The 288,358-nt window shown below is 26.8% G+C and overlaps 30 protein-coding genes, 1 long non-coding RNA gene and 8 other non-coding genes across 68 annotated transcripts in view; 23 read left to right on the top strand and 16 right to left on the bottom strand.

The window, feature by feature from the left end:
- Positions 1-1,935, bottom strand: part of LOC114120437 (zinc finger protein 616-like) — a 4,657-nt gene extending 2,722 nt beyond the window's left edge. Inside the window, exons 1-2 of one of the 3 annotated variants that reach the window (XM_027982339.2) lie at positions 1,782-1,935; positions 1-229 (exon numbers count right to left, since the gene is read on the bottom strand). The exon at positions 1-229 is cut by the window's left edge and continues 2,722 nt beyond it. In XM_027982339.2, the coding sequence (XP_027838140.1) occupies positions 1-225 (225 nt within the window). In that variant the 5' untranslated portion in view covers positions 226-229; positions 1,782-1,935. Of the gene's footprint in view, positions 230-1,415; positions 1,548-1,718 lie in introns of those variants that run through there. The other 2 variants (XM_027982337.2, XM_027982338.2) reach the window with 2 other exon arrangements.
- Positions 1,936-4,175: 2,240 nt separating this feature from the next.
- LOC114120441 (probable glutamine--tRNA ligase) lies at positions 4,176-7,229 on the top strand. 2 transcript variants are annotated; one of them, XM_027982342.2, is made up of 3 exons: positions 4,176-4,324; positions 4,386-5,257; positions 5,724-7,229. In XM_027982342.2, the coding sequence occupies exons 2-3, from the start codon at positions 4,395-4,397 to the stop codon at positions 7,141-7,143; spliced, it is 2,283 nt and encodes a 760-aa protein (XP_027838143.1). In that variant the 5' UTR covers positions 4,176-4,324; positions 4,386-4,394; the 3' UTR covers positions 7,144-7,229. The 2 variants fall into 2 exon arrangements, with proteins under 2 accessions (XP_027838143.1, XP_027838144.1); XM_027982343.2 differs by lacking the exon at positions 4,176-4,324 and having other exon boundaries at positions 4,369-5,257.
- Positions 7,230-12,131: 4,902 nt separating this feature from the next.
- Positions 12,132-15,565, bottom strand: LOC114120478 (uncharacterized). Its single transcript, XM_027982395.2, has 2 exons — positions 15,397-15,565; positions 12,132-12,631 (listed from the first exon to the last, which is right to left on the bottom strand). Exon 2 carries the CDS (start codon positions 12,624-12,626, stop codon positions 12,366-12,368), a length of 261 nt encoding a protein of 86 aa, XP_027838196.1. The 5' UTR covers positions 12,627-12,631; positions 15,397-15,565; the 3' UTR covers positions 12,132-12,365.
- Positions 15,566-22,343: 6,778 nt separating this feature from the next.
- Positions 22,344-26,003, bottom strand: LOC114121668 (uncharacterized). Its single transcript, XM_027984094.2, has 2 exons — positions 25,493-26,003; positions 22,344-23,226 (listed from the first exon to the last, which is right to left on the bottom strand). The coding sequence occupies exons 1-2, from the start codon at positions 25,801-25,803 to the stop codon at positions 22,344-22,346; spliced, it is 1,194 nt and encodes a 397-aa protein (XP_027839895.2). The 5' UTR covers positions 25,804-26,003.
- On the top strand, positions 23,825-25,264 carry LOC114121669 (uncharacterized). Its single transcript, XM_027984095.2, has 2 exons — positions 23,825-24,057; positions 24,666-25,264. The coding sequence occupies exons 1-2, from the start codon at positions 24,044-24,046 to the stop codon at positions 25,192-25,194; spliced, it is 543 nt and encodes a 180-aa protein (XP_027839896.2). The 5' UTR covers positions 23,825-24,043; the 3' UTR covers positions 25,195-25,264.
- Positions 26,004-28,267: 2,264 nt separating the features above from the next.
- Positions 28,268-38,047, bottom strand: LOC114120446 (arf-GAP with Rho-GAP domain, ANK repeat and PH domain-containing protein 2). 2 transcript variants are annotated; one of them, XM_027982349.2, is made up of 12 exons: positions 37,816-38,047; positions 32,281-33,726; positions 32,024-32,207; positions 31,820-31,937; positions 31,520-31,741; positions 31,045-31,448; positions 30,736-30,978; positions 30,432-30,677; positions 30,230-30,349; positions 30,077-30,159; positions 29,583-29,624; positions 28,268-29,512 (listed from the first exon to the last, which is right to left on the bottom strand). In XM_027982349.2, the coding sequence occupies exons 2-12, from the start codon at positions 33,717-33,719 to the stop codon at positions 29,374-29,376; spliced, it is 3,240 nt and encodes a 1,079-aa protein (XP_027838150.2). In that variant the 5' UTR covers positions 33,720-33,726; positions 37,816-38,047; the 3' UTR covers positions 28,268-29,373. The 2 variants fall into 2 exon arrangements, with proteins under 2 accessions (XP_027838150.2, XP_027838152.2); XM_027982351.2 differs by lacking the exon at positions 37,816-38,047 and adding an exon at positions 37,069-37,253.
- Positions 38,048-40,768: 2,721 nt separating this feature from the next.
- Positions 40,769-43,550, top strand: LOC114120489 (uncharacterized). Its single transcript, XM_027982411.2, has 2 exons — positions 40,769-40,926; positions 43,265-43,550. Exons 1-2 carry the CDS (start codon positions 40,890-40,892, stop codon positions 43,510-43,512), a joined length of 285 nt encoding a protein of 94 aa, XP_027838212.1. The 5' UTR covers positions 40,769-40,889; the 3' UTR covers positions 43,513-43,550.
- On the bottom strand, positions 43,538-69,658 carry LOC114120487 (Bardet-Biedl syndrome 2 protein homolog). 8 transcript variants are annotated; one of them, XM_050199084.1, is made up of 14 exons: positions 69,544-69,658; positions 64,799-64,888; positions 63,755-63,940; positions 49,001-49,189; positions 47,441-47,623; positions 47,051-47,273; positions 46,810-46,952; positions 46,619-46,666; positions 46,354-46,539; positions 45,360-45,518; positions 45,078-45,299; positions 44,858-45,024; positions 44,651-44,799; positions 43,538-43,815 (listed from the first exon to the last, which is right to left on the bottom strand). In XM_050199084.1, the coding sequence occupies exons 2-14, from the start codon at positions 64,853-64,855 to the stop codon at positions 43,715-43,717; spliced, it is 2,013 nt and encodes a 670-aa protein (XP_050055041.1). In that variant the 5' UTR covers positions 64,856-64,888; positions 69,544-69,658; the 3' UTR covers positions 43,538-43,714. The 8 variants fall into 8 exon arrangements, with proteins under 8 accessions (XP_050055041.1, XP_050055042.1, XP_027838206.2 ...); XM_050199085.1 differs by lacking the exon at positions 69,544-69,658 and adding an exon at positions 69,432-69,531; XM_027982405.2 differs by lacking the exon at positions 69,544-69,658 and having other exon boundaries at positions 64,799-65,002.
- On the top strand, positions 54,415-60,407 carry LOC114120488 (uridine 5'-monophosphate synthase). 2 transcript variants are annotated; one of them, XM_027982410.2, is made up of 7 exons: positions 54,415-54,801; positions 55,413-55,682; positions 56,591-56,713; positions 56,857-56,959; positions 58,520-58,805; positions 59,364-59,581; positions 59,820-60,407. In XM_027982410.2, exons 1-7 carry the CDS (start codon positions 54,661-54,663, stop codon positions 60,113-60,115), a joined length of 1,437 nt encoding a protein of 478 aa, XP_027838211.2. In that variant the 5' UTR covers positions 54,415-54,660; the 3' UTR covers positions 60,116-60,407. The 2 variants fall into 2 exon arrangements, with proteins under 2 accessions (XP_027838211.2, XP_050055045.1); XM_050199088.1 differs by lacking the exon at positions 55,413-55,682.
- A 517-nt stretch (positions 69,659-70,175) lies between the features above and the next one.
- LOC114120469 (AP-3 complex subunit mu-1) lies at positions 70,176-73,132 on the top strand. The gene is made up of 10 exons (XM_027982385.2): positions 70,176-70,447; positions 70,517-70,701; positions 70,776-70,888; positions 70,953-71,074; positions 71,160-71,319; positions 72,047-72,160; positions 72,249-72,434; positions 72,503-72,661; positions 72,722-72,772; positions 72,836-73,132. Exons 1-10 carry the CDS (start codon positions 70,413-70,415, stop codon positions 72,968-72,970), a joined length of 1,260 nt encoding a protein of 419 aa, XP_027838186.1. The 5' UTR covers positions 70,176-70,412; the 3' UTR covers positions 72,971-73,132.
- A 4,874-nt stretch (positions 73,133-78,006) lies between these two features.
- LOC114120435 (F-box/LRR-repeat protein 6) lies at positions 78,007-89,936 on the top strand. Its single transcript, XM_027982335.2, has 8 exons — positions 78,007-78,353; positions 79,994-81,316; positions 81,388-81,554; positions 81,619-81,788; positions 84,638-84,778; positions 85,441-85,828; positions 85,902-86,061; positions 86,129-89,936. Exons 2-8 carry the CDS (start codon positions 80,103-80,105, stop codon positions 86,337-86,339), a joined length of 2,451 nt encoding a protein of 816 aa, XP_027838136.2. The 5' UTR covers positions 78,007-78,353; positions 79,994-80,102; the 3' UTR covers positions 86,340-89,936.
- Positions 89,937-95,220: 5,284 nt separating this feature from the next.
- Positions 95,221-97,612, bottom strand: LOC114120481 (mitotic spindle assembly checkpoint protein MAD2B). The gene is made up of 6 exons (XM_050199130.1): positions 97,469-97,612; positions 97,161-97,404; positions 96,899-97,017; positions 96,592-96,776; positions 96,312-96,480; positions 95,221-95,553 (listed from the first exon to the last, which is right to left on the bottom strand). The coding sequence occupies exons 2-6, from the start codon at positions 97,180-97,182 to the stop codon at positions 95,389-95,391; spliced, it is 660 nt and encodes a 219-aa protein (XP_050055087.1). The 5' UTR covers positions 97,183-97,404; positions 97,469-97,612; the 3' UTR covers positions 95,221-95,388.
- A 392-nt stretch (positions 97,613-98,004) lies between these two features.
- On the top strand, positions 98,005-100,646 carry LOC114120471 (ras-related GTP-binding protein C). The gene is made up of 7 exons (XM_027982387.2): positions 98,005-98,271; positions 98,947-99,098; positions 99,159-99,387; positions 99,471-99,648; positions 99,777-100,059; positions 100,124-100,281; positions 100,364-100,646. Exons 1-7 carry the CDS (start codon positions 98,269-98,271, stop codon positions 100,474-100,476), a joined length of 1,116 nt encoding a protein of 371 aa, XP_027838188.1. The 5' UTR covers positions 98,005-98,268; the 3' UTR covers positions 100,477-100,646.
- A 2,367-nt stretch (positions 100,647-103,013) lies between these two features.
- LOC114120443 (uncharacterized) lies at positions 103,014-104,587 on the bottom strand. Its single transcript, XM_050199131.1, has 4 exons — positions 104,357-104,587; positions 104,104-104,285; positions 103,585-103,832; positions 103,014-103,293 (listed from the first exon to the last, which is right to left on the bottom strand). The coding sequence occupies exons 2-4, from the start codon at positions 104,240-104,242 to the stop codon at positions 103,039-103,041; spliced, it is 642 nt and encodes a 213-aa protein (XP_050055088.1). The 5' UTR covers positions 104,243-104,285; positions 104,357-104,587; the 3' UTR covers positions 103,014-103,038.
- A 3,828-nt stretch (positions 104,588-108,415) lies between these two features.
- LOC114120401 (phosphatidate phosphatase LPIN3) lies at positions 108,416-137,861 on the top strand. 4 transcript variants are annotated; one of them, XM_027982282.2, is made up of 15 exons: positions 108,416-108,579; positions 116,536-116,581; positions 128,732-128,945; positions 132,090-132,241; positions 132,302-132,637; positions 132,701-133,270; positions 133,330-133,567; positions 133,649-133,766; positions 134,733-134,868; positions 134,934-135,060; positions 135,447-135,595; positions 135,661-136,015; positions 136,071-136,174; positions 136,257-136,405; positions 137,427-137,861. In XM_027982282.2, the coding sequence occupies exons 3-15, from the start codon at positions 128,766-128,768 to the stop codon at positions 137,438-137,440; spliced, it is 2,628 nt and encodes an 875-aa protein (XP_027838083.2). In that variant the 5' UTR covers positions 108,416-108,579; positions 116,536-116,581; positions 128,732-128,765; the 3' UTR covers positions 137,441-137,861. The 4 variants fall into 4 exon arrangements, with proteins under 4 accessions (XP_027838083.2, XP_027838085.2, XP_050057770.1 ...); XM_027982284.2 differs by lacking the exon at positions 136,257-136,405; XM_050201813.1 differs by lacking the exon at positions 116,536-116,581 and having other exon boundaries at positions 108,463-108,579.
- Positions 137,724-140,010, bottom strand: LOC114120402 (rabenosyn-5). The gene is made up of 9 exons (XM_027982285.2): positions 139,762-140,010; positions 139,599-139,688; positions 139,402-139,542; positions 139,162-139,323; positions 138,830-139,058; positions 138,671-138,754; positions 138,451-138,606; positions 138,182-138,281; positions 137,724-138,105 (listed from the first exon to the last, which is right to left on the bottom strand). The coding sequence occupies exons 1-9, from the start codon at positions 139,904-139,906 to the stop codon at positions 137,869-137,871; spliced, it is 1,344 nt and encodes a 447-aa protein (XP_027838086.2). The 5' UTR covers positions 139,907-140,010; the 3' UTR covers positions 137,724-137,868.
- Positions 140,011-140,994: 984 nt separating this feature from the next.
- On the bottom strand, positions 140,995-142,226 carry LOC114120440 (28S ribosomal protein S28, mitochondrial). Its single transcript, XM_027982341.2, has 3 exons — positions 141,925-142,226; positions 141,721-141,842; positions 140,995-141,346 (listed from the first exon to the last, which is right to left on the bottom strand). The coding sequence occupies exons 1-3, from the start codon at positions 142,174-142,176 to the stop codon at positions 141,205-141,207; spliced, it is 516 nt and encodes a 171-aa protein (XP_027838142.1). The 5' UTR covers positions 142,177-142,226; the 3' UTR covers positions 140,995-141,204.
- A 95-nt stretch (positions 142,227-142,321) lies between these two features.
- On the top strand, positions 142,322-146,750 carry LOC114120423 (integrator complex subunit 9). 4 transcript variants are annotated; one of them, XM_050201815.1, is made up of 13 exons: positions 142,322-142,455; positions 143,046-143,237; positions 143,303-143,508; positions 143,577-143,778; positions 143,835-143,968; positions 144,067-144,360; positions 144,423-144,555; positions 144,623-144,725; positions 145,296-145,501; positions 145,584-145,772; positions 145,834-146,013; positions 146,096-146,302; positions 146,387-146,750. In XM_050201815.1, exons 1-12 carry the CDS (start codon positions 142,357-142,359, stop codon positions 146,216-146,218), a joined length of 2,061 nt encoding a protein of 686 aa, XP_050057772.1. In that variant the 5' UTR covers positions 142,322-142,356; the 3' UTR covers positions 146,219-146,302; positions 146,387-146,750. The 4 variants fall into 4 exon arrangements, with proteins under 4 accessions (XP_050057772.1, XP_050057771.1, XP_027838123.1 ...); XM_050201814.1 differs by having other exon boundaries at positions 146,096-146,309; XM_027982322.2 differs by lacking the exon at positions 142,322-142,455 and adding an exon at positions 142,623-142,954 and having other exon boundaries at positions 146,096-146,309.
- On the bottom strand, positions 146,209-151,203 carry LOC114120422 (exostosin-1). Its single transcript, XM_027982321.2, has 8 exons — positions 150,592-151,203; positions 149,753-150,194; positions 149,444-149,688; positions 149,065-149,386; positions 148,753-149,001; positions 148,434-148,694; positions 146,584-146,837; positions 146,209-146,514 (listed from the first exon to the last, which is right to left on the bottom strand). Exons 1-8 carry the CDS (start codon positions 150,852-150,854, stop codon positions 146,334-146,336), a joined length of 2,217 nt encoding a protein of 738 aa, XP_027838122.1. The 5' UTR covers positions 150,855-151,203; the 3' UTR covers positions 146,209-146,333.
- Positions 151,204-151,473: 270 nt separating this feature from the next.
- On the top strand, positions 151,474-152,688 carry LOC114120465 (vesicle transport through interaction with t-SNAREs homolog 1B). Of its 3 annotated transcripts, XM_050201817.1 has the most exons (3): positions 151,474-151,728; positions 152,005-152,156; positions 152,283-152,688. In XM_050201817.1, exon 3 carries the CDS (start codon positions 152,294-152,296, stop codon positions 152,603-152,605), a length of 312 nt encoding a protein of 103 aa, XP_050057774.1. In that variant the 5' UTR covers positions 151,474-151,728; positions 152,005-152,156; positions 152,283-152,293; the 3' UTR covers positions 152,606-152,688. The 3 variants fall into 3 exon arrangements, with proteins under 3 accessions (XP_050057774.1, XP_050057773.1, XP_027838176.2); XM_050201816.1 differs by having other exon boundaries at positions 151,710-152,156; XM_027982375.2 differs by lacking the exon at positions 151,474-151,728 and having other exon boundaries at positions 151,736-152,166.
- A 180-nt stretch (positions 152,689-152,868) lies between these two features.
- LOC114120464 (DNA-directed primase/polymerase protein-like) lies at positions 152,869-154,218 on the bottom strand. The gene is made up of 2 exons (XM_050200196.1): positions 153,819-154,218; positions 152,869-153,743 (listed from the first exon to the last, which is right to left on the bottom strand). The coding sequence occupies exons 1-2, from the start codon at positions 154,216-154,218 to the stop codon at positions 152,869-152,871; spliced, it is 1,275 nt and encodes a 424-aa protein (XP_050056153.1).
- Positions 154,219-156,883: 2,665 nt separating this feature from the next.
- LOC114120416 (ubiquitin carboxyl-terminal hydrolase 16) lies at positions 156,884-165,903 on the bottom strand. Of its 3 annotated transcripts, XM_027982310.2 has the most exons (15): positions 165,405-165,903; positions 165,064-165,224; positions 164,867-164,979; positions 164,582-164,715; positions 163,559-163,731; positions 163,369-163,493; positions 161,777-161,917; positions 159,711-159,920; positions 158,920-159,162; positions 158,695-158,848; positions 158,207-158,589; positions 157,802-158,063; positions 157,543-157,730; positions 157,375-157,476; positions 156,884-157,296 (listed from the first exon to the last, which is right to left on the bottom strand). In XM_027982310.2, the coding sequence occupies exons 2-15, from the start codon at positions 165,173-165,175 to the stop codon at positions 157,081-157,083; spliced, it is 2,556 nt and encodes an 851-aa protein (XP_027838111.1). In that variant the 5' UTR covers positions 165,176-165,224; positions 165,405-165,903; the 3' UTR covers positions 156,884-157,080. The 3 variants fall into 3 exon arrangements, with proteins under 3 accessions (XP_027838111.1, XP_050055893.1, XP_027838113.1); XM_050199936.1 differs by lacking the exon at positions 165,064-165,224 and having other exon boundaries at positions 165,405-165,900; XM_027982312.2 differs by lacking the exons at positions 164,867-164,979; positions 165,064-165,224 and having other exon boundaries at positions 165,405-165,900.
- A 977-nt stretch (positions 165,904-166,880) lies between these two features.
- Positions 166,881-169,303, top strand: LOC114120418 (protein Dr1). Of its 2 annotated transcripts, XM_027982315.2 has the most exons (5): positions 166,882-167,067; positions 167,138-167,231; positions 167,999-168,403; positions 168,460-168,614; positions 168,688-169,303. In XM_027982315.2, exons 3-5 carry the CDS (start codon positions 168,013-168,015, stop codon positions 168,805-168,807), a joined length of 666 nt encoding a protein of 221 aa, XP_027838116.1. In that variant the 5' UTR covers positions 166,882-167,067; positions 167,138-167,231; positions 167,999-168,012; the 3' UTR covers positions 168,808-169,303. The 2 variants fall into 2 exon arrangements, with proteins under 2 accessions (XP_027838117.1, XP_027838116.1); XM_027982316.2 differs by lacking the exon at positions 167,138-167,231 and having other exon boundaries at positions 166,881-167,067.
- A 3,294-nt stretch (positions 169,304-172,597) lies between these two features.
- LOC114120419 (ras-related protein Rab-9B-like) lies at positions 172,598-174,511 on the top strand. The gene is made up of 4 exons (XM_027982317.2): positions 172,598-172,837; positions 172,909-173,138; positions 173,201-173,395; positions 173,460-174,511. The coding sequence occupies exons 2-4, from the start codon at positions 172,944-172,946 to the stop codon at positions 173,721-173,723; spliced, it is 654 nt and encodes a 217-aa protein (XP_027838118.1). The 5' UTR covers positions 172,598-172,837; positions 172,909-172,943; the 3' UTR covers positions 173,724-174,511.
- On the bottom strand, positions 173,156-176,384 carry LOC126550245 (uncharacterized). Its single transcript, XR_007604285.1, has 3 exons — positions 176,189-176,384; positions 173,470-173,619; positions 173,156-173,387 (listed from the first exon to the last, which is right to left on the bottom strand). It is a non-coding gene; the product is annotated as an uncharacterized LOC126550245 (long non-coding RNA).
- A 2,309-nt stretch (positions 176,385-178,693) lies between these two features.
- LOC114120495 (small nucleolar RNA U3) lies at positions 178,694-178,793 on the bottom strand. Its single transcript, XR_003592122.1, has one exon. It is a non-coding gene; the product is annotated as a small nucleolar RNA U3 (small nucleolar RNA).
- A 525-nt stretch (positions 178,794-179,318) lies between these two features.
- LOC114120417 (eukaryotic translation initiation factor 2 subunit 3) lies at positions 179,319-183,932 on the top strand. Its single transcript, XM_027982313.2, has 7 exons — positions 179,319-179,535; positions 179,600-179,663; positions 180,035-180,145; positions 182,446-182,679; positions 182,751-183,454; positions 183,527-183,699; positions 183,790-183,932. The coding sequence occupies exons 1-7, from the start codon at positions 179,482-179,484 to the stop codon at positions 183,854-183,856; spliced, it is 1,407 nt and encodes a 468-aa protein (XP_027838114.1). The 5' UTR covers positions 179,319-179,481; the 3' UTR covers positions 183,857-183,932.
- A 1,514-nt stretch (positions 183,933-185,446) lies between these two features.
- LOC114120420 (RNA-binding protein 1-like) lies at positions 185,447-192,078 on the top strand. 5 transcript variants are annotated; one of them, XR_003592116.2, is made up of 6 exons: positions 185,449-185,734; positions 187,659-187,882; positions 190,087-190,161; positions 190,344-190,461; positions 190,527-190,667; positions 191,887-192,078. XR_003592116.2 is itself a non-coding variant. In XM_027982319.2 (4 exons), exons 2-4 carry the CDS (start codon positions 187,674-187,676, stop codon positions 192,008-192,010), a joined length of 408 nt encoding a protein of 135 aa, XP_027838120.1. In that variant the 5' UTR covers positions 185,454-185,738; positions 187,659-187,673; the 3' UTR covers positions 192,011-192,078. The 5 variants fall into 5 exon arrangements, 3 of the variants coding, with proteins under 3 accessions (XP_027838121.1, XP_027838120.1, XP_027838119.1); XR_003592115.2 differs by having other exon boundaries at positions 185,450-185,734; positions 190,344-190,667; XM_027982319.2 differs by lacking the exons at positions 190,344-190,461; positions 190,527-190,667 and having other exon boundaries at positions 185,454-185,738.
- Positions 188,339-188,417, top strand: LOC114120496 (small nucleolar RNA R38). The gene has a single exon (XR_003592123.1). It is a non-coding gene; the product is annotated as a small nucleolar RNA R38 (small nucleolar RNA).
- On the top strand, positions 188,448-188,526 carry LOC126550581 (small nucleolar RNA R38). The gene has a single exon (XR_007604685.1). It is a non-coding gene; the product is annotated as a small nucleolar RNA R38 (small nucleolar RNA).
- Positions 188,557-188,635, top strand: LOC126550580 (small nucleolar RNA R38). The gene has a single exon (XR_007604684.1). It is a non-coding gene; the product is annotated as a small nucleolar RNA R38 (small nucleolar RNA).
- LOC126550579 (small nucleolar RNA R38) lies at positions 188,666-188,744 on the top strand. Its single transcript, XR_007604683.1, has one exon. It is a non-coding gene; the product is annotated as a small nucleolar RNA R38 (small nucleolar RNA).
- Positions 188,889-188,967, top strand: LOC126550576 (small nucleolar RNA R38). Its single transcript, XR_007604681.1, has one exon. It is a non-coding gene; the product is annotated as a small nucleolar RNA R38 (small nucleolar RNA).
- On the top strand, positions 189,112-189,190 carry LOC126550577 (small nucleolar RNA R38). Its single transcript, XR_007604682.1, has one exon. It is a non-coding gene; the product is annotated as a small nucleolar RNA R38 (small nucleolar RNA).
- On the top strand, positions 189,335-189,413 carry LOC114120497 (small nucleolar RNA R38). Its single transcript, XR_003592124.1, has one exon. It is a non-coding gene; the product is annotated as a small nucleolar RNA R38 (small nucleolar RNA).
- Positions 192,079-194,072: 1,994 nt separating the features above from the next.
- On the top strand, positions 194,073-205,579 carry LOC114120399 (protein polybromo-1). Its single transcript, XM_050200019.1, has 31 exons — positions 194,073-194,250; positions 194,319-194,470; positions 195,240-195,359; positions 195,428-195,553; positions 195,947-196,069; positions 196,205-196,396; positions 196,634-196,893; positions 197,030-197,214; positions 197,339-197,451; positions 197,505-197,603; positions 197,800-197,865; positions 197,929-198,096; positions 198,168-198,335; positions 198,415-198,545; positions 198,627-199,151; positions 199,213-199,392; positions 200,470-200,638; positions 200,706-200,951; positions 201,015-201,191; positions 201,371-201,532; positions 201,600-201,760; positions 201,892-202,061; positions 202,121-202,293; positions 202,352-202,426; positions 202,497-202,778; positions 202,846-203,098; positions 203,174-203,327; positions 203,598-203,689; positions 204,837-204,902; positions 204,988-205,093; positions 205,160-205,579. The coding sequence occupies exons 2-31, from the start codon at positions 194,360-194,362 to the stop codon at positions 205,377-205,379; spliced, it is 5,073 nt and encodes a 1,690-aa protein (XP_050055976.1). The 5' UTR covers positions 194,073-194,250; positions 194,319-194,359; the 3' UTR covers positions 205,380-205,579.
- LOC114120400 (succinate dehydrogenase assembly factor 4, mitochondrial-like) lies at positions 205,487-206,166 on the bottom strand. Its single transcript, XM_027982281.2, has 2 exons — positions 205,826-206,166; positions 205,487-205,763 (listed from the first exon to the last, which is right to left on the bottom strand). Exons 1-2 carry the CDS (start codon positions 205,962-205,964, stop codon positions 205,594-205,596), a joined length of 309 nt encoding a protein of 102 aa, XP_027838082.1. The 5' UTR covers positions 205,965-206,166; the 3' UTR covers positions 205,487-205,593.
- A 332-nt stretch (positions 206,167-206,498) lies between these two features.
- LOC114120449 (zinc finger protein 250-like) lies at positions 206,499-210,776 on the top strand. 2 transcript variants are annotated; one of them, XM_027982354.2, is made up of 4 exons: positions 206,594-207,146; positions 207,218-207,361; positions 208,882-209,246; positions 209,858-210,776. In XM_027982354.2, the coding sequence occupies exons 1-4, from the start codon at positions 207,003-207,005 to the stop codon at positions 210,699-210,701; spliced, it is 1,497 nt and encodes a 498-aa protein (XP_027838155.2). In that variant the 5' UTR covers positions 206,594-207,002; the 3' UTR covers positions 210,702-210,776. The 2 variants fall into 2 exon arrangements, with proteins under 2 accessions (XP_027838156.1, XP_027838155.2); XM_027982355.2 differs by lacking the exons at positions 208,882-209,246; positions 209,858-210,776 and adding an exon at positions 207,529-208,852 and having other exon boundaries at positions 206,499-207,146.
- A 615-nt stretch (positions 210,777-211,391) lies between these two features.
- Positions 211,392-257,779, bottom strand: LOC114120468 (paired box protein Pax-6-like). 2 transcript variants are annotated; one of them, XM_050199651.1, is made up of 12 exons: positions 257,161-257,779; positions 252,816-252,985; positions 241,862-241,918; positions 241,342-241,507; positions 240,678-240,858; positions 233,685-233,851; positions 233,366-233,475; positions 217,836-218,033; positions 217,564-217,646; positions 216,730-216,977; positions 213,667-214,025; positions 211,392-211,538 (listed from the first exon to the last, which is right to left on the bottom strand). In XM_050199651.1, the coding sequence occupies exons 2-12, from the start codon at positions 252,970-252,972 to the stop codon at positions 211,450-211,452; spliced, it is 1,815 nt and encodes a 604-aa protein (XP_050055608.1). In that variant the 5' UTR covers positions 252,973-252,985; positions 257,161-257,779; the 3' UTR covers positions 211,392-211,449. The 2 variants fall into 2 exon arrangements, with proteins under 2 accessions (XP_050055608.1, XP_050055609.1); XM_050199652.1 differs by lacking the exon at positions 241,862-241,918 and having other exon boundaries at positions 257,161-257,775.
- Positions 257,780-288,358: the final 30,579 nt, after the last annotated feature.

Below are 288,358 nucleotides of genomic sequence, written 5' to 3'. Positions count from 1 at the left end.
AACCATCCATTCAGATTGACCATTTGACTGAGGAGTATCATCATCACAATCAGGAAGACTAGAATTTTTGCACTGGTTGTTAGGTGTTTCTGAGCAAGAAGAAGAACTAGAACTGGTACATGAACTACTTGATTCACCATCAGAATCGGATGACGAAGAAGAAGAAGAACCCGAGTTGTTTAAATCATCAGCAGGAGGACTTTCAGCAGTCACATCGCCCATCATAACACTGAAAACAATTAAAAATAATTAAACACATCATATAAAAACTAAAAAATTAAATAATGTTAAACAGCTAATTTTTTTCAAAGAGGATTTATATCACATAAATATTCATGTACATAAAATTTATTTTAGTAATGTTAAAATTTAGAAGGAGAATAGCCAATGCCATTGCTAGATGGTCTTCCACTTCAACTAAACGACTGCCAATTTCTATTCAAACTGTTGCTGTTAATTTTACCAAAAATGTTCAGATAATTAAATTTCTCTCAAAACAATTTTTTAAAAAAATAAAAGAATAATAAAGGTTGGGGGGACAGAAAAAAGTCCCTGAAAAAAATTCTCTAGGAAAAAAAGTATCTGGAAAAAGTCTCCAGAAAAAAAATAATAATTGAAATATTTTAAATAAAACATATACCTAATCACTCTGTATGATATAAATACACGTTTTAGGGAAAATAAAATAGGTAGAACTTAACAATTTTTTAAAAGCTCAAAATATTAAGTTAAAGAGATAAAAATTTTTTTTTATTTTTTTATTTTTTTATTATAATTAATTTTTGTAATGTTTATATCATAATTCATAAAATATTATACAGAGTGATTACGTATATGTGCTATTTAAAATATTCTAATTTGTACTTTTTTTCCAAAATTTTTTCCTACCATTAGGCAATTAGGCTAGGGTATAACAATCCTTATTTAAAATATCAAATTTGAATAACATATTTAAAAAATTCAAGTACATTAAATTAATTACAAAAATCTAAGATATCTCTACATCTTAAATTGTAGTAGACACTTATTATAAGAGTCTTATATAATCATTTCTACTTAACCCTTGTGTGGTAACTTCTCACTGATCAATTATATAAAAGTCTTAAAGGTTATACTAAACATATCTAGGCTTTCTTTATATTGAACAATAGTTACTCAAAAAATTTTCGTTTAACATGTATATTTTATATTTTAATAATATATACCTTATACCTGCTGTAATTTTTTTATTTAAAAATGTAATGTTTAATAAATTTCAAAAATGTCATTGGTATAATATATATATATTATTTGCTTGACTATTATTGAATTATAAAATTATTTGTGTGTACAAAAATTATAAGTAACTATACATAAATTTAATTTTCTAAATATTATAAGAAATTAGTCTAAATAAATATTTAGTATTAACTCACATTACTTATTGTTTAGGATAAACAATGATTAATTTCTCACAAGTATACCTAGTGAAAATAAAGTAATTTTAAGTTTATAAACATCAATAAAAATAAAGACACTAAGTAGGTACTCGGTAGGTATTTCAGAAAAAGTCCAATGGAATGGTAAAGAAATCATTTTAGTTCCACAGCATAATAATAAAATATAATTTTGCAAACATCTACCCAACATTATGGATAGGTAGCTTTTAATTAGATAGATACAAGGTTAATGTAAATTATAAGAAACTATAAAATATATATTAGATTAAATTCACTTACCTATAAAACTCAAATAATGTATTAGATCTAATATAATACGTGTAAAACTTATTTATCACTTACGATTAAAAATGTATAAGCATTCAATTACAGTATAAGTTTAGTAAACAATGCATTAATTGCGTTTGGAATATATTAAATAAAATATACAATTATTATTATGAATTGTTATAAGTATAAGTTGAATAAAATAAAAAATATGTAATATTGTTGTTGATATGGGCGAGCCGTCAAAGTTGGGAACGTATCCGTTTCGATTGTTTATCTCCGTACGATTGGTCGCGTGATAAACGCTGTAACGTCGGTACGAAAATATGTGATCTAATAATACCAATAAGTAAAGTTAATTAAAAAAAATTCAGCAGGATTTTTAAATCCATTATACTGGATTATAGTGTCGTCACTCTATCGTTAAAATAACAATAACGTTTAAAATTTTAAATAAACGAATAATAATATCATGAGCTTTTTAATAAAGCCATTTTACCACTGAATAATGTACTACCTGTCTACCTAAGTGTCTATTATAATTTATAATGCGAAACATCGCATGAAGCAATAAATAATAATTATTATTTATTATTGTCAGTATAATAAACTGTTCCAATACTTTTCCAATTACTTTATTATTATTATTTATGTTATGTAAATACTATATAAATAGTAAATTGTAAGCCACAGAGTATTACTCTATGCTGTAAGTGCGCCTCGGAGAAGTCCGTTACTACCATCATACAAGTGCCTGCCGCCCACGCAGCCGAGTACAGAGCACAGAGTAGAATAAGCAGATCAACATTGCACTTGCACAACTTACTACTGTCTACTGTCTGGTGAGATTTCCGCGTATCATTTATTATCAAAACTCAAAAGAACTGAAACTGAAGACTGATAATATCAGATATGAAAGTGCGAGCCGTTTTCGCGTACGTTTACAATAACCGACTGCTGAGGTGATAATAGTCCACAATCCACATGACGATATCCTGTTTCACGCAAGGGCCAAGGACTCAGTAATTCTGTAATTTGGTCCATAACTCATAAGTCGTTTTCTATTTCTACAGTTCTTATATGGACAGCCGTGAGCAGATCGCAGCCAGTTTTTTGAGAGAACGATTCCTCGATATAATTTCAAAATTAGAAGGCAAGTACTTATACATTATTATCCACGTAGATACCATTCAATGTATTATAAGTATATTATACAGTGATTTTTTTGTCGAACATTTATTATTTCAAAAACTCATCGTTTTTAAAAATATTTTCTCACATAATTTATAATCAAAATAAAACAAAAATTTTTTTTAATTTTTTTTTAATAATCGAAATTCATAAATTATTTGTCAAAATTTAGTTATTAAGTATAATAAAAACAAATTATTAAATCATGTTTTATATATGTATTATAGAACTAGAAGTTATTAACTTAGGTATATACCATAGGAATAATTACATAAAATTACAAAATAATAGAATTTTCTGATCTTTACTGTTGACTCAATAGTTAATTCAACTTATTTTGCAAATAGATTGATTCTCATATCTAATATTAATAATTAATGTTTATTATTTATTTTTATGATATTCATTGGGCATTGGCATCTCTAGACTAATATGTACTAGGTATGAAGGATGTTATCTAATTACTGTTTGTTTGTTATTAAACATTTTCCAACTAATTTACTTTTTTTATATTTATGATTGTTTATTAAGTCAATACAGTTATTGCATAGGTTTTCATATATTTTTTTATTTTTATAGGTACTAAAAGTTAGCTAGTTTCTGGTGCAAATTTTTTAGAGGCATCATTTAAAATAATACCTACCATTTTTTATTTTTGTTTGGCCTCTTAAGCTCTCGCTTAACTCACATATAAAGAGTGTCTCTGTTTCATAATGATCCGATGCATTAAAATGTAAAAAATGTAATTTTAATGTAAAATTGTCATACCTCCATGACAAACCATGTATATTAACTAATACATACCACTTCTTTGCAGATAACTATATAATTAAGATATTTCAATAGCCAATATAATTATCCATACTTAAAATTAGGAAAAAGAATTGCAATAAACACTTAAATTTGTTTCATTGTGCATATTAACTCCATAAATATGAGGTCCAGACATTTGTTATTATTGTACACTCAGAACTGTACATTTACTGAATCTATTAAGATAATGACGGATATTACTACCAAGTTAAACAACACTTATACGCATAACACTATTGAGCTTAAGTAAAATAGATTAAAAATTACAACTAATATGGTAATATACATAGATAAGTTAGGTAATTTTGATTTTTTTAAATTAATGTCTGTTCCATTTTAATGAAAGTTTGAACTATATTTTATTAACTTAAAAGTTTTGTACAGCTTCAATAATTATATAACACATAATATTAATTATTAATATACAACATTTGATGTTTTAGATAAACGCTTTACAGCCACCTTATATGATAATTCTCTAGTGAAAGCTACATTTGTTGCAACTACTGGAGCTTATGACCATATTGCTGTTGAAGATTTACATACTCCAATTGGAATTGTTTCAAGTGCTCTGATTAGAACAAAAGATATTCAAAGTCTTGTAATAGATATTGGTAAAAATAGTAAATAAATATTATTTATTATTATTTTATTTAAGAATAATATATTTTTCAGATATTGAAAATGTCTGATTTGGATTTATTTGTATCTATTGGTCTTTCTGAGGCTAAAGCTAAAGAAACATTAAAAAATAAAAATTTGACTTCCAATTTAAAAAGTGTCATCAATGAATTTCCGAAAACAAATCAACCCTTAACTAATTATGGTACTTTATTGTACCACTTAGCTTCCAAGTTAAAAAATCAAGATTCAAAGTATGTAAGTCTCATTGACTCATATATATTTGAAAACAAATTGGATACTACCCAAAGAATTGATTGCTGTTTGGATTACTTACGCTCATTAATAAATGAAAATATAGATTTATTGGAGTTAGATAAAGCATGTGGGGTTGGTATTGTTATTACAATAGACGAAATAAAACAAAAAGTTGAAGAAATTATATCTCAAAACAAGAATGAATTGTTAGAGAAAAGATATAAGTTTAACACGGGTGGTCTAATGCAAGAAGTTAGAAAACAACTGGTGTGGGCTGATGGAAAAGCTATAAAAAATGAAGTTGACAGTCAAATTTTGAATATTTTAGGTGCTAAAACTGAAGCTGATTTAGCACCTGTCCAAAAGCAGAAAAAAGTCAAAGAAATCAAACCTATAGAAAAAAAGACTCTTGCTTATAAACCATTGTCCATTGAAGAGGTAATGAGTAAAGTCGATTTCCACAAGCCCGGGGAAAATTTTAAAACTGATGGTTATGTCATTACAAAAAATACAGAAATGTTATTAACACAACATTTAAAAGAAACTAGTGGCAAAGTTATTACTAGATTCCCTCCAGAACCTAATGGAATTTTACACATTGGTCATGCCAAGGCCATAAATATAAATTTTGGATTTGCTAAAGCTTCTGGTGGTGAATGTATTCTCAGGTAAAAACATAAAAATTAATATTATTAATAAACAGGGTTCATAATTTAAAAAAAAAATCACTTTAAAATATGAAAAAAAGCAATAAAAAGCATTTATTAACAAACTTTCTTAAATTTACCAATCAAGAACACATTTTAATCTATAGATAATATAAGCACTTTGATAAATATTTAATTAACTTTATTAAATACTTTATTGATAATTGATATATTTAATAGTCATAATAAAGTATACTCATTAAAGATAATTTTAAATATAACATTAAAAATGCATTATCTTTGCAAGCTTTTATTGATTTGTACCATAAATATGTATATAGCCATTATAATAAAATAGTAAAAGTAATATTTACCCATTATTTTTTATAATTATTTATAAAAACAGAATGCATTTGTCTTCAAACCCTAACCCTTTTACCCTATTAGTAAAGTCGCATTGTTGTAATCATCTTTTGTTTTCTTCTAGGTATGATGATACAAATCCAGAGAAAGAAGAAGAAAAATATTTTACAGGTATTAAAGAAATGGTTGAATGGTTAGGTTATAAACCTCATAGAATCACTCATTCTTCAGACTATTTTGATCAACTCTATGATTGGGCTATTTCTCTGACAAAAAAAGGATTAGCTTATGTCTGCCATCAAAAACAACAAGATATGCAAGGATTTAATCCTCCACCGTCCCCATGGCGTAATCGTCCTGTTGAAGAAAATTTATCTTTACTTAATGATATGAAAAATGGAATTTTTGATGAAGGAGAAGCTACATTAAGAATGAAAGTCACTCTTGAAGAAGGTAAACAAGATCCAGTTGCTTATCGTATAAAATTTTTGCCACATCATCGTACTAAAGATAAATGGTGTATATATCCTACATATGATTATACCCATTGTCTTTGTGATTCTATTGAAAATATTACTCATTCTCTTTGCACTAAAGAATTTCAAAACCGAAGATCTACATATTACTGGCTGTGCAATTCTCTAGATCTTTATTGCCCTGTACAATGGGAATATGGTCGGCTCAATATGAACTATACAGTTGTATCAAAAAGAAAAATTGGTAAATTAATTGAAAATAAAATTGTTAATGATTGGGACGACCCTAGGTTGTTTACATTATCTGCATTACGGCGTAGAGGCTTTCCTGCAGAATCTATAAATTCATTTTGTGCTCGTATGGGTGTAACTGGAGCTCAAGCTATTGTTGATCCACAAATGCTCGAATCTGAAGTTCAAGATTTCTTGAATCTTACAGCAACTAGAACTATGGTTGCCTTAGAGCCTTTGAAAATAATAATAACCAACTTTGACAAATTAAATAAGCCATATTCAGTAAGTGTTCCTGATTTTCCTAGTGATCCAGACAAAGGTTGGCATGATATCAAATTCTCATCAGTGTTGTATATTGAATCCAGTGATTTTAGTCAAAATGCAGATAAAGATTATCGTCGCCTAACCATTGATCAAACTGTTGGTTTAAGATATGCTGGAATTGTTATCAAAGTGATTAAGGTGATAACTGTTGGAACAACAATAGAAGAAATTCATGTTGAAGCAACAGATGTTAAAACTGCACCAAAACCAAAAGCATTTATACACTGGGTTTCAAATCCTATTGAGATTGAAGTCAGATTATATGATCGATTATTTATGCATAAAAATCCAGAAGACACTAATCAAGTTCCGAATGGTTATCTTAGTGATATTAATTCAGATTCATTAAAAATAGTCAATGCTTATGCTGACGTACACATATTAAAATCGCCAGTCTTAAAAAATTATCAATTTGAAAGATTGGGATATTTTTGTGTAGATTTGGATTCTAATGATACAAAATTAGTGTTTAATAGAACAATTACATTAAAAGATGGATCTTCAAAATAAAGATTTTGTTGTAAGAAGCGCATATTTATATTTGATTATTTATGTTATGTCTAAATATTCAATAAAATAAATTGTGGTATTAATTATGACTTATTGTTTTGTTAAAAATAAAATATTTACAGGATGTTTCTACTGCAAATATCACAATTACTAGAATTTAACTTGATTTTAGTAAAAAAAAAATGAATTCCTATGGACAATACCTGGGTTTCTTATGTTGGAAGTCGTTTTGGTAACAACATTTTAATGTATAAACATGTTATTTTGATTTTTTCACAAAAAAAATCTTGAGAAGTTCTACTAGACAATTACGTTCTTGATTTTCCAATTTTTTTCAGAACGAGTATAATGCACCTTAACCATCCGTTCAGAATCTAAAATGTAAGTACTCTAAATTCACTCTGAATAATCTTTATTTAATATTGTAAAAACACTTTTCCCCTTTATTAATACCAATTGATAAATTTAAAATCCATAACTATACCTAATGGCTAATAAATAAATATTTAAATAAAACTGCAAAAAATCACGTACCTACGTTTTTAACTATTATAATATTATAAAAGTATACACTATATCCCTTCACCACTTTTCAAGAATGGGACAAGCTACCAAAAAATTAGTAGGTGTTAAAAATATGTCTTGCGAAAGAGCAATCGTTATTTTTAAAATGTTGTTAAATTATTTAAAGTTATTTTATTATGTTTTATAATATTTAAAGTTTTAATTTTGTGGCAAATTTTTTTTTTTTTTAAACAGCCCGTATAAATGATATTCTAAATTGATGTCACCACTTGAATGTTGCAACATTTGTTTGCTATTAATTAATGCCTTCTTTTCGACTATTTTTTTTTTTACTCGTTTTAAATTATTAGTATAATAATAATTAGTCCAATGACCAATAATGTCGATCGTCATTTATATTATGTAGGTATAATATATATATTGGCGTTATTATCAAACAGTAATTTCCCAACGTCCACAATCGTTGTACAAAAAATAATTATTGGACATTTGTTCGCAATTATAGTATCTTATATTTGTGTCCGCAATTCGTATATGATACCTTTTTAGATTTCGTCCGCAACTCGCATGGTTTTTATCACTTTATCCGTAATTCGAGAACACCGATATTATACAATGTTGGCATGATTATAGCAATATATATTATATTGCAGTACGGCCGTTCTTACAATGTCCGGTTAAATGTCGGTTAAGAACACTAGGCGAATAGTTCGCGCGCGGACGCGAGTTTAAATCACCGCGAACGTTCGCTTAAAAATTAAACAACTTCTATGAAATTAGACCATTCACACTGTGTAAAGCGAGCGGATAAAATACGCTATCGTCCGCGACTGTTCGCACATGCTTAATTTTCGGCGAACATTCGCCCAAAACGGCTAAAATTAAACACGTTGTTTTGAATTAATGGGTCTATTCACACTGGGCGAATATTCGCGCGCGTTTCGTCTGAATAACATATGGTTTGGCGCGATTTTTAACCGCGTAAAATTGTTTAGGGTGTAAACTTTGCAAGCCCGGATTAAGGGAGGGGGGCAGAGGAGGCCATGGCCCCGGGCCCACAACGGATATTAAACAATGGTAGGCCCATATCGAATAGTAAGTTTTTTTTTTTATTAAATCTGAAATATTTGGATATAGTAATAATAGTATGTTTAGTAAATCAAAAGAAACATGTACACTGGTATATAAATATAATATACCTGGTTTATATAAGATAAAATAATACAAAGATTTGCAATGATATAAATTTATATTATCATTATTATTATAATACATTAATGTTTCATATAAGCTATAACATAATACCTATTGCAAATTGTTCGGCTGAAAGAGCATCTCCAAATTGACTCGTATAAAAAACAAGTACCTATAGAACAAATAGTTCTCAAGAAAATTTAAATAGTTTTATGGTTTTGTGTACAGAGAGTGATGTTTTGGAGATAATTAATACCCAGGATATAATTAAAGTTTACTTCCCAAAAATCAAGAAAAAATTATTTACACAAATAACATTTTTATTTCTGTATTTTAAAAAAGTAAGAAATACATATTTTATAAATACAATTTTTTTGGTCTGAAATATTTTTATTTCTGGGTCACCAAAATTTTGATTATGGTTATGGGCTCAAAATTATCTTAATCCGGGCTTAAGCTTTGTGTTCTAGCGAATAAAATTCAAGGCGATTTAAAATCACGCCCGCGCGGCGAACTATTCGCCTAGTCTAGTGTGTACTGTGTAAGGACCTTAAGAACGTTATTTAGCGTTTTAACATTATTTTTAAACAGTGAGCGGTTTTAACCACTATAAGTTTGGAGTATTTTATTATACAATGACTGATAAAATGTGCGATTTTTGCTTATCAACTTTTATCGGATCTAAATCAAAAGTGTACGGTGGATGCAAACCTATTTTCACATGTAGGTAATAAACTATCGTTTGACGCAGTGATGTACTTTGTACTAGTAATTACTACGTAGTACGTTGTAATTGACTATTCTATAGGACCTACAGAATAGTCGGTTCTACCTAGTACCTATACTATATTATGAAATCAATAAATTGTCCAACTTGCAATAAAAATAATAATTAATAAAATATTGTCATATTTTGATAAAGTCATAATAATCCATGGGAGGAACACCTGAAAACATCAAACTACCAACTTTGAGCAGCTATAACTCTATTACGGACCGTAAGTTACGGTTAAATGAAAAATAATTATTAAATTCTTAAAACAATAGCCCTATTATATTACATTTTAATATAGGTTGCCATATTAAAATCTAGTCGATAGTGATTTCACATTTTCACTATTAATTATAGGAGTGTACAAAATAAGTGTTATATAGTTTTAAAAAAGAATGAAACTAAAAATATTGAATAAAGTCAACACTTTTTGAAATAATGAATGTTTGATGATAAAAGAATCACCCTGTATATTACCAGTTTTAATAAAATAATCATTATAATTTATAATAATATATTATATAATTATAAATGTCACATTGTCACATTATTCACCAGGAATAATTTCATTGACTATATTTTTATGCATTAACCAAAGAAACTTTCGGCCCGAGTACATGGTTGTAACCACAGCTCCAACTCGAGCATTATTATAAATTATAATATATAAATATTTTTGACAATAATTTATTGCTTACCTACCTGCTAAATATTGGTTCATTACATTATTGATATTCAAATATTCAAATTTCACGTTTGCTCAAATGTTCACATACGCTATTGACTTACCGTCAACATTCATGATTCATCTGTATCCAAATTCCAAGGCCATATCAAAAAGGGTACAAGGTCTAGACCCTGTAATGTCTAGAATAGTTTACAAATGTTTAAAACAACTATTTTTAATACCAACTACCAACAAAAATATTTCCAGTCATAAATGGCTAAAACTACAATGCATTAAATGTATTATTGACCTATGACTACAAATATATTATTATCAATATCCGTGCTATTGATTGTTTTATATTAAAATATAATTTGCGTATTATATTATTATAGAGTCTAATAGATTGTTAATTGTTATTGATCAACAATTCACCGCTATCAATGCCAGTCGACGCCCCGACAATCAATATTTAATAATCATATTATATTAGTGTAAATTATAATATTATTATAATAATAAATAATCAAAATTTTTAATACACAGCGAGATATTATTTACTTTGAATATATCGCTCTAGGGCCTAGGCGTCTTCGATCATATACTTTTTTTTCATTTACATGGCTACAAAAACGCATTCATTGCAAAAATATGAAACGCAATTAATTAATTGTAATTTATATTATTTCTACCTGCATTTAATTTAGATAGTAATTGGTATTAATTTTTCCCAAATTGTCAGGAAATATGTACCTAAAATTGCCTCTAAGGCACTAAATTTGAAACTTTTTGGTTTCAAGTGTGAACATTGACATAACAAAAGTTTATATTTTTTAATACACTCCGAATTCCGGAATACATACAAAATATACACGAAAGCTTTCCAACAACATATTATTTATCATTATATCCCCATGAAGTGGTCTCCATTAAAAACAACATAATTAAACTATTAAACGGTCCATGGATCATAAAACGTTTAATATCAAATTTCAAATTTATATTGTAGTATAATATTGTTAAAATGTTAAAAATAAAAATTGTGTTTCCTATATTTACACTAATAAATATTATGAAAACATCACAGGTGATACCGTGATTATCAGATAATGAGTTTTAAAGTAAATCATTCAACACTTTAGCGTCTGTGACTTCTGAGAATCGATAAGCAATAACAATTTTCCGGGACCCGCGAGCAGCGGATCGCTTGGCGATGTTAAAAGCCGCTCTTGGCTCTTCATAACTATGATCGGAGTACGAAAACTAAGAAGGGGAACACAATAATCATACTGCCGCCGGGGCGATGATTTTAATCGTCCGATATGTACACGGATTCCGAACTTGTGTGTACTTATTATTTACTTTATGCGGTCGTAACATAATAACTAAATATCTATAATAATTGTTATGTATTAAAATGGTATAATTAAATTAATATTATTGTGTTCGATACTTTCAAAAATACTGAATTAGATATGACCCTTGATGTTGCACTCATGACTCATTCGACCCGTAAGGCCATAACTGAAGATAAAACTAATAACATAAATTATTGAAATAAACAGGTCCTGAATTTCAATTTAAAAATATATAACCAGAGTATACCTATACAATGTAACCTCACTTTATTTTGAATTTTGTACTATTCATATAAGAATATGTTTTAAAACCATATAGACCTTTAACTCCTCATATATTATAGTAACTAGAATAAGGTCTATGGTAAAGCTGTAAATATTGCAACTCAATTTAAATTGTAACTAATGTGGCTATACCTAGCCATCGAGTTTATAAGATCAATAATAATAAAAAAAAAAAGAAATCACTGTATATTATATTAAAAGCAATAGTTTATTGAATAAAAAAAAAAACAATTAACAAAATCAAAGAAAAAAAGCAGTTTATTTAGAACATTAAGTTATTTAATATGCAAAAGATTATTTTCTAGTTTTGATGATATTATTTTGTGTATTTAAGTGCAAAATTAATGTATCAAAATAAAAATTTTTATGTTTAATTGGAAAAAAAAGTTTATTTTTTGAGCTGTTTAAAATGAAAATATTTTTAAGGTACTGGTACGACCAAGGCTGCGATGCAGCTAGCTTCACAAATCCCAAAGGCTGCATTGCACGCGGCTAACGCGGGTGTAGCAGCAATAATTGCTCCGGGGACGGTGCCGAAAGTGAATCCAGCTGCCGAAAAACAAGCTACAGTTACAGCAGCACATCCAGCATAACAAACTCCAGCTGCCAATGGGCCAGCATGAGCAGTAGATGACAATAATAGCCCAACAAGTACCAAACTCAACATCTTATGTGCAACCATGGTGACTGAAATAAACAAACAAAAGATTTTACAATATTATTGTCGGGTTCTCTACAAGTAGAAACAAATTAAGCAGTCGTAAAACGTAAAAAAAAAATTAAATTATTGGTTATTTCCAAAATTTAGACATTTGTACAGATTTACTCAAAGCCACCGCCATGCCATCTACTATCGACATTTCAATTTTTAGCGAAACTATTATTTTATTATTTTTTTTTTTTTTCATAGGAAATTAGGAAATTATTTAATATCTTAATAATTAAGATATATTATTATAAATAACATAAAAATATGTATTCCAGACATACTATAAATATTACATGGATACTGAAAAATAATTATAATAATATAAGTGCTGTGTCGAGTGTCGCATAAAACCCACGACGTAATTGTGTTTGTGTTCGATAAGGTTAACACAAAAATTTAATTTTAAATTCCTTATTACATAGATAATATTTATTATTAATATTAATTATTATCTATGCTTGTTTATGGCCGGTTGCACAAAACTATATTGGACCAATAAATTGAGTTATTGAATGGATAAAAATTAAAACACGTTGCACAAAACCATAATAACTTTTGAATCAATAAGTTATCGACCGTTCGTCACTATTGATTCATTAATTTATAGGCCCAATTTTGGTCATTTTAGTCCAATAAGTTTTATTGGTTCAATAAGATAAAATTAATGAAAGTTTATCAACATAATAATAAGATAGGGTAATGAGATATTTGTTTTTTATTATTTTTGAAAAAATTGCCAATTTGCGTTTAATTTTATATTCACAAATTAATTACATCATTTATTTATCTAAAATCACATAATGGATATAATAGTCCACTAATTTCTCTTTTAATCGAGGTTTTACAAAAACACTTATCTCCTGAGTCATTTTTATTTTACTAACCAATTATTTATATATTTTATTCTATTAATTATAATGCTTATACTTTTATGGATTAATACTCATTTATTCTGTAAACAATCCTTTTATACGTGCTAGACGCTAGTATATCTCAACTCTTCAGTTATTTATAAAATTGTTTGTAAACTCGAACATGAATACATAAGTACTGATAATAAAAACACAAATACGTAACATAAATACATAATACAGTTTACATTTTAAATTAATACATTGTAAATCTTAATTCATGTTATGGCAATATGGCATAAGCTATAAATCAATACTTATTTTACAAACGTTATATCTCCGTTGCCTTGACTTAGCGCCTGTAAATTCTTATGTGCAACGCCGTACAACCTACCGACTACCAGGCAATAGGCATCAGTAGTTCAAGCTCAGAAAATATAGAAATACATATTTTATAAACCTCTAAAACACCTATTTCTACTAAAGAGTGTAGGTAGTAGGTACATATATATTTTATACTATCCAATTTATATTTTTATCAATTATTAAAAATAAAATAAAAGTTGTAACTAATTGACATAACAACATTAACAGGAACCAAATTCGGCTCAACTTAATAAAATACTTATTTCAAACGGAAACTAATTCGATAATTATTAAACTAAAACTCTCAATATCACCCATCACACGTAAAGCCCTGGTTCCTACAACCAGGGCTTAAACTAATATTATTCTTATTATACAATAAAAAATAAATAAATGACAGAATTGTATAGTGGTAATTATTAGTTTTATTTATAGCAATTTTAAAAATTTAAAAAAATGTTTCACATGAAATTCAAATTCAATCAACATTTTAATTTTTTTTTTTAATAAATTAATACATTTTTATGCATGTAAAATGTTATGTACAAATGGTATAATATCCTATAATATCAATAGAAATTTAAAAATTAAATTAAGAACCGTTTTAAGTCCATTTTAAACTATAATTTTTGGCATTTTTTGCATTTTAAATGTAAACTATATAACTAGTTATATAATAATTATATTTGATATTACTAATAGTTAATCTAAGATAAATGACAATGTATTAAAATAAAGTATGCAATACAATCATGAGGCTTCCGAATTTCTGTAGTACCTACCTACTTTACTACTTTACTATGGAATTCATGTCAACAGATTCCACTTTTGCGCCATTATTAAGTCATTCAAAAAATATAAATACACGAACACTAGTCGTCTATTCTTGTAAGAGATTTTTTTGGTGTTCATTAAAATATGTTTAAAATATTAATACTATTATTTAAGGTGTAAATAATTCATTTCATTCACGGTTTCATAATACCGTCAACAGAAATTATAATTGTGCAAATAAAATATTCAGTAGCCCAGTAGTTTTTCAACCTTTTTTATTCAAGTCACCTTAAACCACTTTAATCAAACACCGTCACCCTAACATCAAAATACACAAGTAATAAACCATATTAACTTTATATTTAAAAATAATTCTATTATCAAAAAAAAAAGTACAGTACACAGAAAAAAAAAACGTTTAAAACGTTAATATTCATATGAATATAATAATATAATTTTTTTTTCGCAAAAATGTATTTATTTTTCATTTCTCGTTGATTTTTTATGTCACCCTAACCAGCTGGTTGTGAACTACTGCAGTAACCACTAACCACTAGCCAATAGGTACAATTATAAATTCCTATAAGACTGAAACGATGGTTTCATTGAACGTTTATTATAGCTTTAAATTAATATTATTTGTGTACATTTAAAAATAATTACCCATAGCATAAAATACCGACAGATATTATAATCAAAGAAAACTATAAAATATTATTCTATAATATTATTTATATAGAAAAAATTCTCACCAGTAATAAATGATTTGATGGCCACGCAAAAACGATTTGGAGAAAATAAGTTGAAAAATAAATATTCCAGAGAAAAAATAAGGTTGAGTCCGATCAGCAATTAATCACGGAAGACGTCCTCATCCAGTCACAGGCCAAGAAAGAATTAATCATGACAAAATAAATAGGTATGATCACAGATTTTTGATACGCATTCCCGGCTCCTCACTTCTCCATAGAAAGTGGTGGGAGACTTCCGCCTCTTTTTATTGGTTGTTGCTCTGCTGGTATTCCGCTGATAGTGATTGACGGTTATCAATTAATATATTATAATATTTATTATTAATTAATAATTATTTTAATATAAAAATTATTATATTATTATATTTAATATTTATAAAACAAATTCTCATATAGAGTTATATCCACGAATACCTAAATATTTAAATAAAATAATTATTTATTTAAGTTTTGTAAGTAATGACATAATAATATTAATAATATTTAACTATACCCATTAATTACATATTTTCATTTTAAACGGCCAGTGAAAAATGAGCAGTGACCGCCGCGTTGCTAGTGGTGAATTTTAGCGTAACTACTAACTAGGGGTCTCCGTTTGAAACTAAGGCGTGGTATGGACTATGGTGTGGTACGGCGAGTGGCGGTGACGAAAAGTTTTAGTATATAACCCTGACGAAAATCGGCCATCCGGAGCACTGGTATCGCGGCTCATTTTTCGCTCATTGGCCGTACTATAACAATTTCAACTTTAAACGCTCATTATAGAATATTAATATGACTATTTTATTTTTAATTTCTGAGCGGAGCGATGAATGTATTAATTTTATAATGATGTAATTTTTTCTTTCGTTTGTCGTCTGCACATTTTGGGGTACTAAAAATGCTTCAGTTCCCTGAGCAATTTTAGCAATTTTTCTAGTAGAAAATTGAATTTTAGTTGGTGCTTGGGGCTCGTTATAAGTGATATAACTAGTAAAACTGTAAAAATGTATTTTGGTCCTCTCGATAAAACGAAGTTTTTTTAGTTAAAGCTTTCGCGATGTGATGAACTTTAACAATTTTGGTGCTTGTAAGCACAAGTTACACAGTAATATCATTATATTACGAATTAATCATTTTTATTAATATAAGATACAGGTTTGCTGATGTATAATGACTACGAAAAATATAAAATTAAAATAAATAGCTTATTATTATTGAGGTTTGCGGCGATTATCATGTAAGATAAAATTCATATATCTAAGGTAATGACGAAGTAGAACATAGGCGCAATTAGGGGGGACTTGGGTATGTCGAGCTCCCTTAGTTTTATCCGTAGCAGTGGCGGTTTTGGATGTATTATTTTAGTGAGGCAACGAATGTGTTATTTCCCCTCCCTTCACAACAAAAATTAAACTTATATTGAAATCGGTTTCATTAGGCTCTGTGACAATAGGAACAGTTTATGATTATCTATATCTATTTGTTGTTTATCGTGCTGCAATTACAGCTGCGGGCTAACCATATTACCTTCTCATCTATTTTTAGTACTCAGAGGCGATGAAAAACGAGCCTCACGATGATCATTACGCATGCGCAATTTTGCTTATTATAGTCGCGTGCATTCGCGTACTTACGTGTGTGTGTGTGTAATTCATGTACACAAGTAACAATTCAGACATTTTTCCGACGTCGTCGACGTCAATACATCATCGGAATATTGCCGCCGGCTGAAATATGAGGGTTTGTTTACATAATAATTATTTCGTACATTTCTTATCGGTTTATCACTATGTTTGGTAATAAACGTGGAATATTATTATACAATAGTAAAATAAATGATAATTCATATAATTAAATTTCATAAACAAGATTATTTTTTCAAATAAAACCATAAATACGTCAAAAATTGTTGGTGAAATGTGTGGTATGGTGTGGCTAAAGCAAAATCAGATCTCTACACTCTGCGCCAACTTAAGTTTTTTTCAGAGACATTATATCGATGTCAGTGGGTGTGTTTCTTAAGTTAGACTAGTTAGAGTATAAGACATTACATATAATTCAATATCATTAAATAATAAATTATAATGTAAATGATTTACATTGTAATTTAATAAATATCAAATGGGCAAGATGGAATTATACTCGTTATATTATCATTAAATATATAATTTTTAAGATTAATATTTAAGTATCTAAAAAGTATAATGTATTTTATTGTGCTTAAGATTAAGTTAATTAAATGTAATTAATTTAATCATCACTATAATATACTCAGATACAAAAGTAGTTCCAGATAGGGGTTTTTAATAAATTAATATTTATATAACACCATTTGGATTTGATGTAAAGAATAGCTCACAGGGATAAGTTAGACTATAGGCTAGCCGTTTTAAAAATATATTAAAAATATTAATTTGCTGTATGGGCTATAGCAAACTTAAGTGACATAAATTTGTTTAAATTCATTAGAAAATACTCTGTACCTATAAGTGTTTGAAAGTTAGTAATAATGCTGAAGTGCGTTTTTGAAAATTGTAATAGTGGTAGTAGGAAGAAAGGAAAAAATCAGACAAACCTTGCAGTCCATCTGCATAGGTTCTCAAAAGATATAAATTTGTGTCTTAGGTGGTTGCAACAAATTGAATATGGTCAATCTATTAATGCAAAATCTGTAAATCTTAAAACTGGTAACATTATCTACTCATATGAAATAAACATTAACTATATATATTTACTATAGGTATATATTATATTATATTGTCATGAATTCAATAAGAAAAACATTACAAATATAAAATGATGGGCACTAACACTGAATACAAACTATCGATTTATTCGATTATCTCAAACCATCTAGTTATTCGATTAGTTTCTGAAAACAATCGCATAATATTCATAATTTGATTTACACACAGATATATACTAATACTGTATAATAATAATAATAATAATAATATATTAGTATATATCTGTGGCTGAAGCATACTATGTTTTAAGGAGTAGTATTTAGGCAAGGTTTATAGATAACACATAACACTTCAATTTTTAGTTAAATACCTATATTAGTGAAACGCATACCTATGATAATATCATAATCATTGAATAAGAGCGCGAATTTTATCAGTGGCGTGGCGAGCGGGTAGGCTTGGTAGGTCCGGGCCTACCCACTTCTCCCCAAAACGAATGTTTTATATCATATTTTTTTATTTAATATAAATATTCATTGATAATCTTTATTACATCAAAATATTGGGCCTACCCAAGAAAAAGTGTCTAGCTACGCCACTGATTTTATACTTCAATGACGTCAGTAGATAAGGAATAGTGCGGGGTGATCGATTTGCTTACATGACTTTGAGGCAACCTGCATTATCTATAAACCTTGGTATTTAGGCTTTTCATATTCATAGGTTAGGTTATTACTCTATGTTCATATTACATGAACATTTCGGCTGTATTAATATGTGAGAAGTAAACGAACATTAGTGTGTGCTATACAATGTTGTGCTTAGTTTTTTTTGTATCTAGATATAGATAAGATATATGAACTAAAAATACATCTAGAAATAGATACAGATAAAATCAATTTTATCTAGATGAAAATGAGATGATTTTTTATAAATGTTACTTCTTAAAACATAATTTTGTTAAATTTTATTTTTTATATTAGATTTGTAGAAAATATAAAATACAATTATGACTATATATAATTTTAGTTTAAATTACTAATAACTATTTGTAAAATATGTTAAATGATTTGAATGAATAAATTGAAAAAAAATGAACTAAATAAACTGTACGGCATATGCGGACGGTTATGAATGAAGTTAATTATGTTGGTACTGGTGTGATACTTTTTCCATAGGCAATGCATAATAATAAATTAAATATTTATAACTATAAATAGTACTATAGTACTGGTTAATGGTTTAGGAAAGGTCGTTGGCGAATGGTGAGTGGTCTGAGTGGAGTTGGTGGTTTATTCTTATTTCTTATTAGTTATTGCCTTATTGGTATTTTTAAACTATTATAATACCAATATTCCCAGTACTATCAGATTATTCTTAGACCTTCGACTTGAATTATTTAATATTATTATATAAAGCTTATCTATTGTCGACTGTCGACGATCAACGATAAAATTAATATTATTTATTTCTCAAAAGTAATGCACATTAGCGACAATAATAATACTATACTCTATTCCAAAAATGTAGTAACTATGATAATTTATCCATAATATGCGACAATATTGCCGCAATTGTAATAAAATATAATCGGTACTTGGCAAAAACGTCGTAACCACAGTTTGCTTAGAAAGATTGCCGTACATTTTATTACAATTGCGGCAATATTGTTTTTTTATTAACACATATTTCTGGATAAATTATCATAGTTACGGCATTTTTGCTTAGGAAAAACTTGTAAAACTATTACATTCAAGGGTGTTTCCATAGGGTATACTACCATATACGCCGTATACTCTCAAGATTTTCAATTTTCCAATAATATGGGTACCTATACTCTGTCCAGCGAGAGAACGCGCCGCAAACCGACCAAAATCGGTTTTTCTGCGCATCCCCAAACGTCTCCCTGCCATAGGAAAACCAGTTTCGATAGCAGGAAGGTGCAGGAGGATGCGCAGAATCGGCGCGTTCTCTCGCTGGACAGACTATAGTATGAGTAGGCTCTCAAGTCTCAATCGATTTGCGATTTTAACTACCTATCAAGATATTTGTACAAAATTTCAAAATTTTAAGTGTATTGCATATACTCAAATATACAAAGGAAAAAACAAAATTAATTTAATCAAGTAGTTTTACCGTATTTACGTCAATATTATTTGTGACTTAAAGAATCATACTCTTTACTTTTTAATATTTCAATTTGTAAAGATTGACAAGGTATAATATACTTAAAGATAATAATATGTAAAAAAATCTGTTGTTGGACCACATATATATATATATTATATATATTGCGAGCGGTGTATGATAATTACAAAAATAATAAATCGGAATAAAATAATTATCTATAATATTAACGTATAACTTTTATTTATCATTCATTCGTACTTCAAAACTTACAAAATAGGGCCGCGCCAGGACGCACTTTCGACAGAATACCGACTGGCTTACTTACTAGTGGACTAACGACTAACGTCTAACTCACACTGATACACACGCACATTAGCGATCGTAATATATTTATAATAATCGTTGATTCTAGAACATTCGGCGGAAATACCCGCTCGTTATCGAATCAATAATTTCATAGATCCGATAAGTGCTCCGTCGAACATTCCAGAATAAACGCCAACACTGTTTAAAATCTTTTCCATATAATTGATACGCTTTTTACAGGCTCTTCTCATATAACTCATAAGAAAAATATTTTTATTGTATTAAATGTTTAGGTATATTTTGGTATTTGATGATTTAGTATACTTTCAAAAAAATTATTAGGAACACCTCTGATTACATTAAAAATGGGATGGCCAATGGGTCCAGTTAAATACATTTAATTTTAAATTACTGATATTTGGAATTTCGCTGTCGTATATCCCACAGATATTATATTTCGTTCAGTTATCGAAAATTTTATAGTTGACATGTGATAAATAAATAAACTAATTAATAATTATAACTAAAAAATTATATAAATAATATACCATATACGAAGTAAAAATGTCGTTATCATAATTGCGGAATTTTTGCCTAATAAGCAATTCTGAATAATTAATAATAATAGATATTCATTCATAATATTAATAATAAACACGTCATAATAGACGCGTCGTACCCGTATTATAGAAAAATTAATTTTTTTTTTTATTTATTTACAATCTGTATACAAGTAAAACAGTAAGTAAATTTTAGAATATATGTACAAGGCATGGGGACGTGATAGAAGGGGGCGTCCAGACCGTCCAGTGACACTACTTCAAAAGTTTTTTTGGCTGATTATATGAGTAAATCGCGTGACCAGTTACGTTTTAAGCGGCGAGGAGGATTGTTGGGAATAGTTGTAGAGGAAAGATTCGAAATAAGAGGTTAGGGTGATTATGTGTGTGCGCGTGGAAGTTTGAATAATAAATGCGTGCGAGAGTTGGTAATGTGCAGATGTTGAGGTCGTTATGTAATGTTTGGTTGCTGACATACCACGGAGCTTTAGTTATTAATCTTAAACTAAGGGCCTGATCACACTATGGCGGTTCCGCCGCGCGGTCGAAACCGCGCGGTTTCGCCGCTGAATAAAAACCCATATTTATTTACGGAACGAGTCACACCACCGCGATTCCGCCGCGTTGCGACGCTGGTCACCGATCCAAACCGCGACATGTCGCGGTTTGTCCGTTTTGCCGCGTCCAAAATTTCTAACCGCTTTTGATTACAACGTATTGTTTTCAATAGGATCTACCACACTTGAGCGGTAAAGACGCGCGGTAGAAGGACTTTACCTCTTTTTCTACATTTTTTTTTAATTTATAAAAATGAGTGTATTCGATACAGAAATGTTTATTGTGAGTGTGGAGAAACATGAGTGTTTGTGGAAAATAAGTTGCAAAGATTATGCAGACAAGCATGCAAAATTGAGAGCATGGAATAATATTGGGTGTGATGTATTTGATGAATGGGAAAACTATGACGAAAATGAAAAAAGAATAAAAAGTAAGTACATTTTTTAAATAAATTAGTAATTACAAAAGACATGGATTATGACTTGTATTTTTAACAATCAAGTATTAGTTACTATGGTAATAAGACGTATATTATAATTTATATTATATTAAATTTAACAATAGTTGATAATTAATATTAAAATACTTATGTTTATATGACAGAAGATAAAAAAATTATTTTACAATGCGAAAATGTTGTGGATATAATCTAAAAAATATATGTAAAATTGTAATTTTAAGTATCATAATATTATAGTGTTATTTTTATTACTTCAATAGTTTAGTAAGAAAACCTCGATTGAAAGGGTACCGACCCAGCGCCCATAAAATAGTCTGCAAAATAGTCGCGTACTTGTGTACCTTCTAGACGAGCTCCTGCAACACCGCCATTTCCAAAGTCCTCCAGGACATTAGAAAGAGTATCTTCAAATTTGTAGCCATCTCTTCTTCGTACATAATTATGAAGTATGCAACAAGCTTTAATTATGTCGTCAGCGTAGTCTGGTTCAACTAAAAGCGGACTGTGTAGAACTCTCCATTTATTAGCAAGAATACCAAAGGCACATTCTACTAATCTTCGAGCGCGAGACAGTCTATAATTAAAAACTCTTCTTGTTGCGTTAAGACCACGTCCTGGATATGGCCTTAATAAATTTTTATGCAACCCAAAAGCTTCGTCTCCAACGATGACAAAAGGTTGCGGAGAATCGGTTGTATTTGGTAAACAAGCGGGGGCTGGAAGATTTAATTGATTCGAATAAAGTTTTTTTCCAAACGGACAATCCTTAAATACTGTAGAATCGCTTTCTCGACCATACGCCCCAACATCAATTGACACAAAACAATATTCTGAATCAACAACAGCCATTAAAAGAATAGAAAAAAAATGTTTGTAGTTAAAAAACATGGTCCCGCTATTTTTTGGATTAATACAGCGAATATGTTTTCCATCTACAGCTCCAACTAAATTGGGAAAATTCGTTTTCATATAAAATTTATTTGCTATATCTAACCATTGATTACTATTAGGTTCAGGCATTTCTTCTGGTTGCAAAATGGTCCATAAAGCTTGACAAGTCTCTCGTATAATTATGTTTATGGTACTTTTACCCAACAGAAATTCATACTGTAGTGCAACGAAATTTGTACCAATTGATAAATATCTATAACAAAATCTTAAATGATCCAGCAGTTGTATTATAATAAGAAGAAATTTATAAATTATTTTAATTTAACAACATTTGAGGTCCAAATTTTCAAGGCTGGGCATTAACGAATTCAAAGTTAATTTTAATTAAGTTAATTAACTCGTTATATACTTTTTTTCAAATTAACTTTTAACTTATTTAGTTATTTTTTTTTTAATTAACGTGTTAACTTTAAGTTAATTTTATTCAAAAATATCTAAATTAAGTTAATTTTCATCCAAAAAATAATGCGAATTTTTGAAGTAGGTTTTTAGAAAAGTAGGTTTTTTGATAGCTAGTTAATACTTTGATGTATCATTTTAAATTCCCCAGTAATTTTCTTGGGCGTAAAGAAAAACTATATAATATACTTAAAAGTTAAAACTAAGTTAAGTTAGGTACTTTTTTTTTTCAAAGTTAATGTTTAACTTGACGAGTTAACGAAAACAAATATAAGTAACTTTTAACTTAATTTAACTTTATTATTTTAAAATAACCTAACTTAACGAGTTTAAAAAAATCGTAAACTAGCCTAACATTACAAATTTTTCGTATGTTTTAAATATACATATTTGATAAACAAAAAAAGCATTATATATTTCTTTTCATAATTTTATTAAATTAATCTTTATTGTTGTATACTGCAGTTGAAGAATTAAAATGCAAATGGAAAAATATAAGGGACAACTATACACGATCTATAAATGAGACGAGGAAAGTAAAGAGTGGATCTGAAGCGAAATCAAAACAATCATATGCGTATGGAGATGTACTATCTTTCCTTATACCAGTAATGAAAAAAAGAAAGTGAGTAAACATTCAGCCTACGATATATTTTCCATTGGGTGGTGTAAAAGATGGTTTATGTTCAAAATTTTAATGACCAGAATACCCTATTTAAAAATTGTGCCTATGTATAATAATAATTTTCAAATCACTATAAAAATGACTTATGAGGAACTTTGTATTAAATTTTCAAGCATTTTGACTCAGTTAAAATTTTTTATCAATATTTATAATGTAAAAAATTAAACAAAAACGACTATTTCAAATGCCTACAAATAGCCTTAAAATAAGAGAAATATTTTGAAAATTAAATTATGTAAAAAAATGCAAATCTAAATAACTGGTGAAATTTTCAAGTACCTACGATTTATATTTTTTGGATATTAACAAATATTGAAATCATATTAGGATAAATCGTTAGGTATATAAAAAAATTGCGAAAAAAAATTTTTTTAACTACAATAAGAACAACTTATAAGAAATTGTATATTAAATTTTCAAGTTTTTTTTGGGCACCCAACATTATTTTATCGACACTTAAAAAAAAAAAAAAAAATACTTAGAAAAATCAATACATGCATCGCTCGTTTAAGAATTTTATTATGTATTTCTTTTTTTTTATCATTCAGGACAACCGGAAATATGGATAATACCGAAAATATTGACATCATGGAAAATAATGACAATTATGATGGAGACAATTCTATTTCACAATCACAAGTGACTATTCCAGCGTCTGATTTATCTAATAAAAAAAAAAAGAAGGATCAAAATAATTTAGACTTTCAAAAGACTCTGGTTGAATTTATGAAAAATCCCCCCCTAAAACCCCCCGAAGAATTCGATGCTGATAAAGCTTTTTTATTATCTTTTTTACCCGATCTTAAAAAAATGAACGACGCTCAAAAATGGGATTTGAAAATCGAATTTCTTAATGCAGTAAAACGGATTATTACAGCACCTCAACCTAATAATATTTATCAAAATTATACCGACTATTCTAACCAACAAAATTTGACAAATCATCAAATTCATCATCCTTCAAATGCCTTTCTTCCACATTTCCAAACAAGCTTTACACCTTATTCGTACCCATCTACTTATTCGGCTGCTCTCAATAATCCTGGAACATCAAATACTGAGGAGGATCGTATTTAATTTATATAGTTATGAGTTATGACTCATGATTATTATAATTATTTGTTATTTTATTGTTTTTAAAAGATTTGTTTGAAATAAGTACTTTCATTTTTTTTTTTAAGTGTTACTTTACTAATATTTTTAAAGTATTTGTTACTTTTCTGTTATTATTATAATAATTAATTATATATATTGAATTTAATTACTATCGCGAAAAAATGTATTAAAGGTTAAAATTAATAATGTATCATGGTTTGATAAAAAAAAAAAAATAATGTTTTATTATTTATCCATAATTTTTTTAAACCAATTTTACCTGATTGTTAGAGTAAGTCTTTCCTCAGCACATATTGGACTTCGAAATGTCGTTTCTTGTTTGGTGATGTAAGGTCGAATTTTTATCATAAGCTCATCAAATGAAGCAATTGACATACGGTAATATGTAAAAAATTTATCAGAATTCAGTCTAATTTTTTCATAAAAATCCAAAAACCTTCGTGTTTCTTCCCGTGTTTGATTAAATGGATGGATCCAGTATCTTCTATCCTTTTTTGGAGCGTTTAAGTAACCAAAATAGTTGGCAACTTGTACGACTTTCATGAATTGCATATAATGATCATAATCCATGTTTTGTGATATTTTTAAAGAACAAAACTATAAATTTCTGTTTTTGTAATTAACACAAATCACTATAATAATTATATTATAGTATAAAATATAAATATTAAATAACTATATTATTAAAATAAAAAACTTAATTAAGTATTATTTTATGCATAAAATTTTGAAAATTTAGTAAACACAACTGTTTTTGGTGGTTTCTAATTCACAAATGAACACAAGTTCAGCGGTTTTGCCGCACTAGTGTGGTTCGTGTACACCGCGCGGCAAAATCAAACTAGGTTTTAACCGCGCGGCGGAACCGCCATAGTGTGATCAGGCCCTAATTCATAATTGACTGAAAAGCTTGGAAGATTAGATTAGTTTTTGGCAGAGCCCCAGAGTTGGATGCCATAAGTTATAGATGGGCGGATAATTTGTTTTTATATAAGTAATTTGTTAGAGACTGAAATGTTAGATCTGAGAAGATGTCTAAATTTATGTAGTAAGCTTAAAAAAAGAATTATTCAAATTATAAAAGTGTTATGTGAGTTTATGTAAAATATGATGTGCAGAATAATAATAATGTACGAAATATAAAATTCGATATCGGTTCTAGGAAAAAAATAAAACAAGATATTGTATTATTCTGTCACCAATATTAAATTGTTTTCGTATTGTGTATAATAATTATTTATAGACAATGAGCGGCTCAGCCGCGATATGAAAACCAGTTTTGACCTATGGTGCGGTATGCCTGCAATAGTGCGCGGGGTGGTGGTATGAACGTTGTTCTCGAACGCTGCCGCTATACTAAGCAGAGCAGCACATGACGACTGTAAATTTCTAAATTTCTTACCAAAACATGCTTTCGTACTTCCTATTTTCCTCAGCTCTCGTTAGTCGTAGAAACATAATTTTTTCACTAAAATAATCCTGAGAAATTTTTCTAGATAACTACGTTCCAGTTTTTTGATATCTATTTTTGTCTATTTTATATAATTTTTCAAAAATTTGAAAAAAAAATGAAAATTTCAAATGCAAATATTATCGGTTTGAAAAAAAAATTTAAAAATCTGGACCGCAGTCACCTAGAAGAACTTCTCAGGATTATTTTGGTGAAAAAATCATGTTTCTACGACTAACGAGAGCTGAGGAAAATGGGAAGTACGAAAGCATGTTTTTACGGTCGAATTTCGGGTACCAGAACGGCCTCTTAAGGTTTTAGGATTTTCTCTTGATTTTTATGTGTGACGCCCAGGTTAGCCTTTTGTCGCGGTAAACACATAAATATTTGACTGCGTCTACCTTAGGAATTATTTTTTTGTTTAAAAATATTGGAGGACTGTCGTTGCGGCGAAGACTAAAGGTTATATTATTTGATTTATTTTCATTAATTTTTATTTTCCATAATTTGAACCAGTGCTGCAATTTAAGTAAGTGATTTTGAAGTTTTCTTATTACTATGTTGATGTCAAGATTTGAGGAAATTACTCCAGTATCGTCTATAAATTTAATGAAAATGTAAGCTTATTTTCAGCATAGGTACTTATTTAAAATAATTTCATTATCAAGAACTATATTTCTTTCAATGTGAATAACTGATAAGTCCGATAGTCTTTAAATTAACTTAAATTAAATGATTTTGTTAATGAATTTTTAATAAATGTTATTATTATGGAAATAGTAACTATGGTAGTACCTAACACTATATCAGTTATAGGCATGAACTAAGATAATTATCTTACTTCATGGTGATAGGTAATTACGGGATTCGGGATGCTATTATTAAAATACAGGGTACTAAGCACCCTTAGTGCGATTTGCGATTATGGTAATACACCCGTAAAGATACACAATATTATACAATTTGTCGACTATGTGCGACTGTGGAACTCAACGTGGTTAAAGGTATTGTGTTTGCCTCAATCGACGACGTACGCAGGCATTTCCAACAGGTGCAGACGTGCAGTAATAGGGGCAGGCATGCTGTCGTAAGCACACATTGCGCATTTAATTTTTAATGCTTTTATAATTTCTTGCAACCTGTAGTATAAAAAGTAATACGTTAGCAACACAAAAAACTGCATACGGGCGGAGTCGGATTATTCAGCTAGTAATTTTCATATTATCCAAATGAACATCTAACAATTATACAATTGAAAAAAGAACAATTTAACTAAGTATAGACATTGAATGAGAGAACATAATATGTTTATCTTTATATTACCGATAAACCGATCTCGTTCCTGGCTATATAATGATTAATGAGGAAGGAGGAGGGGATGTTTTATAAGTCTGTATTTTATAGATAAAGTGCTAGTACCGCAAATGCCCTATGGTAGTTTGATGAATAATTTAATGGTTTGATTAATAATTTCAAGTCTTACAAATAATTTTCAAATCAATAGACACTAAAATAACTATTTATACCAAATTACTAACTATATTATTTTAATGATTAGGAAAATAAAAAATAACACTGTTGATGTAAAAAAAAAATATCAATAATTCTATATTACCTTGTGTGGTCATAATCTTTATTTACAAATCAAGAAAATTTCAGAAAAATTGAAAAATATAAAATATTATATTAATACAAATTAAATAATCTATAATAGTAATGAAAAAAAAATTCTCTCAAGAATAATTTTAATTATACAAATTAAAACCTTAATAATTAACAATAACATTAATAGCACCAGAATAATTTTATATAATTAAATAGTATATAATAAATACTTCCAAATTAAATTTTTATTAAATATTTTCAATTATAACATAACATAGTATAATTTAAAAAATAATAATTTATCCGATTTTAATATAAACGTATAATATATTTTTTATATTGTTTAATTATAAGGGTATCACAGTAAATACTACACAGTACATTTGTAACATAACACATAGTTATCTATATAAAAACCATTTATTTTTAAGAAAAAATAAAATAACTGCTATTGGGAGGTTATATTGTACGAGTATTAATAGTATTATTCTTCTTTTGGAGTATTTTTAAATATACATCAAAACAGTTTTTTTTTTATCGATAAGCATTTTGGTGACTAAACTTTACTGTATTACATAAAAAAGTATAAGTTAATTTTTGTTGTTTACTTAAAAAATACTGCTAAAATTGAATCGAATATTTTATAAAATCATGATGAATATAAATAAATAGAATTCGACTAACATGAATTCCAAGAATGGCAAAATTAATATTCTATTAATTTAAACAAAAATTCAGACTTTAAGGATTACAAACATTGTAAATTTAAATGAGATCATTGATAATCAACTAAACTGTGAATAATTGATTAATTAACTATTATTTAAATATTGTGATTCATTTGCATTGAGTTGTATAACAAATATTATGGAAAAATAATACTTGAACATATCAAATTAAAATAATAGTACATACAATTCAACTTTATAATTTGCTTACATTTATGGTCATATGTTTGTAAATATTGATGTAAAATGTTTTCAAATTAATAATACAAATGTAATGTTACATCAACATTAAACTGTAAGTACAGCACAACTCATTAAGATTATGTTCAACTTATAAAATACTTTGTAAAAATTATTTTAATAATCTAATAAATTAATGGTCACTGGTGGTGTAATTTGATCAATTCCATATTCAGCTAACAACAATGCTGCCATCCATCGTAAATGATCTTCTTTAGTAGTACCAGCAATTGACCAACCAAAATTATCTCTTATACTAAAAATGATTCATTAATTTAAAATACATTATTTGATAAAATAATTGATCCCTATTATTCTTAACTTACTCTTTAGGTAGGTCATTCTTTAAAATGAATGTTATACACCATCTAAACAAAAAAAGGAGATAAAGTATAAAAAATTATAAAATAACATTTGATAAGTAATCATTACAATATTGAAGATAATATATTATTATAGTTCAAACAGTTGTAAAAAAAACTATTGTCAAACAATATACTAATACACATTAAAATTGAGAAAAATATTCAAAATATTTACTAATGCCGAGTTACCAAGAAAAAAAAAATTGATACATTTAATGGATCAATTATGGTCTACTAAATCACATTTAAGGGACCATTAGTTAGTTATTGATTACATTTTTTAGTAAAGGTTTATCCAACCTGGTGTAAGTATTCTATTTTAATATTAAGCAATAGCAAATCTAGTAGAAAAAATAGACACTTGTCTTTGATACCAAGATAGGTACTTTATAATGGATTTGGCATTTCTTACTGTTCTATTTCTATAGATAATTAATAAGTATATGATTATTTACCTAGCATGTGGGTTTCTTTTAGGTTCAAATCCAATATACCAAATTAAATCCTTAATAAACCATTCATATAGTAATGTTGATCCCTAAAACAAAAAATTATAATTAATCAAAGTACTCAAAGCAATAAAGCAATAAAAAAATAATAATAATTACAGATTTGTCTTTGTAACATATTAATTTTCTGTCACTTATTTCAAATAAATAATTCTTAAACGATTTACTCTTTTGTTCTGCAAATTTTAATTCTGCACAAATAGTTAAATGTTCTTTAGCCTATAAAGACAATACTCATTATTAATTTATAATTATAATTTTAAATTGTCTATATTACAATTATATCATACTTATTACTTACAAACGGTACAATTTCAATAAGTAAAGAATTTGGCTGAAGACAAACAATGTAATTTTCCTTTCTATACTTTACATCCCAATAAGCCCATAACAGTACTATGTCTAATAATAACTCTGTATGATGAATTGGACGAATCATTGTTCCGTTACAAACTACTTCCTGTAAACCAAGTAAATATCCACCACGGGCTCCCATCTTATTTGCAAGTTCGTCACATATCATCAATGCGGTTTTACTCGGACTCAACTAAATAACAAAATAAAAATATATCTATATATTTAAAAATTAAAAATTATAAACTTACAGTGACATTGACACAATTTTCACTATCCTTTGAACCAAGATATATCCAAATTTTTAAATCTCCAGAAGGTTTTGATGGCTGAGGGACATTACCATTTGATAAATTATATTGTATTAATGCTTCCATAATTCTATCTTCCCGCTTTATTTCATCTTCTTCCACATAAAACAACTTAGGATATAAGAGTATAAGATCATTTACAGCTTCAGATTCTACTTTCGACCAGTTAAGTGAATCATTATCCTAAAATAAAATTAAAAATATAAAATAAATTATACATTTTATAATAGTATTATTTAAATAATATACTTCTATGTGCATTAATGTTGGACCCCAAATTGATGCTAAATTTTGCACAGTCATCAAGTTTTTTTCATTTTGAAGTTGGATGTAATATAAGTGACTCAAAAGTTTACGCACAGTCACATAATTAATAGCTGGTAGTCGCTCTAATAAACTTCTGTAAAGTATTACTTTTTCATCTTCAGAACAATTACATTTTACAGCATTACAAAGATGTGTATGGAGTTCAGTGGTAAGCACAGGCTCTGGTAAATCTCTAAAAAATCGTTTCAATACACTTGCCACATCGTATACTGAATAATCTTGTTGGCTGAATTGTACAGCCCAGGCATCTTTTCTGAATGCAGATAAAAGCTTAGTAGTATTAGAACAAGAGCCACTACGCCTATAGACACCTTCTGTCAAGCACCCTGGGTTAAAAAAAATTATTATTTTATTTTAAAATTCCTGAATTATTAAAATATACTTAAATATTTCATACCATGGGCATAAATGAATTTTAAACATTTTTCAACGATAACTGGAACTTGATCTTTACTCAGTTGCTGATCTTTTAAATGTGGACTAGTATTCACAGTTTCAGCTTTTATTATATGTTGCCAATGCAAAATCTCCGAATCTTCATCAAACTTCAAATAAATTGACTTTGTAATATAATCTACAACTAGTACAGTTATTCCTAACTCCTCATCTTCTTGAGTCACTAAAATATTTTTTATTATCATTAAGTAATATTGTAATAATGTTATAAATAAACTCTATTTTATAAAATTATACTGACCTACGTTTCTGACTTTTCTTAAATCAATCAATTCTGGTCCACAGGTTTGTTTAGCAAATGTTAATACTCTATTATGTAACAATAACCAGGCTTGTTTCCATTCACCATTTATGCCTTCCTATAAACATATGATATTTAAAACTAAACTATCAAAAATGAATGATTATTAAAATTTAAGTAATTAGATATGTTAAATGAATTTACTTTTAATGTTGCATAACCGGCTTTACTAAATTCAGAAGATATTTTAAGTGGAAATAAACTAGTAACTGATCCTAAAATTTTTTGCATCCATACAAGACGTTCTGTAGTACAAAGAGCTCCAAATAAAATCGATTGAGGACGTGACAAAAACTTTACTTTAAAACAAAATAAATCTTCTCCTTCACTGCAATAGAAAAATATTTTAAAGTTTTAAATTATGAAATTAAAACAAATTAACAAATTAAAAATAAATTTACTTTTGTTTAGGTTGATTGACAGTTTGAATACTTAATAATGATGTTAACGAAATTGAATTTCCGGTTTGGTTTTTATTAGTTGAGTATTTGAGTTGGCCACCCACTATTTGACACCATTTTTTTTCAAAATCTTTATTTTTTTCATCAATACTAACAAATAAAATACCATTATGAAAGATATTAGACATTTCTACTTCTGAAATATCTTCTTTTTCAATTTTTTCATCTGGTTTTAGTATTGATTTCATTTTTCTAACTGAGCCTGTTGATCCATCAGCAACTTTTTTCAAAGTACGTTTCATACTTAGCCAACTTGTTAAAGAATTTTTTCTTGGTTTTTCTTCAAAAACAGGTTCAACTTGAATTTCTTCTTTACAATCAATGTTATTTATAACATCATCTTGTAACACTAATGAATTATTAGGTTCTTCGATTGAGTCCAAACGATCTGGAGGTTCAGGAATAGTATACAAATCTTCATCTAAATCTTCAAGATTAAAGTTCATAACACTTCTAGATTCAACAGTACTGTAATGTGATGAATATAATATTTCATCGATTTCTTGTAGTAATGAACAATCTTCTTCTTCTTTTTGTTTATCCAATAAATTATTTAAAGAATTATGTAAAGGATCAAATTGTAATACAACAGATGTTGTGTCATTAGGCATATTTTTGTTGGTAAATAAACAGGTTTGATTCAAATTTTCATCATTATCTGATTTACTATGTTTAGTTTCGTTATTAATATTATTTATATCACTTGAGTTAAAACTTTTCTCACTTGTTGGATTCCAGTTTTCATAAGCTTGTGATTTTGTCTGCCCAATTAAGATAAGCTCATAAATGTTTTCTGTAGAATATGATCCACATTGGCTACTAGAATTGCTTGATCTTGGTATCTTATCATACAACACATCTTGAGGTAAAGGAGGTGGTGGAAAATTTGGAGGCTGTGAATTACAAATTTCTGATTCGGAATAATAATTACTAAATGATCGGTCAGAGTTACTATCTGATGGAATTGGAGAGTCAAAACTTAACGTAGAAAATATATCATTTTCAATTGGAGATTCACTGATATCTTGTTTAAAATCTTCAGATGTTTGACTAATTGTATGTCGTCGTGTAGGCCTAGGTAAGAGGCTACGAAAAGATTTTTCAATGCAAATACTCATACTTCTAGTATTTTCGATGACAGATTTTTTTCGCTCAAGACCATTTTCAGATGCCATTTTCATTTCTGGTTTAAAATTTTTTTTTAACAAAACATTTATTTCTTTAAAATTTGAAGAAATTAAATTTGAATCATCATTCAAATCACTATTATAAACGTTTACATTCTTGCGTGGTAATGGTACTGGTGGCTTTTTTTTTGTGCATTTACTAGTAACTTTATTCCTAGGAGGTGGCAATGGACGGTAGTTAGTATTCTCCATCACTCATCTAAAAATTAAAAACTATTATTAAAATCACGTGTAAAACAAATTTAAATAATATTTATGATTACTGATACATCTAACTGTTATTATGATGGAATGTGAGATAAAATTGCAAAATAAAATTACATTAAAATAACAATAGTACATTCTTTAGCTAGATAAATATTAAAAAATGTAATTATAGAATGGAGATTTAAACAAAAATAACTATGAATTATTATTTGTAATAATTATTTCTAATTAACTAGGTATGTTGATAATTGTTCTAAGAATTGAAAATCATTAGAATAATATAATATTAAAAACAAAAACAAAATTAAAATTTAATAGCAGAAGACAAAAACAATTCAACCATATAAAATTAAAGGTGAAAAGACATCAAATTATGTAGATAACAATGGAAAATATTTCAATAGATTTTTATCAAAAAGAAAGTTAATCAGTTCCATTTATATGGTTTCAGTTTAGTTTAATAGTATAATAGTCATATTACTACATTAGTAAGAAAAGGATAATTATTAAATAAAATGTATATACATAATAATATTATATAAAATTAGGCACCTACTAACTTATATTATTAACTATAATAATAATTATACTTTAATAACATTTAAAATACCTACTATTAAAAACCCTTATCCTTATATTATGCCTACTATTACTTTTTTCAAAGTAAGTAATAACATTTAATGCAATTATTTAACTAGTTAGATTAAAATTTATTTTATTCAAGTAAAATTGAACTTGTTAATAATATTTTCTTTACACAATTCAATATGTTTTTCAAAAAATAATATTTTATTTATAAATTTAACTATGTAGGCAAATTGGTGGTAACTTATTTAAGAAAAAACTATATATAAATAAATTAGTTAATATTTGGTTAATTGATTTAAATAGTTATTAAATTGAAAAATTATTTTAAAAATATAGTATGTTATAATATTTTAAAAGAAACTAACTATATTATTTGGACAATTTATTTTTTTATAATATAGGTATCTAGGTAATATTAATGTCTTAATTTTTATCTACAGTTATTTAATTATTAGCAAGACATTTAAAATTCGGTAAAAATTTAACTAACATATTACTAAGATGCCTACAACAGGTATTACAAACTAAAAAACTGTAACAAACAAATTATATTATATTTAACTAGAATGTAAAGTATGTACAGAAATTAATCTAAAAAGTATGCATATACACACACTGTAAGATGTGTAAACTGTACTTAACAAAAGTAGTAAGAACTCAAGGCCATTTTAGTATAATATACACCTGGAATATATTTAAATAAGTAAATTGTTCTATTCTAAATATTAATTTAAATATTAAAATCTTTAAAAACATGAAAATAATTTATTTTATTTAATATTAAAACAATGTTTTTTTTCAAAAGATCTTGTTTAACTTAATATTAAGTTTGAGTTACTATAGAAACAATTATATAACAAACAATAAATTGTTATTATCCACAAGCACCTGTTAGAATTATGCAGCATTTATTAAATATTATACCTTTATCTTTTATTATTATTTACCTATACAATAAGCATACGTCTTATTAAGTCACCATTATTCTATTAAAATGTAAACACTTATATAAAGTTAACAAATAAGAAAAATTCACTTAAAATATATATTATATAGAAATATTTTATTTTATTAAAGAATGTAAAAAATATATTAAGTTATAGTAATTAGTGGTAACTAGTAAAATTATATTATAAAATAAATAACTAATAAGTACATGACCATTATTAGATCTATCTTTTAAGATTCATTATAATTTATAGATAAACAAATGGTTAAAGATACATAGATTTGTTAACACAAACACATATGTTTTAAAAACATTATTTACCTTAAAATATTGTTTAGTACCTCGGCTAGATTATCATTAGAATTGGGATTTCTAAGTTGGCCTTAAAATCAATCCATTTATATTAGAGTCGGAAATAGTCAAAATATATTTTTAATAAAATTTGATTGTGTTTTAAACACATGTATGACTAATAAGTCCTATAAGTATAGTGATCCCAGATTTATTTTTAAAAATACAGGACATTTTATATCATATCTATACTTGTAATTTATATTGGTATTAATTTGGAAAGGGTTGTAAGGACTTATGTTAGCAATTAACATATTACAAAATAAAATATGTGATATTTGTTAAACAAATTCTTTGTAAACATTTGGTAGCTAAAATTACATTTGGCTTTAGTGTAACCCCAATACTAACAAAAAAATCATAATAGATAATTTAAATTTTTTCAGTTTTTTTCTTATAATCAAATATTAATTATCATTTGATTTAGATATTATAGTTTATCAATAATTTAAAATTTAAAAAGCTAAAAGATGTAAAAAAATGTAATTTTTAAAACAAGATACATACAACTATACAAGACGGATTATCCAAAATTCGGGACAAAAGTGTTATTTTTTAACTTGTGTTAGGACACCGGGACACTTAATTCAAATACGAACATATAGGACCTCTATACTTGTTGTTAAAAGACTTTAATTAGTTAAATTAAGCTAAAATAAAAATTATCAAGAACAGAAGAAATAAAAACATTTTGAAAATATTAAAATAATAAGATTCATCATGAAAATGCATTAAATACAATAAATAAAAAAATAATACCTATATAAATAAAACAAAATAAGTCATTTTGAACTTAGAAACCATTTGAAACGTATTAAAATTAGAATTAATATAAACACCCACATACACAAAACAAAATAAGTAATTTTGAACTTTGATGGCAATAACATTTAAATTTAAGCAATAATCTACATTTAAAACGAAACTTTTATTTTTTCTTATTGTTACTGTTACCAATGTTGTTTTTTTTTTAAGAATGTTCAAAACAAAAATAAAAATAATAATATAATACTACTAGGAAGAGATTGATTGTAATTAACTTCATTATTTAAATCATTTAAAAATCAACACAGAGACTTGATAACTGTAAATACCTACTCTGTAAAGCAGCGAATTGCATTTTTCATTATTGTTCTATGTCAACCCTAGTAAAGATGCTTCAGTGTCGTCTGAGATTGTAAATGGTCTGTATTAACTATTAAGGTCAAAAGGCCAAACCGGCATAATCTGTTAGACTATAAAAGGTTACTTATTTAATATATTAGTTTTCAACATTTCCATTACTCTATACTGGATATCATAATATCATATAATAGATATATTACACTGAGGAGTAGGGGTTGGCAAGTAATTTCTATGAGTCCAAAAGATCAAAATAATAAATAAATAAGATAGTGACAAAAATTTTTTGTCAAATCTTTATAATAAATTAATAATATAATATACTTGAGATATTTTGACGGTCCAGTTTTCTACCTTCAAATCCAGACTAGAGTCTGCTAGTTGATTACCATTGTACTACGTCCAGATAAGAAATAGTACCTACTATAACTATACCTAATAAATTCTTAACAACACATAGTAATTACATAATTATTTTAACAAAATACCCAACTTATTCTAATAACTTAACTCATCATTGAATAAAATGACCTACGTGAAAATAAAATATAAAATTTAAAAATTACTATAACAATATTGAAAGATAATTTTCACTATAAAAAAAAAATAATAATAATACTGTACACTTGTAGTTAAACCTGATATCAATATGTTCAAAAAGATTACATCATGTTTTGTTTTAAAAGATAATCATAGTCATAAATAATACGCATTACAATAATAACATTATTATTGTTATATACTAATTACTAGGTATATATGATATTATGTTATATCTATTCTGTTGTTATATTATTCTTATGCATTGATTGAATAATTCTAATTTATAGGTACTCTATAATACTAGTAGTTATTTAATCAATGGTTATAAACTTATATCAAATACTATTACATATTTAGAATAGATTAATCTATTTTGTAGTACTATACCTAACTAATTTAATTTTCACAACACATATTTAGATTAAATTGGTCAACCTAAATTACAAATGTTGATAAAATATAAACAGCGTCGCTAAAATGTTTGTGTATTTTTAAATTTAAATACGCATAGCAATAATTATTATTTACCTCGATTATCCTTCGTAATTTTCTACTGATAATAATGAAAAATGATTGACAAATTAATGCGAAATTATAGAAAGACTGAAGTTAATATTGAGTAGTACACTGTAGCTACACTAGAATAAAAAACAATACTGAATAAGAATATTGTGTAGTACACTGTACTACTGTAGCTACACTAAAAAAAAAACATTACTGAATATTGTGAAATGCGAGTTGTGTTATCACTGGATCAGTAGAACACAAACAGTACCCATTAGTCACTACCTGTTGATTTAATTGAATAGTGATTAGAAAATTATTATTGTGATTCCACCATATAGATCATATAATATATCTATATACCTAGATAGAGCTAGTGTTATGGTTGGTAAAAATTCAGAAGTTGTAATTCCATTACTATATAAAAAGTATCCAAAACTTTTTTATTGGCATTGCTTTAATCGTAGGCTTGATTTATCAATATTACAATATCCGATACAATAAAAGAAGTTCGAGGAAGAGGAATCGACCATTTTAAATTCTTTATTGATAAGTTATATAATATGTACAGACAATCATAAAATCATTCTTAGCATTCTCATGCTTTACAAAATTATCAGGTACAAAGATTTAAATTTAGAGTTTAATAAAATGGGTCGTATACTTGTATACTTTGTAGGTATTCGATAGATGTCCAGTAGTTTAAGAACAGTAAAAGCAGTTTGGAAGGCATTAATTAAGCTCCGTTCTCATTTCCAAAATTCTTATGATGATAAAAATATAATGTTAGCAATTATTTGATTAAAAATAAAGACTTGGAAAGTCCAGAATTTGTTTTGAATCAAAGTCTTATGTTTTATATACTTCAAGAACTTACAATTTTATCAAATTAATTACAACAGTTGAACAATCATGCTACCTAAATTTTAAAATATAACAATAGGTATACGTAAAAGATTTTTTTGTCCTCACGAATAATGATTTTGAACATGTAAATACATATATAATTTTGTTCAAATTTAAACTTAAAAATAAATGTCTATAAAAAAGAATTATAACATTATGTTTTCTAGTTTCAGTATGAACTACCTACTATAATAGTGAGAAACTTTTTATCAATTTTTCGAACTTTTCGACTAAGTGAATGAGATTTCTAGAAATAAAATTAAAGAAAGAATGAAAATGTCTATAAATAACTCAAAACATTCAAAGTATTTTAAAAATGTATCAAGAATGAAAAATAATCATTTAAACATTTAGTGAAAATTTCAACTACATTTACGGTTATTATTTATTAGTCATTTTAACTATAACAAAATTAATTTGATTTTCCGGTAGTTTTTTTAATATAGATTGGTAATTCCATGTTATAGAAAGTTTTTATCGTAAATATAAAAAAATTGTTTTACACTTTTCTTATTACAAAATAATTTGAAAATGTCCAAGATTATACGAATTTTGTCGACATTTTAAATGTATACGCTTTAAAAAATATTGCGAATACTTTTATTTTATTTTAATATTGTGAATATTTTTGATATTTGGGTAAATAACTAATAAACAACTTATGAAGACTTATACGTTATACTACATTTTCAAAAATTTTTCACAGTAAACAATATTTTATCAATATTTAGGAAAATCTAATTCTACTGTTTATTTAGGTTGGTGTGTCAAGTAGATCAAGTTCATGAACATTAACGTTAAATTCGTATTCAATGATAGATACACCTATCATTAAATTCATATTCAATGATAGATTTACCTATCATCGTAGGTATAGCCGGTGTAGGTATACGAAAAATGATTCTAAGCGAAAATGGTCTATCGATCCATATTATCAAGTACGTTAAATTTCATACGTTTTTTTATATAGGTACTATAATTATAATACTAACTGATATACATTTTTTACTTTTATTATTACGGTAGCTGGTTGATTAGGTAGGTTGAAAATTGTATTTTTAACATATTATATCGATTTATATATAGTTAAATTAAATAACATATTTCTATAAATACCAAAAAAATATGTATTTATCATATAAACAGATAATTAATATCTGATAATAGGTATCTTAAAATTAATTAAACAAGTCAATGCCTATTTGCCTAAAGTAAAATTCGAATAATTATTTAATATACGTAAAAGTATTAAGTAAATCGATAAATTATAAATAGCCATTAGGTATGGAAAACACTTCTCAAAAAATCAAAAATTATAGTACTAGGATCTTGGCAAATAAATGAAAAACCTTTTCAATATAATTTTATTGTGACCTATTGTGAATACATTACGATGAAAAATAAAACATTCGTCAAACTTATGAAAATTTCACAATTCTTTTGTAGTTTATTCAAAATTCAAATAAAATATTAATAGATAATGCTTGGAAATTTAAATTTTTTAATTTCAAAATTTTTATTTTTAAAATAAAAAGGTAAACATGATTATATTCATTGAACAAAAATTGTATACATTCGAAGTAATAATTTTATTAAAATTGGATATTTAAACTAAAAACGAAGATTTTAGTTATTTTGTTGTAATAAAACAAATTTTAATCGTAGGTTCTTGAATATTTTTAGTTATAGTTATAGCTATTAGGTATAGTTGTAATTACTTAAATGATTATTCTATATTATCTAAAGAAAAATAAATTAGTAATGTTAATAAAAGTAAAAAATGAAATATGCTTAAAAATAAAGGGCATCTTCCCGTTATAATCGTTTTTTGTATGTACCTATAATGATTTATCATTGAATACAAATTTAACAACTGCCTATTACAGTGATCTAATTTCCAAATACTTAAATATAAGGATGAACTACCAAACAGAGAAGAAAATACGTATTTGCAGTGTTAAGTGTTTGTCGTTTCGAACGTTTTGCAGTTATCAACAAGTATTAGGATGCAGTGTGTCTCTGTATAGATTTCCAGCATCCCTATAGTGTAACTATGGTAACCCTGGACATTCAATAAAAATCAATAATAATATATGTACGTACAATATATTTAACTTTCGTCGAGTTCATACAATATAGTATCTACTTAAAGTTTTAATAAAATATATTTATTTGTTTTTTTATAAAACAAAATGTCAAAAACGACATCGTTGGACATCGATGGAATGAGTAAGTTACGAAAATCATTAATTTATAAAATAAAATCTTGCTTTAAATTTTTTAACTCTATTTTATAGTCTTAAATATGTAGGTATTTCAATATCTAAATAAATACAATGGGTTTCAAACTTCAAAAGACAAATGTTAATAACTTTGAGTGTTTTTCACCAAATGTTTCAAAAAAATAAATATAATAATAATTCACTAATACGCTCGCCTACTTTTTTAAAGTGAATAATCTCAAGAGGTACTTAAAATCTGATTTTAATTTTTTAATCATATCTACTTAAAAATCGTGTTTTTACATTTTCAATTTTTTTATTACTTAAAGAATATATTGCTTTGGAGATACAAACTTCTGTTTTTTAAATGAAATTATGAAAATTCATCTTTTCTAATGATGCAAATTATTTACCGGACTTTTTTTCTGATAATATTTTATTAAAATAAAAATTCAAACGAGTACCTAGTTTTTTAGTTATTTAACTTTTTGTACTAAGGATAATAAGTTCATGATAGAGGTTTAGAAGATATAGTGCTACGTGATTTTAAATTTTAGTACATATAATAGATAATGATAATCTATAAATATTTAGAAGTCTTAAATGTAACCTAACTATAGACTATCGTAAATACTAGATCCAATATATTTTTGTAAACCATTATTAGGGTTTATATTAGAGTATTAGACATTAATAAAAACATTTTGATAACTCGGAAAAAAAAATATATGTATTGGTATATATATGTGTATATAGTATATATATGTATATTGTATATCAATATTTTCAAAAAATGTAACTACCTAATAATTTAGGTACAGTAAAAAGGAGATTTTCACTTGAAAAACAGAAGTTTGTAATGTCACAAACTTATAACATAACTCATATGATACCCTTTTTATAATTAGTATATAAGAATCTGTAAATTTAATCTTTAACTATATAGGTAGGTACTGAGATTCCAAAAATTAGAATTAGAATTAATTAATTATTGGAGGATAAAAGGGGTGATATAATGCTTTATATGATTTACTCAGATATCTATTATACTATAACTTACTCATTATATACATAATTATATACATAATAAACGTACTAATAAAAGTCGTATAATAGAAGTATTTATCTAAGATATGAAGTATATTTGTTTGATATATTATAAGTATTAATTAGTGTTATTAGATAATACGATACGTGTATGTACCTACAAGCCACTAACTATACCTAACTACACATTTTTTGTGTATTATGTAGCCATTTTTTAAGATCCATTAAATATCACGTGATTTCCATGTCTGTATATGGTTTTGGGTGTGGAAAGCATCACAGCTACTACTTATATTTATCAATATTACGTTTGTAATTAAATTTGTTGTTGAAATATTGTTTTTTCTATTAATTTTATTATTTCTAATAAATAATCAATAATCACTAAACATTTTATAATAATTAGTTTTGAAAAATAAAATAAAGTAGCAGGTTGTAAAAACAACAGTATATATTATATACATATTAATATGTTACAATAGTGTAACCACTTTCCAAATAATGTAGGAAATAAATAAAAAAATATTTATAATTTTAAATACTTAGTTTTAACTTTTAACTTATTAGTACATTCATTTTCTTAATCGTTTGGTTTTATAATATATTAATAGTATATTATATTTTATTTTGTATTCCTACCTAGTTTTATGTATAATAAATAAATATTATTACAATTATTATCACATATTTTATATTATAATTTATAATATATAATATAATACTAAAATAATACTTTATAATAGGTATCAATATATTATAAATATATAAATATATAATAATATATATGTAGAATGTAGATCAATAAGATAATATGATATTATAATATAGTAGGTATAAACTATAAACTACCTATAAATAAACTTTCACAAAGAAGTTGTTCATTAAATAAATTATCTACTTTATACATAAGAACATAAAATAATGTAGGTATAATATTTTATGATTCAATTTTAAACAAAATTAAGTAACATTTTATTATTTTATAAATAAATATAGCAATTATATATTACACAAAAACAATAGGTACTAGGTATATCATATTATCCCATTGATTTCTGTAAACCTAAACCGAATTGGTGCATAAAATACATCGTGCGTGTAATTATTAAAAAACATAAAACGAGTGTAGGTATAAGGGTTAATAAGATCTATTTAATTGTCTAATTACCTACTCTAATTATCTTCAAATATAAGTATATAACATCATACTCACGTGGATCAAATTTTGTAGATACTAAATATTTGTTTAGCTTACTTAATTAAACCACGTATGTCAATATTATTATTTTTGTTCTCAGGTGCTGAGGAGAAAATCGAACAAATAAAAATGATGCGAGATTTAATTCGTCTGAAAGAGAAGTCTGGAGATGGATGTACCTCTGCGTTTCAAAAGATTGGCAAAAAAAAAAATCTTATCAGCGACACAGTAATGTCAGCTGTATTTGTTACTAGTTTTGTTTTAATTGTGGCAATGGCATTATATTCATTCAGAACTCTATACCTTGCCATACAGAAAAAATTTCCTTCCCAACACACAGAATTGTAATAATGAACACAAAACAATAAAAAAATTATCATTTTAACTTTTATTTTAACATAATATGTAGGTAGTTCTTAATTTTAATATAGTCATTAGTTAATACAGATTATCAAAAAAAAAAAAAAAAAAAATTACAACTAAAAAAAAAAATCCAATTATGCCATTGTAAATGTCGTCGAGACTCTTTAGTTTTAAATTAAATTAACACTTATTTATTTCCAGTTTCTATTAATTTTTTTAAAACTGTCATATTTTCTGAAGCCACAGCTTGTCGATAAGAAGTTATTGTATCTGTTCTGTTATTGTTTACTAAAATAACATGACAAAATAAGATTGTATTTATTTTGTAACTTTTAATTTGACTTATTATTATATTTTAAAATATTATAATCACGTTAGTGTTAGTAAATAGTAATTTCTAAATATATAGTTATATATATTAATAGACGATACAAATAAACATAGATGATAAGAATAAACAAATTTATATTGTAAAGTTGATTTGATAATTTTATATAGATTTTATCGGTTCTCGTTTCTCGTAAATTTAATTTTTAAAGTTGTTCAAGTGCAATATTATAACGAAATCCAAAAAACCGAGAGTCAGAAATATTTAAATTATAAACATACCTATATGAACGGATGCACCTATTCTAGTGTAATATGATATGTTAATCTAACTTTATTTATAGTATACTAAATACTTAATATGCTTATACTATAACAGTTTATAAGTATATAATATAATATATTATACACCTATACAGTGTACTTTCGATGATCCACGGAATAGGGTGGCAGGGCATCCACGGATAAGCGAATTGCATGGATAATCCGCGAATAATGTTTTTTTTCATTAAACGTTTCAAAAATTACCAAAAAGTATTAATATTAAGCAAGCGTATTGTATTTTACGTCGTTATCGAGTAATTGACTATCACTACCCAATTAAACCGATAATGATGTATAATGTAAGGATTTATATTTTTTTGTATACTTTATTATCTATGAGCATAATACGTATGTAGATAATATATGATTCCGCGGAAGACAACGGATAATCGGGAGTAGGTACACTATAGGTATATAATTTATGTATATTATTTATTATCTATGTATTTTTTTTTAACCAATTACCACTAACCTCTAAGTCGAGAAGCATTCTGTATAATATTATTTATTTTTTTCAGTGTAACTAATAATTGATCATGATTTTCACATGTAACTTGATGATTTTGAATCATTTGTTTATCGATATGAAATATATCGTTCAGACATTTTTCCATATTAGACCTTAATAAAAATCTCAAACAATTTAAGAAATACATTTTAAAAAACCTATTTCTCTTACGTGTCATCTAAAAGTCGAAAGTCTTCTGCTTGAACAATAAGATTTTTCAACAAAGTTGAACTATCGGCTATTGAAGCATTTAATTTAACTGCATTTTGCTGGAGAGTCTTAACACTTTGTATACTTTCCCATAAATCATCGAGAACTTTGGGAAATTCTGCTATAGACTATATTTTAAAACAATTAATAAATATATATCGTAACATTAATCTAAACTCACATCAATTTGATCGAGGTTAAGATATGATGCTAGAGTTTGTACAATATCGGCTGTAAGGCTTAAATTCACTGAGTATATCGACATCACTTCTTTTTCAAATGTCACACATGTAAGAGAAGAATCTCTTAACGAACTTATTGCTACTTTCCAAAAGTCTTGACCATTGGTTTTAACAGGAGTTTTTTGAGGCACAATAAAATTTTGACTTAGCCATAAATCCAGCTTGTAAAAATAAATTAAAATTATTTGCGATTCAAACAAAATTTATAAATATATTCTTACTCTTTGAACTCTTTCAACTAAACGAAATTTGACAAAACTTTCGGGAATATCTTCAATTTCTGGAAAAGAAACTAATAAATACATTGAAAATTTTGGTAATTGTCGGGTAAGTTCAAAAACGTGAAATTGATCATTATCCACGCATGATCCAACAAAAGCCTAAAACAAATTAAAAAATAGTTATTGATTTTAAATTTACTTATATTGATCTTAAAAATGTACCTAATAGATTTATTATTATTTTTTAATTTATTCGTCAAAAACAAAATAAAAAAAATGTAATGATGTTTTCCTTATTTGGAAATTCATACTTTTCATGGAAAGTATACGAATTTAAAATTTAAAAAGGAAATTTATTCAATGTCAAACTTTCAAAATTATTATACAATAGGTAAAAACGATTTTTACTTATCGCAACTGTTGCGATAGTCCTGCTCATAATAGAATTTTGCTATTTTTGTAATTTTTACATTTTTGATAATGTCAATATATAGCACATTTAGTAAGAATTTACAGGGCTATTGCCGAAATTAACAGTATAGGTAATATTTCAAACAATTTTTCAAAATCAATATAAAAATATTTTAATACTAATTTTTTATAAACAATATATTTTCAAACATTACAGCAATAATTTACAATGAATTATTAATTATTTATCGAATTTTTTTAGTATTTTTTTATCAATTTCTTAAAATTATATTTCAAAAAGGAATTTCTCCAAAGATTATTTAATAACAATATTTCAACTGCAATAATGTATAATTTATAGTTTAAACTATGTTTTACTGCTGTAAGCTAGAAATGTATACATATAAACAATAAACATATTATATTCTTATTTTTTATACATTTTTTGAAATTCTATGGCCTGAATTTTTGAAGAATTTTATAGTTAAGAGTGTTTTTTATTTAAATTTAAAGTAAGTTATACTAAAGAAACTTTTTTGACTTTTGTAAAATTTTAACTATATAATATATTAAACGAACTTACTCGAATATGAATGTCCAGGAGTATATCTTTCGGAGGTAATAAAGCAATTTTCAATTCAGATGAAGTACATTCTCTATCAGGATGTACGACATGGGTTTCATCTTCAAAAATACCTTCGGCAAATATTGTGACTGCTTTTAAAATCATTGAATTGTTAGTTGACAACGTAAGTAATACGCACGGTTCCTATACAAACGATTATCTTGTGAACAATGTAATTACACTAAACATGAAACTATACGATTAAAATTCAAGATAGACATACGATAGTTTTTTCTGAAACCGATATTTCAGTAATGAGCCGAGTGTCTCCCTTAACAACAATGTCACAATGATAATAATATAAATTAATTTAAATTATTAAATAAATAAAATATATATGATATAATATAATAATAATATTATTATTAATATATATTTCATATAAAATAGTAAGGTAATAAGACGAAATCTTACTGGAATTCCCTGACCTTCATTAGATGCTTTAGTATAGTTATTTAATTCTGACATGAGTATTTGTCTTTTTTGCAAAAGATCATGAATAACATTTGTTTGAACACCGGACTCTACCTTTAAACTTGTATTATCGTATCCTCGAACTAGAAAACCATGTGTTATTTAATATTTAGATTATAGGAAAATTAATATAAAATTATAATACATTAATTATTTCATATTAGCGAGGCTTAAAGCATACCTTCGCCAGTAATCGAAACTACTATCAATTGGCATTTCCCGGCTCTTATATAATCTCCAACAACTACACCAGCAATGCTATTAGATAACACGTCTCTGAAAATTACTTCTCCAGTTATAGAGTTGCGTGCATCTATTTTTCCATTGGACCATCCAGTTATTAATTCTTCTTTTCCATCTCCATCTAAATCATATTTTTCGAGGAAATTCACTGAACTTTTTGACTAAAAATTATTTCATTTATAATTAGGTAAAATTATTTTTTTAATCATACTAAATTTATAATTAATCGTATTCAATTTTATACAAAACTATAAGTCTTCATCACATAATGTCTATTGTTTATGAAAAAATGTATACAATATGTTTGGTAGATACTAATTATTTTTACCTTAACTCTCCAAACACGCCGAAATTTATCGTATACACCAACAGTTCCATTATCTAATGCATATGCAAATCTTCCAATCGAAAAACTAATTAATGAACAAATGGATGAAGTTTCAGATATTTCATTTACAATTATATCATCTTTAAATTCTCTAATTTCATAATCGTCAGAACCTACAAGTAACTGAAACATAACAAATTTATTTAATTTTTATAGTACATACAAATAATAAATTATATAGTTAAGTTTCACTTTGTAATGATACAATCATAATTATGATAAATGTTCACAATTTTAACAAAAATAGTACATAAACCGAAATAAAATAAAATAGAAAATATTTTAACAGAAGATCAATTTTGAATTTGGGTTTAGAACAAATTTCAGAATAAATAAACCCATATATATTGCCTTAAAAGACTTGGAAAAGGTATTCAACAATGTTAGATGGAAAAAAACTTTTTCATATTATGGATAAGGAAGGTATCGACTTTAAAGACATATGACTGATACAGAAGTTAAATATTATATAAATGAAAAAGTTGTGATAAAAGGCAAATACGACACATACGAAGAAACGAAAATTCAAAAAGGGGTAAGATAAGGCCATAAGGGTGTAATTTATCACCTACTTTATTTAACTTATACCTATTAAATATTTAATCAATGCTTATACATTGAAGAAGCGCCAAAAGATCTGATAGAAGAAGATATAGGAGGGATCAGTATTGATGGGATGCTAGTCCAGATGCTTCGATTCGAAGATGATATTGCTATGATAGTAGATAGTGAAGAAAACCTAGAAAGAATGCTTCAAAAAATGAATAAGACGCTTAAATAACAAGAGTACAATATGAATATTAATAAGACAAAGACAAAGATACTAGTTGGCAGTAGACAACAAGTAGACACAAACATAATCATGGATGGTATCAAGTTGGAAAACGTAAATAGTTACACATACCTCGGAACTAGAGTTACAATCGACTGGAAAAATACTACAGATATAAGATGTAGAATAATGTAGAATAGCACAAGCGAAACAAACTTTTTTCAAAAAGAAGAAACTCCTAACCATAAATACAATAAATATAAACATTAGAAAAACATTAATTAAAACACTTGTATGGAGTGTGGCATTATATGGAGCTGAATCTTGGATAGTATTAAATCCAGTCCTGGTTACAGCACTAGACCTTGTTTTAACTTCATGTCTTCATCTAATCGAGAGAATTAATAGGGTATTGCAGTAAAATAAAGAACATTTATCTTCAAAATGTACAAATTAAGTTTTAAATTCAAATTAATAATTTTAACTTTTAACTAAACCCATAGTTATATTTTTCAATAAAAAATAAATACATATAAATGCATCTCAGTATTTACTACAAATTAATACAGCTCTATATTTTTATTGGCTATTATATAGACATATAATTATGGTTTCATAAGTATAATCATAGTCCATTATAGTAGGTAGGTAGTATTGTTATTTGTGTTTGTTTATATATTTTATCAATATGCTAGTACAAATTGAAAATATAAATTAGTTATATTAACCTCGTTAGATCCATCCAAGTCTATATCCATAACAATAATAGATCTGACATTGTCACCAGTTACCGTCCACAATATTTCATTACCTTTGCAATCAAATGCTTGAATCGAACAATTACCACCAATAATAATTGCTGGATCTTTCATAAAATTAAGTTTACCAATAGCAATTGCTGTAACACCATCAGGTATCTGAAAATCCATAACACATATAACATATGTACATTAAAATGATTATTATAATGGTACACCTAATACAAATTATAACGCATAATTACAATAACTAAATTACAAAAATAATTAAGTTTGTATTATTATAACAAATTTAACATTAAAACATATATGTTAAATTATATATATACGTTATTTGGTTGCTGAAGAAATTCTAATTAGCGTCAATGCTTCGTATAAGAAGTAATTTGATCGCGAAAATTTAATCACATAAGCTAAAAGATAGCTTTACATAATATATATAATACAACTCTTCTCATTTGATAAAATACATTTTTATTATTTTAATACTTAAGTATAAAAATATATAAATGGTTGGTGAAGGATTTACGATCATTAATCCCTAGTATTACAAGGTTTATACAATGTATACATAATTATTATTAGAATCATTATTCAATTACTAATTACTATAAAGACTAATTAACTCAAAAAATCTTAATTTTTGGTTATGAACTGTTATTTTATAACCATTATTATTATCATATTTTTCAAAATTACGATACATAAAATTAAAATATAGTACCTAAATATTGCATTGTATACAAAATACATAACAGCTGTTAACCTATTTTATAATATTATTAAGCTTTAATTGAAGCTATATTTTTAAGCTATAACTTGGATATGTCGTGGAAAAACCACGGACGCAACTCGGACAAAATATCATTTAGGAACGCAATTCGTATGCGCTGAATTTATTAATTAATTAAAATTTAATATTCACGCATAGTCGAAAACCCATTAAAATTTCAGGGGGGCTAATATTTATTAACATATATATATGAGCCTAAAATAATCCCAGGTATAATATAACATTATATTTTAAACCATTTTTGAGGGCTTATCCCCCCCAAAGTCTCCTATTTTTGCCTATGTGATATACATTACACTGAAATGTATTAAATAACGATAAGTACTTACATTTATAAGTAGGTATATCTGAATAGCCAGTACAGGTACTCAACAGTCAACACATACTGCATAGTGCATACAATCATGATTCAAGCGATCACTTACTTTCCCCTGTTTTTATTGTGAAATCTTGAAAACACTATTCTCACATTTTCAATAGAATTGTCGATATAAGTATCTACCTAAAGTTTTTATTGTTACTTTTAAAATAATTATATGCGACAAGTGAAACATTATTTACAATTACAGTTATGTTTGAAGTTTAAATTTTGACAAAACCCGCGAACGTCACAAACATTTTCAAATTATTTCGGTATAGAGAAATGATAAAAATCTTCAATTCTTGCAGTTTAGGTTTGTAAATATAATGTTCCTTATAATTACAGTGGAACCTCTATAATTTGAATTTCAAGGGATATGTAATTTTTTGACTTCCTGAGGTTTTCGAATCATCATGGTTTTAGGAAAAGTTTTGACTTAGAGTTTTTTAAATGTATGTACGTATTATAGTTTTTAATTATTATTTATTATATACATATAATTAAATTGTATAATGTTGTTATTATTATTATTTTACAATTATTACTAAAAATTATGATAAAAAATGTGATCATATAATTAATAATTTTTACATTCGATACCAATACCACCGTACACGTGAACCGATCGATTGCAACTAACAATAGTAGTCAATACCGAATGTATAGTGACATAAACAGAATAAAAAATACGATAATAAACAAAATAAAAGCGATTAGGTTTAATTATTGAAAAGCACAAACAGGTTAGACAAATGATTATAATTATCCGTCATTATCCGTCTATATTTGGAACACAGAATATTTTAATCGATGAGTCACATATTTTATGAAATTGAGATATTAGTAAAAACGTATACTAGTCATGACGTGTTTCTAATTCTTTCTATGCCTGAGTGTAAAAACGTTATAACCAGTAAATGATATACCTATTTTAATAAGTATTTATTCTTAAATTAATTTTTTTTCAAAATTATTTATAGTATACAGTTTTTATCAATTATCCAAAAGTTTTAAATCATTGACTCGACTCATGACGTTTTTGCATTCATCGATTAATTTGGGTTATCTATAGTTTTTATTTCGAGTAATCGAGGTATACGCAAGAGAACGGAAATTATTTCGACTTATCGATGTTTCACTGTAGTTCATACTAAAACCAAAAAATTTAGAAATAATGAATAATCATACTTATTTATTATTTATAATTTAAAAATATTATTTGTAGGGATAAAAACTTTTACGTATAGATTATGAATTTTACTTTACGTAGGTAATAACATTTTCATAATAAGTAGATTAATTTTAAGACACATATGATGAACTTATATATATTGTTTTACAGTGTAGGTCGTTAGGTGATAATGACTAAAAAGTTAACAACAATAATCAGTAATGAGTTGGTTCTTAAAAAATAACATAACTTAATATAAATATATATCATTATAATAATTAAATAAATGCTATGTCTTAGGAAAATAATTAAGTCAACCAACAGTAAAATAAATTACTTTAATAGCAATTATATCTAAAAACATATCATAAAATACGTATATCCACTTAATGACTTAGATTGACAGATAAACTCTGCTTAGAACTATTTTTCACATATAAATATACAATAATTAATACATAGTTTAATTGAAATTGAATAAATTCAGTGATTCACTCGACACCTACTATATAGCAGAGCATTACTCATGTTTTTAATTATATTATTTTATCATTACTAGAGCTAGAATTGGCTATACAGTATACACAGTATACACATCTCACATATCAATTTTTCAACCAAGAAAAATACCTAATCGGTCACTAATGTAACATGCTAATAATAAATAGACCTAGTGGCGGATCTAGGGAGTGGGGTATCCTTGTTCCAGACGTTATTGGTATGTATAAGCTCTCTTAAGCTAATGGAAAAAAAGCCATGAACATAAAATACCTATATAATAAAATATGTATAATTTAATAACATAATTCTAAACTACAATAAAAAAAAAAAATAATATTACACATTATTAATTTATAAATGTATAATGTTCATCTTTAAACTAGGTACCTACTTTTACCGGGTATAAAATTTTTTTATACAACTGATGTCATTTCATTTTATCGGTCCAAGATCGGTGACAATAAAAATTGTAGTTTTAAAATGTAATTCGCTTCTTAATCAGTGACGAACACAGAAAACAATTTTGGGGGTGTTTTTGAAAATCAGTTAAGTATTGAAAAGTAGAACTTTTTATAACAAACATACAACGTTTATAATTATTTTAATTTGTAGGTGTTAAATTTTCACAAATATAATGTAATATTATACCTGTCTATTAAAGTATAATACGTAAATTAACATTTAAATAGAATAAGTAAATAACTGTATACAAAAACCAAATATTTCAGGGGTGTTTGAACACCCAAAACACCCCCCTATGTACCTGCCTGCTCTTAATTAATCAATTTATTACAAATATTTTCAATAGTCTCGCTAATCCGGACAATTTATATTTCGTACTTTTACTCATGTACCTATAATGTATATATTCGAGAGAATGGCGGACAATTCCCCCCCCCCCCCGACTGTTTTTGGTGTAGTAGGTCATTTTCCCCCATTTTTTTTTTAAGTTCATTATTTAATAAGAACTTTTTTTTTTTTTGTAATAAAATATAATTTTTTTTTTCATAAATATAATCAATTATACTATAATTATCTATTATAGTAGATGTATATTTTTGATTAATTCAACTACTTGAAACAATAAAATAATAGTACTAGCTTACTGTATTATTCGCTAGTAACATTGAAATCTAAAATTGTATCTAAATGTCTATCAATTGCTGGGTTGTCAAAAACTATTTTAATTATTTGGTTTAGACTATTAAGATAAAATATTTCTACTATCTTATATCGTCATGAGTGAAGGTTTTGTACTTATGTATAAAAATTGTTCAAAACAGTTGTAGTCATTTAGTAGTGGTTTAGTGATTGTAACTCGTAATTTTTAAAATGAATAAGATTTAAAATAAAAATTGTTTTTACGTTTTACTTTACAATTTTTATTATATTTATGAAAAAAAAAATGAAATTTATAGTATAAATTTATAAAGTTAATTATAGTATAATTGATTATATTTATGAAAAATAAATTATATTTTATTAAAAAAATAATAATTTCTTAATAAATAATAAACTTTAAAAAAATTGGGGGGAAATGTTCTACTACACCAAAAACAGTCGATGGAAAATATCTGGGAGGAAATAAATTGTCCGATTACCATTCGAGAATAGGTACCCATGATAAAAATAATATTATCGTTTCGATTAATAACAACAATAATGTGTAATGTAAAATTGTAAATCAATATATTTTTAATTTGTATAAATACATAAGGTGTTTTTTGAAAAATATTTATTAGTAAGAAAAAAAAACGTCATTCAATTTAATCCGGATAGAATTTGGTCCCATCTAGTCCGGATTAGCGACACTACTGTATTTTGTTTCAATTATAAACACTCCTAGAGTACTGTAATAGCTGTATGTACGTTTTACAAAATAGAAAAAATCGCAGTACAGTGGAATAGATTTGTAGTATAAAATGTAAATACATAACAAATTGGTCTTTAAAAATATTTAGAATATTTCAATGTAGGTATATTTTAAAATTTTTCGCAATAATACTCACCAATGAAAATATAATGAAACAATGCTATCTATGAAGTAAATTTCTGTACACCTCGCAGTGCATAGGTATCGGATTTATAGCCAGTTCAGTCGTATTTTGGGCATTTCGGATTAATCGGAAGATTCCAAATTTTATTGCGTCCTGTCTTTAGTCTTTACTTCAATAGTTTAGTATTCGAGGCTCGATTTACTGTCTTTCGACATTCATTAAAGAACTAATAATTTGGTTTCCATTTTAAACACACCGTGTGTCTTCAGTCTTAATAGATACCTAATTATTTTCATTTTGAAATACGTTTCAAATAGACAATACAATTATAGTGAAAATTCTCTAAAACTAAAAGATATTAGTTCTAAAGTAACTTGAATGTTTACATTCTTTTAAAATAAAATTTATCTAGATTAAAACATGAACATCCTAATTTAGGATTAATAAAAAAAAAATTCAATATTAAATAATTGAAAATTTCATAGCGCTATCGACATAATAATATGTAATAATTTAATCTATGCCTTATACTTTTGATAGTGTTATCTAAAGTCTTTAAATCCAAGGCCTTGTAAGGTAAAGTGAAGTGGGCTACCTATTGCTATTTGTTTTTAAATCGTTGAACCGGTTTTTTTTTCTGCAATCTTATGCATTGACGTCGTGACTCGTATGCACTGTATACACGCTTTTGTAGTTTGGCCTATTGCCTGTATAGTGTACTCCGTAATCCTTGTTACACGTGTTTGAGAATCACAAGTTGAGAATTTTTCCATTTAAAAACTAATTTTTAAATTTTGATTTTTAAGGATGGATATCGATCGTCGTTCTTTAATTGTTAATCTTTATGATATAAACGCATTTAAATTTGGCTCTTTTCAATTAAAATCTGGTGAATTGTCAAAATATTATTTGGATATAAGAGTCATTGTGTCGTACCCAAAAATCCTAGTAAGTTTAACTGATTTTTGTTTAAGACAACGTTATACACGCATGTTGTATCTGTCTTATAAACAATCAAGAACATTTACATTTAGCAGTAACCAATTCCGTGTTTAGCTTTAATATTAGAATGAAAATTGACCAATTAAAACAAACTTAAAAGTTAAAGGTTATGCCATTATTTTTCTTTGTATCTTGATATTTATTATATTTCTAATTTTACATGAGCTATGAATAAATATAATATTTCAATTAAAAAATGTTAATAATTCGCTTATAAAATAAAGTTTAGTAAAACCTTAAGATTTGATAATTGGTCATTTCACTCTGAAATTAAAATATACTCTGTCTACCGAGAGAACATGTCGATTCTGCGCATCTTCATGTGACATCTTGCTATAGTGAAATTGGTCATGATAGTAGGGTATCGCATGAAAATGCTTGAAAGAACCAATTTTTTTCGGGTCACAGGAAGTTAACTATTTAAAATTGATTCTACAATTCTGCAAAATTGCAAAAAATGTTACATGTTTGTATCAGTGATAATACTTGAGGTTATAATGTGTAGTGTCGTCACTAGTTATTTGTATCTTCTTAGCAACTTTACAACATTTTTCTAGAAACAAGTTTGTACACTAGTATCAACTATCATCCTCAAAGATGATGCAGACTCTAAAAATCAAGTTCGTTTATGTGGTGTGCCTTATACAGCTTTACCTATAGCTACTGTAGTATCTATAGATACCAATTTACCAATGTTAATTCGCAGAAAAGAACAAAAAACATATGGTACAAAAAAATTAATTGATGGTGAATATTCTTGTGGTGATGATGTAATTGTCATTGAAGATGTAATTACGAGTGGTGCTAGTATATTAGAAACAGTAACTGTGAGTATTATAGTCTTGAATTGAAATATCTTAATATTATATTTTGTTTTTATTATTTATTTGATATTTCCCTACTACCAACCCATATAAAATTGATCACCCTGTCTCTAAGCAATCATATATTAGCAGTCTTTATTCCAAAATCTAAAATTTTGATAATGATCAATATTTGTTTGCTTCTTTATAATATTTTATTATCTGTAGTCTTGTTTATATTATGATCTTTTTTTAGAAAAAGGTAAATACTTTTTATAATTTTGATATTATATTTTATTAATCATATAAGTTGTTAGGTTGTTGCTGTATTGTAATTTAAAGTTGATATCGTTCTTACAAACTAATTAGCATGTCTTAAAATATTAATAGAAATTTCTTTTAATAAAATATTTCCTGCAATTAATTATTACCTATGCTACTCAGGGGCGCCCACAAAAAATCAGCTCAGTGTGTGCAAAATTAAATGCATGTTATATATTCACCTACCTACTCGCAACAACATTATGTTATTTTGATAGAATTAAGATGATCAAAAATATTATTTGTGCTGTAGGTACTAATACATGCTTTTATGAACGCCGAAATTTTATAAAATAAAGTTATGAATCTCATGTGCATAATGATATTTTTATTTTATTAAAAAATGTCAGTAGATGCCATTGAACTCACTGGCCCCTCTTTGTGGGCGACTTTGATACTACTATTTATTTTTATTTAAAAGTTTTAATACAATGTATAGAAAATATAGTACAATTAACCATCACACCCAATGGCAGGATAAAATACTTTATATAGTATGGTGGTGAAGTTAGATGATAACTAAAATGATCTTATTATAAATTATAAAGTAATACACTATTTGTTATTTAATATTTGGTACTTCATTAACTAAAATACTTTTTTTTTTTTAGGATTTGGAAAAAAGCAATTTAAATGTATCAAATGTTATTGTTTTAGTAGATAGGCAACAAGGAGGCATGCGGCGTTTAAGTGAAAGAGGACTAAAGATCAAAAGTTTGTTCAACATTACAGAAGTAAATTTTAAAACAAATTTATATTTTAAATTGTATAATAAGTGCATATAAATAGATTTTAATTAAAAAAAAAAAATTAATTAAATAATTGATTTTAGTTTATAAAATAAATATTAATTTAATAATATATAATTTATGTTTAGATTGTAACAATACTTAAAGAAGCAGGAAAAATAAGTGATGAAGTATATCAAAGTGTTTTAGATTATGTCATAAGTAATCAAATTCAACCTGTAAAAGAATGTGGTAATAATTAAATTTGGACACTGGGTTAATATGTTATCTACAAATATTTTTATTTTAAATTTCATAGTTTATTATGATACATATTGAGATTTGAGGGACCTGAATTTTTTTTATGTTATTTAGAATGTGAGATAAAAAGGTAATAAATAATTATACCTTTGAACAGTATTGTCATATTTTTATTTATTAAAACTTATTATATGAAGAGAAAATAATACCATATTTGCTTTATTTTATATTGTATTGTATCAACAATAGTTACTGAAAAACAAATTTTATTTTGTAAAGTTCTGTTAGCTTAAGAAGAAACTGCACCCGTATGTGTTGTCTCCATTTTATATATAACATAATAAATTTGCATTCTATAGAACTACATTTTGATTGTTAGCTTTAGCATTAAAGTTAAATTTCCTACAATCAATTTAAAGGTAATAACATTTTTTATTATCTGTCGTTTATTTTTTACATTTTAATTTTTAAGTTATGAGCATTTTTATATTTAAATATATATACTCATTATTTGCTTAAAAATTAAAATCATAAAAAAGTGATGAAAGAAAAATATTATTTTTACCTTTAAGTTTGATAATAGGTCAATATGCTCCAATATTAAAACTAGTAATACACAATTGGTTATTCTGAATACAAATTTTTATGTTATTACATGTTTGTAAGACAAAGATGACACATGCGAGCGTAGAATACCCTCAAACATGACTTCTGCATTAATTAGATATGGGAGACAATTAAAAAAATTTTAAATAATATTTATCATTAATTTAATACTAAAAAAAATAGTCAAAAAGTATTTGTTTCTCATTACATTATAATGTATTATTATGTAGATAACATATTAATCTAATGTGTAATATCTGCTTTATATCTTTATAATAATTTTAACATTGAATAATGCATTTTTCATTAACTTATCAAGATAAATTCTAACAAACTTATGTTGTTTAGTTAAATATTTAACACGTTCACCGTCGCTGCTGATCACAGATCGGCATTAATCTGTGATTGTCATTAGTACGTAAATTATTAAGATATGCCAATAAATAAATCGGCCATAGAAACACTGCTTTAATATTTAGCATGGCTATTCAGAATGTCTTAATAAACTGATTTGCAGTTGGTTTTTGTTTCTCGTGTATTTTCTTCTAGTATTTTGAGACTTATTTATTTTATCATTAGTATTATATGATTGAGTATCTATGTATTTTATATTAGACTTAAAAACATGGACTTTCCTGCCAATCCATAAAGAGTCAAAAACTTCTTTATAGTTAGAAACTAAATATTTAGAATTTATGAAGATCCATGATTAGCGCCGCAGCTATTGCCTTCCTTCATTTGAAGGCATTTATTTAGGCAGTGGCCACCGCCGATCATGGATCGTCATGCGTATAACATTATCATCAGTTACGCGGCGTGTCGCACTAGATTAGGAATATAAGAGCGCAGGTGAACGTGTTAAAATCTATCTTAACCTGACCTGTTATACCTCTGGTATTCCTAATTTTATTGTTAATATTTAACACTTTTTATTATTATTTTTAGAAAAACCATTAAGAATAAAACTAGAATTTAAAGAAAGAGCTGGATTATTAGAAACTTCTAAAATAGCTCAGAAAATCTTTAATGTAAGCTTAGAAAAGAAAAGTAACTTATGTGTAGCAGTTGATGTTGATACTGCTGACAAACTTTTAGATATTGCTGAAAAAGTAGCACCGCATATTTGTATTTTAAAAACTCATATTGATGCCATTAATGGTGTCACAGATGCTACTATCAATACTTTACAACACTTGGCCAAAAAGTACAACTTCCTTATAATGGAAGATAGGTATTTAAATGATAGTCATAAATATATAATATAGTAACCAAAGGCGCAACTAGAGTTAAAATTCTAAAGGGGCTACAGCTCCTAACAAAACTATGAACTTAAAATATCCCATATGGGGGCATCCCACCGTCTCTTTACTTACAATCACAATACATTTTAGATTCTGAACTAAAAGAAGAACATATTGAGTTTACAACAATTTGTTTTTTTTTATGAATAAGACACTATCATTAACAATATAAGCCAATCATAAAAAATGATTTATTCTACTCAACATTTTATACACCAGCCACTAGTATCTTAATAGTTTCTTAAAAATGTATTAATATTATAAGTTATAACTAAATTTATAGTTAACTTGAAAACTTTTTTATAATTTTTAATATTAATTTATTTTTTCCCAACTCCAAGTGATAAAAAACAATTTTACTTGTATTATTTAAAATCAATAAAGGATATTAATTTTTTTTGGGGGGGGGGGGGGGTTAAATCATAGCACCCCTTTAGTTGCGCCACTGATAGTAACATATTACTAATTAATAATTTTTATGTTTACAGAAAAATGGCAGATATTGGTAATACTGTTAAATTGCAGTACAAAAAATTAGTGCAATGGGCAGATCTAGTAACAGTGCATAGTGTTTCTGGTGGCATGATGTTAAAAGGCATTCATGAGGTGATAAAAGAAAATGCAGGTTTATTAGATAGCCGGGGTGTGTTTATTGTTGCTGAATTAAGTTGCAATGGAAATTTAATATCGGAACAATACATCAAAGGTAAGTTAATTCCAGGGCTTATTTGATGAATAACCACAAAAATCATAGTATAATGTAACCAAAATTATTTAATAAGCATATTAAATAAAAAACAAATTTACCAGTAACATTATACATTTCAACTGCTCACAAATAGAAACTTGGAGGGACCATTCTAATAAGCCCTGGTTAATAAAAAAAAATTTAATTTACAAAATTTATTGTGGTCTTTAAATTATTAACTGATAATCATTTGTAGAAACTGTGAAGATTGCTGAAGAGTATAAAGATATTGTGGCTGGTCTAGTGTGCCAATCATATGACATTATTTCATCACCAAGCTTACTTCAACTTACACCTGGTGTAAATATTAAAAATTCCAATGATAATCTTGGCCAACAATATCAAAGTCCTAGTGATATTATTTTAACTAAAGGAGCTGATATTGCAGTAGTAGGTAGAGGTATTTATCAAGATAGTAATCCTGCTGAAGCAGCCAAAGTATACAAAGAATCATTGTGGAATACTTATTTAGAACGTGTATCAAATTCTTGATTACACTATTATAATAACTATGTCAAGTTTTTAACTAATAGATATCATTAATTTGATTTATTTTTCATAAATGTATACAGCCATTTTTGCTACCATATTTTTTCTATTCTATGATAGGTATTAATTTGTATTGTTGATAATTTCATTATTAGCTACTGAATGTTAGTTATGGTAATACTTATATGCATATTATTTTTTATTAAATAATTAATAATATTTGCCAAATTGTATTTTTTTATAACTATGTTTATAACTAACATTTATAAAATAATAAATATTATTTATTGTTTAATCCAAATTTTTTATTGTTATTATACCATTTAGGAAATTAGAAATAACATAAATAAGAAAGTTATCAACTTATTCCTTCCTTTAGATTCAATAAGGTTAGGTTAGGGTAGTGTGTGTAAGTAGTTGATAAAATGTTTTAATCAACTTTTAGGGTAGTTATTGGGTAAAAAATTGTAGGGAGTTTGTACTTTAAAGAGATCAAAATAAAAATTCTTAACGTATTTTAAGTAATCTGGAATAACAAGTTTACAAATAACTGTAAAACTTGTTTTTGATAAATTCTATATTTCCTACTCATATTACAACTTTCAAAATATATTTTTTTTTTAGTTATCTATTAAACACAAAGGTTCCCAACCTTTTTTGACTCATGGCACCTTTAGTCATTTTCTAAAAATCCGGAGGCGCCCTATCGACTACTTCGGTTTTATTTAGCAGTGCATATGTGTAAAAAAAAAAGTAGTAAGTTGTAAGTATATAGTATATACACATATTATATTTTATAAAACAAATTTTTATATTGAAAATTAATTACATATTTTTATTTTTTATTATTATTGCATAAATAATATAATAAAAAATATATTTCAAATAATTTCGTGGAACCCTGAATAAAGTTAGCGGCACCCCAGTTGGGAATCTTTGTATTAACATTTAAAATTTTTCTTTTTTTTTAAATGTCAACAATTTTTTATTGGATTAAAATGTTCTTAAATTTAATACAAAATCCTACATAAGGTTATATCACATCGACATGACATTATTTAAAATACATAAGCACCATTAATTTGTATAAGTAGGTATTTTAAGTTTAAATTTTTTTAAATCACAAAAATTTGCAGTGTTTTACTATCAAAAAAAATATGAAATGTGTTAAATTAAGGAATGTAAATTTAATGCAAAGTTCTTCATAAGTAGTTCAAACTAATACCAAAAAATATATGAAAATACATATTTAAACAATAACGTAATTTAATTACCTATGATGTTCATTATTTATTGATATTTGAAAAAAAAATTGAGAACTTAACTTTTATAGTTTATTATAATTCATAATCTACACAATGATGTTTTCTACAAAAATTAATTTAATATAATATAATATTAATATTATTAATATTATTGTATTACTAAAAGTAAAAAAAAAAATGATTTTGATAACAATATTAAAAAGATAGTGGTCAAGTGGTAATGCTTTGCCAATTGCTGTACTGTATTTATTGAGTGGACCTCGGACATACAGTAGGTAGGTCACTTAAATGTAGACGTGTTAAATTTCAATCACGATTAAAGATATTGTATTAAAAATTGTACGTGAAAAACGATTCTGAAGGGAAATGATTTGTCAGTAGGATATATATTTTTCACAGGATATTGTAAAAGGTGGTTTATGTTTTAATGGCCTGAATACACCAAAATTAAATCATGTACTTATAGAAAATGCCAATTTAAATAACTGATGAAAGTTTCAAGTTCTGAGTTCATATGACTAATAAGTACTAAGTAATAATATTCAACTTTAACAAAAATCTAAAATTATTTGATAATACTTAAATCGGTTTTTACTCGTGAATTTTTGGTTTCGTAAAAAGTTAAGCTTAAGATAAAATTTTTTAATTGGCTAACGCTCAATTTCGTTGATAATTTATGTAACCCAAACTTATATGGAAAGTCTTGTATTCAATTTTTAACTCTTGGCTAATTTTTTTTTATAAATTTGTATTTTTATAGTTTTTGAATTATTATAAAACTTCTAACTCATGAGGAACTTTGTATTCAAACGTCAAGTATTTTGATTTAGCTAAAAAATATTTATCGACATTTATAAAAAAACCGAATATTTCAAATGCCTATGTATATTGTATAGCCTATACGGCGCAACCCACTTTCTCCTGAACCAGTTTATCGTAGCCCATTTGTGCCCCAAATTATAGCCCATATTTACCCGATTCAGTTCAGGTAAAAATCGTGCAACGTTTCCATTTATAAAACTTAACTCCAGATTTTAATTTGGCGTATTTATTCGAATTTTCTGATTGGATATTTAATAATTATATTATTGAAGGATGTCTATTTTCATCATCAATTTGGCCTAATCTCCAACTGATGCACTTCGCACTACAAATTGCGCTGAATCATTTCATAAACACTTTAACTCTCAATTTTATTCACTTCATCTTCCATTAACTAGTGTTATTGGAAATTTAAAATTAATACAAGCGGAATCATATTTAAAAATAAATGAGCTCAAAAAGGGTAAAATAAAACCTACAGATGTAAAGATGAAAAAGAACGAATATAATTTACTTATGATGAATCGTGGAATGAGTACAAAGAAAAACTTTTAAATAGGGTAGAATACTTAAAAAAATTTTTTATAAATTTTGGGGTATCGATTTATAATAACTTTATTACTATTATAGGTAATTTTTATATTAGGTACCTATTGAAATTCTTATCATTGACTAATGTGTATTAATGTATTATTAATTTTGATTCTATATAAATTTAATTTAATGCAATATTAATAATAGGTATTTAAAATTTAGATATATATGTGTAGATGTGTAGTAGGTATTGTATTTGTATTTATTTATTATTTTGATTATACGTAAAAATTTTACTGTTTGAAATTTATAATTTAATGCAATATAAATAATATTTAGATACCTATATAATATGCATAATATGTAGTATTTATCATTTTTTTTTTTTAAATGATTATTAATTTTGATTTTATCTACAGCCAGCCTGTATGTATAGGTATATGCGAAATATTTTGAAAATTAAATTATGTTAAGAAAATACCAATCTAAACAACTGTTAAAAGTTGCAAATATTTACGACTTATATTTTTTGAATAATAATAAATATTTAAAATCATTCAAAGATTAAATCGTTATCGTTACGCGATTTCATAAAAATTGTAAACGTAGACGTCCATAATCCTATAATGACGCTCGAGTTTTCTCAATAGCTATTTAAATTTTAAAGGAAAATTTTATGTTAAATTAATATTTAATGTTAAATATAAGCATATATCTACCTACTTATACTGTTATTTAGTTAGGTATATGCCATTAATATTTGCGGTTTTTATGTAATTTAACAGCCTATTAGTCTATGTTAATATTATTATAAAAAATGTAGCATTTTATTACTTTGACAAATTGCAATTATATAAGTAGGTAATTGACAATTGATATACTGATTGTTAATTGCTAATCATTTTGAATTTTACATGTGAATCAAATACTTTGGTCTCACGAAATTAAACTTTTTGAATTGCATTAATATATTTATATATATGAGTGTATTGTGTGTATACAATTTTTAAAACTTACTCACCTCTTTAAAGAACAAATCACTGTTAAGGTCTACATTATAGGCCAAAATACTGCCAACTGTTCCTACTACAAGTATATCTTTTTCATCGTTTGGTATTGCTTTTCCTGCCAATAAGGCTGTAATTTTTTGATTGATATTCAAATAAGATATATCTTTTTCTGGTCTATGTGGACTATGTATTAAAATCTGTAATAAAATATATTTAAATGATATTATTATATTAAAATAACACAAGTATTGTATTTTTTAAATTTTATTTATCACTGGGTGTTTGAATTATGTTTATAAATTTGATTTTTATAAAAATTATACTTCTTATGTCAAACATTTTATGAAAATGATTTTTTCGAAATTTATGTGTACAACATTTTTATAAAAAAATAAAAATATAAAAAATAAAATATTTAAAATGTTTAAAAATAAAATATAAAAATATTTAAATTAAAATATTTAATATTTTTAAATATTTAAAATATTTAAAATATTTAAAAATATATAAAAATATTTAAAAATAATATTATATTATATTATATTTATTATTTATATTTAAATATTTTATTCAACCTTAAATGACAGGGCATTGAAGAAAAATAAAATAGAACTATCAACTGTAATTACTTTTTAGGATCAAGGACGTCTGTAGAAATTGTTATTAGGTAAAGGAAATGTATATACATATATTATGTTTAGGTACCTAACAATTTTGTTCTTAACTGTTAAGTATTTTGTAAAGTAACAATTATTATCTTAATTGAAAGAAAAAGACTATTTTTAAAAAACATTGACCAATAAAAACGGAAGAGGCATGAGTGCATGACCCTCCCGCCAATTCGGCCGCCCTTGCTTAGGATGACAGTAAAAAATAATTTTAATAAAATTTAAAATTTAGTTACAGACTACCTTTTTTTCACTTTATATAAACTATAGAGTCCAGCACCAGCTGTGTAGACTGTACACAGCAAAAGTAGGTATCATATACATATGGAAGATACAAATTTTCATCTGACCACGAGTGTATATATTATAAACATTTAACAAACTTGCCTTATTTTCGGATGTTGCTGCTGTCAAACAATGATGTGATCCGTCATATTTTCCCATTGTAACTAAATGTGGTATTATACTATGTCTTAACTGTAGTGAAAATAAAGGAATAGCCATTTTTTATTAAAATAAAATAGTCACAATTCTTAAATATTAATTAAAATAATATAAAGTTTTATATAGGTAACAGAAATCTATATAATATTTTGTATTTTTGGTTTGTATATAAACCTGCATAAAACTGGAAACCATAGCAACTATAACTACTACGACTATATGCATAGCCTATTACATTGTTATTGCTAGCTATTGCTAGGTATATCATATTATTATATTAGTTATTCTTATTACTTATTACTTTTAGCAGGCACGGATCTAAAAATAACAAATGAGAGGACTTATTATAAAAAAATTATAAATAAAGAATTTGTTATAAATATTTTTTAAAGTAATTTCATTTTATATAACTTAAAATACAGCCGAAGGGGAGGGGGCAATATACAATAGGTATAATTTTATTTTATTTATAAGCCCTATTAAGGTATTTTTATTTTTATTCAAAGTAAATTAATTATTTTAATTTTTTAGTATTAAAAAAACCATTTAAAAACTAAATATTTCGAGGAGGTGTTTGAACACCCAAAACACTCCCCTGTGTACGTCCCTGACTAGTATATGTTTCAAGTTTCTACGACTATTAATTTTTAACAAGGTATAACAAAAATCTAAAATTATTTCATAGTAAATCGTTATTTTATAAGTGGATTTTTGATTTCATAAAAATTCGAACTTATAAGATATAATATAAAATACAATTTTTTTAATTGGTCAATATTCAAGTTCATTTACAATTATTGTAAGCCAAACGTAAGGAAAATCTTGTATTAAATTTTCAATTCTTAGGTACTTATAACGCATTTTTCATTATAAAATTTAACCACAAAATAACTTGCAAATATTTATGACTTAATGAATTTTTGTGAACTTCAAATGCTAATAAAACAAAATTGTACCTATGTATTCTTTTAATTTTTAATTCACTATAAGACTAACTAATGTGAAACTTTGTATTCAATTTTCATGTATTTTGACTAATCCAAACAATTTTTATCGATATTTATAATAAAAAAAAAAAGCGGGCAAGTGGGTACCGTTCTGCTGTACATTAGGGGGTGGGGTTGACCTTGGACTAGGGTAGGTTAAATTTGAATGCAATGATAGGTATCATTGTATACGAAAAACGATTCTGAACGAAGATGATTTGTCAGCCTAGGATATAATTTCCAGTGGTTGGTGAAAAAGGTGATATATGTTTAAATGGCCTGAATACACCAAAATTTAAGTTCTTTTATAATTATTGTAAGCTAAACTTATGAAAAATCTTGTATTACATTTTCAACTCTTAGCTACCTATACAAACATTTTAGATTCTGAACGAAGTGATGAATGTATTGATTTTACAATGATGTGTGTTTTTTTTTTTTAATTTTTTTTTAATTTTTTTTTTTTGTGTCTGTCACCACGTTTTGGAGCAGTAAAAGTGCTCCGATTTTAAAAAGTGGACCCTGTTTCGGATAGGAAAGTGAATGTAGTTTGTACTTTGGGGGGTCAAAAGTAAAAAATTTCCAATATTTTTCAAAAGCGCCGGGAAAAACCAAAAAAAAATGACTGAAAAACGGGAATTTTTACGCAAAACCAGTTTTCGACCAAATCGATTTTTTTTTATGGTTGTAATTCAAAAACTAATCACTGAAAATACTTGAAATTTTCAACAAAGTTCCTTATAAGTTATTCTTATAGTGATTAAAAAATTATAAGAATACATAGGCACAATTTTTTTTTATTAGCATTTGAAGTTCAAATATTTACAAAAATTCGTCAAAAGCATGAATATTTGCAAATTATTTGAAGTTGAAAAATCATAAAATTTTTTGTGTTTATAACTAAGGATTAAAAATACAACACTAAGTTTTCCATAAGTTTACCTTCAAGTATCTATAGAGAAAACTCGAAGCATCATTATAGGAAAAATTTTAAGTGCGTTTGAATTTTAAATTTTAACGAAATAGCGTAACGATAACGATTTATCCTCAAACGATTTTAAATATTTGTTATTATTCAAAAAGTATAAGTCGTAGATACTTGAAAATTTTACCAGTTATTAAGATTCGCGTTTTTTTTACGTGATTTAATTTTCAAAATATTTTGAGTTTTTTTGAGGTATTTATAGACAACTGAAATTTTCAATTTTTCTGAAAATTTTTTTTTGAAGGATCGATAAAATTTTTTTAGCCCTATCAAAATACTTGAAAATTTTATACAAAGTTCCTCATATGTTATTCTTATAGTGATTAAAAAATTATCAGAATACATAGGCACAATTTTTTTTTTATTAGCATTTGAAGTTCAAATTTTGACGAAAATTCGTCAAAATTATGAATATTTGCAAATTATTTTGTAGGTATAATTCATAAAAATGTTTGTATAGATAGCTAAGAGTAGAAAATTTAATACAAGATTTTTCATAAGTTTAGCTTACAATAATTATAAAAAAACTTAAATTTTGGTGTATTCAGGCCATAAACATAAACCACCTTTTTCACCAACCACTGGAAATTATATCCTAGGCTGACAGATCATCTTCGTTCAGAATCGTTTTTCGTATACAATGATACCTATCATTGCATTCAAATTTAACCTACCCTAGTCCGAGGTCAACCCCACCCCCTAATGTACAGCAAAACGGTACCCACTTGCCCGCTTTTTTTATGAATTATATCTACAAAATAATTTGCAAATATTCATAATTTTAACGAATTTTCGTCAAAATTTGAACTTCAAATGCTAATAAAAAAAAATTGTGCCTATGTATTCTTATAATTTTTTAATCACTATAAGAATAACATATGAGGAACTTTGTATAACATTTTCAAGTATTTTGATAGGGCCAAAAAAATTTTATCGACCATTCAAAAAAAATTTCTCAAAAAAATCGAAAATTTCAGTGGTCTATAAATAACTCAAAAAAAGTCAAAATTTTTTAAAAATTTAACTATATACGGATACCACTGACATTAACATTTGGTGAAAATTTCAAGTATTTTCAGTGATTAGTTTTTGAATTACAACCATAAAAAAAATTGATTTGGTCGAAAACTGGTTTTGCGTGAAAATTGCCGTTTTTCCGTCATTTTTTTTTTGTTTTTCTCGATTTTTCTGAAAACTGTTGGAAAATGTTAACTTTTTACCTCTATAATGCACCAAGGATATTCACTTTTACATCGGAAACCACCCCCCATATTTTGAAATTGGAGCATTATTTCGACTAGTTATGCTGTACAGACACAAAAAAAAAAAAAAAAAAACACACATCATTGTAAAATCAATACATTCATCACTTCGTTCAGAATCTAAAACTTTAAAAAAAAATTCTTAGAAGAATCAAAATTTTCAGTTGTTTATAAATACCTCAAAATATTTTGAACATTTAAATTTTAATAGTGTATATATGTATAATAACTATTATATAAAGATTTGGTAAAAATGCCAAGTATTTACAGTATTAGTTTTTGAGTTACAATCATATAAAAAAAACAATTTGTTCGAAAATCGGTTTTGGGAGAAAATTCTCGTTTTTCCGTTACTTTTTTTTGTTTTCTCGATTTTTTTGAAAACTGTTGAAAAATTCTTACTTTGATCTGTGTAGTGTATGATCGCAAAATCATTTTTTATTTCATGTATTTTAAGTTTTACGGGTGTATGCATTTTTTCATCTCTTCATTTTTGATTGTACTTCGATAAAAAACTTTAAACAGTTTGAACAACGATTTAGGAGACATTATGAATAACACTATAAGTATACTTTGTGAGAAATATATACTCTAATATTTTCTGAACCTGAACCCCAATGTTTAGTTAGGTGTATAAAAAATAGCATTGTAGCTAATGGACGGAGTACTTAAGTCACGAAACAAACTTAAAATCTCGAATAAAATGAAAATGACATTTTAAAAATATAAAACAAAAAAAAGAGTGGTCAAGTGAGTAACGCTCTGCTGAATAGTAGGTCACTATAATTGATGTATTAAATTTGAATCCAATGAGAAGTATCAATCTATCATTGTATACGAAAAACAATTCTGAACGAAAATAATTTGTCACTTTGTCAGCCTAGAATAGAATTTCCAGTGGTTGGTAAAAAAGGTGGTTTATGTTTTAATGGCCTGGAATGTTCTAATGGAGAAATTTACGTTTTTATTTATAACTATTACTATTGTAAGCCAAAATTATAGAAAATCTTGTATTACATTTTCAACTCTTAGCTATTTAATATACAAAAATGTTTATGAATTATACCTACAAAATAATTTGCAAATATTCATGATTATGGCGAATTTTCGTCAATATATGAACTTCAAATGTTAATAAAAAATTTTCTTATAATTTTTAAATCACAATAAGACACATGAGGAACTTTGTATTAAATTTCCAAGTATTTGACTAGGCCAAAAAAATGTTATCGATTTATATATAAAAAAAAAAAAAATAAACAAATTTGAATATTTCAAATGCATATAAATAGCATTAAAATAAGCGAAACATTTTGAAAATTATTTATTTAAAATTTATTTACTTATAAAAAATACTGGGTATATTGAAGAATCAATTTTATGTTGAAATGTTCTCAGGCTAGCAGATATTTTCAGTATTTTCTTATTTAATTAAACAATTTAAAATATGTATACCTATCTGTTTAACGTGAAACATAACTTTTGAATATTTTATTTTTTGACAAGTTTAGAGATCCGACTTTTAGACTTGATAATGATAGAGATAGTTTGATTTTAAGAAATTCAATGATTGTTCTATTCTGTGGAGAAGGTCAGTAGCTACAATATTACTTCAAAATGGTGATGTAATACACAGAAGACAGAAACTACTGTAAAAATTACATTGTAACTACACCGATGTATAAAATAATAATAATCATATAGAATTCTATGTATCTGTGGATTGTGATTTGTGATCTGTACTGTGGGACCATTAAACTGTAGGTATAGTTCAATGTATAGAGCGTAGATAATAATATATATATTATCTAGGCTCTCTAGTTCAATGTGTGGGACTCGTAAGAAACCATGGCTTGTATACTAATATCACGGATTAATATATACCTCGGATCAGTTAGATCTAAAATATTATATACTTGTAAGTTGTAAGAAAAGAAACCTTCTGGCTTCTTTTTGGATCAGAATGATCAGATTCTTTTATAATATTATGCTCTCTAGATCTCGTGATATCAAATAATAGTGTGTTGTGATAACATTTAAAATTTGTATTTCATTTTTTAATGTATTATCAGATAACACAAAATAACAGGTCTCTGAGAAATTAAATAATGTATAATCTTTATTCTATTCTGTGCTTCTGTGGTTAAAATGGTTAAATGCTAAATCCATAGTCCATGTAATAAATAATGATCCTGCATTGATAATCGAATATTGTTTAAGACTTTTATAATAAATTTAATACACAAATTGTAATTAACTAATTAAGTAATAAAGTTATCATTTTTTTTTTTTAATCCTAAATACAAAATTGTAAACTTTCCATCATGATTCATAGTTTATTTATTATAAATTCCGCTTGGTAAGTACTTTGCATTAAAAAACAAATATTTATGCATATTTACTACTATTTTAATGGTTTATTTTTTAGCGATGTTTTTATAGAAAAACACTGGAAGAGTATTATTTCACGATCAGTTTGTGATTACTTTTTTGATCAGCATCGAAAAGCTATCAATCCAGAAGACATTCCCCCAGTTATAGCTACACCACATCATTATTTGATTAGTATTTATCGATGTGGTCTGTATTTTGTAGCTGTTTGTATGACAGAAGGTTAGTTTGTCAGTTATACAACAATAATATTTTAGTTTATTATCAATTAATTGATTGCGTTACTTTAATTACAGTTCCACCATTATTTGTAATAGAATTCTTACATAGAGTAGTTGATACATTTGAAGATTACTTTTCAGAATGTTCTGAAAATGTTGTTAAAGATAATTATGTTGTTGTTTATGAAGTAAGTTGGTTTTTGTTGTATTATAATACTATTAATTAATCAATTATTGATTTATTATCATTAGCTTTTGGATGAAATGTTGGACAATGGCTTTCCATTAGCTACCGAATCAAATATTCTAAAAGAGCTTATTAAACCTCCTAATATTCTTCGAACAATTGCCAATTCTGTCACGGGAAAATCGAAGTAATAATTCCATTTCCAACTATGTTTTTGTTATATATATTAATACTTTAAAATCTAAATGCCTTTATTTATTAATGTTATTCAGTGTAAGTGCAACATTACCCAGTGGTCAATTGTCCAATGTTCCATGGAGGAGATCAGGTGTAAAATATACCAATAATGAAGCTTACTTTGATGTAATAGAAGAAGTAGATGCTATTATTGATAAAGGCGGATCCACTGTATTTGCTGAAATTCAAGGATATGTAAGATAGTTTTATTCTCAACGTTTTTTTTTTTTTTTAAACATTTGACTAAAGAATTACACAATCTATACATTTTGTTCAATATGTACCCAATATAAATAATGTACAGACATTTGACAGGTTATAAACATGGGGAAGAAATCGCTTATTTGTGACCACATTTTTAATACATATTCAAAAGATTGATTAAAAATGTTTTTGCAATATACCTATACAAGGGCGTGCTCAGCTTTTTCTAATGGATGGGGGGATGAAGGGATGAACTATATTTTGTTTTGTTGATTGACACAAAATGTATAAATGCATAAGAAAAAAAGTTCATGTGGGGGGATATGACACCCTCATCCCCCTGTGAGCACGCCCCTGTACTTATATCCAGGATAATTACTTTTATAATATGTTTATCGATAAAAAAGAGAATGATTTTAGATAAAGCCAATAATTTAATTAGAGTAGTAGTATTAAACTGTAACATCTCATAAATCGATAGAATGAGCTATGTTATAAAATTAATCTTATTGATCCAATGTTATGCATTTATTATAAATATAACATTTTTTTTTTTATATAAAAACTTTAAAGTAAATGACATTTGTATTTTTAATGTAAAGTTGTTTAAAGAATCTTAAGAGTACTTCGAGTAATTATTTTACTTATAATAAAAATACATGCAATATATAATTTAACCATTTAATATGTATGATTTTTAATTTTTTTTTTTTTAAAGATTGATTGCAGCATAAAACTTACTGGGATGCCTGATCTCTCATTATCATTCATGAACCCTCGTCTTTTTGATGACGTGAGTTTCCATCCTTGTGTTAGGTTCAAAAGATGGGAGGTAAATCAAAACTATTATAATACTTGTATTCATGCCATAAAATAGAATATTTGATTTGTATATTTATGCATTTCTTTTTTTATTATAGTCTGAAAGAATTTTATCATTTATACCTCCGGATGGTAATTTCCGGTTAATGTCATATCATATTGGGTCACAAGGAATAGTTGCTATTCCAATTTATATACGACATATGCTTGCATTAAAGGAAACAACTACTGGTAGTGGTCGCCTCGATATAACTGTTGGGCCAAAACAAACACTTGGGAGAACAGTCAGTATCAATATATTATAACTAAAATTTAGAATACACAGTTTTTTGTATTTAATAACAATTTCTAGATCGAAAATGTCGTTATAGAGGTACCACTGCCTAAAAGTGTGTTAAACTGTACACTTATTCCTAACCAGGGTAAACATTCATTTGATCCTGTTACTAAAGTTTTGACTTGGGAAGTTGGGCGAATAGAAACTACTAAACTTCCAAATATTAAAGGAACTGTAAGAATTGTTACTAGGTAAAATGATTGAAAATTATATTAATATTAATTTTAATTTTAGATTAGTCTGCCTGTAAGCACAGTTGTTACGGATTCAAACCCTGTTATTAATGTATGTATAAATTATATCATCTTAATTTTAATTAATTTTAATTTACAAATTTTAAACTTATAGGTGAAATTTACTATCAATCAATTAGCATTATCTGGATTAAAGGTTAATCGTCTTGATATGTATGGTGAAAAATATAAACCATTTAAAGGTGTTAAATACATTACAAAAGCTGGAAAATTTCAAGTGAGGATGTAATATTTACATTAATTTAACAAAATATAATTTATGTATAAAATAGAAATTATTATATAAACATTTTATTTTATTATTATTTTGTCATTCTAATCTGTATGATATTAAATATTAATACTACAAAATATACAATTAAATTTTAATAAATCTTAGTTATATTATTAATGTTTAAGCATTTTTTTTTTTTACTTTTAATTGTTAAATATAAATATTGATTTTTTTATTTATTTCTAATTATTATTAAAAAGAAATGCTATAAAAAATCTATTATATGGAAACAAATTTAATTTGTTTTGTTTTGTTTAATAAATTATTTATAAAAAATGTATAATTTTTCTTTATTTAGCCAAATTGAAATTTTAGCTATATAATTTCATTTTATTAAACTATATATTATGATGATTTTTAGTATGAATATTCTGAAAAAACCAAAAATCCTTCTTGGAAAATTTGGATCCTGTTAAAAAATATTAATTGTTTAGCATAAATTGTAGTACTATTAAAATATTTTTAAACATGTTATAATTCATAATATTTTATTTTGAAAATGTCCAGATCAAAATACTATAAAGGTTGAACGATTGAAACGACTTTCAAATGAAGTGAAGGAAGAAAAATAGCCCTCCTTATAGATAGTAAATTTGAGAGAGGTCAAGCTTTCTAATAATTTGTTTTTGATACAGCTTTGTTTCCACAAACTAAAATTAAACATTAAAAAAGGGAAAAAAATTTATAGTTATATATTATAATAGAATTTTGTATGTTATTATTTATTGATGACAAAAGTCTTAATATTTTTAATGGAAGAAAAATCAATCAAAACATAATAAAAAACAAAATTTAAATCTATATTAATGTGTGATCATTAAATATTTAGGTAAAATTATATAATTAACAACAATATTATAAAAACAAAATGTAATCTAAATAAGGTAACCAAGTCAGTTTTTGAATAATAACAAATATTTAAAATCGTTATCATTACGCTATTTCATAAATATTTAAAATTCAAACACACTTAAAATTTTTCCTATAATGATGCTTTGAGTTTTCTCTATAGCTACTTGAAGAGAAATTTATGGAAAATATTGTGTTGAATTTTTTAACCTAACATAAAAAATTTCATAATTTTTCAATTACAAAATTACTTGCAAAGTTTTGCGATTTCAACAAATTTCATAAAAATTTGAACTATAAACGCTTATAAAAAAATTGTGACTAACGATTTTTAATTTATTTTAGCCGCAATATGAACAACTCATAAGGAACCTTGTATTAAATTTTCAAGTTTTATTGGTCATCAAAAATTTTTTTATCGACACTTCAAAAGAAAATTTTCCATAAAAATCGAAAATTTCAGTGGTTTATAAATAACTCAAAAAGTCAAATTTTTTTGAAAATTTAACTGTATATAGATAACACTAACATAAATATTTGGTGAAAATTTTAAGTATTTACAGTGATTAGTTTTTGAGTTACAATGATATAAAAAAATCGATTTTTTTGAAAACTGTTGGAAAATGTTAACTTTTAACCTCTATAATGCACTAAGGATATTCATTTTGCCATCGGAAACCACCCCTGAAGTTGGAAATTGAAGCATTATTTCGACTAGTTACGCTGTACATAGACACAAAAACAGAAAAAAAACACACATTGTAAAATCAATACATTCATCACTCCGTTCAGAATCTAAAAAAAATATTGTGATTATAGATTTTTGATATTTTTTAATTAAGAAATTAACAACTTATGAGGAGCTTTGCATTAAATTTTCAAGTATAATAATTTTTAATCGACATTCATTAAAAAAAAAAATTCTTATATCTATAAATAGCTCAAAAATAGTTGAAATGTTTTTGATAATATTTTATCGTAATTAAAAAATCAATAATATAAACATGATGATAATGTTAAGTATTTACGGTTATTCGTTTTCGAGAAATCAAAAAATCAATATCGATTTTGTCAAAAATTGAATTTCCGCAAAAATTCCTGTTTTTCTTTAATGTTTTGTTTATCCTGCTGATAAAAATAAGTAAGGGATTTTTTAAACTTTATTTCTTTAAAGAACAAGACTAGATCTAACTTGATATCCAAACCACTCTAATTTTTGGAAATCTCAGCATTTTTTCAAAAACTTGTGTACTTCCATCCACAAGAACAAACACGTAATGATAAAATTATTATTACATTTCTGATATTTCTCACTTCGCTCAGAATTTAAAAACAAATAGGTATACAAGTAATTCCATTTACATATTAAATAATTATATAAACTTTAAATCACAATCAAAATAGGAAAAAAAATCAGACAATATAGCTGAACTCTATAGTCACTTGTACAGTAAAATGTTGGTTCAAAGCATTGTTTTATTAATATTGATTTACTATACATAAAATAAATACTATAATTTTCATTGATACCTGGTATGAAAAGTCCATACACCTTCGGCTACAGCTACTTTTAAATTTTTAGATGAAGGTGTTTAGGTGTATTTTTTAAAAACGTATTTATTATTTACCTAGTAGCTAGTAGAATATTTGTGTTTGTTAGATTTTATATGTTTTTCAATATCACTTACAGCTATAAGGTCTTATGCTAAACATAGAGTGTCATTTTTTACAGTTTACATTTAAGAAACTATCTATCCAAATGTTTTTTTTTATAAACGGATATTTTTTTGCTTATTCTATGTACTTCAACGGTTTGTTTTTGCTATTTAAAAATAATATACTTAGAACAATAAAAAAAAAAATACATTAAATTATTAATAAAAAATAATGTTTTTGAAATTGTTACTGTGCAATTGATAAAAATTAATATTAAACATTGAAAAAAAATGAAAATTATTTGTAATCGGGACATAAATAGGGCGATGAATTTAATTTATTATAATATATAACTAATTCATAAATTAAAAAATATACATACATTAATCAGCGATATAATTAATAACTAGAGAACGGAATTATATGTAATAAAAATACAAAAATATGTACATATATATGGAAGTATAATTTATAAAATATGTACTAAAAACATCTAAATATGTGGGAAAAAATTTAATTAAAAAAAAAATACAATTAAAATTATTAAATTATCAAAATGATTTGTTACATTGAATTATTACAATTTCATTTAAATTATCGAATGTTAAATGTCGCCTATTAGGTCTCAAAATATTTTTAAAATGCTAAATGATCGTTCAACATCAACCGATGTAATTGGATCATATTTTCAGCGCATAATATCAGAAGACGATAAATCCAAATTTTTAGAAGAGTGTCTGTCACTCATTATGTCATTGATTGTTTTAAAATCAATACAGCCTGGATTTTTTTCTGTAACGGCGTGAATTTTCTTTTTTACAACATCTCCTAAGGGTCCGCTTACGAGTTTTAATTTTTCAATCGCCGATTCAACAATTTGCATACTATCATTTAAGGACAAATTTTTTGTTTCTAATTTTGTAATCGTATGTGCAATAAAACTAAAATTCACTGAAATGAAAATTAAATTATTTTTCAATGTTTCATTTTAATAGCGATAGAAGTTTCTGGATCTAATTTTGAAATAATTTCTTGTATTTTCGAGAAGTGTTCACAATAATATTGAGCAGCTACCAACCATGTGCCCCACTTAGTAATTTTGGGCTCAGGTGGTAGAGAAAGATCAGGGTAAAACTAAAGATAACTACTAAATATTTGCTCCAAGTGGATCGTCACAGTTCATAATGGCTGTTTTTGTCCACTGCAACATGGCTTGAAAACGTATGAACGATGAAATGATAAAATATGTTTAAAAATATTTACAAATTAGTGAAATATGTAAAAATATGTAGGTACCTAATTATACCAAAGTATGTAAAAACATGTAAAATAAAAGTAGCATAATTTTAATAGGAATGATTTAAATCATGAACATTTCTTATCGATTCTTAAATATTGTGTTTTTATAAAAGTATGCATTTACTTATAAATCCGTTCCCTATTAATAACATACAGTACTACAATAGTTCTCATATCTATATAGATAGAAAATAATTTTAACGACTGTCGACTGTAACACTATTAATGTCGGACCTATCGGATTATAATATTATCTTTTAGGTACCTAATTGTAATTAAGCTCTCTATATAGAGTAAACTATTAAAATATGACTATTCAGGTAATTTTAACCTAATATTTGTATTAAATTATACTAATTTGCTAGAACCTTTTAGATTTTATTAATACATTATAAATGTTACTTATAGCTAAAATGTTACTTTTATTGCAATAAATTATTAATTACTATTGTATAAAATCAGAGGTAGGTGTTTATTATTTAAAATTTTACAGGTAGTTCTGTAGTTAGGTTCTAAGTATCTACTTGCTTAGGAAAATACTACTAATTCTTATGTGTAATTATAATTATTGTAGTATTATACCATTATATATTTATGTATTTTTATTTTATTATTAAAAATAAAAATAAAAATTGATTAATTGTTAAATACTATTTTAATACTCGTTGATGCATGTTTAAATGTATGTTTGAACGATTAAGTAAAGATAAATTAAATATTCAACAGTTAATTCTAAATAATTTGTAATTCTCGATTATTGGAATATTTTTTTGTTTTTAAAAATTATTCAGAATTTTAAAGACATCAATGGGTTTGAAAATGGCTGATATTTGATTTACTGACAATTGACATTGTCGACAAGTGTCGCAATCTTTGATGGTGGTCTACTAGTCTATCTTGTCAGTGTTGGAGTTTGGAGCTATTAGAGGTGGTGATGCCGTAGAGGTGGTGGTTGTGACGATTATTGACGAAGTGACGAACAAATGGTGAATACTAAAGTGAAATAGTGATGTCTAAATTAGAGAGGAAATAGGATTGAAGAGCTATAAGTGTCTACGGCGGCGGTGGTTCGTTTGACGGTGCGGCCAGCAGCCGGAAAACGTGTTGGCGACACTGTAATGGAAAGTTTATTTTTAAGCCAATCATATGAGCGTTTCGTTTTGACAATAGCCCATTAGTTTGTTTCTTACTACCGTCGACCGAAGGTCAGTGGATGTTCGTCCGCACTCCGCAGCAGTATAGATCTGTCTTCTGGTACGCGTTCCGCGATAATTGTTGCTCCCGTGGTGTCTGTCGTTGCCGTTTATCCCCCGTTCTGCCGATGACGTCCATCGCAGCCGGTCTCCGACCATTTGCGTTTCGCACGCGTCTAAATAGGACCGTCGTTAACGCGTCGCGTTAGATCGATATTCGGCGTAAAGAGAGCGACCGCCGCCACAGTACACAACCGTCTCAGTCGCGCCGCCTCCTTCACCTGTACATGATCGTACCAAAAACTTTGTCAAGGAGTGCACACTGTGTGTGCCGATTATCGGTGAGTAGTAAAATGATGCTATTTTGAGGAGTTGATGTTCTTTTTTCTAGATACTTTAGAGGGGTACACGTATGACGACGGGGCGCCAGCTATCGTCGCGTTCGTCGTCATTGTCGACGGGCCACAAGTTACAACGAACTGGGATCAGACGCTATGTCGATGACCCAATTTATGTTATAGCTAGGCCCGTTGCGGGAACCGTCGGGAAAGCCATTATTATAGTTCAGTCGTGAAATATTATCATGTCCTAAATACGGTGTATACGTGTGTGTGTGTGTATATGAGTGTATATAATTGTTTTACTGTATTACTGGCCCGTGATAACAGCCACGGACAGGAAAGTGAGTGATAACGTGGTATAGGTGGCCCGCCACGGTCGTCGTCAACTTTCGTTGTAGTATACTTCGAGTTACGACGTATTATTATGAGTTTACGACCCCTCATCTAGGGGATCCATTACTTCCTGACCACCTAGATTTATATTTCAATTTTCACACCTATTTCCATCTTTCGAAACGTATTTTCTCCGGACATCCGTGTCTACTCTTACCTTCGTCTCGTCGATGTATATGCGCGATTTATTATATCTCCAAGGAATCGGGTTTCTTTCTTCCCCTTTCCCATACCCACCGCAATCATTATTTAATTTATTATTGTAGTAGATATATTACAAATATAAGCTACTTAAAAAATATTTTCAAAAATGTGTGGGTGGTGGGGGTATTTAAATTTAACTAAGAACATCAAGCCTTGTTACATATTTATAACATTATTATATAACATCTTGCATTTTAACTGCATTTGCCATTCTTTTTTTTTTTGTTATTTTGTGTTCTTGCTGTTTCTACCAACTTTCCAAGATTTTTTCATCACCTACATGTTTTAATCTTAAAACTTCTTTAAGATACACTTCTTCTAATATTTTTCTCTGGTATTCACATTTTGTGAAATACAAATTAAACAATATTTTGTTTCATATTATCAGACACTGACAGTTATACTTTAAAACTGTTGTCTTTTGTAACTTCTTATAGTTTCCTTTTCTGGACTGAACACAAATAGAAATACTCAAAGATCTGCACTCACTGCCTCTGTAATGGTAACTTGTGTTCAGCTAAATTTTACTGCTAACACAGTGGTATGTGTAGATCTTAAACTATTCTATTATTATTTTAATTTTGATAATTGTGTTAAATATCAATATGTAATATTTAAGTCAGTTTCAATTACCTATGGATGTAGGACACAGGTGCATTAATTTTTATGTAGGTACCTATTAGGTATGGATACAAATTATTTTATTTGAACTAAGTTCTTTGATATGAAATTAGGTACTTTTAATTATTTCAAAATATGGGTAGGTAGGTATAATGTATACTTTAAAATGTTTTATCAAATTGTTGGTACTTACCTATTATTAAAAAAAGTAAATATTTCTTATTAGCAGGCGATTTTTAAATTTTCTAAGGTGTCTGCTATAAGGATATTTTTACTAAGTTATCTATTTTTTTTTAATATACTTTAACTAATATCTAATTAATAAGTGTACCTAAAGTTTTCTTAGTTTTATATAATATCTAACTACGTGTTGCTTTTTTATAGGGTTTTGGTATTAATATAGTTTTATATTTTATTTTCAGGAATATAGCCTCAAAAATAGCAGGCCTATTACATCATTTACCTGAATGTTTCTTTGCTTAATGGATCAACGAGGTTTTGTGGATTTATTTCCCATAGTTTTATATGTAAATGGATAATTTTAACATCCCATTGCTGAAGCCGAGTGAAATGGATAATAGTAATAATTGTTTTATCAGTGATCCATCTCTATTTTCTCATTTGGAAATAGACCAAGATCATGAATGTCTTAAACAGTTTTTATTGGATCAAGATAAAACAACTCATCATCCACCACTACATGTTCAAAATTTTGATCCACTATCATACAATAACATGTTGCATCCTAATAATAACATGATACAAGATGTATATCGGAACCGATTAGATTCAAATCAGTTACTGAGTCAGAGTTTTAACAAGGATAACTCAAACTATATGAATGATTCTTATGGTGGTTATACTGTACTAACGCCAAATCCTTCACCTATGGCTTTTAATTACAACCCTCAACCATTAAGTTCAAACTTTAATTCAATGGACACAAGTTCTTCGGTCTTACCACTTCCTGGCTTTGACCCTAACACAATGTCAAATCATGTAGACACCTTTATACCTTCAGTTAATACAGGACCATCAACCTTGCCTGATTTTAGTAATAGACAAATTAGAAATGATCAGTATTCTCCTGGTATATCTCCAACTATTGCCAGTTTCCCTACACCTGTAAGCGTGTCTGATAGTCCAGGTGCTGGAGCCCTTAGTGCATCACCTATGTGCAATGGAGAAAATTCTAGTTTAAGTGACAGTGTTATTAGTCCTGCTACTACACAAAGAACTGGTAGTGAGCGGTCAGTAGAAACAAATCCACGATCAATTGAAAGTGTATCAAGTGATTTATGTTCACCTAGGGTTGATTTAGAATCTTTAATCATACAACCTCAACCTACTCCTAGTGGAGAGGTTCCTAAGACATTAATTACTCCACCAACACTTATGCCAAAATCTGCAACTGTCAAAGGTGTAACACTAAATAAATCTGGAAAACCTCGCAAACGACGTTCAGCTCCCAAAGACAAACCAATTAAGCCTAAAAAACCACCTGCAGGCTCAATGTATCATAGTGAGATTGCTGAAAATGGTGGTATCAAATTAAAAATATCATTAACAGCTATGCCTCAAAAAAAGAAACGAAAAAGTAGGAAGAAAGTAGATGAAAGTAAAACAATGCAATGTGATGAACCAGCTGAACAAAGTGTGTGGGGTAATCAACTACCTGAACCTATACTATTTGAAATTTTTCGTTTAGCAACTAAAGATGAAGGATGCATTCCGTTTCTTGTCAGGTAAAAATATGAGTTATTAAAAATTTAAATGTGAAATTAATCTAAACTTTCATTAATTTTATATTTTTCAGAGTGTCTCAGGTTTGTAGGTTTTGGCGTATAGTTGCGTCTGATCCATTACTTTGGACTAATATTGACTTAGCAGGGCGATGGGTTTCAAAAAATCCTATAAGAAATGATATAAACTTTAGATGGCTTTGTGAGAACCGACTTGCCAGAGTACAGGAACTCAATTTAGGTAAATACTTTAAACTTAATTAATTTAAATAAATAGTTAATGTATGTATTTTAAAATATTTTAGGTGGTTGGCAATTTACTGGCATTCCTGTTATACTAGATAAAATTAGCACTTCATGCTTAGATTTACGAGGATTGAGTTTAACAGGTTGGGAAGGTCTTAGCTTGGATAATGTTCGGTTTATCATCACCAATTGTCACAAACTGGAACGAATAGATTTATCAGGAATAAATGTAAGAAATAATTTAATTATACTTGATATTTATTTCATGAAAAGTAGTTAAGTTCCCTTATTATACATGATATAATTATCATAATTTAGATATGAATGTATATGTATTGTCCACTTTATTAATCTTTAAAAATAATAAAGATATTTATAATTTTTCTTCAAGAAGAAAAAATTATAAATTCAATAATACATGAATCCTTTCATGTTGTTTCTGTCTTAAAAATGCATACCCTAACAAATATTTCTCTCACAATTATCCATTTTACTGTGTTTATTTTGAAATTAAAAGTGAATTGATCTATTTAAACTGTAATAGTAAAATTATTATTTTGGCCTTAAAATACTTATAATATGCTTCTTAATTAAAATATTTAAAAAAAACTTCAGATGATCTAGATCAGGGATGGCAATCCATGGCACCTGAAAAGACTTTGAGGGCACTTAAAAAATTAAAATATTTTACTGTATGTATTATGTAATATTTATAATAGGTAAAAATATTTAGATCATATGGATTTTATCAATATGAATATAATATATTAATTTTTCATGGCATGCTCGAAGAAAAAAAAATGTTATTTTTGGCACTTAGTGTTCAAAAGGTATACCACCTCTGCTCTAGATCAGAATTTTACCTTCACTTTAAAATTATAGGTAAATTTACTCTAATATTAAAAAACAACAGTAAAATGGATCATTGTAAGCATACTATATTTGAAGTAGTAAAATTGAGACAACTCTCTTACATAAAATTAATTTTACCTCTTATAATGTTTTAACATCACATTAGTTACAATACTAACAGTACTGTAAGTACTATTGTAATAAACTATTTTTTATTAATGATAAAAGGCAAATAATATACCTATTATTTTTGTTTAAATTTAATTTTCAAACAAACAATAATGCTATTGCTATGTAATTTTTAATAATACATCAACTTTAATAAAAGAAAACATTTTAATCTTTAAACTGACAATTTTTGGTGGATGCCTGGAGGCTTTACACATATACTTGTTTATTTTATAGTAAGTGTGCTTAGTTAAAAAAAGTAAAATTATGTGTTTTTTTATTCGTTATCCATTAATGTATAAATTAAATTAATAATGAAACATGAATAATTAATAAATTAAAAATATATATGTATATCAGTTAAATATTACACTTATTGTTAGTACAGTAAGAATATTCTAAATTAAGATTTTTATATTGAAATTATTTTATTTTCCTCATAAAAAAATCATCTATTATCTGTATTAATTAAAAATATTGAGTAATATAATTATAGTGTGCTCACCAATTTAGGGAATACTGAATTTCTTGGTGGGGTTATTTTAGAATAAATTGAGTTTTTGGTGGTATATAAATACACATTTTTAGATAAATTTCAAAATGTTTTGAAATTTTGGTTTGCGCATGCGCAGGAAAACTTTTTAATAGCAATATCAATATATATATATTTAGGTACATATACATACACCATATTCAGATAGACTTATTTTTTATTTTGATGAATCGACTATGGTTCTAAGTTCAAAATTTCATCCATGTCAATTTTAATAAATAATTCATTATTATTATTATTTTTAAAAATTTATAAAATAATTTATAATTAATTCTTATTGATTACTTTTTGAATATTTGCATGTATTTTTTTTTATAAGTGTTACAATTTTGTACAAATATTCAAAAAGTAACCAATAAGAAATAATTATAAATTATTTTATAAATTTTTAAAAATAATAAAAATAATGTATTATTTATTAAAATTGGCACGGCTGAAATTTTGAATTTAGAACCAAAGTTGATTCATCAAAATGAAAAATAAGTTTATCTGAATAAAATTGAAATAATAAAAATTGTTTATTAAAATTGACATGCCTCTTATTCAGTCAATTTTGAATTTAAAACCATAGTTAATACATTAAAATTACTTTAAAAAAATAGGCGATGCTATTAAAAAAAAAAGTTTTGCATATGCGCAGACCAAAATTTCAAATATTTTTAAAACATACCTACAAAAGTGTATTTATAATATACCACCAGCTTGTAAAAAAAAAAAATCAATTTATTACCTAACCTAATCTGGCCGATAAATTCAGTGTTCCTTAAATTGGTGAAACACACTGTTATATAATATCTAAATCCAAAAAACAACTGTTATACAGATTATTTTTCATAATCATAATATAAAATACATACCTGACTAAAATACAGGGTGCAGTGTAATGGACTTCACATTTCAAATAATCTTCAACACCAATTAAATTAAAACGGTTTATCTCATTAGATTAAGAAATTAATAAGGTTTTTAGTTGTTACCATGCCATGATCCAGTGAAAAATGTGGTTTTGTTATTAAGGCATTTTCAAAAACATTTTTTTTTTTTATCATGTACCAATATTTTAAAATTCACTACTGAAATGTGGAAGTTTATTACATTTATTACATTCTGTATACATTTAAATAATATTTATATTAGCATTTTTAGTTATTGTTAATGTTTCCAAAACAACATTAGGAAACGTAAATTTATTCTTAATTTATGATTTAAGTGTATACAAACCATTAATTATTTTATTCATAACATTTTAATTAGTGTTGTGTTAGGAATCAACAGTGCCGGATCTAGTATATTTTTTACCCGGGGGAAAGTATAAAATTAGCGCCTTCCCCCTTTGTTATGCCCACAATTTGGCACTGTAATTTAGCGCCCTGACAAAAACTTCCAGAGCAAATGCCCCGGTTCGCCCCCCTCCCTAGATCCGGCCCTGGGAATCAATATTATTATTATTTAATAACAATAGTCAAATATAATTAATTTTTTATCATTTTAATACATTTATTTAGGCTCAACATAGCAGTGGTAAAAGTGGAGTTTGTTTAAACTCTCTGATGTTCCTGACAAAACATATGGGCCAAAGATTGACACACTTAAATTTGGCCGATAATCGTCTATCAGGGATTACTCAATTAGTCAATTCTTTAGCTGTAAGTGTTTAAAATGAACTCAATTTATAGATTTTTGCAGTTATTCATGTATTTAAATTTACTGGTTTATTGGTCTTCTTTTTAAAGATTAGGTTTGAAAAACTATTAGAAACATATTAAATACTATAGTAGTATCTAAGATCTTACCAAAAACTAATATATTATGTTATTTTAAGATTAATTTATGCAATTCTCACAGCCATTTATCGATCCAAACATTTTTTTTGATTCCTGCCTCTTCAAAAAAAATAAATAAATAATCACAGCTCTTGAATAAATGAAACAATATTTTATATTAATGTATATTATATACAATATTATCTCACCAAATATGTACACAAGGCTAATAACCTCAGATGTCGAAGACTCTTAATAATAATAAAAAACACAATATTAATATTTACTTTATGTCTTCCCTGTTAATTGCTTGCACTATTTAAGGAAGGCGGCCTCACAAGAAACCATTGCTTTATTCAATGATATTAATTAATTTGTTTTGATTAGCTATGCTTTTAGCTCATAAATACAGAGTCTATTATATTATAATTATAAACAATTCAATTCTCTAATATAATTTTAAATTGTCTTTTATCTAGCAGTGCAGTCATATTTATATTGAAAGTTTATACATCTAATGCATACATGGTTTCTTATTTTTTTAGGCACACTGCCCAAATCTTCAATCTTTGGATTTGACTAAAGTCAGGATGGTTGGTAATACAGGACATCTTCATATTGAACGTTTACAAGAAGGATGTCCTAAATTGCGTGTATTACGAATGTCTACTAGCCAACTATGTCTAAGTAATGTTCCATTAAATGAGCAGGCCTTATCTCCAGGATTTCCACTTTTGGAAGAATTAAGTGTTGCCACAATTTCTAATGATCTAAATGTCTCTGGACAACCATTTATTGATGATCAAGCTCTTGAGAGGATATTAAAAACATCACATAAATTGTATGTGCTTGATGTTAGAGGATGTTCTAAAGTTACAGATTCAAGTCTAGTAAGGATACCTGCATGGGATTTGACCCACCTATATTTATCAGGTACATTTTTATTCATTTGATTATTTAGCTGTGGTTTTTTCTACTATGTAAATTTTTATTTACTTTTACTTAGGGTCTTTTGTTACTCGAGTATCGGATTCTGGTCTTGATCTGATATGTAAAAAGTGGAGTCATAGTCTCGTAGAAATTGATCTCTCTTGGTCAATCAACACTTTAATACTGGATGCAGCTGTTCTTGCAATTTCAGAACAAGGAGAAAAATCTATGCTTAGGTACCTATTATCACTTGTTTTTAATTTATATGATATATATTTAATTGTGTAAATTATTTATTTTTAGAAAAATGGATCTTACTGGGTCTTCAGTTAGTCTTGAACCAGTAAAAGCCATATTAAATAACTGTCACCGTCTTAACTCTTTGAACTTAGCATCATGTCGAGGCTTACCTAGAGGTATCAAAAGACTATATAAAGGTCACTCATTGACTGAATTACGAGCACAGCTTAATAAACCTGATTCATCTCAAGAATCTGAAGATGGAGGCGGCTAGATTTAAAATTAAGGTACCTTCCATTTCTTTTTTTTACTGTTTTTATTTATTTATTATTACTTTTTTTTTTTATTACTTTTTTACATGTTATGTTTAAACAATTGAAAGATTGTTGTTCAATGTGATAGTTATAAATTTACATTAATATTATTATTATTATTTTTTTTTTTATATATATATATTATTATTAATTATTCTGACCGATATATTAAGTAATAGTACAAATTAAAAAGATAACATTTTTCATATTATTTTTCTCTAAGAAAAAATTTAACAAAACATAATATTATCGTATATTGATATCCTTTTTTGTTGATTTGTCCACTGTAATTTTATTTAATGTTAAAGATTTTATTTCAAAACCATTAGATGTATTATAATATTATAAAGTTAATTACATGTTTTATATATATTTCTAAAAAAATAAGTCAATTACAATGTATGGCTTTTGGATGCTATCTAACCTATTTTGTCAAAAAAAAAATATATGTGATTGTAGATTTGTACTCTGTGTCGAGTTTTAGAAATCAAATTCTATTAAGTGATTATGTGAGTTATCTCAACCATATACAAACAGTATTAATTCTTCATTGTTAAATCAATAGCTAATACCTATTTATATTTGAGTTTACCATAATAAATATAATAATTGGAGTTGTTCACATAAATGTATTACACATTATATGTCATTCAAATACTGTCATTTTAGTAATGATTTTATCTATTTAATTTCTATTGTAAAGATAAACTATATTTAAAATTAACTGGATAAATAAAATTTCTTAAAGAAAAAGTTATATACACATAATTCTTTCAACTTAAAAAAAATTAAAAGCTTTTCTTATATTTTTAGTACTACCAATTTTAATTTAATTTTGACAAAATTATGAAGATGATCCACTGATGGTAAAAACAGTTTTGAATAAAATTAAAATAATTTTAGTAAATAAGAAATATATTCCAACATTTTATAAAAATAAAATTATTAATTTTATTAAATATAGTCTTGGAAATAACCAATAATTAAAAATTAAACAAATTAACTAGAAGGCATGTATCAAGTTAACTTCTGTGTTGCTTACATGCTTGTTAGATTTTTCATCAGCGATATCAATGTATGATATATTTAAGGTTTAAGACGGCATTACCATTCCTACAACTTTTTAAGACATTTTTTTCTTTTACTATTATTATTTAAAGAAAGTTGAGTATAATTAATAATAAATCTTCTAAAATATAATTTTTATTTTTACTTATTAATTCTATATTTTTGTAATCAAACAAAAATGTGTTTTTATGAGCAAGAGCTTTTTTAAATAATCACAAGTACTTTTAAATGTGCACACAAACCCCAGAAACTATAAGTATCCATTATTTTCTAAGTTGAATAAGTTGTTCTAGTTAATTTAATTCTTTTTGTAAATATTTTCTAATGTTTGTTATAACTGATTAGTTACCTTTACCTTCAATTTTAGTATTTATATTTAAAAAAAAAATATATTGTTTCTAAATTATTCCCTAAAGCACATTTAAAAGATATAAATTATTAGGTTATGTAATTTAATAATTATATAACATATAACATATAATATATTCTATTTGGGAATTAATGTTTTTGTAGAGTGGTTTTTCACATTTATTCATCTCTGTTATTAATTACTTTTTATCAAATAGTGGCAAATAAATAAAAAATATGTTATCATAAATTCTTAATTTTGTAAATATCATTAAATAAAACAAATTTTATACATTTTGCAGTTATATAATTTAAAGTATTTTTTCTTTTCTCCAAAATAAATTTATAGTTTATGCTTACTAACCTCAACTAATATTTTAATATTTATGTATTGTTTAGCCATAGGTGCACATTTTAATTTACAAATATCTTATGATTACACAATTTAATATTAAATATTATGTAATATAATAAACATAATATTAAAAATTTAGTAAGTTCCATTTAAAAAACAAAATTATTAATTTTGATAAATTAAATTTATTAGTAATGAAAGTTTTAAATTTATTTTTTTTTTATACAATTAAGATTTAAAAACTTTTATATTATTCAATGTAAAAATTAATTTCCCATTATTGCAATCATAAATTTATACATGTCTAATTATTTTATATTTCATTTGTTAAAATGGACTAAATATATGTACGGATAAACAGAGTTTTTTTTTTATTATTCCACAAAAAACATTAACTCTAAATAGAATTCATTAATGATTACAAATTATTTTGTTATTATTACCAATTTCCAATCTTTTCTTTAAAGTTTTAAATAATTGAAATGATAAGAATATCAAACTTATTTTAGTCATAATTGTTATTTTTTAATTAACAAATCTCTATATGAATGGAAATCTTGTGTAATTATTATTCTTCAAAATTCTGTCTTTCGAAAAAAAAAATTAAAAATAGTGTCTATTTGGATGTTACTGAAAGGATTATCTGAAGATCTTGAGTATTATTTTTCCTTTATTTAAAACATAACTGTAACTACATTTACGTCTGGGGCCAAATCATTTTCACGTCTTCTACTCTAAACTATAATCTGGTAAATAAAAAACAATTCTTCATTATTTCATTTCTATCTATAATGCCACAAACTTTGTATAAATTATAATGTTTTATTTGTTTGTTAAGATAGTTAAATTATGTTGTTTTTTATTATTATTATTATTATTTTTAATTTAATTTTTTTTTATAATATAAATATATACATATATCTTATTATTGCTGTACATAACAAAGAATGTTCTAATATAGATTATTATATTTTGTCCATAAAAATGTAAAATATATATTGTTGAGACTGTAAAGACGTATGTAAATGTATTGTTTATACATATGAATAAAAATTTAAAATACACACAAATACTTGGATTTTTAAAATCATTAAACATAGTGGTTTTACACTTATTATCTACAAAATTCCAATTTCTTGCCTGTATTAATTGATTTTGCTCTGTAGATATAATGTACAGTTGTGTTTTAAAATGTATATTGGCTGCAATACATATTTTATTAAAAATTGATAAAGATAATAAAATACTCATTTAAATGCTTATAACTAAATATATTTTATCATAAACTTAACTTTAATTTATGAAATATTAACATTCAGTGCATATAAGTTACACTGGATATTATTAATAATTTTCTATGAATTATATTTATATTTAAAAATTTTAAAAACATTAAATGTCTGATAAAATTGTTAAAATAACTACAAATTGATGTTATAATTTACATCAATGTACTGGGCAATGGAATGAATTGGTATTTGTTAAATAAAAGTGAAAACCATTATGTTGTACAGATTTTCTAAACCCGTGTATTGTATTATTTATTGTTAGGTTGAAAATATCATTAGGATTTTTATGTTGTTATATTTTAAAAATCCAACCATTTTGATTTGGCTTATAAAAATTATTATGTTTTTCTTTATGTATAAATAAATAAATTAGCATCATAATAATTTTTCTGCTATGTTAGAATTATTATGAAATTGATTTTGTGAAAAAAGTCGCTCTCTATTTGAAAAAAATTGTTATTTGAATATAATATAATTATAAAGTATAATTAATAAAATATTTTATCAGTTATTTATTTTCATGACCTTAATATGTACATGCACATATTCCCAGGTTTAATCAATATATATTAATTAATTGTTAAAGTGATATGGTGATATGAAATAAAATATCACAAGAACAGAAGAAGAAAAATATTTTAATTTAAGGTGAACAATTTTGTATTGTCATTATTTAAATAAACATAAATGTACAATTATAATAAAATAACTATTCAATATCATTTATTTAAAATAAATACATTCTGGGATATTATTATTTATGTTATATTGTATCATCATAATATTATGATTATCAAACTAGTAAAATTCACATTTGAATGATAAATGCTTTTTAGTTATTAATATAAGCATTTGACCTCAATTATTTGATAATTTTTATAATATCTAAATACTAATGTAGATGATTATTTTATTGATTTTATCTATATACGTATAGGAGATTGCCCCTCATCAACGTTTAGATCAAATTTCTGAGTCTAGAGACTTGAAATTTTGTACAGAGGTTCTTTAAGCAATGTGTTCATTAAGAAAGGATTTTTCAAAATTCAACTTCTAAGGGGTTAAAAGGGGGGCTTTTAAAAGTTTGTATAGATTTTATATAGATATATATATATAAGCTATAGTTACCATAGTAACAATATAATGTATTTGGAATTGATACCTAAACATAATATTATAAAGTCTAAAAACTATATTCATCACAGATATTTATCCATTTTTATTTTTTAATTGGTATAATTTGACTGAGTAATAAATATTTTATGATGTATTATACACATTTTCGAATTACAATATAGATACTTCATACCTTTAATAATACAGTAAATAGTAAATACTAACACACGGCCTACGAAAATGCCAAAAATAAACTAATACACGGGCAACACCGTGTCAAGACAGCTAGTTAATAATATCAGAATAATGATTTTTGTATATAATTTAATGTAAATTTCATCAATTATTGTATCTTATAATTTACCAATGAAAACATAATTTATTATAATTCAGATCAACCATTCAAATTTTTATTTTCATATTTTTTATATCAAGGGAAATGAGGCTTCTTTTTTCTATATTTAAAGTAAGTAATACATTTTTTTCAACGCCATAGAAACCACAGCTGTATTGAACCAGCTTACTTGATCTTGAAAGGGTTCTAACAATTAGCTCATAATATGACCAACAATATTAAAAAAAAAAACCAATGTGGATGTTTATAGAATATTGTAAAATGATGAATAATAAAATGATATTTTTAATTATTATGTAGGTAGATGTGTAGACGGTTATAGACTAATAGTTATTATGTAGTGTCATTATTAGTATGGACCACAACGACCAATGTTTGAGGAACATGTGATATTTTTAGCTTTCTAACAACCTTGTCAGTTTCAGCTCATGCTATCGAGATTACCTACTTCAATATGTGTCTTTATATATATTTCATATGAATTAGTTTAATATTTCGTTGTTGATTACAACTTAACACAGTTTTGTTGTCATTCAGTCTATGTCGATAACTTGTATGAAATTTATTGAATAGATGTGAAAAACAAAAAAAAAATATTTAGAAGAAGAAAATATTGCAAAACTTCCCAGAATAAGTGATTTTTGTTTAAAAAATAAGTGAATTGGTGGCCAATGGTATGTATTAAACTATTATACAATGTACATTATAAATAAATATGAAAGAGGCATCCAATAATACAATTTGAATTTTACTTGTAAGTACTGTTTATGTTTTATAAATATACCAATTCTGTGAGTTATATTGTAAAATAATACAAAGTTATTAATAATAACAAAATTTATTTTTATTTTTATGACTTAACAAGTATTGTATAGAACAATGAAATTTTGTAAATACCTTCTAATTATTTATTTTCAATGCATGTATCTATATATGTAGTGTTACCTGAACACATGGTAAACTTTGTTCATTCTGAAAATTTGACTACATAATTAATATCTAATGATAGACATTACATGTACAGAAAATAAGGCAAGATATATGTTTCACAGTTTTAATATTGATATTTGTAATCAACGGCGGACTGATCTACCAGGATACTGGAAAAATTCCCAGTAGGCTGGTAGTGATATTATAACTCTGGCCTGATGTATTTGTATAAAAAAAATTTTTTATTACAATATATTTGGAATGTCTGTCACACAGTATTTTCCCTGCAGCAATTTTTAGCCAATCTGCCGTTGTCTGTAAGTCAACTAATGAAGATGAAATAATTAAAGTATTACTTTCCCAGGTAAGTTAACTTTCTATAAAATATGATTGTATGGAAATAGAATGATTATTTATTTTTGACATAATATTTAAATAATGTGTTAGGTTTTATAAGATAATAATATCATGTATTCTTTGAAATTACATTAAGTCATATAAAACTTGTGCGAATTTGTCAATATATTTATTATTTTTTTTTTTTTTTTTACTTAAACTTTGTAAATACAATTACTTTTGACAATTATTAATTATAATAAAAAAAACTGCTCACAAGAAGAAAGAGAAAGATTAAATTAAAAATCCTGTATGGTTAAAGATATATAAATATATTCTATATATTATGTATATAATACACATATATATATAATTTTTTAACGGTTTGAGAATATATTTATGGTATAAAAAGGGATAGGTTATTGGATGTTGGTAGAATTCAAAAGGGAAAATAATTGACCATAATGTGTTAATAAGCTGGGACAAAAGATGAGTATGTGACTAATATCACAGACTATTGGGTTATTATGGAATGTGTAGAGAGAGAGGAATCGTTCAGTGACAGTTGAATCTTTAAAGGAATGAGAAGGAAATAAGTGTGGCCAAAACAGATATTTATTTTCATATATGTATTTGTAAATAGTATACTGTAGAATGATATTTAAGTTAATAATTACATGTAAATTATGAATCTTTAATATCTACTTTTATACTTAAAAAAATGGTTTTTTAATAAATTGCATACCAAATATTAAAATTAACTGAAATGTACACCGGGGCACACAAATACCTAGGTACACCGCACGGTTTCTTTCATTTTATTTATTTATTTGAATTAAATTTATACATTACTTAATATAATTATATTACTAAAGTAATTATATGTCAATTTGTCAATCAATATTAATTTATACAAATTTACATTTTCTTCTTAATAAGTACTTCATAATATAATATCCTTTAATACATAGATTAAGAATAATATTTACTTGTGATTATAGTTCAAGAAATCAGTGGCGCAACCAGGAATTTTTCATGGGAGGGGTCCAACAAAATAAACCAACTTAATTTTTATAACAATATATGTTTGTATTAACAGTATATTATTTAATTAGTATTATTATTTGAAATATTAAATAAGCGCGAATATAGACATTTCTCAAAGAAAAATCTAAGTGGCGTTTTATTTATTAATTTACTATTATACGAGCCAAGGGGAGGGTCCAGATCCGGAGTCCACCCCCCGGTTGCGCCACTGCATGAAATATATTAATTATTAGATACATATATTATACAAACTGACCAATTATTCATTTTAACTAATATTTATATCAATGGCATTTTTATTATTTAGTGTAAGTTACAATCTAGTTATAATTACCTGATATATGTGTCTTGGTCCAAATTGTTTGGCTTTACTTGTCATCACAATTATAATATATATAGACAAAGCTCAGCAAGAGTTTTTCTCCACAAATATACATTAAATAAGTCACTAAAAATATTTTCTTTAATGATGTATAAAATTGAATTGGATAAGATTGAGTAGGTGTACTGATTATTTTTCAAATTTTACAAGTGCTTAATTTGTTGTATAATTTTTTGGAGAATTCAGTGGGCTGTGGCAATTAAACCTTGGGTTTAAGAACAAACTTTTTTTTTGTAAATTAATAAACTGATATTAATAATATAGGTAGTCCTTAAGTATATTTTAAAATGCCTACCTATAGTTCAAATTTGAATAAATATATTATTAAAGGAATAAGATTATATTTATGTATAATTATTTATTAAAAGCAATATAAGCTATTTGCAAATATACCAACATAATAGAGGAGTGTAATAGATATGTTCAAAAATTTAATTTAGAGAAATTATGAAGGCTGCCTTCACCAATTTGTTTTACAGTCTTAAAGCTGTAAAAGAGTAAGAATATTTTCTTTGCTTGAACAAATAAACAATGAACATGATAAAATTATACCTAATATAGTATGTTTAAAATTCCGAAATCATAATTTAATACATTTAACAGAAAAAAGATTTTTTTTGTATTTTTGAAAATATTTTTAGGTTTAAATAGTTAATCTTTGGTATATTTTGATAAAAACGTAACCTTATATTTTAATTTTCAACAGTTATTTTTGTTATTCTAACTCTGTGACTTACCTTTACAATTGTTTTCTAATAATTTTTTAATTTGTTTTTTGGAGTATTCATTTTTTTAAACACCCACAATATAGGGCCAAAATTTTAAAATAAAAATATGCGGTTGACATAAAATGGAAAAATATTGTTGTGATTTTTTATATTTTTTACAATATTAAATCATTTGTAGTCTGCATTAAGTAAAAATTAAGCTATTTGCATTAGTTTTTCTACCTCTGTGCTATCATTAACATTTGACTTTAATATAATATTATGGTTAAATTAATAAAAATGAAATCATTATTCTTTTATAAATGTATAAAAAAGACAAAGCTTTCTATACTCCACATTGATGGCAACTATTGAAGTTTTTGAATATTTTTTTTTTTAAACAAAGTTGTTCGAAATACCCATTTTAGTATACCTGTTTTTTCATATTTTTTTCATTTTTCGTCAGGGGCACTTCTAAATATACTTAAAGCCTTATAGTAGAAGTTCCCAACCTTTATTGATTCACAGCACCCTTAGTCATTTTCTAAAAATTCGGAGGCACTCTATTGGCTACTTCGGTTTTATTTAGCAGTGCATAAGTATAAACGAAAGTAGTAAGAAGCATGTATATAGTATATACACATATTATATTTTATAAAACAAATTGTTGTATTGAAAATTAACTATATATTTTTATTTTTAATTATTATTGCATAAATAATAATATAATAAAAATATATTTCAAATAATTTTGCAGAACCCTAAATAAAGTTTGTGGTACCTTGCTAGGGAATCTATGCCTTATAGGTAGGAGTGGGAAAAAACCAAAAAACCATATTTGCCAACAAATATCTAAATTGATCAAGATGTGCATGAGGGAAGAGGTTAAAATCTTCATTTTTAAATAATTTACCAATACATACAAAATATATTGCTAAATAAATTGTGAAATTTAACATAGTTAGATCAGTATGGTCTCTATAATAATCTTACAGTTATAATAAAGTTTGTTAGTAAAAGTTGATACATGAAAAACATATTGCTAATGCCATACTTAACATTGATAGTGAGGGTATTTAAATTAACGGACTTGGTGTAAACAAATCTGGGTCTTCATCTTTATTTCCTTCTTCAGCATAGATTTCTAAATTTAAATGTTCACAGTCAATACTACGTAATGGTACTATTGCAGGTGACGTTAAAACTGTATCACTTTTTTCACAAGGTATTAATGGAAATTCCTAAAAATGAAAATATTAAATATTAAGTAGATTGTTTTTAAAAGTTTCTTTCATAAAATATAAAGTGGTATTTACAAAAAGAAATTTCATATTATATTTAATATTATCATATTATGTCACATGAATATAATATAGGTACTGGTAAATCTAACGGGTTAAGTGCATATTGCTTTGAAGTATGATATTTTTATTTTATAATTTTTATATCATTTTCAAAAAAAAAAAAAAATATTGAAGATGGAAATGTTAATTTATTTTACATTGTATTAATAGTGCTGATGATTTGAAACCCATACACACATTGGCATTGATAGAAAATGTCACTATGGATATAGTGATTTCCTGTTGCATTAAGGTTTTATTTACTAATAATTACAAAAGTTGTGACTAAATAAATGTGCTATTGGTGACTCTGCCTCTGGACGCTGCTACCTAACACAAACTTTATTAAAATTAATACAAATGATAAGATTTGAATTATAAAAAGATTTGTATAAGTAAAATTATTTGTTTTTAAATACTGCCCCAAAAACAAGCTATCTATTGAGAAATTGTCTCATGGTAGGTAGATGAAGTCATTAATGGTTATATGCCACTATGTACAGTATGTTCATTTAACCACAACTATTTTTGCTTTATTAAAATATGATTTTTTTTTTTATTTTGGAAAACAAGAACTTAGATTTATTATTAATTTATTTTAAGTTCAAGCAAGTGACGGTATTTTATCAATAAATATTCAATTAATAAGTACATACTTCTGTATCCTTTTGAATTTCAATAGAGTTTGTTTCAGTAGTATGAATGTGAATCTGAAATGTGCAATTTGGAGGTAAAGGTTTTAAGAAAGAATCACAAACTGTTAGTTTTAAACAGAAAGCTCTCAACATTTGTTCTAACTTGATTAAATACGGATCTCTTATATTCCTTATCAAAAAAAAAAAAAAATATATATATATATATATAAATTTAATATCATATAATAATGTAAGTAGGTGTAAGTAAAATAATATAGTGTAAGTATAAATAGGTACTTACGAAAAATCTGATAAATTCAATTCAAGTTCAACATTATGAATATTAAATACACAACGTTCAACTATAACTCCAATTTTGTTATAAAAGCATACATCCAACTTGCACAATTTTTTTAATTTTAATAGACTTTTAACAGCATTGAGTGTACCATTTATGTAAGAATTCAATTCTGGATAAATAGAAACCTTGAAAATTTACTATTTAATTTTGAATTTAACTAAATAGGTAATAATTTCTACTTCAAATATTAAATCATATTATGATAAAATAATGAAATAATTTTTACAAACTAAATAAAATATCTTACATGCACAGGCACACTGTACTTCTTCTTTAGTTCAAAAATACCTTCAGGATATACTTTTCTTGCATAAAGTATACAATGAATTGATACCTCTAGAAGTTCTAAAAGTACAGATATACTATCTGCAACACATAACAGATAGTTTTTAAATTTCAATTATAATTTAATGACATATGAATAAACTATGAACAATTTTAAATCAATAAAAGAGCCTGCAACAAACATGTCATATTCATAATAATATTATAATTAAAATAAATCGTACCTGAAAATTTTTCTTTACTCATTGCATTCTCTAATACAGTAATCGTATTAAAACTTTAATAAAAATGACAAATACAGAACAGTGAAAACTGATGATTTTTCACAATAATTTATATTTAAAACATTGGACATATTATGTAGGTATATTAATTAGCAGTAATGTAAAAGTACAAATTCTTCAGAGTATATCTTCTTCATAGACCTTAGTGATCTTCTTTGATCTTTACCACAGTTACTTAAATTAACTATAAAAATGTTTTTAGTCTTATCTAAGATATCTAAAATCTTTCTAAAATATATTAAATTTACCAATTTTTATATAATGCGAGTATGTAAACAGTTAACAGATTTATATAGACTATGCATATTTTTAATTTTATTATCTAAATTCTAAAGATATAAAAATAGATAAACAAGTTTATTATCTTTGTTGTAACAGATTATTCATCTTGTGTTTTGTATATGATAATTGATAATATTATCATGAAATTATTTAATATTTATTTGATTTGTGCACAGATATCATAGATAATTTTATTCTATTATGACAGATATATAAAAATTATTATTTTTTTATACCTACCTGTTAAAAATTAAATAATTTAATTTATAATAATACTCTCCAACTAAATCTAAATTATCTAAAGCATAGGGTACTCGTCCGTACAAAAATTAAATTTAACATAACACAACACCATCTGAATAATTCTGTACTATGGTACTTATAAAATAACCAAAAATTTTGTGATAACGCAAGTTGTGAACATATTCATTTCTTATTTATTTTATCTGGGCAAATGGACAATTAACCTGATTATTGATAATAATATAATATCTTATGTCCGGAATTCTAAAATTCTAATGTACTCAAATAATTATTAATTATTGTAATTTGTTATGTGCAAGTGTAACTTTTGACTTTTAAATCTTGTTTTTGAAAAATACACTTACATTTTTTCTTTTTGATATAAAGTATCTTTATAATCTTAATCAATAATTAAAAACGAAAGTTCAATGATATAAAATATTTTTAATAGTTTATTAATATTTCTAAGTAATCATATTCAGTATTATATTTTAAAAATTAAATTTTTTAGTATTAATTCATTATGGTATGTATATAATTAATTTTTTTTTCATACTTGATAGAGTCAAGTATTTTTAAATCAGTAGGTACCTTAAATATATTAAAAACTGTAATTAAATAATTAAAAAACTACTCAAGTAACTACTTTTCAATTTTTCAAGTATAAAATTGCACTTCCAAATTCAACGTTGATACAGATTTAGTGGCATTATTGGACCATATAAATAAAAAACCTGAAGTTTATTTTATATTTAACAAATTAATACTTTAGAAGCTGCAAATTTTTTTTTTTATAAAACAATGATATTCACTGTTAATTTATATTTTTTATTTTTGTGTGTTCTGCTATAAAATATAACTGTGCATTCCAAATTAATTTTTATTACTTACATTACAAGTAATTTTAAAAAATAATTTAGCCCTTCCCTAAATCCTAGAGTTTGCTCCTATATATTTAAATAAAACAATGAATAAAAAAAAATATTATTTTATACTCCTAATTTATTTTTAATATTATTAAAACTTAATACCTAAAGTTTATTATAAATTATTGTCTGTACTTTTACAACTATAGCCTATAGGAATAGTAATTAATGCAACATTATTATTTATTCTAAATATAGCACACTAATATAAAATAAATTACATTTTTGTTAATATTATCAATTGATTCTGTTTCCTAATTAAATTATTTACATAGTCGTTTAATAGAGTTGAGGAAGAATCATTTAGTACTACTTTTGATATTGGGTCATTACCTAAACACTATGAATTTAATGAATTTATATCGGATGAAGATGTAGAATCAGATAGAGATGATTTACCACGACTTGTACTTATGGGCTTACGAGGGTAAATTGTTATATAATATTTTGTTCTCCATACTTTGTCTATATTTATCTAACTTTTAAGGAGTGGGAAAACTTCTATACAGAAAGTAGTATTTCAAAAAATGTCACCTAATGAGACTTTATTTATTGGAAGTAATAATTCAATGCTAAAAGATGTTGTTAATAATTCAGCATTTGTAAATTTCCAAATTTGTGACTTTCCTGGTCACTTCGATTTTACTGATTCTGAATATGATGTACAATCTATACTTCAAGGATGTCAATCACTTGTATTTGTGATTGATGCTCAAGTAAATATATTATTATTTGTATTTTATAAGATTAATTAAACCCAAATTAATATATATTTTTTTTTATCTATATTCTTTCTAAGGATGCTATAGCTAGTGCACTTAATCGTTTACATTCAGTTGTTACAAAAGCCTACAAAATTAATAAGAATATAAAATTTGAAGTTTTTATTCATAAAGTGGATGGACTTACAGAAGATACTAAAATGGAAACTCAACGAGAAATTCACCAAAGAGCTAATGATGACCTTGTGGATTCAGGTCAATTTTAAAATATTAACTTTAATTTTGTTGTAAAAGTTAACTGCAATATTTTTTAAAACAGTCTCATTTTAATGTAATGTTTTATAAATTTATCACATTAAAACAAAATGATTTATTTTGTTTAGGTGATGAACAAAAAATTTATATTAGTTTCCATTTGACATCAATTTATGATCATAGCATATTTGAAGCATTTAGTAGAGTTGTGCAAAAGATGATTCCACATTATGCAACTCTTGAAAATTTTCTGAATATCATTATTCAGACATCTGGAATTGAAAAAGCTTTTTTATATGATGTAAAAACAAAAATATATGTTGCAACTGATTCATCGCCAGTTGATATTCAAAGTTATGAACTCTGTTGTGATATGATTGATGTTGTTATAGATTTATCAAATATTTATGGGTAATTCATTTAAGGATTATTAGTTATTATCAAAAGGTTTTTTTTATGTTAAGAATGTTTGTAGTATGGGCCAAAATCCAGGATTGACGAATGATCCAGCTTTTGATGATCAAAGTTCAAGTCTAATTAAATTAAATAATGGCACAATTTTATATTTAAGAGAGGTATGCAGTTTTTTGGCACTTGTATGCATACTTAGAGAAGATAACTTTGAAAAACAAAGTGAGTTACAAAATTTCAAACATTTTATTCAATTAAATATAAAAAAAATTGTTATTTTTTTAAATTTCATTTTTATTCCTAGGAATTATAGATTATAATTTTGTGATTTTACGAAAAGGTATACATAAACTTTTTGAATTAAAAGATAAAGAAAAAGAAAGTATTGAATCTAGAAATCCGCCATCATTTAAGTAATCAGTAATTTTATTTATTTATGTTTGAATATTACATTTATTTCTAAAGTTGTACTCTATTTTTAGATATATAAGTTAATATTTAATTATTTTTAAAAGTTAATTAAGTTATTTTATTGTAAAAATTGTAAAATTAAAAAAGTATAATAAAACAAAGATAAAAATTATAAACTATCATTAAACTTATAAAATACAAGATTGTTTGTACATTATATTATTTACACTAATCATAATTTCATTAACAAATTTGAAATTATTGATTGTTTAGATGGAATATTTTACCAAAAAATAGTGATTTAAATTAAATATTTAATTCAACTAACAAACATAATGATTAGTAGTATATTATTATATGAATGGTATTCTTTATTTGTTGAAAAAATAAAAATCAATTGAAAGATGTATTTGAACTCTAGTACACGTTTATTATTTTTATTCAAAATCATTATTCATTTTTAATGTATTATAAATTATAATATTGTTTGATCATTTAACCTTGGCCATATTATTTTTGGTCTTTCAATTACAGAATCTGTGAGTTGATTGTCATTCTAAAAACGCTCATCAACATTTAAGAAAAAAAAATTACTTGGTGTATGCTCTGGCCAGTACAGCTGATGCGAAAAATGTTACTATCAAATTTCTAGAGTACCATGAGTATTGTTGTTAATTACTCTGGAAATTAAAAACAGATTAGTAAATATACTTAACAGTTGAAAACTTGTTCAATGGACAGTTCCATTATTTAATGTTAAGGATATCAATATACTTAAAATTGAATGTGAGATGCTTAGTGCCTCAACAAAAATTAACTGCTAAGTCGTCTATACCATGCCAATCTGGCACGAGAAAAAAATTAAAAAATAAGTTGTATTAGATACCCCTTGTATACAAATATGATTTAAGTTCATGAAAACAACATTTTCACTATTTGAAAATGGCATAAATATATATGATTATTAAAATCTATTAAGATCAGTGTCAACCTGTGATCTAAAGGGCCCAGGAGGAAAATTATTTAAAGGGACTCTCAAAAATACCAAATCTCAAAAAAACAGTTTTTATTGACAGCTTTCATTTAAGTAAAATATTTCAAATGTTAAGATTAAAGATCTTATATTAATTAATATAATTGTATATTTATACAATATGTAACCATAGAATGTAATAATATTATGTATAGCAACTATATAATTGAACAAAACAAGATTGTTAGTATAGTACAGTTTATATTAGTGATCTTTTAAAAATTTGATGAGTGAGCAACATTGTCAATTAATTTTTCTTGGTCAATTTCTATATCTTTTTTATAGCCATCATTATTAACGGGCCCAAATTTTCCTGTTTAATAGTAGATCTTAATTTTGTTTTTATAATTTTTATAATTTTGAAAAAACTCTCTTGCACGAAACTTGTGTAGATGGTAAAATTAATATAAATTTGTAAACTATGAATAGATTAAAAAACAGATTTGATTAAAAAAATAATTCTCAAATTTTTACAAAAGCACAAAAAATACAATGTTTGCATCATTTACTACAATGGTTTTATTGTTTCATCATCTTCGCCCTCAGTATCATTAGTTGATTCAGTTTGTTAATTTTTATAATTTTTGTAATTCACTTCAAGAAAAATTTGGTAGAAAATTTTTAAACGAGAAGCAAATTATTTTATCTCCAAGCATATTACTTATCTGTCTACTCCTGCCAATTCACAAATTGTTTTAATACATCACTATGTTTCATTGACTGAATGTTGGAAAATGATTTTAGATCTAACTAGTAACAATCTCTGAGTAAATTTTCATTTGGAACAAATTTTTTTCAATACTATTAAGTATGGTATCAAAAATGTTAAAAGAATTTAGTTTGAATTTTTCAAATGAACTAACACTTCTGGATTCATCCTGACAATTTTCACCGGGTTATCTTATTTGTTTTTAATCATAGATTTCAAATTTATCATATAATTGTATTATTACCACGGACTATGATATTGTGATTTTATTATCATTAAGCTAATAAAATGAATATTGTATTATTATTATAAAATTATTTAATGGATTCAAACGCATACCACTAGGCTATACAATATGTATAGTAGGTAAATTTTGGTAAATAATTTAATTTATTTCTTGAAAGGACCTTGGAGGCAATCACCTCCTAGCCACCTGGACTAGGCCGACACTGATTAAGATGTGGAATAGTTTTATTAAATCATTGCAAACTATACTTTGATAAATCAAACTAAAATTATGAATATTAATATTTAACAGTATATAAGAATGACATTTTATTAATAGCTTAAGAGTTAAGACAACTTTTTTAAATGGTATTCAATGGAATTGATTTTATTTATTTATTGAAGTATCAATATAAAAATTATTATGATATTACAACAATTGGCCATCTTTATTTTTACGATAAACTTTTGCATTAAAAATTCTCAAAAACAAATTCCAATGGTCTAAAATATTAAACTCAACATATTGTGGTACATCCAATATATTATTCTATTGTAAAAAAAAAATTAAAAATATACATTTTACAAATAAATAGATTTTTTATTGTATAGAACTATTAACTTTAACATCAAAATATAGATTAGTAAAAATTGCATATGAACATATAAAGCAAAACATATATACACAAAATCTTTTTCCTGTTGTACTTGCCAATTTGAAAAATCTGGATATACTTTTTGCAAAATTCTGAGAAAATCCCATCATTAATAACACAATCATGTGAATACTATCATGTTGTTCCTTTGATGTATATAATTCAGGTATTGCACTAAGCAAAAATGGCACTACTATTGACTAGAAAAAAATCAAATGCAAAATTATTATATTAATGATATAAAAGAAACATACAGAATCAGGTTTATTTATTGAATTAATTTTATATACAGAGGCTGAGTGAGTCCAGCCTTTATTACATTAATTCAATTATCTAATAGCTTAAACTATTACTATAATTTAAATGGTAATAATATTTATTTATGTTTTAAAATTATTTAATAGCAAGTTTCAATCAGTTTCAAACATTCTAATACTTATTTTTACAATGACATGAAAAATTTATTTCATATTTAATTATGTATTACTTACATTGCCAAATAAAAATCCTAAGTCATAGTAGAATAATACTAAAACAAGTTGAGATAAAATAATATGTAAGATTGTAATAGACGAAAATTTAATTTCATATTTAATATTTTTGGAATGTAATTTTGGATTGAAATGATTTGGTTCATAGTTAAACACTTGTTGGTTTTCAAGAACTGTTGGTATCACATTTTCTTTATCAGAATTAAGAACAGGAAAATCAAGCAATTCAGAATTCTGTGTATAATTTTCTGAAAGCAAAAAAATTTGTTATTATTAAGGTAGGTACTAATTAAAGTACATAAATTATAGAAAGAGTAATAAAACTTTTATTTTTTCAATATTTAAAAGTGATAAAATACAAATATAATATTATATGTTATTCCTAATAATCAAAAAGTTAATTTTTATATTTTAATATAATATAGTACATTAGTACAGATATTTGAAAAAATTATAAATTTTCAAAATATTACATAAAAATTATTATTAAATACAAACAACTAAACAAATATTTATTACCAGATTTGTCTTTTATAAATTCTGGTTGTTCGTTTAATATGTTTTGTTTAGAACTTATTGAAGTAATTTTTTTAAGTCTAACTTCTGAATTTTCTAATATTCTTTTGCGTCTGGCTTCCCGTCTTTCTTCTATAGTCATTATACTGCTTTATAATTTGAATATTTAATTGGTCAGAAAATCACTTACAAAACATAAAATTACTACACATATTTATAAAAATAGAAATATAATAATCAAATTAAATTAATTTACTTTTATTTTGTAATTTCTATGTGTAGACTCAAAAATTTACGATAAAACAAAAAATGAAAATTTGAAACAATTTAAGTTTAAGATAATATTATTAAGTTTGTTAGTAGTTGTTAAAACTATGATAATTGGTTATGCTTTACGCAGTATCACGGACTTAGAAATTCAGAATTACTAGTTACTACGACCAAATAGTAAATACTATCTATAGTATTTGCTATAATTACCCCATATTTATTATTTTACATTTATCACTTATCAGTAACATTATTCTGTTTTCTTATCCATGATAAAACTTTTTATTATAAATAAAATAAGCAATAAGCCATAGGCGCGTTTTCACCATAGACCTTAATATACTAACCTTTTAGTTCTACCTTCTACAGTTCAAAATATCAAATGCATTATTTATTATGAAACAGAACTCAGCAGTAGTTGCCAGTTAGGTCTACATTTTTAAAATGTGGATCACCTAATGACTTGCAAAATTGTAAAGCGCTTCCTACGCTATTAATACTTGTGCTGCTAATTTCACGTTCATCTTTTCACCATGAAAATATATGTGTTTGTTAGTTAATTTTGTTGCAGCTCATAATTAAGCCTTCTTCTTTTTGTTGTAAGTGTAATGTCACCCCAACTTATTTCTTGTCCATTATGGTTGTATATATAATTCATATCCCCTAATATGTTTCTTACTGATTTAAGCATGTGATATGCATCATAAAATATAAATATTGGCTCATTGTTACAGGGGTTTTTTATACAGAAACTTGAGTCATCATTTATTTTTAATAAAGCTCTTAATTTTGAGCACATTGTTGCATTTGTATATGCTCCATCAAAAGTAAGGGAATGCATTTTTGCACAAGTTTCAGATTTTAATAATTTAGGTAGGTAATACTGTAATATAATACATACAATTATTGTAAAACTTTAGTTGGAAAACAAATAAATATTTTTATTATTAAAATTGTATTACCTTGTTAAAGGTGCCCACACACTGCAACGGTAGCGGTGAGTGGTGACGGTGGCGGTGGCGGTAGTGTTAAAATGAGCTCGGACACAATTTTACCGCCACCACTGCAATGTATGGGGACCTTTATACTGTACAGCAGGGGTCTTCCGCGGTCCGCGATCACATTTGAAATTTTGCATGTACATTGTATATTATATTCTATTTCGATAAAATTGGTTGAGCCATCGCTATAGGAAAAATGCGATAAGATAAATTACATTACCTACTTAGGTATAAATGTTGACTGTTACCTGTTAGAAATCGATTGTGGATCGAGCATAATATACTTTTAATTATAATAATAATTTGTAATTTAAAATGAAATCATAAAAATTGTAATAATAAAACTGAATTTTTGTATAAAATACATGTTTTTACTACGAATGCGGCCCGCAAGATTTTTGAAAAATAATACGTGGCCCGCTGCAAAAAAAGTTAAAGTACATTAAAAATCATACACGTTTATTATTAACCAAACAAATGCTAAATAAAACAGTAATTTGGCAAAAAAACAATAATATATATTTTTTTAATAAATAGAACTTAACACAAAATAAATTATTAAAATTATCTTCACTTTTTTTTTCAATCACATCCACATCCAAACAATTAAAAAATTAAAAAATGAAGAAATAAAGTTACACCTGTAAATGAACAGGTGAATTTTCAGACAAAAAAATTTTATATTTCAATTGAAGGATAAGGTCATTATAGGTCCTGAGTTTGACCTGCAGTCTATTCACCTGCTTTTTTAAATTTACATTTTGAGTTCTTTTTTGGTCAAACTTACATTTTACCATTTCTAATTTTTTTTTAGCTTTCCTGGGTGTAACAAAGTGACTTAGTGATAAATCCTCTATTGTATCTGGATTATATCTTCCTTTTTTGGCTTGTACTTCATAATAAAAAGACCAATATTTTGTATTTAAATATAAATAATCAATTACTATCAATAAAAAAAAAAAATGAAATAATGTATCTCACATCAGGCAATTAGAGCCTAGTTTTTTTGGTGTAACACAAATACTATTAGAAGATAATTATTTAAAACAAAAATAAGAATTGAATAAGTACCTAACCATGACGAAATAATTCGTCATGTACCTAACCTTTTTTTAAAAAAATAGCGTGGCGGCGTTTGTTGATGATTTACAATTTAAATATTATATACAATAAATAAATTTGATGAAAGAATTAAAATATAAACTGTGATAATGTCTTGATGGTAGAGTAGGTAGACTCGAAATCGAGTCACCTTTTACAAAGAAGTTAATACATTAAATACTATGTAAGAATGTCATATAAGCTAAGCAGATCTCTACACTGCATTTAAGGCAACTAGTTGGGTTGTTAGGAAGTGCCTTTGAAGCCATTAGTGAGATGAAGTAATTAGAGTTTGAAAGAAGTTTTTCGTGAAACCTTTTGTGGGAGATTATAGCTGCATCGTGTATGGTTTTGATTTTAAAGGTCGTATAGTGGAGTAGTTTGTTCATTACATACCATAAAACTTTTACGATGATGTGTAAAATTTCTAAATGCATTAATATATACATGATAAATAACCAGTAAAACTATTAAAATTGTTAAAAATATATATATTAGAAAAAATTTATCAGAAGTCATGAGCATAGGTATGACTTATGAGTTGGAATCGTGTCTCAAATTGTCTTTGTTTTTGCTGGGTTAAAATAATAAATTCATTAGTTCCTGCCAAAACTATGCAACATTTTCATTTTTGTGCCAAAGTTTAATTTTTTCAGCTCATAGTTCATACAACATCACCTAACACCATATCTGTTTAAAAACATTTTAGTCTATTTTAAAAATCGTACGTATTGTGTAGGCAGGTAGGTCTTTACAATATAAATAAAGTTTCTATTATTAAAAATGTTTAAATGTACTTACCTTTTATAGAAACATAAATATATTATAATGTTATATTATAAGTATAAGTATATTTTTTTTTCTAGAATAATGAAAATAAATAGTTTAATATAATTATACACATATTATATGGAAACTTTTAATGACATTGAGTCTGTAATTGTGTAACATTGATTTTATAAGAATATTTTATAGATTTAAATCATATCAATTATGGCATGGTTTACCAAATACTAAAATATTTTCAATGGGTATCATCGGTGCAGCATTTAATTCAAATTTAAATTTACTATATACGTTTAAATTTAAGATTCGAAACATTTCTAACCAGTGAGACGTCGTAAATACTAAATATAAGCTACTTACTTATTAAGCTATCAATTCATGTAAACATTAAAACGTGTGAGTGGGACAGAATCATTGATCATTTATGAATAATGTATTATATAATGAGCACTTTTATAGGTTGTGTGAAGAGTTAGGTAGTCCTCCACATTAACTTGGATAAAACAACAATAACCTAAACTGGATGGTTACTTATTTTTGATAGTTGCGTCATAGAAAAAATGTCAGGTTGCTACTTCTTTTAAGTACACAGAATAATAAATTATAATTACCTGACCAAGATTAAATGATAATAACTATTTATAAATTGGATTATTGTAACTAGATAATACATATTTTAGTAGGTACCTATTTAATAAAACTGTATTTAAACTTGAATGTGTATAGTTTATCGCTTTATCGTTTCTTTGAAAAATGATCTTTGAACTTAAAAGTTGATAATTTAAAAATGTGTAAATAATGAATTGAATAATAGGTATATTTATCAGGTAAATTATTACGAAACCATTTGAAATGTTTCTAGGTATGGCATAATACTTTTACCATAGAAAGTTAGAGCTGATTTAATCATTTATATTTTTGGAAGCAATACGCATTATTATTTATTTTGGATAAAGACTGAGGCATGATCAGTTTAATTTTTCTTAAGATATAAAAGTTGATGACATACACAACGATTTACATGAAATAATATTATAATTTATAACTCAATAATAGAATGGTAAACTGTATCATACCACCATTAATTATACGAGTAGGTAGGTAGTTATGTAAAAAAAAAACGAAGGTAATTGATAAACAAACAACTACCTACCTATAGATATTAGCCATGACCGAGCAACCAAACCGAACGGATTAGTATATTTTAGTCGGTCAGTCAGTTTTGAACAGTGGTTAGTGTCGTATCTTTTATTCTTGTATTTTACTCGCGTAATAGACAAGTGTTAAATAATGTTGACGATTTATACAGGGATTTGATTTGGTGAGATTGATTGTAATATTTTATTTTAATTTAATATAATAGTTATATAACAATATTAATTGTAAATTATAAATTTTCACCTAATATATTTGTTTAGCGATTACAGAACATAATATATAGGTATCTTCTAACTTTTTTATACCTATATATCATATATACAATAATATATACGTAATGTACCTATAGGTATACCTACTTTATAAATTATATTATATACCTATTATACTTCATACCTACATGCTTGTTTTAGTACCTATGTTTTTAATAATTTTTCTAAATGATTAAATAGGTCTAGGTACAAACAACTTATATTTAAATACATTTTGTGAAGTATTTAGTTTTAATTATAATACAATTATCATCAAAATTATATAATAGCTAATTAGCTTAAATTAAAAACATTTGAATATTTGATTAAATTAAATAATTCACAGACTGCATTAATTGATAATTTACTATTAAGTAAAGAAATAATTTTTTAATGGTTTTTCAATTTATTATGTTATTATTATGTAATATCCAATAAATAATAATAAAGGAATAATTTATTACCAATTTGTAAAGAAGGTATACTAAGTTTAAGTTTGATAGTTAATTATCTGTCATTTATCAACATTATTATTATTATTATTATATAATACTTATAGGTAACAATTATAATTAGAAGATACTATGGGTCAGTTACAAATATTAGGTGTTCATAAGTTACATAGGTATAAAATTGTTTAATAAATTATAAGTTAATGTATAGTATATACTATATTAATTAATCAGTAATCACCTATGTTTATTTTATTAAATACTAATAAATAATAGATAGGTAGGTATCTGGTATTGTACTATTTTTCTTATTTTTAAATACCTAATATTTAACTATTTTGCTACCTTTTAAATACTTATTTAATAAGTACCTAGCTATAATAGTAATTCAATTGCTAACAACTTTACAAACAACCATATTACTATGAAAAAGAATTATCTTTATTTCCTTAATGATTGACATTTTGATATATTTAATTATTAATATTGTAGTTTAACTTCATTTTACTTTTAAGACTTATAAATGTTAAATGCCATGATACTAGATATCTTATTAATAATTGTATATAAAAAAAATATATTCAAAGTTTAGGTATTTATGACAGTTATTAATTCATTATTCTTAAAAAAAATTATAACCCACATATTTAGAAATTTATTTCACAACTTCTGATTACTTATTTGACATTAATAATATATCAATTATTTATATTATTCCAAAAGCCATTTGGCGTTTAATCTAATAAAACAAAATAAAATTACAAAGCCATATTATTAAAATATACCTATGTATGAATCAGAAATGTATAAAAGTGTGCCTATGTATTATTTGAAGACCAAAATTGTTACAGACTTCAGTGATACTGATACACTATTATACAGTTATGAACTTTATAAATAGTAGATAGTATAATAATATTTATTAACTAATATATATATCATAGTATATATGAATATTATTACTAGTTGATACCTAATGATCTGCATTCTGCATAGTCTGATAATGATTGCTTTTTAGAACTTACTAAAAGTGATTACCTAGGTAGGTACTTAAAAATAATATTAATTTATAATGATTAATGAATATAAATATGCATTTTTATATGTTTAAAGTTACCTATTTAATATTATCATAAAATCCAAAATTTGATGAACAATAAAATTACTAAACAATATGTAACAATGATATCATTTATATTATGCGAGGTGATTCTTTTAAATGTAATACCTATGAAAAACGATCTTCAGAAACTTTTTCAACATTTTGAAAATATTTTTGTACATTTTATTCTGTTTTTTTTAAAAAAATGAAATAAACATAATTTAAAATTGTTACTACATTTTATCCTTTTTTATATTTTTTAACTTTTCTTGATGTATAACAGTTCATAGTAAAATATTAATGTATATTAAACATATATTTTAATTTACATACAATGTATGTTGTAATTTATAAAAAATATACCATAAAAATAAGATAATGATTAAAAGAAGGGAAGTATGTAATCGTTGTACAGGTGTTGATTGTAGCTCACCATTGAAGATTAAGTCACTGGTTTATAATGCAGGTATTATAATGCATTAAATTTGAATTTAATAATTAATCATTACATATTATGACATTTTAAGAAAAAACAGCCTGTCAACCTATATTTTTTGATATACTTATATTACTATTAAAGTAATTTATTTTACTAATAATTAGTAATGTGGTAAGTTGAAGAATTATTTTTTAAAGACAAAAACATTGCATTTTAAAATGTCTTTGTGTATATGAATATGACGTATAATGTATGTTAAAAGTGTCAAGAGCCTTAAAATAATATTTTATTATTTTTAATTCACAACAAAATAACTTTAATCATTAGGTATTCTTTGTTAAGTACCTATATCATCCAAAATTAAAATTAAAATATCTTTGTTTATTTATTTTTAAAAATATTTGGTTATAGTTTAAACTATAACAAACTTGTATTCAATTTTTACCTATAAAATGATTTACAAATTTTCAGGATTTTCATGAATTTCAAAATTTGAACTTTAAATGCTTGTAAATTAAAATCTTTCTATGTATCTTTAATATTTTTAAATAGCTACATGCCTACTTAATAACAATTTAAATGTAATAAATCTTATATTACATTTTTAGGCTCTTTGGCCAAGTAAAAGAATATTTTATTGATATTTATTTATAGGAAAAATAACTAAAAATTTAAATTGTCTATAAATAACTCATAAAAATCAGTTATTTTTTTAAGTTATTCCTTATACTGATACTGGTTTTTTGTGAAAATTCTCGTTTTTGCCTAATTTTTTCTCCCTGGTTAGGTATTTAAAAAACAATAATGTCTATAGAATTAGTTTTTAAGCTGTTAAAAGAATTAACCCCTACATGAATTGTATGGAAAGTTTTCTAAAATACAATTTCTAATGACTAATTTTATTCGTTTTCAAATTTATGTTCTGTAGTTAATGTTTTGTTAAATACATTTTTTTATTTATAAGAAAACCTTTACTTTATTTCAAATTTTACTATTGAAACGCGAAAAGATCTGGAACGCGGACGAGTTGTTTTTCTGTGTTTGTTTATCTCTTATTCGCTCACTTAACCTACATAATTATATGTATTATATTGTATTATTCTTGTATTTATTTTATAATCTGTTTATCCGTTAGTTATAACTAAAATCGTAGTTGGAAATTTATTTATTTTTTTGAATAATTGCCATTTAATAAAAAAATAACATAAATACATGTTATTTATTAAATAAACAAAAACAATTTTAATTGATAAATATTTATTTTTGTAGATTTGTAAACAAGTTTGTAGTTGTTTGTCCCTTTTATTTTTGAAGTACGTCATAAACCATGATAATTAGTTTGGAAAATAATTCGTTTAATTTTTCTATTATATATTAATATAATAATCTGTTTATCTGTTTACTATAACTAAAATCGTTTTTGGAAATAACCTTGATGTTGCAAAACATATTTTTGTTATGCGATTGTTATGAACAGCTTACCGAATATCATACGGTAATAAGCCTACAGCTTGTTTTTTGCTTTTATTATACATATAATATATTACCTATATATATTGACACTATTCGAGGTCAATACCGAACTGTTGTCTCGCTTGTCTGTACACTGCGTCATTTACGCACATATCAATAAAATAAATGCGTAAAGGTAAAATAATAAATTAATTAATAATATTTATAGGTATACCGTCCGTATACCTATTGTTTATGTCAAAATTTAAAAAGTTTATTTACCACTTGGAAAAGTAATTAGATACATTAATTAATTTTATTTTTAAAATATACATTTGGCCTATTTTTTAAATCATATTTAAGTGATGAGTCAGCAAACTGCCTTTTAGTCGTTTACTGTACCTAGTTGTTATTTTGTTTAAAGGTCAAAGAATCACTTAAAGTACTCCTAAACTACTGAAGTGTATTCTAAAAAAAGATCAATATATATTTTTTAAATTATTATAAATATTTATTACAAGAGATATACTGAGAACAATAATCTTAATGTGTATTTATTTTACATTATACCTGACGGCTGACAATAGTGATATTGATAATAATGATATAATATGTATAAATAACTTGGTAACTCACAAAATTATTCTTAAATTATTTATGTACATCATGCAAATTATTTATGAAATATATTTTTTTTTTACATTTTGAGCGGAGTAATGAATGTAATGTATTGATTTTATAATGGTGTGTGTTCTATTTTGTATATTTATACAAAAAATAAGTAATGAATTACACGCTTTGATTTTCAACTTTGAGGATGATTTTGAATAACAAAATGAATCTAGTATGTTCTTTGAGGAGGTAAAAAATTCACAGTATTTTTAAAAACAATCATGGAAAACAAACAAAAAAATAAAAAAAAACTAAAATCGTTTATGCATAATTAGTTTTTGATCGCATTGATTTCTTTATTTTGTTATAATTTAAGAACGAAATTTCTTTTTACAAAAATCGAAAATTACTAATTATTTTGTAGTTAGAAATCGTAGAAAAAATTTAGTTTCTATTAAGACTTTTTATTTAAAGGCAATTTTTATAATTGTCTAAAGTTAAAATTTTATAACATTTAATGTTCACTAGTATAAAAACTATTCTCTGGTTAGGTTAGAGACTATAATTAGCCACTAATGAATTTGCTGACAGTAGTTAAGGGGCGTTGGACCCCCTTCCTTAAAAAAATATGTTGAACAAACGAACAATACATTTAATTTTTAATATTCTTATACAATGTATTTAGGTATGTATTTAGTATTAATTATTATAAAAATCTACTATTACATTACTTATATAACTATGTCGACATTTTTAAGGATAGGTATTTGCTTAGTATAGCAAAATACAATTTTTTATAACTCATATATTTTATTGATCCGTTTAATAAAGATATCCATCTTTTTACAATTCTACTTACTCTAATCCATTTTGACTATTATTGATTATATTTTACAAATTACAAGTTGTATGAAGAATGTGTCACACACACACTACACACACACACATATATATATATATATATATATAAAATTAAAACTACGTTCTATACTGTAATTATTTAAATTCAGTCTAATTAGCAATAAGCATTAGTTTTTCAAATATTGAAAATTTAAATAATTCTGGAATATTTTAACTACCAAGGTATCAAAAAATCTATGTGCATTAAAGATATAGTATTATAGTCCAAAAAAGCTAGTTTAATAGTACCTACTTAAGTATGTATATTTTTTACAACATTAAAGATTTAACTTTTAATCAACACAACGCATTATACTCTTATATTTTAATTTTCAATACCTTGTAGGTTTTTTTATTCTTTAAAATGACATTGAACGAGACTAGAATTGAACAACTATAATGTAGTATATATGATAAAATAATGAACAGATATGCGCTATCGTGTTCTTCCGGTACTCTTCACAAGGTGGTTAAGTAACTAATTCTGAATATTAAAAGAATTGACTATCAAAATCTAATAATTTTATTGTATTATATAATTAAAAAATTTAATCATAAAAATATGATACAAATTTGTACCAAATAGCTACATAGGTAATAAAATATATGTTTATGATTTATACTTACGTATTGGACATTGGTCTAATGAGGAATTATAATTATTATAGGCTAAATATACTTTTTAAGAGGTCGGAATGTTATAATAATGAATTATGATTTATAAACTTTAGGTAAGGACACATTCGAATATCGAACCTATACCTACATTATACAAGTTTAACGTACCTTTTTAAGTTACCTTTTCACCTTCAATTTTTATAAGTGATTCCTTGAGTAATATTACCAAAAAAAAAAAAATTTACAAATTTACATTTAACTAATAATTTACTGTTTAATATATTTTTTAAATTAAACATATAATCATAATAGTATAATACTACATAATATCATGGAAGTCATATATATATACATATCATATATATATAAACGTGCATATCATATTTAATTTCATATTTTTTAGTATTTATATCATTTTATTATCTAATATTATTATTTTTACATTAGTATTTAATTATTTTATTTTATTTTCTATAAATAATATTCCTTCTTTTATTGGTTTCCTAGAAGCGTGGACTTTTTCTAGACTACTTTTTAATATTATACTATATCGTTTTGTATATTTTTGAAAACTTCTAAAAATGTATATATGTTTGGGTGAACTGCGAAGATAATCAAAAAACCTGTTAAATTTCGAATAAAAAGATTCGTAGTAATTGATAGTTTGTGAGTTTGACATTTTTTTGCCTATAAACCAGGATGAAATAATTGAAATATTAAATCTTCACTGATATATATGTTCACTAAATATACATATTATAAACGATTTTATTTTATATAAATGTCTCCTATAATATTATGTAATATAATTACTTATCGATAGGGAAGTCCGTATAGTCTGTAATATGTTTATTGAACATACAAAACCACTATAAACTGGTTTCATTTAAATAAATATATAAAATATTTAATTTTATATAATAATGTTGTTAATTTAATGTTATAATGCAAAATATTTTCACTAAAAATACCTAATAATATTTTAATTTAACCTAATATTTTACTATTGAATATTAGATACTATTACTATTAGGCCCTAGGGCACCCCTCTTATATCCACCATCAGAGATATAAGTATAACCATCTATTATACTGCAGGTTCAATGAAGCGTATGAAATAAAAAAGCGTATCATACTCAATGCAGGCGATACCGCCGATGCCCAATAACTCCCAATTGGTCGAGCACCTAACTATTTTAGCTCCCTTAACCGTGCACCTGGTATCTAGTACCGGATTTAGAGCATTTGACGCTCGGGGCTAATAAAAATTTAGCTCCCTTACATAGTATTAGTGTGCGGGTTATCAACACTTAAGAGCGTCCTTATACCAACCCTTATTATATCAAAAACGCCCGGGGCAAGGATACCCACTTGCTCTACCCAGATCCGTCACTGCTGGTATCTATACGATGAGTTACAATTATTTTTAATTTTTTTCCACTTATTATTTATGTAGGTAAATGTATACTTATATATAATATATATATACTTATACAGATAAACTTATATGGTACGTATATGTTATATAACTTGATACGACGCACATACTACAACTTAACTTATTTGACTTCCGTGACTACACCTACCTGCACCAATAGTATAAATATCATTTAAATGATTATAGTTTTTTGGTATTCCAATTTTTTAGCTATCATATAATATGTTTATTGTACCTATTCAATTTTTTTTTAAGAACTCCTAAGACCTAAATTGGTTAAAATTCTATAATAATTATTATATTATATTTATAAACTTATCGATTACACAATACCTAATTTAAAACTATTTATTCAATCAGTTTTATATTATATTATGATGTACCTATCACTAAAGTCTGTAACTGGGCTTAAAATGCATGACTTAATTTTAAATTTAAATTTTAACATAAGAAAAGACTGATGGCATAAATAATTATCGTTCTTATTATAGTACATAATATAATTATTTGGGGCACGAATATTAAATATTTTATATATTATACAAAATAATACAATTATTCAACACTCAATAGAATTTAAAAAATATACATTTGTGAATAGGCTTACTGGTTAGCGACTTAGGTATAAAGATAAAATATATTTCAATATATTATTATATATATTATAAAGTATAATATATTTTATGCGATCAGTGTTATTATTATTTATAGTTGTTGCTATAGTTAATATTATATATAACTAAACTGTAGATGTGACTTCTATTGATACTTATTTAAAATTTTTAAAATATTCATTTTATTTATTTACAATTAAAAATTATATTAAATATTTCAATATGTATATTTTTTTTTTAGAATGCTGTAGTCAATTCCAAGTTCTCTAATAAACTTCATTATAGCGGTAAGTACTTAATAAAAACTATAATATTTGATTAAATAACTTAAGTATATTTGAATGTCTTTTTCATAAAGAAATTAGGATAATTAGTAGGGTAGGGTATGTAATATGTATATGTATAAATTTTATGTTTGTTAAATCTTTTATATTTTAATCTAAAAAGCAGTCAAATATGGATCAATGGACCATGGATGTGTGTGTGTGTGTGTGTGTGTGTGTGCCTGTCTATCCATAGAGTCGCAATCATGAACTAAGTTAATAAAAAATAAATAACAATAATAAGAGTATTTTAGTTTGTGGTCGCAACTTAGAATAAGAGCCTCAGACCAACACTGATTATGGTTATAATGTGAATATTTAAAATAAAAATCGAGTAAATAATGTAATTAAAAAATATTACTACCTACTTAATTAAAACTATAACTTTTTATAGTGTTGTCTCTGTGACACACTGTAGCAAATAGGTATCAATAATATAAAGAAACACAAACGGTATAGTGCATCATGTTATATTATTATTCTTTAGTTATACTAATTAGTAATAACTAATAAGTAATAGTATAATACTAACTACTAAGTTATTGGTAATAATTTATTACATACTGCAAGATTTAGTGTGTTTATTTATTATCAATGTATAAGGTATAACCACTAACCAATTAAAAATATATAAGTCGTACAGTTTTTTGTCGTGATAATATTTCTAATAATTTATATTATATACTTATTAGTTATTATAACATATAAGTGTATGATTAAGTATTTTATGTTTTTTAGATTTTTAATTTTATTATTTACTTTACAAAAGACAATTATAGATTTGCCTATATTAGTTAAATGTTGAATATACGTAGGTAGTTATTATACTATTAATTAGTTTTATCATTTTAGTCCTATATGTACCGGTTTACTATTTTTGGCTCAATTAAAAATATCATTCTTCGTCATCATATATTTATATTTTAAAATAGTAAATTATAATGAAGAAATGGAATGTATTAACTATATGTCTGTATATTACATTCGAGTAGGTACTAAGCAATCGGTTAAAAAAATCGTTACTAATATCTATAAATTATAATCGACGTACTTTCACAACTTAAATTGTAAATTTTTTTAAAAATGAACTAGGTTATCGAAACAATATAATTATAATTATTATTTTCACTTTACTATATGGATTTTTTGTAACATAATTTACAAACTACAGTATAATATAACGCTTATAATTTATATTGGGTGATTCTTTTAACGAACACTCATTATTTCAGAATCGTATAATTCACACAATTTTCAATCGAAATAATACAATATTTTTTTTTAAAAAAAAAATTATTATTTATCAGTATAATTTTCTAAGTTTTTACTTTTTTAAATGATAGCATTAATTTTTAATTTTATATTCTGAAACAGAATATTTTTTGGAATATTTCGGTAGGTACCTATACATACAAATCGAAATTTTGACAAATGGCTCGTGAGTTATAACTTATAAGTTATGGTTGTATAAAATACTAGTATATCTGTTTTTTAATCAATAATTAATAAATAAGTAGAGTAATAAATTAAAATTTTGCAGTCGGTGCGAACCATTTTGTCGAATGTTTAGTGGTCAATAAAATGTGTTTGAATTATTTTTTAGTCGCATATTTAATTAATATGTTCAAAATATTTTGTGGTAAAATGAGTTTTTTGGTCGAATTAAAATTGACAAACCTACTTTATTAGTTTATTACAAATGATAATACGTAATTGAGGTAGTATCAAGATAATAATATACATTACACGCTTAAAATAAGTTCAGCAAAAGTTTATAAATTATCTAGGTTATGATTTATTAGAGTACTTCAACAGAATAGGTCAAAGTTTTAAATTAAAATCTTTTTTCAAGAATTTTCAATATCATATGTTTTTTTTTTATTATTAAAAACGTGTTCAATCACTAGATTTTCGATCAGATTATTTTGCTCAATTAAACTTTAAATGTTTATAATTCATAAACTACTCATTAAATTATATCGAAATACTCTGAAAAATATTCTGCTTCATAATGGATATTATTAAAAAAAATATTTTCAAAAACATAAATAGATTTCGAAATAATGATTGCTGTTTGAAAAACGAATCGCTCTGTATATAATATATATTATACATTATTACATATACTATATACAGTATACACATTTTAATTGGATTGCTATACCTATATAATATATATACTGAGTTAGTAATTTTATTCTGGTTGAAAATATCATATGGTGAAACGATGTTATAAATTTACATTAGATACCTACATTTTATAGGTCTAGGTTAGATATTATGTATATTTTACACATGTACCGTGTGTACAAGTGTATACATTATTCACGGAAGATGTGAAAGTAGGAAATCTTTCGTCAGCAAATCGTCTACATAATTCTACATAGGTAGTACAAATAGGTATACTCAATACTGTCTACAGTCTACCGTGTTAATCAATATTAATCGACACTTGTCAATAACTTTTTTTCCAATCAATATTGCTGGATTGTTGTAGGTATTAAGAATAAAATACTCAGACATAAAATTATATAAATGATTAGTAAGTGTTTATTATTGAAATTTGAAACTGCAGTATGTAAACTGATGTGTGAGGTATACATTTTGCGTATGGTGTGAGACACCACCATTTATATATATATATAAATTATTTAATACTACATAATACTATTACACGTAAAAAATATCATTAAAGTTCGATTTGAAAAATTATTACATATCATTGTATTTAAAATCATGATTATTATCTATTAAAATGTAGGTAAGATTCATAGCACTTTATGTTATGTTTATATGATGAAAGTTTATCTCTTTATTATTTAAATGTTTTATTCAATTAATTATTAATAGTGTTAGAATGTTTATTAACTCAATAGATCTCAAAAATGCATGTTATATGCAAATATGACCAAAAGTGATTATCCCCATAAAACAATTATATATATTTTAAAATGAGTTAAAAATATTAATAGGAGTGTGTATAATTATTGTATTAAAATATTAATAAAATAACAACGTTTCGTATTCGCTCGTTTACGTGTTGTGACATTATTATATAAAATTATCAATAATAGTCACTATACCTATTGGTACAGCCTACAGGTGTAGGTCTATATATAACATTATAAGCTCAATGTATAACACGCACGTTTAAATTGCGTAAATGAGCACATACATATACACAGTAAATTTAATAATAAAAGAAAATATTTTTAAAAATATTCTTTGAAATCTAAAATTTAAGAAAAATGACCTATACATTGGATATAATTTTAAAAAAAATGTAAAAACTAAAATAAAATTCAATATAATTTGCTACTTAGGTATTAAACTGATCAATATACAACAAGATTAAATTCACAACAAAATTTAAAAGTTCAAAGTTTTACAATTTACTAAACAGTTTTTTCTTTTATTTAAACATTTATTTTCCATAAAGCAATTTTTGGTTTTAATTATTGCAGATATCAAATGTGATTTTTTTACTGATTGCCATCATGGATACAGCTAGGTTATATATAGTACCTACATCTATATTTTATCATAACAAATTTAAAATAACTAATGTAAGTTATAGATACTTAGGTATATATTATTATGTCATTATGTCCATTATGACTACATAATACTCAAATATTTAATACCTATATTAAATGTTTTATTTTCCATTATCCGTTGTATGTATACATATTACAAGACTAGTGTATTTAATAATCATATGTTAGTACCTACTTCGTACTTACTTCAAACCAAAGTTGTTACTTATCTTGGTAAGTAGATAATATATTCGATTATACAATTGTACTTTTATATTAATATTTAGTAATGTTTTAATATTTATTTTTTATTAATATAAAAACCCACTTGTTCTGTATAGCGTAAATACTCAACCTAACATTAAACATAAATATTTTCTGTAATAATAATTAATAAATAATATTATATAATAAGTAACAGTGTATTACACTACCACAGGGCACAGATTATATTCTATCTTAGCCCGTGATAGGCGATAGCTACAGACTCGGGCGTACAGTGTTACAATTATAATATATATACCAGATACCTATGCAATTGTTTTGTTTTGCCAAATTTAAAAAAAATAAGCATAAAGGGCAGATTAATATATTATATAATATAGACTACACTACTACAGTATGTACAGCTGAATTTATTTATCTACTCGGTATTAACTTTAATGTGGATATTTCATACACTCACTGGTAAGGTATGAGTCTTAAAGTCGGGACGTTGGAAAAGTGTTGAAAATAATTGGGAATAATGACAATGTTATTGTTAACTCATAATCAGACAATGTCATACATTGATAACCTACTATTAATTAACAAATCGTAGATCCAACCACAATAACGAGTCCGGTGTTTGGTGATGAAATGTTGATAAGTGAAGTTATTAATGATTATTTGAGTATTTACAAAAAAATAAATTAAAATATGAACGTTGACTCATAACGCAACGATAATATCCACCCGTTTTTTAATTCCTCTGCATACCGCATGTAACAGAATGACTAATAAGCTATACCTAGGCAAATTCAATATCCTTGGATTTTTGTTTTAGATTCTATGTATAAGCGAATCGATGAATGTACTTATGTGCTGTACTCGTATTTGTTTTACAATGATGTGTGTTTTTTTGTTTGTCATTACTTTTTGGAGCTGTAAAAATGCTTAGATTTTAAAAAATAGAGGTGGCTTTTGTTAGCAAATTGGGGCTGGTACCGAATTGGTTCCCAAGCCCCCAACCACACATGCCAAATTAGTTCCCATATGAAAAAAGTATTGGTTCCCGTTTAATTACGCACATTCTCTTTCTCAATATTACATACAGGCTTAGAATTATCAACTTTAAAGTAGGATTGGTTAAAAATAATAATCAACAGCTTAGTTCACTTTTTTCTAAATGTAAACTCCACAATAATGTAAAATTAAAATACGATCGATGTATAAGCATAGTGCATACAATTTACAATAACATATGTAAATATATATGTATATGTATTATGTATACATTACATACAAATGTATATTCACTTACATTATTGACATACGTACATAGGATATATTATATTATAATATACGATGTACCCATACAGCATTACGGCGATATAAATACGTATATCTTAATCGTCATATAGCTAAATCGATCAGCGATAATTTGATAAACCTCCAACAGTCTATTTTTAGTTTTTACTATAAATTGTAGATATAGTAGGTGTATTTATATTTTGTATCAATTATTAAAATTGTAACTATTTGACCTGAACAAAACTGTAACTAATTCGGCTCAACCTAATAAAATAGACTTTTTTTAAACGGGAACCAACTTGATTCGTTTTAATAAAATACCTTTCTCAATCAGGAACCAGTTTGGTTATTCCTCAAATTTGATACTGTTGGTACTTGAGGGGGGAAGGGGGTAAAAGTTAGATATCTTAAAATAAATTTCATAAACTGGAAAAACAAAACTGAAATTTACATAATCGCAAATCTAACATTCAACAAAATCGATTTTGTATAACTTGAAAACAAATAACCATAGGATATTTGAAATATTCACAAAATTTTTGTTATAATTTTCATTGTATTATGACATTTTTAGTTTTAATAAAAAATTTTGAGCTATTTATAGGCATGTTTTCATTTTTTTTTAGGTTTTTTCTATAAATGTCGAAAAAAATTATTTGTTGGGTATGCTTGGAAATTGAATATAAAAACCCCCATGTTTAAATTTGTATAAAATTATTAATTATACATTAGCAACATTTTTTTTTAAGTGTATTTAATTTAAATTTTAAACTTTGTTAAAGTTATGAATTCATTAAAAAAAAATTTTTTATACTTAAATCTAGAAAATATAATATAAGATTTCTACAATCATTACTGGAACCATAAAATCTAAAAAAATATTTTTAATCAATTATTTTTTAAAGACATTTTAACGGAATCGATAAATTGCGTCCCGGGTATATTTGAAATTTACGTAAATTGTGACCCGGGATATTCCGATTTCCGGTCGGTTGGTTCTATTAACTAACGTACTATACGTATATCACATTAAGAAGTCAGGGAACAAAAAAAAAAAAAAAAATTACTAGGTTAGATTATGTGCGGGAATAGTCTTATACATTTTTGCCAATATCTTAATTCGAATTTTTAATACTATCGGCACATTCTTTTCAATGTATACACATTTTTACAGTTATTTTTACTAATTTTTAAAAACATATTTTTTAATTATAAAGAAAACATCAAACCCAACATTTTTAACCATACCAATATTAATACAATTATATTGCCAGCCACACTGAGATAGATAAGATATACTGGAGCGCGCACTCGGCCGTAAAAACGAGCCGTCGTGTTTGACGTTACCCCCACCACCGAAGGGCAAAACATTTCATTTTTACATAGGAAAATACGATGAATTTGTAAATAACAATTTATTTTCGTTCTTAATAGCTGAGATATTTACTCAAATGCCTATATAATCTCAAGCCTTTTCGTTAGTTTGTAATTTGTTACAATTTTGTATACCTAGTACCTATATTCAATATGATTGTCTCGTGTTCAGCTTTTGGATGTACTAATAGGCACATTAAAGGTGGAAGTATTTAGTTCCACAAGTACCTAAATATTAACATTTTATACAGTTTTATTTGTGGCCAGGGGCCCGGAGGTTCTTGAAGCCCCGATGGTTTTATAATTTTATATAATTAAATATTTAATCAATGAGAAGCGGAAAAAATACCCACGAAAAAAAACCAAACTACAATCACACCTGAAAAAAAGCCCAAGAAAATAAAAGTGCTATCATTGTAATCTTATATTTTGAAATATTTTATAAACTGTGGTTGATTGTTGATTATACAATGGATTTACAATCATATAATACATTTTTAATAATAAATAATAATATTTTTTAAATAATTTTATCATATAATTATTTAATAGAACATAGGAAAAAAATATTAAAAATACAAAATATTCTCGTTTGTGGTAACATAATAATACTAATAATTATAATACGAGAGATCATAGTCATAATAATTAAATAATATAATAATAGTAAATTGTTAATTAAAAAATAATTTTCGATAAGTAGTCTATACAATCATGATAAAATTCAACAATAACCTCTAGGCTATATCTATACATAAAAAATTAAAATTAACTTAACTGTATAATAATGATAATTAACTATAAAAGCTAAGTTAAAACAATACAAAATTTAACTGAATAAGTTATATTATTTAATAAGTTTGATTGAACAAAAATAACTAACAAATTAAGTTATTATACCTACCTAAATATTAATATTTTATAATATATAGATTTCCACTTAATAATCCTGAATTACTTAAAAAATGGTTGATTGAAGTTAAAAGGAAGAATTTTATACCTACAATGTATAGCACTTTATGTAGTGAACAACTATTTATAAACAAAAATGTCCATTGTAAATCTCAAAATCCCTGCTTGATCACTTTCCATATCGTTATATCTTATATTATAATCATGGTAATACAATAAGGTAATGAATAATTACTACTACATTTAATTTGTTAAAGAAATAAGAAAATAAATTAAGAATTATGAACGAAAATAATCATAACTACACGTATATCGTATGTAAAAATGAAATGTTTTGCCCTTCGATGGTGGGGGAAGCGGGATTCGAGACGGCTCGTTTTTTGTATCATTGCGGGAATGGCGAGTGCGCGCTCCAGTATATCTTATCTATCTCAGTGGCCAGCCATAAGTCTGAAAAATGATAAGGAGGATATTGATTTCGTAACTCTTAGACAGTTAGAGAGTTAGACGTAATTTATATAACAATAATGAATATTTAGATAGACAAATATATAAAAATATACCCTGCAGACGCAATTTACGTATGTATAATATTGTATATTATAATATACCCGAGCCGCAATTTACATAAAAAATTTGAAATGGGACGCGATTTACAGCGACTCTATTTTTAATAATAAATAATGATGCTAATTATTTTGTTTTATAATTTAAAACATTCGTAAGAATTTACACATTATTTACGATATGCGATGACATTTTTTATTTATTTTAAGATATTATCTATTTAAATTATTTATTCTATGAATAAAGTAAGGAAAAAAAATATCACTTAATTTTGGAATTTTATCAACGCTGATCGTTTATCTGAAGATTTACCAAATTTCATCATTAGTATAAGTCCGAACTAAAATATTTATTTGGAGTTTGACCAAATTATGTATTTTGTTTATCCTAGGTTTTACTGAAATCAACCGGTAAAACCTAAGATATTTATCGGTATTTGTATTCTATCATAACATTTATAAATAAATATAAATATATTTACACATTTATTGTAGGTACCTATATTAATATATTATAATAATTAAATAGGTACTTTATAGACTACAATAATATAATAAATGTAATATTTTCAGAAAAAATTATATTTTATCGAATCATAATAGTTTAAATAAAATAAATGACTCAAACAGCTATATGAAAACAAACCTAACCTTGAAATGTGATCCAAGCTGACAAACCATCTTAAGATTTCAATCGTTTTTTGTTTACAATGATATATAATTTAACACACCTATAATAGTGACCCACTCGTCCCACTCGGCACTCCACACTTTATGTAATACAACAAAGTTTACCTTTAACTTTTTAATTTACAAGTATATTCTATATTTTTGCTGGTTTGACCCACCACATCGGGCACTGCTATTTCAGTTGTAGTCTATTTCAAGAAAATTATAACAAAAATGACATGTATATAATTATATTCAAATTCAAAAAAATTATTAAGTAATAAAACCAAATTATTTTTCCGTAAACTACGTAGAGGTGGTAGGAAGACGTCTCCTCGTTTCCTATGATGCTTCACAACTGATTGTATTGATACCCAAGTAAAATTGTTCAAATTTTTTAGGACAAAGTATAGAAGGAACTATATATATTATATATGTAATCATTAGACATTAACTACATAATTACCAAGTTATATAGTATTATAGAAGAAATTTTCATAATTGATAAAATTATGAATGGTGAACTAACTGTCAATTATTGCCGAGGTATAGACTATAGAACGGATATCTATTATCCATATTTAATTTTTTCCCTTTGTAATTTAGTTAATTATTGTTACATTTATCAATTTATTATAATTAAACATTAATAATGATCTAAATATTTTGCTGTGTTGGTAAATTTTACTCCGGAGATTTTTTTTAGTAATTCTTCTTTGGACAATTTTTAGTACTTTTATTTCATAATTTTCATAGTCAATTGAAGCATTGTTTCAGAATTTTTAATTATGGATATTTCTTTATTTCAACAAGAAAAGTTTTCAGAGTGTGATAAATTAAGTAGTTCTCGTTGCGTAATTTTATTTTGACAGAATATTTCTCTCTGTTTGTTGTTACGTAAAATGTGTTTGACTTTGATGTTAAGATTGTAAGGAACACACATAAAATATTTTATCAAAATTTAATCAGAAGACTACTGTATACTAAAGTAATTTATACAGCTTTATATTATATACAAATGACCTACAAAAATCTGCAGACGTTCATCAGCTTTTAACTGCAATCGAGATGAATACCATCTACCCAACGTAATTTTTCAAAATTGAAAAATGTTAATGACATGTTATTACAAACAACTTTGAGCATTAAATTTTAATTTTCAGTAAAAAATAATTATGTACTTTTACTACTATTCATTTAAAATACGTTAGGTTCCCGTCAGTCACTCTGTATATCACCTGTATATGTACCTATTATATATTTTATAGATAAAGAGATCATGATACCATTTTCTTTTTAATCTCATTTTAAAGTTGTCTTGTATGAGTGTTTGAAGAATATTAAGCATTAATTATTACCTATTACATTTAATTATATTTATAATACAGACATCTAGTACCTACTTAATTGGTTATTATATTAAAAAAAAAAAACAAAGCTTAAAATAAAACCTATTAAAAAGTTCGGAGTAAATAATACGATCTCGTATAAATATTGAAATGGTAATAAAAAAACAACAAGTGGCAATCGTAAATCATAAGCAAATATCAATATAATAATATAGTATCTAAATTGTAAATATTTTTAAGGTATAAAGACATTATAATTAATATAATTTAAGTATTATATACATTAGTACTTACGACGTTACAAATATAAAATTAGAAACACATTATTCATGGATCAACATTTTATCTAGTTAATTATTTAAATAATTTTCAATTATAATTTTTCAAATAAAAATTATTCAACTCATTTTCAAATATAATTGAATAATTCTAATACTAATATATTATAATATTAGTAAGTTTTAGTTATTTTACATTATGTAATAAATCTACGTCTTACATGTAGGTATGAATGTATGATAATATATTCATATAATATGTACTTCGTCAATCATCACTATGTATGAATATTGATTACGTTATTATTGTAAATAGTAAATAGTCCATTATCACTATTCTAAGTAACTAGTATAATCTCATCCTAGAATAAATTAATCATTCTGCCTTAAAGTTGATATTAAATATTATATTCTATTATATATTAAATTAAGTAAATTTTTTTAATAATTTATTAATGATTATGGAGCATACTGTTGTGTTGATTTATAATCAACTCCTTTAATTCTCATCAAATTTTTAATACCTACTTGCAACTATGAGACCAAAATGTAATAAATACTAAAATAGTAAATTACCTATTCAATAGATGATATGTTTAAAAGTTATTTTGAAATTTTAATTTAAAAATTTTGTAAAATGTATGCATATTATTTATTAATATAATAATTATTTATAATAATTTTTGTTATTATTTAATATTTACCGCTATTATTTTTTTCGATTGTCGTAATAAACCATTACGAAATTATTATAATTTTATAATTTATAATAATATAATATACTTTCCTCTAGTTATATTTATGCTTTGTTTATAATATTTTTGCATTTATTCTGAATAAATTAAAATTTATAATCGTTTGACGTACAATTTAAAGCTAATCATTATTTCTAATATTAACATGTTTACTACTAAAAATAATTAATCATGTTTAATCTAATAAAATTACCGATAATTATTCGAATAATACTTTCAAATTATTCAAATAATGGTCTACTTTATGTGCATTATATTGGTATAGACTAATTTGTAATGAGTATATGGATCTAAATTCTAAGTATGTTGTACGTTGGTTATAGGTTCCTGGTGTAGTCTGCAAGTCTTATAACCTAACCTAGGGTTACCTCTCCAAGGCACATCATTATGATAATTTGTGAACATTTTAACAAAATGTGTACAAACTTTAAGTTTATAACAACATCTTTTACGGTTATTCATTTCGAATCAATAATTTTTTAATTAATTTATTGATATATTAATTTAACAAAATCAATATTGAATATACTATTTTGCCCTTGAACAATTTTGAAATATTAATATATTATTATCGTAATTCATTTTGACCACTTCGCCTGTAGTCTGTATGACTGTATAGCTTGTGCTTGCCCAATGCCCAACATTGTACATTTTATGAGTACGTTTTCATACACATACAATGTTCAATAAATAATCAGTATTGACACTAGTGACTAGTCACTAACACAACGCGCGTTGCGTTTGCTCCTCCTTTATGTGCGTCAAGTGTAGAATCAGCTGTTCGGTGAAATCGAAATCGTCGGCAATCGGCATTCAGCGCCTTCAGATCATAACACAATAACAACTTACTGTAATAGTGTAATCAGCGTAACGCGTGAGCATTAAGTTAATAAAGACATCGTCCGATCGTTGCTTTGTTATTTTTAACTCTCATGCCTATATAAGCATATTATTAATATTTAATAAGTATTAAGTATTTTAATATTTAGTACTCGATTGTCTATACACCAGTGTGCCAATAAACTCGTCTCGACTCACGGATACCTGGATTACAATATCGATCAATACATTTTAAGTGTGTGCTCAGCGCATAAAATAGCAATGCATTTAATATTGGATAATAACTGTGTTTAATATTATTTTATGTTTTGTTATTATTTCAGTGATTGCTGTTTACATAGCTTGCTCGGGAAAAGGATGAATTATTTAGGGAAATTTATCAGTAATTTTCGGCATGTATATAATGAGATCAATCCGGCCACCTTAACTGGAGCGATTGATATTGTTGTTGTGGAACAGCCGGATGGTACATTTACATGTTCGCCATTTCATGTACGCTTTGGCAAGATCGGTGTGCTTCGAAGCAGAGAGAAAATAGTAAGTAAAACTTCTTTCATCATTTTAAATATTAAATGAAATAGCTACCTACTAATTATAAGAAAGTAGTATAAAAGAAAAATAAATTTTAAATTAATAGAATTTTGATAAGATATTAACTGAAAAAATGTATAGGTTTTTTTTCTGTGTATCATTTGTGTATTTAATTATTATTTATGAAATAATGTTTTTTATTTTTCTGGACTTTATTATAAACTTATTATTATTTACCAAAAATAATTTTATGTTATATTTGCATTTCCTCTTAAAAGTTGTTTAATCAGTTTTGTGACAAATTGTTTAAGTGAATAGTTTTTAAAATTTAGAATGTTAGTTCATCTTCAAAGATTTTTTTCTTAATTTTAATTGAATGGCTAATTAATAAATTAGAACTGTCAAAAAACGTTTTATGAAAATCAGTGTCAAAATAAATAAAATAATAAACCATTTCTAAGATTTTTAAAATTTAAAAGTAGTTTTGTTACGCACAAAGTCTATCTTTTGTATATCATGTTTTTCTCTGAATGATTTAAATTTTAAATCTAGAATATCAAATACGATTTATTTTTGTTTATGTTTTTTTAAAAGTGACATTTTCTAAACTAATTGATTTTAGAAATATATATGCATTATTTTAAATAAATTTGACAAATACCATAGTTATATAAGTTATGCATTATTTATATGATCTATTTTATTCGCTTACTCTCTCTAGTCACTACCTATTTGTAATTTATTATTTAATGTGTTTAATTTTTAGTTGTGAGATATAAATGTGTTAAGTGTAACAAAACTCACTTTTGTGATTCACTTCTTGCTTAGTAGTCATATTACTACTAAATTAGAGAATTACTTTGAACTGTACCAGTTATTTATCAGTAATTCTTCCTAAACTAGTTTCTCTGTTCTGTTATAATTTATTGAAAACTGAAAGTAAAAATAAATTATTTTTACCTTATTAGTTATTATGAATATTTATTATTTATAAAAAAATATTTTTTGTGCAATAATACCATAGAATACCATAGAAGCATAGTAATGGATTAACCATGTCAAATGTTTGTATTATTTATGATATTATATTATACATTTTGTAAACAGCACAAATCATTGATCACTGTTGTTTTGTATTACATGTATTGCCTCTGCCCACGGTTATCTCAAGCTATTCAACTAAAATGTTTCTGTAATAACTTATATTAGGCTTTTAGGGCCATGTCATATTTTAAATTATAATTGATACATTTTTATCTCATTTTTTAACCTTTTTTAAAGGTTAATTATATATTTTCCATTATTTAAAAAAAAAATAACCATTCCAATAGTTAATAGTTATATACTTATAAATATTGTGGATAGATTATGATTTATTTGTGTATTTATAGCTTTTCAGTGACTGACCTTAAAAAAAATCATTGACCCTCTCATTAGTTTTGTTTATTACTGATAAATCATAGTCTCTGTTACCTAAAGTTTCAATTATATTAGTAGCTACTTAAGTATGTAATTCAAGTTATTATCATGATAATACTTATTTATTTAGCTCTTAATTATTTTAATTAAATTATAAATATTGGTGCTATTTACTATTGAGAATTTGTAGTGTTACATACTATTAGTACACAATTGTATTGATTTATAATAATTTTGAATAAATAATAATTATATTTAAATGATTTATTAACTTGCATTGATATTGAGAAATGTAAGAGTCACAGCTTTATTATCATAATAATAATAAAATTATTATTATTATTATACTGAAAATATAAAAACCCTTAATGTTAAAGCATTGTATATTATCTTTACATGCCAAAGTTACTCAAACCAAAATTACTTAACGTATGATTTAAATATTTTTGAATAAAATATTGTTTTTAAGGGGATTGGAAGCGTTGATTTTCTGTCTTTGTCTTACACACGTGGAATATAGGAAAAATAGCTATACGCGCCTGACAAAAATTAAGGTACTTCTAGTTGTTCGATTTAAAATATGTAAAGATGATTGAATTTGCATACAAGTTTACTTTGCATCCGTTGAAGTATATTTTTAATATTTTCAATTTATATTTAATAATAAAAATTGACAAATTTATTAAATTTAAAATATTTATTCTCATCAAAATATTTATTTTAAACAATAAAACAATCGATAAAGTGCTTCGACCGATGCAAAGTAAACTTGTATACCAATTCAATCATCTTTACATATTTTAAATCGAACAACTAGAAGTACCTGAATTTTTGTCAGGCGCGTATAGCTATTTTTCCTATATTCCATGTGTGTAAGACAAAGACAGAAAATCAATGCTTCCAATCCCCTTAAGAATTATTTTTAAATACTTAGTTGTTTAATTATTAGTATTTTAAACAATTTGTAATAAGTACAATAGTAAGAAAGTATCCTTTGCCAATATATATATATATATTATATATATATACTATTTAATAAATATAATATTGATATTTACTTTCTAAGTAGGTATCAGTTTTAATTATTAGAACAAAACACTTCATGACAAGTAACAATTCTAGTGTGATCTTAATAATATTAACTAACTGCATAATAAAATATTATAGCTAAACCATTATTTGAAGGTGTACAAATAAATATACGAAGCGAGAAATTTGAACATATAATAAAAGGAGTTAAAACGTCATGTAGTGAACTTGGGGTACCAGGCTATTTTACATTTCTTTATATCTTATTAAATAAAATGTTTATGCCAGTCGTTTTATAAATATATCTAATACATTAAACTTAAAAACAAAATATATTAATAATTGATTTTTATAACTAAAGATTGAAAATATTATATAATAATTCTTACTATAACTAAAAAAATCTAATTAAATAATAACATCTTAAATGCAACATATATATTTATATTTTTTCAATATATTATATATAATATGTATCATAAATAAGATATACTTAGTAATATAGGCTGACAGACTGTTTTTACTCAGAATAATTTATTATTGAACTTAACTTTAACACATTTATTACAGTGACTTACTCTTCAATAACAAGATAAATCATTAGATACTACTATACATTAAAGCAGTTACATACTGTCCACTTTTTTAAATAATATTATTACCTCAATATTAATATTTGTGTATTTTTTCAACTATTTATAGGTTGAAATTGAAATTAATGGAGAACCTGTTCAGCTTCATATGAAACTTGGAGAATCCGGGGAAGCATTTTTTGTTGAAGAAATATCAGAAGAAGACGATATCGAAACAATACCACCTCATTTAGCATGCTCACCAATACCCGACGATGAAGAGTAAGAATTACAAACAAATAAAAATATTAAAAACACTAATTTGTATACTTGTTTTTATAGACGAAAAACTATAGAATATGCTATTAACTTAGAACAAGTTGTTCCTAAAACATTTTGTGCAGAAACTGTTGATAGTGTAACACAAGATTTTCAACCATTAAAATTTAGACCTATTGAAGACTCTCCACCTCGACCACAAATGCGAAAACGTCGGCGTAAAAAATCCGTGATCAAAAGAAAAGTTAAGGATGAAACCAAGAAACTTGGAAATACATTTGGATCTTGTGATCTTCCAGCTCCTACTTATTTAATAGATAATGACGACCGTTCCCAAGAACAATATTTGGATAATGATTTACATTTCTTTAGTGATACGGATGCATCTCCAAGTTCAAAGTAAGATCATTGTTAGAAATATTCTAAGTTATTTTTACCTAATTATAAAAATATTATTTTTAGTTGCAGTGAGATGAAATATAATTGTGCTACTGTTCAGTCGGATACTGAATATGAACTTCAACAAAGAGCCAGAGATTCAGCTGTTGAAAGTCTTATTGGCATATCTGCTATTAATAAAACAGATTTGAATAATGGCACTAGTGATCATCAATTTTGGCGTTGGGGAGAATTACCTACTCCACCTGCACGTCGCAATAGTTTGGATTCTAATGATTCAAAATTAAATTTGCAAGAAGCTTCCAAAAAACAAGAAGCTGCTAATCAGAGGTCAATGTTGGCAAATATGTTGGGTTTTATGAAAAAAACTAAACACATTCGTCATAACTCTTCAGAGAATGGAGGAATATATTTAGCTGATTTGTGTGCAGATCAATTAGATCCTAAGGTATTAGAATTATATTTATATAACCAAACTCCACCAAGGCAAGAAGAAGTTAAAGTCAGTGAAGAAGTAGATGATGATGATGTAGAATCTGGAAGAGGTGCTTCAATTTCCCATTCACCTACAAGCATGGATAGAGAAGGACCAAAGTCAATTGATAGTGATTTTGATGAAAAGTTCCACCAAAAGTAAGTGAATCTTTTAAATTAAAAAAATATATATATTTTAACTGATCATAATTTTACAGTTCACCATATGAAGTATCAGTTTCTTTATGTGGAGAGTTAGATTCTTTGAATGGTAATGATATTATTGAAGAGAAATTTTCCAAACATCAGATTTCTTATGAAGAATTCACTTCTGATTTCAATAATCTTGTGAAGAATCCTAATTTGGTGGTGCGCATAAATAAAAAGTTTTATAGTTGTCAGACTGCTTTGCCTCATTTGATCTCAATAGCTGCATATCAAAAATTGTTACCTCAGGTGCCTATAGCTTTATAATTAATAAACACATTATTTCAATGAAAATTATAAATTATAATGATAATAAATGACCATTTATAGAATGAATATTCTGAAGCTAAAGTGCAAGCAGAAAATACTAAAGGTCTTAATAGAGGTTATACATCTTGGTTCAATTGGAGTCGTGTCAGTAAAGATACCAAATCCATTACTCCAATAGGTAAATACTTAACATATGATACTTCTGTTATTTTATACATATATTATATGTTTATATCAAGGGTGGCCAAACTGTGTCTCGTGAGCCACATGCGGCTCGCAACTTATCCTAACATTTTTACAAACAATTTTTTAATATGAATATTTTATTTATTACATATATAATAATATGACCTTTTTTTTACATTTTGGCTTTTCCATATTTATTAATATATTTGGTGGCTCTTGCTGGCCACCCCTGATATATATATTATATAGTTGTATTATGAATATTTTTAAGGGCTTTAAACAGGTCTTTGTAAATTAGTTAATAACCAATCTGCCCAGTCGGATTATATTTTTAACATACTCTGACTGCAGTTAAGGATAAAAACACACTGTGTGTTGTGTCGTTTCAACTACAACATGTGGTCTCTTCCCAACGGTTTTATTTAGTCTTACAAATTGGTCTAGTCTGGCCCCGATAATGTGTTTTATATTTAAACCTAATTTATTTTGGGTGTTGCGGTTTAATTGCTGATCGATTACTGTTGGTTGTTAACTAAAAAAACGCATAATATGATCCTAATTAAAGTTTCCCATAATACAGTAGTATTAACATGTAGCTGGAAATAATTTTCTCTTGGTTCATCAGACAATTATATTATACTGCAACCGCTATAGTGTGTAAATTTTGAAGTAAAAATATCAGATAAAAACTGTTTTAAAAGAAAACGTGTTCATTATAATACTGAAACTGTAACCAAAATTAAAAAAAAAAAACAGTATTAGCTAAACTATAAAACCATTGTAGTTAACATTGATTTTAATAAGTTACATTGAAGTCAATCACATTACTAAATCAGATCATAGTCTAAAATCAATTTTGAGTCTCAATTCTAATGAATTAAATTTAAATTAATTAAATTTCAAAATAAGTATAATCATTTTTCTAAAAGATTTATAATTTTTTATTGACATTTTACAGAAGGAAATATTTTGAAAAGTGATTCTAATAATTTATCAGGGCAACTTATCAGTAGTAATGATATACATGAATGCCTAAAATCTGAAATTGATGGGAAAATAGACAATGAATTGTTATCATCTAACAATAACTATATGTAAGTTAAAAGTTTATATTTTGAAATATTATATTTTTAATTTTAATTGTTATAAATGTATGTAGTCAAAGACAACGGTGCTATAGTTCGACTGATTCTGAGCTTGAGTTGGAAACAACTAAACTGTCATTGAAATCAAAAGATAAAAGTGATATATGTAGAAAAACATTGAGGTTAACTTCTGAACAAATTGTGAGTATTTATGCAAAAAATTTTGTCAAAACTTAAGTTTATTATCTTTTTCAAACTAAAAAGAACATCAAAATAAAGTCTTAAGTAGTTAACTAGAAAAACATTTTAATGGTGTTTTGATCTATGTATCACATTAGTAGGAAGGAGGGAATATGTTCATGAATTTACATAAAAGTATGAACATGTTCAGTGGGGATTATATCTTCTTGAAGAATAAATAAAATAACAACGTATAACTAACTACATTATATCACTGATTTTTATAAGAAATATATGACTATTCTTATTATTTAGATAAATCTATTTACTAATATTATTTAAACTAAAAACCAAAGAAGAAAATAAATACTAATATTACATTCTAATTAATAATTTTTCTGTTCTAGGCAAAATTAAATTTAAGAGAAGGTTCTAATGAAATTGTATTTAGTGTAACAACAGCTTATCAAGGTACTAGTCATTGCAAATGTTTCTTATTTAAATGGCGGTATGATGATAAAATTGTTATATCTGACATTGATGGGACCATTACTAAGTAAGTGTAAATATATTTTTATTTTTGATTTATAAAGAAATTAAATAATTATTTAATTAATATAGATCTGATGTGTTGGGTCATATACTTCCAATTGTTGGTAAAGATTGGGCTCAAAGTGGTGTCGCAAAATTATTTACTAAAATAAAAGATAATGGCTATAAATTATTATATTTATCAGCCAGAGCTATTGGACAATCTAGAGTTACAAGGGATTATTTAAAAAGTATCAAACAGGAAGATTTATCTTTACCAGAAGGACCTGTACTGTTAAATCCAACTAGCTTATTAAATGCATTTCACCGTGAAGTTATAGAAAAAAAACCAGAAGAATTCAAAATCTCTTGTCTCAAAGACATACAAGCTTTATTTCCATCTGAAAATAAACCATTTTATGCTGGTTATGGAAATAAAATAAATGTTGGTCTTGTTTAATTTTTTATAAAAATAAATATTAATTTTCATATGTATTTAGGATGTTTGGTCTTATCAAGCTATCGGTATACCAATATCAAGAATATTCACTATAAATCATAAGGGAGAATTGAAACACGAATTAACTCAGACATTTCAATCTTCGTAAGTATGATTTTAAATTTTATTTTTAGCTTTAAATATTTGTTTCCTTTTCTCTATTTATGTGTCTACAATTCTTGTTCAGTTATATTGGGCAGAGTTGCATTGTTAATGATCTTTTTCCGGTTTTGGCGTGCGGCGATGACGTTACAAACCGTATTGAAGACGATTGTAACGTCATCAGTAGCAGTAGGGATACCATTAGTACCACTTCTTTTGAGTGTGAAACATTTGGTAAGGGTCTGTAATTTTATTTGGGGTATGCATGAGATGCTAACTTTTATGCTATCAGTTGTCATTTTACTAAAAAATGTTATGTTGCCAAATGAGTGTCTTAATAATATGGTACCAATAATAAAGTAATTGTTAAAAATTTACTTGTATCATTATTAGAATATTTTGGTACTTGTAAAAGTGTATTATCACAATTCAAATACCAAATACATTAACGCCATAGCACTGTAGAAGGAAAATTATATGCTATTTGTGTCAATATTAAAGTCTATAAGAAATAGGGTCAAATGTTAAGCTTCTAAATAAGTTGTCCAATCTCTCCTTATGATTTACATTTATATATTTGTTGGTCTAAAAATTTAAATATATAATTGCTTTAAAGCCCAGATGTTTTAAAATGATAAGCTAATTAAAATAACTATAAATTCACTAAACATACAGCCATTTAATTATGAAATATGTAAAAAAAATATTAATACATTATTTTTTAGTTAACAAAATAAAACATTTATATATGGTTTTTCTTAATGGAATATACTAAATTAATTAATAAAATTGTTTTAATTTTCTAATCTTCAAAAAATCGTTTATTTTTAGGTTGTTATTTTTTTTTTTTTTTTTTTTTGAACTTCTTGTTAGGTAATTGATAAAATAACAGAAGTTAAAAGGTTATAAACTTACAAGTTATGTCTAAACAGTTTTGGTTTTGGTGGTTTTTTATACATTTAAAAGATTTCTCAAATTATTTTATAAATATATTATATTAAACAACTAAAACATAATTATGTTTTAAATTTTAAATAGAAACTACATTTTCAACGTTAACATACTTAACATTTTTTTTTTTTAACACATCATTATTACAATATTTTAACAAGGAAGGAACAAATCATACAGTTTTCAAAATTTATAACAAATCAAATTATAATTATTAATTTATTACAGAAGAAAAATAATTTATTTTTAAACTTTATAGTCTTATAGATATATTTAGTGTAACACATAGTATTTCATTTTCCAGATATACTTATATGAGTACAATGGTGGATGAAATGTTTCCTGTGTTACCCATGCAAGAGTTGGACTACAACCAGTTTATATACTGGCGTGATCCAGTTCCAGATTTTAACTAGAGGACATTTACCATTCCTTGAAATTATAATATTTTAAACCATATATATATTTAATATTTTACAGATAAGATTGTCTTAGTGACTTATTTTTTTTTGTCTCATAAATTGAATTAATTTAATTTATGAATATATTTTATACTACTCATTGTCATATACTATTAAGATAAGTAAAAAAAAAAAACATGGGGAAAATTATGATATTTATTCATTGTTTGTGATATATTAAGACATGTTATAATGTAAGAGTTGAATAGCGATAATCATATTTTTTAATGTTATTTTTTGTGATAATTATTAAATTTGCCATTTTTATTGGACTAGAATATATTTTTAATTTTTTGTAGAATAACCTGGCATATTTCCACTGTTATTTTGCATTTTGAAGTATTCTTCATTCAACTCTTGTAAATTCCTTTCAAGACTTGCAACTTCATCAAATCGGTAGGCCTCTTTAGCTTGTTTAATATAGTTCTTTATGATGTTCATCTGTTCCACTACAGGATTGTCAGAATTGACATTGGCATTTGTTACAGGACTCCAACCATCTTCAAGTCTTAATTTAATTTCCTGTTTACATATAAACGATACATACAATTTAAATATCATGAAAAACATAAATGTTTAGATCATATTTTTAAATTACATTTTTTTGAATATTGTGTCGTTTGGAAACTGATGGACTTATTTTTGATTTATCCATGTTTAAGTCCTGACCATTACGGAGACGTGCCTCTGCTGCTTCACTAAACATTTATTTTAACATTAATTATACCTAAATTTCATCTTAACATGATTATTGTTAATACCTTTAATAACATTTACGTAAAATATTTAATAAATAATTATTAACATAAAAATATAAATATATATTGGTTAAATTATAAATTAGTTTCAATTGACTTAATTGTTTACCGTTTTTTCTGAGCTATTTCTTCAATTTCCTTTACTGAAGGAAGAGCAGGTATTGCAAGTACAGTTGATTGAACACATTGTATCATAGCCAATCTAATATTTTTTGTTGTAACCTTTGATGAATTTGTATTATTTTCCAGTTTCATTATGCGATTACTGCTCAAAAATTAGGTAAAGACAATCAACAAAATTAAGTACAATTGCATTTTGAAGTAATTACCTAAGGGCATCTATAGTCTCAGCGAGTTTCACTATATCACTTCTAATTTTATTGGCTTCTGTTAAATACGATGATTCTCCTTCTCTATAACAATAATAAAAATAATAATAATGATTTTCATTTTAATTTAATATATACAATTAATACTAAATATTTTACTTTAATAGATTATATGTTTGGTTGAATTTAATTAACAGATCATTTTCAATTTTATTGCGACATTCAATAATTTTATCATAATAATCACACATGAGAGGTTTGTGGTCACGGTATTTGATTTGCTCACGGTTTTCTAACACCTGTCCGCAATGAATACATAAACGAAAACTGGGTGAACTCTGTGTTATAGAACTTAATTGGTTTTTACCAGTTTCATTTATTGTTTCATCTATTGAAATAAAAAATATTTTATAACTGATAGATACATGAACTAATTAAATTTGTTTCATTAATTATCTATTATTAGTTAATCAATTTTCAAGAATACCAACATGCTTTTGACAGTGGTAAAAAACAGCTACATTCATGACATACAATAGAACCACATAATCTACAATGATGTTGTCGTCTTGTAATGTTAAATGACTTAGTACAATCTGGACATCGTGTTACATCTGTACCATCTAACCATTGTACTATAGTTTGTTCATGAGCTACATTATTAACCAATAACAAACAAATAATATTTATCGCCTTTTAAATATTATAAAAATTACAATTAGAAAATATACTTTTTCGTTTATTAGGATCTTGAGGTAAGTTGCTAAGTAACTTTTCGAGTCGTACAACTGTTTTATTTGTTTCCATTACAAAGTGTTCAACCCATTTATTACGACAGTGTTTAAAATACTGAATGTGGGAATTGACTTCTCCTGTTAATGAAATAAAGTATGAATAATTATAATAATAATGAGTTAATAAAACCCACCTATTTCTTGAGGTTCCCACACATAATGTCGATCTTCTTTTTTTCCGATATCATTCTTTAAGATCTTTTCTTTAGCTTTACCAAATAAATCTATACAAAAATATATATTACCAAATGATCAAAATCCCTATTATTAAACAGTTGTATTAAAGAATGATTATACCTTTAAAAGATTTAACTAGATCTTGATCTTCGCTATGAACTTCTTGAAAATGTAAAAATAACTTAAGGTCTAAACCAAAGTCAACCTTACATATAGGACATAAGAATCCTTCTAAAACTATATTTTCTTCGGCGGCTTCAGTCATAACGAGTGTTCCATAAAATATAAAATATCAAAATATAATATCGAACAAATAGCATTTATTCATTTGATATTTTACACATTACTTAATACTTATTATTTTTTATTTTTTTATCAAAATAAATGACAATTGAATGTATTTTGTGTTGATAAAATATGTTGATAACATAATGGGAGGAACAATAATATTGTATTATCATAATGGATAATAATTAATAAGTGATAATCACGAATTAAATAAAAATATTAAAATGTATATTTTAATTCGTATTATTGTATTAATAACTTCTAAGAGTCTAAATATAACTTTTTAAAATGTTTTTTACATAAACGATAAAAATTATTTTTTATTATTTAATATTTGTCACATATACATTTTATATACGGTACGATTCTACCTTGATTAATATTTTGTGGGGCAAGATGTATTTAAATAAATACACCATGCTTGTGGTTTTATCTCACTTAGATCTTAAAATCTCAGATTTGTCAATTCATCAATGATTTCTCATGTATCATAGATGTACAATTTTTAAATAAAACCTAATTGTATTAAAAATGAATAATGATCACTAAACTCAATTTTCAATCATTTGGTGTATTAAGTACTTTTAAGTATATCAAATAAGCTCGTTGATTCCTAAAAATATGCAAATTATGATATTATTTTAAATTGTTAAAAAAAATGTATCTTTTACTATTTTAACGACAATATGTAAAAAAAAAACATAACTGTCTGGTTTATATTGTATCATAATACTTATGTGCAAAGGTAGAATGATAGAGCAATTAAGCCCAAAATAATAACTAAACGTTTAATTGAAATGTTTACAAAATATAAACATTCATTTCTAATACATTCATTTCACATTTTTAATTCGGTTTGAATATTCTAATTATAAGTCTCAAACAAATAATTCAATTTAATTAAAATCTTAGGTTTATAAAAACATTAAAAACTTACTCGTTAATTAAAAAATGATCTAAATATTATGAAATTGTCAGATGATTGGATGCAAACTAATTTTGGGTGAAAAACATTAGGAGTAACTAGAATACAGGAAGCTATTTGGTTATTTTCAATATAAAATATACATATAAATTATGTATGTATTATCGTCATTTCTAACACTTATAGGCTACAACTTACAAAGTCCAAACCTTGTTATTAGTTAAAAATACAATCATAAAAATTTACAAAAAACGAACTTATAATTTACAAGTGTTTTAAAATAAACATACAAAAAAATTGCTAAGCCAATGTATATAATTTTATAATAGATAAAAATATGAACAATTTTTTTAATATTTTATTGGTTTGTGAAGACCCAAAAGAGCTGCATCTGCTTCAAGTAGAGTTAAATCTTTTTCAGAGCCCAAAAAACGGGTAGCTAATTCTAAGGTTTTGATTCTTAATTTTACTTGTGATCCTCGTACATAAGATCTATAAACATACAAGAATTACATTTAATGGTTTTTTTCTAGATTTTATAAAACACATAATATTAAATTTTTTGAATCTGGTGATTGGTGGTGTAAAATAGTATTTTACAAGGCAATAGCCGCACAATTAATTAGGTATCAGTACTTTTTGGTGGTCTTCAACCAACAAATATAATATATTACAAAACTTTTCAAAAAAATTAATATTACAAATAATTCATGACAAAATGTTAGTTAACTTAATTGTAGTTAGTAAAGCTATTTATCATTTGTGGCCATTGCCAAACATTAATTAAAACAAAACATTAACAATTTTTCATGACAAAAAAGGTTTATATCATGGCTAAATTCAGTAATATTTACAATAATACTTACTCTGCATTTTTAATTGGTCTTGTACAAACACAATGGAATTTCCATCCAAAATCAATATACAAATCATTATCAACAATATGAAATATAGTTCCGATCACTTGTTTACCCTCAGGATCACCAAGCTATAAAAGAAATTCTCATGAAAAATAATTAAAATGATAAAGAATTGAAATGACATATATAAATATATAAAAATTGAATTACATTTATAAAATTTGAATTTCTCAATAGCATTTCAAAGTCTAGGTCTTCTTCAACAACTTGTTTGTTCTCTTTGGTTTTTTCATAAAACTCAGCAAAAGCACCATGTTTAAAAGTATTTGTGTTACTTAGTTGATCACTGTGACTGTAATGTCGAATAAATTCTTTTGTAGGCACTCGTAATTTTGTTGTAATTATCTTTGATAATGGTATATTATTTATGTTTTGACAAAAAATTCGGCATAAACTTGCCATAGTAGATGAACAAAATAATTTAATAAACTAACTAGAATAGTTGAATGTATTTTTTTTAAAGTAGAATTGTAGATAAATATACACTAGAGAGAAGACACCAAGAATTTCGGATTATATTACTTAAATTTTCAAACCGTACCGGCGTGAAAATTCTAAAGTGCCAGATGCCTGAGTCGAGTAATGCGAGCTGTATATATAAGTATGCCAAAATTCTTTGATAAGCATGTTCAAAAAATGAAAAGGATCAGCTTGCAGCTGCTGATAAACGCAAGGGTTAATGTAGGTACTATCTTAAATCATGGTACTAGGTACTAACCACGGATATGGTTGAAACAATTAATTAACTCTATTCTGTGGTATGAGTTTATGGTTTATACCGCGTTATTAAAATTTTTTAATATTTTAAGAGCATGATAACTTATTTCAAAACAAATAATAATTTAAACATTTTAAAGTTTTAACTATAATATTTCTACTTAGTACTCCTTACTTTTTTACTCTTCAGTGTTCTACAATTGTTAATTGTAAACTGTTATTTCTGTAGTGTATAGAATGTCACAATTTCTTTAGGTTATTGGTACTTTATTTTAACATTTATACAATTTTGAATCAAGTATTCACTGCTCAAAAGATAATTTTATATTTTAAATAAAAAAAAAAATTTATAATGAATTGCTAAATAAGTATTACAACAAAATAAAAGTAATACAACAATAAAAAAGTTATGAAAGTTGATTAATTGATAATTTTTTTTGATTCAACTATCATTATGAAAGTGGTAAGATAAAATATTAATTTTTAGTAAAAACTTAACAAAATACTTACAATTATGATGTATTTGTAATTATTTTTTTTTATAAAATATATAGTATTGTTTGAGTGAAGATCCGAACAAACCATGTTTTGTGATAAAGTTAAAATCAGTTACAATAATGTTAGACTGTGGTCTATCAGCACACAGTGTTTTGAATTTTTTACCTTTATATCCAATACCAGACTGGAAACCAAATAAAGCAGCAGCTTGGATACCTAAAAATTTCTCGGATCCACAAATTGAAGGGGTATATAATATTTTAACTATTAATTAGATTGTTTTTAAATTAAATGTTACGATTGTATTGAATAGGAACTTAATGAATGTATGACTAATCAAGTTCTTGTAAATTCTGCACCTGAATTCATGACACCACTAACTAAGTTAGTTGATTTTGCTGATATTGATGTTATATTGGTATCCAACTACATGACTATGCTGGCTTTACCTTTTATTACAGAAAATACAGGTTTTAAAGGAGTTGTGTATATGACTGAACCAACTTTGCACATAGGAAAGTGAGACATTAAAAATTATTGAATAATTATAAATTTTGGTATTATATGACATTTAAATTTATTTTTAGATTATTTCTCGAGGAGTTAGTAGATTTTGTTGAACAGTCACCAAAACCTAATGTTGCTAAATACTGGAAGGAAATCTTGCATTTATTACCACCACCATTATGTAACAGTTTCAAACCTCATACATGGAAACAATTGTATAGCCTTGCACAAGTTAATTCGAGTTTAACACGTGTGCAGATGATTAGTTATGATCAAAAAATTGTAAGATTTATAATTGGGTTTTTACATCAGTTACTCAATTATACATGTTGCTTTAGGAAATTACAGGTGCATTGACTGTAACAGCTGTTAGTTCTGGTTATTGCCTAGGTAGCAGTAATTGGGTGATATATTTGGAAAGTAAGAAATTGGTTTATGTCAGCAATACTTCAACATTAACAACACATCCAAGGTATTACTCTTTTTTATAAATCACAAATAAGTAAAGAAGTTACATTGATAATACCTAAATTTTGATTAATTTTTTGTTTTTTTTTTTTTGTAATCAAGACCCATGGATCAAGTTAACTTAAAAAATGCTGATCTAATGCTGTTAAGTAGTCTAACGCAAGCACCTGCCGCCAATCCAGATTCAATGCTAGGGGAACTATGTTTATCGGTGGCTGTTACATTGCGAAATAATGGATCAGTACTTATTCCATGTTACCCTTCAGGTGTTGTTTATGATTTATTTGAATGTTTATCATCTCACTTGGACAGTACGGCTTTAGGTCAAATTCCAATGTATTTTATTTCTCCTGTGGCTCATAGTTCTTTAGAATATTCAAATATTCTTGCAGAATGGTCAGTAAAAATACTATGATTAATTTAATAGTAAATCAAATTAATATTTTTCTAATAATTAGGTTGTCTCAATCAAAACAAAATAAAGTATACTTTCCAGAAGAGCCGTTTCCACACGCTCAATTAGTAAAATCCGGACGTTTAAAGCATTTTAAACATGTTTATACAGATGATCTGTGGAATGATTTAAGACAAGTAAATATAAATGAACTATTTCAAGTTAGGTCATCAAAAAATAATTATGTTTATTATATTTTTTAAGCCTTGTGTAGTATTTTGCGGTCATCCTAGTTTGCGATTTGGTGATGTAGTACATTTTGTAGAATATTGGGGTACAAATCCTCAGAATACAATTATATTCACGGGTAAGTTAATTTCTTAATAGTAAACAAATAAGTACATTTAATATTTTGGTAAAGGTATAACATTTTCAAAAATCATACTTATTTTTTTACTATTTGGAAATTTGAATTCATATCATTTAGCTTATTATTATAATTGTTTATTTCTTTGGAAACATAATGGGCCTTATTGAACAGTTTTATGTGGGGTCCCATGAGTTCACATTTATTTACAATAATAAAATTAATTTAGATATTTAAATTAATACAATTTATGGTTTTAATAATATAATATTTGTTAAATTAAATTTACTATCTATACCATTTGGGCACAATAAGTAAATATAAACTGATAAAATTAAAATTAGGCGTTACTACTTCTATTATATATGTGCTAATAATACTTATATTATTATTGCAATTATTATTTTATATAAACTTTTGTGTGTTAGTTGTACAATGTATTTCAATTGCAAATTGTACTATATTTTAAATTATTGTGCAGGGCTCAGTTTGTTAATAAAGATATATATTAAGATAAATAATATAGAGCATTGTCAAAAATCATGACTTATGTCCAATTATTTATTTTAGAGCCAGAGTTTCCATATTTAGAAGCCTTAGCACCATTCCAACCACTATCTATGAAAGCTATGCACTGTCCAATTGATACAAGTATGAATTTCACACAAGCCAACAAAATGATTAAAGATCTTAAACCAGCTGTGTTAATTCTTCCTGAGCGTTATGCCATTCCACCAGCTGGATTTGGTCATAAAAATGAATTTGTTATTGATCAAGTATATTAAACTATATTAAACTAGTAGTTATTAATAAAACACTCTAAACATAATTTAATAACTCATATTTTTATTATTTTAGGTTGATAGGAAAGTTTTAACTATAAAAAGAGGTGAAGTTATTTCAGAGAAACTTGATATAAAAACAGTTAATGTACCATTTACAACAGAAATGGTAGTCAGTGTAACATTAAACGAATTACAATCTGGACTAAAGGCATCAAAATTTACAGCTGTTTTAGATACTAAAGATAATAAATATAAATTAGATGTAAGTTTTATTATTAATTTAATTATTCTATTATATTATAAATGTTTTAAACATTTTTTAGATTTTAAGAGATGACTTATTAGCAAATAAGACGACTGAACCTTATTTATTAGAAACATTGTTTAAAAAAACTTATGAGTGGGGACAACTGGATATTGATAGATTTTTACGCGCATTGACAAATGAAGGCGTGAGTGATCCTAAAATTGAACACAATACACATGGGTATACTATTCATCTTGTAAGTTAATTATTTTTTTGAATTTTTGTTTAAAAGTTGAGCGATTATTTTTTAAATTCATTATTATGATTTTTATTTACAGAAATCAGAAGACACATTAATTCAAGTGGATGATAAGTCTACTCATATATTTTGTGAAAAGATGGATAAAAACTGGAGACTTAAACTTAGAAGTATAGTAATGGAGTGCCTTAATTCTTTTTAAATACATTTATTGTTTTAAAAGTAATATATACATCTCAAAGACTATTATTTACACTACTCCATATAATTATTGTCGAAAAACAATGTACAAAGTATTAAATAAATAATAGTTAAAATTAATTAGATACCAGTTCAATTTGTTTATATTTTTTCCGAAAATTTGATACAGGGTCCTTGAATAAAATTGGATCAAATCTTACACTTGATTGAAGCAATGGCATATAACCAAAAAGCATTACAAAAGTGTTTAAACAAGTTTGTCTTTGCATAAAGTGATCTGGATCATTCCAAGGTGATCTATGGAATTATATAAACATACATTAATAATATATTAAACCTAGTAAAATAAGTTAGTGTGATATTTACTTTGGCATGCCATTGTTAGCTTGCTCTTTGTAGTGTTTTCTTTGTGACACTTTAATCGGTGGACGACGGGTTACATGACTGACTAGAAAGTTCATGAGAATGTCTTCACAATTGTGAGATTGTTCAACCGTTTTGATTAATAAAGGACTTAACCATTTAGTATATAATGTATTGTAATATTGATGATAAAAAGCAGCACCAGTGAGTATTATTGAATATTCATTTGTCCATTTTGATGTATATAACCAAGAATCCTGTTAATTTTGAAGTAAATATTTCTTATACTGAATGTGAATTATGCAATTACACATGTTTTGAAATTTTTATCAAACAAAGAAATTTTAATTTAATATTATGTTTTTTAGATGTGAACAAAGTGATGACTGTATTGAATTTATTAAGATTTGTTTTTTTCTATTTGTGTCCATAAAGTAGTAAAAAAAATGTTTTGATTCTTATCTTTAAGGATTGTTTCTGATTATAAATTCCTTGATTAGTTATATCGAAATATATTTAGTAAAATTCAACACCCACTTGCCCACTTATGGTTTAAATTTATAAAAATGTGTTTTGTAGTATTTCATTGGAATTTAAAGTTTTAAATAAACTATAACATAATCTTATAAAATATTTTTTGATTGGGTGTTCTTGTCGTATGCGGTCTACCACAAATTATTTTAAACACCTTAAGCGATCTATAAATTATATTTGATTAAAAAATAAATAAATATATAAATATAAATATTATCTAGTGAAACATCATTCAATAATATCTAATCACATCACAATCTTTTCTAAATCCAGGTTATTATACCATTATACCATAGTCCATAGTATTATATAATTATAAATAAAATTTAAATTATTAAAATAAAGTGTAACTGAAAGACTTCGTGCAAGAACAAGCAACTCTGATCATTCGTACAGGAAATATAAAGTTACACAGTTGTCTGGTTTTTTTTTTCCATTGAAAAATCAGATAACTCCAAAATAAATTAGGTTAATATTAGCTCTCATCTCAAAGAAATACCCAAAAACAATTTCATAGACTAATAGGTACTACAGTACTACATAGAGTAGTACTGAAGTAGAATAATTAACTCACTGAACCTTGTATGAAGCTACCAGCGTAGTCTAACATGACGCCATATAGTATTTAGTTTGTATGAATCTATTACAGCTAGGTGCTTTAAGTACCTACTAAAAAATCTTTTTTATCGTAAATTTAATTTATCTAAATTGTTTTTCAAATTAATTGTATATTTATTTAAATTTTTTTTTTAAATAACTATCGTTTCCTGAAAAGTTTTGAAAAATGGAGTTATCTCGTTCTTACACGGAGCTCTTCAATTGTTTTTACCATTGATTTGTCAGGAATTGTATAAAAGCATTATCGTCAGTTTATGGTAAACTGTATATCATAAGAATGCAATAAATTATTACCATGGCTCAGAAGTTATAGCACTAAAGAGTATATTTTTAGGACTTCAATATGCACTTCAAACACTTAAATGAGAAAAAAAGTATTAATAAAAATTGGTAAATATGTAAAAATTATTCTTTAATTAATACAAATTTTATATTTTTATTTATAGAATATGGTAGAGGTATTCAGGAAATATTAGTATTTAGTCTACCTCTAAAACGTAAGTATGACAAATTCGATAATTGCAGTTTAATGTACTGACAAAATTTTTAAAAATAACCAAATTATTAAAAACAGAATAAATTTTACGGATATCAGCAATGATTACTTTTGATGTTCTATGACTTACCAAAAATAAATATGTACTTGCTAAAACTTACAAGCATTAATTATTAAATTTTAGTATGTAAAAATGAATACAAACCTTGCTATTGTCCCAATAATGTGATCTTGCTGGAAATCCAACAATTCTATCAGGAAAGGATTGCCAGACATGAAACGCAAAATCAATTTCATCAGTTGTTAAAACTACATCGTCATCTAATGATAATACAGCTTCAGTCTTAATAAATGGTAATGGTTCAAATCTCCTACAACTATTTCCAGATGATATTAATATTTGTACACCAGCAATATTTTGGTATCCACTTTTACCATTATTTTCAGCACACGAATTTATTATTATCTAAAACAAAAATTATATTATTTAGTTCTGTTAGTGTTATGTATCTCCATATAATTACTTGAGTCAAGTATTTGCTTGCAGCTATGTTACGAACTAATCGATACAGTGGTGAGTTTAGACTGTTATGTTGTGAAAATATTACTACAGTAAAATTAGGACTGGGTTGTTTCCCAAGTAGATGATAATTGAATGGTAAATTAAAATTAAGATATTCAGTATATGAATTTTGTGAGACAAGAGCTCCTGGGGATGTGTTCCAAACTATGCCATCACGAGATTGAAATTTAGGTAAACGTTCTTTAATTATCTGAAAAAGATTCAAACTACAATTAATTCAAATAAAGTCATCATGATTTAAAAAAATAAATACCTCAAACGTAGTAAACACAATTTTTTCAATTGTATTAAAGTATTGTTCCCAAAGAATTTGTGTTTGTTGTCTCAAAGCAAAAAGTTTAGTTTCTGATATTGAATGAATCACTTCTGGTACTTGAAACAGCAGTCTCTCATCAGCCCATATCACAGCTTTATTCCAGTCAATCACTTCATCAAAAGGTAAAGCCCAATTATTGGACAGCAAAACAGGGATACATCCGGCCTGTAAAGCTTCTAAAAATCTGTAAGATCCTAATCGACGGCCTCTAGGAACTAGACAAAATGTTGAATTTTTAAGTAGAGATCCATAATCATATCTAAAAAAAAAAAAAAGAATAAACCTTTTGTTTTGTACAATTTTAATATGCATTTACTTTTCGTATAAAGTGTTATCAACATCACATCTTTCATCCTGAGCATCTTTCCAGTTTTTGCCATGTTTACACGTAGTTACTACAATTATGTCCTTTCCATTGTGTAAGTGAAAAATAGAATTTCGAGTCTCAGACCCAATACCAAGAACATATCGTTTACCTTTGAACGCTAGTTTATAGTTTTTAGTAATAGGATATGTATTGGAGCGAACAAAACCAGGTTCACCGCCCCTTTCTGGGTGTTTCTATGTAAAAAAAAAAATACTAGTTGATTACATTAAAATTTTAAATATTGTTCATAATAATCACTTTGTGGAATAATGGAAATGAAATATCAAAACCAGGTCTCATATTAGTAACTGACATACTAGCTTTGGCTAAAATAGCATCTCCAGTATGAAATCCAAGATCATCTTCATTGTAATCTGGCCAAGAACCAGAATACAGATTAAAAATTACATGATTTCGTCCACCGTTCCAATGTCTGAGTCTCTGCATTTTCACAGGAATATTACGTAGGTAGTCTGGAGATAAGGGATCTCGATCTAAGGTATCAATAGCTATCACAAATACACAAGCTTTGGTATATTCATCTGTGTAATACCTAGATTCCACAATAATATCCAACATTTTCTGATACAAGACACTACGGGTTGAAGTCATTAATCCACTGCTTTCTAGTTCAGACAATGGATACACAAATACCCGAAAATCGTTTTCACAACGTGAAGAATCAAAACATGTCTCCATTCTGAAAAAACAAAATATTTTTTCTGTGTAAGAGGTACGTCAAATTTCAACTTATAAGTTTATTTCTTAAATAATAAAAATTAATCCTATTTATACAAAAAAATGTATATTTATTAAACATATATATTATTGAAAATATGCCTGCTGTGTTAACATATTGGATTATATGCTTCCTTAAAAATAAACCTATTTTCAGTTCATAAAACCTAAAAATTGGGGTTTTTTTTTTGTCAGGATTTTTTAGAGGGTATATCAATAAGTGCATTTATTGCAACACAAAATTCTTAAAATATATATATATATTTTATTATTATTTTTCAACAAGCAGTCTTTGTAAAAATTAATTATGTAGCTAAGAAAAAATAAATTTATACTAATAATAGTAATCATAAATGAACCTGCAGAGTTTATTGGTTTTTCTATGTGATGTGTGATATGGTATTTGTTGTCTAGCTTCATAGGTTTTTGCAGCAGGAGGACGGCCAACTTCTAAATTTTGTTGCCAGTCATCCATGAAAGATGGTAGATTTTCAACATCGTCGATACTGTAGGTTAGATGAAGCAAAGAATCTGGTTTTCTGGATGTTTTTAGGAAGCACATAACCAAAATGAATAAGACAATGAGCCAAAGTAATATTATGAATCGTTTTTTGGCTTGCATAATTTTTGTTTTTAAAAGTTATTATTAATAAGTCATGTTAACAAGCTTTTCAATTTTTGACCATCAAACATTAAATATAAGAATATTGTTTGGCTGTAAGTATACAAAAACTGAGAAATGATGTAGGTGATGGAAAACCATGGTTTTAATATAAATTTTAAAGTTAAATTCAATATTTTAATGTACACAATACAGCTACAAATATCATAAAATAATATAAAATATATAAGGAAAAGCTAACACCGAGTAAACAGTTAACAACATTAAACAGTCAATAACAAATAAAAAAATAAATTCTTATTCTATGGTCAATAATAATTAATGAGGCAATAAGCAATTGAATTGGAAATCGGAAATCGGAATGTAAATATTATTGAAATTAACATGAACGCCGAACGGCTGTAATTTGTAAAGTATAATGTTATATACTATATAGTTATATTAAATATTTGGTTATATAGTTCGGTACATCACGCTGCAGATCTCTTATCTTTTGTTTATTTTTGTTATAATCATAGATAACAATAGTGGTTGTTATCAAAGTTGTAATTTACATAGATAATATTATCTATAGTAATTTAGACACTCATAATTTTTTACGCACATCACCAGCAGCAGCTTGTGCCAAGGCTTATAGATCATAAGATATATATATATAGTAAATAATCTGTGGTCTAATCAGCCTATACTATAAACACCTATGGGGCAGTCGTGTTCCCGAAGTTTCGGTATATTTTGCCTCATTAGTACTGTTACCAATAGTAAATAAGTAACCAAAGGTAACCATGTTGACTTTTCACTACGTAGTACTATCATAGATAATAATATATAATATGGAAATTAATTATTTTAAGTAATTATTGTGCTATTATAGGTAATTTATATTTTCTTAAATTTTATATTATAAATTATGTTATTTTTAATATATATATTATCATCTATAGGTTATACTTGTAAACTGTAAAAAAAAAACTAAAACATATAATATAAGATACTATAGACGGATTAAGTTAAATGTTTGTATTCTTATAAGCTCTTACCGCTGTAGTTCATTAGAGTATAAGCACTATAAGCTAATTACTTCATTGTGATTTGTGATTATTAATTAGTGAATAACTCTTAAAATCGTTATTTAAATGTTTTTATCAAGGAAATCATAGTCAGTACTATTTGATAATTAAATAAAGATTGAGAATCTTCTGCGGCCTTGATTAACTCATGTATTTCTCTCGTTGAGTAGTCGCGTGGAGACAAATACATATATACAGTCATATAGATCACTTTAGCGTATAGCTGTTTCAGGTAAGATAAGGTATTCAAATTATAACAGACAATTATTCAATTATTTGATAATTGTTTTTAAATATTATATAGCATGCAGGAATGACATATCTAATGATACTTTTATTATATACTAAATACATGTAGTTCACGCATCAATGGAAGTCCTCGAAGAAAACCGTAAAGTTTTGTTGCGCACTAATGACCGTTTGACTAGTATAAAATCTATTGCTGTAGAAACTGAAGAAATTGGCTCTGCAATCGTTCAAGAATTAGGAGAACAAAGACATACACTAAGTGGTACCCGAAATCGATTAGAAGACATTGACAGTTCCAGACAATCTTCTCACCGCTATGTCTCTGCTATTAACAGACATGTTTTCCAGGACAAACTTATGCTTATACTTATTATTATAGTTGAAGCTTGCTCTTTAATTGGACTTGTCTACATAAAATTTATAAAAAATTAATTTTGTCAAAACAAAGTATAATTTATTACATCTTATTCTATACAAAATCATACCATTTTAAATATAATGTTTTTATATTGTTACTTAGTATTTTACTACATTAAAAAATATATACATATCTAGTGTACATGATCACAAAAAACTACAACAAAACATTGCTTAGTCAAAAAAAATATTTTATAATTAATAACAAAACATTAATATATACTTTTTTATAATATACATTATGAATTAATTAATTCATAAAATCCTTTGATATAGGTTCAAAATAGAACAGCATCTGCAACTTCAACTAATTGGCTGTCAGATAAATCATCCATTATATGATTGGTGTACTCAAAACAAATTTCATCGGGCAACTTAGTGCCATTTGATCGATACTGTTCACAATCGGGATCATAACATTTTTGATACCAATACATTTCGTTTAAATCAACTACGTACTTTACATTGTTGTTTTTGTGTTGTCGTTTAACATTTCCACAATAACGATTCTTCACAATACTGTAAACTAATTTGTTAACTGAGGGAAAGTAATGATTTTTAAAGATTTTTCCTGGGAACACAAGATCAGATATAAATCTATCAATTTTTGGAAATGGTGAACTTGTATAACTTGACTGACATGTACCTTGATTATTATTATCAAAATGTGCTCGATTACCATGTGATTGAGAAACAATATGACTTGTAATATTTGTGAAATTCAATAATACATCATCATCGCAGCCAAATGTTATTAGAGACTTTAAAAATATTTGTTTGTCAAAACAATCCTCGCAATGAGCCATTTCTGGAAGTTTATACTTGTTTGTATTGCTTAGGACTAATGGAACATTCTTTTTCAATTTTGATGATTTAAATAATCTGAAATGTCTGTTCCTCGAATATACACTTTCGTCACAAAACAATCCTTGTTCAGTTTTTAAATTAATAAGATCTTTAGTAGTTATTCCACTATAAAAACACCCATTATCTTCTAGACAGTGGTCCTCAGACAAAAACTTATTAATTTCAGAACATATAAATCGAACAAAATGACCAGCTTGGCAATTATTAGAGAATACCAAGGATTGAAAGATTAAGTGATGACTGAATTTTTCTGCTGTTGATGAATCTAAATCAAGAACATCTTCTTCTTTACATATTATATCAAATTTTTGTTTGATAAACATAATAACAATTTTAATAAAGGTTTCTAACATGTTTATACCATTTGATTCCGGATTCTCATTGCGATTAAATTCCAAATCAAAGTATAATTTGCATGGGTTATTTTCTGGTATGATCTCATAAGTGTGTCTTTCATTTGGTGGTTTACGAGAGTCATAGTACCAAAATGTTTCAGGATGAGCCACCATAAAATATCGTTGACCATTACTTTGTTCATATGTGAAAGACATACATCCATTAGATTTAGTTTTTGCATAGTCTAGTGCTTCTTGTTGCCTAGGAAAGTTTTTCCAGCCAATTGGAGGTCCCAGCAACCGTTTAACATTAATTAAATGGCATGGTTCACGTCTTACCTTTTTGGATGATGATGTTGATGGTATTAAATGGAACGAACTACGTTTAGAAGAACCATAAAATACTTTAGTGGTTAGACCTGACATGACTACATTGAATAATTTTCAAATAATTATTAGTTAATAGTTATCATTGAAAAAAAACAAGATGTAAAAATTCCATATGATAATATTAGTATAATAAAATCAAAAATATAGTAAATGCAAAGGTAAATTGAAAATACCAAATAATAGTAAATTAATAATAGAAATAAGTTGTTTGATGTATAAAGAATGATAGTGTATCGCATATCTACCATTTAGTATTTACTTATTCAAATATTTTCATGATAAGCGATAACCGTTAGAGAATAGAGATTAGGAAACAGAATAATAAATAATTATTGGAATTTAATAATTTATTAAGAAATGGAAATACAATAATATTTAAGATCTGACTTAGACTGATTTGAGATTATCTCAGATTCAAAATATATTAATCAATTCAATCGAATAAAGTAGGGATATCCTACAAAATAATTTTCAATTTTCGTGATCTTAATAATTTTTTTTTAAATTTAAACCAAACGTTTATAAAATAAAATTGTGACTTTATTAGTTATACATTTTAAGTTAGGTATATTCATATAAACAATCTATGAAGAATCTAGTACTAAATTATAAATTTTCAATTTTAAGTGTTTTATTCTAATAAATAAAAATTTTATAGCAATCATGTAAAAAAAAAAAAAAATACAATGGACTATACAAAGTAGAAAATTAAGGTATGGAAAGAAAGTATATAACAATAATGGAAGTAAATACAACATTTTTTTTGCAAAATGTTTGAAGAAGAAAATATTTAATTATAAAATGTAAAGTGATAAAAAAATATTGAGATTTGTGAATTTGTGATAAAACAACTTTAATTGAGATAATTTTAAATTTATAAATAATAAATACCTACAGTAATAGTTAATACTTATCATCGGAAAAGTACCTATTAAAATCGAAAATATAGTGTTATAATTACTATCGGAAATAGCATTTTTGTTTTTTTAACAAGATAATTTTAATATTTTTTCGCGTCCCCCTATCCAATAAACAAATGTAAGTCTAATAATAAATAAGGTATTCATAACAATTTAAATTTTAATACGAGTTTATTTCCTTGGATTATTTTTAATTTGGCTTTTTTCCTAAAAGTGATATCCAGTTAACTCATTTCTTATTTTTGGCCATTCACCTTATGGTACAGAACAATATTATAATACTTATTTTATTTACTTTAAGTACCTTGTAGCTAATGGATGTTTCCCCCCGGGAATTTTAGCGGTACTGGACAGGCCCGGATTGAGATGTTTCCTCCCCGAATCGATGTATATTTTTACATAATAATAGGTTTGAAAACACGTACCTACTTTGGATTTACCAGAAATATACGACCATTTTAATATATGATACTGATAATTTAAACAAATTTTTTTTACGGTTTTAATGCATTTTCTTAGTTTTTACTGTTTTTAGAGCATTTTTCACAATTTGTTAATAAAATAAACAATATTTCGGAAGGGTGAAATAATAAATTTGCAACACTAGTGCAAATTAATCATGCAAATATATTTTGCTTTTTATTGAAGCTCATCTACAGATAAGCCACTCAAATACTCAAGTGCTTTAATAAAAATTTTAATTTATAGATCAATAATTATATTTATTTTTAATTTTTATCAATAGTTTTATTATATTCCTTCATATTTTTGATTTTCATTATTTAATTTTGTATTTTAATATCAACAGTGTTATGATATTTTTTATTATTTAATTTTCGTAAACAGTACATTTATTTACATTTATACAATTATATTTATATATTTATTTAATTATTTTTACATATTTTATTTATTTGCACTTTATATTATTATTTTATAATATTTATTTTTTTTTTTTTATGTCTGGGGGGAAATTTTCTCTTTCAGCCCGTTAACGTCCATTGTATTGAGGGTGAAACATCTTAGATTCGTGGCTTATACCTAGCTGTAATAGATTCATACAAACTAAATACTATATGGCGTCATGTTAGACAACGCTGGTAGCTTCATTCAAGGTTCAGTGAGTTAATTATTCTACTACAGTACAACTCTATGTAGTACTTATTAGTCTATGAAATTGTTTTTGGGTATTTCAGTAGACTCGATTTAATTTTTACAGCGTATTACTTGTGTATTGGAACCTAGTTAATAAATATAACCAATCTTAGAAGTACTTTTCAAATGGTAGTATTAAGTATAGCAGGTAGCCAGTGTAGGTAATCATAAATTGTGTTTAAGATTTGGAGAAACTTGAAATAAATCAGAGGATCTGATACTTTTATACAATATGTAACAAGGACTTTTTTCTTGTCATACATATTATATACACAGTTAACAATTTTATGATTTCTAGGAAATTCAAACATAATAATATTTGGTTGTTATTTATGTATGATAAATTCATAATTAGAGTAATAGGATAAATAAATTAGGTAGTAAGGTAAAATAATCTTATATTGTATTGATTAGGCATCTTTATTTATGTTGGTTTGTAAAAAAAATATATATATTATATAATATATATATGTATTATTAGGTATAACATCAAATTTTTATTTTCTACACTATATAATATTATATAATATGTTTTATAGTTCTTATAAAACAATTGTTTCAAATACTTAAGTATATTAAATCACGGAAAATGAACTAAAATAATAATAAAAAAAAAAAATCCAGTATAAAAGAACAATTATTATATTATTAATGATTATTATTATTATTAGACATATTTGAAAAATGAATTTATCTAATAAATAAAATTTATTGATAATGTTGAAAAATAATTAATCAATTTTAATTGCTCAAATGTTTCATTTTGAATAAGATAATAATATATTATACATAAATAAATACATATACATATACATACACGGTATTATAAAATTCGTTCATAAAACAATAAGTAAGCTTGACAGTTTTGAACAACATTTGGTGTTACTTGCCTAACCATACTATCACTTATACAATACCAGGTACCACTTGGAGCTAAATGTGAAGGGTCATCATTTGCATCAATTATTTTTGGTGGTTTGGTTTTACTGCCTTCTAAAAATGAATAGCGATAGCTATCATCTTTAACCGAATCTCTCACCTAAAAAAATATAACATATACCATTACATAAAATAAATTTTAACATAATAAAAGTTGTTAATAATAAATTAACCATACTTTAACGTATGAAATATAATGACCACTATGTAAAAATCCACTATGTTCCACTACACCATAAAGAGAGTATAATATTCGGTTTTGACCCGGACTTAATTTATTCTAAATAAATAAACAAATTAAACATTTATGTAGTATATTTAAAAATATATTTGTATTATAACTAACTTGACATTTAACAGAGCAGTAAGGAGCAATATCCAATACCCATTGAAAAGATACGTCTCTTGTCATTTTACGTGTAGTTGAATAACACATTTGAAATCGTTTTAAGTGCAATATTAAAATAGCCGGAGGAGAACTAATTAACATTTGCTTGGTACTTTGGCGATAAATTGTCTTATCTTCATTTGTTTCTATTAAAAATAAAACAAAAATAATTTAATAACAATTGTAATATGATTTCTATTAAAACTTAAAACCTTACTTTTTTTGTGTTGTTCAGTGCACCGTTCACATGAAACTTTATTATTACCGGTCATTATTTCAGAAGCAGTAAATTGATTAAGACAAGTTAACACTGAGCACTCGCTATCTTTACATTTTGGTTGAGGTTGCAATGTAGCTTGTGGACATTCTTGAGAAAATTCACCTTCTTCTTCATCCTCTACATCTTCTTCACTTTTTGAATCGTCAAATAGTTCATCGCTGTTGTTATCACTAACATTTGGTGTAGGATTATTACGCTCCTAATATATAAAATACAGGTAAACAATAACAAATTTAGATAAACATTAATTTTAAAATTGAAAATAATATAGTTTAATTGAGATGTATATTTCAATATTTTTACTATGAATAAGCATTTAAATATGATTTATATAAACAATACCTGATTTTCATTTGCACTATCTGTCCCCACATCCATGTAATCTGGACTGACATTAGCACGCATGGAATCAAGTGATGACCCTTGAGGTGAACTTGGGCTATTAGCAGGACTACCAGGTATCATTGAATCCAAATCCATAGGTTTTTCAGAATCTATGATTTGATCAGCATCCATTTGTCGGTCAGGATCAGCCAATGGAGTATTATTCATTAATGTAGTAAGTTCTGTAATACTTAGAGAAGGACTTGTAACATTAGATGGTTGCTTTTCTGAACCATAACCAGATTCTGGATTTTCTTTGTTTTCATTCTTCCAAACAGACATTTCTACTTCGTTGGTTTCAATTTCCATATTATCTTCTATGTCCGCATCATTATTTACAACTTAAATTAATAATTATAAATTTTTTTTATATAGATTTACAGTATTAAAAATAATAAATTCCTTTTTTTTAAATTTGAAATGTATTTAGACTAAAATAATATTACCGGATGTATCTTGCATTTTATTGTTAAATTGTTTGTGCTCATGTTTCTTTCGCCTTCCTTGTTTTAATGCTAATTTGCGTTCTTTTTTTGTTTGATGCTTAGATTGATTAAAAACATCATTTTCTTTTTTACGTGGAAATGATAATGGATGGTTCTATTGAGAATAATTAATATTATTATTCACAACAATACAGTTTATATTAAGGAAAGTTAAAAAATGATTGCCTTATCAACTGCAATTGGTAAACTTAAGTCCAGGAAACTTTCAGTTACTTCTGATTTATGACCACAAGTTTGACATTGAACGACACTCAAAAGTTCACCTTTGAATACATGATCAGGACGTAAAAGAACACCTTGAAGTTTTTTGCCAAGCTCTTTAATTTTTGCAGTTTTCTTTTCATCCACTTCACTTGGGTCAACATTCATTGATAAACCATAATGATGTACAATTGTCTTTTTATATCGCTAAAAATAAATTATTATAAGTTTGAAAAAATGTTAAATGTATTAACTTATAAATAGAATAAGGAATATTGTAGGCATCTATCACCACCTATGTAGATGATACAATTTTGTTTTAAAAATAAATTTTAACTTAACGTCTCTTTTATAAGATATAAAAATCACAGATTTTTTAAAATAAATAACTAATATCTAGAATAGTCTTAATATTCTATTTAAACTATTTGTGATGTAGTTCAAATTTGTATGATTAAATATTTTATAATTTAGCTACATCACACTTTTCATTATTCATTTAATTAACAAAATTCAATAAAATCACGTTTAAAAATAAACTGTGATCTAAAACTGAGCTACTGTCAAAGTTTAATAAAATATACTTTAATTTTGCTAAAAATGTAAAAGAGCAGAAGAATTTTTAACAAATATTAGTTACATTGAAACATTAACTTGATAAAAAATTTGAAAAAAAAAACAAACTATATATTATAATATAGGAAAATTCAACTTTTTTGTACTAATAATAATTTAATGATATAATTTAAGCTTACCTTCAAGTCATCATCACGCACAGAGTCCAAAAGGTGACGTAAAAGTTCATGAGAATCGTGCTGACTATAGCCGATAAACATTTTGCACTTTTTTCTTAATGAATCTAAAAGTGCACTAGGTGTAAATGTTGATTCACGTTCATTTGTTATTTCCTGAAGAGTGGTATACAGGTTTTCAGTTAATGAACTCCATTTTTCTTGATGTACAGTCTATTAAAAAATTAAAGAGTAAATTTTTTAATCTAAAATAAGTAAGTTTTTTTCCAACATAAGTCAACTTTTCTGATTGAACCACATTGGATAAATATAAAACTAAGTGTGAGAGTCTTTAACTCTTAAAACTTTAAAAAAATTTGATCAGATTAAAATTTAATTTTTTTAGTTCTTAACCACATTGGGTCAGTCATACTTGTTCTGCATCTCTTTAGGACTCTGTCCAACACTCACCTCAACTTACAACAGTTATTTTTGTATCATTCTCTTTTTAGTCTATACACTTATTTAGTCTACCTCTTGTGAAGGAATATATATAAAAAAATTACATAGTGCAAATGGTACATAATAATTTAAAAGCTGCAAGAACTAATAATCTTTTAATTTTATTTTACAGAATTATGCTTTTGCACTTTTATAAATTGTTGCTATAATTTTGTAACATAAAACCAATTTGTAAATTCAGGTTTTTCTAAATATTTTTTTTGTTATATTTGGCCATTAAATGGTTTAAATAACATCATCGTTTTTATTCGTGTATTTGTTTATGTTTTGAATATATAAGTTATACATATAGAAATTTAAACAAGCAACATTTTCACGCCTAAAAACTAAAAGCTTGTATTGGTAAGTTAAATGTTAAATATGTAGTATGGATAATACAATTCATATGTAATATTGAATATTTATACTGATTTACACAAAATATAATTTGGTAATAGATAAATGATAACAATATAATACAAATAAATAACTTAAAATTTGTAATTTGTGAATATAATTGACATATTAATTTTTGAATGTTGTTTTTAAATGCCTATAATTTTTAAAATGATTAATTTTTCAATAAACTTTTGAAATCAAGATTTTTATAATATCTTTTAATAGTTATATTAAATTTTTTTTATATCTAGTATTAAAACTATGATTACATTTTGAATTATATTATTATGTTGGTATAAAAGTAATATCAGGAATTTTCTAATGATTCAAAACCAAAAACTTTAAGCTCATTGTAGCAAAAATTAGTAATAGTACAGCCTGGTAATTTTAATATAAATTTAATTATATTATTGATAGTACCTTTTCATTTGCTTAAATGAATATCATTATTGCATTCCCAACTCTCAAAACTATAAAATATAAGTGATTGTACAAGTGAAATATATATTATTCTTAAATGTTTATTTTTTTTTTTTAATAATTGACACTCAGACAAGACAATTTACACAGTCATCAATATTATTTTTGTTTAAAACTTTATTTGAATTAACTGAATTTATATTATAAAATATAATAATAATAATAAATATATAATATAAATATAATATATATAATATATATATATATATATATATATATATATTACCTAACCTAACCTTTTATCACTATTTGGAATATTTTGTGTAACAACAACATTATTTTTATTCAAAAATTGAATTATTGTGCCATGGTGGTCAGTAATTTTGCATTCAAGTACAAGTGCATTGATATTACAGTTATAAATATGTGGTCTATACAAGTTAAGGTTGTATTAGAAACTCATGCACCTATGTTTATTTATACATGAGATAAAATTATAGCTTGCCATTATATTAAGATAGTCATTCGATAAATTCAAATCTAATATATTTATGTTTAAATCACCTGCAATTATATAAAGCATAATATTATTATCAAGTGTTCAATATAACAATTTACACTAATCCAAAAATTATCAAAGGTTTATTTTCTTTATCAAGACATATTTCAATATATTTATTAATTGATATTTTATAAGTTAAAACAAGGTGAATTGATATAATAAAGAACACGATAGTCAATAAATACATTATAAATAAAACTATACTTACAATATCTTCATTATCTAATTTTATGGTCATTGGTTCACCAGATTCACTTATATCAAGTAAAAATTTTCTTAAAAATGGAGTTTGTGCTAGACATTGCAAAACTGAATTGTAAAAGCATGTATTTCCTAAATTGGTTAAACCCTAAAATAAAATATAATAATTATGTCAAGAGTATAAATAATAGTTATGAAGATCAGACTTTCAACAAATTATATAAAAATTATGTTGGGTTGTAAATACATTAAATAATAATTAAGAGAAATGATCAATATGCAATTTCTCTCTTTCATCCAAAATAAATATTATCAAAATACTGCATTTGCGCAAAATTATTTTTAATGATTTTGAGTAAAATCACCTATTACAAAAATTATAGAGAATATTTCTAAAGGTATGATATCAATTTAATTAAATCTCAAAGTAGTTTAATATCCATTTAATTGTACATTTTTTTTTAAGTTAAATAATAATAAGATATACAATTGATACGTTTAACTTTCAAAAATATTACTCGACAATCACAATAAACGATCTTACACGAATGTGTTTTATTTATGTTCTGCCTAAGAGAAATAATAATAAACATTGTGCTGACATTCTCATAAACTAAATAAAAACTATATAATTATAAATTATAAAAGATATAATAAAATATAAATGATAGCACTAAGCTTCCACCATTTATGTTATATATCAGTGACTATAAAACATTAACTATCTCAGAGATGGTGTATCAGTAACAAATAAATGTCATAATAGGAGAGAATCAGACTATTTTATTGGAACTATTAACAAAACTCGCAAAGTCTTAGAAATTTAATATTTACAAATAACCTGTTTTTAATGATATTTTATTAATTTTTATAAAATTTTAATGAAAGTTGATTCAAATGAAATATGTAGTAGAACATCTTAGTTTGAACACACTGTATATTATATAATTAATAATGAGTTAATTTCATCCAGATAAAAATATATTATTAAACAGCTAGCTCTGGTAATTTTAAAGAACAGGTGAATTGAACAGTAATTTTTACCGTAATATATCCATATAAACCAAACCAATTAATAAATTCATAGAACATACACAAAAAAACTTATATTATAACAAATCCATGTTTCCCACAAAGAAATCTGAGCTAAATATGGGACAACGAACAACCAGATAACCAACTGTACGAGGCATTCCACTCAACTTTAAATAATCTATTTGATGATAGTCATCCAAATATTAACTAAGTTAATAAGCCAAATCATAACAACAGTTTTGATGGTAAAATACAACTGAAATTGAATTAACCTAGTTTTAATAAAATGAGATGTAATTCATTCAAGGACTATAATAACAATTTAATACTGTAATGGTAAGTCAGATTACATTTAAGAAAAACATAGAAAACAACAAATTAAGTTAATAACTTAACATAATAAAGTTTATGTTAAGTGATAGTTTGGAATTTCAAGGTTTTACCAACAAAAAAATTAAATAAACAGTTCATTGGAACATAATGTAAGCCTCTTGAAATAAGCTTATTGGAATAAAAGTGTGTCAATATTTGAATGGTATTGAGTGTTGTATATAGAAAACTTACTCTGGGTCTTTTGCATCGTTCAACATTGTTAGTAACATTTTCAGATGGTTCAAATGTTTTTTTTAACGATGGTGCATCATCATCATCACTTTTATTTACTCCATTACACTTTTTCGAAGAATTTTCTATATAAAAAAAAAAAATAAATAAATAAATATTAAATAAATGCTAATTATTATTATCTACTAACCTGAAATTAATTTATCATATTGTGCATCTGCTTCAGTAGAACAACCTTGAATTGGAAGATCATTCATTTTATTTTTACCTGTTTGCACTTGTTTCATATGATTGATCGAATTTATTATTATTTGTAGCTTTTTAGAACTGGATGCCGATATTTCTTTTTCACAATCGTTACATCTTTATAAATAAACAAATTAATTAAAACTAAGACTTGCTATGTAAATAAATTAAAGATTGTTTGATTGTTCATGTTTTAAATTTAGAATATTAAGTTTGAACTAAAAAAAATACTTAAATTTTAAAAATAATTGTGTCAATAAATATGGGAAATAGTAAATACCTAAGTATACTCATTAGATTCATGTCATTCGACTACCTTATCTAAATCTCATATTATTTCTAATAAAACTTTATCATTATTAAACCAATAGCTCTCCACTTGCTTATGTAATTTTAATTAAGAACTTAGAATTTATAATTAATCATCTTTTCATTTTACTGATACATTGATTTCACAGTAGTATACTCAGTTTTTTGATTCAAAAAATATAATAATAAGTTCACTTCAATTGTCTTCAACCACTTTGCTGGGCAAAATTGATTAGGATATTAAATACCATGATAATGATTTGCTGTATAATATATATTTTATTTTAAGTTTTTAATACAAGCAAAATACTTATCAGCTTTTTGGCAGAACAATTTAGACACTCCTAATTTATTTGCATATGTTGAATTTAAAATCCATAACTATGTTAGACGTCTATGTCACATGAAACCTAATCCAGTTTTGTTATATGCCATTCTACAGTCGATAGTACAATTACCCGCTACTTAAGATGCACGCTCTATTATGCCAATTAAATTGTGCCTTAGTTAATACCTCAGTTCTTTGTCTACCACTATTTTCTAATATTCTTATCACACACATTGTTAAAATAATAATTTATAAAATTTTGTCAATTGCCGCTATTATTTAGCATAACATATATAATTAATAACAAAAATAAAAATATAATAAACTTACTTAATTATCAAACTTTCAATATTAACAGCAATGGAATGAGAGTCACTTCTTGGAGTATTCTGATGTTTAGAGATATGGTTGATGTTAAGATAAGAACAATGAAATGATCCACACTGTAGACAAATGAATAGCTCCTAAAATACAATTACAATATATAATACTAATTTGTATACAAATTATTACATATGGAGTTTGTAAAATTAAATTAAAATTTTTATAGTGAAATATGTTCAAAAAAGTACAATAATTTACTTGACATAAGTTATTGTAAAACTATTTACATACTTCCAATTTATTGTTTTTACATTCAGAACACTGTGTAACAATCTTTTGTAAACATTTGTTTACATTATTTATGTTGACTGCTTTTTTGACATGAGTGCAAGGATGTTTAAGAACTGGAAAAAACATATTAATATTTAAAACTGAGAATGTTAATTGTGAAGACGACCAGTGGAGTTTGTTACAGGACGTAGACTCACGGTTTGTTGGTTGACTTTTTAATTCCTCCGAATCTGACGAATCGCCAGCATTAAGTGGAACAGGAGCATTAGAACTTTGCCGGTTACGTCTCTTATTTTTGCCTTTTGCCATGACTTAGAAGGATGCAAAATGCAGATCAAAAAAACTCAACACTGGACGTCTATTTATAAAAGATTTTATTTTTGGAAAAAACGTGATTATGCGAAAAATTGGAAATAAGAGATAAGGGGCTCATGCCGCAATAAGTAGTCAGTCAATGTGCATAGTATAATTTTACAATGACCGTAATAAAATTAATTGATCACAATCATTAAGAAAGCATTTGAAAACGATTACGTACCTTCCTTCTTTTTTTCTAATCTGGAAACACTACTTCTGTACGTCCTGACGTTTAGACAATTAGGATGAAGACACTTTTTTTTAAAATTTTTCTTTAAGCTATTCTAGCGTTATTTCTTGTTCACCGGCTCGTTTTATTAGTTACTTTAATGTGTGGTTCAACTTCGTCATTTTTGCATTCTTCATACAAAAATATCAAAAATATTATGGCGATGTGATGCCGTATTACAAACATATACTCATTGACATAATGCTGTCGCCAAAATTGTTAGAAACTAAAACCTGTGTCCAGTACTCAAGTATAAGTGTATAAGACTGTATTACAATAGGTAAAGTAGGTACACAGAGCACACTGTAGACAGTAGTATGTTAACCTAAGGTTTTGTGTGAATGTGTGTGTGTGTGTGTGTGTGTGTGTGTGTGTACAACAGAGTCACAGAGAATATCTTTTTTTTATGCTACAGAGTACAGAACTACAGACTTACAGACTATGGATGTATAGTAATTGATTAGAGGGGGTTATACATTAGGAATTTTAATACAGCTGATAAGTTTCGCGTGAGGACGACGACGTGGTAAGCGCGTTATGTTAACAGTTAAAGAATGACACAGTTGGCCGACCTGTGTATAACAAAGCATGTAGGTTACGAATGATAACACTATTAACAAATAACCATGAAGATTAGAGATCTCTAAATCGTGATCGTGATCTTCATAACAATTAACATTACGATTTACGAACGGAACAAAACCACCCTGATTCGTGCGTGTGCCTGCCGCCTGGTGTACCATGTTGTGTGCACATTATTTATTATTAATTTTCTGTATATTTCAACTATTTCATCTACACTCATCAATTCATCAATCATCAGTATTCAGTCTCATCAATCTGCATACTGCATACTGCATTCTCGTATATTTTACTTACCTATCTATGCTCGTAGAGACGTAAACCCGCGCATTTTATGTCATGGTCTTAGTGACCATGGGACGTAACATATAAGATACAAAACGGGCTTATGCGTATTCGTCGTATTGCTCTATGCCTCAATGGTTGACCATATACTGAATGATCTAAGACATGAACATATAAGATCTAAGATAAACCCATTGAACTATTTGATATATCATACCTAACTATAAAGGCGGTCTCCAATAAGGGGACAATTTTCAATGGGCGAATTATATATAATGCGCAAATGCGTTGTTCATATTTACAGTTTGGAGGTTCTCGATGTTCTCATAAACCTAAAAACGAATTTAATAAGTTAATTGGGGGTAACATAGAGCAAGAATAATGAACATTGAACATTAATGTTATATCATAGTCTTGGATTAAACATTAATGTATTCTGTGATGGTAGTATCATATGTCGAGGAAGTAGTTATTCGTAGCAGTGGTGTAGCCCCGTTTTATCAACTCAAAATCAATAGTCGCGTCCACGGAACAACACATAAAGTCATAAAATAGATAAAAATTCTAAACACTGTTGTCATACATAATACATAGTTCCTACCCACGGTCTTAGAATTCCTAAAACCGTGCTCTTACTACAGAATACATTAAATTATTTAAATTTAACCTATTCTGTAATCTGTGAGTATTACTTTCACACTTGATTGGGCACAGCAGCACAAGCGAGACACGTTATCTTAATTTTATGGTGAGAAATATTATCAAAATAATTATTGACGATGTGTTGATTGCATGGACCTATAAACCGATGTTAATAGGTCTATGGTTGATTAAAACAATGAAATGTTTTCTGTTTTGAGCTCTCAGCTAACCATCATAGATACATGTTCGAAATCTGATTATCTCTACCAGGTTGGTTTTTTAATATAAATAATTTTACGAAAAATAATTTTATTTGATACCTAGGTACCTAGTTTTATTATATTTTTAATTTTCACGTGGCTTAAAAACAATAATTGTTATTTGTTTATTATTTATTACAATAATATGTAAACAAGTTGTTCTTTTATTTATTTTATTACAAGAATTATACCATACATTATTTATACATTTATAACGAATAAAATATTGATTAAAAATTTATTTTGGATTTTGTTTATATCACTTTTTTATTAGAAGTGAAAGTTATATTTATTCTTAAATTAAACAAATATTCAAAAATTTATAAATATGTATAAAATATAACAATGTATAATCTGTTGAAATAAATAAATGCTTACTTGATAATTTGTATTTTAATTTCGAAACTACATTTTGTCTCAATAGTTCTTGTTGAAATGTTTTAGATATAATCATGTGAACAATCAATTTTGATTTCAAAATATTTGTAAAATTAATGTTTTTATAATTTTAGGATGTAAAAGACTTGTTTAATATTGTGTAATTTATATTCATGTTAAATATTTTGGAATTAAGTTATTTTAGATTATATTATTATGTCCAAAATTACATTTTATAAGTTAATGGTCTACTAATTTATTATTAACTATTTAGTATTTTATGTAATGATTAATGATTATTAGGTTTTAGTAATCCAATGTACTTAATAAAATCTAGAATGTATAATATTGTCAATATATTTTAACTTAATTTTTCAATTTCATGTATACTTGTAACAGGTTATGGAAATAATATGTCAATGATACAACCTTCAAACACCATGAGTGAAAATGATGGATTAATACCTAGCTGCAGCACTTCAAATCCTATACCAAGCTCTAACATAACAGATTCAAATCCAAATCATAGTAAAACAACTCAAATTTCAAACTGCAATACTAGTAGCTTAAATGATGGCTGTAGTAATCCAGGTCCGTCTAATGAAGATGAAGAATTAACACTGCCGCGCGCATCAGTCAATAAAATGATTAAAGATGCTTTACCAAACATACGTGTTGCGAATGATGTTAGAGAAATGATAATGAACTGTTGCACAGAATTTATACATTTAGTATCATCTGAAGCTAATCAAGTATGTATGGCTCAACAGAAAAAAACTATTAATGCTGAACATTTATTGACTGGTAAGTTAAAAGTTATTATTTTTAATATTATTTTTTTAATAAAATGAATATTTTAGCTCTTGACCATTTGGGATTTGGTGATTATCGAGCACAAGCAGAAGAAGTTGGTAAAGACTGTCAATCTAAAAGAAGAAGACAAAGTACAAGACTTGAAAATTTAGGCATACCAGAGGAAGAATTGTTACGACAGCAACAAGAATTGTTTGCCAAGGTAAATTAGAACTTAACTTTATAGTTTCAATTATACATCACTTTACTAATTTAAATATTTAAAATATTATTAGGCCAGAGAAGAGCAAATGGCTCAAGAACAACAACAATGGCAAGAACTACAAGCTGCAGCTCAACGAGCTGCTATTAAACCTAAGACTGAAGAAAGCAGTGATGAAGACGATTACTCCTAATTTATAATTCAACAGAATTATAGAGAATTCACATTCATCATCATTATGAATTGAATTTTTTTTCTTAATTTGTTATCATCAGTTTGTACATTTTTACTAGTATCTAATTTTCTTATAAATGTTTATTTTTTAAATTGTTACATTTACTTTTATGTCAAATAAATAACTACGTACAATTAAAATTATGTATTATAAATTACATTATTCTTACAATATATATATTTATATATATGTATAAAAATCTTTGAAGTGTAGAATTTTTTTTTAACAAAACCTATAGACAGTAAGAACTTAAATTTTGTACTTATTGGAACAATTTTGAATTGAAAATAGTATTGTTTTAATCAGTTATTTTGTGACACATTATATTATTTTAATATTGTATACTACTCGACAAAGTTAAACAGGCTCAGACTAAGGCCATAGTGTCTAATTTTTGTAAATTATATTTTAAGTGTAGATGATCCTCAACTGACATTATAAATTTTATCCATAACATAGTTTTAACATTTCAACTCTACCCTATATTCATAAGCAACTAATGATGTGATTAGATATTGAAGACCTGAAATTCCTACTCAATTTTTTTTTTTTATCTCAATGTACTTCTACTAAAAAGATATACTTATATACTTAAAAATTAAATATTCATAATTCATCCATTAAATCAATCATTTTTTAAAATTAAATTGATTAATGCATGTTCAACAAAGTATAAGATTTCTATTAATCTACTAAATGGACTAAATGTTTAGTATTCTGTGTTAAAACACAAACTAAGAGATACATAGCCAATATCATGAAAAGTGATTGCTCTGAGTCATTATGTATAATTATAATTTATTCATTATACTACAAATATCAATAGGTTCAAAAATATGATTGTATCTATACTACAAATACTAATTCAAAACATATATTAATAATAATAAAAAAAAAAAGAATTTTTTTCTTAAGTAACAATAGTTTACCATTTATACATTTCTATAATAAATTTCAATATTTTGTTATCTTTGAACTTGGGCTTAATAGATATAAATTATAATATGGATGGATGTTAAATGTTAATCTGCTAAATTTTTCATCTGATTTAGCATTCTCTCATAAGCGGAAATTTGATGAAATTACTGGGGGGCTAAGACGGCTAAGTAATATTTGCTCATTTCATCTTTATGGCACTACTGTACTAGATCAACTGTACCTTATACTTTTGGGGAGCTTAGTCTCCGCAAGCCCCCCCGATTTCCGCCTATGCATCTTTTAAAGGCTTACAGCTTTAAAATATAAATCTAGTTGCATGTATGGGGATATGTATAATGTATATGCATATTGTATATAATCTACACTAATATTTTAGATTAAATGGTGTATTTTAAATACTTTGTAAAAACACTAAACACGGTCTAGTAGGTAATGCTCTGTTGTACTGCAGTCATTACTTAGAAATTGAGTGTACTTATAAAGGGAATGCCGTCATAAGAAGCAGCTGTCAAGAATGCAGGAATTCACAAATTTAAAGTTTCAGCTCTAGGGCAAGTGCATTTTCAGTAAAAAAATATATAAAATATTTAAGTAGAATTACCTTTAACTTAAGTTGTCTACTTGTGTAATGTCTTTAATACCAAAATATTATTAACAATATGTACAAGGCCGTATCCGAGGGTCCAAAGGGTCTAGATACCCCCTCCAAAAAAAAATCCTTGTTTTAAATAACTATATTTAGTACCAACACCAGTACACCACTAACATAAATATTTCCAGTCATAAGACATAAATGATTTTAACTCCAATTAAATTAACTACCTAGGTATTGGCTGTTTTCACATTATCACTGTTTTGTATCATAATTCATAATATATTAAAATATTATTACCTATATTTTATAGCAATATAGCGCCTAATCATAAATTATTGAGACCCAAATTCAATAATATTACTATATAGATGTTTTGAACACCCTCTGAAAAAAATCTCTGGTTACAGCCTTATATATAGGTAGGTTTTAATTTGTAGTTTGCGGATTATTCGTGATCTATTATCTAAGTATTATTAGTTATTATTTAATTTGCTTTAGTTGTAAAAGTTTGGAGTGCGTGTTTAACTGTGAAAGTATACCTACCTACCTATTAGTCACTAAAGTTTATGTGAAATAAACATATTTGAATTTTGAATACTTCTAAAGAAATCTGCATTGCAATTTGAGAATATATAATATCTAAATAATATAAATACATATTTTTAAAATATATTTTTTTTTTAATTTGATTTTAAATATTTTTCAATGTTCTGCATATAGTTGTACACGTCCGGGGATAAATTCATTTTAAGAATAAAAAAAAATTGTATTAACATTTTAATCCTCAGCTATAAAACTTTAAAATTTTATAAGTTTTATGAACTACAAAAGTATTAGCAAATTTTCGTAATTTTGACGAATTTTATCACACTTTAACTTTAGTGCCTTGTACCTATCTTAATTTTTTTTTTAAAAAAGCTATAATAACAACTTATAAGGAAACTCACATTAAATTTTTAAGCAAAAAATTTTTTATTCCCATTAGTAGAAATAAAAATAAAAGATCTTCATAAATAGATCAAAAGTAAAAACTGAAAGTATAGGTAGTCATCAAAAAAAACTCTGAGGTTTTTAGGTATTTATTAATTTCAACTACTCACGGTTATTTCTTTCAAAGTTACACAAAGAAAACAAAATTAACTTTGTCGATAGCAAAAATTGATACCGGTTATTGTAAGTTAATGGGGATTTTTACTTTTATTTTTTAAAATACAAATTAGATTGAATTTGATATCCTAAATCACTCTCAATTCTCCAAGTTGAAAATAGAAATATTTTTCGTATATTTATCGTCTACACACGCTCAAAAACGAAAAACACATCATTGTAAAATTAATACATTCATCATTCCTCAATCCTCTTAGAATTTAAAAACGATTTTTTTTTTTTTTTTAATTAAAAAATATTATTCGTGAGCACTTGCAACTTTTATGCGTAGAAATTAATATATTTTTCGAGATGTAAACGATGACAATTTTAAAATAAATTGTCTATGTAGTAGTTGTATATTTGTTATCCTTAGTCACACCGTTCTATTTCTACGGAATGTTACTTGTTAGTATTCTATTACATATTTCAAAACTTCATATGAATAATATGATGTATGATAATTTTTACTCAGGTACAAATTTAGTATTGTAATACACTAATACCTACATGGCTACATTACGTTAAAGAAATTTTACCACTTAATAGATTTAATCTACCTATTCTTAATTCTATGATATTACCTCATACATAATAATAGAAAATATAATTTCGAAAGATATTGTAACAACAATATATATATTTATTATATATACCTAATGGTTTTTATTATGTAGTAAATAGTAATAGAAAATTGGAGTAATTGTATTTGGGAGTAATATTATATATTCGGACATTCGGTATATTATTATTATAATCGATGTAGTTGATTATCGTAATTTTTGTAGCAGCCCCACATAATATAGTGCCAATGCAAATGCTAAATGTACTACAAAATAGTAAAAATTGTATAATAATATAATATTCTTTCGAAAAATCCAATTTTCATGGTAATTGTCTGATAATACAATTTCGGGTTGTTTGAGAGTTTGACTTCATTATTCTTATTGTTCATTGTAAATATTGCACCCCTAACGGCCCTATCATATTATTATATAGTGTGTTTTTTACATAGATAATTGATAAATGTCTTATCACTAGTTTAATATTATTTTCAATACTTGGTATAGACTATAGAATAGGTACCTATAATAATAATAGTATTATATTAGTGACTATTTATGTCTGTTTTTTGCATAAATATTGGGGTGACACATAAATCTTTATTATCTATGAATAAATACTAAATATTGTGATAATTTATTTTTTTTAATTTTTGTAATGCTTATAATTTTGTGTAGTTGCTCTGAAGAGTGAAGACCACTGAACTATTGAGTGTTAGGAATTTCAGAAGTACCTACTTCGATGGTTTGTTTTTAATAGTTATTAAATTATTAAACTAAATATAATTTAACTTTAATCATGATAAATTTATTTAGTGTCACATAACATCATAGTTATATTTTATATCGGTATGAAAGAGAAAACGATTTTGGTTAAACAAAACCCAATACTGAAAGTAGTCATTTTGGGAAATAGTAATGTTGGAAAATCATGTCTGATGAACAGGTTTGTAAGTAACAGTTTTAGTGAACAAACACTTCATACATTAGGTGTAGAATTTCTTCAAAAGGACCTCGATGTCAATGGAATTATATATACTTTACAGGTATAGTTAAAACAAAATGTCGTTAAAACATTTTTATATTTTTAATTTTTAAATACATTTAGATTTGGGATACTGCAGGACAAGAAAGGTTTCGAACATTGCGAACTCCTTTTTATAGAGGAACTGACATTTGTTTGCTGACATTTGCTGTTGACGATGTCCAAAGTTTTAAAACTGTAGAATCATGGAAAAAAGAATTCTTACAATATTCCAGGACAACTGATGTGAATTTTCCATTTGTTGTTGTTGCTACAAAGGTTAATGAAAAATAAAAAAAAATATTTTTTATAATAATAACATAATCTATTATATTTTTTTTAGGTAGACTTACAAGATCGAGTAGTTTCTAAAGATGAAGCAGACGAATGGTGTTCAGAATATTTGAATGCTCCTTATGTTGAAACTAGTTCTAAGACAGATATGAATATAGAGACTGCATTTACTTTAGCTGTTGAAGTTTGGGCTTCTATAGAAAGGACTCCTGAATTAAAATTATCACATACAAATTTAGTAAAATTATCTAGACCAATTAATGGTAATGCTGCTTGTCCTACAGCTGAAATTGTGTCGTCTAAGTGTTGTTAAAAATACATGATGGATTATGCAATAACTTTGTGTGCAGTGTGCTTTAGTATACAATTTTTGTTACAAGGATAAAGTAATTAGCAATAATACATATTACATATTATTTGTTTTTCATAAAGAAAATTTTTGAGGTAATATAAAATAAAATTTCAAGAATATGAATATTCATCCTATTATTTTATTGAAAATTATGTTTTAATTATGAAATACATATACTTTATTACTTTTTATATTTAAGGTATTGAAAAATTGTTGTTAATTTATAACAATTCTAAATCATAAATCATAAAGATGATATTAAAAATTCCATTTTACATAAATAAAAAATTCAAATTTTAAAAGTTTTGTTATAGGTACAATTAATGAATTTTAAATAATCAATATTTATTTTAGAAGACATTCCATTAATTTATTTTTATAAACTTTTGACTGAAAATAATTTTAAATTATAATATTATGTATAGGATATTTTAAGCTATTTTCTTTGTATACTTGACAAGTATAGCAATAACCAAATTAGCAAGTAATTTGTGTATACTATTTTATCTGGGAAATATATAAGCATATTGGCTGTTCCATTGAATTGTTTCATATTTATATTTTCTGTCAATCATTGGGAAGTGTACTAGTAACTAATAATTGGAGAACTATCAATACTATCTATTAGCCGAAGTACATCAGTCATAGGAATGTTGCTTTTTATTCATTTATTATTTTAAGAAAATTTTTATCAATGTTCAGTATTGTATTTTATTTTTAAATATTAAAAGCTATTTTATTTTATAATATTATACAAATATTTATTTATACTTCAAAAGTATTTAAAAAACAATATTTTTTTAATCTTAAAATATATATTTATACTTTACTATCTAAATATTTATTATGTTAATTCTTATCTTTTTCCTAGTGTTTTTCATGATTTCTACATTACAATTATTTTTATAGTTTTATGCAATATTCATTATGATTAATTGTAAGAAAATCCTTATTTACTGAGGTTTTAATAAAATTTTTGTATTATACAGAATGTAATGCATTTGCTATTTATTTAATATATATCAATGCATTTAACTGAACACAAATGCTCTATCAAAATTGATAATTAGTTTACCGTATACTAATTACTATTATTCAAGAGGTTTTTTATTAGCATATTATTATATACAATGAATTAAACAGATTATTTATAGCTTATGTATTTTAAAATTATAAAAAAATACTTTTATTATAAAATAAATTGAATGAAATTAGTGACAGCTTAAATAGGGTCATTTTATTTAAATTATGAGAAGAAAAATTAAAAGTCAAAATACACCAAATCAAATTCTGCTTTGGAATATAAAATTTAAAATGTATGCGGTCATTCAAGTGTAAAAAGCATGAAAAATATAATGATTACATTTTTAGTCATTGGTTATGGGTTTGTTATGACATTTGTCAATTGATTAGATTTCAGATGACTGATATTTGGTATTAGGTATCTAACTATTTTATTGAATAATTTATTTATTTATACCTATAGTGTACTGTGTTATATGCTTATAGTTATTTTACTTTTTAGGTTGGTATTTATTATAAATTATAGGTATTAAAAAATAAACTTGTTATTTTTAAGAATTCAATTGAACTTTAGCTTAACAGAAAATTGGTTTGTTTATAACAAATGGCATAAGTGAATTAATAGGTTATTTGATAAATTGTAGGTGTGTTTCAATGTTTCATCATGGTTTAAATTATTAAATTGTCAAAAAAATGTTAATAAACTATTGATGATTTTTTTTTTTTTTTTTATTATTGAGAAATATTTGTTTTGAGTAATTTTACTAAAATATTGTAGTCAAAATATGGAACGTTTCACTCATCAATTTAGTAGCACATTTAATAGTGAACTTAACCATTTAGAAATTTAGTTCTATTATTTTTGTGTTTGGAACTAGAATTTATAAAAATAAAATTATTTGGTTAAAACTTCAATAAATAATTATTTCTATAACTAGTAACTGAAGGACTGATGTTACATTTTGAGCAACCCTGAAATATTTTCCCACTATTTAACTGACATCTCTACTATGGATTTTAATATTTTATTTAATCTTTTTTCTCAGATCTTGATTCTAAATTAGGTATTTAAAAGTTCCATTTAAGTACTTACCTCCATTTTATTCAAACTAAATGAAACTCGGGTTTACCTTTTTACTTTTACCTACAATTTGATTCAATATAAAAAATTATAAAAAAAATTCTATTAACACATATGAAATTATATTGAATACTGAGCTATTTTTTGAAGAAATAATTTTAATATTTTGATAGACAATTAAGTACTGACTACTACATTTATAATATGATATCCAAATTTAAATAATATGTAATATAAAAACAAAAATAATTACAAATCTAAATTTGCTTAAAAATCTTAATTATTTAATCCTTAAAATTACTCTTTATACTAATTTACTTACTGATGAAAAGATATTCCAGGATGTAATTTAATAGAGCTTAAGTAAAATATACATATATTGTATTTGTTCATTTTCTTACTCATATTTAACATAAAGAAAGGCTAAAATATTGAAATACTCAAATTGTTAATTGTACTCAATAGGACCTATACAATATCAAAAATGAAAAACTCATAATAGGTATATATTATCAATATTAGATAATTTTTTTTTTTTTAGATATATTTAATTATTTGTTATTTAATTCAAAAAATTATAAGCCAGTATGGTAATTTTTTAACAAATAATCTATGGATACCTATAGTTTATAAACGTACGAGGTAACATTTCGAACTTCGAAGACCTAATTCTGACACTCGTCGCTACAGGCTACAATATCAGCAATATATTTTTTATATTAATAGAAAATGTTGTGGCACTGTACGCAGGTGGCTTCATCCGTGATACATGTATCATATTATTATTAAATGTGTAATATGGTTTTGCGCTGCAGACGGAGTTTAATTCAACAATCAACTACAGTCTATATGATATAAATTGTGAACATAATATGCAAATGCAGTTGTAATTTGTAAATATTTAGACTTTAAACTGTAGCTATACTACCTAGTAGTTCTATCCATTGTACATTTTTACCTATATTATCGAAGATTTTAATTAACAATATTCCTAATAACTCATAAAACTTTTTTTTTTTTGGCGACTTATTAATGGGGAGTGGGGAGTATCTAATAGTTGATTAAAAAAAAAATAGCCACTTTCTGATATTATTACTTTGAATTGTTTTTTAAAGTAGATAATTATTTACTTATAGTGAATGAACGCCAATGAACTTATGTAGGTATAGTACATAGGTATCAATATTTTAAACTATTGTTTAAAATTGTATACATGAATACGTAGTGTATAAATTCAATACGAACCTTATATTAGTTATTCAATTTAATATTAATACATTGTTTTATATTTTGATTCATACTATAACTATATAGATAACATACTATATACTATTGTTCTGTGCTATAACTAGGTATACTAGTCAAGGCCGTACATACTTGGGGCTTGGGGGTTTAGGGGGTTCAACCTCCCCCCCAAATTAATTTCCAGTTACAGCCTTGATATTAAGTATAGCCGTATAGGTACCAGTTATAAATTAAACATTTGAACAAATCAAAAACAACAATAACGTTCAAGTTATAGGTACCTACGTTTTTTGTTTTATTTTATGATTTGGTTTTATTTTTATCTACCATTTCACAAACCACATTACCACAGACATATACAAATTACAATTTAAAAATCAATTATTATTTGTTTTATAGAATAATGTATAAATGAAAAGTATGTAAAATTAATGATTTTCGGTTTTATTACATAAGGAACTATATAGGCAATCTATATAAAGTCACGCCATATTTTATTCAATATGACGTGATGTTAGATGTGACGTGCATTTTAATTGCATTCTTGAATGTATCACATAATATAGTGAACTTCTATTTAATGAAGTTTTATGGGGAACAAAAAAAAAAATTGTTAAATGGGTAGAATTAACACATAATTAACAATGAAGGTTATAGACCATGGTTCTAAAAAATTATTTGTTAAATAGAAAATTTCGTTAAATGGAAGTTTCACTTTATGTTTATATTAACAATATTCACATTCATAATTATTATATTAATTAATAGCTTGTACCTGTAGTCTTGTAAATAGGCATATGTTTTGATGGGAGTATTAATTTTTAAAAAAACATTATTATAAATTACCTATATTATTATATTTGATGTTCATTTTTTTTATATTTTATTTGTATTTATTTTAAGTAGATATTTGTAAGTTTGGTTTTAGTGAATAATGCAAGCAAAGAGAATAATAATATTAGATTAATAATTATGAAGAGTTTATATTAATTATTAATATTACTAATAATGTTTTGTGAGCGCAATAATTTGATTTCGAGTGTCTCTGACTAGAGTAGATACAGTTTTGTGCCAGTCATCATTTGTATAGGTAGCTCGTAGACGTAATGTTATTGTATTGAATCCAATTCCGTAGAATCGGCCTTATTCTGATTTTTATAGGGTTTTGCGTGAAATTTTTTACAATTAATGTTTATCCAGTTTTTTGTATTTAAATTTACTTGAAATAATAAACAGATAAATGATGTGCCTAGTTAAATCTTGTAGAAAGTACAACCCTAATGCTAACCCTAACCCCAATAACACAAGGAAACCCTGTAACTTCCATTTATTATTAAAATTTTATACTCAAAATAAATGCATGTTATATTATTATAGCATATTATAATATATTGATATATCAATTATTAAGTAGGTAAATATTTAATACATTGATACTTTGTTGAATATACAGTAACGCACACCGAACAATCACTAATATTTAAATTTTCAAATTTGGTAAAGGGGTCTTGGGTGTTCAAACACCCCCTGAAATTAAAGATAAAATAATTTTAAAATAAATATTGTGAATTAAACTCAATGTATATCTAAACCAAAACATTCTTCGAAAATATTTCCTACTTACTCTTATGTAAATCTAAAACGATGCATACTACAGATATGATCCTGTGAAGTATGATCGTACATTCTTACGCCTATGTAAATCTATAAGTATGTACATAGTACATACTATATAGTTTATTAATGGTAGGTACATTGATGGGTCTAAAGAATACAATTCTCAATACTTTAAAAAATAACCAAAAATAAAAATGATGGAAAATGGGAATTTTTTTAGAAAAACTATAGACATTTGAAATTTTCAACTTATCTTTGTTTTGCAGTGTATAAAAAACACAAATTTATGACTAATAACTAATAAACATAGGTTTAAATATAATAGCTAAAACGGGTAACAGAGTGGGATGTCCTAATAACTTAAATTACTCTAAAAGGCCAAATATAATAGAAAATGTAATTAGGTACGCAGTCATTTTAATGATTAATAAAAATTGAAAATTCGTAATTTTAAATTTCTAAAAAAATCTGATATTTCATAAAAGAAAAGATAATAGTTAATTATTCCTCCATGAATTCTGAGTTCTCTCTCCATGCGCCAACGCGCCGTCCATGTGCTAATAGGGTATGGACTATGATAAAATGATTGTGATTTGTGATTTGTGATTTGTGACCAATTTAATACCGTATTCGACGTATTCTAAGTCTGTACGCTAGGGTTTGTCTTTTATTCCTGAAATCTAGTTAATTACGTCAGATTTAAACTAGCCGTTGTCTTTAATTGACGCTGTAGTGTTATACTCAACAATCACCATGTTTGACGCTCCTCCGTCCGCAAAACTCAAGGAGCAAGACTTAGAGAATCTGGTAAATATCTACTTTTCTTCTTGTTTATGAATAATTTCTTATTAATTTTTATCGTGCTTTTCAGGATATCTCTAAACTTACACCATCTTCACCTGAAGTTATCAGTCGTCAGGCTACAATCAACATTGGTAATTACTAGATTTCTTATTTTTGTACTTATCTTTAGTTGTTAAGTTTTGTAGTAACTGCAGACCTATGTATACAGTGGCACTCGCTAGAGAATTTTGGAGTAGAAACTGCTTAAACTTAATTTAGTCAAGTGGTTAGTTTTAGTGGCCCTTAAATTATATCTGTATAATATATGAATATCAAAAAATACTTATTTTGTACAAATGAAAAAAATATAGGTAATCAGTACTTAATTATGTACTAATTAAATTTAATATCAATTATTAAGTTATTAGATACCTCTATTTCATTTTAAGTGTGTGCCATTGCATAGGTGATTTTATTTTTTGCTTTTCAGTATGATACAATTAAAAATGTACATATTTTTTAGGAACAATTGGTCATGTAGCTCACGGAAAGTCAACCATTGTAAAAGCTGTTTCTGGTGTTCAAACTGTCAGATTTAAAAATGAACTTGAAAGAAATATCACAATTAAATTAGGTAAATAATATAATTTACCTATTTTATGAATATTTAAATCCCATATGCTTTTATTATATTTTATAGTTTTGCTTATTTCAATATAGCTAACAGATTAAAATTGGGATATTTTTTGTTATGATTTTCGTATTGACTTATTTATCATAACTATTAATTACTCATATTAATTATTATACATGGTCAAAATTAGATTGAGTAAGTTAGTGAAAAGTATTTACTAATAATCAGTACAAAATTGTAAGCAAAAAATATTGTTGAAAATGCACATTATTATATGAAAATTCAAAATGAATGACTAAAAACAATATTTATTTTGAATTAAAGTCTTCCATCTTTACTAAACGTAATTTACATTTTTTCACATAGCATAGATTTATGTTGAGATAAATGTCTTTATTTACTACCAGACACTATAGTCATATTTTAAAGCAACAAATGTTTTTAGGTAACAAATCACAAATTCCTTCATTGTTCATTTCTCCATTTATTTCACTATGTGAACATGTCATATCATCTAATGTTATTTATAGTATATCATGTTTAGAACAAATTTAGTTGTTTTGAATTGTTTAAAAATAAGTTACTAATAATTAGGAACTATGATTTGTTGAGTTAATAACTATTTTATATTAATCTATTAAGCACACCAAGATTAAAATTATGATATTGGGTTCAATATTATTTCAGATATGTAAAAGTTGTTTTTTTTAGTAATAACATTGGTAATAATTTATGAGTAAAACAATTTTTTTTTTTAATTATTAGTTCACTGTATAATACACAGTATAAATAGCACAATTAAAATGTGTTTAAATTATTTTCCATATATGTTACCTTAACCAGTAAAAGTTAATACATCTATTTTAATATTAATTTGAATATTCTTGGTTCAAGTCCCACAAGTTTTATATTTTTTTACTTTTTACCATACATTCTTATGACTGATAAAAAAATAAACATACACAATTTAGAAGTTAACTCAATTGGTATGAATTCATATTTTATGTGTTTTGTTGAAAACTACTATCATAGATATAATTTAACCTTGTTGAAAATAAATGTGTGTATTTCAATTTATGATACTTCTGTCATTATTACTGTAACAACTACTACTTTATGCAAAGTTTTTGTTATAATTTTGAGGTATAACTAAACAACTTATGTCTGACTCAATTTTATTTCTGATGTATTGCTTCTATTTTTTATACTGGCAATATTTAAATAATATGCAGTTTATCATAGTAGAGTCATAACAAAATTAGTGAAGTTCATACAAATTGTGTATATTGAGAATGTTTATCATGATTTATTATAAAAACAAAAGTAAAGTTATTTTGTATAAATATTTCCAGTGTGACAAATTATGACTATGCGCCAGAGCTGTTCATGTTATAATATTATAATTAGGGATCGGAATTATATGTACGAAAAATCCTCCAAATATGCTTCTAAAAATGGTGTAATATGCTACAAAATATGTGCTCAAAATTGGCATTTGACATTTGGTTTAAAGTTATGTCAAAAATAAGTATTAATTAATTAAGTATTAAAAAAAGGTAAAAAGAAGTTTTTACTGTTGAACACATGAACTTTGTTGTATGAACAATGAATTTATCTATATATATATATTACATATAAGTATGTTATATTATCTTTGACAATAACTAACATTTGTAATTGTATCAATATGTGGCTGTAAAAGTGAAAATACAACAAAAAACGAATATATATGTGCTGTAAATAATAATACGCACTATAAAACTACAAATATGCGTTTAATAGGTTAAAACATTGAAGTATGTAAAATACAGTTAGTTTTATTTTAATAAGAATGATCTTATTTGAGGATAATTCTCATCAGATTTAAAAATGCTTATTCCAATTCATATTAGCATTTGCATATAAATCCAGTCCCTAATTATAATATACACAGCTATTCAGTTGTTTAATATGTTTGCATATCCATCAAAAAAAAAAAATTAATATTTATACTATCAATCATCATGTGTTATATAATAATTTATTATTATGGTTATATCCTTATTTTTTATCTTAAGCTAACTACATAAATAATATAAGGCTACTATTTAAATTGGCTTTGAGCAAATTGTAAATAAGTGAGCGAATGTATTCGGACATCTTTGTTTATATATTTTATGATAATTTGTTTCTTCTAACAAATGATTAACATGTTAATCCTTAACATTTTCTAATATTGAAACTTATGCCATGAAATAAAATTGAATTTTTGTTAAAAAAATATAAAAATGTACATAATGTTATTATTTTTTCTTATTTAGGATATGCCAATGCTAAAATTTACAAATGCAACTATGATAAGTGTCCACGACCTGCTTGTTTTGTGTCTGGTGGATCAGGCCGTGATGACTCATTACCTTGTTCTAGACCTGGTTGTCCAGGAAGATTTGAATTAGTTAGACATGTTTCTTTTGTAGACTGCCCTGGTCACGACATTCTTATGGCTACAATGTTGAACGGAGCTGCAGTTATGGATGCTGCATTATTACTTATAGGTAAAATAATTACTGATGTCTTAAATTATTAATTATAATTAAATTATTTATATATTTATCGTGATTTTAAGCTGGGAATGAATCTTGCCCACAACCACAAACATCAGAACACTTGGCTGCTATAGAAATCATGAAGCTAAACAATGTGATTATCTTGCAAAATAAGATTGATTTGGTAAAAGAAGGTCAAGCTAAAGAACAACAGGAACAAATACAAAAGTTTGTTCAGGGAACTGTAGCTGAAGGTGCACCTATTATACCTATATCAGCTCAGCTCAAATACAACATGGAAGTATTATGTGAATATATTTACAAAAAAATCCCAATTCCTGAAAGAGACTTCACATCACCTCCACGTCTAATTGTTGTTCGATCATTTGATGTCAATAAACCTGGATGTGAAGTAGATGATCTTAAAGGAGGAGTTGCCGGTGGTAGTATTCTACGTGGAGTTTTAAAAGTTGGAATGGAAATTGAAGTACGCCCTGGCTTAGTATCTAAGGACAGTGAAGGAAAATTAACTTGTCAGCCAATTTTCTCACGTATTGTGTCCTTATACACAGAGCAAAATGAATTGAACTTTGCTGTTCCCGGAGGACTAATTGGTGTTGGTACCAAAATTGAACCTACGTTATGTAGAGCTGATCGTCTTGTTGGACAAGTGTTAGGAGCTGTTGGAGCATTACCAGATATATTTATTGAGTTAGAAGTTTCGTACTATTTGCTTAAACGATTATTAGGTGTACGTACTGAAGGAGATAAGAAAGCAGCGAAGGTACATATTGAAATATGTGTAATTAATTTTAAAGACCTACTAAACCTAATAGTTATTTTTTTTATTGAACAGGTTCAACGATTATCTAAAAATGAAGTGCTGTTGTTAAATATTGGATCATTGTCAACTGGTGGAAGAGTGTTAGCTACAAAAGCTGATTTAGCTAAAATCAGTTTAACAACACCTGTGTGTACTGAAATCGGAGAAAAAATTTCACTGAGTCGTCGGGTTGAAAAGCATTGGAGGTAAATAAAAATTGAAATGATCAATACATTTTAATAATGTCAATTAAATGGTTTTTTTGACCTTTAATTACATTTATGATTTTTTTGCAGACTTATTGGATGGGGTTTAATTCGTGGTGGAGAAACAATACAACCTTCAAATCCACAAACGGGCTAAAATTGTGAATAATTACTATTTAATATTATGTGTATTTATTGCATGATTTACTTCAATAAAGAAGATACAAAGAGTACTTATTTAATTTTTAACTATTCTATAGAATTTGTTAATGATAAGACTGCATAAAAAAAACAACTGCAAGAACGTCTGCTTTAGTGTATAAGCAGAACCAATCTTGTGTTGTTAGCTTTAATATTGAAGTGAATTGAAATATCTAACTTAAAAAACATTAATTATCTTACATATCTTATCAAATTTATTTATTAGTATTAAAATTTGTATTAAGTTAGTATTTTAATGACAGATAATGATATTAATTGTTTTTTATAATTTAAAAACATTTATACCTTGTGGGATCTAATATATTTTCGTATATTATAAATTTTACTATGTTTTATACAATTTACAAAACATGTGGTTTAATTGATACGTATAATATTAATTTATATTATGAATAACCTGTTTAAACTTTTAATTTTATAGTATTGATTCAAAAGTTATCAACATAAATATATTTTGGTAAAAATATAAATTATTACAATAATTAAATATTATTAAATTTATAAATTGGGTATAAATATTGTTGCAAAAATGTAATGTCACTACAGGAGTTTTTTTAACTTAGCTTTTTTACATGAAGTATTTTTGGTATCATATAATAACACATTAAATATTTAAATATATTAAATTTGTCATTTAATATTTTTAATGCAAATTTTAAGTCCGTCTTATCTCAATTGGGAATGTAGGAAAAAAAGTCACGGAGAAAATTATCCACAAAAAAAACCATGGGAGGAAAAATAAGTAACGGAAAAAAAGTCAAATTATAATAATTAAACATATAACAATTAAAATTAAAGTATTAAATTAGGTATTATTTAATATTTATTAAATAATTATTAATATAATTTCCTACAACTAATACAACTATTTTTAATAATTATCAGGATTTTTTCTGTGGATTATTTTTCCCGTGGCTTTTTTTCTGACTCCCCTCTATTCGATAGACAACCACTTTTTTAAATGGTAAACGGTAAACGGCTACTTAGGAGACTAGATCTCCGTTCAAATAGATTCCCATGTTCTAAATTTTCAAAAGGAACTAAAAGATCTTAATTCTTAGTTGGCGAATCGAATTACTTTTTTTGTGTTTAGATCATAGATCAATTACTCGAAGGTTCAGATTCCCCTATCTACCCAAGGTGATTTTATAGTTTATACTAGTCAAGAGATATTTTTGATTTATTTTCTAAGCGCAGCGTACTGTGCGAGTGCCAACGTGGTCACTGGTCATCACAGCTCAATAATTCTGATTTTCACCCTAAAAAAGAGATTTTTTCCGTTACATTTAATAAAAAATACTTAAATATTTGGGGATTAAGCTGACAGGGGAACTAATTGACTCATGGGGGATCTAGACATTTACCACAGGGGATTTAGTTTACCATTGGGGATCTAGTAGGACGAGGATCTATGTGATACGTCACCTTTTAAATCATGGTTACTAGCAACTAAAAAACAGTGTAACCACAGAATGTGTTAATCTATTTTGTGGTGGTATAATATAATTATGGAAAATAATAAAATGATACTAATGATAAAATGTTGTTATGGTGCGGACGTGCGGTAGTGGTAGCCATTTTGGTTTATACTTTACAATACAACATTCAACAATAGTCAATAATTCATGTGGACTGTCGAGTGTCGAGTGCTCTATCCAATATTGTGGCAATGGTCAACGAGTAATGTGTAATGACTAATGATCAAAATTGCTAATTCGTCTCTGCCCTCTGGACTCGGACCTCGTGGATCACTGGCTTGTATTCGATCCTCGTTAGTTATTTCTTAACGTCACTGGTTATCGAAGTTATACATGTGAGTACGTGACTGTAGTATTAAGTAATAAAGTATCTACAACTATTATCTAGTACTTAGTATAAATGGTAATAATTCCATTGAGTATATTAGTTGAATATTCGAGTTTGAGAGGCCTTTCTCTTGTCAGTTGTGGTACCTATTGCTTTTTTATACAACCTACTTACTACCTAGTTATTTAGTAGTTTCTAGTTTAATTTTACAGTACGCGAGTTGTATCTTTTTTATTTCCTTTATTATTTACAGTTAAAACACGTGTGAAATTTACAAAATACATTAGGTAAATGATATGTACGATATGTTATTATGCCTTATTTATTATTAAATAAATATTGTATAGTGCTATAAAATTGTTATGAAAATTTTAGAAAACATTAAAACCTTAGTGTTTGAAAATGACACATTTTATTATTATTAAAGTTACGATTTCAGAGCCTATTATTTTAATAGTATAAGTTTTTCTTATTTTAATTGTGGCTATGGTTAATTTAGGTTAGTTATTATAATTTTATTTTATGTGCTTTAACGGTTATGTCTATTATTGAGTAATCAAATAGTTTTAGTTCCTGCAAATCATCATTATTATTTATAAGAGTTTTTAAAGCACATCATACATTTTTATTATTATCTATTAGTACCTATAAATTATGAATTATGAATTTTTATATTCCTTATGATACTTGTATTATGTTGATATATTTTATATTATAAAAAATTAATTGTGACTAAAATATATTATTTAACATCATAAGTTATAAAAGATTTTTTACTGTTGCTTATGGATTAATTTTAGATTCTGAACTGAGTGATTTTACAATGATGCGTTTTTTTTTTGTGTGTGTGTGTGTGTGTACAGCATAACTAGTCGAAATAATACTTCAATTTTAAACTTCAGGGGCTATTTCCGATTGCAAAGTGAATATCCTTGGTGGGTCAAAAGTAAATATTTTCCAATAGTTTTCAAAAAAAATCGAGAAAAACAGAAAAAAAAAGTGACGGAAAAACAGAAATTTTTACACAAAACTAGTTTTCAACCAAATCAATTTTTTTGTATGATTGTACCTAACTCAAAAACTATACTCCGTAAATACTTGAAATTTTCACCACATGTTTATGTTACCGTTATTAATTCAATATATTAGTGTTACTACTCATGTATTGTGACTGAAGTAGGTAAAATTATATAACACTTAGTATAGAGACAATTATTGTTTTTGGTTGTATAATCTTAATTTTTATTACTCTGTTTTTATTTTTTTTCTTAAATGTTTTAAATAGCTGACATTGTTATGAAAAATGAAGAATAGAATTATATGTACTCAATCTCAGTGATGTAGTAGAGGATACATGCGGGTATACGGCGTGTACTTACCTTCTAATTTTATATTTATGCGTGTACCCTTATAGAAAATTGTGGTACACATGATAGCCATAGTCCCCTGACGTTATTTTTTACAATGATTTAGGCGTGTACCCATAAAAATTTTTAGGACTACATCACTGGTCATCCTTATATGAATTTCTTTGTGTTGGATTAAAATTAAGTTTTATTTATGCTAAATATTGCTTTAAGATAAAAGTCGAGATAAAAGTATACTATACTCTCCATAATTAAATTCTTAATATCTTGTTTCATAATACTAAATCAATTCTATAACAATCTACTAAAATAAAAAAAATAGTCACTATTCATATTATATAAAATTGGCTTAATTGCTCCTGCTTTATGAAATATAATATTTTTTTAAAACTTCTGTACTTCTTATATTTTTTACTTATAATTTATAAACACAGTGTGATCAGTTACAATAAATGTAGTATGTACTATTTTTAAATACGAAATAATCTGGAAAATCATGTTTTAACCTTACAAATATTAATATTTATATATATTTGTTCATAATTGAATTAAATTTGTTTATAGCTAGAAGAAAAAAACATGTCCAAACACCGTGAATGGGATCCGACTTGTAAAGTATACATTGGTAATTTAAAAAGCAATGCCAATAAATATGAAATAGAAGATTTGTTTACCAAATATGGTCCGTTGAAAAATATTTGGATAGCAAGAAATCCACCAGGCTTTGCATTCATAGAATATGAAGACCCACGAGATGCAGAAGATGCAGTTCGAGGTTTAGATGGAACGTAAGACAAAACATTATATGGATCTATAATTTCTTTTAAGAAATGAATTATTTAAATTATTTTTATAGATATTACTACATTGGTATGCTGGTAATTAATAAAAAACAAACTATTAATTAAATTTACAATACAGTAATGCTATTTTTCATCAAAGCTTTTAATAATTGAATGGTTCATTATATTTTTATGGATCATATGGCCAACTAAATTATGTTAAGAGGACTGTTAGTTAATTATTAATCCAAAATTTGAATTTTGTGTATGGTGAATTCTAAATAGATGATTAAACTTACTTCTTGAACCAGAATACATAAACAATATCTTAACATATTTTAATGTATCTAAAATAAACTAATGGTCACAATTAAGTGAATTATCAAACCAATACATTTTCATGTTGATAACTAAAATTTAACGGAAGTAAATTGTGAGAAATTGTTTAAAATATAATTATAAATGTACAAATGATGAATAATATCAGTTATCCCTGTCAGACATTTTTATGTTGATAACTAAAATTTTATCTGAAGTAAATTGTAAGAATTTTTTTAAAATAAAACTATAAGTATACAAATGATGAATAATATCAGTTATCCCTGTCAGACATTTTTATGTTGATAACTAAAATTTTATCTGAAGTAAATTGTAAGAATTTTTTTAAAATAAAACTATAAGTATACAAATGATGAATAATATCAGTTATCCCTGTCAGACATTTTTATGTTGATAACTAAAATTTTATCTGAAGTAAATTGTAAGAAATTTTTTAAAATAAAACTATAAGTATACAAATGATGAATAATATCAGTTATCCCTGTCAGACATTTTTATGTTGATAACTAAAATTTTATCTGAAGTAAATTGTAAGAAATTTTTTAAAATAAAACTATAAGTATACAAATGATGAATAATATCAGTTATCCCTGTCAGACATTTTTATGTTGACACCAAAAATGTTATCTGAAGTAAAATATTATAGTAAGTAGTATTAGAAATATAACTGCACATTTATTAATGATGAAAAATATCAGTTATCCCTGTCAGACATTTTTATGTTGATAACTAAAATTTTATCTGAAGTAAATTGTAAGAAAATTTTTTAAATAAAACTATATATGTACAAATGATGAATAATATCAGTTATCCCTGTCAGACATTTTTATGTTGACACCAAAAATGTTATCTGAAGTAAAATATTATAGTAGGTAGTATTAGAAATGTAACTGCACATTTATTAATGATGAATAATATCAGTTATCCCTGTCAGACATTTTTATGTTGATAACTAAAATTTTATCTGAAGTAAATTGTAAGAAAATTTTTTAAATAAAACTATATATGTACAAATGATGAATAATATCAGTTATCCCTGTCAGACATTTTTATGTTGACACCAAAAATGTTATCTGAAGTAAAATATTATAGTAGGTAGTATTAGAAATATAACTGTACAATTATTAATGATGAATAATATCAGTTATCCCTGTCAGACATTTTTATGTTGATAACAAATATTTTATCTGAAGTAAATTGTAAGAAGTTATTTTTATTCAATATTGGTGCTAGTGTAGAGTGTGATTTACTGTTTACATGTACTCAACCTATGATCTACCCATTACTATCCAGTTCTTTATCAGTAATTTATCGTTAACAACATAAACGTTATATTTTGTCTCCAAGCGGTTTGTTCGATAATAATTTAGTGTGCTTTCTTATCCATGTTTAACTGTAGAAGAGTTCATTCATGAAACAGTTAATCATCAAAAAAATTATGTTAACCCTTAACGGGTATGCACACACATGGCATTGAAAGATCAAAGTTGGACTAGTACCTAAATATCTCATAAGTCATAACTATTAATGATGAATTTTCAATGATTGAGATTAAATTTTATTAATATTTACATTGATTTTCTTTTTCATTGTAGAAAATTATTTTTATAGCTGTGTTTTTCTTGAATAACAAGGATAAGTATATGTATTGTTTCATTGTTTTGAATTTTATAATATTACATATCTATGTGTATTAATAAATAAATGTGTGAACTAAATTCACTTGTAAACATATTCAGTGAGACCTACTATCCTTTTAAAGAACAAATTAATAAATATCCAAAATGTGATTGTTATGTGAATGCTGTTTTATATATAATATGTTAATATGTTAATGGTAAATAACTATATTTATTTATGTGTAATTTTAGAAGATGTTGTGGGTCCAGAATTATTGTTCAGATGTCAACTGGAAAACGCTCCAGAGATAAATCACCTGTTTATAGGTAATTTTCTTTATTATTAAAGTTCTATCTATTTTTGTATAAACTTTAATATTCTTATATCTGAATATAATTTATTATTTATTTTTATATTTGTATAAAATTAAATAACTGTGGAGGGGTAAATCTTGTGTTAAAATAATATTATATAATTTAAAATTAATGAGTATAAAAACTTTTGGCAGGTTATTTATTATAGATTCAACTTTATTGAATTCTTCATCATCACCACTACCACATCCACTACTACCATCACCTTTCAACACAGTACTACCAACTTGAGCCAGCAACAAACAACAGGGGGTGTGAGATTATTGAATCCCCACTAGGCATTTTATTTTCATGAAACATTCATCATTTGGTTTTAGTTGTCAAATCCCTCAATTTTTATTGAAGTGCAAAACAACAAATTAGCATTCGAAATTCATCTTCCTAGCAACTGCTGCATGCTTTGATTACACTGTTTTTTGCATCGCTCATCGTTCATCATTATTCTGGTTATAATTTAGGTATTTAAAAAAAATATAGTTACTAGTAGGATATTTAAAAATTGAGTTTTATAAATTAAATTCTTGCCTAAGAGATATGTTAATTATATAAGTTCTAATGACAATTTATTACTAAAAAAAAAAAAGAATATAAATTTATTTTTAATCCAGATAAAGTAAAAAAATATAATATATCACAATAGTACAATACAAACCCTTCCTCAGTACTTGTTTCTTTATATTTGTTTTATGCTCCAATTTATAACTATATAAATAACTTAATAATCATAAAATGTTTATCTAGTGCATATAATTCAACGCTGTATTTATGTCTGACCCTGGTTGGTAACATAAGGTACCCCCTACCAATGTTGGTAAATGAAGGAAGCAATGTTGAGATTGACCAAATATGATATTTTCTTACTCAAAGAATTAGCTATGTTTTATTCATTTTTTTCATAAGTTTTTGGTATATTAAACAATTTATAATATACAAATTAATCTGATTCTTTGATAATACATTTGTTAGAATAATAAAACATAAATTACAAGGTTTTAATGTTAAATGAGATGACTAGCTCTTAATAAAATAGTCTTGTCCCATTTGATATTTAAGCCATTTCATTTATTTTATATTATTTTGATAAATGTATTATCAAAGAATCAAATTAATTTACATATTATAAATTGTTTAACTTATAAAAAAAAATATGAAATAATGTAATAAAACATTGCTTATTTGTTTAAGAAGATATCTGTTTTTTGGTGATCAACCTAATTACCTAAACATTGCTTCTTTCATTTAACCACATAGTTTAAATCATATGCATTAGCTATACCTAATATATGTAAGTGAATTAAAATAAAATACTATTATGATATGCTGTTCATCTAATGCAGGGGTCGGCAGCCCGCGTTTACAATTTATAATTAGCATAAAAGTATAGAATACCATATTATGTTAGTTGATAAAAAAATTTAAACTAAATAAAATAAGGTGTATGGCCCTTGAAATTTTATTTTTTAGCCCTTGACACCATAAATGTTGTCGACCCCTGATCTCTAGTATAATGAGCTAACACTAATTATAATTTATAAATTTGGAGGGAATGTTTACCAAATAAAATAAGTATTTAAAATGTTTGTTAAGGAATTTAACACTTTATTATGGAGTTTGTTGTTGTTAGATTTTACTTTATTATTAACTAAAAATTTTTTTATTATATTTCTTAAATTTTAGAGGACGATCTTCACCTCCACGGCGTGCTTATCATTCATATTCACGTTCACCATCAAGGAGTCGCTCACCAGTTTACAGAAGTAGAAAATCTCGTTCAAGATCTTATTCTAGAGGAAAATACTGAAATCACTATTTATGCAAAACAATTATGTATCACATTTTTATAAAATACATGATTTTATTTTAAGTATATTTTGATTGACTAAACTTATAGATTGCTGTCAATGATTGAAAGGTTTTTGTATTAATTTGAATTATTAAAATTAATTAATTGATTATTAGGGCTCAGATTATAAGTTAAGTACATATTTTTACTGTGACTTAAAAAGTAATAAATTAGATTAGGGATTGGTTTATTTATTATTTCTAATGAATTGTAATAAAATGTACCATGCTTAACATATTTATCATGAATATATATTTTTTACATACAACTTAATGGAAGCATTAATATTTAATAATATTCAATATTATTCTTATTATTAAAATTGATTAAGCTAACTTACAAGTTACAATGAGTAGAGTACAATATGAACTATTATGCTCTGATTTGAATGAGGTTGTGGTTAGTGCTTAACTTGGAATATTAACTATAAATTGTTGTTGTATAAACTATAACAATGTGACTATTTTTATGAGATTGAAACCTTGGTTCTGGCTGTGTATTTTCAGAACCTGATTTATATGTAGAAGCTTATAGAACTGGGAGGTTGTCACATTCCAACATCCACAGTTTTTGGATGAATATGTATCGTAGATAAGCTAAATTGACTAAAGGGCATAACTGAGGAACCTTGGGAGAGGAGTTGACGGTATAGCCAGTTAACGAATTGGTAGCTCATTGATTGTTATATCTATATAACTGGGATTTGAAGCCCTCATACTTCATAGGAAGGGATGGTGATAGATCTGGTTTTGAGATAGAGATATGCAGATTATTAAATAATGGTGAAGGACTGAGAGGAAGGTGTTGATCGCTATAGCTTTAAGACTGGCTTGAATATTAGAGACAATAATTAAGTTTCTGAGGATGGGGGTGGGGTAAAGAGGTAATGCGATTTAGTTATTTTTACAATGTGTGATTTTTTTTTTGTGTACCTATTCATCATGGTAAGAAGATAAACTTGTACCTATGTATAAAGCTTCGATTTTAAATTTGTGGGTTGTTTCTGGTAGCCAATTGGATTTAATTTGGACTTATAAAGTCAAATGTAAAGGAAATTAGGAATTTTTATTCAAAATCAGTTTTTTCATAATTTTAAATTTTAAGCAATTTCCCTTTACCATGTGCTATCTGTCTATTACAGTTCGGTACGGTAAGTCTGTAGATTGTATTGACTAAAAAGTTAATATTGTATCTATTATGAAAATATTAATATATGTAATTATTATACATATCTGTTGGTCATTGGCATAACTAAGGGTCCGCAGACTCCGCGTTGCGGGTATACCACAATAATTTGGGGTCTTTGGTTATAACTTATAGGGTTATATTTGGTATCTATAATAATATATTTTTGGCCCATTTTTTATTTTTGAGGGGGTCCCAAATTGTGTTGTTACGCCACTGCTGTCGGTGTTAAATATTTATGTCATACATAATATTATGTAGGTATATTATATTAAATATATTTTAATCTATGCTGACGCACTTTCATGATTAGCGTTTGTTATTACTTATTATTATTAGTATTTTTCGCACATATCGGGAGCATTATAATATATTTATTTAAATTACAAATCTGTTCAGTACACATATTGTGGAGGTTACTGGTTAATTTCAGAATTAAAAATTAAGTTTTTAATATACCTACTATTTACTAATATAAGTAAGAAAAATTATTAATGTACATTATACATAATTAACCGGTTTGGCTTATCAAGATCGTAATGAGTAATGATCATTGATCGGTATTCGGTTCAGTAAGTCTTTAAAAGTTAACAAGTTCATTGTCCACCTACAACATTAATATTTTATAAGAATATTTAAAACAACCGGTGGCCGGTCGGCGTTTTTTAACGAACAAAATGATATTAGATCAATTTGTTAATGGGTCAAACTGTCTAATCCCTATAAACATTCATAGAAGAAACAACAATCATACTTATAACCAATGGTAGGCTTTTATTTTGTAAACAATATTGAATAATCAATAAAAATTGTTATCACTACAATTTTAGTGTTTATACTTGGATTTTGCAGGCTGCATCAGCCGCACTAATGCACAACCGATATGTGTTTGGTTTTACTCATTGTTTAGTTTATTAAGCCATTTATTTTATTCGATTATTTTGATTATTTTTCATAATATTTATTCAGGTAAAACACCTTGTGTACCTTTAAGAGATTTTGGTCCACTGAAGGTAAGTACAAACCGGTATACATGTACTGTGGAGTATTTATAAATGTTTAATTCTTATGTATGTTCTAGGACGTCCTTTTCTAACACAACGGTAGAAAACGGTTTAAATAATGAATCGACGCAGGAGAGCGTCATCAATTGCTAGTCGCGCAACTGATGACGAAGTTGAAAATTCACCAATTGAGCACATACGCAAGAAAAGACGAGTGGATCCGGTATATGTAATTTCGAATAGAAAATTTTATATCATACAAATATGTATTTGTAAAATAGATGATAAAATATGTATATTCAAATATGGTTGAATCAACAAATAACATGTTTAAGATTACTTGGTTATTAATATACTTATTAACCAAACATTTTTTGATTCAGCTGTCATGAAAATATTGAAAAAAAATGGAGATATTGTGTGTTTAATCACTTAATTTATCTTCATATTCATATATTAAGTATATATATGAATAATTATGCCACAAACCAGAGTATTTAAGTATTTCATGTCATATCTTCAGCATAAATAAATGATAGTAATTAAAAATATTATTCAGTTAATACATAATAATATATCAATTAATTTTCAAACTAAACACTATAATTTAAATTAATTATTTTATTTATAATCATATGTACCTAGCTATTTAAATACACTTGAGTAATTAGGAACTATTTATTAATTTATAAAAGAAAAAAATAATAATCTGTACTATAATTTTTAGTAAGGATCTTAATGGTTATTTAGAATATAGAAAATTATTATTAAATTATTAGGTTTTTAGTTAAAACATGTCTTATATCCTATAACACTAATTTAAAGATATGGTTTATCTAAGTATTATTTTTTTTAAACTGTTTTAATGTGTTTTCGATGCATTAATATATTAAAAAATTACATACAATTGCTTTATATCCATTTTTTTTCATAATGTAGTTCAAAATCGTAGAAAGTTATAATTAGTAACACATTCAATCGATGTGGTCGTGTTGTAGGTGGACATAGTTCAATCAGTTTATGATACAATAAGAAATTTCAAAAAAGAAGATGGCATGCTATTATGTGATAGTTTCATTAGAGCACCAAAAAGAAGACAAGAACCAACATATTATGATGTAAATAATTTATTATTGATAATTTTATGTATAATATAATATATATATATTTTTACATCATTTTACAGGTTGTTTCTAATCCAATAGATTTGATAAAGATTCAACAGAAAATTAAAACAGATGAATATGACGATGTTGATGATTTACAAGCTGATTTGGAACTTCTTACAAATAATGCCAAGTCGTTTTATAAGGTAATTATGTACACATATTTTAGGTTTCTATGTTTAGGTTAAGTGATAACTAATAGCATATAAATTACATTTTAATTTTTTTCATTAATTTATATTGTTTATTCATTTTAAACGAAGTAAATATTATTTGTTGGAAACAACTAAATATTCAATGCTATGAATGAAATTTAATATTTTATATATATTCATACTAAATATTTATTAAAATAAATTATTATATTAAACATATGCATTGAATAAAAAAAATTGAATAGTATAAACTGAATTTGTCTCATATTTTATGTAATTGGAGTTCATTGAATTATATAAATTAAGAAATAATTATAATCAAATATAAATCATTTTTATTTCATTATAAACTAAGTATATTAAAACTCAATATAATATTTTCAGAAAAATTCTCAAGAGTATAAAGATGCAGTAGAGTTGTGGGACGTATTTTTAGCAACCAAAAATAATATTTTAGAAAGAGAAGGAACACCTAAAGAAAAACTTGTGATTCGTGTAGGAAAACTAGTAAGTTAATTATTATTTTTTTGTTTTGTGTGTTGAATTTATTAGTTTTTACTATAAATAAATTGGCCAGTTAAAAAAAAATATATCTAGAAGGTATAAATCTTAGTATAAAATTAATTTATATTTTATCATTAGGGGAAAAGAGGTGGATCAGCAGCCTCAATGTCAAAATCTGAACAGACAGATGAAGAAGAGAGTAATTCATCAGTTGTAGGCGGGGATGATGAATTAGCCATGTGTGAAGACTTATTTACTGCTGTTATGTCTGCTACAGATAACGAGAATCGTTTATTATCAGCAGCATTTCAACTCTTGCCATCAAAAAAGGTAATTCAATTTTATTTATTATGAAAAATTATGTTTAAGTTTGTAATAATGTAATTAACTGTTTTTAGTTTAGCTAATTATTATCCCATCTTTAGGTGAACAAGACCATATTCTTAACATTTACCTAACTTTTCTTTTCATTTAAAATTAAATTTATCAGTCTAGTTTTAAATATAATTTTTTTAGTACAAATACAATTTTAAGTGTTTATTTGTTTTTTTTTTTTTATATATTCAGCGTTATCCAAATTATTATGAAGTTATTGAAAATCCAATTGATTTGCGATCCATTGCTCGTAAAATACAAGATGGAAAGTATGCAAACTTAGCTGAAATGGAACGAGAATTGTTGATAATGACTAAAAATGCATGCTTATTCAATGAACCTGGTTCACAAATATATAAAGATGCTAAAACATTAAAAAAAGTTATTACTAGTAAAAAGATTGAAGTAGATCATGGAAAATATGCACCAAGCAAAAGTAGCGAAAGAATACGGTAAATTATTTCATTTAATAATTGAATATTTGTAGTTACTTGAATAATTATTAATTATATAGTATGTTACTTATATTATATTCATTAATTTGATTTGATGTTTTTTTTTTATTAATGAATTGTATAAATATTAAAGGGCCAAACGTATGAGAGGAAGTCAAACATCAATGTCAGCTGTAACTGCTGCTTTACAATCTGAAGATGAGGAAGATTCAGACTTGGATGAAGATACTGTGACTGATAGCCAAAGTAATGCTGATGGCCCAGATAATCCTAGATGGCAGTTATATAATGCTGTTCGTTCTGCTACTGGATCGCAAGGTAACAAATTTGATATTTCAATATTAAATATTAATTATTATAAGCTACAATAATTAATATAATTATAAAATATATAGTTATAATTTATGACTTATTGAGTATTTATTTTTAATGATCAATTTAGGAAATTTGCTTAGCGATTCATTCTGGAAATTACCATCCAAACGGTACTATCCTAATTACTATCATGAAATTAGAAATCCACTTTCATTAATGCAAATTGGCAAAAAATTAAAAGTAAGTTATAAAAAGATTTAATTTGTCTCTTATTAATAATATTATATGCTTAGAATGGTGACTATGGTACAGTCAGTGAAGTGGCTGGGGATATGAATGTGATGTTAGAAAATGCAAAAAAATATTTCACCCCTGACACAAAACAGTACAAGGTAATTATCAATTCATAAATATTAAATAGTAATTTGGTATAATTATGAATATTTCTAAATTAAAACTGAAGAAGTAAAAACGTCTTAATATACATGTTAATTTTTTATTCTTCTGTATTAACTATTATTTTATAGTATTTAAAGATAAATAGTTTTGATATTTATTATTTATATAAATTGTTTACTCAATTTTTAGGATGCTGTAAAATTACAAAAGGTTATGCAAACCAAGGCTCAAGAATTGTTAGATTTAGGACATCAAGTAAGTACTATCATAGCGTATGTTATATAAAATTAAAAAATCTATATTACCTTTTATTTTCAGTATTCTGATAGTGAAGACGATTCTGCTGATGATGATTTACAATCAACATCTCGAACATCTAAAAAGTTTTCTCGATCACCACGATGTCTTACCCGTGGAAAATACTTGAATAATATTCCTCTAAAGAGACGTTTGTATGCTTTGTGCAAATGTCTTATGGATTATACAGTATGAATGATATTTAATAGTTAAAAAAATTGAATCACTTGACTTCAATATGGTTTATATTTATTTATTAGACTGAACATGGCCGTGTACCTATGTTAATGTTTATGGAGAGACCATCTAAAAAACTTTATCCTGATTATTACAAAGTTATAGCTGAACCAATTGATATGCTGACAATTGAAGAAAAGATAAAACAAGAAAAATATAAAAGTGAAGATGAAATATTACAAGACTTTAAAGTAATTTTTTGAAATAAATAAAGGGTTTTTATTACATTTGTAACAATTACAATGTTCTAATATATTTTGTTTGCTTTAGTTAATGTTTGATAATTGTCGTCAATTTAATGAAGAAGGATCGCTTATTTTTGAGGATGCAAATACATTAGAAAAAGTATTATTGGACCGTTCAAAAGAATTGGGACCTGTGTTGACCAAACCTAATAAAATGTAAGTTATATTAATTTGCTTTGATCAAATTTATTTTTAAAATATTTATACAATTTAAATAATATTGTAATGTAAAATCAGTGTTTCAAGTTCATTGTTGAAATTCCGAAAATCTCAACTTCCTCAAGCAACATTACAAAAAATGCGTACATTGTTCAACACAATCAAAGATTTTAAAGATCAAAAAGGTCGTTTGTTATCTATTATTTTTATGAAACTACCATCCAAAAATGAATATCCAGATTATTATGAAGTGATAAAAAAACCTATTAATTTGGAAGTAATATCCCAAAAGTTGAAGAATAATTTGTACGAAAGTCTTGATGATTTAGCTGCTGATTTTGTGTTAATGTTTGACAACGCTTGTAAATATAATGAACCCGACTCTCAAATTTACAAAGATGCATTGACTTTACAAAGACTCACATTGCAAACAAAATTACAACTAAGAGCAGATGAAGATAGTACACCTGATGTACAAAGTGCAGTGCAGGAATTGTTAACTTCATTATTTGCTAGTGTTTATAATCATCAAGATGAGGAAGGTCGATGCTTTTCTGATTCTATGGCAGAACTTCCTGAACATGATGATATTGATGGCAACAAGTAAATATATAACAATAATTTTGATAATATTGAAATAATTAAATATAAATGAATTATTTAGGGTAAGAGGCTTATCTCTAGATCTGATTAAACGGAGATTAGATGGTAATCAGTATAAAAGATTAGATACTTTCCAAGAGGATTTATTTGCTTGTTTGGAACGAGCCCGTCAACTTTCGCGGACAGATTCACAAGTATTTGAAGATTCTATTGAATTACAATCATATTTCATTAGACAAAGGTTTGTTTGTTTATTTTTTAATTTATTTGTATTACATAAGTTAGAGGTTCCTAACCAAAGTTCTGCAAACTTGATTTGGGAGTGCCGTGATATTATTTATGATATAAAGCAATAATGTTTATTTTTAACAGTTTTAAAAAATATTTTTTTGAAAGATATAGTGCATGTGTTAATGCATTCATTCACATACTTTATCGTGTTGTATATTATATAATTATATGTTTGATCATACCTAGTTAAAGAAAGTTTTAGTTATAAAATATAAATTATGTAATACAAATACATGATATATCAATATTTAGACTGACTCTGAGTTAACCTTTAATAAAGTATTAATAGCCTTCTCAGGTAATACATTTACTCTCTACAAATTTGTTTGGCTCTGTAATATTCATCAAAAATACTTATTTTCACAATGACTTAAAAATTCCAACACTTTCAATATATCAAACTATACTATCTTTTATTTAATGTTCACTAAATCCACTTATATGGACTAATTCTTTTAGTCCATTGGCACTACCAGGCGCTTTTTCTAAGTTCAAACTTTATTGCTCTTTAGGTTCATTATCAAATATGATTCTATTGTCTTTAACTCGCTCATTCCTTTTAATTACTAGAAAATTGAGCATATTAACATATCCAGCATCTTTGATTTACAGTATTTAAAATCAACATTCCTTATCTACCCCACAACTATGACCTAGTGATAAGTTTCTTCTTCATTCAACTCTTCTGTGGTAAAATTGAATTTTCTCTCTCCGATTTATAAATTTAAAATTCCCATAAAGCCTATTCTTAACGTTAGTCTTATTAGTTATTCCTTCATGGCTTCATGTTGTTCTATATAATTATTAAAATACATAGTAAAATCATTGTTCATTATATGAGACTTATTATAAATATGAATTCTTCTTTCTCGTTTTACGTTTATCATTATTTAGTTGAAAATTTTCAACTATTATGTGTATACTAATATAACTATATTATATTACTGCATCTTGATTCTTGACTATTTCAGTAATAATAAATATTAAATAAATAATGTATATTTATGTATATGTTAATAAATGATAGAGATGAAGTATGCCGTAATGGAGATTTGCTAAATTCACCTGCTTTGAATTATTCTTTATTGGATTTATCATTATCAGTAAATGATATGAGAGAAAGAAAAATGGCTGAAGAATCTATTAGTGGTAATCCAGAAGAGGATGAAATTAAAACAGAAGATAGTGCCTTAGAAGTATATTTTTAATTTGATTTTTAATGTTGAAATTTTTTTTTATTTTGTTGAAATTTTTTTATTTAAGGAGCAAGAAGAGAATACACCACCTCATATTGCTGGCACTGCAGATGATTCTGTTTGTGTTAATCATTTAGTTTATAGAGTTGGCGATTTTGTTTATGCAGAACCTCAAGAACGTGGTCAAGATCTTATGATATTAAATATTCAACGATTATGGACTAATCAAGAATCACAACAAATGTTGTATGGAAATCATTTTTATAGACCTAGTGAAACTTATCATTTATCAACTCGAAAATTTTTAGAAAAGGTTAGTGGTTTTTATATTTTAATCAAATATTATAATTTTAATTATTCTTGATTTTGTTTTCAGGAAGTTTTTAAGACTGATTTAAATATTACTATACCAGTTAGTCGAATTAAAGGCCGCTGTGCTGTTGTAAGTGTTAAAGATTATTTCCGCTATCAACCAAAAGGATTTGATGAAAAAGATGTATATGTGTGTGAATCTAGATACTCATCTAGATGTAGAAATTTCAAAAAAATCAAGGTAAATACTGCTAGTATTGTAAAAATTAGGGAAGTAAATATGCAGTGGTGTAGCTAACAGGTATGCCCGTGCCTTCCCAATTTTCTCCAAAAATGAATGTTTTTTAATATCATGTTTTTTATTTAATAAAACTATTCATTGATAATCCTTATTGTATTAAAATTATGTAAATATTTTAGAATTGGGCGTTAAGCTTAACAGCTCCATGGAAATTAGTTGAGAGAGAAGAACCTTTGGATCCTAAACGGGTAATGTCTGTATTCCGTGACCGTGTTGAAAAACATAAAGAAGAAATAGCAGAACTTGAAGAACATGAAAAAATAATTGAAAAAGAAAAACCAGTTAGTATTTTTACTTTATACAAAGTCACATAAGTTGTTGTAAACATAATTTTGTTTTATTAAACAGAATGTAATAATACAAAATCCTCCTGGAGTTATTGATGATGGAAATGTTTATTATGAACAATACAACACTCATGTAGGTATACTCAAACCGGGTGATTTTGTTTATGTCAAAAATGAACAAAATCGGATAGTTCAAGTTGATAAAATTTGGGTTAATAAACAGTAAGTAAATCTTAAATATACAGAGATTTAATTAAACTTCCCGTAGGCCTACATGTTAGTGTATGTGGCCCTATCCTATAAATTAATTAAATCAATTATAAATTAAATTTATTGATGTTTTTAATTTTCAGAGGAGCTTTTGTTTTTGGTCCAGTACTGCTAACCCCTATAGATCTTCCAAATTTTTCTGGTAGACAATTCTTTAAACAAGAAGTTCTGTTAACTAATAATGAGGAAACTGTATTAATATCAAAAATCACAGGAAAATGTTCTGTGTTAGAACATGCTGAATATATATCATGTAAATATAATAAATTATTTCTTAAATTGCATTTTTTATTTTCATATTTATGTTAATAGGTCGTCCGGCGGAAATAGCTGAAGATGATGTTTATCTTTGTGAATCGATTTATGATGAATCTACAAAACAAATAAAAGAATTGCCTAAAGATGGTTTAAAGAAATATACTCATTCTCCAGCTGTAAATCAAGATGAGTTTTATTTCTTTAGGAGACTCATTCATCCAGTAAAAGTAAATAACCGTATTAACAAAATATTATTAAGTATTATTAAATATAACTATATACTAGGTTGGAGCTACTGAAAACAATACTCAATCAAGTGATGTCAAAACTGTTTATAACCAACATTATGATTCTGTATCTGTAAGATTAATATTGAATATAATGATTTATTTTTATATTTTATTAAATATCATCTTTAATCTGATTACAGAATGTTAGTTCTCCAGCTATGCCAAAACTAGAACCAGCTGATACAATGACAGAAGATTCAATGGATGGAGGTCCACCATCTGTCAGCTCTTCTGACTTGGGTGAACGTACATTGAATACTTCAATAATCATGTCTACTCCATCATCATCTAGAAAAAAGAACCCTAATCACAAAAAACTTGTCACTGGTTATATATTATATACAAGTGATGTACGAAAAGCTATTGTACAAAATAATCCAGATCGTAGTTTTGGCGAAGTTAGTCGTATTGTTGGAAATGAGGTAAATTATATTTAACAAATATCACAACAAAATCATTAACTAAACTCTTAATGCTTTGAAATTACAGTGGCGTAACTTATCACAGACAGAAAAAATGGCATATGAAGAACGTGCAAATAGATTAAATGAAGAGAATTATCCACAATGGCGACAACAGACACACCAAGCACCAACTCCTACAGAAGGTTCTGATTTAATTTGGGAATGTGGTTGGGATAATTGTGATTGGCAATTTGAAGACCAATCAGATTGTTTAGACCATGCTGTAGCTGATCAATATGGACATGTGCAGACATTCTTTGCGGCAATTCCTCCCAGTGGTATATATTTTTTTTTTATAAAATAATTTAATTATTAACCTATCTTTTTATTATGTAATTCTTTAATTTCACAAGAAATTGAATTTCAATGTCAGTGGAGAGGATGTCTTAGAGTTAAAAAGACTGGTATTGCTCCATTTCCAAGTTTACATCGTCTAGTTAGACATGTAAAAGAAGTGCATATACTTAAAAATCCTGGGAAACCAGTTCCTTCATCAGAACGCAACAAGTAAATACAATTTATATTTTATAAAATGCTTAGGGTAATTATACAATATTATTCAATACTTATGTATGACGTGGTATCCACCAAGATGAACCAGCTATTTTTTTTGAAAATTTTTAATTGATAAATGGGCTTATTTATGTTTAAACTTTTAAAGTATTTGATAGGAAAATAATTCCCTGTATAAATATTTTATGAAACCTAATCAATTGAATTTAATATTTTAAGTGCTATATTTATTGTTTACTTTCAACAATCATACTTTAATTTCAGAAATTTAATGTCGAGCACTCGCTCAGTCATTACTACCACTTCTGTTTTATCTGTGGCATCTGTATCTCCACCTCCAGTTGAAAATTCTAATGGTCTGTTTTTTTCGAAAATTAGTTTATATTTATTTTAGCATGACCATTAAAATTTTTATTAAAAAAATATATATATTAGTAGTAAAACATTTTTTTAGTTTTTTTCTTTTTTTTTTGTTGTTGTTGTTTAGAATTGGTGTTAATAGTTGTTTAATTACTCGAATACATTTACAATGTTAACTATACAGTTTATATTTTAAAAACTAGTATCTTAATTTTTTATTAGGAAAAAGTATACATTTATTTATTATAAATTGATGTTATTACTATTTATTTTATTTGGAAGTTTGTATTAATATTTTATTTGTTAGTTTGAAAATTAGAGATAGATTTTTATCATTTATTTTATTTATATTAAGCTTTGCACAAGCTTACATTTTTGACCAGGTCTATAGTATGTTTAAATGCCAAGTCTGATTTATTTAATTTCTATATTTTTAATTATAAAAATACATTATATTCCCACATTTCAAAAAAATAATTATTAATATATATTTTGTTGAATTAAAATTTTAATTCACTGCAAAGAATTAAAAAATGTATTTAATTTTTAATCTTGATTAGACTCAAATCAAAATTGTAGTTAAAGTTTGGCCCAGTCAATTTTAATAAATATTTATGGTTTAAACAATCAACACTGAGTGCATGGCTGTGTCAACCCGTCTTAAAAGAGCTCTAATGTATATATAATGTAGTATTTTATGTTCATGATAATTTGTTTAATAGCACATTAATTTTCTATAAAAGATTTTATAATTAAAAAAAAAAAAAAAAATTGTTTTTAACTAGTTTAAGTAATGAGTTATTTACATTATTTTTTTATTTTTTAAATATCTTCAGCTCTCTGATTAAGATTATTAATGTTGCATATTAAACAAATAAATTTGTATTAGCATGTCGTGTGTTGCTTTTTTTAAGTTGAATTTAAACCGCTTTATAGAAATGTTGTACTGTCAACACGTTTGAAAAAAGAACAAATGACTCAACCAGCACTGCAACAATTTGCAAATCAACCTGGTAAGTTTTTCCTATAAAACAAATGTTTATAAGCTTTTTGAAATAGTAAGTTTGTAACAAGAAATAGGTATAGTTATGGATTAAAGATTATGTATTTAACCATTAAAATAATACTTTTCTTTATATGTAGTTGGAGGAGCTGTGAATGTTTTAAATCAGATAAATAGGAATACTCCATCGCCCATGTCTCAAAATGGTATTTATACTTATAATTAGTATATGTCTTATAGTATAAATGCTAAATATAGTATGTTTTTTTAATGACATCAACATTGATTTAGGTTCGGCGAGTAATAATAGTATTACTATTAGCAAACATCCTGAACCATTATTTGTAACTGTGCCACCAAGACCTACAAGAGTATTTCATTCTGAAGCTTATATCAAGTAATTATAATTAAGACTCTTATTTTTTATTTGTGTATTTATAAAAATTTTTTTTGCATTTTTCAGATATATTGAGAGTTTAAATCTGGAAAGCAAATCTAATTGGGAACGTCAATTGATTGCTACACAAGAAAATACCAAAGGACCAGATGATCCAAATTCGCTTCCAGCTATACAATGGTTGGGAAAAGGAATTGGTAATCATGGAAACGTATTAAACGCTTTGTGGGCACTAAGAAATTTTATGATGAAAGATGCCATGGGTCTGTCAAAAACAGATGAATAAGTCACTGATTTTTGATATAATTTATAAAACAGAAACTGTTTTGTCAAACTCACTTAGTATTAGAAAGTTTTTTTTTCATTAACATTAATTATTCATCAAGAAGAAAATTGCATTAGTTTTTTTTTACTATTATCTTAAAAATATAATTTACAATTTACCTACTATAGATATTTAATTATAAACAAATGATTTATATTATATATATGTATTGAATTTAAAAATCTGTCACTCTTCCTTTTCTTTCCCAATCACCATATCTAGTTGGTTCAGGTCCTTTTGGACCATTTTTTTCTCCTGTTGCTGGATTTCGACCTTCAGGCCATTCTTTCAATGGCTCTTTTTCTTGAAATGGATGTTTACCAGCTTCAATTTCATCTAATTTTCCTTTAATAATAATAATTTAAAGTTATTACTCATAGTTTAACTAAATTACTATTTTACATTACCAATTGGTGTTTTCATTTTAATTTTTTCTATTAAATCCTCTTTTTTGGAATCTGAGGATTTATATTTTAACTGTATTGGAAATTGTTTAATTGACAAACGTACTGTAGATGTTTGTCTAATTATTTTTATTGAATACATAACGCTAATTATAGTAAGGAAATGTTTTAATGTTGGAAAACTGTTAACAACAAAATAATGTTGTTGGCTAGTAGTTAAACCAAAGAACAAACTGAAGAAAAATGTTCAACGTTGGGCTTATTATAGACTATAATTGCATCATTGAGTTACACGACTTACACCAATAATTAACACTTTAGAATCTATTCTATATCTAGGGTATTTCTTTATCATAATATTATATGGATTAATGATAAAAATGAAGTAATATTATCACTACCACACTTTGAACCATTGTTGTTTTTATAAAAAATAAAACCATAGACGTTAGCAACCAAGGTTATAGTTGACTTGTAACCACGTCGTTCGTGTTTGTAACCATGATAAAAGTTAGTTGATAACCCTAGTTATCAAATCATTATTGCCGCCTAATCATAATTTTAATTTTTAGACATATGAATTAAAAATCCCTTCCTAGTATTTGAAACGCTTAGCACTTGGTAGTGTTAGCCATAAAAATATTAGCATTACACTATAGTAGTATATTAAAATTCTAAGTATAATGTGACAGAGTTTTTGAAAATGGATTTAAATCGTGATTCTAATGATATGGAATATACTATAGTAAAATGGTGGTATACCTGTTACTAACTGTAAGGTTCAACCAATCAAACGGCTAAATTTTCCTTAAAATATCATAGTTCATGTTATCACAGTGGAGTACTGTCCAACAACTTGAACTGAACAACTGAAGTTAACATTGAACTATTGGAGTGCTTCGGTGCGTGTACTGTGTGCTGTCTAGTGAAGTATTCTCGATTTAAATATTTAATATTCATATTGGACAGTTAAGTTGTAATAGACTACTATATGAATGAAACTATGAAAGATATAATATATATATTTTCCTATAGTCAGTGGTTGTGATGCCATAAGTTAAATTATAATATTTTATAAGTGACATTAAACACTGTGCAGTTTTAACCCAATCGGCTGTTAGTTTTTACTCGATAATTGTTGAATTTGTTGTTCATAATATTTTTATTTGTCATTTTTAAAATGGACCAAGAAAATCACGGTGTTATATATATTGAAAATTGGAATGATTTATGTCGGCTGTGTCTACGCAATGAACAATCGTTGCAAAATTTATTCTTTGAAGAAACTCTATTGGAAAATATTCAAGAAGTTACAAACCTTCACGTAAGTTAATATTGCTAAATACTTAAATTTATGTTAATTATAATTTTGTTTAAATTATTTTAATTTTGCAGTTTAATGTTGAGGATTCTTTACCTAATTCTATATGCAAAATTTGCATTGAACAAGTTAATTCATTTGTTGAATTTCGAGTACGATGTAAAGCTACAGACGAATGGTTACGAAACGAAGCTGTGATTTTGGATAATGATAACAAGGTATAACTTTTATTTAGCTTATATTAAATTCTATATTAAATTATGAAATATTGATAAGTTATACTTAATTATAATTAAGAATTGCATACCGTCGTTCCAGTTTCCCATTGAAATTTGTATTACTGTGTCTATTATTTAATGAATATTGGTATACATGTATGTTCCAGGATAATATCGAAATTGTAGAAGTAGTGGACATCTGGAACGACGGTACTTCATTGGAAAAGAAAGAAACCATAATTTCTCAATTATGTATAGAAAATACTGATGATAAATTTTGTTTGTGTGAAGATTGTGGGGAATGTTTTGAAACAACTAAACAACTTGCTTTACATACTAAAACACATTCTTCTGACCATGTTAAATGCAATTTATGTAATGAAGTTTTAGATAACTATAGTAAATTTGATAATTCATTATTAAAAGATGAAATTAACCTATGTAAAAAGTGTAAAAATATGAATAATATTGATAATTTAGAAGTTAAAAATTCTTATAAAGAAATTGAAGGAGGTTTTTTATGTGAAAAATGCCAAAAGGTTTTCAAAACACTGGCTGGTATGTTATCACATTTAAGAAATTATGAAAAAAAATTAGAAATAGGTTCCTTGTCTTATCAGTGTCATTTTTGTGAGGAAGTTTTTGCAACAATTCAGCAAGTTTGGATACATATGAAAACTCATGCACCTGGTGAGAAGATAAAATGTCGTCATTGTGAAAAATGTTTCAAATCATACTTGACACTTGTACGCCATGAAAACAAACATGAAGGTACCTTAAATTATGTATGTTCATATTGTGGAAGAGCTTTTGTTACACCATATGGTCGTGATAGACATGAAATGACCCATAATGCAGCCAAAGACGTGCAATGTGAAAAATGTACAATGACGTTTTACACCAGAGCTGAATATAATAGACACATGAGATACCATGACAATGTTAGGAACTTTTTATGTTCGTTTTGTGGTAAACGATTTTTTGAAAGTGCTCATAAGACAATTCATGAACGTGCCCATACTGGCGAAAGACCATTTGCTTGTAATTTTTGTGGAAAAAAATTTATGTCTAAACAAAAAGCACGTCGACATCAAGCTATTCACTCAAGGCATAAAAATAAAAAATAACTAAATAACTAAGTTTTTTAATTTATTTAATTACTTGAATTCTTTTTAATATATTATGTTTGTTCCTATAATATAATTTTTATGTTACCGAATAATACTTTTCATCCCTAGGTATTTTGTATTATTTGTATTTTATTATGATTCTGAATCTATATACTGTTAATATAACATAATGTTTTATAATGTTACTTTTTTCATCTTTGTTTTGTATTTGTATTTTACTTTGAAATTTATCAATAAAATCTGGTATAGAGTTTAGCAGTGTGACTATTTATTAAAACTAGCTAAGAAAATATCATTCTATAATAAAATGTTATTAAAATAATATTTTTAAGTTTTTAAATGTAACTTAATATCTTAATACTAATACAATAAATTATTTGTGAATTTTAGGATTCTATAATAATTGATTCAGAAGAAATAAATAGTAAAGATTTATTATTAGTGGAACCAGATCAATATGAAGAGCAGTTAATGGATGATCCAGAACCTGTCGATAATAAGCAAATAGTTGAAAATGAAATTGAGTTAACTCATTGCATTGTTCAATCAGAAGAGGTTATGCAAATGTCTGTTAATGAAGAAGAGATATTAGAAACTAATACTAGTGATCATCAATGTACAATTTGTGGTAAAGAGTTGTTGTCTGCATATACACTTGCGAATCACATGCGTTCCCACACAGGAGAACGTCCTTATGGATGCAGTGTGTGTGAAAAATTCTTCAAGACTAAATCCAATTTAAATGAACATTATCGGTTAGTTAGCACTACTATTTTATATTGTTTGGTACTTCCTGCTATCTCGATTACCTAAATATTTCTAAGACTACCTGTTAGAATCATCTGGGTTATCTCGACTGATATAATGGTGTATTAATACTCTACATTTTATACCCGCGTTGTTATTTTATGCGATGTTGTTATACTTGCATGCGTTACGTCGTCTCCATTTTAATTATCGCACGTTATAGCAAATCTTATACATTGATATAGTACCTAATTAATTTTATTTCGTTCTTTTTAATACTAGAGTAATTTTACTGTTTATTAAATTTAAATGTAAGAATATTATTTAGGGCGTTTTAACATTACATTTTTGTGATATTATTTAATTTTAAAACAAGATATAATCATTTTAAAATTTTGTAATATTCATTTATACACTCATCACATCATTGACCATCATTCATCCACCATTTCTTTAAATCGGTTTAGGGACGCTTCTTCAGTTCCATATCATACTACCTGCAGAATGAACACAAACCATTTTTAGAGTACCCTATGTATATTGTGTTATTACGTAGATATATATATGTAAAAAAAAATTCTCATTCCTCCTGCATAATATTTTTATTTCACGTATATAGAGTTCACAATCCGGAACTGCGTTGGATGAAGACGTCGAGCAGGGACATCCCGTCCATAACCCGAGTGACGGTCACGTCCGAAGACATTCTGACTTGCGGTCAATGTTCCAAGGTGTTCGTGTCGCTGGACGAATTGTCCGCGCACGAACGCTTACACGACGATCAGGACCAGGAACAAGAACAGGCGGAGGAACAGGTAGCCGCGCAGACTGCAGAGGCGGAGACGATCGTTTCGGCGGCGTCTGCGACGACGACGACGATGTTCACTTGCGAACAGTGCAACAAAAACTTCACGTCCAAGTCGCTACTCGTCTCGCACATCGGCAACAACTGTTCGGACGGCGCGGACCGGCAGTGTCCGTACTGCGGCAAGCAGTTCCGGTCGGTGGCCACGCTGGAAAACCACAAGCGGGTGCACACCAGGGAAAAACCGTTTACGTGCGAGCTGTGCGCCAAGCCGTTCCGGACCAAGGGCAACCTGTTGGAGCACAAGCGGGTGCACAATAACAGTCTGTGGCTGGTCAAGAACGAGCTGAAGACGACGGCGGCGGACCACCGGGAGACGGGCGCGGGGGGCGACCAGCGGTTCCAGTGCACGTACTGTTCGAAACCGTTCCGGACGTACACGGCGCTGCTGAACCACGAGCGCGTGCACACCCGCGAAAAGCCGTTCGAGTGTTCGGTGTGCGGCAAGTGTTTCCGCACCAAGTCCAACCTGACCGAACACATGAAGGGCTGTCACGACATGGACACGTCGGCATGCGGCTCGGACGAAGTCCAAGTGTTCACGTTCAAGACCCAACCGTCGTCGGTCGCCGCCGCCGAGTCTGCAGAGTCCGCGTGACGTCGCGCGTTCGTCGACGTGCAGCTGCAAAGGTCGCGCAGTAAGAGATGATTTTCATATCATTATCGTCGCATTTTTTTAATGCGTTTACATACACAGGCGTTTAATTATCTTATAATATATGATCGGAACTTTATTTTTTACAAGCATTTATACATAACGATAATAATATATTATTTTGGTATATATAATATATATATTATATATATTTAATAATATAATGTAGTTTACACGTCAAACGGTACAATATATAATTTACATTTTATATTATTCATTTGCAAGTACACATTTACATGATATATTGGTATTATATAAGTATAAGTAATATAATATGTCTATAATATTAATTCGATGTTTGTTGTTTAATCAAATTTGCGGCCATCATATTATATTATAATAACTATTTAATATTATGTTTTCGACTTTTTATTTAGCTATGATTTAGTTATAATAATAATAATAATAATAATAATTAATAATAATGATAATAATAATAATAATAATATTATGTTATTAAGTGTTAATAATTACAATTATACATATTATAAATATTTAAAGGTACCGCCTTTTCGTCTAACATTGTCCGTCGGCAGGTATACGTCTATATATAATGTGTTATAAATTATAAAATTACAATATTCATAACTTATACAATAGTTTATCGGTTCGCGGAAAATTGCACGGCGTCATCGACTGTACATATACGCCCGAAATCAGCTCTCGGAATATATTACTTGACGAGTTGATGTCACTGCAAGCGTGGCCAGTATTGCGATGACAAGTCGGCTGTGTGCCCCGGTACGGCGATCGGTACCGAAACTCCGGGCGATATCAGACCTGCAGAATTGAAAAATATCACATGAATTATTTTCGTTATATATTATTTATGTTGTTAAAATTTTAATGGATCATATTATTTAACCCAAAATTCAAGTATATATATATTTTAAACGGTATAAACGTCAAAACTAATGGCGTTGTTTCAAATTTTATTTTTAATGTGTATATTTTGTGTAGCCCAAAATTCCTGAAGGGAATTTCTCCATTTTTCAAACCGAGCAGGCGCGTACATAACAAATATTTCGGGGAGGAGCAGATTTAAGATTATACATATCCATGCTTATGTATAAAAGTTTACTGACAGAAACCACTCTCACGTCTTTATAAAAACATATTTAATAATTTTCATGAAAATTCGGTTAGGGGAGGGGGCTGTGTAAAACTTCTCGTGTACGTGTTTTAGGCTAAGTAATTTTAGAAGTTTACTTATAATCACAAAACAATATTGGATTTTAAACACGCAAACATACATGTAGCGTAGTTCAAACGACGCCACTGATTATAACATTGATATAATTACAAATGCCTACTTTAAAATGCAAACGATTCTTTTTACATTTTACAGAATATCGGTACTTATTGATATGATAATTATGATGTATTATAAGACTGAAAGTTATGATTTTATTATTACTCGATAAAAATGTGTGTATAAATCATGTTATTATTATTTTATTGTGTGTCAAATCATAATTATACGAGGATGTATTACATAAACTATTATATGAATTGATTTGTTTTAGTGACTAAGTACTTATATATAATATAATTCTAATGTTTCTTATTTATTTTATATGTATCACTCTATACGCGTGGTGGCTGTATTTTATATTGTGGTGATACGGTGGTAATATTTGTTAACTGCAGAACTCAGAAAACAGCTATAACGTCATGTACGTATGATCATATAGTATTTAATATCGATGTCATCAATTTATCATGTGTCCTATTTATTTATTGAAAAATCAGTACCTATGTACCTACAGTTATAATTGTTAAGTCCATACCGGATGGAGGGTAATTATATTATGATATAGCTCACGATTTAGTTTACATCATAAACGTTTTGGTATATTTCAGCGATTTTGGTATTATGGACAAGCCCTTTCTAAAGCTCCCATTCAGTTACGACTATATATTATGGCAATATGAAAAATCTCATAATATTATATTATACTGAATAGCAAATAAATATCACATAGTATAGCTGTATTACCTATTGGATATTACTACGTAGGTATCAATCATTGAATCATTGCAACACCACAATACCACCAGTCACCGACATATTGAAAATTATTTGAAATACGTAGGTATAATAGCTATAAATGTACAAATACGGGTTTAGAATTTTAAGTATTGTTACCCTGTTGGTTCACAATATTACTGAACTTTGTATGTATAGATACTTAATACTACCCTCAATAAACTACCGTCCCAGTGTAAATCACCCTCGAATTCCGATCTGTACAATCGCAATCGCGTATAACTCAGAGTTAAGACAGATGAGGCTTCACAGCATAAAAGAAAATATTTAAGTATTTTTATTTTTTATTTTACTTAATAATATATAAATTTCAATACTTAAGTCACGTCTTCGTAATTGAACTTTCATGCTTATGTATAGTTATTAGTTACATCAATACATCGCCATTTATTTTGTTTTAACGTAAATTATGATTATTATTACTATAATTTACAAATCATCATAGTCCCCATATGTAGTAGACCTTTTACTTTATATGACTATTAGCTATAGGTATATCATTGGTATTAGTTATAATTTAAATCATACCTAAACGTTTTATGAAATATGAATAGTTGTGTCCCATAATACTATTTTATTTTTATTATTTCCCATAAAGTCCTTATCAGTTAAAACCTATATTAATGTTTAAAACTAAAATGATTTAATTTAAAGCTTGAAAGTTCAAAATATTCGTAAAAAGTTTAAGTAAAAAATAAATTCGAGTTCAAGTTTGATTCAAAATCTTGAATTTGAAGTTTATGACCCTCTCCTGAATAATAATTATTAGCTGTTCAGTTATTCCATGATTTCGTTACGAATTTTCGGTACATTTATCAACAATATAATATTCTAGTATAATATGTAAGTATAGGTTACCTGTCGAGTTTGAGCCATTCATGTTGTATTGGTGGTGCGCGTGGTGGTGTGAATGGTGACCGTTTATAGGCGGCGGATGGTGATGGTAAGCAGCGGCGGCGGCTGCTGCGGCAGCAGCCGCGTGGTGAGTTGGTGGACTGCTGTTGTTGGACGTCGGCGACACGGGAGGCCTCAGGTAATCGGGCGCGCCGATGGCCAGCGGTGGCGATGTGTCGTACGTCGGCCTGGACATGCAGCCGTACGCGTCCCGTTGGTCACCGCCGCCGCCGCCAGCCATGGCGTGATGGCCACCCATGATCGGCAGCGACAGACTGTTCTCGTTGTTGCCGCCGGGCATACCGAAATTCATTGACATCGGACTGTACAGAACACGAGTGAAAAAAATTTAGTGACATTCGTACAACAATAATGTTAACAAGATAAATGATTTTCTAGTAAGGTTATAGGTATAACACTTATTGTTAAACCAAATATAATATATTATTTAAATAATAATATTTTGGAGATAATTTCATAGCCGTTTGTGAGTACTAATCTTTTAATTAATTGCACATACGAAACAAAATCAATTTTTTTAATTTTAAACACGAATATAAGGTTGTTCAATTGTTTCAAGTTCAGTGGTTTTGCACTATAAAATCACTAAATAGAACTACTTATATTCTATATTATGTTTTATACCATAAAATCAGTGGTACGACGCGTCATGTTTTCTTAATAAAACCTATATTATTATAAAATATTGTAAATTTTTCCTAACAGTGGCGTATTTATGGTGGTAGATGAGGGAGATATCCCCCTTTGACCTTTTTTGTTTTAACTTATATTACTGCATGTCTGCATTAGCTTGTATGAAAAGATTAAAAACATATTTAAGAATTTTCATGAAGTAGGTAAATTTTACTAATGAAATATTTGTTGTATTTATTAATTGTTGAAATTTTGAATATTATTTTAATTTTAGTCCAGATTGAATGGGCTTACAAAACTCTATGCTCATAACAACATAATATTGGATATTGAAAAAATCACTGACAAAATAGCTAAAAAACCAAGAAGGCTACAGTTTGTTTTGTAAATGATAAATAAATAAATGATTCATTATTTAATATGTTATATGTTATCATTTATAATTATAAGGTTTATGCACCATGTTTAAACATATATAATTAGTGCTCGATTTTTAAAGCATATGACTCTTTTTTTATTTATGAGTTAGAGATCTAAGTTTTATACATAAATTCGTTACACGTCATTCTGATTCCAAATAAACCAATTTTTTTGTCGCTTTTTTATGTAAATGCTTTTTTAAATATTATTTCTGTAGATTTTTTATATTACGTTTATTATGCTTTTGTAATAAAAACAAATTAATTAATAAGAAATTTAATGTAAAAACCCAGAATGCGGACTAAATGGTAAATATTAGATAATTATTGTTTTCGTTATCGGCTTATTTATTAAATAGATTAAACGTACAGATTATCGATTTACATATAGGCTGCAGTACCTATACGGTCAGTATGCCTATAACATCGATATAGATCATTTCAAAACTTAAGACTTAGTGTTGTAATTTGAAACCTCTGGTATAAAGTATGCACCGAATTCTTCAGTGGATGTTAAGAGTTCGTTTTCTATATATAAAAATATTCTGTCGGACAATAGTCACTTTCACTACTGCAATCTAGGAAAATACGTGGTAAATAATTCTTTTTTTATTTTAAATTAATTTTTCAAATTTTTTTATTCATTTTTATAAGTTTTTTACTGGTTCAAGTTAATTTTTGGTCATGCTTTTTTTTGTTGCTTATTATGCTTTAAAATTCTAGCCCTATATATACCTAATATATATTGGTATGCAATTATAATAAATTGATAGTATCTTCATATGTATTTCGAATGGAGGGAAAAAAAACTATTTTAGTCATATTTCCTCCTTCAAATAAATCCTAAATACGCCACTTATACCGATTATTGATATTAAACGAATAATTTTTCTTTAACATTATTGTGGAATAGTTAAGATTATCTCCGGCTTTATATTATGTATTAATGTATTATGATGTTCATGTGTGTATTATATTTTTATAAAGCTATTTATCTAATTGTTTTGTAATTTAAAATAAGGGTGGTATATACGTTATAATATAATAAGTGGATACTATATGTAACATTAATTTTTTTAAGTGTCTAACGAATGAGTGCATGTATTACATGCACGAAGAAAATTCAATACAGCAATCATTTTCCGATTATCAAACAATCATTTTTTTTTTTTTTTTTTCATTTTTTTTTTAGTAGATAATGCTTTCCAATTAATTTTTAACATATTTTATTATTAATCGCCAACCAGAAAAAAATATTTTAATTAAAACTCGAAGGAAACGAGATTATTCTAACATTAAAAAGATTTCCAGGAAATGTCGTGCTTTTATACTCTTTAGTTAGAAATTGCAGACTGCAATCAGTAAGTATAAAGATATATAATTATCATGTATTTCTGTATACAATATAGGTGCTTTATCTATATAATTATAACTATAATACGCAATTTAATCTATTAAATTGTTCATTACATGCAATGTTTCTTAAAAACAAAGAGAATGTTTGTTTTTGTTTAATATAAAAACAGTTATTAAAACAAATAATAATTGAAAAACTAACGGGGTAGTTAAAACTTAAAACAATAAGATATAATCTATTAAAAGTAATTTTTTTTTAGATTACTGAAAGTTTCAGTGAGACAATTTAAAACGTTTTAATTTTAAAGTCACTCGGTGTATACTGTGCATACACAAGCAGGGTTTTAAAATTTAAAATTGTAAAAGTTAGTTTCAATTCATAATCAATCCTTATTTTTTTTGTAAACTTATATTTATCTTCGTAACACAAAAATATATGATATACACCAAATTACTGACAAGTGTTAAAAGTTTATAAACATTTAATAAGGAACAACGAGTGGTTAAAAAGATATTATTTGCAAAATAAATGTTGAACATTTCTTTACGGACACAATTATTTAGATAGGTATTTATAATATTATATTATATTATGTACCTGAACGTGTCATGGTTTCCGATGGTTGTGTACATATTTGGATTAGTATCTGGATTGTTTGCAAAACCATTCATCCTGTTCGGAGAAGATTGTTGTTGCTGTTGCTGCTGCTGTTGTTGTTGTTGCTGTTGCTGCTGCTGCTGTTGATTTTGCGGGTCCATCGATTGGTTTTGGTTGGAATTTGGACGCCTTTGGGTACGGAGTTTCTCTTCTCGTCGCCACTTAGCTCGGCGGTTCGAAAACCATACCTTCAAATTATATAAGTAATATATTTTAATTTATATTTAAATGTATATTAAGATTTAAGAAGACCTAACCTTGCTATAATTAACTATCTATTTGTTTGAAATTCCATTATTTTAAAAACTTAATAATACTTATATGGTACTTAATTAAATTTTCTGCGTCGAAATATTAAATATAATATGCATGATGATGTCTTAAAAAAAAAATTAAAACTTAAAAATGACAAAGATGGAAAAGGTAAAATTTTTTGTTATTTTCGAAATAATAGATGTATTGCCATTTAAATGAGATTGTTTAATGCTATTTAAATTACAAGTGTAGGTACCTAATAACAGTAATAACAAACAATAACACAGTTATATACACAAGTATATTCTATTTTTCTACAAACATATATAAGTATATATATGCATGTAACACATATAAGAAGAGGGACGTTTGTGGATGGTCTTTTTAACTTTTATGAAAAACTTTCATGTTGAAGTAAAACCGAAATTCCTTGAGTTTGCTAGTAAACTTTTATATCTCTCTGTGAATATTTTTTTAGCCCTTTTATGCATTCGAGAACAGAAGAAAAGTGACGTTTACCTGTATTCTTGCTTCCGGCAATCCGATTTTCCCAGCGAGTCTTTCTCTAGCGAATACATCAGGATAATGTGTTCGTTCAAATTCTAAATAAAAAAACGTTACATTATCGGTTATTATTATTGGTTTCGATATGGTGAAACAAATTTATAAATGTAGACTAGTATAATACTACTAAATTGTAGTATACCTATATAGGTACAGCTATTTATACTTATGTATGAAAACTACTAAAAAAATGTCGTAATATCAGTATAATATTATATTATATTTACCTTTTTCCAAACTATCTATCTGATCGTTGGTGAAAGAAGTACGATTTCTTTGTAGTTTTCTCTTTAACCTGAGTCGTGCTTGGTCGTCGTCGTTAGCCGATCCGTTGGCTCCACCAATCAAAGAACCGTCGTGGTTGGAATTATCTCCGATGGACGTGCACGTTTCGTCAGATCCCATTCCTCCGTCTAAGTCTAAAACTAATAAATAATTTTGGATTATTAGATATTGAAATATACAAATGTAATAAATTTGATTTATTTTTCATTAACAGTTATTATGGTCTTATTATAATATTGTTAATGTGAATATTTACTTATACCTATAACTAAACATTTATCGTTAAAAATATCGATTTTAATCGCTTACAATCGTATAGTTACTGACACATTCGTATAAGTTGTGTTGTAATTATATTATAGTTTGAAGATTGATTGTTGGGTGCTCGGAGAGCTTTTTCACCCGGCCATCCTTTCACAAGTAGATTGAGTTCAATAATTTTAAAGGATAATGATTTTTATTAGAGTCCCTATTCTTGTGTTTTTCTAACCATTGGACTTATAAGTCCTCTGTATAGTGCACATTTTATAAGTTTATTTACAGTGATATTATATAATATGTTAACTAACTAATATATAATTGAATATTGACATAGGTATAGTGGTCGGTTATGTAAAATAACAGAAATTACGGCGCTCATTCGGCGAGAAAAACAAAGCGGTTATACGTAGTGCTATTGAAATCAAATGTTTAAATGCTTATATTTATAAAGGCCAATGCTATCTATATAATTGCAGTCTGCGCAAAGGCTATACCCGTTTATATAATCCACGTAAAATTATATCCATGTATATTTTATAAATCTATACGTCCTGTAAGGCTGTATATACCACGGTTTTAAGTTTTTTACTAATATTATAATATGTATATTAATACGTTATATAGGTACATTTTTCTTTAAGCCGGCTGGCAATTTTGGTTTTCTTTTTGGTATAGAGTTTATAAATTGTTTTTATGAAGTTATTGTAATTTACATTGAAATTCTAAATTCCTCTTTCCCAATACCCCTTCTGTGGCTCATACGCAGGATTTCTTCATAAAGCGAGTTATTACGAAAACAAAAAAAATTGTGTTTCAAAAAAAGCATTATATTTATATAATTTTTTAAGTACATGGAAAGTATTTATTAATTGTAATTTTTCGATCATACTTTATACTTCAAAAGCCGTCTTAAGTAAATTTATTTTTAATTCAATGAAACCAATTGGTGTTAATGAGCTATATAGATGCAAAATAAAGACCATGTAGGTTTGAATCCTTCTCCTCACATGCACGGGAATGCGTTTCTATGTATAAATACAATTTATATAACTATATGTCTATATAAAATATTTAACTCTCTCAAATTTTTCGATTTTAAATACTTAATTGCCATTAATTTTACAGTATATAGGTATATTATAGGTTTATACTGACGCAAACGAATTATACGTTGGTATGACGGTATGTCGTTGCTGCAGCTGTAATTTAAATGTGACGAATTGATTTTCCCATTCACAGACGTCTTGTAATTGGTCCCATTGTAAGAGACGTCGTATAATATTATTTTACACGTAAGTAAAATAGTAGTTGCAGTCTGTAACTTTATACAGTGCCGTCTTGTTTGATTTTCAATTTGTCACTTGTACCGTATGCAGCGAATGAATTTGCTCAATTGAAGAGTTAAACTGGTTTTAATACAACTTTTATTTTTTACTTTAACCTCGACAATGAGAAAATAATTATGTGCCAAAATATGGTTAATGAATTAATCCAATCATTTTGAAAAACAATACCAGATAAATAAAATGATACATATTGTTTACTATTGTATGGTAGGTAAATATATTATACTATAATAGTGCTTTTCGTTATATTCCCGTATAAGTTGTAGCGATAATACATGCCAATTTTCTACACCAATATACCATATAACTGAAACTCAGATTTAGATTCATTAAATCTTTAAACAATGTAGACGGTAAACGTAAACCGTGGTTTTATAGCGTAAATAGAAAGTTTTAAAATTCATAGGCTGGAAATTTCTTTGAACAATTTATTAAAATATAGTATTATAGTCGAGTTAGTATAACCACTTTATAGTATCCTTTCCACCGTAGGGTGTTCTATATATATGGGTACTCGTGCATGTAGAAAGAACAATAATTTACTTAAAAATAATTAAAAATATATTTAACTGCCTACTTACGATTTAATATAAGTACGTCGTTTATTGTTAGAATAATTCGTTTATGATATTTTCGTTTAAAAATTTTAAATATTCCAAAAAGGCAGTATTATTTTACTATAAACGCGGACAAATGCATTTATTTAGTTTTGGCGTGTTACTGATTTATAGCTGTGTTATAAACGTGTACTATGTATTACATATTGGATATTTTATTTGTATATTATTAGATACCGAAATTTTGCTTAAAAGCTCGACTTAGGGCGACGTGTCATGTGTTATTGTATTGCATAAAAAGCTATCACATAGAAAAACGGAAAAACTATACAGAGGCCACTATTCGATATAGGCATTGTGTTATATTTATTATTGTGGGAGGTACATAATATTATTCGCACACCGCTTAGTTATTTTGGCAAAGTCGACATAAACACGCGGCACAGTATATTATTGTATGTATATTATATTGTTTGCATGGTGACTCGTATTAACTAAAACAATTATTTCAAAGGTCCGAGTTTATGATGTGAAAGACTGACTATACATATATATGTATATACACACTGAACCTCAGACCTCTCTCGTTGTTATAGAATATATATAGGTACATATTATATACAATCGTTGCAGTCGCAGTCCATCCCTAAATCGCGGAGAGATGATTATTACAGCATCCCTTCTCTTTCTCTTTCTATATATATATATATATATACTCGCTCGCGCTCACAGATACATATATATATACAGACACTCACACAAAAGTACGTCGTTGCTCGTTACGCTTGTGTGTGTGTGCGCTCAGGGGCCGACTTTTAGGGGGTTCAAATTGTTCATTGGACCGCGCGGATCGGCGGGTCGGGTTTGGGGGACGGTACATCGCGCGACACAAGGGGTTCGACCGTATACACTATGTATATATACACATTTTTTTCGTCTCCCTATACCCGCCATCCTTTTCTGTGTGCCGATCGTCCGCCGTGGAAAAAAAGGGCTTTTTTAAAATTTATATATATTACACACGCGATATTGTACGTATAATAATAAATATACACGTACGCATAACGCGCTCGATCCGCACGACACTCGCATATATATATATACATAAATACAACAGCCGGCGTGACAAAAATCGGCCCAGAGGTGTGTGTTTTTGGTATAAGGGGAGTGGGCAGTGTGTCTAGGTGTGTGTGTGTGTCTTTGTACGATTTTCACCGTGTATGCACATATGTAATATATACACGACTATAAATATACGTTATATACATGTATTATTATATTATACTGGATTTACACATAATATATACTGTCACCGTCATAAACGCGGTCTATATACGGTGCGAAAAAAAAAGATAAATAAAAATCTCTCGTTAATAATAATAATAACAACGCGCGGGCACCGCATTTATACAATATTTTTAAAACCCTTCTTCTCGCGGGACCGTTTAAAATTACGCTCCGCTATTTTCCTCCCACCGACACTCCCCGAGGCTCGAACACTCTGCGCGGCGCAAAACACCATAAACGTTTCTCGCATACGCAGGAAAACTCATCAATAATAATATCATATTTAACTTTATTGGATTTTTTTCACCTCTGTTTCACTTCTGTATAGGTAATCATTTAATACAATTCATATACTATAATACTTAAATTTCATTTAAGTACACAATCTAATAGTATAAACTGCTACGAAAATGGTTACAGTATATATACAATGCCACAATAAATGTACACATAGAACACACATAATCGGATATGCGTTAATTGTTAGCCAAAAAACTATCAAGTCCAACCGACTTTTTTTTTTTACGAAACTGAAGAACTTTTGTTGCACATGTATTATTATGATACATTACTTCGAACGTAACTCGATAAACCGTATAAGTTAGACGTTAGTACCAAAAAGTTCAACTGAAATTATAAATTTTAATTATACAATTTGTTCGTGGACATTTTATAAACAGTCAATATATTTTTTTAATATTTGTATATTGAAAAAAATAATCGACGAGCGGTTATACTCGCAAATGGTAGTTAATCAGTTGTATAATATTAATATAGGCTATACCTAGTTATAAGTAGATACTTTTATAGGCGTATTACGTAATACATTCAGAACGGCATCAAGTTTTGGCCGAATTTAACGCATATTCACATACAAGGGCCCGTTTGTATCATCATGTCGTATATACTATACATAGGTTCATTATATAGAAGAATATATATACCTACGATGCACCATAACGTTCGGGTTTTAAGACCAGAGGTGCGGGGAAAACGGTATCGAGAAATCTCTTTGGTGATAGACGGACGGAACGGCCGGTGGGATTGGAAAAAAAGATTGAAGGGGGCGCTAGGTTTTTCACCGCAGGGACCAGTTGTCGCGCCAAACTCTTTGAACACGTACACACATACATACACCCACGCACACACCCACACACACATATATATATATTATATAAAGATGATAGTCCTGCAGCAGCCATATATATTATATAATATATAGTGGCGGGTGGGCGGCGCACGCGCTCTGACAACGATAAGAGAGACGCTCCGGACGGCGGCAGTAGCAGCAGAAGAGAGGTCGGAGCGAGCGTTTAATGTATATATATATACCGTAGGAACGCGTTCGTTCCGTCTTATCGGCAACTTTCTACTTGAACGCTTCCCATTCATTTGGGCGGCCCGTCGGTTAAATAACGTCGCGGCGGCGGCCACGCTCGTTATCACACACACGCGCGCTCGCGACTTTTCTCCTCGGGATCCTCACCGCCAGTTTCTCGCCCTCTCCCCTCACGGTTCCGCCACAACGTCATCCGTCCTTCCGTTTCTCTCACTTCCATATCCTCCTCTCGTTCTTCATTGCCATATATATATATATATATATATATACGCGTATATAGCGGCGTTGCCGTATCGGTCTCTTGGTGTATATGTGTGTAGGTAGAGAGGTACATATCATTATATTATATATATATATACTCTGCACTATTATTCAACCGGCAGATATGTCGCGTATATATACGTATATACGTAGGTGGCGGGCGGCAAACAATGTTTTTGTAACCGCGTCGTGTGCTCGCATACAGCAGCAGCAGCACGTCATTATATATATATATTGTGCGTATTCGCTTATCTAGTAGAATAGTGGCCCCGGCGTGGCTGTAGCAGTATATTATATATATATATAAAGTATACACGGATAAGGGGAGGTGAACCGAGAGAGGGAAATTATTACGGTTATAATATATTGGTAGGTAGGTAACGCGCGGTGGTAACGCCCGCCGACGGTATATTATATTATATGTGTCAGGATTGATGGTCACCACCGACACCGTATAGGTATATTATATTATATAATATAAACTATCGCTGTTATCATAACCGCACCACCGCCGCCGCGAGGGTCGTCGCATACAATAAATGGATCGCCGTCACACCGCGGTGGTTGCACGCCATCATGAGCTCGTGTCCGTGTAACATTATATATCATACACCTAAAATAGGTACCTATATCGTTTGTACGTGTGTGTTGTTCGCGGATCGCTATCTGTAATCGCGTACGACCGAACGACCGATATCGTATTATTATCATATTACAATTGTACACGTCGAGTAAAAACGGTCGGTAAATAGAAGCGTGGAACCATAGTAGGTATACGTGTATTATAAGTACAGCCATTATTATGATCGTACACTGATGGGGCGTGTTTTGCGAGTGACTTAATTTATGCGAATGAAAAGTATATTCGGACAAATAGTTCAAGTCTATATGGCTGCTGAACTATTATTATCTACCACAAAAGACTCGAGGTGGCGTTTAGTTTTCGATTGCTCAAAAACCGTGGTTATTTCAGTGGTGTATTTGGAAAACGTGCGTGTCCCGGTCAATATATTTTTGTCGCCCCAACCCCCTTAGGAAAAAAAAACAATACGAGTATATGCAAAATGTTCGGAATAAATTCCCAGATCTGAATAACGTAAGAACTGTTAATTTGTACGATGGTCATTTACATAAGTGATCAATGACTGATAAATGTCTATAACTGTACCCAAATTAATTTCAATTGATTGTAGTTTTTATATTAAATTTACTATAATAATATAATAAATTTTTTAATACAAATATCCAATGCGTTAAGCGTATACATATAGTATGTATAGATTGATTTATTTTTTAATTAATATATAAAACAATTTCCGCTATTATACATATTTTGTTGGGGGTAATTGCTCCCTCTAAATTCGCCCCTGGGTAAGTTGTACATAAAGAAAACGTTACTCGCACATTATCGTATAGAGAAATATGTTTCAACATCAAACGAATTATATCGTATTATACGAAGCGCCTCCGTGAACGTTTTATTATAATATAGAAATTTTAACTAATAATAACTAAATACAAATATTAATTTATAATATTTATAAGTAAAGATTAAACTCTTATGCCTAATACCTATGGATGTACCTATGTTATATTATTTTTTTGTATTTATAGTCATGTTATCGTTTTTGTGTCTCTATGACGTATTATAGGTAAAGTCTTGATAAGTTACAACATAACGTATATTGATGTTTCAGTTCATATGTGTATAATATATGTGTTCACACTTTCAAATCCAGACTAGCGCAGTAAGTGTCGCGCTTAACTGCTCAAATCCACTGTAATTTTTAGGGGACGCTCGTTGAGAAGAAAATATACCGAGAGGAAAATTACAAGATAATATTATAATCTAATCGAATATAATTACGTTTCGCTTCCGCCTTTATTATTATTTACACGCACGACCCCTCCGTGCGCGTTATATACTACGGTGCGAAGCGTGGTCATATTTGTCAAGGTTCGTAAACCAAAAATCTCCGAAACCAAGTATAGGATTATATATATTATTATCATTGTAGTACTCGAATATACTGCTGGGCTACTATACGAAAATAAGTGTATATTTATTTTTGTATATAAATCTCAAACATAATATATAATATAATAAAATAGTAACTACCGGGGCTACACACATAGTATATTATAGAGTTGTACTATATAATTATTATAGTCGTACGCGCCCGGAGTAAAAACATATATAACGGCGAGCGCGCGATTAACGACGCTTCAGTGAGCCATACGCAGTGACTCCCGAGGCCCATGCGGTTCTCGATTGGTTGAACACAATGCGATTAATCGGATTTTACAAATATATATATATATATATATATATATATATATATATATATAATAATATTATTTCGTTAATGTTCATGAGATTCGCGGTGCGCGTCGTTGAAATGCAACGCGTGCTGTGCAGTCGTGGTCGTCGAAACAATAACGATGACGGCTCTGGCGACAAGAGGTCTTTTATAATATAAAATATACATTTTATTATTATTTTAACTATTATTATTTATATTATTGTGCAGCGGTATAAGCAGGCAAAGAAATCGCACTCGAGCACGCGCGTCGCTACTGTATATTTAGTATTATTACGCGTCCTTAAGTAATCAATCGATTATAATTTAATATGTATAATAATATATTATACTATATTTATATATAGTATATATACGCGATACGATTTGGTACAGGAACAATTGAATTTTACGTGCAATGTGTAATATTTATGAAATTGTTTTTCCTGCTAGAGAACTGCGTATAGTCGTCAGTGGTTTATAAAAAAAACTTGCACAGTGAACCGTACACGATATAATACATTTTACGACGCTATTTCTTATGCATGAGTTGTATTCATTAGCTAAAATAAGTTTTAAGAGTGTATTTATAAAGTGTTATAGTATAGCTGCATTACTACCTAGTCGTTATATGCACAACACTATAATATATTTTATATTATCTGTATAGTCTGTATATTATATATATTATATCATATGCGTGATTTGAAACTATAAAGAGTGCAATTCGAAAAATTATAATATTTGATGTTGAACAAAGTTTGTGACGCGCAGGCTCTGGCCAATGCACACACACACACATATATATATATACATACATTATTATTGTGTATACATATAATATCATCACGAGTGCTGCGCCGTCGCTTCAGAAGTCGGGGCGGAGACAAGGGACTATGAGACGGTTGTGTAGGCGCAATTTAAATTGTTTTCCGGGAAAGCCGCGAGGCAACGGCTTTTGATAATTTTTAATCGGATTAAAGCGCAGGGTCTCTTTCTCTCTTACTCTGTCTCTCTGGTATTACAAAAGCATGTCACAAACAGGAATATCCCGTTAAATAACTGCAACAACGTTACCCTTTTCGGCGCCTGAGGCCAGCAAACCGTAAAAGATTTCCCGCGCAAAACGGTCGCCACCGCTGTCGCACGCGAGCACGCTTTCTCCTCTCTCTCTAATTCACTCTCTTTCTTTCTCTCTCGCACTCGGTTGGCAAAAATAAACGAGACGTAATTATTTTTAAACGAATTGTCAAATTCAGAAAGTTACGTTTTATATACACTTTGTTTTTTCGTAATTTTTTTTTTTAGGGGGGGCACGTCAACCATTGTGTTATGTCGCTTGTTCGGTTTAAAACATTTTCTGCGCCGCACCACTGGATATTATAACTAATACGAGTGTACGATGAACATGCTTAATATTGTAGGTATATAATATTTAATACTGTACCTACATATAATACGTGCGATGACATGTATTATAATATATATAGTATACTATACGGTATTAATTTACGGATGGTTCACGTGAACTTTTCACTGAAATAAACGGTAATTATAGTGATTATATAATATAGATGGTATATACACTTTACACGTGTAGGTATACTAAATTATTTTAACGTGATTAATCAGCTATACTACTGCGGCGTCACCGCATCACTTTAAATTACCTATATATACAATATTTAAACCTAGTACATGTATACTGAATGAATTATACGATATAATAGTATATACATATGACATTGCAAAAAACCACATACAATAATATTACATGAACACATTAGTTATACCTCTAGGTATCATCGATATAAGTTGCACATTTAAAAAATAAAAGATCTTAAACAAATTTATCATTTATCATTACATTTAAATATTTTTTAAATGGACAAATTATAATCGAAGAATATTTGGTTTCCAGCAAATTTAACCTTTATAATATTTCAGGGAAAAAAGTAAATGTATGTAGGTATATCATACATTACTATTCATTTAGAATATATTATGGACATTTACACTTATTTTTTTTTTAAATTAATAATTACGCGATTTTAAGTTGCCAATTTATTATTTAATAACATTCAGTTTGTTTTAGAAATACAAAGTATCATTAAATGATAGTTTTTGTCGTCTGTCAAACTAATATATTTACATTTTTCCCCCATTAAATTACATTTTATCATGGTTTTGTTACAGAAAAAATAATATATCAATAATAGAAAAATAAATATATTAAATTAGTTATAAGTATATATAGTTTAGGAAAAATTTAAATTTTTCAAAATGTTTCTGTAGGTATATGGAAAACGGAAGTCTCTAGAAAATTGGAATAAAACAGGTAAACACCGTGACAAATGTAATATATGGCTATATACGTATAGAATGTCGCGTTTTCTCACGCGAGACGAACATACATAATGTACAAGGTGATTATGTAAATTTACTTCCGAGGATGTTGGTGGTAGGGTTTATCGAAGTCGACAAATGCTACAAAGTCATAACAAAAACCGTTTCCGCATTTCTATCCTGCGTATATATTTTTTTACATGACTTATGATACATTTACCTTTCGTTACACGTACCTAGGCCTAATGTCTATAATCTATATACATATATGTATAAATACCTACTATTGTGAATATTGAACGTAATTATTTTTGTTTATCAATTAGATTTATTATTTTTTTCCTAAATCAAATTACTTATCAAGGGTGGATTCAAGATTTTTTTTGGGGAAGGGGGTGTATCAAATTAATTTTTTTTCAAATATTAGTAGTATTTATGTATTTAAAATTTTTTTTAAATATGTACAGAAATAACAGAGATTGTGCACGATCTTTTACTGACTAATTTTGTTAGTTTTGTATGTTATATCTAGTGTTTCAATTTCGATAATTGATAATTTTTATATCATAATTTAAAGTCAATACCTAGTAAAATTTTCAAAATATTAGGAGCCAAATATTTAGGGGGCTTACACCCATTAGCCTCCCTTTGGGTACACCCTTCCTTATCATATCAGTAAACATAAATTTGAAATCGTCTAATAAGTGATATTTTTTGAGTTAATACATTATACTAATCAAGGTAATACTTTGCGTAATAGTCAATAACAAGAACTAAATACGAGTATCTACTAAGTAATACAAAATATTAAATTCAAAATTAAATGTATTTGAATGTAATTAAAGGTAATACATTAAATTTATATATAAAATATAATTCATAATTTTTTGTTAAAAATAATATTTAAAAACCTATAATTGATTCAGAAGATAGTGGTGGTTTATTTATTTTTTTATTAAAGAGAAGTCTAATCAACTTAAATCGACACTAAAAGTTGTTGACTACGAAAGTTTCCGTTATTAAAAACATGAGCTGTTGTTGATATTATTAAAGTTTGCGTACAAACACGTCAGAACACAATTATCTCTTCAGCTATAAAATCTCAAGTAAATGCTAAGAACAGTAATTCCTTGGTTCATAAACACGCTTTAAACTTTAACAGACGACTGATTTGTTGAAGTAACAAACCCTTTTTAATATATTATGTTATATGGAAGATTTGAAATCTGTAATTTTAGTATATCTATTGTATAAAATTATTTTTATAAGCACATATACATAATAAGTGGATTTCCGTGTTTTTATTTGGTACCTATAATACTAAATATTGTTAGAAACTAATGGTAATATCGAATAGTGAGTATACATATTTGTTTAACATTATAATAGTATATAGCTGTCAAAAAATAATTTATTTTTAATATTTGAAAATTTAAGCTTATTGCTTACTATTTTAAAAAAATACTATTATTTAATTAAAATTGACGTATGGAGTTTTTTTTTTAGGTAATTTACACATAAGTAAATAGTAGCGGGTTTTATTTCGTTCATTATCATCTATTCAAATATTAATTTTATCTTGCACTTAAATTTGAACTAAAATTTCTACAAAAGATATTATATAAGTAATGCTTTTTATTGTTATTTTTCAACTCAAATCAATAATTTAAATGATGCAATAATACATATTATGTAAAATGATGTGTTATAATTTAGAATACTATTTAAATTTTTTTATAGTACGTACACTATTTTTTAAAATTAAAAAATATATATATTTATTAAAATATTAAAAATGTTAAAGAAATTTTATTTGCAAATTTCAAGGTTAAAAATAGTTAAAAATAAAAATTAAATTTCTAATTTGAATGTTAAAATACATGGGTATTGGGTATTTAATAATTTTTTTAATTCATATAATTCACAACCCTATATTATAGTGTTTATGTAGGTATATAGTTGGTATATAATTATACGACCGTGACCTAAATTTGGCATGATAAAACCTTTTGAGAATAATATAATTAAAATACATTTTAATAAATGTTTACCTATTCTGTAAAAGTTGAGTATAATGTGTACTTTATACAGGGGAGCACTGAAAGCTATTATAGTAAATTCCGAACCCAACACAAAAAATTACGAGTGATAACGGTTCAATGCGTTAAGCATGATCGCATTTTCAAACTTTGCAGTAGTAATACCCGTTCAGGATTTAATTAAATACCACAATTACTAAATACCGGTATTAGTGTATCTCATAACACGTTTACACGTGTATTTATATACCTTTTGAAATACAAACCGTATCGAAATCCTATAATGGTACGGATCCCCTTTATAATATTAATTCAATATGATTTTTGGATAAAATGAAGAGATACGTATTATCCAGGTAATATATAATATTTAACCAGCAGCGTTATAGCTTGCGCGCGCGCTCAGACATGTGTATATTTTAAGGTTTTACATTTTTTTTTACTAAATATAATATTAATACAAATGACATTCGTCACGTTTTTTATAAATATAAATAAGTATACAAGAAAAGAGGTGCATGAAACTGACGAAGGACCGCGATGATAACACGTCATTCGTTCAGCTGCGCGCGGCACACGCACGTCATGCGAAGGGCTCAAAGCAAATTATTTACAGCTAAATGGACGTCGGTGGGTTTTTGAAAATACATAAGTGCATATGCCAGAGTGAGAGTGTCGGAGGTATGGAGGGAGAGAAGGATAGACCGCGTCGTCAATTCAATACCGCGTGCGGGGTCCGCATATTAATATAATATAACACGGTGGCTATATTATGTACATAATATACGTTATATTCATAATATATTATTTGATATAATGTATACGTATACGGACGTGTGCACCCGGTCTTTATATTCATCCGCGTGTTATTTACCACCGCGAACAACGAGAAAAATAAGATACATCACGCGCAATCAAAATGGCCTGTGCCGCAGAGTAGGTACCTACACCGTGTAAAATAACATATATATCACAACATACCTATATGTATACCCATATGTGGCTTTACAATACTAGTAGGTATATTTTGTTATGTATGTATGGGTAGTAGGTACCCACCTTGCACCTATTGATATATTCTATAAGACGTATATATGTAAATATATTACCTATATATACAATATATACTTTGTAAGGATTCTCTCCTCTCTTGACGGCCCTATAGTTGTTATAACAACTTTCCAAACATTTTTTTCTTTTTAAAATATTACCTACTACTATTGCGCTTCGATAGTTTTGAAGTACATATTTGTATTCTGTTACTAACAATAAGTCTTTCGTGTATGTATACAGCCGTACGTGATTTGTTAAGTCGATGAAAGTATCGTACAATTATAAGTATAGATATTCACTAATGCGTGCGTGATATTAAACCACAATCCCTACATGGTTTAACTAGATATAACAAACATAGCTATATAACTAAGCGTCTAAGCATATGCTTCAGTCACTTAACGAAGTTAAGAATATTTAATATTTTGTATGCTTTATCTTAACTCGACTCCACCAAATATACTTTTTCCAATGCGATAATAATTTCTAGTAAGCATGTATAATTGAATAACTATAATGAATAATTTAAATTAAAATAAATCACTATTTTTGCGTTTTGAAGAATCGAAATCGAAGTAACAAATAAATGTATGTAGAAAATGCATAATTTATAAAGATTTGTAATTGTTATCGTGTATATGTGTAAGTATATATTGCAAAGGATTTTATAATTTTTACTTTTCTACATCATGAAATGGGTTTTTTAAATAAAATATAATGTTTTTACTTATATGTGTAGTGTGTGGTGTGTATCTATAATACACGTAGCAAAGTTATAGAAAAGTTTTAAACGTTTAATATAATATTTTTTCTAATGTTTGCAGGCATTTTTCAAAACGTAGTCATAATAATATATGAATTATGTACATATAATAATAAAATAATATAATATGTATTTTGTACACGTGGCTAGATATATTATTTCGAGCTTGTAATATTATCTCTCTTATATTAAATATATATGCGTAAAATTTTGGGGCGCCACTGCTGCCGTGGTGCGCGATGGCCGCCCGGCTGCTGGCATTCCGCCGTTTATTTGCAGCGTATATATATGTACGCATATTGTTTCGACGCTGAAACCGGAATTCCGCGCTACAGCAAAATTTAATATGGTTACCGTTTGGAGGAGCCTGAAAACCCTTTTTGCGGTAATGCTACCGCACACCCGTCCACCGGCAATCCCTTTATCTAAATATAATAACCCCTCTGTGCCCGTCCACAGTTCCGTTTTCGCTTTGATACAATATTTTCTTGTTTCAGTGTGGAGCCGGTATAGGTTTTTTTCTTTTTTTTTTTTTTAATATATATCCATACCAACCGCGTGCGTATCCATGTAAGCGCACGTTAGTTGGGTAGAATAATAATAAAAATAAATAAATAAAAAATACCGACCGGGGAATTTTACGTATATAGAAAGGCGCGGTGGCGTCGGTGCCCCCTTGTATAACCCCAATATTATCATCGCGATGACCCCGCCCATAAGATATGGTGAAATGAAGATTCTTATTTACTAAATACGTATTAGCCATAGGTTATAGGTATGAATAATATTTAAGTGTTGGTCCAACAGTTGTAAAAGATTTTTTTATCAATTTATTTATATTAAAATACATGCTGTTTTAATAATAAAGAATCTCGTGGACATGTCAATGTGGTGTAAATGTATAATGTATTCACCAATATTGTGATTGTAAGTTCATATAATATGTATTTTGTAACAGATATGTATATACCTACGAATATAAACACATAAGTAGAATAAATGAACGGTATTAAATTATTTTTGTAGTAAGAGATATGTTTACAAAATGACGTATAATTACTACTTTGTTTCTTTCAGCTAATCATTTTTATTACATAATCATTATTTAATGAATGATTGAGTCCTAATCCTTGGTGTTAGAATATAATTTCAGACAAAGAAATAAATTACAAATTGTTTTGTTTTATAATTAATTTAGAAAGTAAATGGTATATAATATCTATATCTGCTTTTTAAAATGCGTTTGTTTAATAAGTTATGTTTAAATTCAAGGTTTATACGCAATATTATATTCCAAATAATGGAATAATTTCTATAGTGTAAACGACAGTACTACTTTTTTCAACTTTAAATTAAGGATGAAACGTTAAAGTTTAAACTGAATTAAATTATTTAATAAATAAGATACACCATTATTAGGGTTCAAAAGTTTCAATATCAATTTTATAAAAGTGCTTTAAAGTTTAAACTATATACATTGTCATACTAACAGTAAACAATTTATGTGTAATAGATTCATTAATAGTTAATACCATATCGTAATGTTGTGTTACACAAAATATATAATCTTCATTTATTTTATAGGAGTAAAACATCATTATTATTTATTAGCATTAAATAAAATAACGGCATTATTATATTACAATATCTCGATGTATCTGTATGCCTGTATATTATACATGCTAATATGATAGTTGTATTCTCAAACTGCACTGAATAACCCATTATAATATATGCAATGTTATATTTATATATACTGTATACTTATAAACATAATATTTGTATGAAAATCTTACTGTCGGCTTGCCTAACACGCATAAACTTTACGAGTAAAAACACTCATAAAAGAAAACTAATTAAAGCACAACAGCTTAATGCTGTTACGCATAACCATCATAAATATTGTTAATAATGTCTTACCTTTTTTGTCGAGTATGTCGGGCAAGACGGTACAGTTGGCGGCGTTTGGACTTAGCCGACCGGTTGGTTGTAGCGGACCGAACGGGTTATCTCCAGATGCTGGTGGGTACCTATATGTAAATTATAATAAAAAACAAAACAAATAATGACAGTGCACGTCAGTAGGTATATAAGGTACATTATTATTATTATTGATGACGCGTGCGCGGTCATCCACGCGTTCACCTAAGTATATATATTTATTTATAAATTGTATATACTTGTATTATATCATATACGCGTGTATATAATATAAAATTATTATTATTGTAATACTCACCAAGGATTGGGTCTGGGCCATGAGCTGGCCGCCGCCGCTTGACCGTTCAACAGTCTCAGCTTGTCGTACACGGCGTCCGTGCTGTTGCAGGTCGGCGACACGGACGCTGGTGCTTGCTGGTCCTTTTGCGCCGCCAAATTGCGTAACACGCGGTTGATCGAAGACACCTGTGTACAGGTTAATTAATCATGAATTATTTATGATATTTTTTAATATCACTATCATAATATAATAATAATAATGTATTGCGAAGGCGTAATGCGTTATAATATTATGCGGAATCATTCTGCAACTGTTGTAAAAAATAGCTGGGGATCGAGTTATAATCTTAAACTTTGCAGTTTATTTCCATGGAATGTACATTAAATTTATAAAAAAAAATTGGATATTGAAAATTTGAATGATCCTGTATTTATGTATTGCTTGCAATGATTCCACGAGCATCATGAAAAAACGATCATAGATATCATATGACATATATAGTATAAACTTTAAACCTATATAGGAGTGTATCTTAAAAATCCTTAAAATTTAAATATTAATTATAGTATTCCTATAATTTAACTTGGGTAAACTCGTGTATCATGTAAATAATGCTATAATAGTAGTAATATTATATTTAAAGGTAATATGAAGTATGTGATGTAAAGTACTCGAATGTGTATGTTATATATTCTATATTATTGCAATAAGTTCAATAATTTCGAAAGCAGCAATGCCATTTATTAAGCTAATGTCATGAAGTTTATGACTAGCAAGAATTAAGACTTAGAAGTACCAACCTATTAAAATTAAATTTATTAAAATGTAAAGCAAAGCTTAATATAATATGACTGTATATAGTCGGTAGGTATATAATATACGCGTTCGTGTATATTACGTTGTGTTTACGAGGTATGTATGTGAATCGTGAATTATTGATATTTTTTCTGGCAATTCAGCGCGATGCGACATACATGTCAGACACTGCAAAATGTACGATATTCAAACAGCGTGTCTGTAGTGCGGCTATCTATAGCTGTAGCAGATGAGTGGGTGAACGATAATGATTTCGAAAATTGTCAAAAAATAATTTCCAATCAATTTAATGCGCTCAGACTGGCGTCGCCATTGTCTTGCGCGCGCGCGCACCCGAGACCGAGAGACAGACCGCCGTCGTCATTCCGTGTACATAATATATATATAATATATAACATAATATATATAAATATAATTTACTATATATTCAGCCATAAATCCTATTTTTTTATTCCTGTATATATATATTTGGTTTTTTTTCCCGTGCGGCGGCGACTACGGCGGCGGCAGAGGTCCTTTGTGCCGGCCGTGGCGAAGTATATAACCACGAATTTCCGACCGGAATACATTTCCGTAGCCGTCGATTGTATTGTCGTCGTGGTTATATTTTTTCTTCATTTCTACCCAGACGATTTATACGGCACAGCGTCCGTACAGAAATGGCAGGGCGAGAACACACACACACATACACATATATATATTATAAATCGGTAGCGTCGAGTCGTATCGTTATATATATATATATATCGACACAATACATATAATTTGCGGGTCTGTGTGTGTTTTAGTATGTGTGAGAGAAACGCGTGTGTATCACAGCGACGGCTTCGAGCCGAAGGGTTTTTCGCGAGTCTTGATGTGTCGCGCGGCCAAGGAATCCATAATGCATGAGTTTTGTTTGTCGGTTCTCTCTTACTCTCTCTCTCTTTCTCCATCTCTGTGACTCGCACGTACAACACTCTGCGTGTGTGTATATATATATATAAACATTCACTGTCCCGAAGGGTGTCGCCTAATGTCGCCGTTGACGCCGGAAAAACTTTGGGGTTTTCACACTTTGATTACGCATTCCCTCCCGTTTTTATATCTGCACGAGCACACATATATATATACGATATACATATACTATATAATATATTATATAATATATATACCGTACACGGCGCGTTACCGCCAGTTTCTGATTTTTTTCTCTCTCTTCATATAGTTTATAAGATAGATTTTTTTCTTTTTCCGCTCATCATATTATTCATATTATACTAAACACCATACCAAACGTAAGTGGGTTCAACTAATATAATACATAGGTGTACTTACATAAAATAAACATATACAGGTATACGTCTTATAAACAATCGTCTGGATTTATCTTTTAATATACAAAATAAAAATAATCAAACTCGTAGAACACGACTACACATTCTGAATTCCAGGTAGCACATTTATAAATTTTTTTACATTCGAAGTTCATAGTTAATTTAATGTCACTTATTTAATGTGAATTTATGTATTTAGACGATGGATTTTCACTAATTTCGCTATTCTACATATAAAAGAGTTATGGATAAATAAATATTTTTATAAATTTACTAGTGTTGGTAACGAATTTTGTGACGAGCTAACTGCAGGAAAAAAGATAATTTTAATATAATATACATTACAATTTAAAACTACATATTGCTGCATAATATACCTGTTTTAATAAGCGAAGTATAGAAAACTATAAACTAAATTGAAATTGTATTACGATATGTTATTTTAAATCAAATAGTAATAGTCTATTTGACTTTGTTATAAATAAATATAAATATTTTTAATATTCTTTCAAAGAAATTAGTGAACATTAATTTGAGTTTCAGTGTCAAATGCATACATAGTGAACATATACGTCTCAAACATCTAAGTAGCAAGTATAATTGTATGCGCTGTCATGCAGATGTGATATAGTTACTAAACAGCGTAAATGTAATAATCTTTCATACTAATCTCGTATCGATATCTTTACTATAAGACTAAACATTTTTACTTACTTAATTAAAATAATAATATTTACGCAATTAAAGGTTGTGTTTAATTATTAATAATGATTAAGTTGGTTTATTGTATATTATGATGAAAGTTTATATTGGAAAAATACAATTATAGTTTATTGTTTTTCTCATTAAAAAATATATATCGATTCGGGTTAATCTTTGACATTTGGATCATTACAGATGTGACTCGAAAGAACAAAACAGTCGGAATGTCTTCGTCATCGTCGTGATATATATATATAGGCTGTAGGAATTGTTATTTATCTGATTGGATTTGAATTCATGATACGGGAAATAATGTACGCTGCAGCATAATACTTTCTCAGTAGGAAATTAAAACACTGAAACGACTAAAAAAAAAAAAAGAAGAAAAGAGAATTTTTCCTATTTTTATTTTTATATAGGAAGAAAAAAACAATAGTTCCGCTATTGAAAAAGGGACATTATCTTTCTCCATCATCAGTGACATAATAGTCGAACAATGGACACGCAGTGGAACAAATGACTCCCGGAGTTCACCGGCATAAAAGACATTTGTAATTGCTCTCTGCAGCACGCATCTATATGTATAGGTATATATATGTATTTATACATTATTTTGAAACGGGGATAATATTTATTATATTTTTTTGTTCCTTTACACATTATATTATTATGTTCTCCGTCTGGTGGACCGATCGTAGACGTGTGCTTGTGTATACTGCTAAATCATTATTTACACACATATTATATATATAACATGTATACATACGCGTGTGAGAAATCGGACGCACTGCATTACGCTTCCAGGAAGTAGAAATGTCAAAATATTTTCGAATTCCCACAAATCGGGGGAAACGGACAATTAAAATTGCTTTACATCACAATAATATACGTGTAATGGGGGGTGAACCATATACGGCGGTTTATGAGACGGATTTGCCGACACCGTTTCGCATATAGTTCAGGCGATTGACGGTTCGTTGACGAGCGGAGATTTGTATGAAGTACACCGCTGATATATGTGCGAAACCGGACGATAATTTCATTAATCTTTTCTGGATTTCGGAATACAATATGTTTACGTGCAACTATATGTGCGGTGTGAAAATATAATATTATTGTTTTCGGTCGATTTCCGCTATAAACACTCTCGAAAATTTGACGAATTCAATACCTATTAAACATCCCCGTAGATATTTGAAAAACGTTTGGTGTGTTTTATAGTTACGTATGGGTGCATAAAAACGATAATAATTGTCAGCGATTGAAGAGAAAATGTATATGATACTCGTGTGTTTTTTTAAACACAATTATTATTCGTTCCAAAAAATCATTTTTACTACTGTACAATAATACCGAAATTATTATTACTAGGTATATATATATATATATATATATTATAATAATATATATTCCGATATTCGTCGTCGGACGACTGCTGCTGTTGCTTATTAAACGTGCCCCTGGGACGCGACGCGAAGTGAGTGCGGTGTGCGGCGGCAGAAACTGTGACGTTAAGGCGGGCTGACTGTTTGTTCGGGGAGCTGCCGAGGCGTGGAAAATATGCGTTACCGCCCGTCCTACGTGCCGCTTTACAGTATACACTTATCCTCCCGACGATGGGAAAGCTGTGGCGTAGCGGCGGTGTTTTGCCTGCCGCTGCCCGTTTCTCCGTGTATATAATGTTATTTTATTATATTTTCGTTGATGTCGTCGTTGCACGTTTTACGGTCGGTTTTGTGTAGGCTTAATATTATAATATACAATACATACGGTTGGTTGTTTTAGGGTCCGCAAAATTATTAATTTAGTATATTTTTAAGAGAATTAATACACCGCATAATAAATGTTACAGTACCTACTAGAAATTGAAAGCATTGAATTATCGAAGGTCCGAATTATTAAAATTAATTGATTTAGATCTATAAATTATAAAAGAGGAAAATACAATCAATATGATGGAATTCCAGAAGTCGATTTAGTTGGTTTACAATCATATTGTATTAAATTTAGACGAGGTAACATGAGTTTGGTAACATTACCGTGAAAGTGATTAGAAGTAATGAAAGGATTTTGTTAATTTTGGAGACGATTTCAAATATTTTATGATATTATTATATTATCTTAAAGATAAGGAAATATTCTTATTATGGAATATTTTACTTTAGACACATATAATAGAGAAACTAAGAGTTATAACTTATTAGTTATTAGTGAAGTTATTGTAATACAAATGTACAAATGACTTTGAAGTTTGAATCTATCAATTTTTATATGGTATTATATACGCAGATAAGTTATTCAAATATTCAAACATTTAAATAAGAGACAATTGTCACAAGAAAATTAAATACATATATTTTTAAATGTAAAAGGGTGTTATTTTGTTTACATATTGAGTATTTAATTAAGTTACTTAGAAATATTACTGGTCATTTTAGGATTTATTTTTTTTACAATAAAATTTTAAAAAGTAGAACGCTCATCATGCATAGGATTGTAGATAATTCTCGATATTCGTGAAATGCACGTCTTATACGAATTAATACGATAATGTTATAAATAATGACTATAATAGGTAAACTTATACTTTTACTGTGTATAATATGTAGTACACTGAACACCATACGAGATATCTCAAAAAACAAAACATTTATTTTATATAATATATCAATATTAAATATTTATATAAATACCTATACATAGTATATACATATTTATAATAAATACATATATACATAGTATATACATATTTATAATAAATACATTTATGTATAATACAGGTACGTGATTTTTATAACGCGCAGATTGTTTTTTTTTTAATTCTTCAAATCCTATTAAGGCGTGTACTCGTATAAGTGCATAATATAATATTAGAATATCAAATATTGTATAATAACTGCATTTGTTTTTCAAGTATTCCAGGATTTTTACATGATGATAATAATACATATTAATATATTACATTTATATTCTTTTATTTCCGTCCGAAAAATTGTGTTTTTATATTTTTTAATAAAATAAATAAATTAAGGAGACGGCAGTTTCTAAATTGTACATGAAAAAATACTATAACATGCCATAATTTTGTTTAAGTAGGTACTGAAAAGCATAGAAAAATGTTTTACAATGTAAAAATGATATTTTATTATTCCAAATTGGTTAAAATTCTGAACTTGACTAAATGATCAATATTTGAGTATTATTTTTATAATTTATTTGATTAAGTTAAAAAAATGTATGAAAAACACAAGCTTTTTTAACGAAACCAAGTGTTTAAAATTAGACAACTTAAGAAACAAAACTTCATTCATAAGAAAAATGTCGATCTTATTTACATATATATATATATATATATATATATAGGTATGTATATTATACATTTTTTGAATTTTTTTACGATAAATTACAATAAAATATAGTATAATGTGTTTTTTTTTAATCGTTGATTTTGGTGAATCTTTTAAATCGTTTGTGTGGAATAATTGTTATTTAAATGTAAAAATAAAATAAATTTTGTCTTTGTAGTGATGCAAATATAATATATAGGTGGACGGGGGCGAGAAATAATTTTTCAAATTTGCTGTAGGTATTACGCAGTGAATACTCGATTTGTATTCTTTTGTTTGTTTTTTTTCTTCGTAAATAGGTACGGCGTGCGTGTACAAAACACACGATCGGCGGCGACGCGAGTTGTTGACATTGATTGGGAGAGGCGTGATCCGGTGATGCGTAAGAAATCTGATTTGTGTCTCCCTTTCCTCGGTAACCACCGCCGAGGCCGCGGTCACACCCACGCACACGTCAAACTCGAAAAATTATGTATATATATATATATATTTAATAGGATTTAAAATCGACATAACATAATTAGGTAGGTACTTCTTATTTGTTCTGACCGCGCTCAAACGTATTTATCCCGTTTGTAAATTTAAAAGTATAATATTGATGAAGGGTAACTGTGCTGATATAGCTGCGGATACGGTCTGATCGGGGAGGGGGGGTCGTTTTATAGATATCTGTTTTACATATAATATATTTACCTATATAATATTATTAGCATGTATGTATAATATATGCGTGTTATTCCCAAACAAACGGGGGCTGTATTACGGGTTCAAATATTTCAACGTATAATTATTTCGACGTAAATTTGTTAGATTTTGAAGAATATACTCACGCTTGGTATGTTGTCGTTGGAACACACTCCCTCTTGTAGCAGTCTATCGCGAATTTCCCAAGCGAATATAGACGGACATTCGCGTTTGTATTGAGATATCTTAGACACAACTTCAGCTGTTGCTACCCTGGGCTTTGAGCCACCAATCGCTCTAGGTCTGATAGAACCGGTCTCGTAGTACCTATATAATAGAAAATTTAGATTTTAATAATATAATATTCAATCATTCAAATAATATAATATTTTATCAATTACTGCCTTGTATGGATGTTTTTCTAACAATTAATATAATATATATTATTTAGAATGAATTATGGAATATAAACTTGAAATTTTTATAGGTAATTCATGTAGGTATATATTTTTATGCCTAATATAATACAACATTATGAAAAATATCTCATTTGTAAGTATAGGTCATACATATTATTTAAAATCAAGGTTAAATTAATTTTATGACGAGAGCCATATTAGTAAAATAGTTTATATTAAGGGTTTTTTTACATTCATTTTATCTGTGACTTTTAGAATCTATGATTCACATGACATGATGTCTAATCTCTAAATAGTTGTACTTTTAAGGGTAGATACCTAGGCTATAGGTATTTTGTTGTTTTCTAATACAATATAGGTAATAAAATGAATTCAATTTGATAGTACTTGCCTTCCTAAGATTTTTGACACACATCCATTGGATACCTGTAGGATTCTCGATATGTCACAGGGTCTGGCTCCGGAATGGGCTAGTTCGACGATCTTCTGCCGTGTCGAGTCTGGTAACGGCCTTCCACCAACGAACACTCCACCAAGCTGATTAACACCGCTATGCCCTACAATAAATTAAAAAAAAAAAATCGCGGTAATTAGAATAATGTTATTAAAACAACAGTTGTACGCTCAGCTCTACCAGAGGTAAACAGTTGGCAACACTGTAACGTTTACTTAAAAATATAAAATATAATATTAAATTATTAACCAGGATTAAAAGTATAGCAGAAGTGACATTTGAATTATATATTATATAAAAATAATAAAAACTAATGTTGCGTTAGTTTGGGATGTTTTTTAGCTTAACAATAAATCGACTGTCACTTCTGTGCAATTTTTATTCCGTGTTCTTCATATAATAAGTATATAATATATTATTGTAATGTAATGAGTGTGTTAATTATTAATTTTCGTACCCAAGTCTAATTCACGCGTTGCAATAATCCTACCATCGTAATCAGCAGTGTTACCAACTGAAATCAAAGAAAATCATATGGTATAAGAGTTATGTGTGGTGTTTATAATACATCATATTAGTACGAAGTTGAACATTTACACAAGGGAGTGTGCAGTTTAATCACAGTCGCCAGTCGGGACATGGTAACATTTCATAAAAAAAATAAGATATAAGTACCTTTATTGATCAGTTGCAGTATAATAGAATAATAGGTAGGTACGTATATAATAAGGTATATAATTTATATTCACGCGCATGTAATAAAATACTACAATAATTGGTTATAGGTAATATGTATAGTGTATACCTATAACGGCTATAATATAGTTATTTTAAATCTTATACACTCACATCTTTTATATAATATATTAGCCTTAGCTTACTATGCTGGCTAAAAATTATGATTGATTTGTGTCAATGAGACACATTGGAATTGTATAAAATGGTGTATAGGTAATAGGTATATGACATTAGAATCAACTAGTAAACATCTATATAGTCACATAGATCATAGATATAGTATTCTATTGCTAGGTACTTAACAAGACTATTTTGTATCTTTCAGACATGAGAATAACTCTATTGGCAAGTAGCTACCCACAGTTAAAGACTATAATAGTATAATTTATACCTATATAGTATACAGAAATCGCTCATCGAAAGTTTAAATAAGTATTTTAACAACGTATAAAATATATAATATGGAAGTAAGAATATAGGTAAGTACTTAGCTAATAAGTATATCTCATATCACTTCCCAGTGAGAAGTTCCCACACGACAATTTCGACTTGCTATATTATAGTGCTTTATTTTATATTAATATGTATACGTAGGTGCAATAAGTGCATATTATAATATATTATAATATACTGTTGCTTATCCGCGGTAGATAGCGTTTACGCGGCGATTAAACAGCACCAGCAGTACCGCCGTCACCGGAAACATCGTGTAATCGGTCCCTGCGGACGAGAGGGTCAAACAGATCATTACGCTGCGGTTTACACGTTGTACGTGGTCCGCCCGCCCCGGGGAAAACGCTTGACCGTTCGTGGTGACGGCCCTCGTAACAGCCGACCGAGTGGCTTTTATATATTTTTTTTGCGCCGCGGTAGTGTCCGGTGGACGTCCGGTCATCCAACCCTCTGTGGTCCAGACAGCCACCCTCTGCGATACACGTCGTTTATTAATATAATAATATAACGTCCGTGACAAAAACAAACAAAAAAAAAGAACAACAAAATAATAATAATAATCATAAAACACGATACATGACGTACATCCATTACGTTGACGTTGATTACACAGCGATGTATGTTCATATTAAAATATTATATACATCACGGATATAATGCATATAGTATAATACAGCTACCTATATATTATATATTATACATACACAAAACAGACGAGAATTCCGTTGATCTTAAAATTTAAATATGTTTAGTATAGGTACTATATATGTATAAGTGCTGGCCATTCTGCAGTTATACTTGTAGTCAAATTTTATAATAAAAACTATACTTATATTTTGGGAGACTGGACGGTCTGGTTCTAACCCATGTGTACTATACACTTTACGAAAACTAATGTGAGTACTTTGATACCTATATATATTATTTTGAAATTGTTTTCTAGTTTTATACATAGCTATACTGACTAAAATAAAATTTGAACAGTGAACACAACGGTTGCGTATTTACACAGATATCAATTCAAAACTACATTGTGTTCTTTTGTATGCACCATACACCTAGGTTATGATACATATTTTAGGAAGAATTTGTTGATGACTGAATATATTGTGTAGATGCGGCTTAAAATGGTATTGATGGAAAACAATACTAATGTTTAAACTTTGATTTTATCAGTTTGTAAAGTATGTACATTGTGTCCTTTAGTTTATTCATAATATCGTTTTATATTATTTAATATATTTATAATTTATAAACTTTAATAGGTATGTGTAATCTATTAAATTTAAAAGTATTATTGTCGAACACATATACACACATATTATATTATATTTAAATAACTTAAGAACTATTTTAAAAATAAATTGCGGTAGTATAACTAGTATTATATGATTATATCCGAATAATTCTACGATAATATTACTTTATTATTACATTATATGGACCATAGTTGTGCCTATATTGCTTAAAAAACGTGAACATCATCGAAACACAGGCAATAATATAGGTAGCCAGGTAGGTATCATACATAATATACAATATATTTATATATATAATGATTTCGATGACAGCGGCACGGTGTTTCACCGTATATCATATAATATATTGTAATATCGTGTCGTCGGAACTCGGAATACCTACTTCAAACAACTCGACCGCATTTGTATAACTGCCTTTCATGTCTGACCGAACAACACGACGCGTGGTGAATTGTCGTCACTTAAGGGGTGGATGAGATGACGGTGATGAGGAGGAGTCGAGCTGGGTATAAACCTATATAGGTAATATAATGTATCTGCACCTAATATAATATAACGACGTTTAACAGTTTTGCAATTGTAACGCTATTATATAGAAAGCGGCGGCAGTCGCATTGATACGACCGTATTATTATAACGAACGGGGATTTTAACGAACAGGTGCGACAGTTTCGCCACGTCGCAAACTGCTACAGAACACTCCCGCACATTTGCCATTCATTATTATATATAATATAATAATACAACAATTACAAATGTGCGGTATCGGTCAATCCTTTCGCTGTACCTAGTACTATCTACACACAATCGTTTTGGACAACCTTGCAGCTGGTGTCGAGTGTCCGCATCAATGCGATAAACAAGTAAGTACATAATAATATTATCCGTATAAATACAATGTACAATAATCGGCAATTTATTATATACCTATACAATATTGGTCGTTTGTCGTCTCTGTTTTGTCAAAAACAATATCTATTCCACTCTGTAGAGGTAGATACGCCAGGTAAAAATATACCTATACCAAAATAGCTTATAGATACGTCTTCTGCTATCCGTATGCAAGTTTATGTTTTATATATATACACTAAAAATCGCGCATGCGCATACTTGCAAAATTTTTTTTAAGATAGTGTTATACTAATAGTATATAATTATTATAATTTTTCTGAAATTAAATTTTACTAATACTAAATGAAGATATGATGATTTTTTAGAAGTATATTTTCATGAAGATAGACATTTATTTTTGGAGGTTGGAAGAGGGAATTGGAATCTCCTATGTGAACGGGTTAGCTCTTTTGCACTCGTGGATTACGTTTTCGTGTGATCGGTCATTGACTTTTCTTTAGTTTAATATATTGAATTTAATTTTGATAAACACCTATACTATATGTCTATATATTATAATACGCATGTTTATAATAATACCGATATACTTGCACTGTACCTACACATTATGATCAACTATTACCTATTATACAAACGAAACCAGAAATAATTTATCTTCTACAAGCTTTTGACTTTTTGAGTTAAAATGTGGTCATAATATTGTATTAGGTATGCATAGCTTAGCTGTACAAGCTCATCAATGACTATATTTACTATAATTTATAGTGTGCACTGTACATATATACATATATTTATTAATAATGTGTTAAGTGTATGAATAAGTTAGGTTAGGTTAGGTTACTTATGTAAAATTAGTTATTAAATTTCTTCATATATAAAAAAAAATTATTATTCATTAAATCTGTTGTATGAGATCTTATAACAGCGACATATAGTTTACTGCAAGTCGATATTAAATTACATTATTTCTTGTTTTAAATAAATAATATATAAGCTAGACATTTTGCTTTCATGTCAAAAATGATTTCAGTAAAATTGGAAGACTTAAAAATGTTCGATACAATAAGTAAAATATAGTTTTGATAAATTTGTCGGTTAGGTAAGTAATAACTAAGAGCTAATTAATAATTAGCGAATTAAGTATACTTTTGTAGTCTTGTGCATAGTAAGTTTCATTCCATATTTCTAACAATGCTACCAATTAATTGATTTCTGTAGCGAATTTGTAATTATAATTTGGTGTCTCATTATTAGTTATTGTATGTGTACGTAAATAAATTATTATATATTATTATAATTTTGTATATATAGGTACCTATTATTTTTTTTTATTGACATACTCTATATTAAAAAATATATTATCAGTTATCGTCGATAAAACACCCTATAGTAAAGTTCAAAGTTCAAATTAGTGTTTGTACAATTGTTTGACGCTGTAATAATAGTTATTGACTATTATTATTATAGGTATAGTACAGTAAATTAACTAATCGTATAACTGTTGTAAGTAAAAAAGTGAATTTACATTTTTAATAATTAATGTATCGATGATTGTATTAACGTGATATTAACTATAAGTACGTAGATTCGTTATTTAATTAAATACCATTTTTGTTTTATTAAATATTGGTTTTACAATATTATCTATACCGACTTATAGATTTTTTATATTTTCTCTAAATTTTCTGACAATATTTTTAAACCAAACTTTGTCTAAATTCATAAAGCGATTTAAAGAATAGGTACTTATTCGCAAATTGATTATATTCTATATGACAATATATGTATTTACATTATACAATATACATTTAGGTATATCGTTTATATATATATACTTAGGTAGTTATATAGAGTTAATGGGTTAAACATGATCGATTAGAAGGGATTGAGGTAACACCGTTTTATAATACATAATAATATAATAATATGTAGTATAGTCTTGTCATAAAATTAATATCAATAACAATTAACAGTCAACAGAAAATAATGAATAATGAAAATTTGTTATTAATTATAATAGAAGTGGCTTATATATATTACAGACTATGCCGTTGTTATGAAATAAACCATTGGTCCAAATCAATCGATTAACGTACCCTTGAATGGACATCGCATGAGCCAAGGGTACCTGTCAAAACATTGTCTGAACAATAATTACATGAGATGTTATGTAAAATGGCGGCTTACACGGTTCTAATAAATAAAAAAAAAGACTGGACTACTACAAAACCCGACGGGATTATATGTGGATTACAAATTTGTTAACACAATCCGGCGGTACACAAAAACATCTATTCACCAGCCCATTTTTATTATTATATTATTACACGCCGTATATGCTTCGTATAATAATAACCATTGTCAGATATACCGTCCGCACATTATTATTATGTATATTTTTTCCCTCCCTGGTACATTATACATATTTTTCCGGAATTCGGACAACCCAATAGCTCTTGTTCGCGTTGTATTGTACACGTTTCATGTAAAGCGAATAATAATAATTCTATACCGACTATATAATATAGTTTTGTAGTGTTATACACCTATACGTGAATTCGAATTGATGTTTCAATATAAAATACTATCAAAAATCACTATACATCGAGTCGTGGGATCACAACCAATTTAATTGTTCCCATTTATTGTACAAAAACATAATCGTTAAGTTTTTTTCCATTGTCACTTAACTCTAGGGGTCCAGATTTGTTATATTTTTCTTTTACGCATATATCTATATGTTATACTTATAAATTCATAATATTTTTAACAGTGTTTAAAGGTAATAAATTTCTTTATAATATATTACTAGACATATGGGCTATGATTTAAATTCAATGCATACTAGGTTAGAATGAATAGCGAAATAATATATTATTATGTTCAAATAATCTATATGCTTAAGAGTATTCAGAAAATGCTAGTTTATTACAAAAGCCGCGAAGTACCTATAATATTAACAAAATAATAGTTTTTAAATAGGTATACCTATATAATGATTATGAACATCAATATTGTAAAATATACATAATCCAATGTAAGTTTATATTATAATAATGATTATATAGCTTAAACTAACACAAACTTGGTAAACACAGAACTTTATTATTAATTGTATACGTATGTTATAAAATCGGCATTCGGCACAGTTAATTTTTATTCATACATATGATATGAATAATTAATTTAAATAAAAGCCGTTTTAGGTATGTAATATATATATTTAAATTATAATTAAGTAGGAAATCTAGTAAATTTATTTTTGAAAATTTAACATTTACTAAATGGTGCTTTAATATTATAGACAAATATTAGTAATTATTATTTTATAGTTACGTGTGTCATGTTCTGTTGTTCATTTTTCAAGTAATATATAGTAATATTTCTTTATGAATAAAGTATTTGGGAAATAGTAGCTTGAAAATAAATATGATAAAAATATTTATACTTATAAATCAGAAAACCGTTTATTTTAGGTGTATAGTTATTGCTATAGCTGCGCTTGTGTACTGTACATATATTTTATTTTATTCAGAATTTTCTTGACTGTTCGAATATAGGCGAGATGCTGGTGTAAAAAAGAAAAAAGGCACTTGGAGCTTTTCCGGCCAACGACTTTGCTTACCCCTGCTTCTCCGCCATTTACGCATTTTTATCACCCTCCACTCTTCTTCTTGTTTCCCAAGCAGCCCTTGGCGTTCCTAAATTTCCAGAACCTCTTATGTCATACCCACCTCTCTTCCCTTTACCAGCCATCCAAGGGGTTTTTTGGGGTGACAAGACACCCGCCCGTTGTCGGGGAAAGGGGGTGAGCAGTTAATTCTGCGTGTCATTTGCACGCCGCGCGCAATATCTTAAAGGGGAAACCTCTCCCCGTGTAGACCTACACGCACACACACACACACACAAATATATATATATATATATAATATGATATACATAACTTGATCTACTATGTCTTTGGAAAAAAAATAAGGGGGAATAGAAAACTCCTCCCCAATAAAAAATTTTACATCAAAAACACTCCCAGATTTTGAAGATTGTTTTTTATGTTTTAAAGCTCCTCGCCTGATTTGCAGTTTATGTATTCTAAAAGAGGGTCATCCAGTTACGTAGAGTAAATCTAATTTGCGGTTTAAAATAGTGTTATTTTAATTCCGTAGAATACAATCTGTATTATAGACTATAGTGTGGAAATAGTTAGGTATATTTCAAGAATAAAAAATTATTATTATATTTTAGTTAACAATTATACACTATGTAAATGTTCTTTTTAATTTAACTACATACGGTATTAAGAAATATTATGGACTATGAAATAATACATAGTATATTAATATGTATAATATATATAATATATATAGTAATTCGTAGGTATAATAACTAATAAGTATGGCAGGTACAATGTACATAATATATTTATACGAGTATACAGGTAATAATACATAATTGTAAATATGATATAAGGTTATATTATAATTTAGTTTCAGTTATAACTTATAATTATTATATTCCAATACTTGAATAAATATATTTTTTACATGATATTTTAATACGTCTATATGTTATACATTTACAACTGGCCTTGATAGTTGATAGTGTCATATTGTGCAGATATTAATTTTGTAAAATACTAGTTTATTTTTACATTTTAAAATATTATAATCATTAAACTCGATGTAGGTAGGTACATGTTATAAAGTAAGATAAATACCAAGGTTATTATAATTTAATTCATCCTTATTTTATTGTCTTAAACGTTGATTAATATATATATATATACATATATATATATATGTATTTAAAATTCAATAGTTAAAAAAAACCAGTAAATTAATAGCTGGCAAACATTACTACCGAAGTAAACATACATAATTGTATTTATCTAGTATTTACGAAATGTTGTGTGTTTAATATGTTACAGGTATACTTAGGAAATAAACCTATTTAAAACGTGAACAATATTAATCAATATATATGACGTACATGAGTATATAAGTGTACTTTGAAGGTAATATTAAATTATTTTTATCTTTATTATTACAAAATTTCGCTAACTGTAGTTTAAAACGAATAATGAATCGTTATGATGGTCTAAATTCATGTACAATAAATTATAAAAATGTATAGGTAAGTATTCTAGACTATAAAATTCGATATAGATAACTACACTACTACAGCGAAGTAGCTCATTGCGATGTATCATTTTCTCATCTAATTAACTCGGGATAACGATAAATACTAAAAAGCGTTTTGTATAAAATACATCATGTATCTGTTCAAAAATATTGTGTTTGTAAATTATTGAATGTATATAGATTATAGGTATACAATATACATATATAATAAATAATGATACAAATATAATATATATATAGACTGAAAAACGCATTAGTACATTTTATCGGATTATTTAGTTATTTATTCGATAAAATTGTGGTCTTTTCAGTTTCGTTTATAAAATACTCGACAACAGTATGAAAAAAAATATTTAAATCGCGTTTGTATACAACGCGTAGCTATAAGACGTTCGAATTCAATAATACTATATATTATTATATGCAGTGATGTTGACGACCGTGCGTTTGACGTATACTCGTATATATATATATATATATATTATATTATATACCTAACAAATAGCCTGTATCCTTATAATACTTAAACGTTCTATGTGTAGGTAATACAATTTGTCGTATGCTTGAGTATGTAGTCATCGTCATATTATATGCCTTATCCAATGCGCGCGTGTGCGTGAGACGGCCGGCGGAATTTCGGGAAAAATACAATAATCGCGGGTGACAGGTGTGAAAAAAAAGAGAAAAACGTCGTAGAAAGTGAATAGAAGCGGAGAAGAAGAAGAAGAAGCCGCAGCTGTGTGTAGGATACACGTATATACCGCTATAACCCATATATTCGTATAATAATAATATACCGCCGAGCGCAAAAAGGGACCGCGCGAGCGCAGCGTGTGAGCTCGTTAAATTAGCGTCGCCGTTTGGGAAACGATATATTTGCCACGACCCATTGAGCCAGGCCGCCGCTATACAGGCTACCACCTATACCTATACGCGCGCGAGGCCGCACGCAGAGGACACCGTACTCGCATGTTATATGCACTCGCCGCGAGTCCCTCGAGGCCTATATAATAATAATATAATAAACGCTGGCGGTACATGGTTTACTGTTATTTTTATTATCATCATTGTGTACGACGTGTTATATTCCGTCTGCGAGCGGAGGTTCCTATGTTCTTTGCACAACCCTTTCAGCTTTCCGCGATTTATTATTCCTGCATCATGTATATATTTTTTCATACTCTCTCGTCCTTGGCATCGTCGTCACCGTATAAAAAATAATAATTGCATTTCATCACACGACTGACGTCGTGTCGACGACGATATAGTAATAATAATAATAAAAAAAATAGTACGTATCGACGACTTCCTACTGTTATATACCTACCGTTTCTGCGGCTGTGATCGGCGACGCCGCGTGCGTATATTGTTCGTGACTCAGTTGTTAAGTCATTTTTAAATTTCACTCGCGAATAAAATAATAATGATGACAAAAATAATATTAATTCATTAAACTCTCAGGTTTTTTTTTATGACGAATGGTTTGTTGTATAGAAACCGGTTATTAATTTATAAATTGACTGAAAAAATTATCGTAGCTCACAAGTATACAGCGTATAATACGTTAATGTCATACGTAGAAATCTATAGAAATAATCAATTTATACGAAATCTGTATTAGATTATTGTGAAGCGAATCACTATATTAAATCTGTTTGTATTTTTATATTTTTTATATATGGATCATTTAGCCTGTATATTTTGTACATAGATATAACTACCTGGTAGTTAATATCTATCAAAGATTTAGACATAAAATTATATTTTATTTATTTTTTTTTTTTACAAAAATTGTAATTTTATGTAGATATATTATAATAACCATTTGTCGTGATTTTAATTACTATTTTATTAAAAATAAAAATAGTATAAAATGTCTATACTTAATTTAAAATTGTACTACTATTAAAATCGATAATTTTCTTTCAGAAATAATTTTACAGAATAGGTATCTGAAAAATACATACACTATGCTATATGGCTATAATAGGTCTAAGTAGTTGTGCATAAGAAGTAAGTTTTGTATAAGGAAAACAAGCACGTCATCACGTATAGCAATCTCGGCTGCATTACCTATACCTATATTTATTATATAGACGCGCATCGGCACACGAGATATGTCGGACTTGACGACATTTGACAGACGCGTTACACGTATATACATACATATATCTATACCTACATAAACTCGATGTATCTATAATATTATTTCATGTATATATATATAGGTACATTTTTTTCATTCGATACGGTGTCGTATAACGAGATATTGTCTTCCATCGTGCTGAAGGTAAACACAAAACCGCTACACCGTCGTACACAGGGTGGCCGGGACCCGTCAGGCGAAACCCAATACGTCTGATGTTTTTATTTTAATAAAATAATAATAATATAAAAAACAACATTTTCCTTTATGTGTGCGTATTTTTTCCGCCCATTTTCCCTTTAATTATACACGGCAAGCTGGTTTCTGTACACGCACGGTTATTTTTCCATCCATGAGTGAACCAGTCACACGGAATCATGTCTTCAAACCGACACACGTTCACACACACACATTCCATACACGATATACACACACATACGCACATCAAATGATAGAAACACTACACTTCTTCGCAACCCGTTAAAAATTTTCTCTCTCTCTCTAAATATATATAACCATATAACTATCCTTATTTTAATTTTCTTCATATAATATATTCCAGATTGTATAACTCAAGCTTGCTGATCAAACTACAGTCAATCTACTGAATATATGTGTGGCGTATAAAAAAAACTGTATATAATATAATATATACTATTATATAGATAAATAGGTATTTTATTAACTTTTTTACTCGTTCTATATAATATGTGTTTATATAATAAGTATTTAGTCTATATTAAGTATAAATTTATTATAATAATAAAGGTACCTATGTATTGGATTTTGGCGAGATGAGTATAAAATACATGTAAGATTATTTACCTTTGTGTGCGAGATCGTCGTGATGGTTTGGTGGCCACGCTGATCCCGTTCCGATCCCATGGTGAGCGGTCAACGATTGGTGATGGTGATGGTGGTGATGGTGATGATGATGAGGAAGTAACCCCGCTTGTTCCGTTCTTGTAATGCCTTGTAACATGCTTGAAGGATTTCTGGAACAATTGATCGAAAATGTTGATTTAAGAGGTATGTATAACACATTATAATAATTTCTACACGATGTAATAAGATTTAAAGCATAAGTTATGTTTACATAATATATATCTATATATATATGATATAATATATCATCAGATATAGTGCATTCATAGTATTGTAGTGTGTGTGTAATAATGTATATTGTACTAGTAAATATGGTGACGGGATTAGACTTTCCGCCCGGAAGCCCGAAAACGTGTTTGTTATATTATGCATATCGGCATAAACCCGTAACCGCGGTAATAATATATAATATGTATGAACCTATATCTACTGATATTATATATTATATTGTAGATATAATTTAGTTAGGGCTGTACATCACATTATAATAATTAGGGATCGGAAGTTATATAGAAATTAAAATAAAGAAATATGCACATATACAAAATCTAAAGTCTATACTATATGTCTATATGCAAAAAACAATATTTAAGATTTTAAAACTTATTATTCATTGATTACTACACGAGTGATCTATTTAACTGTCTATACGCTAATTTATTCTCGAAAAGTTATATTAAAGTATATTGCCCAGCTTTGAGAAATATACATACTTATATATTGTTGTATGAATGCAAATATCGTGTATGCGAAAAAAAAAATCAAATTATAGAAATGCTCAATATAGGAATATGATATTTTTGGCAATTATTTTATTCCAATAATCATCACATCATTGATTAGTTTACTTATAATATAGTATATATAGATATCACCATGATGTACTTTCCTATTACCACTATAAATACGTTTTTTATAGCGCGGTTTAGCACGTTTTAAAACATTGTAACGCCATAGGTGCTTTTATATAAACATTATATTACTTATAGGGTGGTTTATCACCTATATTTAAGTAGTTTCTGGAGCTAATTTGTTACGGAGTATTTATGTATATAGTAATACTACTACTAATAATAGTAATACTAACAATATACATAATATAGCGAAGGCCACTCGAGCACGGCCATTTCTGTTGAAACGATATCATTCATATACACATATATATGTATGATATAATTCGACCACTTTGGAACCCCTCGAGCACACTTCAGCCGGGGTTGAAAAAGAAAATAATAATAATAATAACAGTATATATAGTACAACATTATTAGCGTGTGTCATGTTATATACCTATCTACACAAGTGGCGCAGCGTATAAAAGGACTTGGGCCGTGTATCGTATCCATATTATATATATACAAATATTTAAAATATATTGCGCAATATACAAACGATGCATACGATGTGTATTATAAGTATATATTTATGTACCTATATCCACTCATTTTTCTCACATTTCAATATATAAATATATATACACTACATGTAACGCGATACTCGCTTTGGGGGCAGCTATTAATGAAATAATATAAAAACACACCCCCGCTTTAAGAGAAATACACATTTAACCCTCACGAATGATGACGCTAATTGTAATTGACTTCCTGTAGGTATATATAATATAGCATTTAACCACCTTCTTTTTTATTTATTTAAACTATGTTTTTATTTTTGTTATTGCTCTGCGTGATTACTGTGTTTTTAATTACCTCTCTTTTCCTCGCAGTTATTATATAGTTAAAAGATTAATAAAAAAACAAATTTTTTCCCCCTTTTTACCCTTTATACATATAATAAAACTTTTTGATTTATAAAATATAATATAAATAATTACTACAACAAAGTGTAAAATTTTGTTATAACATTAAACAAATGAATTTACTTTAGTGGTATTTACATATTTATAAACAAAAGGATATGCTTGGTAAGTATCTATTGGGGACTAGGGTATATATTATATTTGACTGTTCCTTTCAAGATTTAAAATCTATAAAACGTATTTACTAGATTTTTTACTTATATTATTTTATTTTATTAATAATTTTAATTAACAATATATTATATTTTTAAGTATTGAATTTATTAGATATTATAATATTTATATGTATAATATACTATATCTATTTATTTAATTATTAGGTATAATCGGATATACTAATTATAATTCAATATTCTTTTAGTTAACTATTGTTTTATAATTTATTTTTTCAAAACATATTTCTAAAATAATATTTCAAGATTGGCAAGATTATAAAATTTATGTTTCCTATATGGCCATAATAAGGGGTATATGTAATATAAATATTTATTTAGAAAACAATTATTAAGTTTTATAATTTTAGTTATTTTGTTGTTTTTAAACTTAATACCAATAATGTAATAAATAATAATGAATATGTGTCGTGACATAGATAAGTTAGCTTAATGAGTATTATTTAGGTAATTCATTAACATTAAAAAAAATTTAAAATCACTAAAATAAACAAAAAAATATGGTAGATATAGTTATGTTGGAAATTGTCCAAAACAAAAACTTAAAATAGATAATTATTTCATTTGAAACCATCGGTTTCAAATAGAATGTATAACTTATACATTACATAAATTATCATGAATTAAAAGATTAAAATGATGTATAATTTCGAAAAATGTATTGTAGTAAAACAAACTTTCTCGGCAATCGTTTTACAATTTAAATATTATATGTAGTTAAACATTTCAAAAATGTTTGAATAGTATCTATATATTATGCTCTATAATATTTAACTATATTAACTATATAAATATAAATACTATATAATTATATTAATTAAAAAGCTATAAACAACTATATAGTTTGTAGGCTAAATTTTTATAAAATTACCTATTGGTTTTGGATAAAAGCTCATAATATTGGTGTAATTTTGTTTTAATATAATAATACCTATCTATGTCTTATATATATATCTAATTTCTAATTAGTTACTATATTCTTATTTTTTAATTAGATATCTATTATAATTTTTGGATGTAGGTACATATAGTAGCTATTTAATATGTTTACTATGATTATACTGAATGATGAAAGTATTTGAACGAATACTAATTGTACATAGATATTTAATAACTAATAGTATTTAATAAAACAGTTCATGGATTCAATTTTACGATGAAATAATTAATTTTAACTCTATACATTTTAAAGTATATTATCTTAAATATCTAAGATCTCTAATTTTTATTTTTTTTCTTATAAAAATTAAATTGATAAAATTTCTTCTAGCTCCCGAACGGGAATTTTTTGGATTTATATAACTATGGATGTGTAAAATTGTACAAAGCTACAAAGGGTGTAATATATAATAGTTACCAAGCTATAATCTATAAAATGAAATCGATGTATGCAAAAAGTTGGGAAAAATAAGGTAATTGTATTTATAATATTAAATATAATTCAATAACATCATTTGTATTAATACTATTTGTATTTTTCATGAAAAAATAAAATTTAAAAAATATAACTTCTGTTTTATTTATAAACAGCAATTAAAAGATTATGTTATATTATATGTATAATTGTAGATTATAAAGAGGAAAAAATAGGTGGTAAATGTAACTGAATTATAAATTATTCTCATAGTTAGTTATAGTTTTGATCGCCGTTTATACATAGGTTATAATGTTAGAATAAGGTTATTTAGATCTAAATATAATATATTTATATTAATAATTATGTAAATTATGTGCATAAGTATAATATATTTTAAAGGTTCCGGTTAATAACAATATATGACATTGGTACATCAGTACACATATAACTATAGAATAAAGAATATAAAGGTAGGTAGGTATCTATAAGAATAAATTAGTGTGTAATACATGGGCACGCAATCTATGGCTAGCGCTGTTATAAATGTAGTTATACATTATTTATTTTATAGAATTGTGAAGTAAAATAGTTGATTTATGCGTACATTAGGTATATGTATATCATTTGTGTGAAATATTGTGTATATAATGCGTAGTATATTATAGAATATACCATTTACGTTATTATTCACATTAAATGTGTATACTTAGTTGTAGGAGGTCCATAAATAGTAACGAAGGGTTAAAGTCAAATTTATTATTTAAAATACTAGCAGTCTCGAGTAAATATTTAAAAAAATTAAAAAAACAGCTGATAAGTCATAAGCGTGATGTATAAAAATATAAACCTATATTGTATATTATATACAATATAGATAGATATACTTATTAGATATTTTAATGAATAACATAATTTGATATGATATTTATTACTCACGTGCAGTTGAAGTCAAATAAAAAAGCAAATCCACACACTGAATGACGTTATATAATCCGAATTAACGAATATAATATATGTATAGGTATATTATATTAGTGGATTTTCACGTGTGGTTACCACGGTCAATCCGATTTAATCATCACTGCAGAAGGTATATAGGTATGTATTATTATTATATTATAATATACTTATATGTATATTTTAGTCGCGTAAAAAACGAAAAAAAAAATTTGAAAAAAATAATAACTTATACTAGGTATATACTCGACGGAAAAAAACTATTTTTGATTTTCACGTACATAAAAAAAAAAAAAAGAAGAAGAAAATAACTGAATTATACAGGTAAAATTGAATATCGCGTACAATATATTTTCGTATAACTACGTAATCGCGTCGTGCTGCCGGACGAGAGCCGCGTGCAGCGTGTGATGCGTTTCGAGTGGCCGCGCGGTTCGGTAACGTGTGCGCCGCGACCGACGAAGTCACCGTGTGTTCCATCGCCTGGTTCCCGCGCGCGCTCGGCGGCGGCGGGAGACGATTGCCGCTGCGGCGTCTGTGGTGGTGGTGATCGGGAGGGGGATGAGGGAGCAAGGGATTAGCGTACGCGGCGGGCACTACCGCGGGATTCGGCGGCGGTGCGTGTGTAAAATATTTTTCGGGGTCGGTCGGAACGCGGTGGGGGGTGGGACCGGAGCGCCGCCCGTCCGCCAATCGCGTGCCGGCGCCCAGATCGATATAGAACGCCGCGCTCATTCGTCCGGAAGATATGTTCCATCCGCCAGGCGCGACACACGATCGCGCGCGCGCGCGAGCGATCGCGAGTGCCCCGTCGCCTCCGCCACTCGTTCATCTCACCACCGGCGGCACAGCCGTCGCCACCGTCGCTGCCCCATCCGTACCCCGCGCCGCCGATGGCATTATAATAATAATAATAATAATAATAATAATAATCATTTTTAACTCCACGACACCCCCTCCAACCCTCTCCTCGATAACGCCGTCGCTTTTTATCTCCCCGCCGCCCGGTCGGATATACAGCGACACCCAACCCCCGAGCGCACGCACACACACACACACACACATATACACATACCCGCCCTTATATCCGTCACCCTGCAGCTACGACGAAGTTATCCCGCTCCGCTGCCGTAACGTCCGTTTGTTTGCGTTTCGCGTATACGTATGTATTTATTGTTGTTTTTTTTCTCTCACCTCTCTCGTTTACCGCCAACCCGCACCCGCCCACCCACAAACCCCATCATATACCCACCACCCTGCTTCCACGCCGACACTGCAAACCGTTAACACGCTTATACCTATACGTATATATATATACACTGGACGAGTGAGAGGTATAAACATTGTCACGAGCGCGTTCCGCCACCGCCGCCGCAACACATCCCGCGAATGTCTGTTTGTACATATTATTATATATATTATCATATATGCACTGTACATGTATAATATATCTACTTATACATAACTGTTTATACGCCTATTATACGTTAGAGATGTATAATAGCTATAGTGGAACGTTGCCACTCTGCATCCGTGTTCATTTGACTATGATTTGCAAGCGTGCTATATGGTGTATGGTATACCCGCGAGATATATATATTATACTATAATGTGATGTGGTTATATTATATTTAATTGGTATACCTGCCTATTAAATACTTATATATATATATATATTATACATACTATTATGCTTACACGTATTACATATATATATATTATAGCCTTGCCAGGTATGCTTTATATATATTCCATATTATATTATATATACGTGCATTAGTATATATTATATTATATGTTCAATGGCTCAATGCATTTATTTTGTAAGTCCTGCAGTGAACTTACTGAGCTGAAAATGGCTCGATTAATTGTCGAAATGCATATGTATCACCGTATAGTAACTATAGGTATATATAATATATATAAATTCATCAAACTATATATTTCTATACAAATTCCATATATATATATAATATATATACTATATATTAGTACTTACTCTTATATATAGTATATATCTATACGATTTATTTTATATATACATTTAATCTTACCAAACAAATGTTTTTATTACTGTGTTTCTTTATTTTTGGTCTGTGTTAATATTATATCTAGAGTAACGACGGTTATAGGTTATATCTTACGTAGTACAAATAAGTATTTCATCACATATTCTTACGTTAAAATGTTTTACAAAAAACAAATGGTCGTAAATATATACTATATATATACTTATATTATATATGTGACGATATCTAGAGAGATGCAAATAGCGATACAATTTATATCATTTGTATTTTACTAACCTATATATACATACATATTATGCATATAATTTATAGGTATACTAAAATGTGTAATATATAAAATAGTTTAAGATGGGGTGGGTATTTATTTTAATTATTTGAACGTTATAAATATTGCATGACTGCAGTATTATTAGATTCAATTTTTTACAGCTTTAAAAGACGTGTAGTTTTCCGAAACTATCGTAAAACATATTATAGGGATGAGTTGTGAAATTATAATAATATAGATATTTCATTCCCTTTAAATATTATAATACATTGTATTAAACATATATTACATTATATACATAAAACGTAAGCAGGATGCATTTTATTTTTTATTTTTGATGAGGGGAAGCCCAAAAACTAAAAACTAAACAATTCATTATGATAAAAAAAATTAATGAAAATATGTTATATTGACAGATAAAAGTACCTATTGATAATGTCGACAATGAACAAAAAAATTACAATTAAAAATGTAATTTATTTTCTTCTTATACTAATAACTTTAACATCTACATATTATGGCAAATAGCTGTAGCTATTTTGCCTTTGGGATGTTATTGTACGTATTATAGTCGCAAAATTATGTTTTAATATCATTTTTTAATTTACTTAATTACAATTTCGATTAAAATCATGCAAATTCAATAAACAATAGTGTATTATATTCACTTTGTATGTATATAACATGATATTATTGGATTTCACTTTTTTATCTTATTTTAAAACTATATAGGTTAGGTTACCTAACCCACTAACCATTGGCCATCATATTCAGAATTGTAGTTACAATCATCTTAATATATTCTCAAATTCTCACATAGAATTTCATGCTATATATTATTTTAACAACATATTTAAATTTAATATTCAGCAAAAGGGATTACATCTGTACATATAGTGACAATTTTTAAATTAAAAATATTATAATTAGATTGACAAATAAGACAAATAATCGCGTGTTATAATTGCGGTTCAAAGTTGGCTAATATCCAAAAAAACAACATTTAAATTTAAGATGGAAAACTGATGAATATAAAAATAATATGAATACTTTAGTACTTATGTGCAAAAAATTGTGTATCCGTTTTTTACACAATACTATACGTAGGTATGTACTAGTAGGTTATTGGGCAACATCTTTCTTTTTTTGGCATGTAATTTCGATGCAGTCATATAGGAAAGTACAAGTTTGAAGTTTAAACTCCCCGCACAAATATTTATGAGTATAACAACAAAATAACTAGAATCATTATTTTTTATTTAAATGTAAAGAATTGGATATTCAATAACTTCATATTTTTTTAAAAAAAATTGATTGTATAAATATTTTTTAGATATTTAGGTTTTAGTAAAAAATACGAGAAGTATTGTATTAAATTTCCAAACTTTATCTATAAAAATTAATTATTTTTCGTTATTTTGAACTTCAAACTCTTCTAAAAAAGACGCATATATTATGTATTTTTAATGTTTTTAAATTCCTATAAGAACAATTTGTGGGGTATGGTTCTCAACTATATATTGTCATACCTATTGATAAAATTATAATAGATTTACTGGATTTTACATGACAATTAAAAAATTCTCTTATAACGTGATTCGTTAAAATTAGAATTAATTTTGAGCATAAAAACGTACGAGGAGCTTGTATAAAAAAAAAAATACCAAAGTCAAATATTTAGATCTTACTATACCTTAGACACCATAAAGGTACTTGACAGACGTTAGGGCACATTACTGCACAACGTAAAACACAGTTGATTTCAGAAAGATAATGTGCTACGTCCAAATAATTCGAATCCCGCAAACATCCAATATACATAAAATCAATAAAAGTATCATATAAATCTATATTAAGACCAATTTTGACATACGTCATACATACTTACTCTGTTTAATAGGTAGGTATGATAAACAAATCTGGAAAAGTGCCAAGTGCCAACTATCTTAAACCCGTATTATAAACCACCATTATCCAAAAATCGTCCTAATAAATCTTTTACCCTAATACTTTTCGTCCTTCAAATTATTGTTTCGTGTTTGTTTCTCTTTGGTATACACTTATAATGCGCTTAATATGCATATATTATCATTATTTATAGAGACTTAAAAGTATAAAATGTTGACCGATAAACAACAAATTATAGATAAGTACATAACTAAAGAAAATACCTGGCTTACACAATACTTTATCTATGTATGAGACTGAGGTTCACGGTCCATATCTTAGTAATATCTTTGATAGAGTAATCTACTGAGTATATAAAAATTATACGTACTTACTTATTTTATTGCATACGACATGCCAACACACGTAATAAAGCTATAAAATAATATTAATTAGATTCAAAATAGTATTTTCCTAAGTATACTTAGAAAGTCATGAAGTGATGTGTACTTAATATATAATATACAATTTTTATGCGTATAATTATATACATAATATATAGAATACATCACGTTGTTAGTTAATACATTTTCAGTATATAAAGGTAAATATGAACTTGTATGGTAATATGTATTGTATAAAGTTAGGTGTTACGTATAAAATATATAATAACCATTTATACATTATTGTGACTTGTGAGTATGGTATTTTTATTGATAAGCTTACACAGGTCTTCTTGGCAGGGGAGGTAATATCTTAGCTGAAGAGGTCCAGATTCCAATCCCCTCCTCCCTCGATTCGTAGGTATAATATAAAATATTGGGGAAGAGGAAAATCTCGAAAGGGAGGCAGCCGCCTCCCCTACTTCCCCCGTGCGCACGCATATGTTTTTATTTATTAATACATAAAGTGTACTAAAGTGGTAGTACCTACTATAGTTTTTATTATTATTTAAACATAATCTACAGTTTCATTTTAAAATTTTTTGGAATAAGTTAATGAGTTGGTACATTTAAAATTATTTACATAATATAATATAGATTAAAGTATAAAAGTATAAACTCTTTATATAGTCTATATGTATATTATGATATATATATAGTATATTACACAATATAATTTATATTTATCTGAAAAGTTTTGTTTTGAAATCCAGAATTAATTTAACGGGGGTTGATATTATATAATATACGAGTATTATACATTATAATATAATAATATGTAAGTATGTATGTGTGTATTTATAATCTATTCTAAAAATCTTCAAAAATATTCGAGATTTTAATTCTATAGCTACCTTTACATAAAGTAATTTAAATTTGCAAAACTCCCAACACTTTTTTTTAATTTTAAAAACACACTTATGACTGATTTCCAACCCCTTCAAATATCAATAACGACAAATTCAACGAACCAAACACAAATCCAATAAACAAACAACTGTTGTATAAATACGGTTAAATGGTTATTGTTATGTTTAGTCCCTTCCCTATTGTATAAGCATGACTATATGTGTGATGTGTGTAATCTGAAGTTTTATTTTAAATTCTAAGTTTATTATAACTACATATCTTAATAATTTCAATGAAGACACTAATTGAACATGCATACTGTATAGTGTGTATGAATGGTGGTTAATCCATTTATCAGACTTATAATGGAACATAATACATTAAATATTATTTTTTATTATGTTATAACTTATAACAGGGGTGGCCAAACTTTTTTTGGTCACGATCTACTAAAAATATACTTTACCTTTGAGGATTGACTTCCACAGAAAAATTTTTTTATCATTGAGTAACTTTAATTATTAAGAAACATATAGGTCGCGTGTCTCTAAAAATAAATTCTAACATAATTGACTTTGATATTGTCCGCGATCGACAGGTCGATCGCGATTGACTGTTTGGCCGCCCCTGATTTATATAAGCTATTAAAAATAATAGTTGTTGTCAATTTATTTTATGTTATTAAAAATATAAAAGAACGTCTTATTTAATTTAATTTAAATTATTATTTATTATTACTTAATAATTAATATGCGTTTTAAATTTTAGATTCTGGGTGGAGCGATGAATGTATTGATTTTACAATGTTGTGTTTTTTATTTATTTATTTTCAAAAGCACCGGGAAAAACCAAAAAAAAAAAATTAAGAAAAAACGGGAATTTTTATGCAAAACCATTTTTCGACCAAATCGATTTTTTTAAATGGTTGTAATTCAAAAACTAATCTCTGTAAATACTTGAAATTTTCACCAAATGTTTATGTTAGTGTTATCTATGTATAGTTAAATTTTCAAAAATTTTTGACTTTTTTTGAGTTTTTACTTTTTATAGACCACTGAAATTTTCGATTTTATAAGAATTTTTTTTTGAAGTGGAAATTTTGAAAATTTAATACAAAGTTCCTCATAAGTTATTATTATAGTGATTAAAAAATTATAAGAATATACATAGGCAAAATTTATTTTTATTAGTATTTTAAGTTCAAACATTGACAAAAATTCGTCAAAACCATGAATATTTGCAAATTATTTTGTAAGTATAATTCATAAAAATGTTTGTATAAGTAGCTATAAGAGTTGAAAATTCAATACGAGATTTCCCATAAGTTTAGCTTATAATAATTATAAAAGAACTTAAATTCTGGTGTATTCAGGCCATTAAAACATAAACCACCTTTTTTACCAACTATTCGAAATGTAAAATAGTTTATTCCTCGGCTGACAAATCATCTTCGTTCAGAATCATTTTTCGTATACAATGATACCTATCATTGGATTCAAATTTAACACTCCTATAATATATAAAATGATCCATACAGCACCTAATGTACAGCAGAGCGGTAAGTACCCACTTATCTGCTTTTTTTCTATTAATACTTAAAAATGGAGAGGTACTTTATTATGATTTCTTATAGAGCCTCCAGATACGACTTTGAATGCAGGGCGTTAATATCATATTATTACTATTATATATTTTATGAATTATGATAGCTAGACGCAAATAGTGATAATACATATTAATTATTATGCATTATTTTTTTAAAACGATAATAAATTATAATTCACAAATTTGTATTGGCTTTAGATCCATATAAACTATCATAACGAATTACGACTGTTCGTGATTAGTCATGGCTAAGTGTGTGGAATGAGAATACCCGAGTACCTACGTGGCACTTTCGTATAGGTATTGCAGTTGAAAACTTGCAGATGTCATCGTGGTGATAGATAAATTGCGTTAAAATCAAAATATACATTAAATATTAATTATACTCACAAGTAGACAATATAAATAGATATGATGTCAAATGTACTGTTAGTACTCACTTATTATTTAAATCATAAATATCAGAGGGTATTACCTACCACTTATTAATAAATTATTATACGTGATTTGTGTTAGAAATTAGAAAACTCCGTACTGTTATTGGTTTATCACTAAAAAATTTCAACTTTCAATGATTCAAAAAAATAAAAATAAAATGACGACCAAACAGTCATAACTAGTCCAGGTTATGAGCAGCCCATCAACATTTTCTCGGTGACTCGTTGAGCCCAATCCAGCAGTAGCGGCTCGTGAGTTAATATTCTGGGGAGACTTAAAATTATTTAACATAAACTACGTACAACAACGAACAAGAAAAACCCTGTTATTGAAAATCTAATAATATTATAGTATTACATATTTAGTTAATATTTTTAAGTTTAATTTGATTTTTTTGTTCGTAAGTTAAAGTATTAAAACCACTAGTTAATAATATGTCTATTATATTGTCTTTTTGCATTTTTAAAATAATTAGAAATATAACAAATATCAAATAGAAGATAGTATAAAACCCTGTAGTAAACGTGTTATAGTTATTAAATCATAAAAATGCATTAAATTATGACAGCGACTAAGAACGGCGCGCGGTACGGCAATTATTGTCGTGAACCCAGTCTCAATAGAGTCTATAATACGCAGCTTATTCTCCCTGCCCCCTCCGGCCCTCCATCAAACCGGCCGTACCATTTTACATGTTATGATTGAGACTGTCGGGCGGCAGTTTCACTGTAACGGCGACCGTCACCGTCATCGATAAAACTAAAATAGCATTTCTATTAAAATAACTATTTAAAGGTTTTAGACTTGGTTGCTTTCAATTTATAATAATAACAAAGAAAACGATATAAATTATATAATATTATATTTTCAATTCGAATAAAAATATTTTTATGCATTATTATTTTAAATAATTATTATTTACAAGTAACTGGGTTTTTTTAAGGGGGAGACTCAGTCTCAAAGTCTCCCCTGACGAGCCGCCCCTGCAATCCAGACCGGGTCACGCCACTCCACATATCTTAGCTTTAAATAGGTACTTTTAAATTTTTAAGTAGTAATTAATTAGTTCGCTGAGCTTGATTTATAATAAAAATCTAAAAAAAAAAAAAAAAATAATTAGGTACTTATTATAGTAATTAATTACTCATTCGAAATTTAATTATTATATTATTAAAATTCTTGTAAAAATATTCTGCTTATACGAAATTAACAATATGTAATATATCATCAATTCGTAGTCGTTCAAAATAGTGAAAACAAACATAATAACGATAAAAATATATACCTTTTTTAAAATATTGTTTTTTAATGGCTTCAAATTAAATAAAATTTTTTTTTCAAAAACTAGTACTTTTGGGATAATAAAATATGTTGTTAAAAGAATCATCCTACACGTGTTCAGGACAAAAATTATTGAATGAAATAATAAAAAACGAGTATAACATTTTTGTAAATAACGAAAAACACTTGATAAATCTGTATATTATCATATACGGTTATACATCTATATATTAACTGTTATATAATATAATACGTATATTATATAGTTCGCCCGTTCACGATTCGATGCGGATCGACGTCGCACGCCGACGTCTTGTTTGTATATACCTTGTTCGTATTTTTATTTCCCAGACATCTCTTTTGAAGTGCCGCGAATACCAAACGACCGACACCCTTATAATAGCAATAAGTCGCGAAATCGAATATCGTTCGCGGTATATGCACTATACACAGAAGGTAGGTATATATAGGTATAGGTATTATATAATATATAATATCTCGTGTTCTCTTGACCAGCTGACATGCCATCGCGCGGGGCGGTGTTTATCGTTTATCAAAAAACTCATTTATATTATTATATTATAGTCGTTTCCATTTATTGCTCGGACGCGCATTATTATAATATATTATATTATTATTATTATTATTATACGTATAGTCTACTCCACACGAGGACATCTGTTTTCGGTAGCGTGCGATTCCCTCGCGCGCCGCGATTATAATATATTGACTATTACTCAAATATCTGCAGCGCGCGAGTGTTCGGAAGAAAGAGCAGCAGACGATATATTACGGGTATGGGTACCTTATATACAGTATAATAATAATAATAATAATAATAATAATTTTGTCTTTGAAAACATTTTTTTTATTATTATTTTCAAGGAGTCATTGTGGGTCGGGAAGGGGATGTATATATGACCTTCTTGACTTTTAGCAATACGGCCGGGGAGTTGAGAGTGCCTATATTGCGCCGACATATATATAGGTGCGACAATAGGACCCTCTCTCCGACATACACTCGTCGTCGTCGTAGTCGTCGTCGTCGTCATCGTGTTGTATAAGGAGTGAAGTGAAAAAAAAAAAAACATCCACACGCATACACCACTCAGATCTTTTGAACACTTTTGCTGGACAAATATATGTGTAGTGCGTGCATGTGGAGTGTTATGTGTGTGTGTGTGTGTATGTGTATTCATTGTTAAACGTCAATAATGTTTTACAGATATCACCTTTTGTGCGCGTTTCTCTCGGCAATACTTTATAGGTTTTTTTTTCGTTTTATATTTAACGAAACTACCCATTGTTGGTACTTAAGTATGTTCGATGTGAAGCGTATTGCGGCCTTTGTTTTGTTTTGGGGAAGGTTAAACGGTTTTGCTAACAGACCGTTATTAACATTCTATTCGTATATATATATAATATACACGATATTATGAGCTATTATATTGTTTGAAAATACCTATATGCGATGTGTGTGTGTGTATGGTGTAGTACTTCGGACAACAATAATAGAGCGTATATATGCGATTAATTAAATAATTGTCCATACCCCATTGATCGTTTCGAATTAATAAGAACAGATTATTAGAAAAATGTGGTTATTATTATGAAAATACTTGTTGACGCTTAAATTAACCGTTAAAACTTAAAACTTATGAAACACTGCAATAATCCAATAAGACAATAAATATCATACTACACAATATAGGTACCTTTAATACTATCGTAATTCGTAATATAATTTCGTTAAAAGCTGTAAAAAGTTTATTATTAATAACCTGTATGGTGTATACCTAGTCTCTCCCTATGTATTATACCTACTTATATAATATATCTATGTCCTGTACTATTATAATTAATTTAACAATATTAAAAAATGAGGTAATTTTTATGAATCAATGAAGAATTCTGCTTAAATTAGCCTATTCTATTTTTTTTTCGTACAAAATTTAAATCCATTTGGATAATGTATCTTATAAAAAATGATTTTTTTTATCAAGTTTTAATTTTGCAACTTTTAATTTTGTTCTATAAATACCTTTCAACGATTAAAATAAGTAAATCTTCACAATCTATATTAAATCATAGTGTATGGTCTGTATAATTTTTATCCTTTCATACCATGTTATGAAGAAAATGTATTATAATACATATTATAAATAAACTATATTTATTATTGTTTTATATATTTTAATTAAACTATTTAATATTACGTGTTTTTAAGTACCTTGTAAAATTATGAACAATATAAAATAATAATAGCCTTTAAGCGGTTTACCCTCTTAGTCTATTACTTAATATTATTATTTCCGGATTCAAACATGATATTATATGAACGTTACACACGCGTTTTTTTTATTTCCTCTCAAACACGCGTCGGATTTTGCAATAACTGAAACGTCACAACTTCCGGTTTCCGTCCCGGCGTTGGCGACAGCAGCAGCAATAGCGGTCCATTGACTTAGCCACCCAGCAGGTGACCCATTCAGGTCGTGTTTTCACCTGATTAGGTGCTCATCATTACGTAAAAACTGCATAGGACTTTTTTTGTTCTCTTCGCGCCTGGACGTCCTACCGTTTATTTGTCTCGCGTCGAAAAAATATCCTTTTAGGTTTTCCTTTCTATAAACGGACCGCATTTATAAATATACGCAGGACCCAGTGCACGAGGTGTTTTTTGACTTCTCCGACACAGTAGGTCTCTCCCTTCGGCTCTAAGCTTTATCTTGGACGAAATATCCGACATTAACGGACTGTCCAACAGACCATAAACAATTCGACAATAATAGAGCGCCAGGGATTATCTATTCATCAAGCGTACTCAGTGTGAACGTTTTGTCGAATTTAATATTGGAAAAAAATTAATATTGAAAAATATACGCCTCCCAGCATTTTTTTTTCGTACACAAGAGAATTGCGTTGTAAAAATGTCCTATGTGAGCCTCTGTGGTAAACATATGTTATTTCCCAAAAATGAATTTACATTAAACACATCGGTAGGTACCTAAAATAATGTTATATTACAAACTTTAAATCATATTTCTTATAATAAAATGTATTGGATAATATAGTTTTCACGATTTTAAAAATTTAATTAAATCAATAATGTTAATTATTAGATTATGATTCTCATACTCATTTGTTATGAATATAGTTAATAACAATCTACTGCTAAGTCAACAGTTCCTTAAATACTTAAAGGTAATTATATAAGATATGCATAAGCATATTGTAAATTTGCATTTCTGAAGGTTAAATGATGCATTTATATATGTTGAAATAGAAGAGAGGCTCGGCCCCCCTCATAGCTACCAATTCAAACACTTATTATGTATTATATTGTGTTGTGTAAATACAAATAAGAACACATTGGGGCGTGGGCGTCCTTGCAAGAAATTGATTTTTATTTTTATCGCAAATAAATATTATATTATTTTTTTATTTTGTATAGGTAGGTAAACCTAAACATTTATTTAGTATAACTTTATTGGGTGTTAATTAAAAATGGATAAGTGTATAAAGTACGTATAAATAATATATTTATATTTATTATCATTATTTCGGTTCAATTGAAAACGTGTTTATTATGTTTCGTGTTTTGTAATGGTGCAATATTAGATTGTATACTTTACGGGTTATAGTGAAATCGTATACTTCTTCCGGGCATAGTGGAAATTGACTGTTGAAGTACCTACACCGTTGCGTCGGTGCGGTAGGGATGACGATACTCTTATAGCTGCACAACCGGAACGATCGTCCATTATTTTTTCTTCGACTCGCCATCTGTTGAACGGCGATAAGAAGAAAATATATAAAGTGTAGAGAAAAAATTAATAATATCGCGTGTGTATATATATATTATATTTTATATTTTTTATATATATAGATATAATATTTACATGTTTCCTTCTACATGAAAAACAACCGTATCGAATAATATAGGGGGTAGGTAAATATATATAGTAACCTCCCTCTTCTCCGGATGTGTTATATACACGCGGCGATTCAGTCTTGCAAACGTCCGATAAACTTTGTTACGCCCCTGAGGAGTGTATCGTTTATTACAACCCTTTATGAATGAGCTCGGCACGCTGTGGATCGTCGATATATATTACATATAGGTATTATATATATACACACTATTAAACCCTTATTTCAGCTTTATATATATATGTAACAAACGACGCATAATGGGTATTTTATTGTATACTTTTAATTTTCAATGCTTGATTATATTTATCAACAGTGATAAACTAATAATGGTATAAAATATCGAATAATAAAGAGTAAACTTGTCTAATATTCTAACAAGATTATATATTTTAATCATCTATAAAACTGTATAACATTTTTATAGGAAAAAAATCATAATAATACATAGGTAAACAAAAAACGGATGTTTTAGAAAAACTATCACTGAAATACGCCTACGTATTGAATATCTGTAGAGAGTCAACGGTAAATTATTGCATTTTATAATTTAAGTACAGCTATAGTTATAGATACTTATGTCTGTGTAATATTATTATCATCATCTATGTAGTTAATATTGATAATTCACGATGGAATTAGTTATTCTATGCTTGGACCGAGTTATAATTAATAAGGGATAATGAGAGTTAATTGGGTATTATAAAAACACTTTTTGAAAATTAAAACAACAAAAAAGTTTAAATGTTTTTACACAATATGTCTCTATAGCTTTAACATTTAAATGTTTAGATGAGACTATTTGAAGAAGTAATTTTCCAGTAGTTTTCGAGCAAATTATTACTTTTTTTTTTTTTAAAGATATATACAATCTGTACCCTGGGGTGCAATAAGAATATGGGCTAATTTAAAAGAAGCCACCAAGTAGTAACACTTCCTAATGATTTTTTTTTTTAAGTTAAAATTATTACTTATAAAATAAAAATTATAGAAGAATTACTACAGAGAAATATCTAAAAACAGTTCTTTATATGATAAGCAATATAAATTTCACTAAGAATCGGTTTTCCATTAAAACGATTATAACAACCGTCCAGTATTTAATCCTATAGTAAATATATTATATAATTCACATTTAAATAATGATTGTTCTGTCACTATAGAAATATATTAAATAATAAGGCATTTTGTTTTTAGAAATAATATAAAACATTAACAGCTGGTATAATAAAAATAAAGTAATTTCTTGATTATTGATTTATATTAAACTTGTTGAACAACCATTTAATGAAGTATATTAAATTAACTAATCAATTAGGTACCGGTATTACAAAAAAAAAAAAAAAAAAAACTCGTAATAATTGTTTAATACGTTTCTCTATCAGATTTATTACTTGAACTCTATTAATTCTTATTATCAACTGTATAAATTCATTTAGTGTTTTCGCACTACTAACAATTGCAGATAGAAATGTATTATTTTTTATGTACGCGAGATAATATTTTAAAAATGAAATAAACGAACCATTGACCGCATTATTTCCAGTGAGTTGACGTAGAATCGGTACTTGGAACAAACGCTTATTTTTGCATCTAATTTTGCCAGCCATTTTTTTTTTTTTTTTTTAAAGCACACTTTCAATTTTCCATTCAGCACACTTAATTCGATAAAAAAAGAAAAAAAAACACAAAAATTCAAAAATAAGGATAACTATGGTAGATTCATAATACAACGTATATTTATCCGTTTATCGCGCGTAATCCACCGTCATCCATTCCTCACATAAGTATATAATATAACGTGTTTATTAGAGGTAATTCATCATCACCGCGCGTCTCCAATTGCTTGCGATAATAAATACTCTATATAATGTATTATACGTATACGGGAATTAGTCTCGGAGATCGTCCGAGGGCGGACCCCACCATTAATGATGGGTAAAGCGATGTGTGTTCCACGAGGGGATATGTACGTATACTACACGCACGTATTTCGCATATCGAGTGGATGTGGCGAATTCGCTATTGGCCCGCGATCGTTCATAAATCCGACACGCGTCCTCAGCGACACTTTATAATAATATTGCCTTTTTAACAGCCACCGTTGGTTTCGGGTAAATGATATATTACAGTGCCTGTTATATGTACATAATATAATGTACAATTGCACAGTGAGTGTTGTAAGTATATAATATACAATATACATACATAAGCCAACACACACGCGTATTAGTGTATAGCGTATATAGGCAATCGCATATTATGTCTTATTTATAATCAGGTCGAGGGTTGCGAGTTGTAACGATCTCGGAGATTGATATAGTTACCTAACACCTATATTTTATTTATTTTTATATTATACATACGTAGCAGTATGTAGACAATGCACTTATGACCAATCTTATCAGATTTAACGTTTCCATTTTTTCCATTTAAGTCTATATCACTATATTAGTATCTGCAGTTATTAAATCATATGCAATTTAAGTTACAAAATAAACGGTATATAATATATCAAGGATATTAAACCTGCAGCCCACGGATCGGTTCCGACTTATCAATAAGCCAATTGATATTTATAAAATATATTAGTTTTGAATGTACTAATTGTTCTACAGTTAATTGGAAAAGTAATGAAATAAAAGGTTAATTAGTTACATTTACTATAATTAAAATTAATATTATTAAATTATAGAATAATAGAATTACAGTAAAACGTCTCTATAACGGAATCGTTCGAGACACCAACAATTTTTTCTGTTATAAAAAGTTTTCCGTAATAGCTGTATGAAGGTAGAATTATATTTTATTATTTGAATCGAGACTATTGACATTTTCCGTTATAAGGAAGATTCTGTCTAATAGAGTGTCCGCCATAGAGTGATTTTACTGTCTTATCTTTCTTAAATTTAATTACTTTTTAGATTTTTATTCTTCATTTTTATTTTTTCACAATGTTGGCCCGTCAATGCCAGAGTGTATTTCAGTTAAAAAGGCTAACCGCTAAAAACTAAAAAAGGTTGGAGATCCTTGATAAAAAAAACTATTTTTGTATAACATTTCGTCTTACCGCATATATACATCAAACTCATCGAAGGGCTTGCATTATATTATTAATTATTTCCTATATTTTATATTTTTACCATAAATCCATTTACTATATCTAATCAATTATCAGTCTGCTTGAATAAGTTTTGGTTATTTAAAATTTGAATTATTGATATTTTAATGTATTATAAATGTTATTATTAATGAATTAAATTGTGTATTGTTTTAACGCGGGTATTTTTATTATTTATTTCAATACTATTTTTATGATTATTATTTTATTTATTAACTGCGTACATATTTAAATTTTAATTGTGAAGATATACTGTAAAATATTGTGTATAATAATACTAATTGGTTACTATAATTTCAATTTTAAAATTGTAACATGTTCATGTTTTTTTTTAAACTTATTTTACGATAGGTTCACATTACTGTTGTTGGGTGTTTAAAAAAAAAAAATCATGTGGATATCGTATTAAACTGACGAGGATCAAATGTACGTTTAATCACCTGATATATTTACTACGGCAACAGTGGTGTATAGCAACAGGTGGGTTATTTGTTTTGTATCGGTTTTTCGTTAATCAATATTATTGAATTACCACCGCCGCATCCCCCTAATAAGTAATGGGACATGGGTTCTAGTACTAGGAAAATTGAATAATTTTACAATTTTCTCCTTATTAGATACATAAAATATATATATTATATTTATCTGTATCAGTCTTTTTTATTGACTGTATAATTTATTCCGTAAAAGATTATTTTTATTTTAAATATTAATTCACATAATATCATAATATAATATAAACATTTTTAAGAATTTTTTAAATTCATTTTGTTATAAATTATAAATTTTTAAATATACGAGCAAACTAATAAACTAATATTATTGTAATATTTATGAATATTTATATTAACATTGAATTATAGCTTTATTTGTTATTTAAAAGTAAAGAATTCTTAATTTAAGTTATAAAAATGAATAAAGCTCACTATACTAACAACTTATGACTAAATTTAACATACACAATGTGTAATGAGTAATGGCATAGACATTTTATTAGGTCATTATGTACACGTAGTATGGTAGATATATTACAAATGAAAATGTTATGCGTGTGATTTTATGAAATAATATTATTGTTATGGAAAAAGTATGGTGTGCAGAAAATCATAACCTAAACTAACTATGTGTCTGCAAATAATAATAATCGATTTTTCCTTGTCCCAAAGCTTTTATTATTCGGTTGGGGTGAGAACTAGTGAACTGTTCGTAACCGCTTATGTCACCCGGGGGAAGGACGATAATAATACAAAGAGGGATCCGTTTTGGGAGTGCGGAGATTTTAATAATTATCTTTACATCCGTCAGTTTACCAAAATTAGCACCACACGGGTAATAGTACTCGAGAGGGCGTTTTCTTTCATACATATAGTCTGTTACGACAATACATATATGGTTGTGAAAAAATAGTAATATAGGTATAAGCTAATGAACTATTCCTCAATACAAATTAATATTGCAAAAAGCATAATTATAGCGATACAAATATTCAATAATAGACGAAAAAATAATGTGCTAATAAAATATACGAGCTTAAATGTATATTTTATACAAACAAATATAAACGAGTAAAATAATTATTCACCAATTAAAAAAAAAAAAAAAAATTTTAATCTATTATAAACATATTTTTTTAAATTTATTACTCCGTAAATGTTGTATATTAACATGTTATTTTATTATTAAAATTATTATAATCTCTTTTTTCTCTAATCCAAATATTAAATTATTTACAATTTATATTTCAGTAGTACAAATTATTTTTAAGCTTTCAAAAAATTATGTTAATATTTTTACATAATATTATATGCGTAGATGCTTGCAGTAATCAGTGTTGTTCTTTTTTTATAGTTAACATTTTTTGAAATTCATTTAGCATGTAGCAAGATAACCCGATTTTTATATGTTCGTTGCAGATAAAATCTGTATATGAGATAAATATAAGCATATATTTATATATTTTTTTAGCGAGAAACAAACTTCTCTCTCCCTCCACGTGTCATTTTGACGAAACACCGTATACAAACAGCCTCTTTTATGCGTCCCTGAATATTAATAAATTTCACCGAATGACTTTTCCATTCCAGCAGATAAACCGGGTACCTACCTCCCTTTCATTGCATATATAGGACCGCGTTACATTATTATTATAATATGTATGCGTATAAAATGATGAAAAACAACAACCGTTTAGCTCATGTGTTTTGAATGAAAGGGGTAACCGTTGATAATCATGTAATATATGTACTTATATATATATGTATGTATACAAAGAGGAACTGAGAGAGATATATTTAAAAAGAGACGGATGGAGAAAAAAGAGCAACGAGGAATGAGAGAGAGAGTGAGACTGGAAACGGGATGGGCAAAAAAATGCAACAACAACCCTTTGACCGGTTCAAATGCTTTTTCAACCGGAAAGTTATTGTTTTATTTTGCATAAATACGGTCCAGGTTATGCGACGCTTTTCATCGTGTATAAATACGTGTAACTACTGCGGCACTCATGGTCCATTACATAAACGTACACCTCGATAAGCACGAATCATTATTAAAAGCCCATACATCTTCTCCCCAAACCACCTACTCTGTTTCTCACCTATTATTCATTTATTATTATCTTTACGTATATATAATATTATAATGACACAGGTACCCACACACACGTATAAGTACGTAGATATATATATGATAAATTATATGTACAACCTTTCATGATATATTTATTTAGTTTATTATAAATTATAATATTTTATTATGAATACTTTGTGCGGATAGAAGTACAAGTATAGAACATACCTATTATATATTTAGCATATTTATAATATAAAGTATTTGTATACTGCGTTGTGTAAAACCGTGTGCTTTAATCATTTAAAAAGCGAGTTAAAATAAATGCCAAATGGTTTATAATAAAAATATTTTACTTCGATGAAAACTTTTTATAAATATTTATTTATATTAGTATCTATGTTTATTATTAATGTGCGCATTAACATTTAACGCATAGGTAAGAACATGTATTTAAGTAAAACTGAAAACATGAGTGCAAATACATTATATGTACAATGTACATTTATACCAAAATATATTTATAGGTATATGTAGTACATAAATATAAGCAGTTGAACTTCTAAATAGCGAGCACTCGCATCGTTGAAATTTCGTCTGTTATTCAGAGGGGGTACATTTTTGAAATTAATAAAAGGTAAATGTGTAAAAGGAAAATATTCTCTAAGTTAAATTAAATATAGTGTTAAGATTTTATGTTTTAATAAAATGATAATTTCCATTATAATATAGATATTTTTTTTGTTACAATAGTCAACTGTATACTTTCTGTTTAATTGCAAAATAATCCGCGAAGTTAAAATTAAAAGCCGATTGTATATGTTGTATATGTAATTTCACCGCTTAAATTTATTGTTTCGACTTAATTTTTTACTCAATCCCTCCTCCGCAGTTTAATACCATTCCGCATGTATAACGTACATAATTACCATAGCGAATCGGTGTATTTTTCATAGAAGAAAAATTCGTTTTATCGCACAGCAAAGTATATACGTCATGTACGGCTTGCAGTCGGCTTGTATTTAATAATGTATAATATTCAATCATCATTTGTCGTCGAGCTACAACAAACAGCTGCTGTACAATACGTTCTTGTACGAGCTGCAATATAATATAATAAACATAATATATATATATCGGTGTGCATTATGCGCGTGTATATATAAAATATTATTGAAGTGTATAGGTGATCTACATGTTTCTCAGACTCCGATGAAGAAAAAAAAATAGACCTAAATAAAGAACCGCTCGTTCCCGGGGTCATTATACATATAATATTATATTATATAGTATACCCATGCATATACCCATACACACGGCGCAAACAAAGATAATGGTTTGTATCAAGCTGCGTCCGCGCCAAGTCAAAGGGGTCGTGTCGATACCGAGTTTGATGTTATCTGCGGCGATTATACACGTATAAACGTGTAGAATAATACTATATACATATAGCGTGTGTGTACGTGGGGTGTATTTAGCCCGTGTGTACACGTCGTGCGTGTGTGTGCACGCCATTATCGGTCGCGAGCAGCAATGATGTACTTGTGTGCGTGTGTGTGTGTTGTGATGGTTGGGGGTAGGGAAATACGCGTAATAATAATAATATAATATATATACCTGTGACAATGCAAAACGGAGTCCATGGGAATACCCGGCCGGGGTCCGTGCAGGGTTTAATTAAGGGTTCCGGAATCGGTGGGCATTACTGGGCGTCGCCGGTGCGGTAAACGGCTTAAACAACACAATGTCGCCACGCTGTTTATATTCCCAAATAATATTATATTATACACACGTATACAAGGTATACGTGTAAAATAGCTATGTATAAACATCTAAAATATACCTCGCGCAGCGACTATATTTACGAATATTATTACATATACGCATCACGCGATCTCCGTCCGCGAAAAAGTGCGACGCGAGCTTTTTACTCGGGACTTAATTGTAGTTTAATATAATATAATAACGTGTACTTATATACACGTTAATCACGCGTTTGTTTGGATTTTGTGTTGGTAAGTAAATTATATACTTACCGTACTTAATATATACTTTTGATATCGTCGTTTTCGGAACGATATATATTACGTATACGTGTCGCACATAAACATTTTCTGCGGCCAACGCGACGACCGTTTGTTGTGTAGATAACGCGCTTTGGTATATAGGTATGTAGTATGTACCCACATATATTATATAACGCGGTATACCACGGGCGCGGTCTCGCGTCGAAGACCGTGCCAACCAAATGCAAAACGGAATATTATAATACGTAGTATACTTTGTACGTGTATATAGTAGGTACATAGTATTTATGTACATATATATATATATATATATATATAATAGAACCTGCCACCTAAATATTGCATCCTTTACAGTTTACGTAAATAGTGTAAATTATATATTACATGTACCTAAATATATATATAATATAATATTATATACGTAGGTATAATACGTGTATACCGCCGTGAATTATATTTCGCGGATAACTTTTTCAATTAAGTCGGAAGTTTCGTTGCCTCGATGATAAGAGCTGGGAATTCAATTTAAAACGAAAAAAATATAAGAGATGAAAAAAGTGAAAATGCATTTTGTGTGTGTATATGCATACCGACGTGTTTGTAATAAAAGTTTCCTAGCAGCGCACCGACGACAGAAGATTAAATTTGTACAAAGTATGAATCTTTTTTATTTATGTATTTTTTGTCGTAATGCTTCCGAGCATTTAAGTGATATAAATGAATAGGAAAAAATAATAATAAATAAATAATGTTCTACGAAGAAAAATAATAAAACGTTAACAGAAAAATAAAAAGTTTTGTATACAGGTATATATAATAAATAATATTAGCTAACATCTTTCAAAAATGAAGAAGCTTTTAAATAATGCTTAAAATTTAAAACATATTTTGAAAACTACTTTTTAAATTAAAATTATTTTTCACAGAGATAAGAGAATAAAGAATATAATTAAATTTATGTAAATAAATTTTTTCAAAAAAAAAAAAAAAACTTGGATATATATAATTAACTTAAAATGCTTTTTGTTACAAAAATGTTTAAATACAATAATGGTAATGACGCAAATATTTTGAAATAGGTTCTTAGTTCTTACATAGTATGTAGTATAGATCTGCTACTTGTGTGTTAAATAGTACGTAAATATGATTGACTGAAATTAGTTTATATAATATATACATATATATATACCTACTGCAGGTTACATTAAATGGTTTTTTTTTCAGAAATGGTCTTTATCTTATTTTATTTTATAATAGGTATACTTATGTAAAATATTTATGAGTAAAGCTATACATTATCATTAACGTAACGAATATATTTTAAAATTAAACACATTCAGCGATTAATCTATTATATTTGGTATTGAAATAATGATCTAAAAATGAATGCGGGTCGGTCGTATAAAAAATGTATTAATTTTATATACTCAGACAGCTGATTAAAATAGAATTTTTGATTTTTAAATCAAGTACTTTATAATGAATATATTTTAATGTCAGAGTAATTGAGTAAGTACCTTTAATATTATAGTTCCAGCATGTCATAATTATACAAGAACGGCCTGCGCGAAAATACACACTACAACTACCTATATACGTTCCGTATTCGTCTTCGTGGATTTCGACAAAGCGCACTACTGGTCCCATTGTCCGTGTGGCATTTGACTGCGGGAGTTTGCCGATAAATGAAAGAAGCCTTTGTGCTCCTTGTCTACAGGCGGTTCATTCCATCAGTTCACATCAGCATGACAGACTCGCGATTTTTTTTTTTTTATACACATACATTTATTATTTTTTTAGTACCGATTACTATTATATTGTCTGAATGTTTTTTTTTCGCCTACCTAATTCTGGCTTCGGTTACAATAATTGCATGTTCGTCGGACTTCTCACGTCCAAATACGATTTACGACAATTGTTTGGAGGTGCACGGTAATAAACAATTGACTTAAAGACTTTTTTTTTACTTTTAGTGCTCCCCAATGGTATTTTCGTAAGTATTGATAACAATATAATATGACGTACATAATGACCGCAGCGTGTATTCTGTTAATAGCTTTGAACTATATATATACATTCAACTAGGGGATGATATATTATATACACTCGAAATAGTTTTTTTTATATCCACGTATAACGAATATCTTAGGCTTGTTCTTTCCACAGTGCTATGATTTCCGGTCATATGTAATGTACTATACCCATACTTCTATTATATGTGATTACTATAATAAAATGGTATAAATAGAGTTTATAGATACTATAGACAGTCCAAAATATTTTGAGCGATTGAATAACATTATAATAACAATTGATAATAGATATAAACAAATAATAATATTATACAAGTATACCATATAATAAGTGCGATTTTTTAAACATGAGTCTTCATTTCTTAAAAAATATTATAGCTATTGGTTTATGCATGTAATATTCCAATTAGTGAAGTGACACAAGGATACTTCACAGAGTGTTAGTTTAATATCCACTACTCCGCACTCATCTAAACTTCAAATGTTTATGAGTTACTATAGTTTATAACTAATAAATAATTAAAAACTAGTTTAAAATCCGATTCTGTTCCATGTATGCCATATCATTTAAAAAAGTAATACACTTAAAAAATCATAACGAGAAAAATCTAAAAAATGTTGTTCATTAATGACTACCTACAATAAAACCTTTAAATTATTCATTTTATAATATAGGTATTTTATATGATTTTATTTTTTTATAACATATACAAGTATAATATTATGTACCTACCTTATTTATAACCTTATAAATAATTAATGAATAATATAATTATAATATATTAGAGCAGGGGTCACCAACTGGCGGACCGCGGTCCGGATACGGACCTCGAGCACTATTTTTACGGACCGCGAGCGCGTTTTCATTTTACATTGATTAAGTTCATACGCGCCAAACCGGCGAGGGAAACGCGCCGTCGTCGGAGTGACGCGTATGAATTTGACCAATGTAAATTAAAACGCGCACGTACGATACGTCGCGTATGATACGCGTCCATGTGAAACGGGCCTTATCTACGAAATAGTTTTTATCTAACTGTTTGGACCGCGTAAAGTTTGGTAAGTTTCAAAACGGACCCCCATAGAAATTAGTTGGTGACTCCTGTATTAGAGCGTAAGAAACATTCTAATTTTTATCAATAACATATTTAATTATACATATTATATATATTGTTCATAATGTTGGTACTTATAAGTACAGTTAAAAACCGACATTAGACCAATCTACCTAAATATTGTGATTATGTATTCAATTTATTTGAATTTTGAACCCAATTTAAGCGCAAAGGACGAACTGGCTCCATAATAAGAAGATGAAAATGGCTGTAGAAACGTAGTAGGGTCTAATATTATCATAATAATAATTTCTATAATAGTTACTTTTTTTATATACCTAATAACATAATTTTAATTTCAAATAAGAGTAAGGTACAAAATGGCATATTATGTACTATGTAGGAAATATCTGATACTTCAAAATATGCTTTACAAACCTACAGTTATTATTTAAACTCCGCAACCCACAGCCGCTGTAGGAATTTATACCTAAAACCATAAAAATATATTTGAAACCATCACATTCTTTTATAATCGTCAAAAACAAACTTGACACATTTTTGGTAGCCGAACGATCGTCGAAAAATGTAAAATAGTTCCATAAATCATCTCAGTCTCGCCCGAATACCCGATAATTTCTTTTTGTAGTTGACACCTATTTTACGATTTTTATGAACCTCCCCCGCAAACACTCACATAATGTTCGTATCAATGGTATATATTATATGTATATGTAGGGACAAATTGTCTGCACCCTCGTACAACGGACAATGCGCGAATGTCGCACTGCAGGACGTCGAATAAAAATATATATTATTTTCCCCTCCTCAGCTTATTCTCGCTAATAATACGCAGTCTTAAAGAATTCTATTCATTTGATATCTGTTCTCTTTTTTTACGCCTCTTGAGTTGTTATTCGTTGGAGTTTATGAGCGAAAAAATATGTACGTATATATAAGTATAGGTACGTAAAAAAAAACACATGTCTTCTTAAAATCTTCCATTCTGGGCACCCGTGCTCAAACAATAATTATGTTCAGAAGACACTTTATAAAGGTATTATGTTTTTTTTTTAAATATATATAATGTATAATATAAACGTTTGTGAAAAATGAATTTTGAAACATTCATTCAAAAGTTTTTCATAAGGGTCAACGCCTTTCGACTAAATAATAACCTATAGGCTTATATAGTTATTCTATTGTAATTTTTTCCTTATTGTGGAATTACATCAGTTAGTATTAATAATAACTAATAAGTATACCTATTGTTGTTTTTATATTCTTAAATATTAATCATTTACCATATTATTTGTATACGCGCCCAATGTATAGATGATAGTACCTCATGAGCCGTGGTATCATGATGATACCATGAAGTTAATTTTATTTTTCATTGGTTTGTGTTAATTTAAATAATATCAATAGACAAATCCGTTTCAACAGAAGGAATAGTATAAAATATAAATGTATAATATCTATATGTTGGATATAACTTCTGTAATATAGAATATAGGAATAAAGTTAAATTTTTATTTTCAAATAACTTTATACAGTTATAATAGATAATTGATTTATAAAAAATAACACAGGAATATTACACCTTAAATTAATAAAAGTATAATAATATTATAATATTATAATGAATACAAAATGCACGATTGCGTTAAATTACTTAAATGATTTTGTTAAAACCTCGTTTCACGCTGTTGATATATTTAATATTTAAGCATGCCTACCTATTTCATATTTAGTTTTAATACTTCACAATATAACTATAATATAAGATAGTTAAAAAAAAAAATTGGATTATCATAGTAAGAAAACAATCAAATTTAATTTGATTTAATTATAAATCCTCTTACATTAAATGTCTTGTTTTTATCGAGTTGTTATAGTGATATTAACACTTCTTATTTGCACCTATCATAGTGTGGATCCGTCTATCATGAATGTATATATATTCATGGTATCATTAAATTATATATTAAATGAATATTTTAATATAAGTATATCATATAATACCTATTTATTTTTATTTAATTTTGAAATGATGTTTTAAAATTAATACTTGTTTGTAGTATTATTAAAAATATATTATGCATGTGCAAGCAAAATTTTAGCAAATTTATTAGTATGGTTTATTGTGATTTACCTAGCAAAAAATTATTTTAGTCATAATAAGACTTAAAGTATTTTAGTATTATGTAACATTGCTGTTAATACAATGTTCGGAAGTTTGTAAAATGAATTGTGTATTTTTTATTCTCTAAATCATAATGCAAAAAAAAATATATTTACCGAAAATATTTAAGCGGATTATTCGAGGAAAAAAATTCTTCATTTGTTGTAGGTATAAGGTACGTATTATATATAATAGTGACGTCGTATATTCCACCTGATCTCTCACGTAGGCGGGTACATTTTTTTTTCGTCAAGAATATTTAAAAACCATGTGTTTGTGAAAAACTGCTTTTAAGTACGTGTATCATGATTGTTATATATAGTGAGTGTGTATTGTTAGTGTTATGTAAGAGGCATATAGACGGATACTTGTTATAGTTGTTAAGCTGTTGTGAAGAATTGCATCGGTGCATGAATAAAATGAGATCCTTTACTGAGTCTTGTACTTATACGCATGGTATATTCGAATCTGTGATGAAAATTAAATTTTTTTTATTTATAGAAATAAAAATTGGTATAAAATATAAAACCTTAAGAGATCCCAACCATACAATAGTGCAATAACTATGTATATTGTATATATTATATAGTAATGGAATTCTTCTGAAATGAAATATATGTTAGCGCACTTTCAATATATATTACGTAACACGTATTCATATACTACATAGTATAATATAATACATAGAGAGAGTTATATTTTACGCCTGGTGCCTGTTGGCGTTCCTACTAATAATGGTGCTAGAAATGTAATTTTTCACAGAAATAACTTGAGTTTTGAAAATATTCAAATATGTACCTACAATTACCAATTTACCTAATAAAAATTATAGTGTGGGTTTTTTTTCATAGTTTATATTATTAAAGATTCGCATTTTTTTTTAAAGTTACATTACACATTTAAATTAAAATATTATACAATAATGTAATACAAATTTTCAAGTTTGTTTAATGAAAAACGTTTTGTTTTTACGATAGTTTATAGTTTAAATAACCACAGTAATACCTATATTTATATACATTATAATAAAGTTTGAAAAAACAAGTATATATTATACATTTTTATTAGTTAATTGTTTTAACAATTTATTGTTATAATTTATTTTGATAAATATAAAAAATATAAATAAATAAAAAAATAAAATATAATAAATATAAAAATACATCATTGCAAGATAAGTTTATTTAATTTGAACGTGACATTTGAATTTTAAGTTAGAATCGTTGTAAAATTTAAAATGATATAATATAATAATGACATGTTTTGTTATAGGATAAATTGTAATTTATTTTGTATGATATATTATTATAGTTCACATTGAAAGATTAAGTTATTAAATTGCAAATAGAAATAGTAGTAAATAGTAATGATAATAATTTCCAAAATTTCAAAAATTTTCCCACGATGTATAACAGTATAACTATTAACTACTAATATTAGGAATGATTATTATTTGTTGGGTTTTTTTAACCATCATAAATGATTTAACTTTTAAAATGTTTACGTTTATTTATGCTTTAATACAATGTTTACACTTTAAATATAATTATATACGATGTATATAGTTTAGAAATATTTATTATACACTAGAAATGTTTAGGATTCAGATTTATATGTAAACTAGCTGTCATCCGCGTGCTCCGCCTCCGTGGATAGTTGTTTGCAAATTGTGAGGCTGTTTCAATCCTGTCTGGTCGTCTAACAGTTATTTCGATCTTAAATTGCTATAAAGTGTACGTAGGTACCTTATAACTACGCAAAATAATAATAATTTCAGGTGTTTATAAATTTTCATAAAAATATACTTCGAGATATTAAAAACAATTTTTTTTCTTACATTAATATCATTATTTTTACAGCCGGAAAATATATTATATAATAATATTACAACGCCATTAAATGAATAACGATAATAATGATTATTAAACAACAACATCAGATATTGAATTTTGTGGGTTTTCGCATCATACAGCCAATCAGCGCGCTACAGACTTATTTACTATTTTTATATTGATTATTAATTATTATCGTTATTGGATCTTATATAACTATTCGAGTCTCAAGATTAAGTTCGTCAGTCGTAGTTGGAACGCAGTGATCTACGTATACTTTAAACCCCGCAAGACTGTTCAAAGCACCAAGCCGTTTTCACATCTCATATAAATCGACAATAATAATTGATTCATCGTCGATCCTATATAATATACTCATCACATTCTGAGGTGGGTCGTGGGAGATTGTTTAACTATAGGTACGCTTTGAATAATTATTATTTTAATATATTATAATATAATATAATACATATACGTCGAAATTCAAATTTTATAGGAGAGACACAACATTTGTTTTGTGTAACTTATTATGTTTCCTTTTCGAAATAAAATATGAAATAAAGATAGGTACACGTGCTATTACAATAGGAACACGTAGATATGTTTCGTTTTCTCACCAAATAGTGTTTTAAGATACAAATAACATATTTCTGTAAAAATCTGAAAATGTCAAAATATTGGTCATGTTATTGTTCAGGTATAACAGTAAAAAATTTGGTACCTAAGGATACGTTGAACAGTGTGGATTTGTATGCGTGACAAAAATCGTGACTTTCTTTTATAGTATAGATATATGTTTTTATTGAATATAATTCACAAACTTTGACTAGTGTAAAACTTGTTGGTAAATAAGCTTAATTCTGTCTTATATATTTTTACATATTTTTATGTACCTATATACATGCTTCATACTACATAATTCATTATTTTACGTAATGATTTTAAATTAAATTAATATATTTTCTTTTGTCTTAAAAAACAAATTTTCTTAATCAGAAATCATTATAAAATACAATATGGCATCATTGTAAATAACTACATTACTCATTATAAGTATGAAATATGTAGATTACATTGGTTAAAGTATTTTTATAATTTTATCATCAGTAAACTATTTAGATTTTCTTATATGAATACATATTTTTATTTTTTAAAACATATAAATCGAAGTACTAGCTAAGTTATGAGTATGATTTCCGTTTTTTTCCGTTTATTAAATCTACTGTTCGAGTATAGGTTTTAAATTAAATCTGTTAAATATTTTCCAATTGAATTATATGTAAAATATTTACCTTATCCAAAATAGCATAATGTCTTTACTATTTGATATGTGGTTTTACGTTTACAGATATTTCACACGATTGTGGGTATTTTGAATGCCACCACAGGTGACCTCTGTCTATATGGCTGTCAATCAATCAAATAAGTATTTATTGGTATTTTTGTTATAGATATTCTCATGATATAATATAAGGACCCCATAAACGTTATCGAACTGCGATTGTTTAAATCAGTACATATAGTCAGAACAATAGAAGGGGAGAAAAATGTATAACGAGAACGGTCAACATAAGTATATTATATTCAAGTGAGTGTATATAAATGTATTATAATATACAGACGTATATGCTATTAAATTTAACCTCATAATTAATTATATCAATAGGTAATAACTACCGTATACCTAACTATTTGATATTATGTTGACAATATTATAACATTAAATCCCGTTGGACGTGCGTAACGAATAGGTATGGTTAAATGTATAGTTACGGAAAAGAGTAAATTGACAAAATGATGGTACATGTATACAATAATATATCGTACAATTTATAATGTATATAAGTATATATTTGTAAGCATAATAATCATATGCTTACAAATAAGATTAAAGGAGTTAAAAAAAAAAATTTAAAAATGACACATTCCCTAAATTTAAGTTATAAAATCTTAGGTTAATTAAATAGTAAGAACACGCGTAATTCGTTAATAACATAAATATAGCATATTTAACTGAAAAATACCGCATAAAGTACTAAATAGTAGGTATAGTTGCAACTTTCAATAACAACTTTTCGGTATCATATCAAACGCATCGTATTCATATTAGCCATATTGGATTACTCAATCAAGTATAGTTGTCTTAAAATTTCCACATGTACAATGTACATGGATTTCTTTTTGTACTCGGTTCTCAAAAAGTTATTTTGACCTTGTCCACTGCTTGTCGTAATTATACTTATATGGTGTTCAATCTTCGATTAAGTAGGTATCACTATTTTATTTGTTTTAATTCAAGATAAAAATTCAAACTGAAAATTCCAATAGGAAATGGAACAATAGATGTTATTATTGTTTATTGTGAGGAAATATATTATAATTAAAATATATACCAATGCATTATACTATTATAGTATAGTTTACTAAATAAAACATAAAAAAAAATCTAATATATTTTTATTATATTTATAGATTATCGATAAAATGTAATTAAACTATATTTTGTAAATGTTAAATGTATACAATATTTTTAATCGTAAACATAAATCTCTACATTATGAACTCATCGGGTCATATTTTGAATTATATTCAGCTTAATATTCTCCCTCGACTATACTCCTACACGACTACACTGTTTATTTAAGTGTGTCAATGCAATTATATCTGATGTTTAATAACGAGGGGATGTGGAACACTACACTATATTGTGTATATACTATACATTTATAAAATACTTTTAACTCTGATAAACTCGTCATTTAAGTTGACTACCAAATGATAACATCATATTTGTAAATCGTAAATAAATCCCGTACTGTTGTATACTATATTATATTGTGACCATACATAAGTCGTTTGAATATTGTTTACATAGTTTTTTGTTTTCGAAATTATTATTCCTGTGGTGCTGAAGTAGATGCAGTTGTAAATCCGAGTATAGCGACATCTTGTTCTTGCCGGTCAGTAGGCTTAGTTATCCACTTGAGATTCAACGAAAATTAAGGTGGCAAGTGAGTTTAACACTTTGCCACTCTGCTGTACAGTAAGTTCATTTCGAGTGGGTCACTGTATTGGACGTGTTAAGTTTGAATTCGATGATATATATCATTGAAGGTACATACGAAAAACGATTCTAAGCAAAGACATCAGCTTATTTTAGTAATTACGTTTTATATGTTATATTTTTTTAATATTGCTATTGGATATAGAAATGAAAATTCGCAATACAATAGATTTTGCCAAAAACATTGCATTCAAAATCATTATATAATTATGTAAAAATATAATAATATAAGTACGTGAAAAACTGAATGCCCTAACGAATAATTTTTTAGAACTATAATAAAATGATTAACATTGTTCGTTATTCATCATTAAAATATGAAATTGCATACAAATTTGAATTTAAAACATTTATAAAAACAATTGTGAATGTATATTTTTTTAAATGTTTGGTCTCTGTATAAAGTACTTACGAGGAACTTAATATTACATTTTCGACCCTTTGGCTGAATTGCATATTTTATACATTTTCAACTGAAAAACACTGTTAATTTCCGTGATTTTGAGGAATTTAAAATTTTATCTTTAAATGCTTATAAAAATTAAAAATAAACTGCAT

This window comes from Aphis gossypii, chromosome 2 (assembly GCF_020184175.1).
Source record: "Aphis gossypii isolate Hap1 chromosome 2, ASM2018417v2, whole genome shotgun sequence".
Classification (NCBI taxonomy): Eukaryota; Metazoa; Arthropoda; class Insecta; order Hemiptera; family Aphididae; genus Aphis; species Aphis gossypii.
Note: the sequence above shows the minus strand (reverse complement) of the source record. Positions and strands in the feature narration are given on the sequence as shown.

Excerpts from the sequence above, each read along its gene's own strand:
- LOC114120441 (XM_027982342.2), top strand. The coding sequence starts at position 4,395 with ATGTCTGATTTGGATTTATTTGTATCTATTGGTCTTTCTGAGGCTAAA. Across the intron at positions 5,258-5,723 it reads GGTGGTGAATGTATTCTCAG|GTATGATGATACAAATCCAG; the intron begins GTAAAAACATAA and ends GTTTTCTTCTAG.
- LOC114120478 (XM_027982395.2), bottom strand. The coding sequence starts at position 12,626 with ATGGTTGCACATAAGATGTTGAGTTTGGTACTTGTTGGGCTATTATTG.
- LOC114121668 (XM_027984094.2), bottom strand. The coding sequence starts at position 25,803 with ATGGATTATGATCATTATATGCAATTCATGAAAGTCGTACAAGTTGCC. Across the intron at positions 23,227-25,492 it reads AGACTTACTCTAACAATCAG|ATATTTATCAATTGGTACAA; the intron begins GTAAAATTGGTT and ends ATTTTGTTATAG.
- LOC114120446 (XM_027982349.2), bottom strand. The coding sequence starts at position 33,719 with ATGGAGAATACTAACTACCGTCCATTGCCACCTCCTAGGAATAAAGTT. Across the intron at positions 31,742-31,819 it reads AAGAAAAGTCAGAAACGTAG|TGACTCAAGAAGATGAGGAG; the intron begins GTCAGTATAATT and ends AAAATATTTTAG. Across the intron at positions 30,350-30,431 it reads TTATTGAAATTGTACCGTTT|GCTAAAGAACATTTAACTAT; the intron begins GTAAGTAATAAG and ends TTGTCTTTATAG.
- LOC114120489 (XM_027982411.2), top strand. The coding sequence starts at position 40,890 with ATGTCAAAAACGACATCGTTGGACATCGATGGAATGA. Across the intron at positions 40,927-43,264 it reads GTTGGACATCGATGGAATGA|GTGCTGAGGAGAAAATCGAA; the intron begins GTAAGTTACGAA and ends TTTTGTTCTCAG.
- LOC114120488 (XM_027982410.2), top strand. The coding sequence starts at position 54,661 with ATGGATATCGATCGTCGTTCTTTAATTGTTAATCTTTATGATATAAAC. Across the intron at positions 54,802-55,412 it reads TGTCGTACCCAAAAATCCTA|AAACAAGTTTGTACACTAGT; the intron begins GTAAGTTTAACT and ends ACATTTTTCTAG. Across the intron at positions 59,582-59,819 it reads ATCGGAACAATACATCAAAG|AAACTGTGAAGATTGCTGAA; the intron begins GTAAGTTAATTC and ends AATCATTTGTAG.
- LOC114120487 (XM_027982405.2), bottom strand. The coding sequence starts at position 64,915 with ATGGCTATTCCTTTATTTTCACTACAGTTAAGACATAGTATAATACCA. Across the intron at positions 63,941-64,798 it reads CAGCAACATCCGAAAATAAG|ATTTTAATACATAGTCCACA; the intron begins GCAAGTTTGTTA and ends ATTTTATTACAG. Across the intron at positions 46,667-46,809 it reads ATGAAGGTCAGGGAATTCCA|GGAGACACTCGGCTCATTAC; the intron begins GTAAGATTTCGT and ends ATTGTTGTTAAG.
- LOC114120469 (XM_027982385.2), top strand. The coding sequence starts at position 70,413 with ATGATTCATAGTTTATTTATTATAAATTCCGCTTG. Across the intron at positions 70,702-70,775 it reads AGCTGTTTGTATGACAGAAG|TTCCACCATTATTTGTAATA; the intron begins GTTAGTTTGTCA and ends CTTTAATTACAG. Across the intron at positions 70,889-70,952 it reads ATTATGTTGTTGTTTATGAA|CTTTTGGATGAAATGTTGGA; the intron begins GTAAGTTGGTTT and ends TATTATCATTAG.
- LOC114120435 (XM_027982335.2), top strand. The coding sequence starts at position 80,103 with ATGGATAATTTTAACATCCCATTGCTGAAGCCGAGTGAAATGGATAAT. Across the intron at positions 81,789-84,637 it reads TAGATTTATCAGGAATAAAT|GCTCAACATAGCAGTGGTAA; the intron begins GTAAGAAATAAT and ends ACATTTATTTAG. Across the intron at positions 86,062-86,128 it reads GGAGAAAAATCTATGCTTAG|AAAAATGGATCTTACTGGGT; the intron begins GTACCTATTATC and ends ATTTATTTTTAG.
- LOC114120481 (XM_050199130.1), bottom strand. The coding sequence starts at position 97,182 with ATGAGTAAAGAAAAATTTTCAG. Across the intron at positions 97,018-97,160 it reads GAGTAAAGAAAAATTTTCAG|ATAGTATATCTGTACTTTTA; the intron begins GTACGATTTATT and ends TATGTGTTGCAG. Across the intron at positions 96,481-96,591 it reads TTGAATTTATCAGATTTTTC|GAATATAAGAGATCCGTATT; the intron begins GTAAGTACCTAT and ends TTTTTTGATAAG.
- LOC114120471 (XM_027982387.2), top strand. Across the intron at positions 99,099-99,158 it reads GTACTTATGGGCTTACGAGG|GAGTGGGAAAACTTCTATAC; the intron begins GTAAATTGTTAT and ends CTAACTTTTAAG. Across the intron at positions 100,060-100,123 it reads GATTTATCAAATATTTATGG|TATGGGCCAAAATCCAGGAT; the intron begins GTAATTCATTTA and ends GAATGTTTGTAG.
- LOC114120443 (XM_050199131.1), bottom strand. The coding sequence starts at position 104,242 with ATGACTATAGAAGAAAGACGGGAAGCCAGACGCAAAAGAATATTAGAA. Across the intron at positions 103,833-104,103 it reads ATTTATAAAAGACAAATCTG|AAAATTATACACAGAATTCT; the intron begins GTAATAAATATT and ends TTTTGCTTTCAG. Across the intron at positions 103,294-103,584 it reads TAGGATTTTTATTTGGCAAT|TCAATAGTAGTGCCATTTTT; the intron begins GTAAGTAATACA and ends ATTTTTTTCTAG.
- LOC114120401 (XM_027982282.2), top strand. The coding sequence starts at position 128,766 with ATGAATTATTTAGGGAAATTTATCAGTAATTTTCGGCATGTATATAAT. Across the intron at positions 133,767-134,732 it reads CAAATCCATTACTCCAATAG|AAGGAAATATTTTGAAAAGT; the intron begins GTAAATACTTAA and ends GACATTTTACAG. Across the intron at positions 135,061-135,446 it reads GGTTAACTTCTGAACAAATT|GCAAAATTAAATTTAAGAGA; the intron begins GTGAGTATTTAT and ends TTTCTGTTCTAG.
- LOC114120402 (XM_027982285.2), bottom strand. The coding sequence starts at position 139,906 with ATGACTGAAGCCGCCGAAGAAAATATAGTTTTAGAAGGATTCTTATGT. Across the intron at positions 139,689-139,761 it reads TCTAGTTAAATCTTTTAAAG|ATTTATTTGGTAAAGCTAAA; the intron begins GTATAATCATTC and ends ATTTTTGTATAG. Across the intron at positions 138,106-138,181 it reads GACACAATATTCAAAAAAAT|GAAATTAAATTAAGACTTGA; the intron begins GTAATTTAAAAA and ends ATATGTAAACAG.
- LOC114120440 (XM_027982341.2), bottom strand. The coding sequence starts at position 142,176 with ATGGCAAGTTTATGCCGAATTTTTTGTCAAAACATAAATAATATACCA. Across the intron at positions 141,843-141,924 it reads GAAATTCAAATTTTATAAAT|CTTGGTGATCCTGAGGGTAA; the intron begins GTAATTCAATTT and ends TTTCTTTTATAG. Across the intron at positions 141,347-141,720 it reads AGACCAATTAAAAATGCAGA|ATCTTATGTACGAGGATCAC; the intron begins GTAAGTATTATT and ends GTATGTTTATAG.
- LOC114120423 (XM_050201815.1), top strand. The coding sequence starts at position 142,357 with ATGCGAGCTGTATATATAAGTATGCCAAAATTCTTTGATAAGCATGTT. Across the intron at positions 143,509-143,576 it reads CCAACTTTGCACATAGGAAA|ATTATTTCTCGAGGAGTTAG; the intron begins GTGAGACATTAA and ends ATTTATTTTTAG. Across the intron at positions 145,502-145,583 it reads ATGAATTTGTTATTGATCAA|GTTGATAGGAAAGTTTTAAC; the intron begins GTATATTAAACT and ends TTATTATTTTAG.
- LOC114120422 (XM_027982321.2), bottom strand. The coding sequence starts at position 150,854 with ATGCAAGCCAAAAAACGATTCATAATATTACTTTGGCTCATTGTCTTA. Across the intron at positions 149,002-149,064 it reads TTGTGTTTACTACGTTTGAG|ATAATTAAAGAACGTTTACC; the intron begins GTATTTATTTTT and ends AATCTTTTTCAG. Across the intron at positions 146,515-146,583 it reads GCTAACAATGGCATGCCAAA|ATCACCTTGGAATGATCCAG; the intron begins GTAAATATCACA and ends ATAATTCCATAG.
- LOC114120465 (XM_050201817.1), top strand. The coding sequence starts at position 152,294 with ATGGAAGTCCTCGAAGAAAACCGTAAAGTTTTGTTGCGCACTAATGAC.
- LOC114120464 (XM_050200196.1), bottom strand. The coding sequence starts at position 154,218 with ATGTCAGGTCTAACCACTAAAGTATTTTATGGTTCTTCTAAACGTAGT. Across the intron at positions 153,744-153,818 it reads TGAGAATCCGGAATCAAATG|AAGAAGATGTTCTTGATTTA; the intron begins GTATAAACATGT and ends TAATATGTAAAG.
- LOC114120416 (XM_027982310.2), bottom strand. The coding sequence starts at position 165,175 with ATGGCAAAAGGCAAAAATAAGAGACGTAACCGGCAAAGTTCTAATGCT. Across the intron at positions 159,921-161,776 it reads AATTAGATAATGAAGATATT|ACTGTACATCAAGAAAAATG; the intron begins GTAAGTATAGTT and ends ATTTTTTAATAG. Across the intron at positions 158,849-158,919 it reads TACCAATTGCAGTTGATAAG|AACCATCCATTATCATTTCC; the intron begins GCAATCATTTTT and ends TATTCTCAATAG.
- LOC114120418 (XM_027982316.2), top strand. The coding sequence starts at position 168,013 with ATGTCAATGATACAACCTTCAAACACCATGAGTGAAAATGATGGATTA. Across the intron at positions 168,404-168,459 it reads TGCTGAACATTTATTGACTG|CTCTTGACCATTTGGGATTT; the intron begins GTAAGTTAAAAG and ends TGAATATTTTAG. Across the intron at positions 168,615-168,687 it reads AACAAGAATTGTTTGCCAAG|GCCAGAGAAGAGCAAATGGC; the intron begins GTAAATTAGAAC and ends AAATATTATTAG.
- LOC114120419 (XM_027982317.2), top strand. The coding sequence starts at position 172,944 with ATGAAAGAGAAAACGATTTTGGTTAAACAAAACCCAATACTGAAAGTA. Across the intron at positions 173,139-173,200 it reads GAATTATATATACTTTACAG|ATTTGGGATACTGCAGGACA; the intron begins GTATAGTTAAAA and ends AAATACATTTAG. Across the intron at positions 173,396-173,459 it reads TTGTTGTTGTTGCTACAAAG|GTAGACTTACAAGATCGAGT; the intron begins GTTAATGAAAAA and ends TATTTTTTTTAG.
- LOC114120417 (XM_027982313.2), top strand. The coding sequence starts at position 179,482 with ATGTTTGACGCTCCTCCGTCCGCAAAACTCAAGGAGCAAGACTTAGAG. Across the intron at positions 179,536-179,599 it reads AGCAAGACTTAGAGAATCTG|GATATCTCTAAACTTACACC; the intron begins GTAAATATCTAC and ends CGTGCTTTTCAG. Across the intron at positions 182,680-182,750 it reads TGCTGCATTATTACTTATAG|CTGGGAATGAATCTTGCCCA; the intron begins GTAAAATAATTA and ends CGTGATTTTAAG.
- LOC114120420 (XM_027982319.2), top strand. The coding sequence starts at position 187,674 with ATGTCCAAACACCGTGAATGGGATCCGACTTGTAAAGTATACATTGGT. Across the intron at positions 187,883-190,086 it reads GTTCGAGGTTTAGATGGAAC|AAGATGTTGTGGGTCCAGAA; the intron begins GTAAGACAAAAC and ends GTGTAATTTTAG. Across the intron at positions 190,162-191,886 it reads GATAAATCACCTGTTTATAG|AGGACGATCTTCACCTCCAC; the intron begins GTAATTTTCTTT and ends CTTAAATTTTAG.
- LOC114120399 (XM_050200019.1), top strand. The coding sequence starts at position 194,360 with ATGAATCGACGCAGGAGAGCGTCATCAATTGCTAGTCGCGCAACTGAT. Across the intron at positions 197,215-197,338 it reads TTCTGCTACTGGATCGCAAG|GAAATTTGCTTAGCGATTCA; the intron begins GTAACAAATTTG and ends TGATCAATTTAG. Across the intron at positions 203,328-203,597 it reads CCTTCATCAGAACGCAACAA|AAATTTAATGTCGAGCACTC; the intron begins GTAAATACAATT and ends CTTTAATTTCAG.
- LOC114120400 (XM_027982281.2), bottom strand. The coding sequence starts at position 205,964 with ATGTATTCAATAAAAATAATTAGACAAACATCTACAGTACGTTTGTCA. Across the intron at positions 205,764-205,825 it reads TAAAATGAAAACACCAATTG|GAAAATTAGATGAAATTGAA; the intron begins GTAATGTAAAAT and ends TTATTATTAAAG.
- LOC114120449 (XM_027982354.2), top strand. The coding sequence starts at position 207,003 with ATGGACCAAGAAAATCACGGTGTTATATATATTGAAAATTGGAATGAT. Across the intron at positions 207,147-207,217 it reads AAGAAGTTACAAACCTTCAC|TTTAATGTTGAGGATTCTTT; the intron begins GTAAGTTAATAT and ends TTAATTTTGCAG. Across the intron at positions 209,247-209,857 it reads AATTTAAATGAACATTATCG|AGTTCACAATCCGGAACTGC; the intron begins GTTAGTTAGCAC and ends TCACGTATATAG.
- LOC114120468 (XM_050199651.1), bottom strand. The coding sequence starts at position 252,972 with ATGTTACAAGGCATTACAAGAACGGAACAAGCGGGGTTACTTCCTCAT. Across the intron at positions 240,859-241,341 it reads GTGTCAAAAATCTTAGGAAG|GTACTACGAGACCGGTTCTA; the intron begins GCAAGTACTATC and ends TCTATTATATAG. Across the intron at positions 218,034-233,365 it reads CGACATACTCGACAAAAAAG|TTTTAGACTTAGACGGAGGA; the intron begins GTAAGACATTAT and ends ATTATTTATTAG.